General features: G+C 39.8%; 2 protein-coding genes and 2 long non-coding RNA genes across 8 annotated transcripts; 2 read left to right on the forward strand and 2 right to left on the reverse strand.

Annotated features, from left to right (window-relative positions):
* Nucleotides 1-52,849: 52,849 nt before the first annotated feature.
* RXYLT1 (ribitol xylosyltransferase 1) lies at nucleotides 52,850-63,333 on the forward strand. Its single transcript, XM_021547408.4, has 6 exons — nucleotides 52,850-53,007; nucleotides 53,318-53,497; nucleotides 54,217-54,319; nucleotides 59,252-59,566; nucleotides 61,200-61,370; nucleotides 62,401-63,333. The coding sequence occupies exons 1-6, from the start codon at nucleotides 52,866-52,868 to the stop codon at nucleotides 62,816-62,818; spliced, it is 1,329 nt and encodes a 442-aa protein (XP_021403083.2). The 5' UTR covers nucleotides 52,850-52,865; the 3' UTR covers nucleotides 62,819-63,333.
* Nucleotides 63,334-71,428: 8,095 nt separating this feature from the next.
* On the reverse strand, nucleotides 71,429-94,844 carry LOC146763470 (uncharacterized). Its single transcript, XR_014951871.1, has 2 exons — nucleotides 93,556-94,844; nucleotides 71,429-73,684 (listed from the first exon to the last, which is right to left on the reverse strand). It is a non-coding gene; the product is annotated as an uncharacterized LOC146763470 (long non-coding RNA).
* An 86-nt stretch (nucleotides 94,845-94,930) lies between these two features.
* SRGAP1 (SLIT-ROBO Rho GTPase activating protein 1) lies at nucleotides 94,931-233,755 on the forward strand. 4 transcript variants are annotated; one of them, XM_021547435.4, is made up of 22 exons: nucleotides 94,931-95,653; nucleotides 162,069-162,264; nucleotides 164,668-164,830; nucleotides 173,057-173,119; nucleotides 182,987-183,169; nucleotides 183,550-183,678; nucleotides 190,651-190,872; nucleotides 191,610-191,711; nucleotides 193,326-193,523; nucleotides 193,643-193,727; nucleotides 197,531-197,558; nucleotides 199,893-199,995; nucleotides 203,649-203,709; nucleotides 203,868-203,945; nucleotides 205,441-205,575; nucleotides 215,348-215,453; nucleotides 218,727-218,951; nucleotides 220,004-220,083; nucleotides 227,653-227,833; nucleotides 228,383-228,517; nucleotides 228,638-228,983; nucleotides 230,701-233,755. In XM_021547435.4, exons 1-22 carry the CDS (start codon nucleotides 95,587-95,589, stop codon nucleotides 231,076-231,078), a joined length of 3,264 nt encoding a protein of 1,087 aa, XP_021403110.3. In that variant the 5' UTR covers nucleotides 94,931-95,586; the 3' UTR covers nucleotides 231,079-233,755. The 4 variants fall into 4 exon arrangements, with proteins under 4 accessions (XP_021403110.3, XP_021403107.2, XP_085424756.1 ...); XM_021547432.4 differs by lacking the exon at nucleotides 199,893-199,995 and adding an exon at nucleotides 200,496-200,529; XM_085568631.1 differs by lacking the exon at nucleotides 94,931-95,653 and adding an exon at nucleotides 142,387-142,515.
* A 1,649-nt stretch (nucleotides 233,756-235,404) lies between these two features.
* Nucleotides 235,405-242,347, reverse strand: LOC146763471 (uncharacterized). Of its 2 annotated transcripts, XR_014951870.1 has the most exons (4): nucleotides 242,226-242,347; nucleotides 240,961-241,045; nucleotides 238,247-238,311; nucleotides 235,405-235,538 (listed from the first exon to the last, which is right to left on the reverse strand). It is a non-coding gene; the product is annotated as an uncharacterized LOC146763471 (long non-coding RNA). The 2 variants fall into 2 exon arrangements; XR_014951869.1 differs by lacking the exon at nucleotides 235,405-235,538 and having other exon boundaries at nucleotides 238,173-238,311.
* Nucleotides 242,348-253,692: the final 11,345 nt, after the last annotated feature.

Below are 253,692 nucleotides of genomic sequence, written 5' to 3' on the forward strand. Positions count from 1 at the left end.
GGCAAGAACACACCCATGCAATCACAAAGAGTATATTCTTCTGACAGAGCAATGCAAAACAGTGTCCAGCCAGCCAGGCAAACATGGAGACAAGGGGAAGCTAAAGAAGGGACATATGGGCATCCAGGGCACACAGGCCCCTGAGCATGGCACTGCCAAGGGACAGTGTAAGGCTGGGGAAGGATGCAACAGGGAGATGAAAAGCAGAATTTGGACTCCTAGGGGGACAGCAATAAATCCAGTGGGAAATTGCCAAATTCACAAATGAGAGGCATCTTTAATAGGCTTCTAGGACCTCTCTGAAAACTCTTTGGACTGAGCTTTTTGATAACTTTTGCTGTGGACCAATCCTATCTAAAAATCTCCTAGAAAAAATAGTTTTCTGTATTTTTTCTTTGCATTAGACGTGTAGTTCAATAATCCATTCTTCCTGTGGTCAGTGGCCATGTTTCTTAAGTATTTTTTTATGATCTGGACCAGTAATTCCAGTAATATTCAACTGAAGGAGCTACAATCATATTTTTTAACACAGAAATGCTGTCTGCAAAAGGCTTTTAGACAGCGAGGGTTATACTAAGCAGTCTTGCCTGTATAATTTAACCACTTGCAGCTAAGTGATGGAACATACACAACAGGGCTGAGTTCTTTTAATTCCTTTGCAATAATAAATAATAAAGAGATTGACAAAACCATTTCTGTTGAAAAAAATACATAGTATATTACAGTAGAACTGAAATATAAATTCAAGACTGGTTTGCTACTTGTCTTTACAGTTTGTGAAGTGCAGCAATTAATTGCCATTAGACATCTGTTTGACAGCACTGTCAAGTGAAGACTCTAGGAAAAACAGAAAGCAAACAGCACAAAGGGTCATGTTGAATCATTTGTGAATCATTCGCATTACTCTAAAAACTAGCAGTTGGCTCTCAACATAATTAAACAAATGCAATTATTTCCATCACCAAAAAACAGTTCAGCCAGTAGAAAATTGTGAAAGTAATAAATATACATATGGAGTGAAGGAGAGTTAAGTAATTTAACATATGATGTCTCAGCTCACACACAATGTAAAATTGCTTTTAACTTTGCATATTAAATTTTATGTTTTGTTTCACTAGAGTACTACAGCAAAGTAATTTCTAGATAGATGAAACCAATGCTGCTAGGATTTTGGATTTAGTAGCTTACTGTACAGAATTGCAGGAGGCTTGACAAAATGCTGCAAAACTAATTCATAAACATATTTTGAGCGCATGTATTGTGATTGAAATACATTATTAATGTCCTTTTCAAGTTGATGGAGAAAACTTACATTGTCAGATTAACTGTTGCAAACATAAAGTAGGGAAATAAAATGGTGTCACCTTGGTGTACAATCAAGGCATAGGAATATCACTTGCTCTTTTACACAGCCTGGTTTCATAATGATAGCCAAAATTATAAAATGCTTTGAAGGAATTGTGAGCCTCCATTGTTAAGACATTAACTTTTGAAACATGTTGCTTTAGATGTACCCTTTCTTGTATAATTCTGAGACGTGCAATTCATCTGTAAAAGCAAAATTTGAACAACCCCTTTAAGAAAGTATTTGAATGCCACCACTATTAATTTCTGTATAGTGGCCAAAACATTGCCTATACATCTTGAGTGGAAATTGACTTAAATTCCAGTAACTCCTATTTTAGGTAGAAGACCATTAACATTAGTAAACCAGTAGGCCATTAGGGGAAACAGCAGTAGCACAGTGGCTGTAGAGACATTATTCCTTAGTTGGTCCCAAAAGACAGTCATGATGTCCCTGTTCCCTGGTCTCCCATATTGCTTAATGGGATGCCATCAAGGTCCAGGAATGGATTTTCAAGTAGGAGTAGTTCCCCTGCTCAGCTCTGAGACAAAAAAAAAAAAGGCATTTACTGCACCAGCCTGCTTAGGGGAGCAGGATGGGTCCCTGGAAAGTCATAGTCAATGTCTCTCCTTGATTTTCCAGCTCTACTCCTTTCAGCTTGGGAAGAGGACTCCTTGAGGAATACCATGGAAAAGCAGACAACTTGCCTTGCTAAGGAGTCCAGGGCTGCAGCCAGGTGTCTGCAGAGTGAAGCTGGAGAGCTTCAGAGCTGAGCCAGGGCCCTGCTCCCCAGGGGAGTGAGTGTACCAAGCATCCCACCACCTGGCAGACAGCCGTCTCCTCCACATTAGAGGTAGTCTTAAAAACAGTTAAACTGAAATAAAATATTCTTTTCTTGAAAGACCATTTCACAAAATCTCAAGCAGGAGCAGATGAGAGGAGAAAAAGGTTATAGAGAAAAAGTGGTTCTTGACATATTAAAGTGTATTTATGTGTGTCTTACAAGCAACATTTTCCTATGTGATACTTGAGAACAAGCCAGACCACAAGTTACATAACTAGTTTAATAAGAAAGAAACATACCTACTTACTTAATCCTGGGGAAAATCTCTGCTCATACCCCAAACCTACTAATTGATTTAAACAAAAACTTGTAGCTAAGACATATGAACTGGCATTTTTAAGAATTGGGGGATCTTGCTCCTCTGTTCTTGTTCTTGCAATTTCTTAAAAAGAAACTCTTGTTTTTCCCAAAGAAGAAAAGAAAAAAATCCTAATTTCTAAGCAGCAGGAGAGTTCTTTACCAGTTATTTTATTACCATTTGCACAAGCACTAGGCATTCCCACCTGATCTTAGCTGTTACTTTCTCTGCTAACACATTCCAATTTGCTTTCTTTCTCTCTCTTTCTACCAAAATGGAAATGGAAAACCCCTCCTGAAAGCTCTCACTTTCTCTGCCTCCTAACTGAAGCTCTTTATATGCCTTCTCAGACCTAACTCCAGGAGAATTCTCCTCCATAAGGAAATCTTTCACCATAAGTGAAACATCATTGGTCAGGAGCCTTTTACCTGTAATTATTCACTAAAGTCACTATACTAGTCTGAGATGGAAGAATTTAGGGTCTGACAATAAAAATCTCTCAGATAGAGGGTTGTGCATTGAACTGGATGTGTTAGAATGACAGCTCTGTTGCACTGGATGTTTTGCAGCTGTGGCAGTGGATTTGGTCAATTCTGGACTATAGTTACTGAATTAATCAGTCATTATTCTGCAGCAGCATTTTACAGCAAAAAGATCATTGAGTGTTTTAAAATGCGAAACTTCTGTAATTATGTTTTTAAGTTTCCTCTCTTCTGTCTTCCTCCAATGCCTCTGGTCACTGTGCCTCTGGTCTGGTATGTCACGGTTACCATATCCCATGTCTCTGGTGCTTTGCCAAGGGAGTCAAAAGGAAGGACAGAGAGACACTGGCTGCAAAAGACAAGAAATCCTTATGGCAAAGTCGGCACAAATTAAATAATCCCAAGAGATATTTCAGTTGGCTCTTTCAGAGGAGCAAGAGCTCTGGAAAACATTTGTACAACAGTCCTTGGACGAACATCCCTGTTCTCATCCTACTGTTTAATCAATGAGAGGCTCTGCTAGCCAACCGAGTCTTTTCATTCACTGGTTTTTTTCCCTGTGTCACCTACTCATAGCCCTGATGTGAAAGCACACTGCACACTCCCTGAGAGATCCTTCTTTGCTTTTTGCTTTTATGGAAAAGCCATTTCATCGTGTTAGTACAACTCTGCAATACCCCACACAGACAGCAGCTTCCAAAATGGGAAAAATTAGATCATGCCAGGTCAAGCATCTTTCTACAATTGTGCTGCATCTAGTTGAAGCCTCCAGTCTCCACTCCACATTTGTACCCTGGCGTCAGCACCACACGGACCTGAAGGGGGACTGCTTTAGAATTCTGGATGTTCCAAGTCAGAGAATACCTAAAGCTACTTCTGAGGCAATACTTTTTCACCTTAAAACACAAAATAGATGCAATGTATTCATAAGCTCAACAGACAGGTAAGAATATGCAAAATTCTCTTGGGATTTTTAAGGTAAATCCAAAACACCTCACCATATGACTATATGTCAGGTTAAAATGAGTAATTCAAATAATAACATATGTAAATTTCAGAATGAACTTCACCATCCAAGCTAGTTCATACACTATCAGAAACCTGTTTATATTATCATAAAATCACCTCTGAAATTACTCCAGGCCTTGTGATTATGATGAAGGTTAGTTTATTTAGCTATTTTAGTCCTGTGAAGTGATACATTTTCCAGAGATTCATGCTAAGAATTCTTTCTTTTTTTTCCATACAGCACCAGAGTCACCCTGCGTTCTTTGTCTTTATACCTTACCCAGCTGCCCAGTGCTCTGTATATCAAATCCGAACCCCTGCTTTGAAGGCTTGCAGCATGTTTCTGTGGCATGTACCTTCTTTTACAAACTATATTTTCTATACTACTCTCTTCACCTCCCACTCAGGAGAAATGAAGTTCCTTTCATACTGCTTTACAATTCTGAAATGTCCACGCTAAATCTGTCCTAGCTGTGACTGTCTACAGGCGCTCCTTACCTTTTGCTGTTTTCTTAAATTGAGTGATTAGGCTGGTTTACATCCAATTAAAAGCTTGTAAAGACTGCTGTGTATCACCCTCCTCTTAGGTTCTGCAGACACATTTTGATACAAATCAAATTAGAAATCTTTATGGTATAAAATAATCTTTTATACAGTAAAGAGGCCCTTACAGTTGCTCAAAGACTCTTACCTTGACAGCAATGTACATAGTGCAAGCAGCTGTGATTTCTTTAATTCTTGAAAAGGTAGTTAAAGCCTTATCTTACTATCCTTTGGCTGAAATGGAGGGAAAAAAAGACCATATGTAGCCTATTAAAATAACATGGATAAAACTAAAGATGAGACATAGGCAAGGAATGTCAGGTAAGTGAAGTTGGAACCATTAATAAGCCAGGGTAAGTGTTCAACTTCTTAATTAGAAATTGAAGAGTCTTCTTTCAGATGCTCAATTAAAAATGATACAGACATTTCTATTCTGTTTTTCCAGAAAACTAGAGTTTGAGTATCTCAGAACAGTGTTTACACGAGATACACAAAGAAATATATGCAAATTATTGCCTCTATATAATGCATATAAATAATGTGTATGCACATAAATAATATGCATTTAATTACAGCTGAAATTAAAAAGCATCCACTATTTTGTTTCTTTGTCTGGGATACTCTGGTGGCTAAGACCAAGGGTCAGCATAAACAGGAACTCCCAGATTGTTTTGAAATTCTAGCTCCACGGGAGACAGAATGAGATCTCAATTATTTTTGCAGGATCCAGGAGAGGATGCCCTGCTCCACAGCAGCTCCCAGACCAGCATGGACATCCCTCCCAATCTGGCTCAATGGATCATTTTCCAAGGAAGTCCCCTGTGGGATCTGGCAAACGTTTGGGATCAGAGGTTGCTGGATGTTCGGCCAGCCCCAAAGCATGGAACACACAAGATTCCCTGCAGAGCTGGCAGCCAGATTTACAGTCCAGAAGGACTCTGAAGGGAAAAAGAAGAAAAGAGGTCTGAGATGGCACTTTTGGAAAACGTAATAAATATGATCTGTCTTGGTGCAGATCATAGAATCACAGACTATTTTGGATTGAAAGGGGCCTTAAAAAACATCTAGTGCCATGGACAGAGATGCCACTCACTAGATCATGTTGGTAAGGGCCCCATCCAGCCTGGCTGTAAAGACTTCCAGGAATGGGATATCTGGTTTCTGGCTTCCTTGTTTGATTTCCTACACTTCAGCTCTTGTGTTCTAAGAAAAGTGGCCTGACAGATTTGTCATCCCTTCCAGAGCTCTCTGCCATAGAGCCAATGCTTTTTTAAAAATCTGATTGCTGAGAAAGGAGGAGTGGAGTCTCATGTCTCTACTTTTTTATGTCCCAAAGAAACCCATGGGTTGATTATGGCAAGTTTGGCAGGAGAATGGAGATCTCAATGATACTTATCCAGCTCTTCATCTCCTGTAAATAAGTAGCTTGGCACTTAAAGCAGTCTGCACGGTAAATAGCTGAGATGCCATGAGAAGCAATCCTTCCAGGAGGGGATCACTATGTCTGACCACATTCAAGGGAATAGTGTCTGGGACTTATTTGCTAAACACATTAGAGATATACATGAAAATGCAGCAAATGCATCAACAGGAAGCTGGTGTGGCTGCTAAACCAACCACTGCATGCCAAGCACATGATACAGAGCCTGATCTCTTCCAACATGTTGCCTGTCAGTGATGCACACAAAAAACAAAGAAAGATCCAGGACAGGTTACTCTGTTGAGTAGAACTGATCTAGGTCTAGCCATGACCACTTGCATTTCAGGAAGTCCTCAGGGAAGTTGTAAACAAGTACCATTTATAAACCACCTCTTAACCTCCAGTAAAACAACCACATTATACTTATCCCCAGGAGCTAACTCCAAGATCTGTATTTCTTCCTTCAACATTTGGAGGCTAGAACATGCTAAGCGTTGTAGCATCCTTCTGATAGCAAGTCTCTTTGGTGTTAGCTCTGTACCTAGCACTTTGCCACTGAGCACCAAAAATTTTCACAGCCCCATTTACATTTGGATGATGAATCTTCATACCAAGGAATGTTTCAATGCTACATTATCTCAGTCATAATAGTCAAGTGTGGGATTTTGCTTAGTTTCACATAGCTCTTCAAAAACTCCAGAGACAGCCCAAAACTAATCAGATTTGTGCAAACCAAGATATCTGAGGGAAAGAGCACAGAATTATGTGCATTTCATACTAAATATGGACCTAATAAAGGTGCACATAACTCAGGTGGATAGAAACAGAATTATGACACTTTTTTATTTTTTGTTGCTCCTTATAATCCATTCTTTAATTAATAAATTAAGAATTAGAATACATAAGCACATCCATTTTGAAGCAACATTTAACTTGTGCTTCTGGGTTAATAATTCAGGTGACATGTCTCAAAGGAAGGGTTTTGGAACATGAATCTATTATGAATACTCAGACAGGTTCCCTCAAGTTAACTCAGGCAGACACTGCAAAAAAAAAAGCAGTAAGGAAGGGTGAAACACAGTAAGGAAGAGTGAAACATTCCTTTGCACTCAGTAGCTGGGGACCATATAGTAATATCAGTATTTGCAACAAGTATTTGCCTTGTATACTGAATATCTCTTTCCTTTTAAATCGCTAAAGGCCATCTTATTTAAGCATTTAAGTACCAGCACATTCACAGATGCCATTATTCACCAACATGCAACCCTCCTTGTTAACTAGCAGCACTGAATTCTACCCAGAGAGCAGAAATCTGGTAAAACACAATGCAGTGAGTCAGTCAACATATATTTATTTCTATGAAAATTAAAGGACTAAAAGACCCTGACAGAAAGAAAGAGGATTTAAAAATGAAAGCAGTAATAAATAAGAGCAAAGATAAATCTAGCAGTATCTTATTACAATAAACCAATTTGCAGACCAGTGATGAAAAATAGCCAAAGATGGAAGATGCACGACCCTTGCATTCATTCTGAGGCCTGTCAGTAAGAAAGGGGAAATTTTTTCATTATTTTGTTATTTGCCCTTTCTTGTAAAAGATGAGCTGTTAGATACTGATAGCAGGTATATTTGTATCAAAAGTACCCTGAAGAGAATATTAACAATAACCTCCATATGCACCTGTACATAAGGACAAACCTTTTAACATTTTTGGGTAGCCATAGCAAGTGTTAGAAAAAGAAACGGAAAAGGAAGATAATTTGAATGAAGCATTAACTCCATGAAGCATGGACTTCAACAGCCATCAGATTTTGAACATAAGGACTATGTTTTCCAGGCTACATGACTCATATACCAGGATCAATATACCCCATTTCTCCAGCACCTTAGAAAATCAATTAAGTGCAACCTCAAAGACTTGAGAAAAGGTCTAAATGATCATCACTATATCCAGAATGACTCAGCTTGGCATTAACCTACACATGTAGGAACTGACTGCTTCAGTCACTTAGGGTATTTATAGCCATCTAGAAGTCCAGGAGAAAACAATAAAGAGAAAAGAGATAAGGAGAAGTAAGGCAATAATGCAAAGTATTATTAAAAAATCTTTCATCTTTCATTCATCTTTGTGAATGAAACAGAAATAAGATTCCTTCAGTTTTGCAATTCAGCATAAAAATACACATATTCCCAAATTTCATGAGAAAATAGTGGAATCACCCATGAAATTATGACAATGTAAAGGCAGATAAGATGTTATCAAGAACAAAAATGAAACAAGAAAAAAATCTCATAGGATGATGAGCCCATAAGGATGAAGGAGAGCTGGTAACTGGCACAGACGAGGTAGAGAAAGCAGTTGAAAATGTTTATAAAACCCTGTGTATTGTAGAGTAGTATTCAAGGTAATAATAGAATAGCAAAGAAAATAAATGCCTCAAAGACCTACCTTTATTTAAAAACAGAATATAAATAAATTTGCATTTATTGGTACTGCAGAAGAGAAAAGTGAGGCTTTTACAAGGTTTTTAATGTGCACATTCATTCATTTATTTAATGAAATGAAAAAACAACGAGTAACTTAAGTCTTCTTTATTTGCAGCTTGGATGATTCAGATGCCTAAAGTGGATGAAAACTGGACCAGCTCCACAGGAGCTGATTTTATCAATAAATATTGACACAGAGATTCTTGCCAATATGTTTGACAAATAAAGACAAGTGAGTATATCAGTGTTATGTGCAGCCAGATAAGGATTTGTAGTTTACTGACTTTCTGTGGAGTACAGTAAGACCTTTTTGCAACACACAATTTTCAGGGGGGAAAAAAAAGGCTTTTGCATTATTTTAGGTTCTGTATGCATGTCTACAAATCCTGCACTGATAAGAGGATGATAAGCTGCTTTTTATTCAAATGCATGTTGAAATACGTATATACATATGCATTCTTGCCTCGAACAGAAAAAAAATTTCTTGACAGAGCATAATGAAAAGTGTAGTATGTGAATTGTAGAAAATAGTATCACTGAGGATTTTAATTTCTGCCTTACTTAAGCCTTGCAGAATTTATCTCTTGAAGAGTGAAATTATCTTAAGTAGATTTAAGTTAATAAAAAGTACCTGGAAGAATGCTCTCTGTTCCTGTTCAGGGCATGTATCTGAACCACTACAACTCTTACTGAAGATCTTACCACATGAGGAACAAACGTTGGATTAGACCAACATATTTTAGGCAAATAGTTGCTAGTTTTTGTATAACATCCCTGTTCTTGAAAGCAATAACAACTGTGGCAGATCTCAGTTCTGATTCAATTCCCATTTGACTGCAGGTCTCCTCATCACTCACGCTGCCACAGTGGTAGGTCACCCAAATCTGCCTGTAAACCAGGCAGTAACCAAACCCAAAATTTGTTGAGAATAAATCACATTGTGTTTCACTCCTGCTACCAGAGACTGTCCTGCAGCAACATCCCAGCAAGTCCTCTGTCCTGTAGAATTCCCTGCTGTTAGCCAGCATACAGTTAGCGTGACACGATTTTTCAGAAAATCTGAAACAATTTTAACCAAAGCATGAATTATAACCAGATCGATTTTGAAATCTACATGACTTACCAATCAAAATATTTATACCACAGAACACCAGTAAACCGTTCTTTTTAAAGTCACGTTAGGTAGTAATCCAAAGAATGTGAAACTCTTCTGTGTCTCCAGATAATTAATGTGGCTGATATTTTGAGAATGAATAATACAATGTTTTGGAAAAATGTTATTCCAACCATAAATAAGAATGTTCTTTCCTAACTTTCCCATGCATGAGAAAGAGGCATAGACACCGTTAATTTGCTTTACTATTCCTGACTGATACCCCATACCCCTACCAGTGAAACAATAAAAGTATAATCTATTGGCTTAATGAATTGTTTGTGAAAATTAGGAGTTTATTTTTTTTAATAATTTATTCTGTGACACAGATGTTCATTAATATCTTCATCTGACAAGTGATGGTTAGAAGCACAAAAATAGGTTTTATGATCTGACCTTTCCCTGTGAATATTTCAGCCATGAGAATTTTAGTCAGAGCTACCAAGTACTTTTGACAAATTCAGTGTATCCACATACAACTTACTAAATTCTGCTAAAATTACATCTGACATTACCAAAATGTGCTGCTTTCCTTTAAACAGTTGTGCAGGCCAGGTTCTTTGAGAGCAGAGCTCTGCCACTGCACATCTCTCCTTCAAATGTCTGTCTACATGAGCCTGGAGGCTCTCTGCTCTGCATGTGGTGCACAAAAATCCCCATCAAGCTGAAGGGTGAGGTGTGTCTACTCATTCAGAACAGAGGAACACGATCTGGTACAAGAGGATCACCACTCTGAGATGCCAGAGCTGTGTCCAGATTTAGTGCTTGGCTGTGGAAGCAGCACCCTGGTGATCACAGGAGTGAGACAGCCAAGAGGTGTGACTTAAACACAGCACTGCACAAACTCAGGTGAGCAAGGGCCCCTTGCAGGCTGGGTGTGCAGAGTGCAGTGCTGTGAGTCACCAAAGCCCATGCTGGAAACAGGGCATGGAGAGAGAACAAAGCTGAAGCACATAACTGCTGAAAAACTGAACCCAGTAGCCTGTACTTCCTGCCCCAAAGGAGAATCCCAAATTTCATATGTCACAAATATTTTGTCAAGAAAATTGGCAGGTAATGCAGGATTTTATAAAAAAAGTATTATTATCTTTCTGGGGCTGGGCTCTCCAAAGTTCTTCTGTGGGCATTTAATTCAGTGGGAGAACTCAGAAAATGCAGAAATATGATCAGACCAGAGCTGAGAATTTACAGAAATTTCACTGAGTTTTGTTTAAAGCAAAGTTTTATATCCATGAGTTCATTCACAGTCAAGGGTATTTAGAAAAATGAAGGTCTTTGCAAAGTGAGGCCTTTTCTGAAGCTGTCAGAGACCATCCCAAGCTTCCTGGACTGAGGTCTTGCTCCCAGTTGCACAAAGATGGTTTAGCTGCTGCACTAGTTCACCCAAAGTTTCTGTATGCTTCAACCATACTTTCAACTTGAAGTTTAATGTCAACTTGAAATGAAAACACAGATTTGACAAACAACAGATTAGGTCACTGTACCAAGTGAAGCCAGTTAAGCTTTCTACCAGGTATTTTCTAGAAATTCTGGAGCCTGTTTTCTGTTACACACATAAGCACAGAAACTTCACAACTGTGTCTGGAGAACATTTAGTTCTTTTATGAGATTCTGTTCTTCCATTTAGTTTATCCAGCTCCATCTATCCTTTTTTACTGCTGTAGTCTGAAACATTACAAATACCTGAGAAGATGGGGCTAGCAAAGGCATTATCATATTTAGCAATAGAATAGTAGACATAAGTTTCTGTAATTTTATCTTTTTCTTTTCCAGTGAGTAAATGTATTTGATTCTTTGCTTTTCAGTGAGGATTTCTTTTGCCTTTAATTTTAGAAATGTTCTATTACTTCATTTTAAATCATATTCACAGCCCTGAAAGCTTCGGTTAAAATAGTTGTGCTCATCTGAAACATTCTCTTTGATCAATGGCAATGATGAAATTACAGAAAACTCTTTATAAATTGGCATTGTATGTGAAGTCATGATTTCTACAATATTAATGCAAAGAAGCAGATCCCCCTGCTTCCCTCCCCTGCTCAGCAGTGTTTTTCCTAAGGAAGAAGGTGTGAAGCATTTTTTTTATTATTCTTTCCAGTTACGTTAAGAGGAGGTAATAAAAAAATAAATATCACTTTCATGATCTTATTCTACATTCCAAGGAAGAAACCTAGGAAATTCCTCAGTCTAGGCTATATACAAATAAATAATATAAGCAAGATATATGAGAAACACCAGAAACAAGCTAGAGCTGCATTATCTCAGAACATTTTTATTAACATAATGTACAAACATTGCTCTTTCCCATCATGATCTCACATCATTCCAGTATTATAAAGCAACACATAAAAATGACTATCAGAAAGAAACATTGGGGTAAATAAAACCTTTTTGGAATAACATCCCACCTACTCTACCAACCTCCTTTCTCCAGGTTTGGTGTGATATGTGTGGCATGTAAGCAAAGGAATCTCTTTTTTCATGCTATTCTGGGAGGGGTGTCAGGAGGTGATAAATCTGTGCAGGGTCAGAGCGGGAGGCCCATCTCTGGTACACATCAAGGTAGGGAGGGGGTGCACAGCTGGTTCTGGGAGTCAGCAGCTTCTTCCTCCAGACAGTGTCACATCTCTGCAGCTACAGCTCTGCTTGGAGTGGGTCAATAAGGAGAGGGAAGTCATCACCATTTTTCTGATGGTGTCTTTTTCATCATCCCTCAGGGCTGCTACGCTTTCCCTCAGGAATGTGCACAGACAGAAGGGATGACTAGCACCATCCAGATGCCACCTTAACACATCCTTGTTCTCTGATGAGGAGGGCACCCCTTGAAATAAAACCCACTGCATGTGAAAGGACTCCAGTGTTTGAGCATGATAATTACATGTGACATCTGGGTGAAGACTTTGATTACATGTGCACAACTAGGATCAACGGACACTGACATCACCTCTGTAACTGCTCAAAATGAAGTAATTGTTTGGTCCAATGCTTGCTGAGGCTTAGAAGAAAGACTTTTCATTATGCATTTAATCAATTTCATACATGATATGCATTCAAAAGTAGGTAAAACACCAAGATTCATTAACCAGACATCAGAAGGACTCAGTTTTTCCCCAAGAGAAATGGATAGTCATCACTCATACAAATGTTACAGTCAATGAGACAATGATTTGGTTCAAAAGTCATCTTGAATGATGAACAAACTGTTTCAACTAAAATTTCCAAGCAGATGATAAAGCTAAAGCAAAACTGTAGTACATATAACACAGTATACAGCTGTGGGACTGCAGAAGAAACATTTATAAAATGTTTTCTGAAATATTTTTATATGGGCTGATGTTACACTAAGGATTAAACAAATCCTTAAGATTTCACCATAGAAAAGTTTATGGAGTCATCTGACTGGGAAGCTGTGCAAGAGCCAATAAATGTCTGGGAAGCAGAAGAAGATAATTAAGGAAAATAATTCCTTGAGTTTTATGTTGTCATTCATTAGAAATTAAGTCTGCTTAAGATGATTAAACCAGAAAATAATTTTCAGCAGTAGAGTGTGCTGTAAATTGTAATGGTATTATACCCTGGTTTTGAGTAGTTTTGATCTGATTTTTTTCTTGTGCAAGAAATCCCCAAGCCTTTCAATAGAGAATGTAAAGGAGAGAGCTGTTCAGCCAAATATGGTGAACACTAAGAGAAGCTTATATAATGTGGAAAAGAAGGTGTAACTACCAGGCCAGCAAGAAGACAATATAAAGATTACACTGCCTTTATATTGTTTAGCCAGACACTAGCTAAACACATGAATTCCATAAAAGGAATTGATCTAGTATCTAATACAGATCTGGTTTTGATTCCAGTTCAGCAAAGCATCAAATTAATTCTTATATTTAAACACATGCTTTAATACTTTGCTGTGCTTTGGCTATTTGGATTCATATTTTTTCCTGACACATCTAGTTTTGCAGATGTGCTGACACCTATGCCACATCTTTTCCAAACAAAGCCAAAGATAGATTTGAAATAAGCAGTTTTGGTTTTATGTCTAATAGCCACAGAGGTAGTTTTGTAGTCAGTTCCATGTTTGGATGTAAGTATTGTCAATAGGCAGAAAAAAAATTAATGATTTTGAGAAGTCATAGATGGCATGGAAAAAAGGCAAAAATTAGAGTTTCTTGTTCAGAAGAAAATGTAAATAAGTGCTTAGTTTTGTGGCTTAATTTGGACAATGCCAGTGTCTTAAATTTAGGCACAGTCTCTGATGTATTTCTGGATGGAAATTTTCTATATGGGAGTTAAATTTCAGACACATATAAAAATATTTTTACCCATAATCTGCTAGAACTGGTACTTAATGTTTTCCCTTTCTTTGAAATATAGCTAATAGGTCTCATGTCTAGACACTCTGTGCAGAATCCTATTTGATAAGGATCCTGTGCTGTAATTCACATTCCCAGAACTGAGCTCAATGCTTCCACAAAAGTGAACTGTGCCTGTGGAGCCTCTGTGTACAGCTAAAATCCAGATGTTTATTTTAAAATTAAATTTTACAGTGCTGACATTTTCATTCTGACTTATAGCAAAGTAGTTCTTTTTAGAATCAAAACAACAATTCACAGGTAGTACAGATACCTCTTTGTTTTATGCTATGGTTTTCATTGGATTATTCATTACACTGTTTCAGGAGTTACTCTGTCAAACTTTTGGAAGCTTCTGCTTAAAATATCATTTAGGACTATTTTGTCTACCCACTCTCAGAATTGTCTTCATTTCAAAGAATATTAGAATTATAGTTAACAGTATAGTTATTATAGTTAACAGTAAGGACTAGACGATGCTGTATTTATCAGAGCCATAATGATTTGAATTAGAAGGGACCTTAAAGATTATTTAATTCCAACCTCCTAATTATTTAATTCCTCCCTGCTGTGAGCAGGGACACCTCTACTAAATCAGGTTGCTCAGAGTCCTGCCCAAAGTGGTCATACAAACACTGAAGAAAATCTAATTAAAATAAACAAGTGTAATAAGTAAAACTATATTCTATGCATTCATTTTGACAGATGACTTTATGAACCATAATATAGCAGACTGATCTGATTAATGTATTATATATTGTGGGAATAGGAAGACAATGCTGTAGCAACTAAGGGTCATATTTAAGTTTCTATTTTTATGTGTATTTAAAATTTATTCTAAAGAATAGTAACCAAATATTTGTCTGGTTTAGGGAATAATCAGCAGCAATTAATTTCACTGGAAATCCCAAAGGATTCGTGGTTAGTCAGTGTCTCAACCTAAGTTGCTGTTGACAGGGAGTTCTACAAGTCAAGCATCCATCCTGCTCACTCTCAGAGGCCTCCCAGGATGGATGGGGACCAGGATAAAAATGGCAATGTTGCTGGTGGCTGCCTCTCCCAAGATACCCTCCCTCCCTGGTGTAGACAGCACAGAAGAAAACCATATTGCAAATCCAGCTCTGCTAGACAGCCTGCAGATGCCCAAAACCCCAGGGAAGGGTGGCAGCCCTACACCACTGAATGGACCAGCACCTGCCCATGTTCATGGTCCTGCTCCTGCCACAGAGGGAACATAAATGAGCATGTGACTCTTTTCTGCCACTCAAAAACATTGATATTTTCTTGGCCAAAATGCTGGCCATCACAGACTTTAAGTACTTCCCACTAAGGTATGTAAAACATACTGCTGAAATTTGCAGCTTGCCATCAACAATTATTAATCACTGATTATTTCTTTATAAACCATTTATAACCTTAATAATCCAAGATCCTACCTCTGAATCCATGCGACCAAAGGAGGAGAATCTGCTTTGTCTGTAATGCACAGGAGAAAAGAAAGCAAAGCCCTACATACCACTTGATAAACTTGGCAATCATCATCATAATTGTCATTCTCATCATCATCCTTCTGCTCCTCCTCCTCCTCCTCCTTATGCTGGCATCAGGCTGTTTTTCATTAACATTTATGAAATCAGTATGTTTACAGGCTGTTACCAATTACATGGTGTTGCTACAGAGTCACTACCCTATACATATCAAGCAGACCTCTTGTTTTGGGATGAGTTAAAACATGCAAAATAGGATGACTACTTAGACATAGTATAAATCTTTCCATCATAAAAGTTACTGCCGATGACCAGCTCTGCGAGACTCCATAAATTGTTTTATTGAACTATCCTTGCAAGAAGATAGTAATATCTGTTATCATGATATTCATCATCAGTTAAAATGTTTGAAGACCTTGTAAGAGAGGATGAAGATATATTGCAAGAGGAATCATTAAGACACATGCCTATTTTTAGAAAAAGACATTTACAATGTTACTCTATTCTCTTTCATTGAGCCCTGAAGCAGAGATAATTCTTAAAAATTGCTGACTAAGTATAAATATTTATTTTACTGCTCTATACTTCATCAAAAAACATGATAGTAAAAATTTCCAATGCTTGATGTGAATTGTCTCATGTAAAACATCTGGTTAGTTCTGTTTGTAACAAACAAAAATCTCCATCTTCAAATAGCCTTGTTTTGTTTTGTGTCAGTTGCTTATGCCTTGCATATACTCTGAGCAGTCTCTGAAAATAAAACCTCCTATGTCTTCTCCTTAATTTCTGTATCACCCGCCTAGTTTTCACAACAAGATTTCTGTTATAATACTTTCAATCCAACCATCAAATTAACCTCCTTACAGCTAACTTTTACCTCTGGTCCAGCCCTCTTCTACAAAACAGCATGCAGTGGTATTATTTTGGTTTACAGACATGCACAGTTAAGTCTTCTGAGGCTTTCTGAAACAACTATTTGCATTTAAATACACCAAAATAAAAAATGACAGAACTAGGACTAATAACATCATTTGGACCAGTTGTGCCACAGTGTGATACCCAAAGGAATCAAGCTTTCATTCCTTTTAAACAAATTATTGAAGCCCAGTACATCCAGAAGTTATAAAAGAAATTATAGTATTAGAGTACTTGCTACTCTAATATATAAAGCCTGTTGTAACCTTTACTTAACTGCAGTCAGTAAATTTGATTACTACATTCTAATTACTTCTGAGTTTGAACAGAATCAATGGGAAAGGACTGTTGCCTGTAATGCTCTGAAGCACTCTTCTGAGGAGGGAAGAAATAACAAAAAGTTAAGAACTTGGAGATTTCAGCAGCCACAAGAAAAAGTACATGCTAAGGGGGTCACTTTGCCATAAAACAATCTGCCTGGAGTTGCTGCTAGTTTAACAGCTGTGACTGAGCATCTCTGCAGCATTGCTGCTTTGCATGGGGCGCTGCATTCAACATCTGGATGGCTGCAGGGTCATCCAGCCTCTGCAGCACAGGGAGCAGAGCCCACTGCCCAGAAAAGCATGCACTGGAGCAAGGCTACTGTCTTCTGCTGGAAACAAAGAAAAGTTATGGTGAAACCCCTTGCAACGTCACAAGGCACACTGTTCCAGAAAGAGGGTAGCAACCAGAGTTACAGCAGTGAGAGTCTGGTCCCCTACTCATCACGAAGGAGAACTTTCCTCCCCTCTTTCCTCACCTGGCTGGCTTTAATCTCTTTGTCATCACAACTGCATAGTGAAGGCTCAGCCTTTTAACAGCAGTAATTACCTTGGAGCTATGTAAGGCCTGGCAAAGCCTGGGTCCCAACAGAAATGAAAAAAAAAAATCGGAAAGCATTCTGAAAAATTAAAATCCAATTACTTTCTCAGTATATGAAGGCTTCTTCATTGTAGAGCTCCAGCTCTACATATATGCTCTTGATGAGCATATGACTCATCAAGCTGATATCAGAAAATCTTGATGACTGAAAGTTCTTAAACTCTGTTATTGTCTCAACAAGTCTTTAACTTAAACAAAAAATGTTGAACTTCACATTCAGTAGTGTAAAAGTCAGCTCGAATACTGAATAAAAATCAAACTTGTTGACATGGTCACGCTTCTAAAGATATGTTGGAATGTGCATGTCTTGGAGAAATAAAAACCAGGGCACATGTCTCTGGAAGGGGTCCCTACTTTAGCAGAAATTGGTGTGACACCTTTAGAGTTTGGCCAGAAATTATGAGAATTCAAAATCAGTTAAAAGGTAAGTCTGCCAATACTTTTTCCAATCCAAATTTTTCCTGATCAAAATATGAAAATTATTTTTAAAATATGAACTGAAAAGTGTTAATTTTGATCACATGGGTTTGCATTGCTTACCTTTTTCTCCAGTAGATAATTTATTTGATAAATATGTCTTTTATAAAACCAGTAACTTCATTATGATGCAGTTCATCTTGCAGACTGACAGCTATAATGGACTCAGACATCATGTTAGAAGGAAAACACTTGTGAACTCCTAGCTATAAGTAATTCTCTGTATTTTCAAATTCTATTAGAGCTATGAAAAGGTTACTCTGTTTAGTTTGGAAATATTGCACCCAAAGGAGAAGTTTAAGCAGCAAGAATATAATCACTGAAGTACACAGTGTTCTTTGCACAAAGTATTCTAAACAAAGTATTCTTTATAGAAGGTGATACATTATTTTATGGTGAGCAAAACAGTATGCAATAATAATGTGTCTATGTGAGCAAGTTTGTAGGGCAAAAATATCAATCAGACTGTGTGGCATGAAGTAAACACTGAGCAAAATGACTACAGGAACTTCTGTGTTAATTTGGATAAAGTAGGAAAATTCTGCTAAGTTATTCTCAAAAACCAGCAGGAAAAGTGATATAGAGTAACTGCTTTCTGTGTTGATCCCGAATGACATGCAGGGGGCCAAAGCAGACACAATAACGCATCGTACACAAGGCAGTGGCACAGCCTGTTGACCCTGCAGAGCAGTCCCCATGGCCAAACATTTTCCTCTCCTGTCAGGCACAAGAAGGGCAGGTCAAGTTGGTGAGACATCAGCTGACACAGACACAGTGACATATAAAGCAAGATTAGCAGGTGTCTAAAGAAATCTCAGAGAAAATGGGGAAAAAAAAATTATTCTTCCTTCTATGGGAAGAACTTCCCTGCACAGATCAACTGTGAATGAACATGCTGGCAGGCAGCAAACAGTTCATCATATTTGCTTCTCTCCAGGCCATGGGCAGAGATCAGACACACTCGAGGAACAAATGAAAAAGCAGTTTTATTCCATAGACTCTCAGTGGCATAGTCATACTAGAGATTTTGTCAGTAAACCAAGTTTCATCACATTAAACCATTGAGGCAGTGATGGCCAAACTCTCCTGAAGGTAGCTACTGAACTGTTATAACATTTTGCTACATGTATATGCCTACATCCAATATTATTTTAAGATAAACACCTCTTGCTTTTAATTAACTAGATAGATTTCACTACTGATTTTGATATATTGAATACATTTCAATGTTTTTATATACTTACTAATAAGAATGGGCTTTGATGTCATTCAAAGTTGATCAGAATTAATTTTTAGAATAGCTGATTAAACTAAATCAAATATTTTTGGAGAATGTTATTTTAATATGAAATAAGGTAAACTGAATTAATTTGGCTTTTGCATTGGAAATAGAATGTAGTAATTTCATTTCTGTATGACATACATACATAGTTCAGTTAGACTGATCTGCTATAAATTCTTACTGTTACTTAGTACAGGAAAATTTTCCTAATTTGTCACTCAGTGCTAGGCTCAGAGAACCTACTCCCTGTGCCATCAATCACCAAAAAGCTGTGTAGTACTGAACAGTCAACACACATGCAGTTTGTTGATACATTACCTCCTCTTTTTAAAAGGCAGTAAGTAGTACTAAAAAGTATAATGTTTTCTTTCCCTTCATTGATTTGTCTAAAAAAATATGAGAAGGGATTATTGTATTTTGCAGCATTGAGCAATGGAAGGCATTTAAAAGAGTATATTGTCTCTTCCCTGAAATAGATACCCTTTATTCTGACCTTTAATCTGAAATAAATGGGAATGTTTATTAGAGACTATAATTTACGTCTTTTCAGGGTATCACAAGAGTGCTGTCTGCACCCTTATTTGTGATTAGGCTGAGTTTCATCATCCCTCTTTTCCTTGATTATGGTGATAGAGGCAGGTGCAGTCACATTCAGAACCCTTACTCCTGTGGTCAGTGATGTAAATAACTTCTTTTGTAGTGCCTCAGGTGCTCTTCCTGAGCCTTTGATACTGAGTGCAACTTGAACCCTTCAGAAACTGCTTTTCTCTGCTGTAGAGGCTTAGATTTTCAGTGACTACCCAAGTCACCAAATACTGTCTTCACACAGTTATTCTGTAGGATAACCAATATTTAAGCCTTACTTATTTTGATAAGCACTAGCCCATTAATTCCATTCAATCTAACTACTTAGATTACTTAAATTTAAAACCACAACTAATTATAGCTATCTATATGTCAGCCATTATGGCTGTTTTCTTGTCTAATTATAGAGAAACCCTACCATACCCCACACAGTACATAGAAATTGTAATATTAATACTTGTGACTACTAATAGTTGAAAAATTGAAACTGTATATCCAACTGACTTTTTTGTTAACCTGGGCCAAGCTACTTGTGAATACAAATAATGAGGTTGGTGCTTTCCCCTTTCTTATTGATTTATTATATAAGTGGGCCCTTGTAAGACGACAAGGTAACATCCTTTGAATGTCAGAAATAAAAGCAGCAAATAGTCAAATGACATACTGTTTCTCCTCATCAATTCTCTGACTCACCTGCTTCCATGCTTGGATCAAATAAAACTGTAGTTTGTATTCTAAATTTTGTATCCAGTGGGACTGTGCTCGCAGAATGACCACTTGACCTTTCCAGTGTGAATGTCAGAGCAAAGCATATCTCTCAAAGGTAAAAACATCCAGGAGCTCTACTAGACCACTGAGCATTCATAGTAGTACACATAAACTTCAAACTGTTTCTGAGGTTTAATAAGCCTTAGTGGATTATTCAAAATACCATGGCAGAAACAAATCGTTATGGACTTTAGAAGGCTCTTATGAATGTATCAGATCTTAACTAACTTTTACTTTTTTGTTGTTGTTTGTTTGTTTTTTAGTATTTAGAGTCTAAGGTTAATTACAGTAACCCTTTCTGCAATACAGAGACTGAACAAAACCAAAAGATCCTCCCAGTGGTGATGATGCCTGCAGGCAGGGATATCCAGATCTTTACCCTTGCCTAGATGTAATAATGAATAAATCTATTGGAAAGGTGCTCATTCTCTTGAGGCACAATTTAACAAGTTCTTCATATCAGCAAATTCATCCAAACCTCCATCTACCAGATCCCAGCTTGTGCTCCTCTTCAGAACCAACCATGAAGGGCACTGTGCTCACTGTGGGGAGTGGGCTGCCAGTATTCACTTCACACTTTTAACTGGAAGCTGCTCTAAGCCCATGGTACAGCCCAGCTAAAGGGCTTTGGGTAGTATTTAACTAATTTCATATATCAATTAACGTGTCCTTTTAAATGTTCAGATGCAATTTGATTTCTTTTGTCCTCAATTTCCCAGAGCTGCAGAAAATGTTTGGAGCTGGCTTTAAAGTCCCAACAACAAATGACTGGTAGAGGATTTTGCACATTTTGTGGCCTTTCCTGAAATTTCCATGGTTCTTGGTAAAGCTCAGAAATTTTCAGCAAGCTCTTTGTTCAAACCAGAGCTGGCCTTTCTGTTTTTTCCTTTGGCAGTGCCTAGCACTGTGAAGATAGGGGTAGCTGGGAGAGTTGCTGTCAGATTGCATACAATGCAGAACAATTATTGCTGTGGGAATAATTGTCGACATTTCAGCCTCATGGATTGATCTAAATTACCATCTGACCTATGTAATGTTGTACAGTACCTAGCAGAAGTGAAGAAGGATTTCTAGCAAATTGCCTGACTTCTGACTGTCTGCTCTACTCCACTAAAGCAGCTTAGAGCAGCCTGTCCTCATAGATGTAGCTGAAATGAAAATTATCCTCTTTTTATTCTTTATTTTTCTCTCAAGAAGCCCTCAAGTCATACATTTTTTTGGATGGGATGGATCAAACTTGCAATACCAATTACTCAAATTTATTTCATTTGTGAAAATATGTGAAAATAAGTACCTACAATTTTAAAGCTTCCATTTCCTTATATCTTTTTTCCCATTTTCAGGTGAGGGATTATACCTAGATACCTATGAAGAGCCTCTACAATTAGGAAACAAGCTCAGCTCCTAGAAATAGCAAGTCATGAGCACAAGGAAGGTGGGTACTTCATCATTTCAAGATATGTTTCAGCTAATGCACTCCAAGAAATCTTTCAGTCTAACAAAATGAGTGCCTAGAGAGGGTCAGAAAAAGACAAATTGTCTACAACATCCCTTACTGACTCTTATTTTACTAATGCCTGGGCCATTTCCAATGCTGGGAACATTAAGTTTGCACAGTTTCTTGCAGGAACTAGGAAACAGCACAACACTTTAATATCTTGAGAAAATTAAAGACAGAAACCCTCATTCCTCTAAAACATTTTCTCAAAAGGGAGGTATATATAGCCACAACTTGATTACAGACTCTGTAGGTTTCTTAAGAAGATTTTTTTCAACCACCAGACTGGTTAGAGAGAGTATATTCTGACTTCTATTTTGTTCTGTTGTTCTTGTTTTACCTATCTTTATTTTACTTTACTTTTACATCAAATGGTTTGTATCTCCAGTTTGGAGTTGCTGATCCTTTACTCATGAGGAGGATGTTAGATTGAACTTCCCCAGAGATGTCATCACAATCTATAAGTAGGTGTTGCCCTGCACTTTTGAGAGTTTTAAAGTTATTCTAAAAGTTTCTTATGCCTTCTGATGTTTACATATTTCTACTGAATGTTCTCACACTGTTCTTGTAAATAATGATGGTTTTGCATTCTTCTTTGTGGCTGGAGAGAATTGATGGTTTGACCAGTGTGGTTGGAGAGATGGCAGTTTCACCCTCCAATCCGCTGTCATTTTTGCTACTGTATACATTACAGAGTCAGAAAATAAAATCTCTCTTTGGGTTCTTTTCTTTCCCCCTTTGCATCTAGCGTCCATGTGTGAGTTATTTCATGTCATACAGCAAGTAGGGGAATTCCAGATACAGCGATGTCTATGGTGCAGCTGGCAGTAAGAGGATTGGGCTTAATCCAATGCCTTTGTTGTATTCCCTGCCCCAGGCTGGACCTTCCAGGGCTTCATGCTCTCCTTCAGCTGACTCTCAAAGGTTGAGTGTGTGCAGAAAGATGTGGCCACAGCACCTGGCCTCAGGCAAGATCTTCCCAAGCCTTTGTTGCTGCTTTACTCCCTCTTTGGGAAATAGAGCTGCCTATCCTAGAGCTGCTTTTACCCTAATGGGTTGGTATGTACCCACTAACCCAGCTGGCTCCAGCCTGGGATGGAGGCACAGGACCTCTTTTCTTCTGCCTTAGGATTTCATCAGCCTGGCTCGGTCCTCAGAGCTTTTATGGCCTTTGCCACCACAAAGTCCTCATGGAAAAGAAGAGAGGTGTGGGGACAAAGCTTTTTTTTGAAAAATGTTCCGCAGTTTCAGGATTTGGGCTAGGATTAAACAAGATATTGGACTAGATATTAATCTAAATATTATTAATACAGTTTGGCATTTTCCTCAGAAAGCCTATGTAGCAGCAGAGGTAGGTAAGTCTGGTAGCCACAGTGGCTGCAGGAGGCAACAACTGGCAAATTCTGGCAACAGCTGACAATGACTGGCAGGTAATTTTCTCCAAGCAGCAACTGACAGAAGAAGAGCTGTGCCAAGGGAAATATATACTGGATAATAGGAAAAAGTTTTTTATGGAGAGAATGATAAATTACTGGAATTTCCTGCCTAGGAAGGTGGTGGAGTCACCATCCCTGGATGGGTTTTAAGAAAGACTGGATGTGGCACTCAGTGCCATGGTTTAGTCAAGGTGTTAGGGAATGGGTTGGAATCAACGATCCTGGAGGTCTCTTCCAACCTTGTAATTCTGTGTGATTTTCATATCAAGCTGCAAACAGACTGAAGTATCCTAATTAATAGCCTTGTGGACCTTAGTACAAAACACAATGATAATCCTTGTCAGACACTAAAATATTCCTATTCATTATAAACATTAAGTGAAAAAATACACCAAAGACTTTTATTTCTATCCTATTTATGTTGTTTTTTTTTTTTTTCAAAATTACATTCTAATTGGTGGGATTTCTTTTCTTATGTGTTTTTAAGGCCAGGATTTTAAGATTTACTTAGAAACTGACAGACATCATGATGCTTAGGTAACTCCTAGTGCACTCAAGTAGCTGCTCCCTTGCAATACCCTTTATGTGGTAAGTATTACCATAATAAACCCACATGTCAATTAGGTTATACTCCAAATAATCTGCAGGGACAGGAGGATGTGAGGTCTTAGGAACACCTAGGTCCTCATTTTTTCCTATGCCACAGTATTCTGAGTTTCCTGTGATCTTTGGTACTAAAGTACAAATGTTTGCATATACAGAAGTAGAAGCAGGGGAAATAAAGTGTGCAGTAGCTTGTACTTATCCTTGGAGGTAAGGAAAGAACAGATATCTGGGATGTCACATGTTTATTGACTAGCAGAAGACACTTGTATTTAGCCCCAGAAATATCTCTGCTTTCATGTTTCTACTATCTCATCTTATTATTATGTGTTTGCATCTGATTGTATCTCACATCTGTATCCCATTCCACCTGCTTTGTAGGGACCACAGTCTGTAAAGGAAAGTTATGCAAGAGTCCTTGGTGCACAGGAAGAGCAGTTTACATGCTCATCTAGGAAAAATAAGGGTCCCTTAGTTATGCTTTCATCCTCTATAACTAACTCCACTAGTCAGATTTGACTAAGAGCCTTCAAAGAGCTACAAAACACTGTCTTAAAACTGCAAAGTACTGTCTCTAGACACTTTATTTGGACTGTCAAGAGAACAGCAAATTAATCTGAATGGAAAAATTTTGAAGACTTTTTCCCACCTTTTTCTTTTGAATTATTTCTTGTTTCAAAACAGAACAAGCAAACAGCAGAAGGTAGTGTAGAAGGATGCCAGAATGGGGGCTGAAAAATCAGTACCTTTGGAGTTCAATGACTTTGAAGTAGTATAAATAGGAGTAGTTCATGCCAGTATCTAAAAAAACACAGTTGTTTAACTTTTTATTCTATTTTTATTAGAAAAATTAAGAATACAGACTGCCAAGGAGCATGCATGCAAAACTGTACTGCTAAGTACTGTTTTCTATATTTTATCCCATCTCAATTCTCCCTAATTTCTCTTTTAAATTTTTTAATGATACTATTATTTCATGGCAGCTGTAATCTTTTCATGTGGAAATTTTTTTCTTTATTTTCCAAAGGAAGCACATAAATTTCTAGTTTTCTACTTTTTTTCCCCTCTTTAGTTCATCAATATTTTGAAGAAAATACATTCGTATTTTCAAAGTAAGCTTAGACTGGTAAATGTGTGAATTCAGAGCAAGTCTTTAAGGACTTTTGACAACCCCAACCTAAGTGTTAAATCAGATGAAGTACTGATTATTGGATTTTTGTGGCAAAGTGTATATATATATATAAAATACATAATTTTAAGATGCATTGGACATTTAATCACAGTTAGCACAGGTGAGAATAAAAACTGCAATGGATAGATAGCTACCCTAGACTCACAGGATTTTATTCCATGCACAAAAAAATATATGCAGAATTATGCAAAACCAGATCATACAAAATTATTATTGTGGCTTTTAAAGTTATTATTTAGAGGGATTTATTACTGGAGGTAGCATCTTTACTCTTTTAGCAATAGCATACGATCTTTATAAAGCCTCAGTTCTTGAATAAAGAGACTGCCTGATGATCTAAGCTTTCAGAGCATTCAGGAAACATTACCAGTTCAATATTGTGAACATCATAGTATTTGAATGGGGGAATTTGCACATATTACCATATTGAATCCTCTTAGAAACTCAAGCAAACAATATTAACCCTTTATTTTTTTTCTGTTTCAGACTCTTAATTTTTTGCATAAGTATTGATTTAGGTACTTTATTTATGGCTTTTTTCTCAATTTCTACAGGGAAAGACAACCCTATAAAATATGACTCTACATCTCACTGTTTGGTCCAGAGTTAATGTTCTGTTTTTGATGAGATAGATGACACTTGTACCAGAACATGCTATCTGCGTCTTTTGAGTTTAGTAATAAACAGTTTTTGCCTAATTCTGCACTAAGCAAATTGAACACAGTTCTGACAGCTTCTTAATTTGATTCAAGTATGCCCTTAAGGAAAAGATAGCAGGCTATACTCGAAAAATATGATTTAAAATTTATTTGAACATGAAAATACCTCATTATCTCTGACATGTGTTTCTGAGTAATAATGGTTATTAAACTGAAGTAATACATTGAGTTGATTCTCAATATACTGCTTAAAAGCAACCTATTTTCCTTTGTGGAGACATTTATCTACATCTCTACTCTGCTTTTGTGAGACCCCACCTGGAGTAGTGTCTTCTGTGTCCTGCAACATAAGATATGGACCTGCTGGAGTGGGTCTGAGGCTGGAGCATGTCTTCTATGAAGACAGGCTGGGAGAGCTGGGTTTGTTCAGCCTGGAGAAGAAGAGGCTCTGGAGACACCTTAGAGCCCCTTCCAGTACCTGATGGGGCTATGAGAGAGCAGGAGAGGAACTTGTTACAGGGGCCTGGAGTGACAGGACAAGGGGGAATGGCTTTAAACTGAAAGAGAATAGGTTTAGATTAGATATTAGAGAGAAATTCTTGGCTGTGAAGGTGGTGAGGCACTGGAAGGGGGCTGCCCAGAGAAGCTGTGGATGCCCCATCCCTGGAAGTGTTCAAGGCCAGGCTGGATGGGACTCTGAGCAACCTGATCTAATGGAAGGTGCCCCGGCCCATAGCAGGGAGTTTGAACAGATGATCTTGAAGGTCCTTTGCACACCCAAATATTCTATGGTTCAATGATTCTGCATGAGAACCACTACATTAGAAATTATGCACATCTTCTCAGCAGGGTTTGTAAGATCTACTTCTCACTCCACTTAAATCTGTAACTAAACTTAATCAAGTTTCACAAGTGCAAGTCTGGTTTTGCAACATATTATAATGTTTGATTTTTCCCTTGTTAGCATTTTTTATGCATGTGACTGGATTTCTTCCATAAAAATATAATAAGAATGTTCTAAGAAACTTAATAGCTTTCTTCTAATGAGAACCACTACTTCATTTCAGCAATACTGCTGCTAGTTGAAGGAAGGATTTGCAGATATTTTTTTTTCTTTTTTTTGGTGCAAGCAACAGATACAACTTGTTCACAAAGGCTGGAAATCATCAGACTTAACTTGGTTAGCTTGGACCTGCCCTATTGTGTCCATTTATTTCCCTTGTTTCATTGAAAAGAAAATTCAACTGAAGTCCTCATCTTTCAGAATACATAATTAAATATTAACAGCTACTGCACAAAGGAAAAGTCACATCTCCTCCTTGATTAAGGTTCTCTGAAACAAGAGAAGTGTTGATTAAGATGTCCCAAAGCTCATTTTTTATGCTTGACCACAAACTCTGCAACTCAGACTTCAAAGGAGGTTTATGTCCAGCAGCCTATCTCAGCTCCTGCTAGGCTGACTGCTAGCAGTGACAGCTCTTGACATTTTGACCTTGGGGATAAGCTTCTTCTCTGCCCATTGAAACTATCTGGAGATATGACCCCACATGGATTAGCTGAGCCTGTATCTACACTAGACACCTGATCCTCCTCCAGGACAACTTGCAAGTGTTTATCAGTGTCAGAAAGCCATGACAATATTAACAAAAACTCAATAATAGGACAGTGTCTACAAGCATGCAAGTGTTCAACATTTCTTATAAGCAGAATGGCAAAATACAACAGCTCTGTACAGTTTTAGGCTTGTTTGTTAGGTTAAGTGGTTTAAACGGTACTTTAAAAATATGCCTGGTGCCTTTTTTCAGCATCTTCACTAAAAATCACTTGGAATTGAGGCTGCAGAAATAGTGACAGTTATTTTGTTGCTGGAAAGAGAAAGAAAGGAAAGAGCATACAGTTACCAGTCTCTCACTAAGAAACATCTCCAAGATTTATCAGCCAGACCCAGAGGTAGTTACATGAATAGGTCAAAACAGCTAAAATTGGAAAAGTATGTGGGTTGTGACAGATGAAAATCCTGGGTATCTCCCCTGGCATTTACAAAAGACCCTCCAATTACTTCCACTGTGTGAACAGTGCTAACAATGAGGAAATTTCCAGTCTTGCCCAATTCCTATAAATCCCTCTGACCTCAGATGTTCCTCCTTCTTCTATCATGTCTTTCCTATGCAAGCCACATCTGCAGCTAGGAGCCCAAAATTGACAGTTTTCTCTCTCCTTTGCCTTCTCAGCATGGTTTTCCAGTTATCAGGGAGTCTCTCTGGGCTTCAGCTGCAGACTGGATATAAACTCCAGGTTTACAAGAAAACTAAGCAAGTTTAGTAAACAGAAGGAATTATTTATACCATCTGTGCTTTAAATGTCATTTTGAGTGTTTCAGGAAAGGTCACCTAAGACTAGTAATCCAACACTAAGTCTATATGTACAGAAGAAATCAGTGAGGCAGAAGCAACTGCTTCTCAGCTGCTAGGCTGGGCATTCAGCCCCACAAGCTTTGAGGAGGATTTCCATACTCATTGCTTTTCTCAGAGCTACCCAGGCAACTCAGCTAACCCAGTCTCAGCTGGAACTTCACTCAGCTGGGAGACTTAACTTCAGGACAAGTTCCTCAGCTGTCCTTGGGATCAGTAGCTTCCTGCCCAGTAGCCACAGCAGCAACAGAAATGAGGTAGGGGTATGAGAAAAAAAAAAATTTAGAAACAAAGACAATGAATACAATTTTTTAAAAAAAATTTTACAAATATGTTTGGCCCAAATTTGTGTCAGAAGAAACTTTAGACTGACTTTTGCTGTGAATGGAATAATAAGGAAGGACTTTTAAAAATTAGTAACTACAATCAGCCCCGGATAAAATTTCACCGAACACCAGACAAGTGCACTTGTCCTTCCATAATAGGACCACATATAGCAACCCACATCCATAACTATTCATTCTTCATCTTACCTTTCTTTGCACTGCTTCCTTCAGCAATGTATTCACATATATAAGCAATTTTATTGAGCTGAATTATTATTGGCCAGAATATGCCTTCCTTTTTCTCTAAGAAAAATCAAAGTCAAGTAAAAAAGATAAATCCTGACACTGAAAATTCTGCCTAATATTATCAACTCTCAGTTTGAACTCAAACGGAGGCTTGCATCTTCCTTCAGAATACTATGAAAAGTCACAGCGTGCTATTGTTAGCATCATGTACTAGCTACATTAGTTTGCATTTTATTTCCTAGTATTCTTCTTTCAGAAATGGTATGTGAAAATATCCATGCTCAGATTTTATTTTCACTAATCCATCTAAATGCAGACATTAATAATTCAGAAAGTTGTATGGAGGAATTTTCCCAAGAAAGTTAGAACTAGTAATATCACTTATAGTCCAGTATAGAAAATGCATCTTTTATATACTGAAATGTTTCCATTTTAAATATGATCTTGAGTAGGAAATAATTTCAGAGACTTTTGTGAGGCTTTCAAAAAGAGATAGTAAAGAAGTCTATTCATTTCATTCTAAAGGTGAAGCAAAATAGCTGTTAATTGATGTCCAGAGACCACCTAGCAAAAGGAGGAGAGAGCTTTGTTCTCAGTACATCTGTGATAATCCAGAGCACCTCAGGTTTGAACTGGGTTCTTTGCAGCTAAATACAGTTAATCCACAACTTTCGTCTGAAAGCGTTCACTTTGACATAATGTGCCCCTGCTGAGATACAGCAAGACAGGCAAAGGGAAATTTTTTTTGTTTAGGAGTTGTGGGAATTGCAAGGCGGGTATCAGGCCTTTCTTTTTATCTTCCCTGATAACAATCAAGTGAGGGCTAGAGTCATTTTATAAATAGCAATAGAAAAACATTTGATCATGGTATTAACTAACTAATATGTCTTTCTTTTTCTCTCTCTTGGATGATGACAAGATCATAGTTTCAAAGCTCATGTTTTAATTACTCAGTTGCAATACAGTGAATCTTAGTGGACTTCTGTCATTCCCTAAAGAAATCCATATGCTCTGAAGCTACATTTATGGACCAATTATTTCTGATAAAACATCCCACATCAGCAAGGCACAAGCCAAACAAATCCAGAAAACTAAAACATTCTCTCACTTTTAACATTTTCATGAAATGTGCTCCAGTGGTGGAACCTGAGGCTAGGTTCTTTGAACATGTTACAGTACATATTTCATATATCATGTACCTATTTTTACAAGATAAACTGCCTTAGAGACACATCAAAACTTAGGAACAGCCAAATAAAAAGGGCTTGTATGCCAGAAGTTCATATTTTTTACCCAGCTGTCTAAAATGACCCAATAGAAGATATTACTCCTCACAACCCAAACCCCACTAAACATATGATAAATGCACTTTTTGAAAAAGGCTCACAATCTCTACCTGCAATAAATCTTTACTGTTTGCACATAACAGGCTATGTTAGGGCTTTTTTTGAGGGTACTTTTATCCTTCTGGCTAGTGTCTGTAACAACCAAAATAAACAAGGAATAGGAGGACAAACTCCTCCTGGTTTCTAACAGTCATCTAGAGAGCTCCCAAACACCTTGTCATTTCTAGATGTCATTCTGGCATCCGCAGTCACAAGTCGATTATTGAGTTAATTATTCCACAACCAGACAGAACGTGTTGTTATCTGAAGGCTGTCCTGATTGCTTTTAAGCATTATTTTTGAGATGATTCCCCACTCCCAAAATCATTTGAAGCATCAATTTCAACATTTGGGGTGTCTTTGACAGTGACTCTGTAAGGGAAATGCCCTTTAGAGGCTGTAAATTTAGGTAAAATTGTCAAAAGCAAAAAATAAAATGAAGTCTGATTCTGTGCACTACTGGTACCAACAAATTTCTAAAACATCTTTCATTCAGATAGAGGCAATAAGCTGATATCTCAATTAGCAAGGATGGATGGATGGATGGATGGATGGAACAAGGATAGCATGTGCCATGTACCCTCTTCACCAGCTGCAGAAGAGGTAACAGTGTGTGGAGAAGTGCAGCCACTCGCTGCCATCTGCTGCTTTCCATACCCAGCATGGGCACCAGCAGACATAATGTAACATTTCATCATCCTTTCAAAAAGTGGTTTTGGGAAGACTTTCTGGATTTTATCTATACTGTGCCAACAAGCATTGGAGGAGCTGGAAACCCTAGTGCTGTTAGGTGAATGGAGTCTTCTCTTAACATGCTAGAAAAAACTTCAAAACATGCTCATTGCCATCTAGCTCAAGCAGTTCTGGGTTTTGGAGGCATCACAACTCAAAGTCTCATTTTTTAAATCCACTTTTCACCGTTTTCTGTTTATACCACAGTGGAAGCTGGCATTCTGGAAAACAGTATGACTGAGGAATTGATGAATTATCCAATAGCAGCATATTCTCAAAAGTGCATTTCTAAACTTATGAATCAAAAAATTTAACCAAATAAAAAAAATCTCGAGCTGAAATCTTATCAATTGGTTTGGAGTTTGACACTGGGGCTGTCCTTTCCCTCCTTTGCCCTGAAATCATCCCCACAGAATTAGTTGCAGGTCACTGGCATTGGAAATGCTGCTCGGTACTGCTCCAGCAGCCCTATACTTGTCTGGACTGGCAAGAGAGCCAGCCAGCATCCAGAATATTGTGTTGCCAAAACAAAGCAAAATAACTGCAGTGAACGGTCTTCCCTGCTCTGCATTTTTTAAATATATTTGTGCTCCAGGGAGCAAATGGTTTTGCAAGATTCATATCCTTTTGCATGTGTGTATCCAATGAAGTGAACAGTCTTCCTGGATTACTTGAACGTGTGCTTTTATATGCATATATGTGCCATAAACTGTCTCCCCTGCTTGTCTGCTGTGTAGGCAGCAGATCCACTGAGGCGCATCGCTTGTGCTGAAATCAAGCAGCATATGTGGAGAATGGAACTTAGACATCTGTATTCCAGGAAGATCGTGGCTAATGTTGCTGAATTAAGTTGCTAAGCACTGTCCTTGTTAATAACTGACTAGTAACACGAAAAGGGAAGTGGCCAGCTTTGGCAGACTTGGAGAAGCTGCATAAATCAAGCCCTGAGTACACAGAGGGCTTTTAGGCCATGCCAGATGCTCCCAGGCAGCCCCCCCTCACTGCCCTGTTAATGGATGAAGCTGTCACGGCATGGCCCAATACAAACACCATGGGAACAGCAGAGCCTTCAGCAGCAGGTGCCTGGCTCAGAGCCCCTGGGTGTGACAGAGTCCTGCGGGTGACGAGGAAGGGAAGCCTCTCAGGGCCGGCTGGACCAGCCCCTGGTACGTGTGATGCCCCCTCAGGCATCCCATGCCAAGGGACGACGGAGGTGAGCCCAGGGCTCCTGATCTCCTGGCACTGGGAAGTTACTCCCTTGTCTCGTGCATCTACCAAAGCATTTATTAGGACCATCACTAGCCACCTGCATAAAATTGAACAGGCTATTTATTTGTAACCTTCTGTCTTCCAGTTGCTGGCCATCTTCAAACACAGAAACCCATCAGACTATTTCCTTACTCAGCAGCCATAAATCTGCTGAATGATGATGGTGCACATCAAATCTTATCAGAAGGAAGCAGAATGGACACATGCTCTCCTCAAATGAAATTAAAAAGTATTTCTTGTGAGTGTAGACTCAGCAAGTGGTGATAGGCTTTGGCAGCAGGGCTCCATCTCCTGGTTTTAGGAAGATATTGTCTGACATAAGAAAACATCTCGTTTTCAAAAATACTTGAGAAATTAGACATTATTGATACACTGGAGAGATACTGAGATGGTTTAAAGATCAATGTAATTTTTCATTTTTAAAGTACAAAAAACATTACCAAGATTTTATGATAATGTACGCTGCTGTGTGTAGCTTCAGGCTTGCTTCCTTGAAATTAAATTAAAACACTTTGGCCACTTAGGATACTCCTGCTGTTGCTGAAGCAGTGTGCTAAGCTGGAAGGGATTTAATTTCCACCTAAGCCTTTAACTAGTTACTGTAGCTGAACTTTAAAGGTCCCTTCCAACCCAAATCATTCCATGATCCTATGAAAACATCTTAGAGAGGCATTTTGGTGTTTTTCTTTTTCTCAGACAAGTTCACTAGGGACGTCATCTTAGATGTGGGAAGTAGAACAGCTGCTCCTCTGGGATGTGCAATTTTCCAGACCACTGTCATCTTTCTCTACAGAATTCATCTCACCAGCTCTGTCCAGACATGCTGGAAATACTGACCTTTGACATGGGTATGTCCTCACTAGCACTCATTCACCAAATAATTTTGAAAAGCATTCTTATTGGGTTTTTATCTCAATCAAATGAAAAAAACAGAAGAATACTTTCACATATTTATCACCCACACACTGCTCAGGGACAGATAGACAGCAATGTGGTCAGTTCAAAGCTGAACTGACAGCACAGGAATTGTCACATTTCCCTGCACTGCCTCAACGCAAAGCAACAAAAAACAACAACAAAAAAAAAAAAATCACAGCAGAGCAATTTGGGCAAACCTCTCTAACAATAATCCTTTTATGGAAGTGAGATCCAGCTTTACTCGCAAATACTACATTCATACTAACTTCAGACATACCTAAAACATACCTGGAAAGTAGGATGAAGGTCAAACCTTGAGGTGATCTACAAAGGGAATGTTAGCAGAAAAAATGTAGCACCTGCAGTAAAATGAGTAAGATAATTTACTATTCAAGAAAGCAGAGATCACCTCACGTAAAAATCCTGCTTATTATTTTTAACTGTTGAAGAGAAAGGCTTTTGAAATACGAAATAGTGCATTGAAAATGCAAATAGTGCATTGAAATATTTTTATTTCAAGCTACGTAAATAATGACTTACAGTGCAGTACCAGAGAAGGCATCAAGAAAAGTCAACATTCATCACAGTCATCATTTACATTTACTATTTGAACACTAGTCCAAAAGGCAGAGCATATAAAGGAAACACCAGATTCCTACACCATAAATTATGTAGTCGGAGCTTCTCTGTTATCTGTCACTCAAGCAGCCAGAAAAATCCTTTCAGTTCTTCCTGTACATAATTCTAAGAGGCCTGTTCTTATGTTCCCACTCCCTCTGAAGTCAATGGAAATCTACTTTGCAGTGGTGATCCATCTAGTCTCAATTCTTTAAAAATTCCACTACCAGCAGAAAAACTTCCTCTTCAGAGCAGATAATACTCCACATGGATCCGAGATTTTCAAAGGCTGCAAAGGTAGACATGCAGGACTTAAAGACATTTGACCCGGCTTTCAATTTACCCTGTCCTTTTCACTGTCCCCTTGTGAACATCACACATTTTTCATACAATAGTGGGCACAAAAAAAATCCTACAATTTTCTGTCATTAGGTGCTTTTTTCTCTATGTTGCCTCATGTCTTTTCCCCAAAGAACATTTTACCTGTCAATGGATGACATAAACATAACTGATGGTGTGATGTCGAAAGGCAATTTCAATGTAAATGAGCTTCATCACAACAAGATCTCAAACGCAGCAGCTTTCCTGTGTCTGCAATAAATGACAGGGTACTCTGCTCAGTGATCTCAGTATACATCGAGGAGTGTTGTGGCAGTGTTAAGCATGTCCACATTTCAGGCATTTTGCAATGCAGTAAAGTGACCCTTAAGAACTACTCCAACACACCCTTTTGATCCGTTTGATACATGTTTGATCCAGCCATGCAGCATCTTCTGCTGCATCATTCCCATAGAAACATGAAAAAACCATGGGAATGAGTCACCATATAGTCCTTTTTTCTCTTTACTGGTTTTTTTTTGTTGGGTTTTTTTTGGTTTTTTTTGTTTGTTTTTTTTTTTTGAGGATAGTACTTATGCATATCCAGGTTAAACATTAATTTGACTAAAACAATTATTTTGTAAAACTAAATTAAGCATAATGCCAAATGGAAGCAAGATCTTGATAATAAAAATCAGACAGCCTTAGATTTGCCTGCATTTAAAGTGGCAAATGAGCCACTGGGAGCCAAATTCTCCCAGTTTTGTGAAGACAGCATTTTATTAACTTCACACTCTACACTGTGGGAATCCAGGGCTTCCCTCTGGCTGCCCTGGAAGGCCTGGGACCCTGGCAGGGGGTCAGGAACCCCCCTGTACAGAGCCCCAAGAGACACTGTCTCTGATCTCTGTCCATGGAAAAATTTTCAATCTTACAGGATGAATTACAAGCTCTGAGTGTTTGATATGAGTAATAAAGTGTGGCACGGGCACAAAAGTTAAATTTTAGGATTCTAGATTAGGGGTTCAAAGGGGACAAGACGGAGGAAATTGGGTGTGTCTTGTCCTTTTTCTCCTTCTTCATGCCCTCCATGTTTCACTGTGGTGTTGGCATTTTTCTATTGGTTTAGGCTGGGGACACACTGTTCAATGTAGGTGACAGATATTGGCACATTATTGTAAATATAGCACATGTAGTTTCTGGTATTTAATGTTTGTAACATCCCACTGAGGGCAGAGCCCCACACGCTGCCCTGCAGGACAGACCTGCGGCAGGGCAGCAGAACATGTTATAGATAAGCAAGAATAAACAACCTTGAAAACAGCACAGACGAATTATGGCTTCTTCTTTGACAATGGGGCAGAAAGACAGAGACTTTCTACAATCTCAGAATCACCAATACCACAGATTCTGACATACACAACTTCCAAATATTAGCCATGACTTCCAGATATTGTGCATGACTACCATGTTCCTCCAACTTAATCCTTTCATTGTTGCTTAGGCTGGTGGCTGGTGGCTGGTGGCTCCTTGCTTCTGTGACTCTGGGAACTGGCAGGGCTGACTTTAGCAAAGCTGTGGCTGAGAACATGGATCAGAGCCCTGTGGAGGATAGTAATGATAAAGCAAGGGGAGAAGGGCCCTACAAAGTGGGTTCACCTTGGCTGGCCCTCTGCTGCCCACCAAGCAGCTTTCTCACTCCCCCTTTTTAACAGGACAGGGAGAGAAAATAAAATGAAAAGCTTGTGTGCTGAGATAAGGGCAGGGAGATTGCTCACCAGTTACCATCACAGGCAAAACAGACTTGACTTGGGGAATATAATTTAATTTTTTGTCAGTTAATGACAGAGTAGGATGCTGAGAAATATGAATAAATCTAAAAACCCCTTCCCCCCACCTGTCCCTTCTTCCAGAGTTTGGCTTCACTCCCAATTTGCCTACCCCCTCTGCCACAGTGGCACAGGGAACAAGGAATGGGGGTTTCAGTTAGTTTATCACATGCTGCTGCTGTTGCCCCTTCCTCCTCACACCCTTACCCTACTCCAGCACTGGGGCTTCCCTTCCCACTCAATAGTCCTACATTAACTACTCCTGCATGGGTCTGTCCCTCAGACTGCAGTTCTTCAGAGCTGCTCCAGCATGGAAAGGGATCCACGGGGTCAGTTCTCCAGGAACAGAGTGTTCCAGCATGGGTCCCCTGCCAGGACCCTTCACTGCACCTTCCTCCACAGCATACATCCTCCACAGGCTGCATGTGCATCTCTGCTCCACTCTGGACTTCCACAGACTGCAGAGAGGCCTCACCATGGTCTTCATCAAGGCCTGCAGGGGACTCTCTGCTCCAGTGCCTGGAGCACCTCCTCCACCTTGATGTCTGCAGAGCTGATTTTCTCATTTTTCTCATTTCTTTCCATCGCAGCTCTTGCTCAGCATTCTTTTACTCTTTCTTAAATATCTTATCTGCCAACATTGCTAATGGGCTTTGGCCAGCAGCAGGTTCATCTTGGAGCCTGATGACATAGGACAGTGCCTGGTGTCTTCTCACAGAAGCCACCTCTGTGGCCCTCCACAACTAAAACCTTGCTGTGCAAACTCAATACAAGAGGCAACCACTTCAGTAGTCCACTCTCATAATAAATGTCAATCAAGCCCAGAACTACCATATATAAAATCTGCTTATGGGAATGTAGTATCAGATTTTGGTCAGTGTTACTAGTCAAATAGAGCTGCAGCTGTATGAATGTACATCTGATGTTATGAACTGCATATCACTAGATACAGTGAAAAAAACAACATTAAGCTGAGCAGAGAGCTGGAGACTGAATTGTGAACTTTCAGAAAGCAGTCCATGCTTCAGGACAGTAGAAATCAAATGCACCACAAATTCTCCCACTTCATTCCCTAATTATATTTTTAATTAATTTAAAGCTGAATTCAGAAAATTTTTATGTCATTATATAATGCTTTATGTAGCCTGTACAAAATACTACACTGCTTCTTTTGTAATAATTGTTTCTTTCTTTACTTTTTCCCCTCTCTTTTTTTTCACACATTTTTGTATGCATCCTTTCTTTGTACAGCTTTGAAATGCATCATGACATGCCAAAGAGCAGTGAGGTCACAGAATAATAGCTTCAGTTTCCCTGATTTTTTTTTACTATTGAATTTCAGAATGTGCATTTTTCTGTTGCCTTGTGAATAATGAAAGTCAAAAGAACTATTTAAAAAAGATGAAGAAATCAAGAAAATGTTCTGTTTTGTTCTAAAGAAAGCTGCATCTGTGAGTCACTAAATTTCCATTTTGTCCCCAGACTACTATTGCTTGCTTTTTCTCCCTACGACATATTACTCTCTGGTGTCTCAGGTGTGCCATAAGGATCAGTATTTGTTTCCTGAAGGCGGGAATGAACTTTTTAATCCTCGAATTGAAAGAGGCGGTGTATCATTCATGCCTCCATTACCTAAAACAGGGTTTCTCAAGCAAGGGGCAGGGCTGATAAGGATGTGTGTCATTGCCCAGTGCAGACAGCAGCACACAGTAGCTTAAACCTTTGACTGGGTCTCTGAAGATTTCAAGGCAGACACCAGCCTGTTTTTTCCCAAGCATATTCCCCAGCGTGTCAGCTGTGGCACTCTTAAATATAAAGGTATGGATCAAGCTCTTTATTTTTGTTTCCCCTTCCTAATAACTGAATTATTATAGGAACATGTTGTGAAAATTACATCTTATTAGTATTTGGAACTTGCTAAAGGAATGGCATTATTGCCTACAAGCAGCTAATGCCACATCTTTCGCTCTGAGAGTGAGGGCCTCTTTGCTAGTGGAAATAAACCACTGGCCAGGCAGAACAACACCAGATCCCACCTGGCTACAGCTCTCTCCCAACTACTGCATGAAGTCAGCTTCTCAGATGGGATTTTGGTGTGCAGTAGTAGCAACTGAGGAGCCAATGTGCAGAAAAGAAACCTTGTCACAGAGAACAGCTCCCACAGGGGTTGCTATCATTTTCCAAGCCTGATTTGTGTTAAGTCATTTCATAGGGCAGAACTTGGTTTTAATTGCATTTAAATCCCTAGGTGAATTCCTACTGAGTCCCTGGATGGCTTTATGTTCAGCAGAATCTAGGTCTGGTCATGGCTGTACACTGGGGCCAGTAGCAAGCTCCACACCATTCTCTATTTGCAGCACTCCTGGAAGGCAGCATCGGGGGGGAGAGCAACACAGGCTCACAGTTCCCACATGTGTTTCCCAGCAATATCTTTAGCACCATGAATAACTATTTAATGCTGATAAGCAAAGCCATCAGTCGGGGAATATTTAAGGAGAGGAAAGAACCTATATTACTGCAAATAATAATTAAGCAACAAAATGATATTAAAAATTAGAATAAAAACAATATATTGTTGTATACCCAAGGGAAATGGTATTGTCAGAACTAAGAAAACAACAGAAAAATACAGCTATAGAGTGTGTTCTTTCACGTGGCAGGTAGCATGTTGTTGCATGTCCAAAACCTCAATCAACAAACCTAGCACCAGCTATTTCTGTTCCCCCACCATCCTGTTAACAAGAGGGAGCAAGCAAGGGGAGCTCTGCTCAGAGCAGACCTTGCCTGTGCAATCTGCAGAGCTGCAGCACAGTGGTGGTTCAAGGGAGAGCACAAAGCACCAGCACCAGCACTCAGTGCAAGGGGGCTTTGCTTTACCCATCCAGGCAGCCCATAGGCTTTCAGGGGGTAACCCAAAGAAAGGCTACTGAGGAGGAACAGTGTTTTTAAAACATTTTTCCCTGCTCCAGTGAAGTATTTTTAAATTACTTCATGACCAAAGGAAACCAGATGAGTTTCAAAAGAATAAATGAATGTTTGGGGGAACAGTCTTTCTGTAGCACTCTAAGCGTAGCAGGAATTTTGTACTTTTTGGCAGTTGCTGACATTACAGGATGAAAACCTCATTTATGTTATGAGAAGCCTTGGCTGGGTAATACTTTAAAATTAAAAGAATGTCTATAAAATATAATAACTTCTATATTTGTTACCTGTTAGGGTCTTAAAATGGGTTATCTAGTACATTATGGTGGATATAATATTAATTACTGTTACATTAACATAAAATACTGCATTTTTCATAAAATTGACTGAGATCTGATAAAAAAGGGGGGAGGGGGACAGAATCTGCAAAACCAAGTAAAACTTAAAATACCATTACAGCTGATATAATTCACAAAAGCTGAGTAAAATAAATAAACAACATCCATTTCTATGCTCAAAATAGCTCAAATGCCGCTACAAAAATATTGTTAGTGCCTTCTGTTTAACAAAGAAGGCATTGACTTAAAGATATTAAGGCTTTGCTTAAAGATAGTTCAGGCATTTTCTTCTTCACTGCATCATCAGTGGCTAGGCATGCATTAGTCAAAACTTAAATAATCTTTCCCCACAGTCTGGATCAACTTGTGTTCTTCTTCCTCCCAGTGCAAAACATTGCTGGAATGTTACATATGGTTTATGTATGCTAAGCTTCAAAAATTGCTCTGCTAGAAAATGAGGAAACCTCAGAATTAATGAGCAGCTGAGTTTTGTCTGTATTTTAACTTTTCATGTGCAAATGTTTGCATAGGATTTCAGCTGATTCAGAAAAAGGGATGAATGTCAGACATGTAGCTCAGCTGCTGGATGAGGTAAAATATTTTGACCTCAAGCTCTGTTCAACTTGTCAATGGCTGCCAAGTCTTTTACACAAGATTGGACTTTAGAAGGTGAGCCCCAGAGGTCACAGAGGTTCTACTCATTTCAGTGAAGACAGGATGTCCTTACCATACACCAGAGATAAAGTATGGTAAGGACAGGATGTCCTTATCATAAGCCAGAGGTAAAGTTTTGTCATTGGTGTGAGTCATGTGAAATTTAATTTATTTTATTAATTTCAACTTAAATATGTTTCTATTTTATCTTATTAATGATTTGAACACTTACATCTGAAGCCTGTCTAGTGTATTTTCAAATGTCAAATTCCCAAGGCATCTTGAAGGCATATGGAACAGACCACTGATAGCATCTCAGGATCAGATGCTAGGACCCTTCTAGTATAAGCAAAATAGTAAAAGTTTAAATCAGACACAAATTATCACACTATCAAGAATTTAATGTAACTCCTCAGCATTTCTTGCTGCGGCTTTAAAACGTTCCCTTGTGTTTCTGAAGAAGAAAAGTTGTTGAAAGTCTGTACTCTTGCTCCTAGTGCCTGCTTTATCTAAGCACAAGAAAGATAAAGTCAGACACATGCTCACAGAGTTTTCCATCATAAACAGTTATCTTCCTCATATAATTTCTAGACTGCGTATGTGATTAGAAAACTATTATTTTTTAAGAACATGTAAGTTAGCTGTACCTGAGATGAAAAAACTTTCATGCCCAGATTAAAAGGGGAGAAAAAAAATCTGTGAAATTCCAAAATGTTTAGAAAAGTTGTTTTACACTTCATTTTCTCTTGTCAAGTTTAACCCAAATATTAATATATTAAGTGTTCTTAGCATTAATTTCCAGGCATGTGATATAGATGAGGCCTAATCAGTTTCTATACCATGTCATCTAGCATTCATATGCAAATGTGCCCAGATCATTTAATCATGAGATATTGTCCATTAATCAAGCTACTGAAAACAGAAACACTGTTAGAGAAAGGAAATTATCCCCACAGATGAGACAAAGAGACATATTTTTGATAACTTTTTTTTTTTTTTAATCTCTCCCTCAAGAATTCTTTTGAGTTATTTTAGGACAATTAGAAAAGCCCATATTCTGTGGCCTTCAGACTTTTTCCCTAAACATTTTTTTAACCTGTTCATTCTTTTCTTTGGTCCAAGTTCCCAGATCAAAGGGAGCTTGTTTCTCCAGGCACACCTTAGTTTGCTGTGGGCCCTGGGGTTTTACAATGTGCAAGGGAGATTATCAGTTAATGCTGTGGTTACAATTAATTACCATTCATTTTTACCATTCATTTATTAGCTAATCTGTTCATTCTTTTCTTTGGTCCAAGTTCCCAGATCAAAGGGAGCTTGATTTCTCCAGGCACACCTTTGTTGGCTGTGGGCCCTGGGGTTTTACAATGTGCAAGGGAGGTTATCAGTTAATGCTGTGGTTACAATTAATTACCATTCATTTTTACCATTCATTTATTAGCTAATCCAGTTGTTAAAGAGCTGCCACCTTAACAAATAAAACATTGTTTAGTAAAGCTAAACATTCAGAATTATTTCTTATTTTTCACAAAATTGAATTTGTTTATGGACTTTATTATCAGAACAGAAAAGCAAGAATCATTATAGAATTCTATGGGTTTTGTTTGGGATTCATCTCATCTAACCTTGGCCAGCTCACATCATCATTTACATCTGAGCTGGTTATGCAGTGTCTCTCTCTCTAGTGAGCAACAAGAAACATGCACTCAGGGAACACAGTTCATTGCAATTTATTTTATACATTTACACTTATATTTGAGTGAGTGATATCCTAAGCAGTAAATATTTAAAATTATACCAAAACTGTCTCTCACACAGTCACAGAAGCCCTTCGTATCAGAAAAACTAAGACCTAAAACCCAGCATAAATTTAGATATGGGGGGTTTATGATGGAGTATCATAAACTTGAGTATCTTTAATTCACCTGTCTTCAATGCATTTTGATACACTCCTAATTGAAAGATCACATCCTTTTTCCCCATCAGATGCTTCCACTCCATGCAGGATTAATGACCTTGCATTAAGTGACTGAGAAAGGGAATACAGGCTATGTGGAAAAGTCAGAATCCTTGGCACTACACAGGATTTTGATAATTAAAACAAAAGAAATGTAGTACACAGAGAATTAATTTTTTAAAGCTGTTGACAGGTTGCAAAACACTTTTGTAAACAGTGAGATCTCATTAAGGGCATATATTCTTAAGGCCATGCTAGGGTCAGTTTTTGGCCTTTGCATTATTATTAATGTTCTGGAAGAGATGAGAGAATCCTTACTGATCAAAGTGTGCATGTGACTCATGAAGAGAGTACACTGAGACAAATGAGCTGATAAGCTGCTGCAAGAAAATGACATGTTCATCAATACAGATAATTGTAATTCAACAATATTCAGGAATTACAGACATAATGAGACACTGTTAGGAACAGTAACTGAAATGATTGGGGCATCATGTCAGTCAAATGGAGATTAGCTCCTTGTGCAGTATGCAAAGGGTATAACAGCAAAATAAAATGCCAATCATGTCATGAATTAGCAGAACAATACCAAAAGGTTATGCAACCTGGGACTAACAAGCCTCCTTCTGAGATGCTGGTCAGAGTCCCAGCACCCACAGCTGAAAAATGAATAAATAGGGTCTCTCTGGTTCAGAGTTGAACCAGGGGAAAGATCAAAGGATTGGGGAAACTGCCATGGTGGAAAACTGAAGTTCAGACTGTTTATCTTAACAAAATGTCTAAAGGGTCCCTTGATCACAGCTTCTAATTATCTCTAGGAGGAATAGAAATTCAATAACTGAGGGCTCTTCTGTCTCAAAAACACAAACACAACAAGATGAAGTGCCTGGTTGTTGAAAGCAGAGACATTCTAAAACAGAAATTGCATGTATTAGTACTATGAAAAATAATCACTCCAATAATTTAACAAAAAAATGATAGCTTGTTCATACTAGAAACATTTAAATTGAGATTTTCTAACTTTTTAAAAGAGATGCTGTAGATAAACTAAACCTAATTCTGGGAAGAACTTACCTGTGCTACACTATAGGTCAGACTAAACTACCATCTCTGAATTTAGGACCTAGAACACCGTTCTTCATTCAATTGCTGAATGAGGCCCTTGTGTCTTATTTTCAGTACATTATCCAAAACCTCATATGGTTATGAAATGTTCTTTTTTCATAGAATTTCTTTTCCTATATTGTTAGAGTGTGGCACCAGCATTAATCTGTACAGCAGGCCAGTTGAAGATAGAGAAATGGAATTGTGGGTATTTTGGGGAAAGAGTATGAATATGAGATTAAATTTGAAAGTACCTGTTAATTTGGATGCACAATTTGAAAGGTTTGTACTTGATCTTTGAAAATATCTTTCACTTCTTAGCACTTCACATATTTAAAGCACAGCTCCTACCAACATCAGTCATGGCTCTGAAATGTCAATATTCCCACAAACCAAGCCCTAGAAATTCACATGGAAACTCAGAAATGAACATAACATAGTTAGTGACTACTTGTGTATGGAAATTTATTTCAAATTATTCCTGTAATAAAAAACTGCAGGAACTCTGTATCCAAACCCAGTTTGAGGCAACATTCAAAGATTTAATTTTGAGATCAGTTTTTCCTATTCTGAAATCCCTTTCTATGATCTGTACAGACTATTTTGTTCCTGTAGTGTAGAAGACAGGGATAACAAATAGTAGCCCACTAGACAATCCTAGTTAATCCTTGGAATATACCCTGTCCCCACAGTCAGTCTCATAAAGATCCTATGAGAAAATTATGTATAAAGAGATAGTGAAGGTATTGTATAATGAATATATATCCATGATGCCGTAGAGACTTTTTCTGCAATTCTGGTATTTCTTAGTTATCAAGAGCTTGAATTTGCAATCTTGGTGGGTTTTCCTATTTGTAACAGTTCCATTTTAAAAACATCAGTTCCCTAGGTTCTTCTATTATCTTTTAAGCAGAAAAGGTATCATTGTCATTTTATCAGCTGGTTCCTCAATAGAGTTAAGATTTCTCAGACCCAGCAGGCCCAGCAGAATTGTGCCATACAGGCTAGAGCAGGAATGAGCTCACACTGGGCAGCTGGCATCCTTCTCTATCCCCACATGCTTTCTCACTGAATTTCCTACACAACTGCCTAAGCAGAGAGCATGGATCACTCCCTCATGAACTGTAGCATGTCCATCCCTCACAACTTGTCTCTTGCCTGGATCTTCCCTAGTTTCACTCATGACTTCCTATCCATCCCTGCATGTGCACGTAGGTAGGGATGTAATAGTGAGCTCTTGCAGGTGCAGAAAGATGGGGGAGGATCTTCTTGGCATGTGTCAGCATGCAAGAAAGGTAGGACAAAAAGGGGAAGTCCAAAGAAAACAGAGAAAGAAATCTGGAGAAACAGCTTCTCTGGACACCTTATCTGCTACAAAGGCAGACCTAGGATCTGAATCAGAGACCAGCCACCAGAGCTATGGATTAAAAAATGATTCCTTTGGCTGTTAAGCAGATTGGGATGCATGGAGGAGGCTGAAGGCAAGGCAGAGGTGGCAGAGGCCACTGGGGGCAGCCACCCCTTTGAGGCTGCTGCGAGCCAGGCTCTGCGCAGGAGCCGAGCAGCCAACGCTTCCCTAAACAAGCTGGGGCACCAGCTGCACTGTGTGCATGGGAACGCTTCCCTAAACAGGCTGGGAACACCAGAGCGCCCCACCATGCTGGCTTCACTCTCCAGTACACATTCCTACCTTGACTCCTTTACAGGGTACGTAATTCTTTTAATAGCATAGAGGTGCCTGGGAGAAAGACTTTCTCTAATCTCCAGGGAGTATATTGTGCCTGACTAATTTATGGGTACTTATTGACAAAAAGTTTTATCTGTGTTTTCTATCTATTCAAATACAAATCTCTGAGTTTTGACTCATGGGGACCCATATAATAGTTTGATGAATGATTCTGTGTTTTCTGGTAAGGCAATGCAATTTTTGGTAGGATGTAGTAGTTTATTTCTTCATAATCAATGGGTTACAGACAACACATTACAGAAATAATTGATTGTTGATCAACAAATATATAAAGATGAGCCAAAGCCTACATAAGCTGCCAGTTATTAACTAGACAGTGCCTTTGAAATAGTATAAAATCCAACACAATGTGTAAAATTTAATTATAAATTAATTTCCAAACAGTCTTGGTTCTAGGTATTTATTGCCTGTTTTATCCATCTGAGACACCCTTTCCTCCTTCAGGGTGTACAATGTTCCTTCCTTGTGTACACTGTGGTGCCACTCACTGTATGCAACACCTGGCTTCACAGACTGTGGGACAGGAGTTGCTACAATTGCCTTGTCCTTCATCATCACCTCACACGCATGGTGATTTCCAAGACTCTTCAGGTGGACAGTATTGACTGGAGAGTGGGAGGAATTGCTTGTTTGCAGTGGAGGGCAGTCTGTGTCAGGAGGGCAGATGCTTCTCCCCAGAAAAGTTCCCATGACATTTCCCATCTAATTAATATGCCATTTGGGTCATTACACGTTCAGTATTTCTAGAAACTTGTATTTCACTTAATGACACTGTGAATATCAGTCATTATCAAAAGCTTTTTATTCTCTACATAGAGATTCTCACAGAGATGTTTCTTCATTTTATTTGCAGAAAGGTCAAAATTGTATTATAAAGGATCCCACTTGTATTTTGTTTATATTTAATATCTATTTGAAGAAACCAAAAGTACATACTGTGGCTGACAGGCTAGATAGGATAACAGATGCTGATACCTATAAACAAAACAAGCTCTCCATAATTATGCCTTAAAGTATCCAATTGTGCAAATCTGTTTTAAAATACTAATGTTGCTTGGTTTCCACCCAGTAGCCTAAGGTAGTGCTTCTACAGTCTATTAAGAACATGAGCAAATAAAAAGAAGCCATTTAGAACCTCTCGGTTTCTTGCTGCTGGAATATCTCCACAGAGAGTCTCCTTATAATCAGCATAACTATCTGAAATTTGTGCATAGCTTTCATTAGCAAAGAATTTGTGTGACTTACCATATATTAAAGATGCTTTCCATGGCAAATGTTTGGCCTCTGTGCTATGAGTCAGCTCCCACTTGTATTCTGAATATAATGAAAGGTGATGGGTTTCACACTTGAACCAGGCCAGAATTCCCAAAAGTTGGTGGTACCCAAAGGAGATAGGACAACATGCCTGATGTACAGGACAAACTGTAAACTCTGCATTGCTGAGTTAGACAGAGATAAATTCCACTGACTTGTATTTCTCACACATTTGGTGCACACCTGCCTGCCTCCTTGCAGGATGTGCTGGCAGGTGCAGACAACACAGCTGCTGAAGTTACCTGCCTCACATACAGCAACAAAGAAAGTGACACGTGGTCAATTTTATGCTGAAAGGTCCATGAGTTTTGTCATCTTTGATCATGAGGACATGGAAATTCTCCTGTGAAGAACAGCCAGCCCCACATATGGCCTCACAGCTAAATTAACTGCTTCTGTCTACTTTCTGTCCCAGGGTACTTCATGATGTATGCAACAAAGAAAGTGACTTGAGAAAGGGACTTGAGAACATGCTCTGGGGTATCCTTAATAGTGCCATATATGTGTCCTGATTTAAATAGCTTCACTTAATCATTAGGGGACTGAGAGATTGAATAAATAGATGCTCTTTGGAATATAAATGGTGGAGTCACTTTATTTGTTCCCTTGTGGCAGAGTAGATCTGAAAGGATGATAAGCAAAGATAACATATCTTGAAATTCCATCCTAATAAGCAATAAATTATCCTGCTGCAAGCAGGCTTTCAAAGTACAATTTGCACAATTTCTCAGTTCAGCACACAGCCAGATGCCTTGAAGACCAAGTAAGCCACTTTAGAAGCAAGAGTAGACGGCAGGCCATAAATGGCCAATAATGAGAGAATCACATGAATTTCTGAAAGTAAAAGTAAATTAATTTCAGAACAGCAGAAGTTCTGAAGATAAAAAGCATTTTTAATAGTCTTCCACTGTTAATACAAAGACTCTAAAAGAGTTTGCCATATAAATAAAACCTTTCAGTGGGATCAAAGAGCTAAACAGAAAAAAGTCATATGCTCAAAAATAAAAATGTGGCTTCTTAATATAAAATCATGCTACCTGCTACAGCTATAATTGTTAGCTTCTTTTTTCAGTTCTCTCAAACCATATCCTACTGGGATATATTCAGAAAGCCTGGGGCTTCCATTATTTCCATGTCTAGTAGGGAAAAAAATACAAAAATTAGGAAGATAAAATAGGCACAAAAGATTTGATTGAGACTGCATACACAAGAAGGGCACAGCTGAATTTCCTTAGGTAATTCTGGTATAAATAGCTGAGTATAAATGCTCACAATTACAAAAAAATATGTATTACTGTTTCAAAAAATTATCTTTGCTGAAATTAGCTTCTTCTCAGCTAAGAAGCTGTAAGTAACTGATTTTGTGTGTCTTCTTAAGACTCAGTTGGAAGTAACCTGAATCTTCTCTTGAAGTACCTTCAGGCTGACAACTAACGTGAAACCCAAACAGAACATGGAGGAGTGAAGACACCATGCTTAAGGAAGAACAGAAGCTTCTTTTGGTTCATCTCAGAGCATTTCCTTCTGTTTTATCACTACAGATCAAAAAACAAACAAACAAACAAAACCAAACACAAAAAAACCAACACCATGATACCCAGCCTATAAACCTTTAAGTCTGAACAACTTTCATACATACCTGCTCTGTCTACTGATAAATCCCCAGACAGAAGCAGCAAATGAACTGCAGCTCACATGAGCTGTTAAGACAAGTAACTCACTTCTGCACTTGTCAAGTGCCTTCCTTATCAACCATGCAACTGCCATTTAAATGAGGCCTATACCCAAATATCACAGAAAATAGTCTTAACAAGTGCAGTAGAGCTGTTCCTGCACCAGAGGGAACCAGAAACTACCACTAGAATTCCTCCAAGATAGATTATGTTGTTTGCCTTCCAGAAATTATTCTTTAAAGAATTTCAGTGTCAAGTGATTATTAAATGGCACTGTAAACACCTCAATTAGCACTGCAGATTTGAAATGATCCTTTCTTCCCCATGACACAGAAATTTAGATGAGTCACACCAGAGTGTGAAATGCTAATATAGTTTTATTTTAAAATATAGCCAAAATTCCTCCTAGTATAAAACCTGCAGTTTATAATACTACATAGTATAGTACTGTATAATACTGCAGTTCTTCCTGTAAGAATAAATTCTTTCCCTTTGAATCTCCTAGATGACAGTGACACAAAAATATGTCTCTATGTTACTCAGTAAAAATGGGGTGAGGAGATACTATAATCCCATCTACCCACAATGAAATTATATATACCATGAAAATATTGAAGATCTATGCAAAAGGCCAATAAATGGGTTTATAAATGTTTAACACATTTATCTGTCTTAGACTTGTACATGAGATTATAAAAGATTGTGAAATCAATAGTTTTTAAAAGGGTCTGTTTAACCTATTGAAATAGCAAATGAGCCATAAATTTTTTGTCTGGGTGGGAACATCCAAAGAAACGTGAAAGGAGCAGGGAACTGACTTTACTGCCTTCCTTTACTATATACCAACTTAGAAAAATACTGGAGATGTGACAGTTCAGGGAACAAGAGGGAGTATGGTAAAGAATAGTTTGGTATGGCTGGTTAGGCATGGCTTAGATCAAACCTATTTCGGTTGTTGGAAAGGTCTAACCCAGTCCTGACACAGATAAAATGTGTAAGAGGTGAAAAAGTCTACAAAAGAGCACCTAAGAGTCCTTTCTTTCTGTGTGTCAGGAAGAGACACAGTGTTCTGAGAGGCCTTATGCTTTGACAGAGTAGAATATAATGGAATAGTACTATTCTAGTCCATTATATATTCCATTATTCTATCAGTAAAGACTTCAGCCTGGAGACACTCTAAATGTAACACATGGGAGGATTACCCTTTGTTATCTAAAAATGTCTTCAGATAGATATGTCTTGAATGTGAGAATGATACAGAATTAAGAATGGCAGTTGGTTTTGTCACTTCATTAGGCTGAAAAATTACTTTATTCTGATGCTCCTGCAGTATATTACCTTCTCAGGAAGACTGTCCTCACCTAAACTATGAACTTAGAAGGCCACAGGTGGACACTGTCTTATTGATCAATGTGTACCAAAACACAAGAGCTTACTGCCTTTAATTTTTTACCACCTAAGAAGTTCCTTACCTCGCTGCCTCAAGCAAAATCCTGTTGAAGTAACAGTTCAGCCACTGTAATTAGTTTCAGGTAAAAATGAAATCAACCTGAGCCTTGTTCTGCCTGAAGGATGATGTCAGGGTGCACTCCTACAAACCAGTCAGTAGAAAGGAGCACTTCTATTAATCAAGCAGTAACGAGCCCCAAAGACTGTTACCTCTCATCACAAGAGACTTATCCAGAGCACCTCTGCCAAAGGCTAGGAATGAAGCCTCACCAGCTTCTCAGCTTTAATTGTCCACTGCAGACTTCTCATTTTCATTCAGCCTTGTACAATGCAGCCTTAAGAGGAGATTCAGGCTTTTGCAGACAAATTGTTAACAGTGTCTGCCTACAATGCTGTGCAGGTGGCAGAAGAAAACCCTGCAAGCTTCTTAATTAATGAGGACAGAACCAATAACGCAGTTGAATATTGAAGCTCAATACCTTTCTGCAGGGATTCTGGCAATAACTGTCTTCATTCCATGTTCTAGTTAGATGTCTAACTGGTTCTTTCTTTCATTCCTAACTCTGCTTTAACACCTTGCTCAGATCTGCCTATGTCACATGTTGATCAATACAGCTTTTTAAAACTTCCTAGTGACATCTGCAATTCTAACCAAATAGTCAATGAACAGAGACCAAGATAAGACAAGAAGTTCTGCAAGAATTTTGTTGGGAAAAACAGAGACTGAAGAGTAATGTATTGTAGGCAATCATGAGTAGTAAAAACAAGGAAATTCTGCTTTTATCATAATATGTACAGAAAAAAAATACTTTTCATAAGAAAAAACCTTACTTTCTCAGTTGCTTACTCAAACTACCTGATGTACAGCAGAATGTATTTTGATTCAGGCTTTCAGCAGCACACAGTCTTAATTTTGAAACTCCAGGTTAATTATCATTTGTTGTAATGAATTACTAAACAGAATAGACACTTGTTGGAGGTACCTGACACTTCTGTTTTTATTTATTTTTTCCTGTCTCTAAACTGTTATTGAACCTAATGATACATTTTTAAACCGCCTCCTAATTTATGATGCCTTATACTGAAAAGAACTTGTAAAGCTTAATTTATTGAGTAACTTTCATTCAAAGAAAACTTCAACTATTTTATATCAGCTAGGATTTCTAACAGTCCAAGAAGCTTAGTTTTGTACATTTTACAAGGGGCCAGTTGGAGACAAGATAATCTGCCAGAAGATCCCACAGCAAGCTGTCAGAGCTAAGAAAGAATATAAGTCTCCTGATTTATCAGATCTGGGTGTAGGATTTTTCCAAGTCTCATTAGCTGTGGCTGTTGGACTTTTCACCCTCTCCCTACACTGCAGGTCATGTCTGCTTCTTAATGCCATCCAGACATAAAATGATCTTGTGTTTGACAGAGCTCCGAGACATCACTGATCCTTTTCATCTCTCCTCCCTTCTTGTGACATAACTCTTGGATTTTGGTCTTCTACAATAAATCAGAGATTTGGTATAGACTGCTAGGAAGGAGTACCTGCTGAGCTTTGCAGACCCCTACAGGCACTGTGCATGAAATTCAGGCATTTTCTAAATTAGGTATCTGCTGCACATTTTTCCATGATTTCAGGGAATACCATGGTAAAAGTGCTCTTCCAATTTAATGTCTCTGTAAGTTTTACTCCTACAATCCTTAGACAAAGCTCCTACTCCAAGATCTTAATTCATTTAGGCATTTTGTTAAGTCCAGCCCCTCACACATACACACACTCCCCATTAGTATATTCCTAACATTATATTCTTAATTCCCACTTGCTTCTATGTGATTTGATTTTGCATTATAGGAAAACCATTTATTTGAGTCTGTCCTGAACTGGCTGGAAAATATAAAATTTTATAAAACTAGTATCTTTTTTTACATTATGTAGAGCTTTTTACATCATGTTTTGCCCATGAAATGAGACAATGCAGATTGCAAAATGTAGAGTGAGTTAGTAAGGAAATATAAGATAAAGTTGCTATGCTCAAAAGTATATGCTCTCCCTTCTCACACATTTTCAATTCTGGCTTTGGATTTCTTTCCAAATGATCAGGCATTGGCATCTACTACAGTTGTTCAAAGACTTTGATTGATATTTCCTGTTTACCTCACTTTGATTAGTATACCTTTCTTCTCTGCTACAAATAATTATCAGTATTGTGAAAGACCTGCTCAGCAATAATCACTATTCCAAATCACATTCACTTTTTCATTTCTTACTGAAATGTGCACAATCAAATGCAGAGTTTTAAGACACTATTTTTGAGATGGTGTATAATTCAAACTCTTCTCAGATTAATCCTTCTTGACCTTTTCAAGTCTCTTCTGTCATTTTTACTAGAAGTAAAACTGCTTCTGTATGGGAAGGAGACCTTTTTAACCATCATCCAAAGCGGTGAAGTTGTGCAATAGGCAGCCTGTGTTTCCAAACTATTAACATGTTTCATTCTTCTTTGCCCTTTGTAATTAATTTCTACTACTGTCTGATTTCCCTTTGGTTCTGTATTTATCATACTTTCATTATCATATTCTGTTTTAAAGTATTTGTACAAAGATTTTTCTTAAATTTTAGCAACTCAGCACACAGATACTGTTACTGACCCAGTCTAGAAAACATACTGCTGTTAAAACTGATAATAGTTTAATATAGACCATTATGGATATCATGTTGCTGGTCTTCCCAAAGTTTGTGACTGCACCACTTCATTGTGCATTCACACAGATGCACTAAGCTAGAAAGGCAAGAGAAGCTCAGTCTTAATTTTGAATGCATTTATGAGGGGCATTTCTTTCCTAAAATTATAAATCACTATAGGCAAAGCAAAGTGGCCATGAAGCCTAACAGGAATAAGTGTATTGATCTGCAATTTTGCAACAGATTACCAGTAATATTGGCAACTGTTATTTGCATTATATGTGGGGTTTTGATGTGTAGTTTCAATAAATAAAAGCAGCTTTAAAAAAAAAAAAAAAACTTTTTTTACCAGGGCTAGTAGTGACATGACACAGGCCAGTATTCATTATGAGTGTGGTAAGACAGAGAAGTCGTGAATGTCCCATTCTTGTAAGTGACCCAGGGCTTTGAGCAACTGGTCTGGCGGGAAGTAGCAGAATTTCTGCCTGCGGCAGGGGGAGCTGGAACTCAATGATCTTGAAGGTCCCTTCCCACCCCAAGCATTCTGTGACTGCTGCCACTGTGGTTCACCAGGCTAGACTCACAGTTCAGCAAATGCATAAGCAATCAAATTAGAGTAAGGATTTGGGAGTAGGCTACCTGCAAGCCTATTTCAGAAGGCCTTTTGAGACAAGCAGTTACATTTCAATTGGAAACAAGCAGTGGTCTTTTGGGTCACGATCAGAGCACGGCTTAATATTCATAAGGATAAAAAATGGATCAAGAAAAAAAACACTCAGAGGAGGCTGGAGAGCTGTGCAGTGCATTACATTTATACTGCTCTAGACTCTTTCGGCTTTTGGTAGGTGAAGAGCACAGTGCTTTTGGCCACACTTAGGGTCATGGTGCTTGTGTACAGGCTGCTAGAGCTTTACAGAAGCTGTAGCACCTAGCCTTAAAAAGGACTCGTGGATAGTCTTCCTATCTCTCTATGGAACGCCTGGCCTATCCAAGCTCTTCCCGTGATAACAGAATTCCCATAGCCTGGCTGCGCTGTTCATCTACCCGTTCGCAGCCAGGTTACCCGTCCCCGCACAGCCGTGCCGGCAGCGCCCGGGGGGCGGCGGCAGGGGCAGCCCATGGCGCCGGCGGCCCCGCGCTCCCCGGCGGCCCGGGACCCAGCCCCGGCCGGCGGGCGGAGTCTGCTCCGCCGCCGCCTCCCGGCGCCCCCGCCGGGCCTTCCGCCCGCGCCGGGCGGGATGCGGGCCGCTCGCAGGCGGCTCTGCTCCGCCCTGATCGTCGCGTACGGCCTCTTCTCCCTCTACGCGGCCTACACCGTGTTCCTGCGCCCGCGCCGCCCGGCCGCCCCTCGCTCGCACCGGGACCGCCGCGGCCCGCGAGGTGAGCGCGGCGGGGCCGCTCCGAGCCGCCCGGCCCGGCCCGGTTCGGTTCGGTTCGGTGCGGGCCGGCCCGGCGGGCGGGGCCTGGCGGCGGCTCCGCCGGGAGCCGGGCCGCCCTCTCCGCTCCCCGCCGGGCCGTGGGGCGCGCCGCGCGCAGGTGATGGAGGTGGGCCCGGCCCAGCGCTGCCAGCTGCTGCGTGAAATTACGACTTTGAGAAAATTAATCATTTTTCCTAAATTTGTGAATTTGGTTTTATTTTTATTGTTTTTTTGATTGTTTGTTTTTTTTTTAATGTAAATCACGCTTTTAGATTTCACAGATCATGTTGCGTTGGGAAATGAAGAGTGGAATCCGTGGGATGCGGATGAGAAAAACGAGCTTGCTGCTTCTCAGCGGAGATACGAAGCTAATCTCAAAATGATAAAATATGCAAGGTCTCACCTAGAGCAGACCAGTCTTAGAGTACAGATTTGGGGCAAAGCAGCAATTGGTAAGCAGATGGTAGTCAATGTCTATTGGTTATTTAACCTTTCTGGTACAGCATTTTTCTGTGTTTCCTGATGACTAAAATTTATGTATATTATTCAATAGTATGTCTAACTGAACATAAGGAGTATTAGGGAAATGCTAGCTGTTACTCAAATTCATAGCAATATAAGAGTAGTTGAACTCCCTTTGTATTGATTCCTTTCAAGGCTATTTTTCTGCATCTGTCAAGGAAAATGTCTCAAGTAGCAAAGAAACACAGTTACTTTTTTTAATCTGGTCTAGTTTACACTATGGCACAAGAAGAGGCCAGGCTTACAGTCGAACTTTCATGTAGCATTATAGAGCACATAGGTATGTTACCTGGTATATTACCATCATAAAAATTGGCACATTTCACAAAAGCTTAAGGGAAGTATGCTTGTCCTTAAAATTATATTTTAAGCCAATTAATATTTGCTCATTTTTAGTGGTATGTGTGCTGGAAAGAGTTGCTAACAGAAGCAGTTTTACCTTAGTATGCTGATATTTTGTCAGCCAAAGAATCTGTGGGAAAAATTCATCTTAACTAATTCTAAGTCGTATTATGCAAGAAGCTCTGACATTTCTTTCCCAAGTTATTATGCTGTGATACTTTTTCATTTTCCAGCAATAATTTTTTAGGAGCATAGAGTAGGCAAGATCCATTAATTCAAATTCTCCATCATGTCTTCATTTATGTAGGTCTTTACCTTTGGCAACATATTTTTGGAGGGCACCTTGAGCCAGCTGATGTGATTGCACAGTGGAGAGAAGGAAGCCAAAATGCAGGAAAAACATATTTCAGGTACTGTTCATGATGTTGATTTCTATTTGTAAAATTTTTTTAATTTTACAATTTTTTCTTTTTTTTTGTCAAAGTGTAAACTTTGACAAATAATGCATTGGAAAGTTAAAATAAATTATGCGCTTGCTCATGCATTACTTTGCCTATCTCAAAGTTGTGGTTATTTTAATACAGTTGCAAGTACTTTAATTTTGTAATGTTTTGTGTTTTGATAACTATGGAATATGCACACAGCTTTTTATTTAAAATTTTAATTTATACATTGTATACATTTACGTCATTGTTAAAAAATAGAAAACTAGGGAGCAATTTAATCTGGTTTTTGATGGCTCGTGTTATTTAAAAAAAAAATATTGAAAACCTTACCGATGCTGAGAGAAAGAGCAGCCAAGAGACCTCAGTGGCAGGGTCAGGATACAACTCCAAGAACAGTGTGAAGAGCTGGAGCTTAGGGGCTTACAGTTGATGAAATCAACATGCATATGTGAGGCAGGAAGATGTTTCCTGCTGTTTGGTTTCTGCTGTATTCAGGGGAAAGGGACTTGGCTCATTCATTCATAAATAGGAATGTGTCAAAATCATAATTTGTTTATAACAAAGGCTGTCTGTGAGACCTAACTTCTTGTTAGCTATTTGATTTGCAAACCAAAATTTTGTATGGAAAGGAAGATTACACTTAAAGCACTGTTTGCTTTAACAGTGGTGTTTGATCTGTAATCACATAAGTTTTAAAACTGTAAAATGTTTTTTTATTATTCAGTGAATGTTACAGAGCTTATCTCCAAGTCCCTATTTAATACCATTTTAATGCTTTCTGTGAAGATACAGTGAAAAATGAAGGATTTTTTATCTATTTGGCCAATTAGCCAGTCTGCAGAAGTAGGCCTCCTGCAACATTTAGTCACTTGCACCAGGACCCACCTGTTAAAAAAGTTTTCTTCTAATACATAAATTACACAGTTAAGTGAGTTTAACTTCTGAAACATGTGTTGCTTCAGAAGGCTATTTTTTTCCTTGCGCAATATGTGGTTCTAACTGAAATATTTGAAGGTAGTTTTTGAAATACACATGTGATTGTGAATTGAAAGGAGGTTTTAAGTGATCACGAAACTTTTTATCAAAGTATGGTACAGGCTAACTCATCTATTTTTTCAGAAAAAAAATAGATGAGTTTATGTAGTCTTTAACAGAAAAAGCAATATTTCTTGTCTACAAATAAAAGATGATCCTACAAGTTTAGAGAATCAACCATGAATTATGCTACTGTGTCTTGGTAGTCTCCTTGGCAGAGCAATAGAGCTTTCAACTCACAAATATAAAGAAAGGATACAGCCCTTTCTTTGAATATTGGACCAGTACTTACAGTGCAGTTTTAGTGGCAATAGACTGTTGTTTCCAGAGTTAAAATCTTAGAAGATACAGAAATCCATGATACTGTGGCATAATAGGTTATCTTCCTGGTATTGACATGAAAATTTCTTCAAGCTCATGCTTTCCACATTTATAACATGAAAATAATTTGCTGTAGTTAATGAGTCTCTCACTTGATTGATTATGGTTATTTTCTTTCTAGTGTGACTATTTCAGATGATTAATAACCTCACATGTTTCCTTAGGGTATACATCTCTCAAAGAAAGACTTCTATACTTGCATTTAAAAAGCTTCTTGTTATGTCTAGATGAGCCAGGGATAATGGAGTCCCTATTTTAATTTCAACTTGGATGCTAGATCCTACCAAAACAAAGCTTAAGTTTAGTACCAACATAACAAAGGTTAACTTTTGACAGGCTAGTAGAAACTTGTTGTGCAAAGTATAAAAAATATGCAATATAACTGTTATTTTAACAACTAGGCTTCTAAAATAGCTACTTTTTACTCCCTTAGGAAATACTAGTTTATATTGTAGAGAATAATTATGTGATTTTGGCTTCTTACTGGTTATAAGATTTTCTAGAATTGTTTACTGCCTGGCTGAGGTAAATTATCTTTTGATTACTAGATGAGGCTAGAGGGAGCTAGCTGAGGTGACATATTTGGAGAATATGTGCTGCTCTGCAGTTTTCTGTGGTAAGTCTGATTGTTAACAAATAGATGTCTGGTGAATGTTTGTAAAGAATACAAGATCTAAAGACACAAAAATGCCAAAATACCACTTGAACACAGTTGCATGAATAAGCACATTCTGTATATTTATGATGGAGAATACACATCTCTAATATGGATTTTGATGGGTACATGTTTTTATCAAAGAAGTTGTCTAAAAAATACATGAAATATCAGCTTCTCCATAAACTGCAGTGGTGTTTATTTAAAAATGGGAGTGGAGAAGGAACTTCATAGCTGTGGATTTTAGTACCATCTTGGCACATTCATACAAAAGCAAGAGAGCAGGATTTAACATTTTATTTGGCTTGAAGCAATTCACATCCTTCTCTCCTGTCATCTAAGAAGATGTTGTAATGCACAGAGTGCCAAAGTTCTTACCTCTTTTTTGGCAAGAGCTTTCCTAAATTTCTATTCCCCCCAAGTCACACCCTCTCTATTTTATAAACATTCAGTGCCACCTTGCCTCAGTCAACTAGGAGAGGTTTCTGTCTATCAGAGAATTCCACCTGGGATAGCTTCTGGCAATTTAGTTTTAATAAAACCCTGTAGTGAAGCTTTTTGAAAATCCAAAACCACTATGTCCACTGGATCCTCTTTATCTGTGTTCTTACTGACACACTCATAGATCTTCATCTACGTTCTTAGTGGAACAGGGTTAACTCATTCACAGCAGTGCTTATCCATATATATGATCAATGATCTTACCTATTGATAAGATTCAGTGATCTTACTGTTTATTACAGACTCTTCCAGAGAGGAAATTAATACTGACTGTTCTCCAGAGTCCTTTCAAATTGTTTTTGTAGATGGGAGTCTGCAAAAGATGGTGAATTACTTACCAAGTATAGTGTCTCTTCATAATGACAGCTGCACACCTCTGCTAGCAGTTCTTCAATTGTGTGTTTGTGTTCCTTCAGAACTCTCAAGTGAAGGCCGGGTTCAAATATTCCATTTGATATAATACTTACGGTGTTGAACCTTGTATTTCTTGCAGAAGCAGATAAATTAGAGGTGGCCATCTCCTTTACTTTTCTCTTAAGCCATATGGGGCTGGGGAGTCTCTGTTTACTTTTTGGATTGAAGCACACAGCATGCCTATACTTCTTATACAGTGTTTTTGAACAGTCTACAAACTCATTGAAAACTTCTTGTGATTTGGACTGCTCCCTTTCAAGTTCTTTATTTTCTCATTTTTATATAATTCCAGTATTGCATATGGAATGTGTCTATGCTGGATGTATTTATTATGATCTCTCTTGCTGCAAGTGTTAAATTTAATCCTTGCTATTAGAGAATGGCTGTCTTAACACCTTCAGAATGGGCACTCTAAGACCCAGTCTAGAACAGCCTCTTTTTGTGTAACTGTCTATCACTAAGAAGGAAAAACTAGGACTTTGTAGAAAGCAAGTCACATATTTAGTCCAAAAAATGTAATCTTCCCATATTATCTTTGATCTAGCCTTCTAGTACTGTTAGGACTACTCACTTAATTTAGCAGCTTCTGTAGTCTCTCTTCTGTTTCCCAATCCCAATTGCGTTCTCATTGGGAATTAACAGCACAACCCTAGCACGGTGTTTTAATTATTAAAGTATGGGATTTATGAGCCTTGCACTGTATTACTTTTTTCCCCCGCTGTAATTTTATGCTGTTCAACTACATATATTCCTGCACAACAGTCATTGCTTCCTAACCTGTACATCTTGTTATTGCTGTAAAGCTGTTACTCTCAAAGTGCTGTATCGTAGGAAAAACCCTTTTTCTCCAAGTCTCTTTGCAAGGTGATCACTGGACCGTGTTTTTATTTAGTCTCTATTTGAGGTATTCCAAAGCTCAAGGTATTCTCTCTTAGGAATCACAGTGACTCTGTTCTCATTGTCTGTTAAACTTCGGATTTAAGTCTTGATCTGACTTAACATTTAATGTATTAGAAGTCTTTGTTGTAAGTCATGAGTCTTACGAATTTTGGCTCCAAAACATATCGCTTCCACCAAGCCAGCAGCATGTCAGCTTAACTGAGGTTTCAAATATGCTTGTCTAAGTTCAGTCTGCCTCAGAAAACTTCACTGCAGTAGTTTTTAAAGTTTTGTTGTGAGAGCTTTTTTCCTCAGTAAGTGTATTTGAACTGAAACTAGATGTCATCTCAGCACTTCATGAGTTAAAACTGATGCTCACTCTAAATTAAGTTTTGCTGGTAGCTGAAAAACTCGTAATGCAGCAGACCTAGAAAATTAGCACTTAACTGAATCTTAGGAAAAAAAAAATACTGTTTTCCCCCCTCCACTTTTTCCCAAGCTGTGTAACTGTTACTTCTTTGCATTCAGTCAATTATCTGTTAACACACCAGGTAATTGAAGAGCAGGAGCTGGCAAATACTGGTTTGTATCATTGCAGTTCATGAATGGATTTTGTCACATACTTGCAAATGATTAAAGATTTAACGATTTTGCTACATGGCTGAAATTCTTCTGCTAAATACATTGTGCAAGATCTAGAAATGCCATTTTGTAACTAAAATGTTTGTGCATCAAGGGGTTGATTGACACACATTTTGAGGTTTGAGTATGGCAAAATATCTTATTTATGTCTATCACCTTTTTCCTGAATAAAAATGAAAGCAGCTTTATGCCTGTGCTAAGCAGTAGATATTAATGACAGAAGTGGTTGTAGCTGCACAGGTAATTTTGCAGTATATTGCATTTACTTTATTGAAGTAAAAATCATCTCTGGAGTGCATACTGTGTAGTAAGACTGGCTAGAGGATTGAGGTCAATAATTTGTCTTACCAAGTCTCACTGTGTTTGGTGTTGTGTGTTGGTTTTCTCAGCTTCCTCACTGGCCCATCTGTAGTTCCTGGCTACTTCTCAGTGGAAGCGGAGCATGTGGTGCTGGTGCTGAACGGGCGGGAGCCGGCGAAGGTCGCCTACGCCACGCAGTGGCTGCGCTACGCGCAGACACTGATGGAGAGCCGCAAAATCCAGCACGTGGCAGTGGTGCTGCTCGGCAACGAGCAGTGCTACAACGCCTGGATTCAGCCATACCTGAGACGAAACGGGGGATTTGTAAATCTGCTCTTTGTTACATATGACTATGCATTCGTAAATGAAGAAGATGTTTTCCAGTGGCCTTTAGGAGTAGCTACGTAAGTGTAATTGATTAATTAATTGCTGTGCATGAGGTATGGAAAATATGACTGAGTGTTCCTGCTTAGGCCCAAAACGATTTTAGTAAGTAAATTGCAGAACATGATCCTATTATTAATTTTAAATCATGCTAATTCTACATCAGGCATTGGAGTCTTTGAAAGTTGCATTTAGCAATAAAAATGATAACAAGAAAAGAATAGTAGTGTTTAGAAAACTTCAGGAAAGTGAACCTGTGTCTCCTAAGGTTTTCTGTTTAGTTTTTCTTCAGTAGATTTGCTCTTGAGATTTATCATAATAAATCTGCTGATGTAATATGTACCATGTGGAGATTCAAAAGATACTTATGTACTAAAGTTGCAGGTACTATTTGTTCAGAAAAGAAAAGAGTACTTTTTTTAACCTCCATTATGGCTCAAAAGGCTTCCCATTTAGAGTTTTTATACTCCAACGTAGTGTAAATGGCTTAACTGCTTGTTTAAAAAAACTATTTTTGTTATACTTAAGTGCTCAACTATTTATGTGGAGTAAATAAAGGTTTGGTTCAGCTAGATGAATTTTTACTTCTTATTAACACAGTTGATAGTGGTTTAGCTACTTACCAGGGTAATAGAAGCTGAAAGGAATACAGGATTATTTTCATGCCTCGTGTTGAATTTGAATTCAATATCATGTATCGATCCAGTTTGCTCAACAAGCTGGAAAACTGTATAGAGCTTTTTATATATAGCTTGAGCTTGTTCACAGGGTCTCTGACATATGCTAAATTTAGATTATTGATGGTGTCAAAGAATTGATGGTATTGGAAGTTCCTAAGTAGAAAGAAGTTGAATTTTGAGATGCAGAGATTAAGGTGACAGTTAAGAGAAAGCAACAATACTTAGAGCAATAAACTAGGGTGCAAAGCTGGGTGGAGGAAGATAAATTTGGTATCAAAATGGGGTTTCCAGCCCTTGCATACAACAGCTGTACAAAACGGGTTAAAGGCATGAAAATTTGCTAGATTTTCCAAGTAAAGTGGGAAAATGAAGATGTGGAATGATGAAAAAATATTTGTCATGAAGGGATGAATGCTTATTAGAAACTAAGTGAATTAACATTCATCATACAGGAAAAGAATGAGGAAAGGACTGCTCCATCAAATAATGTACAATAAGCTTAGTAGCCAAAAGATTAGATTATTGAGTTCACTCAAAGTGAGTTTTTGCTTTGAGAGATTACAAATGGTATTTTCAGTAGAAGAGCATATCCAGAGATTAAAGTAGGTGAGACTTATGTGCCATAGTTACTGTTAAACTGGCCATGTCAGTCAAAACTTGTGGTTGCATCAAGAACAGCTTCTTTGGAAAAGCATGTTAGTCAAGGACATTCTGTAATATGCACATTTAATATTTCTGATGTTGAAAGATGTAAATATTCTGGAAACACTGTGCAGGGACTGATGGGAGCAGAGGGAATAAAGGCATACTTTTAGGACAGGATGTGAATTGATTTACTTGTGCGTCTGTCTGTATAGATGCGGATTGGCAACAAGTAGGTGGTTTTAGTCTTAAAATATGATGCACTGAAAATGAAGTGCCGCAAAATGTTTTCCTTTGATATGGTTATCTAATTTACAAATTGTTTTTACAGCTACAGAAATTTTCCAGTTGTGGAACCCAGCTGGTCAATGCTACATGATCCAAGATCATATCTGTGTAATTTCTTAGGAACAGTTTATAAGAATTCTTCTAGAGAAACCCTAATTGAAATTCTGAAACAGGATGGTCTTGACAAACTTTGCTGGATTGCAGCCAGAGAACAGTAAGACTTTAATTTACTTCATGAAAAAATTCAGAGTTTTTTGCCTGGTTTGTTATTGCCAATCTTTTCTTGAGTATTAAAAAGTAATACGAATAAAAGTAATTAGACATTAAGTCAGGGAATAGTGCAGAGACTGTTTAGGTAGTTGTAACAGCATTTCAGTTATATTTTACATAAGGTGTATTTTTAAATCTAGTGTAGAAAAGTTTCCCCTTTATATAACCATCAAAGGCCATCTGTTTTTTTCTTACAAAGATTTGATTGTGAGAAGAAACACTTGTCTTGTATTTTGTGGAGTATTTAGCAGAAGAAAGAAGACAGCCATATTTTGTTGTGTTCCACATGGGAGTGGATTTAGTCTGTACAGCACAGACCAGTGGGTTGATTTTTGACTAACAAGAGTAGGGTTCTGATTGTATTTCTTAACGTTGAAGAGCAACACCTATAAAATTTTGGATAGCAGCCACAGTGGTTCTTAGGTAGACCTTAGCTGCCCTGATGAAGAGTTTCAGTAGATGGATTGTATCTGTGACATAAACTATTATCTCCCAGACGTCTTGAGGCACTTTAAGTAGATGAATTCAGATTATTGCTCTGCTCCCTAGCTTTTGAAGAGCAAGCCTCTTTTGAGGCCAAAAAAAAATAATTTAAAAGTTCATTGAGGGTCTCCCTTTTTGTATGTTCCTAAACTGTGCTGTGAAGTATATTGACATATGCATCATCCAAGTCATGCAGAAGATTTGGAGTGGCATTTCAATTTGTTTCTTGCACTTTTAAGTATTCATAATTCCCAAAAAGGGCCACATATTACAATCTATTTTTAACAGTGACATTTTCAAGAAATTTTTAGAAGACTTTTAAGAGCAGTTAAGACTAAAAGTAAAAGTCAATTGACTGTGTGTATAATATAAAATTTTTACAATGATGGCATTTTCAGATTTATAAATAATAGAAATTAAAGCACCTATCTATTTTTTCATTGCAGTGCCTGTGAGGAAAATATTAATATTCACCCTTTTTACTTTCCTAGGTGGCAGCCTCAAGAAACAAATGAAAGTTTCAAGAACTATCAAGATGCCTTGCTGCAGAGTGATTTGACATTGTGCCCAGTGGGAATAAATACAGAATGTTACAGAATTTATGAAGCTTGTTCGTATGGATCTCTGCCCGTTATAGAAGATGTAATGACACCGGGTGATTGCGGAAATTCATCAGTCTACCACAGTGCTCCACTGCAATTATTAAAAACCATGGGGGCTCCATTTATCTTTATTAAAAACTGGAAAGAACTTCCTGCTATTCTAGAGAAAGAAAAAAAAATGAGCTTACAAGAAAAGATTCAAAGGAGAAAAAAGCTTTTAGAATGGTATCGAAACTTCAAAGCATGGATGAGACAAAAATTCATTAATACTTTGGAAAATTCATTTTTGCCTAGTGATAAAGGATAAATTGTCCCTTTTGAAAATCTATAATAGATGACAGCTTAATTTCCATTAGCCTGAGGCAGCTTTTTATTAAAAGTAACCTTACGGGACAGATGCACTCCTTTTAAAGTCAGTGGAATTGCTCTAAGCTTGGTCAAGAGCTACATTTGGCCCTTCATTTAATGATTTTCACACAGGTTGTTAATGTAATAGGATGATACAAGGATGAGAACAATTTGGTTACTATTTTCACAATTTTTATGTTGCTGTGTGACATAGTAAAGAATTTTAAGAATAATATCTTTGAGCTTGTGAATTTGGTAATATCCGACATAAGAAAATCAGTTGTGTTTGAATAAAACAGGGTAATTTATTAGGGAAACTAAAAAAAAAAGTATTATAACAAAATTGCCAGGTTTAGCATATTCTGGTAAGTGCTTGTTTTGAAAATGTGAACTCTTTATTTGGTTGACATTTCATTTCCAACGAAGTGACCATAAAGCTAAAGACCATGGAATAAAAATGTGTATTTCAAGGAACTCTCTTGAAAATATTTGATAACAATCGATTTCATCTTTAACTTCAGATATCAAAAATACTTTCTTTAATTTGTTTTTAGTATTGGGCCGTACCTTTCTGTGTTTCTGCTCTTTCATTACTTGTAGTTACAGCCGCACACTAAACACTGGGACTTAGACATGAACCTGATTGTAGCTTATCTGATTCCTCAAAATCTGCTGAAACTCATCAATGCCAAAAGATGGCAGAAGTGTAATACTGCATGTTTATAGTACTATGTGCACCATAAACTGTTTCAATGCTATTTTTTAATGTTTTTTTTAAAGGGATCTGTCCCTGTTCTTGTGTGTGTGCAGTTCCCTCCAGTATGTTCTGCTGAGCAGTAGGACTGCACACACAAAGGTGTGTAGTAGCCACTTCTGTCTGACCACAGCATGACACATGGGGTCATTCTCATGCAGGAATTCAAAGGCTGTACATCTAAGTAGTAATCGTTTGTGTACTGATACTGTCTAGTTCTGCAGCATATGTCACACAAGAGCACTTCTGTGGGTAATGTGAATTGTCTGTCTAACATGAACTTCTGTGACTTACCATCCACCTAGTGATGGTAAGTCACAGAACTTTCATCTGAAGTGTCCTGCAGTTGCAGTACAATGCAAACATACTCCATTCAGCTGAGACTGGAAGTACAGCAGTGAGTTGATAGCACAGTTTACAGGTGGACATTGTTAGACCAAATTCACAACAATTGTCCACACTTGGGATCTGAAGCCCATCAGCAGTACGCAGTACTTGAGGGTTAGAGGAAGCTTGAGCAGTAATCATAGAAACATGGAATGCTTTAGGTTGGAAGGGGCCTTAAAAATCATGAAGTCCCTTGCCATGGGCAAGGACACCTCCCACTGTCTCAATTGCTCAGAGCCCCATGTAGCCCAGCCTTGGAATAGTTCCAGGGATGGGGCATCCACGTCTTTTCTGGACAACCTGTTCCCATGTGTCACCACTGTAATAATGTAATCTCTGCTGCATTTTTTCTCCAGTAGAATCTTTATTTCTAAACAAGCTACAAAACTGCAGAACAGTCACTTAGAGCAGTGTTTCTCAACTTGTCAAAAGGAGATCCCATGGCACTCCTGCAGGATTTCTAGAAACTGCAGAAAACAACTCTGAGATGTCTTTACCAGTCAGCTGAGATTTTTACAAGAGGCTGCAGCTCCTAAAAAACTAATGTAGTGGTGTGCAGGTTGAAGTCTGAAAAACAGTTGAGTGTGTAACTTGGCTCATCAGCAAAAGAAAGATGCTGCTATTGATGTGTTCATTTCTAAGTAAGTGTGTGAGATTTTCCAAACTCCCAGCAATTATATGTTAAGGGAGGCTGAGACTTACACCAAAACCTTAGTAGAACTTCACTTTGCAGCTGCTTGCCTGCTTTGGGAGTTCAAAGGGAATTATTTTATCTACTGAACCAATTCTTGATGCTTCAAATTCACCTTTTTCAGTCTAGCAGGAATTGGCACCAAGAGTTTTTTCTTGTGTTTTATTTCTAGTGCTAATGGAGCAAAACATCTTGAAGTCAAGGGAGGGATTCCTAACACATTAGGCAGGTTGCTAGCATTTTAATTGTTCTCTCATTCCACTGTCCAACATGTGGAAGAAACTGTCAACTCAACTGCATTTAGATCCAGAGCTGAGCCAAGACCACACAAAGGACCTTGGTAAAGAAAGGATGAGACTGATGGAGGAAAGACAGTGAGGATTTAAAGAAATCAGAGAGGATGTCTTACAGTGGTAGAGGAAACTGGTTAAAACAAGGGAAGTGGTTAAGCCACTGGCAAAAAAGATGGCATGCCACATCCATGTAGGAGTAGATGGTATCTACTGTCAGTGAGAAGATGATGAATCAATTCAGTTGTTTAATGCTGAAAGGTGAATGCACACTCTGATTTTGTGCTTGGCCCTCAGTTGAGACTGGGATCATGAAACATTGCTTTCCAGGCACAGAACAATGTCTATTGTAGCTGTGCCTGGTGTTTCTGGGAGACATGCACAGGACTGAGCCTGTCTCGAGTCGGAATACAAACTGCAGCTCCAAATGTTAGACAGATTGCGAATTATGTGGTGTTTTGCATCACGCTTAGATTGGTGTGTGGAGTATATAACTCTACCAGTTTCTTTATCAGAAGCATTTCCTGCTGATGAAGACTTTACAAATTAAGCTGAATTGCCTTGTTATAAGAAGAAACAGATCCAGCTTTTCCAACCTGAGTGTAACTCTCTCTTCTACAATATTCTGAGCCCATTGAGTGGCTGTGAACATAAGGCATAAACGGTTTAAAAATCAGCTTCTAGAGAGCAATATGATTCTAAAGAAACATAGCTAGTCTTCATAACTGTTTACAATCCTGTAGATAAGGATGTGGCTTGCAAAGGACCCATCTGCAATTTGCTTACTATTCCTGGATATTTAAGTTGTGATAGTGTATTTCAATTGCTAGGTTTACCATCTTTCCATAGCTGAAACTTGGAGAGTTTTCTAGAAGATTTTCTCACAGCAATTACTAAGTTCTGTGTTCCGGAGCACCAGTTTCTGTCTTGGCTTACTGCCCTCACCAAAACACTTGCAAAACCACAGACATAAATCTTGTTGCTTCTTGGCAAATGCTGCATGTTAGTAATAGCCACTAAGAACTGGGCAAACTCAGGAGCAGCTTCCATGCTACTGAGTCCTAAAATAGTTCCAAGTATTCTTCCTGCTGTGATCAGAAAAATGAAGGATGATTGAACAAGATTATGCTTATTTTGGCCTGTTCATAAAGACTGATGTTGGGAGAGGCAAAAGTATTTCAAATGCTGTTCCAACTGTGCTGTAAGAAACTGTTGCTTCCAAGGAAACTGCTAGCATAAGGCATGTTGGGACTGCCATTTTTTCCCAGTAGCTAAAAAGGGATTTAATGTTTATGTAGTGCTGTGAATGCTACACAAAGGGTTTGATGAGTAAGATGAAAAGAAGAGCTGACCTGATGAAAATGTGTCTGAAAGGATGATTTGCAGTTTGCATTGTATCCCAGGGCTCTATGTTGGTTGAGTTTTTTTGCTTTCTGGAATTCACATTTTCTTCCCTGAACACTCTTGGATCCTGACTGAAACTCCATGAATGCCACTATAGTAGAATGCAAGATATTTCTGATCCACAGTCGCACAGAAACAGATGTGTTTCATCAAGCATGCCATGAAATAACATGACTCATTCTCTTAGCCAGTCTTCCAGCAGCTTAATCACACAAGCATTGCCTGAGGTAAGAATCCTGAAATTGCTTCCTGTATTCAGCAGTCCCATTTGACAGTGCAAAATGTCTGGATTTCACATGACAGCATTCATCATTCCTATAGTCTTAATTTTTTTCATCTTCAGGAATATATAATTTGTAGCTTGGGCTGCATTTTAAAACAAGCAGACCTGAATTATTACACACAGTTTCATTAAATACGTGCTCTCAGAAGATATGAGATGCAAAGCGAATGCATCAAACACAAATGAGTCATTCACTAAGATCCAGATGAAGACAACTCATTGAAAGCAAGCTGTGCAGGTGGCCACAAACTAAGAAAAATAAATCTCTGAATGACTGAAATCAGCCTGATTCTTTCAGATTAAGTTATTCAAACAGCACCAAACTGTTAAATGTTGTATTTTGAGTTTGCTATATCAAAGGGGTTTTGTTCAAGGCTCAAAATATAAGGTTTCTACGTAAGTGATTATTTTCATGTTTTTTGCCTCTGCAATGGATTCTTTTCTGAAGAATAAAGGTAGTCTGTGGTCATGAGTAGAGATCCACTTTAAGTAATATTTTCATAGCAGATGCTGAAACATCTTCCTCTGTGGCTGTTTATTTAATACATTATGGTATTTGTGACAACCCTTATCAGCAACGGGGCTACCACGGTGCTATGTCTTATTGCAGGAACTTCTCTGGGATGTGAAATAACCTTGGTTCAGGCCTTCCATCCAGCCTGGACACTGCCACTGCCCAGCTGCCATTTCAGAAACACAACCACAGGGAATTTCTCTGTTGAATCTCACTGCTCCTACTTTTGGCAGGTGGCTGGGGAAGGGTGGGATGGAATGATGATAGGCTCCTGGGGTATTTACTCTCACTGATATGGAAATGGAGAATTAAGGGCAGCTCTGTTTCCCCTGAGGGGAAATGGAGTGTACTGATTAATTGCTGTAGGAATTTAAATGGTACTTCACACTTCCTTCAAATGCTAGCATAGCTTTAAGACAGCCAGTGATGTGTGTTTTGTGGTATGCAGTCTTTAATTGCATATCCCGTTTTGCTGGAGGGTTCAATTTATTAATTTCATAGTGTTATATCAATCTCTGTCTCTTTGCTGGTGATTGTAGAGTATCATGATTGTTTTACAGTGAAAACTAAATAGTCTTGCTAATGCTAACATTGAAGACAATATTCCATCTTATGAGTACACAAGCAGAGATCTGTACTTTATGCCATGCTGTTCCAATTTTGCTTCCTTCTCCTCTCTAATCAGGCTCTGACTGTTTCTTCTTCTGTGTCTCTTTTCTTTGTTGACCCTCTTTTCACATTGTTATTTTCAGATTAGAGAAAATTGCTTTCTGTCTGGTAGGGATATAATTTCCTTGTACCCATGCAGAATTTCACTGGGTACCCAGTCTTAGAGTAGATGTAATTAGGCTTTGCTGAATTCCTTCTGTAGCAAAACTCATGCCTATTTCACAGTATGCTGCCAAAATATCTCTCCATAGGATGTTATATCTTCTGAGTGCTTGTTTCTTAAAACAATTAGTATGTTGTTTAAGATTTTTGACGTTGTATTAAGAGTTCAGTAAAAAGGATTATGTTTATAGGAGAAAAAAGAGGACTAACTTCAAACATCTCTTTGTTTTCCATCTTACAGCAAGGAATGCTCCTGATTCCCTGAAAGAAACTTCATATGCAACTATAGATACTTGAACCCAGCTTATGGTGCTTGACACCAAAGTCTCAGACACTGGCTCATGACTTCTGGAATCTGAGTTCAGTTCCCCACAGCATAAATTACCAAGGGCCAAATCCACCAGAGGATATTCTTATCCAGGATAAAGTCTAGGGCAGGGCAGTTCTGCTTAGATTGACTGTCCAAAGGACCAGTGCTTTCAGCTACTGCTGGACAGCCTGTGAGTGCTTGGCCTGCTGGTGAACTGTGCAACAGTGGTACTTTAAACTGTTGATTTTTTGTTTCTCAATTGCAAATGCACATTTCCTCACATATAGGTAAACAAGAAGTTCCCCACTCCTTGTGGTGGACATCTATGCATTTTGAAACCTGGGGAGTTTGAGCGTGCTTTGCTCCACTATCCCAGCCATTTCTACACTTGGTTAGTATGTTCTGATTGTGATTTTATATACTGTTTAAAAAAGCCTTTAAAATATTTTTTCTTAAACAGCTGACAACTTTTCTGTTTAATACGTAAATCAAGCATTTAACCTGCTTCTGGGTATATAATCAACAAGACATTTCTCCCGTGTATAGCAACTACCAACCTCCTCCTATTTTCCTGTTGACTTTAATGGGAGTATTTCAGTTATTAGCTGAACCTCCTTTGAACATTAAATTGTTTTATCAAAGGAGCATAGCTTCTCTCTGTTGAATTCACGACTACCAGTAACACCACCTCCCTCTATCATCTTGATTGCTCTGATATTCTGTTAGAGGTGGCTCTTCTCCTTCAGGGTTTTGACTAACTGGTTCCTCAGACTGCAAGACAAGTCATCCATCATGGCTATCTTTCTGTCTACCTTCTGCTACAAATAGGGGTTAGAAATGATCCTGAAGAGAGAGATGGTTTGTTAAAAGCTGACATCTTGGAATGACTACACATCACTGTAATATACCTAGTCTCAATATGAGAAGTATAAATCTTTCCAAAACTTTTTAACACTTTGTCAGCTGTTTAATGTAGCAAGAGTAACATGACATTCATGTGAAGTGTGTGCTAAATGGCTGACTTAAAACAGTTCAGGAGGCAGAGAAGCACTCACTGAATATTATACAAACTTGCAGCTACACTTGACAGAGAAACGTGTAAGTTGCTAAAAAATAAATATTACTGCACCAAGTTAAATGTGAAGTTTTTAAATCATCTGCAATCAAATAGCAGTTTGAGTTTTGGTGACCCTTTTTATAGTGTTTTGTAACTTGCATTTCACATGGATGGGTCAAGGGGACAAGACTGAATGGGCAAAAGAAGGACAGAAACCTGAGGCTGCAGCAGCATGGGAAAAATGCGGTCTGGGGACAGCAATAGCAGTCTCTGCTTCAAACATCTTCAAGCACTGCCCAAGACAGTAGCTTCACTCCCTGCTGTAAGAAATGCAGCAGTGGGATACTTGTAATACCCCTGTTAAGTGTATTTCCTGGAGAGCATTGTTTCAACAGTCACCTGTGAAGTGACTCAGTAATGTGGTGTAGATGCACTCTTGCTCTAGCAAGACAAGTCTTTTGTCTCTAGACAAAAGATTTCCATGGTTTGAGTAAATTTTACCTGGGTTTATCCCAGACATGCTTGACCTCCTGTGTTGTGCTGGCTAAAAGCTGGGTATGTAGGCTCTGAAGGGAGATCTGCAAACATCTAAGGGCCAAACCATGTCTCAGGTAAGCACTCATCAGCACGCCTTGATACGTCTGCACAAAGAGAACTATGGACATGGACAGTTACTGTGTGTTGACCATGGCCTGCAGCTAAGCACCCACATATCTTCTCATCAGGACAAGAGAGAGAACAAGAGTGAAAGCAAGAACACTCATAGGTTGAGATGAAAACAGTTTAATAAGTGAAGGAGGAAAAAACAAGTAATATGACAGCATTCATTCACCACCTCCTGCAAGACAGCAATGCCAAGGTAGTGTCAGAGCAACAACTGATTTGGAAGAACCCACCCCCCAGTTCTTAGTGCTGAACACGGCATCATCTCACAGGAAATACCCTTATGGCCAGTTTAGGTCAGGCACAGGGTCAAATTTTTTATCCACCCCCATCCTACTCACTGGGGGAAGGAGGCAGTGTGGGAAAGAGAGACAGCAACAACACTGCAAGCACTGCTCATTAATGGACATAATATTGGTGGTGTCAACTGTTTTAGTCATAAACCCAAACCACATCACAGGGGCTGCTATGTTGATCATTTACTCAGGCATCCTCCTTTCCTGTAATGGTCAGTGGTTGCTTTTCATGGCTGACTGCTATTCATGTAATTTCAGGTAGAGAAAGTTGAAGATCTTTTGTTTCAATGCAGTTATTATGTGGATTTCACCTCTGCCAGATGTGATTTCCAAGAGATTCTGGGGAAAAGCCATACTGGAATAATTCCAAAAGTGTTTCTTTTTATCAAATTAGCAAAAGACTAGTCTTACCAGCCATCCCTTGCTGTTCAGCGAAAGCTGAATCCACTGAGGCTGCAGTAAACAAAAGGCATTTAGAGAAAGCCAGTGATCCAGAATAGACATGACTAACTTATCATAACACCCTATGTGCAAGAAATTTGGACTCAATTCATTAAGAAATTCTGCACCACAGGTCCAGTAGAAAGTCTGTTACAATACAAACATCCCTGGTAGGTACAGGTCAAACTACAATTTGAACAACAAAGGAAAAGTTAGACATTTCACAACATAAGATCTTTGTGATTTAGATGAATCAATCCAGATTATCTGTAGGTACATCGAACAGATGGACAGTTTGTTACATGGCCAGCTCTGTAGAGACCAGAGGCTTGTATGTCCTTCACAGCAAGTGTCTGAGGGAGCAGTGTGACCTCATAGAAGATGCCAGCAGTGCTCCTACTTCCATTCCCTGTTCATCATACAAGTTTCTTGTTCCTGTTGTACTTATGGCTGGTGATTCTGGTCCGTGTTTCTCCTGACAAAAGTGGAATCAGAAATGAGGAAAAAAGTTCTTAGAGGTTTCTTATTTAAAATCACAATTTCTTTCATTGAAAGTAGATGAACAGCTCCTTTCTGATCTTCCCCTACTGAGTTTTCACAGAAAGAACTGCTTTGGTGGAGAAATAAAATAAAAGCAAACTGCAGAGAGCAGAGCTGTAACTATTTTTTATTTAAGCAATAAAAAAGCAATACTCCAATCCTTAATTAAAGCAAGTTGAGACAACTATGTGGTTTAAGGATGTGATAGAACCCCTTTTATTTCAAGAAGAGCTACATTTGTCAAGACAGGAACAATCAGAGAAATACATCTTGTTTATCTCACAGAATGACTATTATCTCCTGAAAACAGCAGAGTTCTCCATTTTAGGAAGTACAGTTAGAGTTGGCTTCCCAGTCCCCTCTTCATGCCCCTGAGTAAATGCATATGGGAATTTTTACACAGGAGTACTCTCAGAAGACGTGGAGCTAGCATCACTGTTTAGTAGCATCTATTCTCCTTCATCACCCCATCCCAGTAAGTTAGCCATGCCAGATAATGAATTGCAGCACTGTAGAGCAGTACTGCAAAGGGCACTTGGCAATTCTGGACTCCTATTCTGTGTAGTTACAGGACTATCCCTCAACCCCTCCTTTGCTCAGCTCTCTTCAGCTCCTTATCCCCTAGGCCATACATGTATGAATTGCTTCTACACAGCAAGGTGTCCTCTGTCTCCACACTGGTAACATATTCTCTATATCAGACCTTTCCTCAACAGCAACTTGTCATGTGAATGGGAATGGGAAGGGACTTGCAGAAAAGCACTCATGTCCTGCTTTGTCTAGGGGTGTTCCCCTGTGATGCCTTGAGCAGCTGTGACAAGCCAGAGCAGTATTATGCTCAGTGAAGATCATGCATGTACAGGTAACAACTGAAGCAATACCTTGTGTTCTTAAATGCTGTTTTGTCCTAAAAGAGAATTGAATTTGTCTCCTTTTGATAAGCATAGTGACTTCCTCAAAGCAGCAGGTGTCTGGAACCATTTTGTCAGGTTGCTAATTTTCCTCTGATGATCACATTTACCAATGTTTAGCTCCTGGGAAGCTGATGGTATTAAGAGCCCATGGTATTAAGAGCACTCTGCCAAACGCTGGGAGCTATGTTCTCTGCATTCATGCTTTTAATGAACACAAATACATGCCAACCCTGCCAGCTGGGTCAGATAGGATAAGGAGAGGCTTATTGTTGGAACCACTCTAGTTCATGAAGAGTAACTTTAGAACTATTTTATGAATAGGATGTAAAAATTTGAAAATACACATCAGGAGAGGTTTTTTTGTACTAATCTTGTTATTTTGGGAATTCCCATAACTGCTAGGTTATTGGACTACAGGTTTTTCTGTATGGGATGAGTAGGAAAGACATATTTTCAGTGGTTACAAAAGGGTATCCACTAGTAAGATTGAAGTTGATCTGAGTTTCTTTTCAGATTTTCAAATAGAGCATTTCCATGATGAGTATTTAGAAAAAAAGTTGTGTTGCCAGGCCAGTTTTCATATGGCACCTCTTCACCAGAAGGAAATAACACTTTATAATAAGGTGCTTTTCAAAGGAAATTTTTATGTGTCTTTTTCTGGAAAGCCTCTCTCTGTGCATATTTTGGTGTAAAGCTTGTTTGTCTAATACATATTTACATAATAAATTTAAGCCTTTTATTTCAGAAGGCTTTTGCAGATATCAACTCATCCATACAGTGGAATAAAAAAACTTGACCAAATAAAATGTAGCAGACCTAATGGGTCTGCTCAATAAGGTCTGAGATTAACCTTCATGTTTGAAAACTAAGCAGTTAAATCAAACTGAAAAGGAGTAGGGCTGAGCAGTGGCTGTACTGCTGACTAGGTGTGCTCATGAAATGGGACATGATAAGCCATGGGGAGAGGAGAGCAGAGCATCTGCCTTGCCAGAGGCACACAAGGTGCTGAGCACAGACTGGAGCTGGACATTCTGTGTGGGGCTTGACTGAGGACACTGCTGCCAGTCAAAAAGGAGAGCTCTCCTGGGGGATGTGATCTGCTAGAAAAAGCAAAGCAAATCATCACATATGAGGTGAGCAGATAGCAGGAGGGTGCTCAGGGGCTCCCAGGGCTGGTGGAGACAGGGCTGAATGTATTTTGAGCTGAGAAAGAGAAGCTGTGATGGTGGCTGTGTGCCATGGCCTTCCTGCACAGCCTGTGCTCTCAGAGGAGTGTGAGAAGCAGGGGAATATTGAGATCACTTTGAGGCTTCCTCTGTACCTCTGTAATCAAAGAAAGATTAAATCCATTCACAGTCAGTCCTCGTGGGATGTAAATTGTTGGTGCAGCACAGCCAGTGCTAGGGACACTCCTGACTCTTCACTCCCCTGTCCCAGTTTCCACTGCATCCTGGCAAAAAAAAAAAAAAAAAATTAGCACAAATTTCACCTGAACTCAGGATTTCAAGAACAAGAACTGACCCAGATGCCAAGGAATATAAAGAAAACAAAGAAATAATTTGCAAGAGGAATTAAAGCTTTAAGAACATAAAATCTAGCTCCTTGGTGCTTTTCAGACCTGTAGGATGATTTGGATGGTAAGACTAACAGTGTCCCACAGGCTGCTGAAGAAATACAGAGAAGGCAAAAAGGAAAATTATGTAGGCATCTGTGTCAAACATCAAATCACAGAACCACAGGATATGCTGGGTTAGGAGTGACCCACGAGTCATCAGTCCAACTTTCAAGCCTGCACAAAATATCTCCAAGAGCCACACCATGTGCCTGAGAGCATGTGACCATTTCTCTCCAAGTCACTAACAGCTTGAAAAGAAATATCCATAGTTACATCTGCTCTGTGAAGGCAGAAAGAGCCCTGCATGTTGATATTTGCCACTTTGGTAAACATGACCACCAGTACATAAACAGCTGTTGGTAACATGCAGGGAGAAAAATCAGGATCACTGTTAGGGATTTCAATGTCAGTAACTTAAACAAAAGACTCATAAAGCCAGAATGAAATATACTTGAAAGTCTTCAGCATTGTAAATGATGATTTGCTAACTAGCAAAATACTGTATCCAATATTGTAGTCTTGTCAAGACTTCATCTTGTAAAGGAGAGGAGAAAAGTCTGTGCAATAAAAAAGCAATAGTTGTTTAGGTTGCACTGAGTGTTTTGGCCATAAATAGCCTGTTTGCTGCAATCTGTTTGCAGCAGAATCTCAGCCAGCCCTGCAGTCCTTGGTGACTGTCCCCAGAAAAAAACTGTCTGGGTTTGGGGCGGAGTCTAGCACTGTAAATATTTAAATCAAGATTGAACCTTTTTCTGAAAAACATATTCTGTTTCATTTTTAACTATGAGACCTGAAGCAACCATTCCTGAAATCTCTGCTCTGTATAATGCAGTGGATCACCCCACGAGATCCAGAGTGACTTCTTAGTAACTCAGACTTAATAACTATGACAATTAATGTAGGCAAGTGTCATAATTTAATGGTGATGCCATATGCCCAAGCACTTGATATTCTCAGTGGAAACACTACAAGCTAAACTTCAGAAATGCAGTTTAATTGTAATGCTTGAAATTCTTTATGTACGTTTGCCTCTAGTAGAAGGTGCTCAGTTTACATTTTGCTGTATATGCTCCATTTTACTTCGAGAAGAGGAATCTTTCCTAACACCCGCATGATGTAACATATCACGGCAAAAAAAAAGAGAATTGTTTTTATATAAGTAAGACTAATGAAAGGAATTATGCAGGGAGTCAATACTCTATTGACAAGTAATCCCAGGGACCATGCGACAGCATGTTTACAAAAATAAAGGAGAAGGTGGCATGGTGTCAAGACGCTCTAGAACCTATACTCATCTCTTTCTTGCTTTTCATTGTCTTATTTTGACAGCTTTAATTTTTTTATTCCTAGTCAAGACAGAATGTCAGGCCTACAGAGATGTAAGCAAACATTTCGGAACTATGTCCTCTATTAAGAAAAACAAACAACTTTAGTCTGATAATGTAGGTTCAGCAGTGTGAGGATGAACTAGTTATCATCCTGCTTGGGCTCTGAGATGTCTAGATTTTATAGAATATAATTAAATTGACAACATGTGATCTTTACTGTTACAGATGAATATCAAAAGGAGCTTGAAATGTTAGTTGAGTTGGTGGTTTTGTTCTGCTGGCAAAAGAGGTTCCTGTATCTATCAATCAACCAAGTCATATAGTCAAAATTCCAAATGTTTTTTTATTTGTCTGTAACTTTTGAACCATTGTTTTAGAAGATACTATTGTGCTACTTAGTGCAGTCAGAAATACTGCCTTGACTCTTGTACAAACACCACATATATTTCTCATCAATTCTATTTCCTGAGGCATTTTTATTTTAATCTAGTCACGGAAAAATATTGAAATAAAATTTTCTATTAAACACTCAGTTTGAGCTGTTTGAAAGAAGCAGGACCATATTGATAATCGTATAAAGAAAGTGAGCTTTAAGCTATTGTATTCAGATTCATTTCCTGCTCAGCAGGGTCTCTTAAATGACATTCATGGCAGGAAAAGTCAAGTTACCCTGAAATGGAAGAAAAAATATTATGTCCTTTCTCAGAGAAACTTTTCAGAAGCATTTATTTTATCTTAGTAACAGTGTATTTAACAGCACACTGATTTTTTAAAATTTATTTTTATTTTTTCATCTTGTTTTCTGCTGGTTTACTGACTGGGCTTAATGGATGATATCAAACTGTGCATAGGCAGCTGGAGGAAAAGTATGCTTGTCCTAGCATCTCCAGCCCAGCTGTGGTGCTCACAGCATGTTACTCTCAGCCACTAAGGAACCACCACAGTACTTTGCTCTTGTATCTCTATAGAGGAAAAGCTGGCTGAAAAGTCAATTTATCATTACTGTTTTTCATCTGGGATGATGGGATGATCTTAAAAAATGTTTTATTTATATGATATAAACAGAGAAATTAAATAGATTTCCTCATTTTACAAATATTCCTCATGCTGTGTATTCTTTAGAGATTAATGCTCTAAACCTGCTGTAAATTATGGCAGGATATGTGTAATCTACCAGTGACACATTTCAATGCTTAAAAGTCTTTGGCCTCCAGCCTTGGCCAAGGAGTCAAGCATGTTTCTCTTAGATCATCTTGTTCACTCTCTCATGGCTCACTGCTTGAGAGCCCAAACCTGCCCCACTGAAATGGAAGACAAACCTCTAGCTTTAATTACTGTTTGCAAAAACTTAAGCCTTTTGCAACAGAGACATTTTGTTTCACAAACAAAGTCAAATTAAGCACAGGGTAGAGTTTTGTAGCTGTTTGTGAGGAGGACTGGGATGACAGAGACTCACATTTGGCAACAGTCTGGGGCTCTTCCAAAGGATCTCCATAATTTACACATACCAAGTACAGCTGTACTACTAATCCTAGCCTGGGCTGGCCTGTTGTAGCTGTTCAATTGTGTAGGCTCTCTCTCAGCTTCTGTCATCAAGACAGCTAAATCTGCATTTATGTTATAGATGTTGTTGAACAGCACAACTTTCCACATAGCAGGTGGTTTTCTAGTGAGATGACATTTTGCTCCTAATTAATGTATGCAGTTCTTTGCTCAGGGTAGGTGATCAAAACAAGCCCTGCCAAGACAAAAAGAAAAAATAATTCACAGCATGAACACTGGGACAGCTTTCCTAACTATTTCAGTCAATTAGTTCTGAAGCTGATGTAAATGTATCTTTCCTTTTTTTGCTCTTACATCTGCTAGATTATGATTATATTGCCTTCCTCAAGATTGTGGACAAGGTGAGACCACTGGAGAGTAAGATGCTCTGGATGACTCAATAGGCAAGGAAGCCTCCCTGCTCTTCCTTTTCTTCCCCAATGAATTTTCATTCTTGTATAATGAAAATGAATGCTGAGCTGCTGTGTATCATCAGAGAACTTACAAGTCCATCCACGGGAAGGAGATTTTGAAAGAGGATAACCTTTCCAAGTTCATGATCCCTCTTGGATGATGGGAATCAGAAGATAGTAGGCAGCAGTAGATGCTGACTAAAACAGCAGAGCTCTGGAAAGCCACTGGAAACAAGGTCTGCACAATTTAGAGGCTGGGAAAGTAGAATTGGTGTAACATTTTGCTTACCAAATCCTGGCTTCCAACCCTGACTTTCAGATGATCACTGCATGGCTGGGTGATGCTTCTTCTTAGCACCACTCCTGTACAGCCCAGTGCAGGTTCCTCATCATAAACAATAGCTTAATTTTCTTTCCAGGAGCTCAAGGTCCACAAAGCAATCTAGCAGTGGCTATATGTAGATATATGTTCTGATATATTTTGAAATGAAGTGCAGATTAGACTGCATGCATGTAAACAAAGGCATTATTCACACGTGAGCAGGCAATGTGACTCTGGTACAGCCTCTCTCAGAGCTTGTCAGGAAGGAAACACAAAAACCAGAGCGTGATCGAGGTATCCTCATGCAGCCAGCCCCAGTTGTTCCAGGTACAGTGCAGGCCAGTAAATCATTTGACCCATGTTTAGATTTCAGTAGAGCAAACATGATACAGCCAGGCTGATAGGTCCTGGTCCAGGCAGAAAGCACACAAGTGACAGCATGGTGTCCTCCTGAGGCCAAAGCACTAACTAACTGAAGACAGGACTTCTGTACCTCTGACTGCTATTCCTAAATGGAGCATTGCAGAATTTGTCTCTTGTCACCGGGACTCAGCAAGGACCACCACTTAAAGAACTTCAGAAGCTCAGGAGGTGCTTTAGTAAAGGCCTTGTAAATATCACAGACACAAAGTATCTCCATTGCTCCTTATATTCAGAGGTTTGTTGCTTCCTCTGAACTGTTTCTCAAGTGTGGAGTTTGCATTAATCAACTGGTTAGTGCCATCACTTCTCAGAAAACACAGAAGGCCATGTGCCCCCTTCCCTCTGATAAACAAAGCCTGTGCCACTCTGTTTCAGTGCTTGTAATCCCTAGCCAGACAGTTAGAGGACACTTTGGGTACATCTGCATTGTCACCTTAACTCAGAGCATCAGCCTGCAGCTAGCAAAAACTCCCTGCTCCCTATCATGCTCTGCCTCAGTCTGCGCCACAAACCAGAAAAAGGTGACTGCTGTGATCCTCCCTGCAACAGAGGTAGCCCGGCAGAGAGTGACACCGGCCCTCAGGTGTATTCAACACCCCTGGGTTGGTGGATGCTCTGGTTTTGCAGATTTGTACCTGGCCCAGCTGTCTGAGCCTCTGCGCACCAGACTAGCCAGGCCAGCAAAGCAGCACAGACGTGTTGCCCTCCTCATGGCTCCTGCACTGTTGAGGCAGGAATAGCAGCTGCTGCAGTGATGGATTCAACTCAGTGCAATTAGCAGGAAACCTCATTTACCCCTAGAAAGTAGATCCTTTCTAACACACAGTGAATGAAGAGGACAGGGGAGGTGTGTGGTGGGACAGATATGGGCCAGAAAGAGCAGAAGAGGGATTGAACTGACTTTACAGATCTGGTGGCTTTGGCTTATCACATACCTGGAGAGGTCAAATGGCAGGTGAGTGCCTGTGGAGGCACAAATGCCCTGCAAAAGGGAAAATACACAGAAGGGAGGGCAGCACAGGAGAAAAGTGAAGGAATTGTTATTCATTTAATGCTGCAGCCTCTCTTCAAAAGGTTTTTCTCTTTAATTCCTCACACTACAGAAGGAAGTTATTAAAACATGAAAAGATGCTGGAATAAAGCATATACATCACGGTATGCTCAAATTTAAAAATCTACACCAATATCCTAATGTATTTTTAGATAAGGCACTGCAGTCTCTTCTTCTGACCTAGTAGTGTGAGGAAAATTATCTTATTTATCCTCAAAGTATGAGTCATCAACAAAAAAGGAGATTATTGTGTGTGTTTGCCATAATTAGTGACACCCACATAGAATGAGACTTTTGCCCCCTCTGTGAGCTGAAGCTTAACTTTCAGAAGGATCCTTTTGAACACAGTGGCACTGAACTTATCAGTGACTGAACACAAAGCATTTTCATCTAGATTTGAAGCCATTTATGAGGGTCTTGCAGAAAGAGAGAATAAAGTTACCTTTCTCTCCTACATACTCCTTCATTACAAACTCCCCAAGGATCATGGACAAGCAAGAAACATAATGAATATTCATTTCCAAAAGTTCAGTTAATACTTGTGCATGAAGACTTTCAGCAGGCTTATGCAAAAGCACACTGGAGACTTTGCTGTGTGTCTGTACACAAAGCAAAAAATATCAAGAACTCAGAAACAGTCATGACTCTCTATAAATTGAATTGCAAGACCTTATTTCTCATCTACTTCATGTTTTTATCATCAGACAACTTTCATCTTGAGAACATTTCAGGGTACAGTGGACTGAATATAACATGCAATAAGCCTTATAAGTTTTGCCATAGGACTATGTGTGGAATTTTCTTCTTCATTAAAGTTAGCAACCATGCTGAATCATATTTATTTTTCTTTTTTTTTTAATATTATGCAGAATAGATTTTTTAAAATGTGACTTCTCATTTAATGCCCCATCTGCCTGGCTGGGTTCAGTCCAAGTGTCTGAGCAGTACAACTTTAATTCTTTGCTTTCTTCTCAAAGTCAACCCTAGTTGACTGAAATGTAAAGGAAAAAAAAGGAACAGAATTAAAGATTCTGGTATTTTTTACTTTTTTATTGCTTTCAGTAATCAAGGAGTTTCAATTTTTATCATCTAAGCCGCTTTTCATGGCACTGCAAAATTTCAGACAAGGCAGCATTTTGAGCTGGGCTTCCATGACATGCCTACTACTACCACCACCACCTCCTTCAGTCTTACCCATGAGGTGGTTGCTCAGACAATGGAGCTTCCTGAAGTCCCCAGCTGGAATCCAGCCACTTGGCCTCCAGCCCTTTGCTCTTCCAGTTCCCAAAGAGGCAGTAGTCCTGTTCCCGGCTGAATTGAGGGAAGAGAGGTGTGTGGATATCTTGTGTCAGTGTGACAGGTCCAAGCTACAGGCAGAAATCCAGAAGGATGGCAAGATTGACTCTGGCTTGGTGCTGGGGTCATTTCTTGGGGCACAGTGTGACAGGAAGTTTTAAGGGTAGCGTGACATTTGCAGAGGTGCAGTAAAGTGGGCATGGAACACTCTCTACGTGGGCCAGAATGCTACAGCCAAGAGTGGTGGAAACTCCTGGGCTCTGCTCCTCAACAGGGTGGTGTGAGGGGGAAGGAAGGGAGATGGATTTACAAGAGTTACAAGAGCTTCCTCCTGCCTTCTCTTCCTGGCCACCCCAGGAGCTACACAGCTTTACCTCCAGTGAGGCAGTGTGGTGCTGGGAAGAACCGAACCTATGTCCCTCATCTTATTTTGTTTCACTCACCAGGAATACATCTTGAAAAACAAGAATTAAAAAGGCTTACTGCTTAGTCTGATTTAAGGTGAAAGAAAAGATATTTTCTGGCTTGTATATAAGACTAGGACTTTAAAAATATTTGAACAATTATGAAGAGCAATATGAACATTTTAGTATTGTGGCAGGACACAGTAATTGAGAATGAGGCAAGGTCTCAGGTAACTGAGCTGAAGTTAAATGGAACAAGGGCCCTGATCCAGCAAAAACACACAGGCACAGGCACAGTAGCTTCTGTGATCTGTTCTGAAAATAAGCTTTGGCTCAGATGTTGTGATACCATTTATTGTCTGGTTTAATAGCTTAGTGAATGAGCTACTGACGCCATAGCTAAGGAGAGGATATATGCTTTTCTCAGCAAGAAGAAAACAGAATATTGACAAGTAGAGCAGTGCTCTCACCAGAGCTTAATTTTCTCTTCTTTGAGAGCCAGCTTTCTGTAAATGGCATTCATGCTGCCTTGGCAAAATCAACCACAACAAACATCCCAATTTGAGTTGTGCAATATAGGAACTCTGAAATGTTCATTTTCAGAATAATTATTTCATACTCACATTATTATTTCAGTTGCCATGCTAAAAAAAGTTAGTAAGATTTCTGGCAATGAGAGAAACATCTAGATAAAATGCTTTATAAACATTAAATATAACCTAATTGTATTTATTCCTTTATAAATAAGAACACCAAACCCTTTCTTCCCAGTTCAAGATAAGTTGTAGCCACACATTCAGTGAGTTCCTGGGTTGACTCAAGATAAGTTAACATAGAAACTCCTAAAAAGAAAAGTGACAGAGGATTTTTTAACTATGTCTGTTTTTTGGAAAGAGCTAAAGAAAAACAAGCTGTTTGAGATTCAGTTTGCCTGTTGGCTTTGATGTGTGAATAAGGTATGATTTTTTTTTTATCATAGTAAACATAGAGTGAGTAGGACTGTGAGCCTAGACTTGCAAATTTTCATGACAGCTTTGCATATTGAAATGATTCACACAGGGAAATAATCCTGGAAGTCAATAAAAGAAACACAGCTTCTCCTGCCATCCAGATACTCTCCAAGATACAGAATCTTGCAGACTCCTGAAGTCAGTAATTTTATATCAAATGAGCTCAGCAGTTTTGAACACACACATAAAGATCAATTCAAATTCTCCTTCCATGCTGGTACTTGCTTTGTATGATTACTTACCCAGGGCATTGTTCTAGCAGAAAGTAAGTAAAATACTTGTTTAACACTAAAGACAGATTAATCATTCCTTTGTTTCATTAGCAAAGTAATCAAAATGCAGGAAAAGACAGAGTCTAACTCTAAATACCAATCTGGACGTAGGCCTGCCCTTTAGAAGAGGACTAAACCACTGGCTAGCTTGCTGCATACACACTTTTCTGCTTGATGGTCCTCTCCATTCCTGCTTTTGTACATGGGTGGTTTGGGCCTGTAATAAAACATGTCCAGAAAAGCTGCATACTCAGAGAAAGAAGAAGAGGAAACAGAAGGCTTAATGTCTAAAATTTACACAATGAGCTGGAACTTATGCACTGCAAAGATTAATGTTGAATGTCTGGGCCCCAAAAGAGAGTCAGAAGCCTTCTACAGCTTCTTATTGAATGCCCAGAGTAGGTCATGTATCACATGTTGGCCTGCTCACACATCAGCTTTATACCTCTCCATCCTGATATAATTCATGCTCCACAGGCACAGCACAGCTTTTTACCTGAGTTTGTAAAAACTTGGAAGATGCTTGTCACAAGCCTTGGGACTCTGCTTTGCCTCCCAAATACTTCAAGGCCAGTCCATGATCTGACTCAGCAGCCCTCAAGTCCTCTCTTGAATTCTGGCAATGGAAGTAGCAGTTTAAATCCATCAAACAGAAAATAGGGCCTAAGAAGAAAAGGAAGATTTTAACTGCATGGATAGATGTCAATATGCTGTGGGGCCTTTGGGGAAGGTGCAACTGCAGTTGCTTGATGTTCTTGAGGAGTCGTCAAAAGCTGCTGCTCTGCAAAGTGAACCTGATCTAAGTTGTTCCCTGCGGCTCCCAGAACTGAGTCATCCTCTTCAGTATGTACTGCTTTGGTACAAAACCTGTTCATTACATCACCTCCAGATCAACTATGCAAATAAAATGGATCTGACACACATTTCTAACTTGCAATGATTGTTTTTGCCAACTTTTCCTCATTAGTGCAGATTCTCTCTGTGACCTATTTTCAGGAACTGAGCAGTTCAGTCAGGCCTGGATGATAAGAGCCTGTGGTTTTACTTCTACAAAATAACATGAAGCTCATCTGTAACTTCAAGTTTCCCTTTAGCTGCTGATGTTGCAAAAAAAGTTAGAGGTACAAAACAGGACACTTATTTGCAAGGTTAAACCTTGAAAGTCCTCCAAGTCCTCAGCACTGAAGACATTTTAAATCAGAGAATCTCTTCTCTACTTCATCTCCACATTGTATCTATAAAGCAGATATGACTCTCCCACTTCATTCCTCTCTAGTCTTGCTGCAGAGGAAGACTTGCTCTCATTTTCTCTCTTGTGGTCCTGCCCGTTTGTTCTTTAGTGAATCTTATTATCCTGTCTGAGCAGCCACACAAATTTAATGACTGGAGCAGAGACTACTTCCCTGGCTGGCTGTTGCCTAGGGTCTGGTGTTTCTAGTTACATTCTTGGGTACTAAGAGATGTGGCTGTGAATTGCCCAGGCTATGACAGGTGTGCTTTCTCCAAGACACTCACTCACACATTGGAGAGGGATCCCAGGCTCAATCCCATTGCTGTGTCATCTGGCCCACACAAGGCAACTGTACACAGCACACTGGATTTCCTGGGTAGTCACTTCTCCCCAGGCACTACAAGAGGCAAATGGACAGCTAGGACTGCATTTGGTATTAGGCACTGCAGTGCTTGAGTTGTAGAGACTAAAATCTTACATTGCACCAATTTGACAAATACAAAAGGCAGCATCTGAAGTGTACTGATAATCTTCTATCTAGTTCCCTTTGCAAAAAGCAATATGAAGTTCCTCCCAGTCTAATACAATTTCAAACCAAAGCAATAAACCCTCAAAAAGAAGTATTTTGCTAGATGGTTCTATCTTGCTCTGGGCGGACTAGTTGCTTGACACCATGTCCAAATATCTTATTACCCCTAAGGATGGAGACTCCACAACCTCCCTGAGCAAATTGTGCCAGCGAGTTTAATAAAGTATATGTTCATATGTTTAATATGTTTAATAAAGTATATGTTCATAGTCATATTAAGTGCATTTCTTATATTTTATAAAATTAGGTAAGGACTTCATACACAGAAGAAAAAAAAAAGCCAGAAAGTGTAGTATAGAATTAATGTTCAATATTCTGAAGCAATAGTACCTGAGGAAATCTTTGTTCCTATGTAACCATACAGTGAAAAAGCTGTACATAACTGAGAATTATTTGAGGGACTATTCTTAATGCCATCCTCTCTTAGATGATCTACTAGGGCTATTTTCTTAGAAGGAGTCATCTCAGCTATTTCTTGAAGATTTCTTAATGGACAGCTAGGTGTTAAAACATGAAAAGAGCACAATCTCAATAGGGACTTGGGATCATATAAAAAAGTAAATCAATAAAATAAAATTTGGCCTGATAAAATATACAAATAACATAGAATTTATTACCTATGCACAGGAATTCAATTCAAAGAACTCTGCAGCTGGTGGTTAGTAATGCTGGAGGCACCCTGACTCACTAGAAATTTGTCCATGCCACTTGAAAATATCTGTTTGGCTCAATTTCCTCGTGCATCTGGGATTTATTGCCTATGAGCAATGAGCACCTCTTTAAGTCTCTTAAGAGGTCCAGTCCAAATGACTTTCTCAGAGTTTATTTAAAGCCCCACAGAGTTGTGAAATTGTCATACCTTTTCTATAATCCACTTTCTGGCTGGAGTATTCACCCCTATAATAGAAGAGCTATTCCTAATCCACTCCATCAAAGGGAGTTTGAATAGAGAGGTGACTCCCATGTTGCAGGGTGTCCCAGGCAGTGTACTTCAGGGGATTATTTACTCCTTTCCTACTGAGGCTGGACCTGCAAAGATGGGTGATATTTACAATTTTCTCTCTAGGTATGTTCTTCACAGAGGATAGTACACAGAAGGTTGTGCATCAGCTCCATGACTTTACAACGTATTTTACTGATGTGGCTCATTCTTAATAGTGCAGGAATTACAGTTTACAGAAACCTGGGAATATAGTATATAAATGGGATCTACCTTTTCAGGTGGACTTAGCTTACATAAATCCAGCTGAAGGATATTGTAAACTACTGATATGTGCCAAGTTGGTCTTCATATTAGTGCCTTTCCTTACACAAGACAAAGTCCAAGCCACAGGAAAGCCAAACAGCCCAAATTTCTTGTCTCTGTGAGCTGAGAGACGTAAGCACGTTCTTACAGAGAAAAAAAAAAAAAGGAGTAGGCCCTGACTACATGAAGGACACTTTATAAATTCTACAAATTCTGAACTATTCAGGGAAAAGAAAACATGTTCTGCATAATTATCCTTGGAGTGCAGTACTGTAGAGTATGCTTAGGAAAAACACCAGAAACACAAAATGCTTGATTGAGGTAAGGCATATTGATGATTCAAAAAAGGAGCATAATTTTAAAATAAATCTCATTTTAAAAGCAATCAGGCAGATTCAGTGCTCTTAAATCTGTGGTCATACAGCATCACAGGGACATAATTAAAAACAATTACTTTTCCAAGCTGAGAGACATGCAGTTGCCAGGCAACATATTATATACTTGAGAACATATAACACTACACATTATTTACATAGTGCTGTTGTTGTGTCTCCAGATGCTGATACCATTGTATCTAATGCAGATTCTTATAGGCTCAGCCACCACCTCTCTATAACCATCATGCTGAATCCATTCCTTGGTTTGCCAACACTAGCCCATTTTTAAACCTACAGCTTGAATCACTACTCAGGAGTCAGTAATGTGAACAGAAGTTGATTGGAAAGGAGTAGTAATGAACTTCATTAAACTCCTTTCATTACTTTTCTTTTAATATCAAATAATCAATCTAATAATATTAAATCACCAAGCTAAAATGATTGATATAGATGTTGCAGTTTACTGTATTTGTTAAAATATTTATAAAATTCTTATATCATAAGACATTATCTCCCAAGAAAAATGACACTAAGAATTAGAATTATTGGAAATCTCCCAAAATAACTGCTCTGTGTTTTCAGGTTCTTGGAAAGAAAGAACATATTTCCATTCTGGATCTGTTCCTTAGTTTGGACTAGATTTTGTCATTCCCATGCACATGGCTTCATCCACTGCCACCCTTGAAAACTCATAAAAGAAGGCATCAGCTCCTGTGAAGGTTCATAAGTACCAATAATCCATGTTATGAAAACAAACCTACATGGAGTCACATATGTTCAGCTGAATGGCGTGTCATTTATGTTGGACTTGTTGCAGTAGTTTGATGTTGGAGAATGATGACTTGGAGAATGTAAACATAGGAAACTTTCCTTATCCTACTACGTCTCACATGTTGTGGTTTCATAGGCCATGCCACTCTACTCCAAATGAAAAACTGTATTTACATGACAGTCAACAGGACATAATTGGTTTGAGTCTATATGAAAATCTGGTCCATGTACGTGAATTTTCTCAGATTTTATACAAGTCTTTGCTTCAAATATTATTATATTGTGAGAGGGGAGAATTAGTTGCTACAGTCAGGGGGAAAAATGTTTCAAATAAAATGGTTTGAATATTTTCTGTTTGAGGTTTGGAAGTTTTGGGTTGGTGCCTGCAGAATCCTCCTCCTGGAAGTAGCCCGCTGGAGGGAGCTGTGGCATCTCAAATACATCAAGAGCCTCGGCTGGAAACTGCCCTGGAGGTCCCCAGGAAGGATTTTCCACACATATTTAGTTTTATGCACCTCTGAAAACTATGAATCACTATAAACAGATATCATCTTTGGTCAAAAGGAATTTTTGAAGCAGTGGATATTAACAGAAAGCTTTTGTTTTTATGTTTCTCAAATACAGAATCTATAAAAATAACTTCATTTGGAGACAATTGCCTATGTGCAGTTTGCAATATTTGCACACCCAATTATTGTGACATTGGGTGGCTGAACAGAAACAACAAAAGGGAACTATGACTAAGAAATGTTCTTACTCATGCCAAAAATGAAAGGAAAAATTGCTCCGTAACTCCTTACTGATTTTCTTCCATGTGGGATGCATCTTCTTGGACACTGGCATAAAAGCTTAAAAGCTTTACCTTGAAGCCATAGTTGTGAGGATAAGATCATTATATTTCACCTTTGAGCTACTGTGTGTCTCCTGTTGATGAGAACCAGCAGCCCAAGTGTGCAGAGAGGGTCAGCTGCAACCTGAGGATATGACAGAAAGCCAGGTTTAACAAAGGACATGGGTACCTACAAGCACCCAGCGAATCCACACCTCTGCAATAGGGACTTGGGCATTGCCTGAGGAATCATTGGCACCTCAAAATTCACCCAGAGATGGACGCTGCAGCAAGGAGCATCTTCCCTATACAAAGTCACACTAGTATCAAATATGTAAAAGAACAATTTTCAGGTTAATCCTTGTCTTTTAAAATCCAGTGGCAGAAGAAGGACATCCTGATGTCTTAATACAGGGGGACAGCAGCCCTTGAAGCAGGTCTGGATTCAATTCCTTCTGCAGCCTGAAACCATTCCAACTGACACCACCCAGCTTACCCTGGAGTGCTCTCAGGCCATGCTAGCAGCTGGGATTTTGAGTGAAGTTAAAGTGGTATTAAGCAAAGTGCAAAGATTCTGGGTCTCCTCAGACCCAGCTTGGAGCTGCATCCCTTCCTGTCTCTACTTCACAGTCTATGATTCAGTTATGTGGGCATTAGCATTTCCATATAGGATCACAGAATATTTTGAGTTGGAAGGGCCCCATAAGGATCATCAAGCCCCAGGTATCATCACCCCTCCTGCATGAGTCTGGTTTGTCTTCGTCCAACTGTGAAGGCAAAAGTAACTAATGGAAAAAACTCGGGAAAGCAACACCATGTTATCAATAACGAAGAGAAGATGCTACAGATGTAGCCTTCCTTTTCCATTTTTGCCTGTCTTTGCATATGCCTTTTTCTCAGGCAAGGGCTCAGCCAGAGGGTAGACCAAGAGGCTTAATCAGAGAAATGACAGCACATTGCATAGACCATTAACAGCCAGGCACTTTTTCAGGCTGCAGCTGTTCCCACCCAGCCAGCCACATTAATGAATAAGCAGACTAGCTGGATGCTTCTGAAAAAATGAAGAAGGCTGACATTTGAAGTATCATTGCTGGGCTTCAAAATTAATGCCCTTTTGAGATAAATGAAGGTGATTTGCAGCTTTTAAACTACTGGCACAGATGGAAGCAGCCCAGAAAGCTGAGATTCCTGGATGGCCCATGAAGGCCATATAAGGATAGCAAGACTGGTAGTTGTGTTCTCCTATCTAAGTCCTGAGGGTACAATCCAGCAGCCTTATTCATAGAAGCATTCCAGTTAAAGTCAGATAACAGCAGCATGATGAGGTACATAGGACTGATTTTTAAAAATGTGATGTTCTTAATTATCTGATGCTGCTTCAAGCAGTCCCTTCTCCTTTTAAACATAATCCAGCTTCTAATGTTCTCCACTCAAAACCATTCTTATGAGAACGTCAGAACTAATAAAAAAGCAGAAGCATTTCATTTTTAGATGAGAATGGATAGAACAAACACAAAACATGCAAGTAGAAAATTTACATTCAAAACCTGTTTATCAGAGTTGCAATTATCTGTTCATCAAAGACTTTTAAATACCACTAACACAGCCCCTTATGTTCACTTGGAAGAGTCCTTTCAAAATACACTGGTGTTCCCTTACCAGCCTTGGAAAGAAAAGCCAAACCAAAAACAACCTTCCTGCTTCTCTGGACAATACACTCTTAAATATAAGAATCAAGATAAAGATACAGAATAATGCAAGTGTATGTAAGCTGGAAGGTATAAGGTGTCTAAACCTTACAAATTAAGCATTCAGCTCATTATGTTCAGAAGTGGAATATTAGACTCTCAAAGGCTACCAACAGAACAAAAGTAGCCCCACAGAGAACACAAACCCTGCAGAGAGGATGCAATTACTTCTATATTTCTTCTCCTTCCAAAAGGCAAGACTGCCTCAGTCTCTTCTCATTAAGTGAGAAAGTTATTACTTGGAATTCATTCCTCCTTGTAATTACTAATTGGGAAGTGAATAGCAATACCATATAAAAAGGATAATATTCTTAACAACAGCAAAGGGCATAAAAGTAGCCTCATCACTTTCTATATGTTAGTTATGTCATTAGTCCTATTAGCACTGCTCAAAATGAATAAGTTAAAAAGGAAACATTAAGATACACTTCAGAATTGTAAAACCAAAGAACTAAATATTAACATATCAATCACTTCTTTAAGTCTCATGAATTTCTTCAAACAAAATAGCAATGAAACTAATGTGGGGAGGTTTGGGTTTGGTGTATTTCTCTTTGAAGAAACACAAAGCTTATTCAGGTCCCAGACTCTCTCAGTCCTCTAGGACTGAAATCTTACCTTATTGAACCAGAAGCATCTCTTAACATTTCAAGTCAGTGATTTCACTTGGAAGATTTTTTTCTGCAACGTGAACAATTATCCACTGGATTCAGATGTATTTCATGCTGAGAGAACTATTGCATGCATTTGAGCATGGCAAATTGGCTCTATACACACATGCACGCACACATACATATAGAAAAAGCTACCTAGTGGCTGTTTCCTGAATCCTCCTTCAGATGACCAGCCAACAGGATTACTTTCCAATGTGACTGTGATTAGTAAATGAGCAAATGCAGACTGCATACCCTTAGCTGTGCATTTTACTCAGCAGCAAAGGACTATAAATATTTCTAATTGTTGTGAAGATTCAGCGTATCACTTTCAGGTTTGAAGAGGATATCATTACTGTCTTATATGACCTCTGGTTATCACACTAAGAAAAATGGGAACAAAATCTATACTAATTAGGCATCTAAAATAAGTGAATTTCAGATGCCCACCTCTCTTGACTGACTTTTGAAGGTTAAATGATGGTTAAACTACAGAATCACAGAATAGGTGCAGTTGGAAGAGACCACTGGAGAGCATCTAGTCCCATCTCCCTATTCAGACAGGGTCCCTAGAACATGTTATTGAGGATTGTGTCCAGACAGCTTTTGAAGGAGACTCCATAACCTCTCTGGACAATCTGTTCCAGGACACAGTCACCCTCACAGTAAAGTAAGTTCTTCCTCATGTTCAGGTGGAACTTCTTCAGCATCAGTTTCTGCCTGTTGTCTCTTGTCCTATTGCTCAGCACCACTAAGTAGAGCCCAGTTACATCCTCTTGATACCTCCCTTCAGATATTTACAGACACTGATGAGGCTCCCCCTCAGTCATCTCTTCTTGAGGCTGAACAGGCCCAACCCTATCAGCCCGTCCTCGTAAGAGAGATGCCTTAATCATCTTTGTAGTTCTCCACTGGACTTTCTCTCGGAGCTCTATGCCTCTTTTATACTGAGGAGCCCTCATTTGAATTGGGTATATGACTTCAGTTGCCTAAATTAGGGTATGTGAAGCTCACAAAATGGACATTCTGATCATCATATTCTAAAGAAACTCAGAATAATGAACTAAAAAAAGGCAACCATAGTAATGCCTAGGGCTTGGAAATGGTCAAGGACCCTGGTATATCATGAACTTACAGCATTACCAATTCTACACACTCTACCTGTAGACACTCTTACTGTGGAACAAGAATGCCTTTGTGTACGGTTGTCCTTACAATCAATATACCCATGCCAATGGTCAGAGTACTATTCCTGGCAATGAAAGCTGAGTGACAGCTTAGGCTCACACAGAAACTCAGGTAAGGGAAATATCTCTCCTGAACTACTAAAGTTTGAGCAGCTCACAGTCTTCATTTCATTGTTGTGAAGGTGCAGCTGAATGGAGCTGCTTTCAGGTCAGCCAGGGTGAAGCCCTGGCTCTTCTGCAGCCTATGACAAACCCCATAAGCCCAGATTTCATCTCCATGTTTCAGGAGTTTATAAGCACGGAGCAGCATTAAGTGCTGCAGTGGCTGGGGGCAGGGGAGAGAAAAAAAGCCTCGCTGGTTTTACATCTTAGATAAGCAACTGTATTTGCTAAAATAATCTCATTCCAAAGCAAATAGATTTGATTCTTTAGAAATGTGCATCTTATCAGTGACAAACATTTGAACAAGCTCTTTGAATAGTGCCTCTTACTGATTTTTCAGTAACAATCAAATGTTTCATTGTTTCAATTAAAGCTTGGTCTTTCACTTAAAGACTTACTGTCCAATTGTAAAATGACTGATTGACTGCAATTATAAAGCAAGATTAATTATTTTTCTTCATTTCAGACTAAAGAAAATTAGTGTAGGGTTTTATTGTTTAAAGGGGGTCAATGTGTTTCATTATGTACTCATAGAGAATAGCTCAATGATACTCCAGCAACCAGTTATATGGACTGTTTTTATTAGCAGCAGAAGAAACCAAATACTGCACAGCTCATCAGGCTGTGCAAATGAAATGCGATAATGAAGTTCTCAAGCAAGCAGAATCAAGCATGCCTGTGTTATTCCCTTTCTGCACTGAGTGTATAAAGTATTGCAGGAACTGCTCTCTGTATAAACATGTCTATGTTCTATCATACATAATTCAAGTTTTTCAGTTCCCTGGTGGAGTAGATTATCTAACTCCATACACTGAGGTACAGTCCACAAACCCTGCACTGGAACTGTACCACAACAGTACCATACTACACTGCATTATTGATACAACTCTGTCTCTTGCAACAACATATGTATTCTCCATCACCTTTACCCTAATACTTTTTAAATGTCTACAGCATCCTACCTGCAAAGACCTGGATATGCTCTACAAGCAGTAAGTTAGAGTTCACAGAACACTGGATAAACATGATATCTCGAGCATCATTCATGAGCGCACAGACTGTTCCACAGCTCTAGCACTTGCTGCTCTCAAAATTCATGGGAACTCTGTGGGGATCTTTGGGAACAGGTCTCAAATGACAGGCATTTCTGTAATAATCTTCTGTGTCCTGTAAGACACCTCAAACATGGCATTGCAGAACCCAGGCAGGGTCTGTTCCTGTGCAATCATCACCCTCACAATGGGATTGCAGGCTGTGTAAATCAGTGCGGAATTGAGTCTGGAGACTTGAGCTGCCATGAACATCTTAAAAGAAGATTACACCCATGTAATAATGCACAATCCTTTGCCAATCCCTAAAGAAGAGCGGGGTGGGGGTTGGGGGGGAGGGGGGCTCGATAAGCAGAGGGAGAACAGGGACAGGGGGCCAGAATCAGATTTCTCAGCCAGCTCAGTCCTGGTTGTCCAACTGTAACTCAGGGATTCAGAATCTGTGCAGCTCTAAGCCTGGCACACTCAAGCCTGCTGAGTCCTTGGCCCATCCTTCCTCAGTGGTCTTGCTACAGACACACAGCCCTGAGCTGAGTGGCTGAATACAGGGAGGTCAGTCTCCAGAGCCCAAAGGTGGTTTCATCTTCTCAAGCAGTAACATAATCTGTTTGCACCTTCTGTTTTGGCTCTGTGGAGCCAGGCTGATCCTCTGGATTCAGAATCTAGTGCAGAGGGAATATATGGTATAGGTATGGGCATTCAGCCTATGTCTGCACCATTCTCCTCACAGTCTTTCTAGCACAGGCTAGTCCTTCAGGACTCGGAAGAGGATGCGTAAAACATTTATACACCTTCAACTACATTTAGACATGGTTTGTATGCCCAAGTACTATGTAAGGGAGAAAGGGACTGGCCTGGCTGGAGGTGCCAGCCTGCATAACCTCACACAGGGCACAAGGGGACTTGAGCACTATTCCCTGTCCTGTTTTCAAAAACACAGTGCTCTGAAAGACCAGACAAGACTTGCAGCTAATCTCCAGTTAGTGCCTCATGCTCCCAGGGAACATGGACAATTGTCTTGTAAATCAGCCAGACCCCAGCCAAACAGATGGACTCAAACAGCCAGGAAGCAAGATGCTGGCATCAAAGGTTGAGATGAAAATCAAAGTGGTTGGGATTACAGAGACGACTGCTCTTTTGAGGCTAGTCTTCTTATTCAAGGGATTGTAATTTGACTATCCAACCTAAATTTTTAAATTGGTTTTAGACAATAACCTCCTGTACTAAGACAGTGTTAGGTGATCTGGATTGGGATCAGAGTGAAAAAAGATTGCACTAGGAGGGCATGAGGAAGAAATGTAATAAAATTACAGAGAACAAAACAAGAAGATGGAAAAGGGAACAGGAATCCTGTGACCCTGATCCCCTAGCAGGAAGAACATGGTACCTAATGAAAAATGAACTGCAAAGGACAGATGCACACTTACTGATGAAATTCAGAGGTGTGGAAGTGAACAACTGTGACACCAAGGCAATGTGCTTATAAGAATTAAATATAAACATCAGCAAGAATGTCTGCATGAGTACAGTTAACTGTGCCACTGCTCTCTGAGCACCAGGTCCTCATAGCACTCAAGCTCAAATCTAGCCAAATTACAGGGTAGCTGAACCTTGAACTTTCCCAGTTGCAGATGGTCCCACAATTCACTTATTTGTCCTGAAGAGTCAGGTCCTGGCAGCATCAGAGCTAGCTGTCCAGAGCTAGGATCCCTGGGAACTTCCACCACATAAATGACATAGGCACGATCTTTGGAAATTAATTGTAAATAGTGTGCATGTTTGCTTAATCACTCCTGGACATACCTGACATCAATGGAGCCCTCTGTCTCCAGAATGTCCCCTGCCTTTTTTAACCTCCCCAGAGCTGACCTTCCTGCAGCTCGAAGTCTGAAGCTCTGCCTTGGTTTGACTTTTGGCTTTGACCCATGAATGACAGCCACATTCTTTGTTCATCACAAGGCAGCAGTGTCCACTATTCTGCTTTTTCAATGTTATTCTTTTCAGAAAACTCTTCTCTGGCAAAAGCAAAGTTTCAGAGCAGCCAGGGGAAAAATAAAAATGGGTTGTACAACCTGAGCCACATCTGAGTCCTTCTGCATCCCCAGCCTTGCAGCTGGGGACCTTGGAGAAGCGTGGCTACCTGCTCTGTGAACCTCTGTGCTTGATTCCTGGTAGGCATGGTCTCACTGCACCTGCAAAGCTAGCAGCCAGCTCTCATCCTCCACAATCTCCAAGGGCTGAATCAAGTTCCAGCTCTTCAGGCAGAGCAGGCTGTCTCCACCGCATCTGGAGGCACCCTGGACCAAGGGTATGCCAGGGTCACTTATGACCTTTTGACAATTTGCCCCATGATTCAAATTTCAGTTATTCCTGCCCTTCTGGATAATCTTCCTATTTCCCCAGCCCCAGCTTTGAAGGGAAGGCTGTGCACCACTGCTTGCTAGGTTGGAATTCATCCTTCTAAAGCTGACATTGAACGTGACTGTCAGACTGTCAGACATCAGGGCCAGCCCCAATGTGTACCACACACAGCAGCTCAAGGGAGAAGCATTTTGAGTGGCCTCCTGCCCAGCTTTGCTTGTTTCCCGTAGTAGATGTGGGGAATACCCCACATAGGCGCTCCTGCCCTCGAGAACAAGCCGCATCGGAGGGGAGCAGAGGGCGGACAAGGGCGGTAGAAGCAGGATCTGCTGTGCGGAGGATGCAGCTCTTCCCTTGGGTGCTGCCAAGCTCTGGCCCCTGGGTCCGGGCCACGCACACCGGCGCAGCCGTGCCCCGTCTGCGGAGACACTGGGGAGGCACATGGTGTCCCCAGAGGCCACTCGCCCCCTCCGGGCTCCCCCTCCCCGGGCGGCTTGGCGCTGACGGCAGCACGAGGCTTTAACTTTCCCCGCCGGATCAAGGGCCTTCTGTGACCGTACCGCGGGCTCACACCCCTGTCCCCCGAGAGCATCCGGCCACCATGTGCTCGATGGGGGCGGCGGGGCGGGAGTCTTCCTCCTCTCACCCCCGCCCGAGCCCGAGCACCCCAGGCCTGCTGGGCCTCCGGCTGCGGGCCGGCGGGGGCAAGCGGGCGCTGCACGGAGGAGTCCGGCCCCGGGCGGCGAGCGCCCGCCGGCGGGGCGACGGGGAGGCGGAGCGGGCGGACAGGGCGAGCGAGGACCGGAGGCGGGCGGGCAGGCAGGAAGGGAGGAGACAGCGGCGGGAGGGCGGGGAGAAGTTTATTCCCGGAGACACCTCTCCAGGGCGCGGCGGGGGAGCCGCCCCGAGCCGCGACTGCTCGCCCCGTGAGGCTGGGACATGCGCCGCGGCGCTGCCGCCCGGGGTTAGTCACGGCGGGGCGCCGGCCCCGAGTTGTCATCCCGGCGAGCGCGGCGGCGGCAGTAACCCGTGTCTCTGGCGTACGGACCGAGCGCGGCCGCCTGCCTCCCGCCCACCGCTCTCTCCCCGCTTCCCTTCCCCTCTCCCGGGTGCGGACAGATAACAATGGTGGGGCGCAGCCGCCGGGCCCCCGCCCTCGCCTAGTGGAAGCGAGTGCCCCGCGGCCGCTGCTCCGCCGCCCCGCCCTGCGGCGGCCCCGGGCCGCGGACCGCGTTGCTGCCGGCGACGGTGCCGGGAGGCGATGGTGCCCGCGCCGGGGTTAGTCTGATCGCCGCTCCCCGCCTCGCCGCCTCCGGTGCCGGCGGCGCTCCCGCGGGGCCAGCGCCCGCCGCCTACCCGGCTCGCTCGGGCTTGCGGCCGCCTGACACAACTTGGGAGCTCCTCCAGATAAACAAGAATAATTAGTGATAATAATTTAGAACAAGGCGGAGAAGCAGAAGAAGCGAGTGGATAATGTCAACCCCGAGCAGATTCAAAAAGGACAAAGAGATTATAGCGGAATATGAAAGTCAAGTGAAAGGTAAGCGCGGGGAGGCAGCGGGAAAACCGCCGCGGGGGCCGGGCGTCTGCCGGCCCCTTTCCCCGGCTGCCGGCCGAGCCGCCACCGCCGGCGGGGCGGCCGGTCCCAGTTGCCCGAACTTCGGGGCGGGAGGGAGCGGCGGGAGGGCGGCGGAGGCTTTCTCCCCCGCAGCGCTCCGAGCGGCGCCGATGGGTCCGAGGGGCCGCGCCGGACGCCAGCTGCGGCGGCTCTGCCACAGCCCGGCCCCGGCCGGCCACCTTCCCTTCCTCCACCGGCTGCGGTAACGCCCGGAGGGGGAGGGAAAGGGAAAGGGAGGACAAAAAAAAAAAAGCTTGTCAATTACTAGGGCTAGAGACAATGCTAAGCCATACCCCTTTCTTGAAGCACATGGCTGGTGTCTCCCACCCTCCCCTCAGGGCTATAGTTTCTCAGCAGGGCTGTAGAAGATGGCTAATAAAGAATTACCCTTGACTACTGAATGAGCCCATTCAGCCATCCCAGGAAGTATTTCAGCCTCGCATCGCCCGGCTGTATCGCATCCAACTATTGTGCCAAGGACAGCGCCGGCAGATCCTGGCTTGAGCCAGTGGCGCTTCCAGACCCTCGAGTTTCCTCGCCTAGCGTTTTGCTTCTGGCAGTGTCTTGGGCGGAACAGAGATTGGGAAAGTAGCGACATAGCAGTGGGGTGTGGGTCTCTTGGTGCGCATTCTTCTAGGTACTGTCGGGGAAAATATTGTATAATGTATAAATTGCAATAAATCCAGGGATGGATGCGAACGTGAAACACAGCATTTAAAAAGCTACGCAACATCTGGACTCTGCTTTTTAAAATTATGCTGGTGTGCTCTTCAATAGGTAGGGTGTTCCCTCCTTGCTGCTGCCCACAGTCTGCGATGTGCAGAGATGGAGCATGTCCTCATGCAGGTCCGTGGGCTTCAGGAACAGCCTTCCTACACACAGGCATGGGCTGGATACCTTCTATATGAGGCATCTGGAACAGGGTGGGAGGGACCACTCCTCAGCTGTTGAAAGATTTATTAACTTTGTGTACTTGCACAATATATTTTCCTCTCATTTGATCCCGTGACATCCATTTTTCAAGGCAATGCTTGTAGTTTTGTTGGGGGTTTTTCCCTCTTAAAAGTAAAGAGGTAGTTTTTGAGTTATTTTCTTCCTAAGCTTAACTTTTGGTGAAAAAATACCTGTCACTATATTGAAAGTCTTTTTGTGTCCAGGAAAGGATCTGTGCTTAAAATAAGAGATCTGCCAGATAGGTGGGCAGTGAGGAGTCTGAACTGGCAGGTGGGCCACGCTTCAAGTGTCTTGTCTGATATGGGCAGGACCAAGACAGTTCTCACATAGCTGGTGTATTCACTGCCATTGAGCCCTTGAAGGGTTGGCGCTTTTTCCTCTTTGTGGACATGGTGCAGATTTATCTTGGTCACTGAGCATAAAAAATGTTTGAGATCTTAAGCTCATTGCACAGTGTGCAGACTGTTCTTTGCCTCCTCCTAACTTGATTGTTAAAGGCTCAGCCTTTATTATCTGCAGCCAGTTGCTATATATGCCAGTCTTTTCCTTTGAGTAATGAAGAAAAAATGCCATGCCCTTCAGCTACTTCTATTGTTTCGTTTCAAAAGACACTACAGATGAAGCCATGAAGTACTGTTGATAACCTGGCTCTCCTTTGGTGTCACGGTCCTCCATAATAGCAGAGGGAGGTGGCATTTGTAAATATAACTTAATAGGAATTTTAACTTGCTTTGCTTCTTTGTGGTGGTCTGGGGTGTGTGCGGTCTGGTCCCACCCAAATCAGCAGCTGTTTGAAAAGGTATGCTGGGCTAGATGCTTTTTATTTAAACAGCATCACTACAGTTGTATTTCAGATGGCAAGAACTGTCTGTGCTAAGATATAATTCTGCTTGACACCAGCTGTGATAGTATAAAAATGCAGTGATACCACTGTGTGATACCTTGAAAATTTTTTTTATATTGAGGTTTCAAGGCCTAAGAAATCAGCCCTAATTAGCCAGCAAGTTAGCTTTAAGGGAATGTAAATTCAGGAAAGTAAGCTCCCTATATACTGCTTGGAATTTCTTATATTAGGCTAGGAGAAAGGGTGTGGCCAAATTGCTTTTGCTGCCTGTGATTTCTGGTGTTTGCAATGGCTAGCTGATTTCTCACTGCTTATGTGTTTAGTTGCTGAAGGATGTGGACAGCTGGGCAGCAGACTGGGTGTTTGAGGTCCTCTGGACAGGCATGTGCACAGGAGAGCAGCAGCACGTATCTCCCATATCTTGTTGTGAGATTGCATTGAGCCCAGCTTGCTGAGCATCACTGTTAGTGCTTCAGAAACCATGCCACTGATGTGTGCATTTGAAATCCTGCCCTAGGATGTCTGAATATTAATACTGAAGGAAGAGGGGCCTTTAATGTACATGTGCCCTGTAGGGTATGAATATGGTGCCATATTTGGAAATGAGGATTTGGTAGTGCTATTCTTCACATAGCTTTTCTGCTCTTAACTCCTCAAATAGGAAGCAGTAACAGATGTTAATTGTCGTGCCTGGTTCCTGAGTGGTGTAAACTGTCATCTTCTCTGTGGATTTTTAGCAGTATCGCTAGATTGGCTATTGCTTTAGTAGAGGTCATACAGGAACAGCAGAAAGTCTGTAAATGTTACCTATTTGTCAAGCTGAAGTAAACAAGATACTTCTGACTTTATTGCAACTTGTTTTGCAACATCCTTGTTCTTCAGTCTACCTTCTGTCAAGAACTGTTCCAATTCAGTTAATAAGGTAAGCTTGTATACTTCCCTGAACATTGAATAGAAAGCAGAAGAATATTTCTTAAGGATGTTTTAATACTGAAGTTAGAGCTATCTGGCTGGATACCTATACATATTGTTTTGGGGGATGTAAGAATATTATGATGGCATGGGTACCTTATTTTGTAGACATAAAGGCACCTGGAAAGTAACATAACTAATAAAATGTTTCTGGTCATCCACAGCATAAGTTTTATCTGTGTTTTTCTGAAGAATGTGGTAATTTTATTTACACTCTGAAGTCATTAGAGGTAGTTTTACCAACCTTGTAACTGGAGTGAGGGATACAACTAGAGCTAGAAAGTGGAAGGAATACTTTTATGAGCCAAGTATTAATTTTCTGCTGTATGACCTTATTAGATTTATAGACAGCATGCCTTAACTCAAGGCTCAGTTGACTATAGTAGCCTATCTTACTTTTTGTATTCTGAGGACCAGCGGTACTTGGTACTGCTGATAATGTCAAGTAGTATCTATTGATAAAGTTACTGAGCAATTCACACTAGTGACGAAATACTAGGGCATCCTCTGATGTCTGTGAGTGGGTGGCTTGAGTATGGTAGAGGGTGAGCTGGTGAGATCTTGAATACTTGACTCCCTTTGGAAATTTATCCTTCTGAAAAATAAGTCTCTCGTAGTAGCAAGTGGATTAGGGATATACTGCTCCAAAGCTTTTCCATCATTCATGTTAAACTGGCATGTTTGTCTTCTTAGGACTTGTATCTGGCCTTCTATGGACAGGAGAAATGTGCTTTGACTAGGTAAGCGTTGTATTGGCTAGTTATCAGGCCTGTCTCTTCTCCATATGGTATGAACTGTTGAGAATCACTGGAGTTTAAGTCTCAGCCTTTTTACGCAACTGCATCTCCAACTGAAATGGGCTGAGGGAAGAGCTGCTTAGATCCCTCCTTTTTTCCACCTTAATTTTTCAGTTGGAAGTGACCTAGTAGAAATGCAAGCCCAAAAGCAGTTTGCAGAGGAAGATGCTTCCCCAAGATCAATATTTGCATAGCCTTCTTCAGATCAAAATACTCCTGTTTTTCATCAGAAAGAACCTGGTGGCAGTCTGTATTATACATTGCCTAATTTTTATGGAAAATGAAAATTCTGAATTGTGAAGCCAAATTTCACATTAAAACAACAACAGAAGTCTCTCTGAGAAAAGGCAGAGTTCTGAAGTCCCAACTGGGCTGTTGTTTTAGTAAACTGATAGCTATTTGAATAAAGTCTTTGTAATGAAACATTTGGTACCTTGGATGATGCCAGAATTCTTGAGGTTTATTTTAAAAAAATCTGATGAATAGATGCCAGTTTTCAAAGTTCAAGTTTATCAAGTGTGGTTTAGCAGAAATTTTTCTCGTCAAAGAGCTTGACCACACGCAGGACTTTGATACAGAAAGGATATTGTTCTCCATGCTGTTTTCCAGCTGGAGTTATGTTGTCTAATGAAGTTCCTTATCTTTTCCCCCACCATTTTCTCCCAGATCTCTGATCCTTCCTTTCAGAGTACAAACTCCATCTGTCCAGGTAAATGTTAATGAGTTTGTCCAGGTAAATGTTAATGAGTTTGTAGTTGACTGCGCTGCTGAAAGGGGTATCTGCAAATTAAGACAGTTCAGTCATAAACTGAACAGTTTTTTAGGTTGGTTTTGGGTTTGGTTGGTTTTGGTTTTTGTCTTGTTCTGTTTTTTTTTTGCTAACCAACATATTAGTATTTTTACTCTTCCACAGCTTTCTTGGAATGAAAACTAAGGAACTTGGTTTATCACTATGCTGTGTACCAAAGTATTTGGGGTATGGGGGAGCCCCACAAAATGCCTGCTTCCCAAAGGTCATGGCTGAGGAACTTCAGAGGTTTTGGCTTCTTAGTCTTTCTGTAGAATTAAAGAAAAAAGCCAACTTTTTATGCCTTTTTGAAAATATGACCAAGAGTCAGGAGAGTACACTTTTTTTTCCCTGGTTTGACCACACACTATAGCTGCTGTGTTCCTGCACCACAGTGAAACTACATTTATTATTTTATTTGAAATTAAAGGTGAAATACGTCTTGATTACTATAGCACACATGAAAAAGTAGGTAGTGAATGGATTGTCTGAACAGTGTTTCTGGCAGTATGGCAATCATAATGTATCTTTAGTGCATACTTTGTAGATACACATTTTTGTTAGCCTCTAGCATGAAGTTTTAACTTACTTCTGACTCTGAAGTAATTTGGAAACTTTTTATGATTACTTCTTTGGGGCTTTTTCTTTTCCAAGCATACTTGCTGTGCATTTTTGCTGTTGCAGAGCAATGCTCTAAATCATGGTAAGGTCACTTAATTTCCTGACATTATCTTTTATTGGTCACTTTTTTATGAACTGGAGTTCTAGTTGCTAATAGAATTAAACATAACTTTGAAGTGGCTGCAGTAAGACAGAATGGGATCTGAATTTCTTTCCATTTTCTGGTTCAGACTTCATTTGTGTTAGGTTTTGCCTTTTGTTAAAACTGGATTCCTTGTCACTCAGGGGTGATGGATGGTAGTGCTGGAAGAAAGTGAGTCAGTGCTGTTGAGATTGAATATGAAATCCCCTCCTGACCATTACACAGCCTGTTAGAAGTCACTGAACATGACTTGACAGTGCAGCATGTCTGATCTCTGCTTTGGGCAGGGATGGACATGGGGGAGGCAAAAATGGAGCCAGGCAGGTGTCAATGCAAGCTCCTGTGTTACTTGTTCTTCCCTTTACCTTTTTTTTCTTGACCCTTCCTACATCTACCTGTCATGCCATCCCACGTCTAACCTTTCTGGTCTCCCTAGTGGAAATCGCTGCCACCTTAACTTGTATTAATCCCTATTAGAGTCTAATCTACTCTTACTGCTCGGCTTTCACAGGGCAAAGCAGGCTTTGGAGTGTGGGGGTTTGTTTGTGTGTGAGCGATTATGCTAAATGTGTAGCAGGGCTGCCTGTGCTCAGGGTGCTGCTGCCTCTGCTTCCTGCAGGGTTTAGTCTTAGGCAGCATTTGCTCTGTGAGTGCTTCTCCCAGCTTGCCATGGTACAGACCTGATCCTTCCAGGGATCTGCCCCATACTCTGCTGTGAGCTGTCTGGGCTGATGTGATGAGTGCTGGCCATTTCTGAGGCAAGGCTGGCTGCCTTTGCACTGTGCTGGTCAGTCTGGGAGCTGCAAGTCATGAATGGTCTCTTGTTCCTGAAGTTATTTCATCTTTTCTTTCTCCACTTTTTGTCTCTTGGACACTGTGCCACACACCCTGAGGTTCAAGAGATTGTGGGAGTATGTGTGTAGGTACATACATATGGATGTGGAAGAAGAGCAATAGCTGAAAATTTGAGGCAGTGGTTGAAGGTGCAAGGACTGGCATCACTGCTTGTGTACCAGGTACAGGGATGAGGCTGGTGGATTTTGCAGTAGCAGATACTTGGGATGAAGCTCAGAAGGCTTTGCTGAGAGCATGGGTCGAAGTCTTGGGTAAGAGACAGCTGTCTGCACAGGAAGATTGCTTGCTGTGTATCTTTTACATTACAAAGGCTATATCTGGCACCAAAATGAAAGGAGCTGGTTATCAGTGCTTTTTCCTTTGTTTTCAAGACTTAAACAACTGCAGGCTGTTTTGGCAGTTTGTGTGGTGGCTTGGTCCTGTGGGAGTGCTCTAAGACAAACAATTCACTTTGATCTGTTGTAAAGGAGCCATAATCCTGAGGCACTACTTCCTCCAGAATCTACTGTTTTGTGCAGCTTATGGAAGTCATCTTCTCATAGACATTGAAGTGTCACAAGTGAGTTACAGCCACCTGGTAGGCTAAAGGTGTTTTACCTATGCTCTGCCCACTAATCCATCTTGTCCAGGCAAAGCACTCCCATTCTCAAGACATTTTCAGTTAATTTCAGTTTTGTAACTGATCAAGGAAGATCTCTTTTAGAACTCCTTCCCTCTCATTTTTTCTCTTCTGTCACTATTTCTCAGGCGTATACCTGTATGAATTTCAAGATGCACTATTCAGTTTTGCATCGTACAACCTGCTGGAAACCTGAATTTTACCTGGAGGAGACTGATAAGTCCTGAGATTGAGATGTAATGTCATTATGAAAAATGAAGAGCATTTTGGAAATAACCCCAAGCAAATCTGATGTCCTATTTCCAAGAACTGGCTTGTATGTGGGCACGGCCATGACTTCATGTTATTTTCCTGTCTTCTCTGGAAGGTGTAAATGCTTGGTTTAGCTCATAGTTGGCACAATAAAATAATCTTAGTTTTAGATGCATGTTAATGAGGTAGATGTTGCAAGGTAGGACAGGAAAACCTACTAAATGCTCTAAGAAAATGTTGTGGAGAAAATGTATGCTTTATGATTTGACTCTTTAATAATCATATCTGTGAAATAAGTAAAGATGGTCTGTGTTATTTACTCCAAACTCTATCTGGTGCAGGACAGTGCTGTTGATCTGTCTTTAATGAAGTCTTTCCCAAGGTATGTGGGTTCTTTATCTGTGTTTACCTTGATTGTAGCATCTGGGGGGGGTTGCTTTTAAAGTGGTGAGAAGGAAAAAATACTTCGTCTATTTTTCTCAAAAAAGATTCAGTAGAACTTGCTTAGAAGTGTGATCATACAATTACCAGTTAGAATATTCCTGTTAACTTCGTTATGTTATCTATTATTGACCAGTAAAACATGCTTTAGTTTCAGCTGCAACCTCCTGAGACTTTCCTTTATAGATGCAGAAGTGCTGACATGCAGGCAAGGGAGTTGTATTAGCATATTAACCAAAACATTCTTGAAATATACTAGACCTAAGTGGGTTTCTTATTGTAAAATAGAAGTTACAAAAAGTGTAATTAGAACACTTACGGTGCAGTATTTCTTGTTAGCTATATTGGAAATAAAAAGCAAATGCAGCTGGCTTACCGGATGATGACTTCCAGGAAGTAATGATTGTAGCCCTTTACATATTTAGCTGTTGTGGGAAACAAAACTGACTAGAGATTCATGTAAACTATCCAGACTCCTTAACTGACTCAGTGCTTACTCATCTGCATTACTCTGCATGCAAAATCTAGCAGTTTGTTGGTGCCGTCTTTTGTGGGGAGTCTTTGAGATGCTGCGTGTTTCTTCCAGGGTGTCACAAATGGAGTGGTGCCCTTTTGGATTTGCTCAGTGTGTAAAACTAAATAAGGAGATAGGCTGATCCCCTTTCACTTTGCAGTGTACATTCTTTCATATGGGAAAAGAAGGCAGTCTCTGCTGTTTTAGCCAGTTCCAGAGTATCCGCTTCCTGAAAATCAGAGGAATCTGTTCATGTTTACAAACTACAGAGTACACCAGAAGTCTAATAACATTCAGTGATAGCTCTTGTATGACTCTGTTCTTCGACAACGTGTCTTTTTTCAAACCTTGCTGTTCTCTGCTTTCCCCCTCTGATTCTTTTTTAAGCAGAGAGAGGATAAACAATCTAAAGCATCAGGTCAGAGGCAAGATAAAATAAGTGTTCATTCAGTACCAAGATGAGCAGGCATCTCGACTGAAACTTTCTAATTCAGTAATTAAGTTACTGTTTTACACAATAATGGAGAAATTTAAATGATTGCAAGTTACTTAATTGAATTTTTAAAATATAGACCAGGATGATCTGTTATTCTGATTGTGCTACTAAATTAACAAGAAAAAACACCCCAAAGAAGGGATGGTAGCTTTTATCATACGCCTCAATACTGGTCTCTGTCACTAGTTGCTGTGACTAAGTTGCTAGGCATAAGTTATTTTTATTTCTTTGAGAGTATTTGAAAGGCATTCAAAAGGCACAATAAAAAGAAAAAGTTCTTAACCCTTACAGGATTCTTACTACACCAAGGTTGTTATAAGTGGTTAGACAGCACAGCAAGCTCTACCTCTTGCAGATCACTGATTTGCCAATGAGTAGAAATGAAAGTGTATAAGCTCTTGTCCATAGGTGCCTCATGTATTTTGCAAATTGGTGTCTGCATGCTTGTCTTAAATAATACTAGTTCTTTGAGGAACCAGTTGTGTAGGAGAAAGCTAGCTTTTGTGTGTGTTGTGCATATGGATAACTGGTATGTTTTAAGAATTTGACAGCTATGCTGTGCTTGCTGCCTAGCAGACTACTTGAGGTTAAGATCAATGTAATAGGGTTCTTTGTATTATGTACCTTTTTGGGGGGCTATCTTCATTTGTGCCTTCCTAATTTCCAAGTGACTGTGCAAAAAATTAGTGAGATTCTTAATGTAATGATAGAAAATAGAATCCAAGTGTTAATCTGCTCAGATACTTCAGCATTAAAATCACAACCATGTGCAGAGTGGGAGAAGGTCCCCTGTGCAGAAGAGAAGAAGGAGCCCAGTGCAGGTAGCAAGTCCCCACCTGCTAGGTGCCCCTCTCCTCCCAGGGTGCCATGGAGGAGCCTGGTGGCAGCGACCACTGTTGTGCACGCCCAGCATCACTTCTTCCCTGGCAGCCTGTGATGAGCAGCCTATGTGCATCTGCAGGCGAGCTCATCGGATTATTGTGGACTGTATTGTAATCCTTTAATTGCCAGCCACTTCTGATGCCACGGTATTGTAATTGTGGGTCAAATTCTGTGCTTTGTAAGCAGTATTCCCACTTTACCTGTGGGATGATGCAATAGACTATGCCTTGTGAAATTGAACGTGTGGCCTTAATGAGAAAAAAAAGCCTCGCCACTCTTACAGTAAAGATTTTCTTTTTTATATCTAATCTAAAGCTACTTTCTTTCAGTTCAAAGCCATTACCCATTATTTTGTGACTACCTGCCTTTGTAAAAATTCTCTATCCAGCTCTCTTGTTCCCTTTAGGTACTGGAAGGCTGCTCTGAGGTCTCCCCTGAGCCTTCTCTTCTTCAGGCTGAACAGCACCAACTCTCTCAGCCTGTCCTCATAGGAGAGGTGCTCCAGATCCCTGATCATATTCATAGCCCTGCTCTGGACTTGCTCCAGCAGGTCCCCATCCTTCTTATGTTGGTGGCCCCAGAGGGAATGCAGCCCTCCAGGTGAGGTCTCACTGGACCAGAGTAGAGGGGAAGAATAACTTCCCTTGGCCCACTGGCCATATTCATTTGAAGCAGCCCAGGATGTGTTTGGTGTTCTGGGCTGCAAACATACATTGCCAGATCATGCTGAGCTTCTTGTCAACCAGTATGCCCAAGTCCTTCTTAGGGTTGCTCTCAGTCCATTTTCTGCTCAGCTTGTATTTGTCTTTGGGATTATCCTGACCTACATGTGGGACCTTACAAATGGCCTTGCTGAACTTCATGACGTTTGCAGGAGCCCACCTTTCAGGCCAATCTAGGTGCCTCTAGATGCCGTCACTCCTTCCAGCATGTCAACTACACCACACAGCTTGGTGTTGTTTGCAAACTTGCTCAGAGTGTATTCAATCCCATTTTCCATGTCACCAGTAAAGATGTCAGAAAGCCCTGGTCCCAATACAAACCCCTGAAGAGCACCACTCAACACCACTGGTTTCCATTTGGATGTCAAGCTGTTGACCACAGCCCTTTGAGTAACACTATCCAGCCAGTTCCTTATTGACCAAGTGGTCCATCTGTCAAATCTGTGTGGCTCCAGGTTAGAGACAAGGATGTCATGTGGGATAGCATCAAGTGCTTTACACAAGCTAAGGTACGTGACATATTGCTCTTCCCTTATCCTCTAGTGCTGTAACCTGCATTACAGAAGACCACCAAGTTCCTCAGGCACCTTGGAAAGTCATGTTCACCAGTCACAGTATTTTCCACCTGCCTTAGCATAACTTTGAGGATCTACTGCATGATCTGGCTAAACACTGTGAAGAGATTTGCATCTCTGGGAAATTTTTCTGGACAACCATAATGTTGAACAAGAAGAAACCCTCTTCAACATATATCAAAATGGAAAAAAAAAAAAAATCAATGGAAATAAGAGCCAAAGTATAATTCCTCCAATATATATATTCTCTGACAAGACAACAAGTGGGTTGCTGGTGGGAGGTTGTGAGTGTTCAGAGGAACTGTTCAATGAGATTGCAAGCACATGCTTTGATAGTGGCCTGCTTGGCAGTTCAATATAGCTCCGTGTTGTTCCCTGGTGGTTCCAGGATGGCCTCTGAAATTCCAGGGTAGGGGAGGCACTACATCCCGTGAGATGAAATTCGTAGAAGAGCTCTAGCTTGTGTTTGCCTTTCAGATGCCACATTTAGTTCAACTTTGGTTGCTGTCTCCCTTCTGAGGTGTTGGTATATTTGTGTGACTGCACATATTGGCCTACATGTTTATTCTGTAGTATAGTTTGAAATGCAGCATCTCTAGTATTTATAGACCAGAAACTGCCTTGCCTGCAGCTGGCAGAGACAAAGTGCCAGCCTCATCCATGGTGATGTCATCTGAGTTGCTACCAGAGTAGACCTAAAAATGTTGCTTTTTCTGCTGAGCCATTTGAGAATATGTATGAAATTGCAGCATCAGGAATCTGATCAGTGTATCCTTCCTAGGGATCAGAGCATTTGCATGAGGAGTTCAGTTCCATATTTTGCTACCTTTATCTTATTCAAAATTGAGTCTTGAGTACAGATCTCCCACCTTGCAAATGATTGCTTGGAGAACTAATTATTCTTGGACAAGTCTCCCTGGTTTCTTGTTTGTTGAAGCTCTCAAGCTCTTTCCCAGACTTAATAAATATTTAATTATTTACAGGGTGATTATGAATCCATTGCCTGGTAGTTAGAGCAGGCACCAGAGAGATAGGGTTCTCTATGAATTCCAGCAAGAGTGTATTTCTGCTCTGCTTTTTTAAAGAAATGGAGAAAGACTGGAGGATTGAGATAATTTTATGACCGCTCTAAATTAAGAATACTTTATTAATCTGGAGGGGGTAGTGATCAGAGGCTGCCTTATTTATCACAGTATGCAGAAAAAACAGCTCTTTTCTTTGTAATGATTTTTAATCTTAAAGCCCTTCCAGTATTTGCACTGATTTTTGGTAGGAGCTTGTCTTTAGTTTTGCAGATAATCTGTGAAAGAACTGTTTGCTCAGAGTTATTTTAAAGGTTCACAGATGAATGTCTGTTTGCTTGAACCTTTGCTTCCTGCAGCACTCCCTCCATACAACACAGTCAGTCCTCTGTCCCATAGCATTTCTGGTCCCTGGGTGCCTGAATTGCAGATTCACAAAGAGCTTTTTTCCTTTTTTTTTTTTTTTTTTTTTTAGCCAGAAACTTACTCAGCAAATATTCCTTATTTATTTAATATCTGTGAAGAGTAGGTTTTGGGGTTTTTGTTTTCTGTGGAGTTTTGTTTTTGTTTTTGTTTTTTTTTTGGGGGGGGGTTGTTGGGTTTTTTTTTGTTTTGTTTCTTGAGGGCAGAAAAATTACTTCAGCTGATGTTTAAGGAGGAAAGAAAGGCAATTGGTCTGCAAATATTACCAAGGCGAACCTGCAGTTTTTAGTCAAATAACAGTGAATGTTTTGGGGTTTAGTGACTAGAGGTGAATGGTTACTGTGCATTAGTGTAGCTGTAAGGAGGAAAAATGAAGAACTCTTTATCAGTCATGACAGCTGATTGGGTTATTTCCTTTACAGAGCTGTTTTGTAAGGCAGCAGACAGTCCTTCAAGAAGTCAACTTGTTACTGATTTGGGGTTTTACGTTGGTGTATTAGTGGGGTTGTTCTTTACTTCTGCTACTGCAGCTATATGTGGCAAAGTCAGGTTGTTTGAACGCTGTATGCAAACTACCATAGCTGAGAATCAGGCAAGAAGATGAAAATGTCTAAATTCTTTTTCCACTTAATTTAAAAGCAGATTTGAGACAACCTTCCAGGTATACTTCTGAACTTGTGCGCTGGTGTGTTTTGCATTGGAAAGGGCAATTTGTTCTTAGTTCTGTTCTGCACTCCATTCAGTTATCTGATAATTTATGTAACTATTAATGTGATTAATTTTTTTTAATTGTAATTGACTGTTGGGTTAAATGAATAGCTAATGCATCATGAACCTGTAGCACTTCCTACTGAGTAAGAGCATGCTTATAAGTGTATTGAAAATACTGTAAATAAGGAGATTGCGCATAAGTAGTTAGGGAACTAAAATTTCTAAGTCTTCATATATATGCTATCTGTTGATTTTTTGGTTGTTATATCTGACTTGGAAAGCACATGCTATTTACATTATGTGGCTTTGGTTTTGCTTAGCATTGTTTGTGTTAAGATATTTGGAAATAGATTTGATTTAATGGATTTTTTACTTCCATCTCTGAAATTACTTTTTTTCTCTGTTTGTTAACTATCAGTAGTGTGGAAGATCATGGGATTAGCTATTATCATTGAAAACTCCATCTGATATGTAGGTCCGTAGCAAGATGCTCTGGAAAAGAGCTTCTTAGGTTACAGCTTAAACCATGTGTAGGGCAGTGGGGATTCAGACCTGTTTCTAGGATCATACAGGTCATTACTCCTATTAGTGTGTTTATAATCGCGGAATTACCCCTTTGAATCTCATCTGAAGAGTCTGTGATTTTGGGAAGACATACCTTTTGTATAGTTCTTGTGCGAACAAACCTCACTTAGTGGAAAGAAAAAAAAACCAAAAGCTCTCAGCCTCTCCTACATCAGGGTTAAGACTCTGCTCTAACTTAAGCAAGAGGGTTTAATTTAAAGTGAGGAGACATCTTAATTCCAGGTGACTGGAACAGACTGACAAGAGTCTTCTCAAGTGTAGTGAAGGTAGCTATACTTGAATCAAAAATGGAGCACCAAGTTCAGAACATTAAATGAGTATTGATGAAACTGATGTTTCTCTTCGGGAATTTGTTTTTTCTGTAATTAATAATATTTTTCCCCAGGTCTGGTATTTAGCTGGTTTCCTAAGTAATGAGGTGGGCTTTGCTGAAGCAGAGCTGCATGTGGATGGTGTGGGGCTGGCACTGGTAGGTGCTGAGGGAACTTCTCTGTTGTGTAAAAGTATGTCAGTGCTTTCTAATGTGCCTTGGCTACAGGAAAAGCTCGAGACCCACTGCAGTAGAATTTCAGTCAGTTAATGGAATAGTCTTTGAATGCATTTGAGTGCACTGAATAGTTGCTAACTAATGCAGGGTTGGAGGGATGAATGAAGGTACTGCTTTTACAAACAGAATAGTTGCTATGTGTCCTCTTGGGACAGCCTTGCTTACTTCACACACATTAATTTGTTGACCTCACTAGAGCTCTTAACCTTCCTAGGGCTACTAATCTCTATAATGTCTGAATAATTTGGCTTAATTTTGCCAAACGAATCTAGCTATGAGTCATTATTTCTGTAGTAGGACATTTAAACCTAGTCCCATAGTCAATGTGTCTGGCTGATACTTGTGTGAGAACTTGTAGGATCTGATCCATGCTTTTGGAATCCTGACTTCTTAAGGGTAGGAGAGATTGTTCTGAAACAAAGGAAATGTAATGCAGAGAATACTGAAGAAAAGCAATAACTCACTTAAATCAGATGCAATTCATAAAATAAAATTATGGTAGGTTGTAGACAGGATTATACATACATCACAGAATGTTTCAGTACTACTCAAGATGCCTTGTGAAAATGGTAGCAGTGATGTTTTCAAGTTACTGACTGCTACTTCCTTTTTTGTAAATGGCTAAACTAAAGCATGGCACAATAAAATAAAGTCACTTCTAAAATTTATCGGAGGCATTGAATTGAGGAGGTAATGGAGAATGATGTGAATGTCACTTTCATGTCTACACTATAAAATGCAAAAGCAAAAACATAGTAACCACAAGGCTCTTTTTGATGTTTTAATCTTTTAAACCTTTGAAATGGTGGTGTGCTTGAAAGGGCTTCTAAATCCATTGGTTAGTCTGTGCTGTCTTGCATTGTGTTCAAAATCACAGCAGATAAAGGAAGAGTGATCAGAAAGCTTAATGCAGTCAGAGCATCATGACCTGTTATGTAAAGCAACATTTGGCAGGGCCTTCCCAGCTGCTGTAAATGAATGTTAACAGCATTTTATCATCTGCTTTCACTGTCTTTATTACATAATCTGAATATTTATGACTCTATTAATATGTTTAGCCTTGAAATTGCAATACTGAAGGAATTAAGGTTCCATAGAATATTGAACAACAAGAATGATTTTATTTTTTGCCTTGTGAACAAAAGTTGTGTTAATATTGAAAAGCTTTGAGTTCCTATTTCAAATAAGTTTACTGAATTGCTTTACAGGTACATATTATTATTCCCTAAATTATGTATTTCTCTGAACATTGTCATAAGAAAAGTATCTTGGTGACAGAATTGCATTGCTGAACATGATGCCTCTGTGTGTATATGAAATACAGAGCACTAACCACAAAGTGATCACTTTTGCTACCTGTAATGCAAGTCTGTGAATCCATTGTGATGATACTCTGTAGCCTTGAACAAACATGACCAACCTAGACCAGATCCAGGCTATCAGAATCACTTCCATCAGAGAGCTGCTCCAGGGGGGATTCTGGGGGCAAGCTGTGGGCCTAATTATCACTACAAGGGTTTTGTGTGGGTAGGGGTTTTGTTTGTTGGTTGGGGTTTTTTTAATAACCAAAATCTTGCTTCCTGCTGCACTTCCTCATAAACATACATGCTCTCCCTCTGTAGTGACTATATATACTGTTGTCTTCTGATGTGAAATGCATATCACATAATGTGTGTACCACATTACATAACTGGGGACTGGTTGCAGAGGCTGTCCCATTACTGAATGCACAGTTGCCTGTATCATGATTTTACTTGAAATTATGTGTAGGATGGTAATATGCTTGGTCAGAAGATGAATGAGGAGCTGTAAATAATTTCCCTTGGGAGCCTCTTGTGTTATATTATGTCCCCAAGCAGAACTGAACATCACCATTTCAATAGTCATCTGCAAATTTCTAACAAGATGGTGTGTTCAGCAAGTGGCTTTCACTGTTGGAGTTTGCAAGTGACATTGGTATTGTGATTCCTTAACCTCCTGCAGGCTAAATTGTTCAGTTAGCTGCAGGCTTATATTTGCAGATTGTCTACAATCATCCTAGAGTGGAAAACAAAATTTTGCATCTGAGTTAAATGAAGTTCTTGGTCACTTTTATTTTTAAGTGCAAAATCTATAGCCTATCTGAAAGCTGCTGTCCTAAATGTCTTCCTGCTGATTTCCAGGGCTAGAGTTGGAGAGATGCAGGTGTTGTGGAGGTAGGTCTCTTTTGTTCCTAAAGGCCTCAAGAATGTAGTTCAAATCCTGTGGTGTGTTGTGACACTATATCTAAACTCTGAGTATCTCTGACTGGTAATGGTCTGTACTTCCACCCTCTTCGCAGTCAAACCTCATGAACTGGTACAGGAGGCAGCTGCATATGACTGTAAGTGTACAAATTCTTAAAAATTTAAAGATCAGCGGTTACAGGGTATGGAGTGTTAGAGTCAGGAAGTAAGTTTAGATTAACATGTATTTTTTTAACAGTGTTTTATCCCCAAGCAAGGTTGTTATAGTTACTGCAGAACTCCAAATGTACTCTTCCCTTGTGGGGATTAGAGATTTAAATATGTATTGTTGTTCTGGGGATGGTATTGAGCAGTCAAGGTTCATAATAGAACAAGGAAACCTTTAATTGGGACAGGAGTTTCAATTGCATTCTTTTTTGCTTTGTGTAAGAAAAACTTGCATTAAATCAGATAAATAAAACAATGGAGGGGTGAAGGAAGTTTGGAAGAAACACATCTATTTAAAAGGTTAAGTGCTGAGTTTGCAATAAGCCAGTAGTTTTTATTTGTGAAACTCTTAAAATATGATTTGCCTTCTCCCAGTCTGTAAGCATCTGAGTCAAGATATTTTAAGGAGATGTTTTTCAGCTTATTCAGTGGTTTGGGGATTTCTTGCTGTCTTTGATTTTTCATCTAGGAGTTACCTTTATTGCAATGTGAATTTAATAGCAATGTTTACATGGTTCTAATATGTTGAGTTAGGTTGGTACATGCATTGTAATTGCATTCTTCCCTTACTCAACTTTGTATTTACTTTGTGGGACCTAAATACAATGCAGTATTTCCTTTAAGCATAAAGAATGATAATGAATCCTTTCTGGTAGGTTCTGGGGTGTTTATTGCTTTGTGCCGTTGAGTTCTTGAAGTCAGTAACCTTCTCTACAGCCTCAGCAAGTTGCCAGTGTGCAATAAATTATAAAACTGGCAATTTTAAGGAATAATACCTAATAGCTTCAAGGGTTTCTTAATTTGTTTCTGAAATTCCCTCTGGCAAAAAAAACCAAACTAGTCTCCTCTTTCCACCAGACACTGTTAAGAGGAAGCCTAGCAGGTTTGAAGCTGGCTTTCCTTTGCACTTATTTAATGTTTGCTGGCTTATAACGTGTGATGAGGCAATGGAATAATCTGTTTTAAATGAGTTTTCGGAAGGAAAAGCTCAAAAAGATGGTGGTGGTGAATTTGGTCATCTGTCTTATGCCTGTCCTCTGCAGTTTAAATGCCAAATCCAACAATGACAAAAGACTACCGTTGTCTGGGAAACGATTGATTCTACTCCTTGTTTGGGTAGAAGAGCTCTCAGACATGGCTCAAGGTAGTCCATTTCCCTAATTACCTATCTCTTTGGGTATTTTACAGCCTTCTGCTCAGTCCTATCAGGAGAACACTTTTCAGAGCAAAATCCATGTCCCTTTAAAGGACCTAACCAAATTGCTAAATTCTGAATAAAGCAGCTTTTGACTTCATTTGACTTCAGGAAAGAAATGGCAGAGCCCTTTGTGCTAAATAATTGATGTGATCTTCTTTGCTCAAAATTTTGTTTTGTGGAATGTTCTAGAAAAATGTTGTAGTTTTACTGGGTGAGTGGTAAACACTTTAAGTGCTGAACAGAATCTCAGTTGTGGAGATGCAAAGAATACTTCATAGTAGCAGTATACTTGAAACATGCAGAACTCTCCTGCCCTTACCCTCTTCTTGCATCCCCTTTAGTTCATTCCATATGAGTAATTTATTTGCCAGATAAAACTTTTGTACTCCTTCCCCTTGGAACAACCTCAACTGGCATTTGGGATTCTTTACCAGGAAAAAGAAGCAGGAACATTGTGTTGCATTTATAGAATGTGCTACTAAATGGCTCTTCCTGTTGCCTGACTTGATCATGACTGGTTCTTGTTTGTCACAAGGATCAGTACAGTCATTTTATATAAGGGAGGTATTAGTAACCTGAGAGTGGAAATTCAGAAAGGTCTTTTTATTTCCCCTGAATATCAACTAGTGCCTCTTACCTCTTGTTCTTTCAATGGGCATTGCTGAGAAGAATCTGACTCCATCTTTTCTCTTCCTTCCCTCAGTTCCCCGTTAAATATTTTTACTCATTGTTAAGATCCACCTTGAATCTTTTCTTCTTCAGGATGAAAATTGCTCTAAAGTTCTTCTTCAGGATGAAAATTGCTCTAGTGCTTTAATAATTTTTGTGGTCCTTTGCTGAACTCACTCTAGTACTTCCATTGGACTGGAGAGCCCAGAACTGGACACAGCAGTGCAGGTGAGATCTTATCAGTTTTGAGTACAGAGAAAAAGAATCTTCCTCTACCTGCTGGCAATGCCTTCCTAGTGCAAGCTAGGAGGATGCTGGCTTTCTTTGCCAGCTTTGTGGGCTCGTGTTGAATTTGTTGTTCATTAAGATGTTTTTGTCAAGCTGTTTCCAGCCTGTACTGTGTACTGGTGCCTGCAGGTGCAGAACTTTGAACTTCCTTTTGGTGAATGTTAAAAGGTTCATATCTGTCCATTTCTCCAGCCTATTGAGGTCCTTTTGAATAGAAGTTGCTTCAACCATATGCTGTATGAACTTTCTCTTCTTAGCTTTCTATTATTTATAGGCTTGCTGAGGATGTCCTCTGACTAATCATCTATGTCATTAATAAGATGTTAAAAGAGTATCAGTATCAGTCCCTGGGGTATGCCACTAATGACTGGCTGCCAGCTGGACTTCATGTTGCTGATTGTAAATCTTTGAGATTTACAGTTCAGTCAGCTTTTAGTCCACCCCAATGTTTGTTCCTCTAACTCAACTTAGATCAGTTTTTCCATGAGAATATTGTGGGGGAAGAGTGCTGAAAGCCTTACTAAAACCAAGATAGGCAATATTCTGTGTTCTCTCCTCTGCCAAGGGAATCATCTAATTGTAGAAGGTTATCAGGTTAGTCAATCCTGATTTTCTTTCATAATTGCATACTGACTATTTGAAATCACCTTCTTGTCCTTAGCATGTCTGGAAAGTGTTTCCAGAATTTCTCTTTCACCTTCCTGGGGTTCTGGTGAAACTGACTGAATTTTAGTTCCTGGATCTTTCTTCTTTTCTCTCTTGAGTATAAGAGTTGCCTTTGCTTTTCTTTTGTCCTGAGGAGCCTTTCCCAGTAGTTATGACCTTGTGAAGATACTCCATAATTGCCTTGTAATGGCACTAAATAGCCTTCAGCATTTATGGATATGTTCCATCAGGCCTAGTGGACTTAAGTATGTCCAATTTGTGTGTTTGCTGGACTAATTCACTTGTACCAAAGGTAAGTCATGCTTACTCCTGACTTTCCTTTAGGTTTCAGGAACCTTAGAATGCCAAAGCCAAATCTTTGCCACTCAAGTCCAAAGCAAAGGTGCCATTGAACATCTCTGCTTTTTCTCTGTCCTTAGTCACCATGTTGTCTGCTCCATTCAGCAGTGGTCTCACATTTTTCCCTCATCTTCCTTTTGTTGTTGATTTACTTGAAGAAGCCCTTCTTGTTGTCCCTTGTAATATCAGACAGGTTTTGGCTTTCCTAATTTTCTCCTTGCATTTGGATAGTGTCTTCCTGGGCTGCCTATCCCTGGCGTTTCCTCTCATATGCCTCCTTCTTATGTTTGGGTTTTGTCAAGAGCTCCTTGTTCATCTATTTAGCCTTACTGCCACTCTTGCTTGATGTTCTGCTCATCAGGGCAGATCATTCTTGAACTTGGAGGAGGTGATCCTTGAAAACCAAGCAGTTGTCTTGCTGATAGCAAATGTCTGAACAGACCAGGGTCTGCTATCCTGAGGTCTAGAGCTGTTGTCCTGTTATTTGTTTCATTCCTTCCTCAGACTAACCTGAATTCCATCATCTCATGGTCATTGCAGGCATGACTGCTTCAGCCTTCACATTCCTGGCCATTTTTTTCTGATTTGTGAGATCGAACGAGCATCTTCCCGTATTGTCTCCTTAATCACCCATGTCAGGAAGCTAGTATCAGGGTGCTCCAGAGACCTCCTGGATTGCTTGTGCTTGCCCTTCCAGCAAGAGTGCTGTTTATAAAACTTCCTGTGACTGCTCTTCAAGTAACATGTGCAGCTTAGGAACTTTTGTTTATTTGCTTGTTTTTCCCTAGATCTAGTATAAATCAGTTTCTCACCTTGATCCAGATGGGACAGATGAGGTTGTACCAGCAGAGAATGTGTACTTATGATGGATGGATTTCTGGAGCTTATTAACAAAATTTCATACAACTTAAAATACATAATTAAATCAACCAGGAAAATATGATTATATAGCTATTAAAGCTATATACTGCACTAATACTACAGGTCTTTGTGAATTAACTTTTTGGTTAAGCAGTAATATCCCTTTATAAACTTTTGAAACCAATCTTGCACCAAGTAATTTTAGAATAAATTCTTTAGGGTGGATTTAGTACAAGAATATCCTAGGTTAGTGACACATTTTGGTGATAGTATTTGCAAGAATTTTTTCTGTGAACAACCGGGAAAAAAAAAAAAGAGGTGCATCTTCTGTCTTAATTGAACCCTTGAAATTCATGTCTCCAAACTAAATGAAAATTGAAACTAGATGTCTTGTCAGCAAATTGCAAGCTATCAGTCACAGCTGTAGATGAAAGCTAGCACAACCTACATCTGTCGTGTTGATACAATGGTGCTGGCATTACAGTTTCATTGTTTAGGTTTAGGGTCAAGTCTGTTGAGACCTCTTTTTATTCAGCTTTGAATGTATCCATTTTCATTAAGTTTTTCAAAGCTGTATGAAAGACTCAGCAGGGCAAGATGTGGTGATGCTGAACCTATGTTAGTCTTGCAGCTATCAAACTGTCTCATAGTCACAGATGGTCACTGTGATTGTCCACACCAATCTACTGCCAGAGCTGCTATTGAAAGGGCACAAAGCTGATGGTACAAAGGGACGCCTTTTTTCCCGCCAATAAATGAAGCTAGTATTGCTGTGAGCTGGCATTGTCGGAGGTTTTGTGCAGGAGAAGAATGGTTGTTGACAAATCAGTTTCCATGCTGAAAAATGCTACTCTTATTCCTAAACTTAGAGATCTTTCCTTGGTTGAGTAAGTGCTAATAGCAGAGTTGCATTTTGCAAACTATTTTCATTGATTATTTGGATGGTGGTTGTACTGGGAAGTCTAATACTGACAGCAGTAAATGTGGGCTTCCTAAAGTAGTCATGTTTCTGTTTCATAACTCCTTTAGAAGAAAATCTCTTTGACTGGGTGCTATTAAAAACATTGGATGCCTTAACTGCTGCATTTCTGTGTTTAATCCTCAATTGTTAGTGTCCTTACATACGTTGAAGGAGCTCGGGCAGTTGTCTTTTTGAGTTAGGTAGCTTAGTTAACCAAGTACCAGATATCTTGCTTTTCATGCTATTAAAATTGATAGTTTTGGAGTTGGTAAATAAATCTTCCAAGTCATTCTTATTGGCAGTGTGAATGTGCTTTTTGTTTTGTCTTTAAACAGAACCGCTTTTCCCATTTTAAAGTAACTTTGCTTCCTTTCAGGGTGGGGTGAAAGCCTCTGTACAGATGACCTGCCTGTTTGTTAACAGACTGAAGAAAGTTTTTGTTAGATTAAAACAGTTCTTGCTTGAAAGAACAATAAGAAGCAATAAAGCTGATTCCTGTTGTATGGGATCCGTTGTGACCTCTGATAGATCCTTTTACCAGTGGCAAAGGAACCTTAAAAATTCAAAGGACCACAGTGATGAAATGGATGCTTCCTGGAGGGGACATATCAAGCTCCTGTGGAGACCAGTTGAATTATTCACCCCATACCAAAGTACAAAATAATAATGAAGTACAGTTTAGAAATTGTACTTTAATTATTATAGTATGGGGATTTTGGGTTGGTTTGTTTCACTGAAGCTGTCCATTGATTAGCCTGCTGTGCTACAGTGGAGTTTTTTAGCCCACTAAGGCCCTGAGTAATTTCTGAGTGGCCTTTTGCCCTTGGAATTTCATTGCTCTCTGAGTACGTGAATATTTGTTTGTTTTATTTCTTCATCTGGCCTGTCAGTCTGTAGCTACATGGAAGGTCTTAGGTATAAGTTACAGAAGAGTAGTTTTCTACATGTGTGAGAGGTAGGGAAGCTGGTAATGTACTTAAAATTACAGTCACGAGAATTAAATACTTCTGTGCTAAAGATGGAACTGAAAAAAAAGGAATATTTTTCCCATAAAATGAAAATCACTTGCAGAAGGATGGATTTGACTGTCACAGAAGGAAACTTCCAACTTCTTTCTGGCTTGGTAATTCTGTTAACAGGGGAATCTAAAGAATGAGACTTTCAGCCAGGAAAGTGATGAATATTGATGAATTTCAGATTTTGCAAGAACTGAAATGAATTTGACACTAACCTAAAGCTGAGTCATTTGTGTAAGTAGTGCTTCTTGATGACTTCAGTTAACGTGTCCTTGCTTCTGTGATCATGCTTTCTGCTGCCTTGCTTGGTCTCAGATCCTGTATTTTCCCATTTCTGCCATACAGCATACTATTATGAACTTATGAAAATAAGTTCTTAAACAAACACGATGTAAATTATTAGAATTTCTCAGTAGTGATTTCCTGGAAGCTGTGTCCTGTTTGAGGAGTAGTTTTAGGCTTGTGGTTTCCTTTCTCATAGCCAGTCAGTGTAACTTATGCTATGAATTTTCCAGGCAGAAGCTTTTCCCTGTTCTTTCTGATGTATCAGGTGCTTGGTAGAGTAAGCAGTAAATGTGCTTGAGCCAAGCAGTACAGGTTCCCCAAATTGAAAGCCTTGTGCAAAAACAGTCGGCCTCTCCAACCCATGGACTGTGGAGTTCTGAGGAATGGGAGCAGGGAGTGGTAGGGGTGATATGGGATTATGTGATCCCATAGTCTGGCCCCTCCAATGCAAGGTGGAACCAGCCATAGCTGCTTCAGCAGCCTTTGTACCAGCCAGGCCTGGCACCTCCTGCACCTACAGGATATGCAGAAAGGCTCTTCTGACTGTGGTTAGTTCTGGAACCCTACCAACTATGGACAAACAACCTGTCAGTGAGCTGGTCAGGTATAATTAGTTACTAGTTTGAGGAATACTGAAAAAGAACTGGTTTGGATTTTCCATAGTCGCTGTCAGAACAGAAATGCCAGTTCATCTTCCCTTTTCAGCTTCAGTTAATATCACACCCAGAAGGAAATAAAGATCTTTCTCTGTTAAATGCACTGGAGTCAAGCAGAGGATCTTAAAGGCAGGTCCATGAGTTGTGCCAACACAAATCCTTGCCATGCTTAATTTCAAGATGTTGTTTTCTGGCTTTGCACACATAGTCAGATTTCTAAGAATAAAGGTAGAGGGGAAAAAAATTGAAATGCAGTGTGCTGTGCTGAGGGAGTAGTTCCTGGTACATTTGGACCAGTTGTACCTTCTTAGTCTGTTTTCCAGTGCAGCTGTAAGTTAGATGGAGCAGCAAATCCCTATAAACTGTTAAAATATCTAAGGAGTCAGGTATTGTTTGGGGGAGATGGTGTTTTCTTTTTAGCTTTTAAAGGAAAATCTATCCTGTTGGTTATCCCACAGGTGTTAAGATATTCAATAAATTCTACTGGCTGTATAAGTTATATTGAGGTTTAAGATAACAGCAATATCCTGAACAAAAAAGAGGATTAAGGTTTGGATGCCTGAAGAAAACTCTTCCTCCTTTGTGAGGAATTACTACTCTGCACTTCAGGGAAAAGCCAATGTTTACACTGCAAAATTAAACACATTTGCATTGTCCCAGTGTCATAGAAATATTTTACCAATTATCTGCTTAAATGCTTGAAAACACGCAGTTTGTACTTCCTTACTGGAGGTTTAAAATGTTACTTTGTTATCTGATGCAATTTCTTTTAGAAGATGCTTGTTAAATCAAGTAAGCAATTCCAGACTCTACTGTAACTATTTTGTAGATTGTAAAATTGCTTCTAGATGTTCATGAACCTCAGAACAGTATAGGATTTTTTACCTTACCTGATGATGTGTCTGAAAGCACCTGTGTGACCTTTAGAGAGGTATTAAGTTTTATGACAGAATTAAAACATCTGGCAAGTGTTCTATTTGCTGGTTATTACAATTGCCATTTACAATACACCAGTATCCAATAACATATCCTACATTATGGCTTTGCTTCGGAAGAGAGACTCTACCCCAGGTAGTTGTTATCACCCAGACCATATTCATACTGACTATAAGCCTGAGGGATGTTTTAGCATTCCAGCCTAGCCAGGAGCGTACAAGATCCTAGACCTCATCAGCTTGGGGCTGTAGCTACATGAGAGCTTTCAGTGTGAGGACACTTGGGAACTCTGCAGCCAGAAAACTAGGAAGACAAACCTGTAGATAACAGGTTTATATTTGTTGTTTAGGTGTCTCTTCTGGAAAATACTTGCAGAGTTGCTCAGCTCAAATGGGTTTGAAACACAGTGCAGCCAGGGTACTGCATATCACTGTAAGCCTCAGCCTACAATTTATTTTAACTGCTGGGACCATTTTTCACTAGTCTGTAATGCTTCCTTTCTTTTATGTTCTCTCCTCTTGCATTCTGTGTCTCAACGGTGGCTGTTGCTACACTTTTGCCTGAGGAATGCTGGCAGTCTCACCTCTGAGCTCTTCCACCTAAATTCTTAATCAAAGAGTCTGCAGTGTGAGAACAAGTCTACTGCCTCTGCATCTCCTCTGCCAAGAGCACTGAATTGATATGTTTGTCTTTCCATGGTGGATGGACCTTGCCCACTCTGTGTCTCTCTGGCCACTGAGGGGTTAAGTGCCTTAAGTTTTAAATGCCTTCCTGTGGTTTTGGGGTGTCTGCTATTTGGGGTAACTGGTGTTACCGCCTTTCTCCCATCCCTTAACTTCCTTTCCAAAACATGCAAAAAATTAATGCAAATATTTTGTGTACTGCTGTTGTTACCAATGCAAACCTTTCAAGACATTATCTTAGGGGAAATTAGCAACATCTTGTTCATCAGTATACTTAACAGTAGTCTCATTGGCATGGGGTATAGAGAGGGGGAAACTGTTTGCATGTTTTGTAAGTGGTTTATATCAGGAAAAACTGGAATTTACTTTGACTCTGTAAGCATATAATTCCTGCATAAATTGCTTATTAAGTTAAATTATTAATTACAGCTGGAGCTTTGTATAAAACTAAGGAGTTGCAGAGAGTAATTAGACTTAAAATAATACCTTGAAAGCAGTACATTGCACCTTGAAAGTGGTACATTGCAGAGGGAGCTGGAATGGGGCCCCACACTTCCTGAAGAGTCAGACAAAACTGCTTTAATTTTGTCAGCCTTGCTATTTAGTGCTGTCTGTTTAAAAGTAGTTGAAGTTTGATTTTTTTTTTTTTTAATGTGGAATTTAACCTTACAGTTTCTCAGTACATTTAAAAAAATATTTTTTGAAATTATGGGATATAAAAATCTCAAAATAAAAAAGCACAAGGGAACTTTTAACTGCTTGAGCTGCATATGTTTAAAGTTTATGAAAAGAGGTATTCAGGGATAGGGTGCAGCGTTGTGTCTCGCATCCTCAACGCAGCTGCTTAGCAGCGATAAGGAAGCAATGCTCTATTCATGCTGACCTTGTTTCCAAAGAAGCCTTGTCCTGAGAACTACTGAAAATAAGGAAGAATTTCCTGTGACATGCTGCTCATGCTGGCTTTTTAAAGGGGAGTAGAATGAAATCTCTGAGCGCGACACATACTGTATCTAACCACACAGGATTTCCTGTGCTGGAATGGAAGCTTAGTGGAAGCCACGTTTTTCTCTTCCTCTTAATTCATTCAGAAAAACAGAGGTCAGCGTCATGAATTGATATGGCTGTAGTCACTGTTAAAAGCTAAAATCAGCAATTGCTAATGGATATATTGTGATGCCAAGAGGACTGCAAGGCAGTTTTTTCCCCTTGTCACAATAAGGCCTGTACATATCCTGATTACAATTTTAAACTCATAAAAGAAGAGATGAGCACTTGAAAATTCCACCTCAGTGAAGGTGCAAAAAATAAAGGATGTGTTGCCTCAGACTTCGGATGTCTTTTGGTAGTAGACTTTTTGCTCTACTCAGAATTAATTAAGCAATTTATGAATTGGAAAAGACAGAACAACAGTTGGATTTGCCTGTAAAAACACAGAAAATATTTATTTTTCTTTAAATTAAACTTCATTTTATAAAGTTCTCGGTGTTTTTCCTGTCTGTTGCTCATTTGCAGCATTTTCTTCCTAGGAGGGTCTCATTAGGTTTGAATGGTAAAATCAGAGCTTCCTGCTACAACCACAGGGAAGGCTGGAGTTATGCAATGGGTTTTGATGGGATACAGTGCATATATTTTTAATCCTATTTAAAGTATAATCACTCTGTTTGCAGTAGATCTTCAGAGAATGAGCTAACAAGCTTGTGCATAATGGCAAGTCATCCAGATGGGCTCACACTGTATCATGGTATGCAAGCTCACTTTGCTCCAGAGCCAAGCTGACCAAGCAGACTCCTGACTGTGCTGTGTTAATGGTGAACCCAGAGCTTTCCTGGTACTTCTTGGCTTGGGTTCAGTGCTTTAAGGTAGTTCAGATATTTTTAGTCTTCCTTTAGTCCAAATAGTGGTCTGCTGTCACCATGAGTGTGGGTAAGAGTGACTCAGTAATAGGTTTTACCTGGGCTGTAGGATAGCACCTAGTGCATTTGTGCTGTATTTTCTGAACATTTCTGTTTTACTAAAACTTAGCTGTGCTAAGAAGACATTAGTAGCCCATGTTTCAATTCATGGCTTCTTGACTTCTGTTTGGAAATTCTGCAAGCAATACCAGGTAGAACTTGGCATACTCTTATCTGAATTACAATTTGGCCTTAGTGTAAAGTTTTGTGACTATGTACTGAGATAGTGTGATAATTATCCTCTGTATCTGTCTTTAAGGGAGTAAAAGTAGTTTTGAAATGATAATTTGCTATTAGCAACAATGAGATAATGTCCCAGAGTTGATAAAACCTAAAGGGAGATATCTGAAATTACAGTGTGTGTAAACCAGTGTGGGTCATACTGGCTTAGAGGGAAATTTTACTATTTATTGCTTGCCACATGCACTAAATTTATGCAGAATATCAGTCCTTATTACTCTGGTCACTGGCCTTCCTTTCAGTGAATGAATGAGTTGTGAAGAGTGTCTTTGCATCTGCAAGTTGTGAATGAAACATTGGATTGCATATTACTATGGTGGCCTTCCTGTGTGGCATTTGACACTATCCAAATTCCCTTTGATACTTAATTTAAGCACATTCCTTTGTGTGTGGGATCAAATAGATAGATAGATGAGATATGTAGTATGAATGGCATTTTAAACATATGGTCATCTTTTACTATGTTTGTGGTAACCCAGAAAACCAGTTGAAAAAATAATCTAGTGTACTTGGGATTAATATAGCAAGCCTGCTGTGTCAGCATTTTCTTGACATTGTTTGTGTGTGCCTGGAGGCTGTGTAGGGAAAGGTGGGACATGTGCAGACCTTACTTGGTATCAGACAGACTGTTACTGAGTGAATATGTTTAATGTTTGCTGTGAAGAAACTGAAGGGCAGGTCTGAACTGACTGTTATTCCAGATCTTCTTTGTTTTTCTCCACCTGTTTGAGAACAAAAGAAATTTTGGTGGTAGCCCAAGACACTAATTTGATAGTTACTCATCTTCTTCCTTGTTAAATAGTTTATCACTGTTGCCCATCTGGGAAAGGTACAGTAGCACAGTTATCTGCACAGGAAAGAAATACTTATCAATGCTATGGAATAGACATAGTGAAAGAAGACAGTAAATATTTTAAATTTAATTTTAAGCCTTTTCATTTTGAAAATATAAAATAATTGCTTTTACTTTGTAGTAGCAATAGTTGTTTCATGTTGCTTGTAAACAGAAAGATACAACAATAAACATGTCTGTCTACTAGCAACTGCATCTGTGCCACTACTTCCAGATGATTAATGGAAGACAATAGCATATAGGGATTTGTAAGGATATATTGCCAAAATTAAAACTGGAGAATATTCTTTTGAATAATAGATGAAATGAGAAAAGGAATCTGTTTGTATATCTGCTGTGATGTATGTGTTCTGTCCATGCAGAATAGGAAAAGTGCTATTACTGAACAGGGAATCTTTGACGTAGGAGCATGTGATAAGGATTTAATTACTTATTTGGGCTAATACTTTGTATTGTATTTTCTTTGTATTTTTACTGAGTTGTTATTGCTACTGTCTATGAAAACAATTGCTAATCTGTCTAGAGAGTCAATAATTTTGATTTGTTAAAGTAGATCAGGATCACCATCTTATATCCGTTTCCATTTTCACCACTGGATGCCCCCATAAATTCTGCAAGGTCCTACACACACACACTTTGATAAATAACAAATGGCAGGTGCAGCTGGTCACAGATGTTACCAGATTTGGCTGTCTGGTCAGATTGATGATGTTATGTTGCAGCCATGGCATGAAATGAAGTGTTCCCTGCATGTCTTCAGGGAGCTGGTGCCTGTGAGGTGCCAAAACCTCTTTGGCAAGCTGGAGTCACAAAGTACAGGTGGACTCATTGGAGAAGAGAAAAATTTAATTGCATTCAGGGAGGATGGCATCTTCTGGTAGATTGCTTATTTTAAAGAGATATAAAACTTCCTTCTAGAAATGCTCTAGTCTAGGACTAATCATTTAAAAAAACAATTCTCAGAGTCCACAGCTTGTGCCTTTCACCTTTTCTTTTGGACCAGGTAGGAGGGTAGGATGCTGACCACAATGAGTCATCACTGATTACACTGTGGTTCCTTTTGTCCCAGGGGACTTGCTTCCCCTTGGCTGCCACCAGAATGCTGAGGCTCTCCCATCATATGCTGAACACGAGTCATCACACAGGCAGATACATGTGAGACACCTGTATTGGCAGATGGTAGTCGCAAACAACTTCCAGTTATGTGCCCAGCTGCGCCTCCTGCCATGGCTGCTTGCTGCGTATCTGGGTACAGGAATGCCTACAAGCATGTGGAACTTAACACTTGCTTTTCCACAATGTTTTCTCTACTGGCATAGTATCTAGAGCACCACTACTGTAGGCAAAAAGTTGGAGGTATCCTGGAAACATGTCAGAAATAGCATGGCCAGCAGGGCTAGGGCAGTGATTGTCCCTCTCGACTTGGCTCTGGTGATACTGCACCTTGAATCCTGTGTTTAGTTCTGGGCTCTTTGCTACAAGAAAGACATTTTGATGTTGGAGCTAGTCCAGAGAAGGGCATGGAGGTGGTGAAGGGTCTGGAGCACAAGTCTTGTGAAGAGCAGCTGAGGGAGCTGGGGTTGTTTGGCCTGCAGAAAAGGACAATTAGGAATACTGCTCTCTACAACTCCCTAAAAGGTCGATGTAGCAAAGTCAGAGTCAGTCTCTTCTCTCAAGTGACAAGCAGTAGGACAAGAGGAAACTGCTTCAAATTGCACCAGGGCAGGTTTAGATTGGTTATCAGAAAAGAAATTCTCCACATTTCTCCACCAAAAGGTATTTTCAAGCATTGGAGCAGGCTTCCCAGGGAAATGGTGACATTTCCATACTTGGAAGCATTCCAACAGAAAATGTGTAGGTGTGGCACTTTAGGACATGGTTTAGTGATGAAAATGGCAGTGCTGTATTAATAGTTGGACATGATAATCTTGAGGTCTTTTCCAACCTTAATAATGCTATGAAAAAAAATTGTTACTCAACTGTTCATTTTCTTTCATTATACATTATTTTGAACTACATAAATTTTTAAGAAACTTTGAAGAACAGAAATCACAAAAGCTATTTCAATATCACTTTGAAATTTCATATATTTATATATTAATTTATATGTATAAGTCATATATTGACCCATAGCAGGCTTTTAATGTCTTTTAGCCTTGAGTTCTTTTTATCTGTCCTTTAGACTCTTATCTAGTTTCACATCTTTAAAATTATTAAGGTACCAATTACAATATCTGGAAAAAAACAGAATCAGGATTAAGAAGGGGGGAGGAACCCCATACAAGATAGTGGTAAGTAGTTCAACAGATCAAAAAGGTGAAGAAGATCTACTCAACTTTGAATTTTACCTAAACTCGTGATAGAAAAATACCATTGCATATTATTGTATTTAACTTGTTAAGGATAGGATGTGAAGTATGTTATATTTTTTGATGAGGACTAAAACCATAATAACATTCTTCAAAATATCTGGGTTTGCTTTGAGAATCAGATCATAGGACATAAATCCATGTTCTTTGCAGTTGAGAAGGAACTGACTTTGGAATATTATTTTATTCATTCTGTGTATTGCATGAGTTCACAAAAGTTCTCCAAGCTTTATGGTTTGTCTTTTTTTTAGTTCACAAGGGCAATAAGTGTTTAATTATGAATGTAGGAGATCTTGGCAATGTTATTGTTGCCTCCAGCTGAAGAGGCACAGTCTCATATTCCTTTACCTGATGAGAATGTCCTCATCATCAGACAAAAGCCTGTTGAGGTGAGAATCTCCTCTTTGCCTTCCTTCTGGCAGCATTTAATTTTCAATGGATTCCTCCTAATTGTTAGAGAGTCTGAGCTAAAGGGTGAGCAGTGTCTTTTTAGTGATGCAAACTATCACTATTCAGTGGGAATTTTTTTAGAAGCCCCTTAGTGATAAAGAGTGACTCTACCCATGCTTTTTTTTTGCTGAAGACTAGGTGTGACCATCAGGCTGTGAGCACAGGGGAGCTTTTTCTCCTGATCTCTTGAGACAATGAATCTCTGAACTCAGGCAGTGTGAAGTGAGGCTTCTCAGTATAGGTTTTGGAACAGACTGACTCAGTTCTTTCAGATGGAAGAATTTCAACCTAGGCTGTGCCGTACTTGGTGAATAGACTTCCCAACAGGCTTTTGAATCCCATCATGTTTTGTCTTCCTCTGTCAAGGAGGAGTTAAAAGTTTGAATCCTCTCTCTAAAGTGAACACCTGCTGTATGTAGCTCAGTGCAGGGAGCTGTTTTGAAGCCTCAGATACAGCATGACCAGTACCTTGGTGGGCTACCATCCTACTGCAGTGGAAAGCAAAAATCTTCATTGATGAGTCTGGAAGCACCATATATGCATTTGCATGATACTGTGTTGGAACAAGTAACTCTTGCTTTGCTGCCTAGTCTTCTCTTAACCTAAGGACTTGGAAAACTAAATGAATGCGAACAAATGTGTACTTCTGGATGTTGTCTCTTCCATGGTAGAAAATGTCAAAAATTGTCTGGAAAGAACAGAAGTATAATCAGGTTTTATCAAAAAACAAGCTACCAGTCTTATTTAAACAGAGCACATAAAAACAGATAATCAAACTAACTCAGTCTGTAAGTGCTTCTATAAAAATGTCAAACCCTTTCAAACTAACACGAATGGATTAGAGTGTCTGATTTTTAGTTAGAATACCTTAACAATGAATATTCCAGAGTTGAATATTGGTTTATATGTCAGAATAACAGCAGGTTGCACCTTTGGAACAATGGCTTTGTGCTTTATGAATAGTGAAACTGGATAGCATTAAGTCAAATGTATCAACAGGTGCCTCAGTCCATGTGGATAGAAAATGAGTGAATATATAGCCATTATCCTGGAAATATACCAGCAGTTATAACACAGAATAGTGATAATGATGCTGAATATGGAGGAATATGAGAATTGTTGTGATGTCAGAAAACAATAATATCAAAAAAATTTAGTTACTTCTCCATATGCAAGGGAGAAGTCACAAAAGGTATGATGTGGAAATAATGGTCAAGTACAAATGAGTTTGTTGAAGCACCCTTCAAAAAAAAATGCTAATTTTGTACTGGGTCTTCATTCACAATTTATATGCTGAGGATTTGTAATAGATGATGTATTTTAATTTCGTTTTCTCATTAAATGAAAAGGCCTCCCAAAACCCCCTCACTTCCCATTATAATATTTCAGAACGGAAGTAGATAAAAATGAGAAAACAATCCAAGGCACATTAAAAGAACAACATAAAGGGTAAAAATACATAATAGACTTTGGATTAAACCATGGATTAAGCTATTAAACTATGGCTTCAGTTTAATGTGTTCTTTGTAAATGTACTAGGTTAATAGTATGCTACTTATCAGAAAGAGTTTGCTATGTAAAACCATGGTACAGAATTTATTAAACACTGTATATAATTATAGTCTATCTTATGACAATGGTGGCATACTTTAAAATGTACAGGATGCATGGAACCACTGGGGTGCAAAGGGGATTCCAGATGACCTTGGAATAAATGGCTGGGGAGGGAGATGGGAAATTATGTGTTGCTGAAGTAAAAAAAAAAAATTAAGATCATGGAAAAGATAACTAGGAATTATGGAAGTGGCGGCATTCTGGAACACATTCCTCCTGGAGCATGGATAGGATTGGGTGGGAATTAGACAGTTACTAGTCTTTGCTAGAAGTGTCCAGTGTGAGAGGCAGTGATCTTTAATCTTGAAAGCATCTGCCAACCTGCAAGATTTTCAGCCCCCATTTGAAAAAAATGTGTGTGCCCTGTGAATATGATATAATTCTGACTTGCTGTGTTTAATTCCCTACTAAGAAGACAATATTCAATTCATGGATGAAAACAAGTATTTAAAGGTGGAAAGCCTTATACTCTGAAAAATGTCACCTATTCAAAAACTTTCTTCTTTTTTGAAGAAAGCATATTTTCTCAGTCTTTCTGTGCTTTGGTAAGGTCACTTGCTGGACATGTTTCTTAAATTGACTTTTCTTGGTAGTTATTATCATTTCACCAAGATGCCTGCTTTATAATAGAGATGGAAAGGAGCTGCTTCTGGTCTTGTTTAGGACAGATCTTCAGGAAAAAGCTGGGCTTTCCTTTCAACTTTTTTTTTCCTTCCTTAAACTGGCCTCCATTCAATAATTTTGCTGCTATTTGCAGTATATTGGTTACATATTGGAATAGTAAAATTTAGAACACTTATTACTTATAAAAATGAACACATTCATAGTTTTACTCCTGAATAATTTTTTTCCTAAAGTCTGAAATTGTCTTATATTTCTGCACAGCTATTTTTCAAGAACAGAGGTAAAGATTTTTGCCCTGAGTATTGTTAGGCTGGTCTGATCCTGCTCATGTTTTTGGATGTTTACTTCTTAAACGTAATGCACATAGAGCATGAGTCTGACTGTCAATCTTGTCATATTAAAAATGTTTGAAAGAGCTTTTAATCTGTCCCAGTGCACATCAAATAAGCATAGTTAACCATCACTGCCTTTAAAGAACTCTTCGTATTCTCTCAGGGACATTTAGATGTCTTCCTGAAACAGGCAAATTGTGTGCACAACAGCACTCAGTATTTTTATTTGGGGAATTATTTCTCTTATTTCCAAATGAGCTTAGTATATTATTCTATTGAACAAAATTATTTTTTTAGGGGACTGTCTGCAGTCCAGGGAAGAGTTCATCTGAGTTTTTTTAGCTGTAATTGTGAAGTTATTTATTGGGAAGTAGGTGTATGTCAAGAAGTTGTATATTCACTTTGCTCATGAATGTGCAGTTTATCTTTTCAGTCTCTGTATATAACCATGGTGTAATTTAGGTTGGGACGCAGTCTAGTCCAGCCTGTTCCAAGCAGCCCCTTAGATGAGGTTGCTCAAGGCTGTTTGCACTTGAGCTTTGCATACATCCAAGAATGGAGATTTCACTAACTCTCTCTAGGCAACCTGTTCCCTTGTTTGGCTTCTATCACAGAGAAGATCTTTTCCTTTCAGCTAGTCAGAATTTTCTGTCATGCAGTTTGTGTCCTCTGGTTCTCCTGCTATCACTCTGCACCTCTGGGAATATCTCCTTCCGAATGTATGCCTTCCCATTAGGCAGCTGAGGAGAGCACTAGTGTCTTCCCATGTGTTTCAATCCACAGTTAAAAGTGAAAAAAAATTCAAGTTGCCATTTTGTTTTCCTGTGGGAATTGTGACGTAAAAGTTTTTTGCCTCAAAAGCCCTCTGTCAGCTGAATATTCTAATTAAACAAAGTCTTTCCTCCCCTTTTTAAGTAAGTGTAGGCCAGTTGAAGTCAATTAGACAGCAGTGGAAAGTATAAAGCACTTGAATTGCAACTCTCTGAGAATTACAGTTCCATTTTGAATACAGATATTTTCAGCTCAAAGTGTGAGGATGTTTTTCAGGCTCCCTTCCAACAACATGTCAGAATCTCATGTGTCTAAAGTAGCCCCTTATAGGAAAAACTAAAGCTTTGCCATTCAATATAAAATTTGGTTTTTACTTAAGTTTGCCAGAAAGCTTTTAAGCAGATGTTTCATGCATCTTAATATAGCTGAATCTGTTTCTGCTGCTGCCAAAGGAATTTACCCTAGTGTTTTTTGGAAATGACTGCCTTTATCATGGTATCCCCAAGCCTTCTAAAAGTTCATTTGTGTATTCTAAGTTGTCAGTTTTTGAAGTTCCAAGTAATTTTATTAGATTTCAGTTGTTGACTCTTTTTAATAATCAGCTAATTTTTCTTTACTACTACATCAGAAAGTATACATGAGTGTAGTTTTCCTGTGCTTTTCAAGTATTATGCTTGAACTTTTTTTGGAATATTCAGAAGATAAAGCAAAACAAAAGGGCAGGAGAAATTCTTTTTTTAAACTGCAATGTTTGGTTCTGTCAAATCAATTCAAACAGGTTTATCTGCTCAAAACTTAACCATGCCTGAGTACACACACTGCAGCGCTTTTGACAACAGGACCGTACTGCCTTGGTATTACAGAGCAAACATTAAACAAGATGGTTTTATCTTCTAAGGTTTATAAAGAAGCATTTTGTTTGTTGGTTGCAGGATTATGAGAGTTAAAACATACAGAATTGAAAATACAGGTATTTTCAACAGAGGAAGAAGGAAAAAGAAATAGAGTTTATATTGTAGCCTCTCAAACACTGAAACTCAACTTGTTCATATTCATGAAATAAAATTAGATTCTTAGCCCAGTGTTTGAGGCTGATGAACATGATTCCATGGCTATAATTTACTTTGCATCATACCTAGATGTGCTTTATCTGGTTTGAGCCTTTTAAAAGGACAACTTCATCTTCTCAAGCTCATTCCCTGGAGGGCAAATTTTGAAAAAATCTTTTCATCTTGAAAGGTTTCAGAGTGGCTCATTATGGCAGGAGGAGGCAAACCCTTGGATTCCCCTCAAGGAATGAAAAGAAAAATTAGAAGAATTTTTGACTTATTTTTTTATGAGCAGCAAGATTGATAAAAGTTAATACAGCTAAGGTTAGAAGGACTGTGTGAAAGCAGTGAAAATTTATTTTCAAGTATTTCTCATGACACATACTGAAAGTGCTCATAGCAACTATCACCAGGGAGACCAGTGAAATCCTGAAAAGCCCTAGGGTCAGATGTGAGCACCAGGAGACATTCCATTTTGATTAACTGGGCTTTGAACCAAACAATCCCTTTCCCCCCATTTCAGTGGTGTTCTTTTTTTTTTTAATAGTTGAAGAACACTCTATCTTAGAATAAAGTAATTCTTCACTGCTGAAAGAAGTTACATGGATACAGACAGTATTACATAAGGCAAGTATGGGGCTGGCATTATAATGATGGGAAACCTCAGAGTAAGCTGTCAAGATAACAAATGGCTGTAAAATTTAGCTGTAATGGACATAGTTAATGCATATTAGGCATGAATCCACAGTCTAACAGCTTGCAGCTTCCTTACTTCTGTAATGTATAATGGCCACCTCCTGGAGGCATTGACTTTTTTTTTTTTTTTTTTTTTCTTTTAAAATTAATGGATAATTGAAGGTAACACTGGCAAATTTCTGGTTTGGGTACCATGAGTTGTTAAAAGAAAAGCCTAGAGATTTGCCAAAGAATGTGTTTTATTCTTAGCTTACAAACTGGGAGGAGGTATTTCACAATACTTGCATGAATATTAAGTAAAAAATTATATTAGAAATTCAAGATGTGTAATTGGTTAATCCTGGGACAATTTTTCCAAGATCCACGCTGGATCCAGTGCCTTTTTGGTTTATTAGCACTTGAATAATGGGTATGGCATTCTCAGTGGTAGTTGGATATTTTACATTTGGTTTTATTTTCTTTTCGTGCTTTCTTGGGAGAGAGTGCCTTTGCATCTACTTATTCATATCTCTTAGTTGACTTCTTTTTTTCAAGTTTATATTGCTTTGTCCAGGGTTTCATTCTATTTCATTGCAATAAGTCTTAATGTATATTGCTGGCTTGAGGTTTATCTGTAACTTCTGCCAGTTTTTTACTTGATTTCTGGGAAATGCGTAACGATGGACGTGACGGCCTGGCTGACTCTCCAGCCAGTCACTGTGCTTCACTTATCTGACACATCTTCTGTTTTGTGGCCTTTTTATTGCTGCTTTTTGAACTGAGAGCATTAAATAGGCCAACTGGCATAAAAAGTGGGGATAGCTGTTTTCTGCTATTGATTAACTTACGCATGACCACACTTTTTAATTTGTGTGGATAAACAAAAATGAAGCAGCCGGTCCAGCAGCTCATTTCTTACGTAACCTTGCCAAATGAGTCTCTTTGGGCTGCAGCCTGGATCAGTCGGTCTGGCGTGTACTGATGAAACTTAGCAGTAGTGGAAAGACGTGGCAGCTGTTAGTGCTGTCACTGGCTTCCCTTGTCTGTGGCCTGTGAGCTCTGTGTGAAACAAATGGGTAGAAAATTCACTGGGATTTGTTCTGTGGCAGGGGTATCCTTTACATTCAGGAAGAAATCGGATCGCACTCTAGTGACTGCTGTATTTCTTTTAAGAGAATCTTCAAGATTGCCTATGCCAGTGTTGACAAAGGGTTGCAGATCGTGATGTTTGAATGCTTAATGCTGATGCCCTTCTGCTGCTGCAGCCTTCCTGATGCCCCCATAAATGCCCCAGGAAGCTGACAGGATTTTGCAGTTTCTGGGCAGCAGTTACCAAATGGCTCTGCGTGCTGCAGGCCTACTGAACCCATGGCAGAGACTGAACATGAGGTTCCAGTGGGGACATAGTGCTTTGTACAGGGATCATGTGTCCAGGAGAGGCCAGCCCAAGGCAGGAGCAGCCCTGAGGTTGGCAAGAGGGTTGCAGAGGGAGTGAAGGTCTGCATATGAACAGGTGACAACTAGTGTTATGTTCCTAGAGGGCTGGGATTCGTCTGCTTTCTTTGGGATGGTGGTTGTAAGTAGAAAATGTAATAGGAAAGCAGAATGTCTTCTTACAGTATGGACCAGATCAAATGTCCGAGTCTTGTATCACTTCTCCCGTGTCAGGATAAGGTGTAATGCTAGAGACACTCTTATGTCCATGGTTGCAGGGTTAATACCAAAGAATTTATTTTGTTTCCCACTAGATTTGTTATCACTTTAGATACTTATTCATCTAAATTATGCAATTTCAGTATACCATATATAGTAGTTCAGAGCCATTAATGTCTACAAGGGATGTCTTTATTTTAAATTAGCAAACTATCCCTAATATTTTAAATTTTGCCTTAAAATGCATAATTAGGTGCCTTTCAAATGCTGCTGGCACCATCATAACTGTTATCATAACCTAGCTGCCTTGGTGTTGATCCTGGTTTCAGCTTAGAACAAGGCTGAAACTTCTCACTGAAGTTAACTATGCTCTTAAATCTATACCCCCTTAATTCAAGCCTAATAAACAATTGAAAAATTTTCAAGGAAAGAATTGATTTTCTTCCAGAAATCTAGGTGTTTTTAATGCTGATCTTCCGTGGTATGTGAAAGAAAAAACTGATTTTACCGTAATTTTTGATCTATGTAAAACTGAAAAAAAAAGTCAGAATTTCACATACCTTTTATGTCATTTGCAGAATTTCGGGGTTTGTCTGATAGGAATAGTATGTTTTCTTTGCCCTGGGCATTCATAATAGAGCTGCAAAACACAAGAGTAGGAAATGGCTTTTCATGAGACTTCTGTAAATGTCTCTAATATGCCTTTTATAATGATACCCCTGCCCAGTCTAAGCAAATAAATAGCATGATATTTGCTGAGAAACATATCTTGTACCATTTAATAGTTTAGCTTTATAACAAAATGCTCATGAAAAGAATGCAGAGTTGTGTAAGAGTATGTTGTTTGCTCTCAATAATGGGAGGAAATGCTTGTGATTTAATAGAGATTTTATTTTAGCAGTAGTGCTGGTGGAAGTATGTTCTGTGAGATGACAGTCTTTTCATACAACAGAGGAAAATAAATCTTTCATTTCACTAACTTGCTCATAGGACATCAATTTACTTGGCATTATAAGATTCAGGAAATCTCAAGATGAAAAGAACTGGGTTGGATGGTTAACTTTTCCGTTTAAGTATTGGATTCTTTTCTGCCTTGTTTCCTAATGGAGAGAACATAGTAATTCTGCAATTTAGAAGTACTGGGCTGTCAGTGTCACCTTATTGATTAATTTATAAACATTACAAATTACTTTACTGAATTAATTGCGTAGGTTATTTATATGTTCCAGTTCTGATGGCAGCAGGGATAGTTTTGACTTTGGAAGATTGGTTTTGTTTGGATTTACAAGCTGTAGCTCAAACATTCTTCTTCACATTGGTTTGCAGTGACGTCTTGCTAGTTAGTTCACCTCTACACTTATTTATAGCAGATTCATTCTGGTTGTATGTTCATTTTTCTGGCTTCAAATGGTGCCGTTATGGTTCAGCAACTACCACAAAATGCACATCCTGAAAAATCTTGATTGCTGGGTGGGCAGTAGCCTGCCTGTGCCTTCCTGGCATCTGCAGTTATGCTCTGTCTGAGCAGGAGATCTTGAATCCTCTCCATCTCCGGAAGGAAGTTTGAAACTCTCCCACTCTTAGGTGGGACCCCAAGTTTCAGTCCTCCAATGATAGGTTGTGGTTTCCTCACCAAGCCTAATTTATTCCCTAGACAGTGTAATTTTGGTCTTTTTGGAGCAAAAACACCCTGGATTTAGAACAAAACCTGTACTATGTAAGCTTTGGCTTTGAAAAGAGTAAAATGGTTTAAATGCAGTGCGTGTTTACTAAAGGTTTAGCCAGCACTGGATGATCTCAGATCCCTCTTTGGAGCTTCCCTCTTTGCGGCATTTCTTGGAGTGCTGACACTTGGGAACCTCTGGCACCTACTCCACTCTTTGTAGCAATACCCTGCTTATCCTGCCAGGTAAACCTTTGGGCTGCTTGTGCCAGCTTGTGTAAGGGAACATTGCACCTAATTAGACATAGAGAAAATTAATTCCTTAAGACTAACAGCTTGACCCATTGTATTTCTATGTTTGCTCTTCCCACAGCCCCACTGAGTTTCAGCTTTAAGGTGTACAATAACTGCTCTATTAGACAATGCAGAGTTAGGGAGTCTCAACAGCTGGCTTAGGTGCAGTGCCTTATCTATTTTTTTGCATAGCAGCCTAATTATTCATAGCTTTATTGTGTATCATTTCTGTTTCACAGCTTTTATTATCCATCTTTTGAATTATGGCTGATACATTAATGTTTGTTACTCCAGGGTCAGAATAGGATCCTATTATAGCATTTCTATTTACTATGCTGGACTCAAACAATACAACATGTTCTTCTTTATAACTACTTTGCAAAATTTGTGATACTTCTGTCTTTGTAGAAACAAAGAGTGATCTTTGCATCTACTGGAATTTTTTGAGACCTATGTGTACAGATAAACTGCTTCCATCATCTGCAATAAAATAGGAATTAATAGCCATTGAAAGGAACCACTCATAACAAAAGCTTAAACACTTGCAGCTAGAACAGAACGTGACAAAATCACAGTGAAATGTATGATATGCTAATGTTAAGTAGGGAAGAATTTAATGAGGCACTTGACCATTTCAGGTTAAACTGTTGATGACTCTAAAATGGCAAATGACTCATTAGTGAGCTACAATTAAAAAAAATTTTAAAAGGCGAAGGAGGAGAAGGAAAGTGGGTTGGCAAGCTGACTACACAAGGGCAAAAAAGGCTAAGGAGACCATACCTTGCAAGAGTTAGTAGAGCACTCACTGAGATAAGACCACAGTTTCATCCTGCCATGGCTGGTGGTTGTAGTTAAATCTGTTGTAGCTGGTCTCTGCAGATCTGGATTTCTTTCTCAGCTCAGCTGCATGGTTTGAACAATGTAAAGAAGGGATGGTACTTTCTTTCTGATTCTGCTAATGGTAAACTTCAGGAGAATGTTGTGTGTTACTCTGTATTTGCACATCATTTAGCACAGTGGGGTTTCTTCTCAGCTAGGGTTTCTGGGAGCTTTTATGCATAAGGAATAAAATATTTTTATCTACTTCAATTACTAAACCATGCACGTCCTTGAAAAAATGAAGACGACAGCTAAGTTTTCTTGTGCCATGGAAATAATGCACTTATCTTTTGTATTTAAATATACACTTGGTACTGAAGAATGTTAGCCTTGAATGGAAACATCCCACCAAATATTTCACACTCAAAACCTGCTTAGAAAGAGAAAGGGCTTTTAGTCCTCTAATGTGGAGTTAAGCTATTAAATTACGTTCATGAATCTCATTGAAAAAATAACATCAAGATGCTGTCACTATCGGTACACCTCCAGGGTATTCACATCAAAAATGTTCTTTGCAGGGGGCACTGTCTAATCAGGTGAGCTGTAGTTTTTTCCAATTGACAGAGCTAGGCAAAACCTTCTAATTACAGAGTGCAGTAGAAATCTTCCAAGGGATTTGAGTGAAATCAAGCTTCTCTTGTAAGTATCAGCATTCTCTAGAGAAAGCCTCTTGCTGATTTGCACAAGAAACCCCAGTTTTTCCTCTCTATAATAATAGGGTATCAAGCTGGTGTGTTGTAAAATACAGCAGAAGTAATGTGTCTCCTTTATGAGATCACTATGGTATATTCTCTTCTACCTACTTTTCCAGAGTCATACTAGGAGCCTATGCTCCTAGTTGGATTAGCTGCTCTGATGGAAGCAATCAGATTGTCTCCATCATATTACAGAAATAAAGACGTTCCTCGTGCATAATTGCCATTTATAGAATCACAGAATATCCTGAATTGGAAGGGACCTGAGATACCACACAGGGCAACCTAAAAGTTAAACCATATATTACCACAAGTGTGTTGTCCAAATGCTTCTTGACTCTGACAGGCTTGGGGCCATGACCGTTTTCTTGGAGTTTTTGATAGTGCTTGACCACACTCTGAGTGCAGGACTTGTTCTAATACCCAGCCTGAACATCATCTAATGTCCTGATGGTACAGAAGGGAAAGGAACCACGTCTTAGGAAAGAAGGTGAAGAGGAACACATTTCAGTGAAAACTGCTCTTAACTGCAGAACACTTAGGAATAATAGTCACTGGGAGGCAGCTACACAAATTACTCTGTTGGCAGCAGGCTGTTTATACCCAAACTCCCTCCTGGAGCTCTCCATCCTTGAACAATAAGGAGTTAGGATTCAATGGCAGAAGCATGTACTTGTGCTCAGAGTCTTATGTGCCCTGTAACTCCAGTGCTCACAGGAAATGACCATAAAGAGTGCATGTTTTGCAGACACGTGAATGACCAAGCTTCCTGTATGGTGGAGCCCACCAGTTCCACCCTTTCCATTAAAGGCTGTGTGGCCTACCACAACATTAGAATTGGGAACTACTGTGCTGTTACCTAACGCAGTACTTGGAGCTTCTGTGACAGGCTTCATGATTCTCCAGTTATAGCTGAGCCCTTTGAAATAGGGTGTTTCCTGTAGAAAATAATGTCCTAGCTGGTAAAAATCATTGAGATATGTACAAACTATTTGAGTCTCTTTCTTCTTCCACTTTTAATGTCTGGTTGTATTCAGCAATTGTCCCTGAGGTGTCTGTAGCTGTGCTGCTTCCTCATATGTGAGGTAATAACTTGAATTTGTTGACAGTTAATGCTCATGTGTTAAGTATGTTCTGTCTTTAGCAAGTTCCAAAGAGCATACTGTTGGTTGATAGTAACTGATGTCTTCATCTATGATTCTCAGTTTCCTTTCTTGTCACTTTTTGTCCAGGAAGAAGAAAGGTAATGACAATTGTAGTGTTCATTGTGAGAGGCAAGACCTTGTTCTGGGTATTACTAGACCTTATGAAGTTGAACTTGATTATCTACAGGTGTGAAGGTGAAGAACCGCAAGCGAGGACTTACCTCCTTCAGCAAATGTGGTTGTAGAACTTGCTTTGGTTTCATTGATGCAAAATTGGATCTTAAATGAATGGTAGTCTCTTCATTCTTACATGTTTGTGTTGGCTTTAGTTTTTCCTTATTTTCTGAACTTAATTTTTTAAATAATAATTCATAGAGCAGTTTAAAAACCCAAACATAAAAACATGATGAGAGCTGTAACCATCTTTGAAATGTTGAAAGACTCATGCACTGGATTTGTATTGGACTGTTAGTGGTACCTTTTGCAAGACCTGTTGTGTCTCTGAATTGCTTGTCTTGGATCTTAAATGTCTTTCTGCATATATGAAAACTAAGATGCTTAAGTGATCTCTTGTGAGATTGACTAAATCCCAACACATGAAAAAATTTCCTCTTCCTAATGGTAACCTTTCAACAAAAGAAGACATTACCGTTTTAATTATTCTGGGTTTATTTTTTAAATATAAGAATGTCAACATAGTGCTGCCTGGGACACTTGGAAGTCTGGCTCTTTGCTCACATTGCGTCACACTGACACATAGCTCTGTTAAAACCCAAATATTTCTGTTTGCAGTTTGGAGCCCCCTCTTCTTGGATTTGGGGAGCATGGCCCTCTCCTTTTTGTGGGGGTCAGGTTTTCCTGAGTTATTGACCAACTGAAGAGTGAGCGCACTGGAAGTGCCTGTAGCCCCACTATTGAATGAATAACTCTGTTATTCATGTTGGAAATACATGTCTATTCATGGGGTTGTGGCTGCATAAGAAATTTTTACATTGTGTGTGAAAGTTTTTGTTGAGGTAACTGTAAGTAGGATTTGATGATTTGATGATTCTACTATAAGCATCTAAAATAAATTATGGTTTAGAAAGTGGGCATCACTTTTGCATTGAAGTTCATGCTTGCTTTTCTGAGTTCCTGAATACAGTGGAATTCTACAAACACAATTATGCTGGGATAGTAAGAAGCTGTCTTAAAATTTGAAGTTCTTAAATATGCAAAGCTACCCAGCAGCATTACAGTTTGTCTTTCTTCAACCCACTTCCCATTTTCCTCCCAAAAGCTTCAGATGATGATTTGTTTTCTCTCAGCATAAAAAGAACTTCCATGTTTGTATTCTTTAATGTTCAGAGTTTTATCCTGTTTTCCCAAGTAAAGATGTACCATGAGATCCTGCTGTGTCCGTCTGTTCAGCTGCCTGTGCTCCTCTCTCGAGCACCTTTTCAGCTGGAGGGCAGATCTCAGCCACACAGGTCAGGGGGTCAGCAGTGTGAGAGACAGGATGCCCCTGAGAGCCTTTGCAGTGTGCATCGCTGTCTGTAGGAAGGAGAGTTTATTCCTGTTTCAGCTGAGGGGTGAACTAATTAGCTCATCTTTCATTAGCTATCAGGAGACAGAAACAAACAGGTTACATCACTTCTGCTTTTGTTTTTCCCTTTCCTCTGCCCTTGCCTATACTTTTTGCCGTTCGTTTCCCCTCTCTGAACAATGTCACTCTCTGGGGAGATCCTGTTTTTTATCATCCTGTTATTTTGACCAATACTCTGTCTTTGCTCCACAGCTGCTTATCTTTTGAACTTTGCTTGCCTAAAAATTATGGAAGATGCTGCAGGGAAACCAGATGGGAGTCAGAGAAGTCATTGAAGCTGTGAGGTCTGTCAGGAAATGGGAAACTCAGGTTGTATTGTGGGGGTTCTCTGCTACAAGGCTGGAACCACTGAAAAGTCTAATTCTGCCATCCTATACTCAAGTAACTAATCCTAATTTGTAGGCTCATATGCTCAGGCTCTCAGAAGCCAGCAGAAGCTATCTGTGTTTGTAAAGATTGCTGGAGCAAGTCCTTATTTGGAGAGAAAGATAAATGGTTTCTTTCCTTTGAAACTGCTGCCAGCAGAAGCAGACTGCACACACTGAGAAAAAAGTTGTACTTTGGGGAGCTAATCGCTTGAATGTTCAACACATGGCTAAGTGGTAAACTTTAAGTGGATTATGTTTCACTGAATTGTTTTCCCTGTTTGGGTTTTTTTTTAATGTCAAATATATCACAATGTTATTTATGAAGACATGCCTTCGAGTAGAACCACAAACACTTACAGGGACACTTGCTTCAGACAACATATGGCAAATCCTATGAATTATGCACAGCCAACATACGGAGAATGGAGACAGCCTAAGGAAATGATTAGACCTGTTACCCTAGCAGTGACTGTACATTATTTTCACTTGACTGGGAAAAATGGAGTTTTATTCTAGGTTGGGCCTGAGATTGTTACTGCCAGGTGCAATATATTAACATGCATATTAATATTTAATAGTTTCTAGGAAATGTGGTAGCTTAGTTCTCTTCTGTGCTAAACCATGTTTCTGGTGTGGTTGCTACAGTCTTGTTGCAAGAGTAGCAGCATAAAAATAGATCTCAATTTTTGAAAGTAAATGTAAGTTACACACCAGCAAATATTCCATGCCAGATGGGTGGCTTTCATCAAGTTTGCATTTACCAATTCTTGCTTTTCTTGTTCTGAAGAGTAGATTATAAGATTTTACCCTCAGGTTGATTGCATTGTTCCACCAACAGGATTTGTTCATCCTCCAGTGGAAATGCTATTAGTAAAATGCTGATGATGCAGAGTTTGGACTCTTCTAGGGTAAAAAGCCCAAAGGTTTTTAATTTAAATTCTGGCTCTGCTTCTGAGTGTTGTCAGATGTCTTCCATAGCAGCTACTTCCTGAAAAAAAGGACCTAAAACTGGCTTGTCACACTACAGCCTAGCCCACAGCACTTCACTGAAACTCTAAAAGTGCCCATGGGTGACTAGGCTCCGAGGACATTTGGCCCAGCTGTAGACGTCAATACTGGGTGGCCTTGCTGCTCCCAAAATTTCTATTCTAGTTTAAAAGAAGTCTGGAGGTGATATTTTAAGTTTAGATGATTCCAGTTTGCATTACAGAAGTGAACACCTTCTGAAGCTTCATCTGTTGATTCAAGTATTTCAAAACCAAAGAAGCAGAATTCATAAAAAAAAATTACCTTACTTTACATCTATGTGTCAGAGCACAGTATAATAGCCTTCACTGTGGAGAATTCACTAATGCTTCACAACATGCCTATGCAAAAAAATTTCAGAAAAGCTTTTACCTCTTCTGTGGTAAGAAACGCCTCGGTCAAATGATGAATAACATTATTAGTTTCAGAAGGGGAAATTCATAGGTAAATCTTCATGGCCATGTGTCTAGGCCGTATGGTGAAAGGTGTTTATCTGATTGATTCTCTTTCTGAAAATTCAGGTCAACTTCCTTTATGAGGAGTTGAAGTGAACATGACTCTTCTCTATTAGAAACCATAATATTTAGAGCAGTGCTACCTTTCTCTGTCTAGGTTTATGCTAAGGCCTTTGTGTCCATAATGATGTGCAAGACTAATAGATTTGGATTTCATGTCCAGCTGTATATGATGTAACTCTTAAAATGTTTTTAATTTATTTAAAGCGATGCCTCTAAAAATTGAGATCCTAGTTTTCCTACAAGTCTAGATGTTTTCAGAGTTTGATTATGAATCTGGAATCTGGGATCTTGGATGATTTTGCTTTCTTGTTCATCATATCAGCATCCACACTACAAGAAGATCAGGCAGTTCTGCCTTTTAGAGTATTGAAAAAAAGCCATGTCAAAATTCAGCATAACATTTGAAAAATCTAAAATCAGAATAGAATATCGTGATAATATCTTTCAAAAAGCTCTGACTGAATCAATCTTCCCCTGTGTTATATTAAGTGAGATCAAGATTTTCCAAGAGAAAATTTATTTCAGTGTCTTTTCAACCACCTTAGCTTTTGCTCTGATGCTCCTGCTGGGCTTTTACTAGCCTTACTTCTGGATATCTTGATGTAAATAAGAGTTTCTAAAATGGAATAGTGCTTTTAATGGTAATATTAAATACCGTGATTGTTGTAAAAAATACAAGTTTTAGGATATAAAGATGCAATGGACTTGGAAGTAAGTGAACAGAAGGCTTATTTGTACATTGGCACAATGACCTACGAGCTAACCCTGCAGACCTGCTGACTGCTACAGTACAAGTCACCAGACAGGCTTGTAATCACAAAAATGGCCTTTTACTTTTGAAGGCAATATGTTTTTCCTCTACAGGAGGCAATGAGTGTAGGACCCTACATTTTAGAGGCACTTTTTATTGAGAGTCACAGATGGCTTTATTTCTGTTGCTCTGAGGATTTGAACTTCAGCTTAGGGATTTTCCACAATACCTTTTCCACTCTGAAAAATGCAGTCACCTTGTTGAGTTTCTTCAGACAAGTTGAAATGTTGAATTTTGACAATAAACTGCTAGTGACTAACTCAGATATTTGGTTTGCACACTGAAGGCAGCATTGCACATAATTTCCTCATTTCATCCCACAGATATCTGCATATTTGAATTGTAGAAATGGGCTTCTGGACACCCAGAACTAAACATTTTCCTTAAGGAGCAGGAGGAAGTTATTAGTATGCAGACTCACAACAGAGCTTTTAAATGAGATGTTTCAGAAGTACTACAGTGTGCAGGTAAACATGTCTCTTCTTTCCTCAGTAATCAAATTGTTCACCTTCCTCCTAGATTTCTTTTGCCATCAAAGCCAGGCATTGTGTCTGTCAGCATGCTATGGGGCCAAGCCTATAACTTGCAGGAGGAGCTGGTTTGGGTGTCAGAACCACTCTGATGGCTCCTTATGCTGCTACTTAGTTGTTTCTTAAGTGCTGTCCCTTGATTCCTGTGGTGGGACCTCAGACAAGTCCTCTTCCCCATGCCTGCCTTAGTGCCTGGGCACTGCACCAGCATACCAGTAGCTGCCTCACTTCATACAGTGTAGGATTTTGCTGTGGTATTAACTGCATGTGTTCTAAGAAGAGTGGCCTCTGTGAGTCACAGCAGACAGGCAGGAAGAGATGAGATGAGATGTGATGTATAACCCTTCTTCCCAGCTCTTGACATGCTAAGTAGCCTGAGGAAAGCCAAGGAGGAAAAAATGAGAGGGAGGGTAAGGGACTGAAAAGTGAGCTTCCAAGATAGACAACCATGTCTTTGTAGCACAAAAAGGAGAGGACATGAGGGACAGGAAGAATAGCACTGAGACAGGATAGGCACCTGGCACTTGGCTGTTTGGAATATGGTAGATCAGAGCAGGGGGTCCATCACATGCTCCACTTTGATGACCAGCAGCCAGTGTGAGGTCATGACAGTCACCTGAAACAACAGCAGTGCATCTTAGCTCAAAAGATTAGACGGTGAAATGCTCTTCAGTTTCTTGGCTTTTGATCCCTGTGCATTTCACTCTGATTTAGTTTTCTCTTTTCATTTACAGTGTTGATTCCCCTGGAGTTTTTCATCTTTATTTTGGGGAGTATGTTTTTAACATGTCAATACAGCCCTCGAAAACCCGTAAGTTCAAGTCACAGGATGACTCCCTCTGATGGCGTGGAGATTGACTGAGTCAAAGTTGGTGGTGTTTCTTTAAGATTGAAAATGATAGGGGAAATCAAGCCAGGCCAACTGAGCTCTGTGGAGAGGCAATTCTGGGAAGATTATCACCCCATTAGAGCTTCTCATTCTGCCATAGTTATGGGCTTCTCATTACTGTGGTTTTCTAGCTATCATCTTACACCTGGAAAGCATTAATACAGGATTCAGTTCCTTGTAGCATCCCTTCAAATGCATTTGTTTATGGAAGTAAGTTATCTGTTGCATTTGATGTGACATAATAATTATAATTCCTTTCTCCTGAGACAACTCCTTGTTTTGTTCTTATGAATGCTTTCTTTGACACAGCATTTCCTTTCTGATATGCATTTGTTTTATAGTTTTAAGTCCCTTTGAACAAAGGGAATATTTAGTTTTATTCCTTATTTAGTTGCCATAATTACAGTCTCTCCTGATTAGTGTGTTTGTAGGCATTTATAACTTCTTTTGTGTTAGCATTCCAACATCTGCACTTGGCATTCCAGCATCAGCTAAGTGCATCTGATCCATAGTAAGTGCTGGCTATCATCTGCTGTAGAGCTCTTAAGCAGTTGCCTTAGAACATCAAATATAGTGCATTCTATCCCTAACAGAATATAAAACAAGTTGAACAAATTGGAAAGACCAGTAGAAATAACGGAAGTGTTGCTGTAGTCAAAAAAGGTATCCCACTGGTACAGGAGAGGTTGTCTCAAGTCAGTCTGATTTGGTGCACAGCAAGGAGCCATGTTTCTACTTCTTCAGAAACCAGCAGTATGTGTCTCTGTCTGGCATATTTGTAGTAACCAACTGGTGACCTGGCCAAGCTCCTGCTTGACAAATCCATCCGTTTCAGGCATTGATGCATGGGCTAATGTATCCAACCTTTCACTAGAGGGAGAAGCCTTGAGCAAGGCCATGGATCAATGTCCTACTTCCCTGGGACTAGCAGTTTCAGAGAGCCAACTCATGTCATGGGAGTCTTTTCTCTCTCTCCAGTAAAAATAACCAGACCTACAGGAAAAGGTATTTCCTTTTCCTCACACTAAGTAACATCCTGACACTTCCATGTCTCAGGCATAATGCACACATGAAGAAGCAATTATATGACAGACAGTTTCCTCCCCAGCTTTCTCCATTATTCAATTGCTTCACATTCCCATGTCCTCTCAGCACTGGCTGATCTGTCCCTTAATGACAGGTGTCCCAGGACCCTCAGGACTGGCAACCTGCACAAAGATGGTGGACAAAGTATCCACTCTGGGAATTGTAGCTGCTCTGAATTCCCTGCAGGAGGATTTATTTCGTGGCTGGCTGCATGAGGAATATTGGGTTCCTGTATCTTAGTTACTTAACATGGGTGCTTGCCTTCCAGAGGCATAGAATCCTGTGGATTGCTGCTCTATACTACTGCAAATCCAATAGTGAGGTGGATTTGTTAAATGGTGGTCTGATCCACAAACCAAAAGGAAATTCTTCCACAGGAAATACAGTGAAATGTGTGGTTGTTACTACTGCAGACTTTAGGCAAGAGAGTCATTTATCAAGCAGGAAGCCGTATCATCCTTCTTGTTAATGCTTTACACATGCATTTTTGCTCAAGTGCTTGACAATATCCACTGTATTTTATGGCTGACAGTAATAGAAATTGTGCCTGTGCTGTAGGATTTGGACTGAAAGACAGCAAACCCTTGCCATTAGTGCCATTACTCTTGCCAAGGCATCAGAGTGTCACTTCTTGGGAAATGTATCCTTGCAAGTATTTCACCAGGGTGTCTAATGCACAGCTGACAGATAAGACAGTGCCTGTGCCTGGCACTGTGAGAAACAGCTCAGCACATAATCAGATGACAGTGTATCATGCAGGGCAAACAGGACTTTTCTTACTCTATTTTTCCTTTCATGTGTGACCACATATCTGACTAACTTAGGTAAATTTTCATTCATACACCACTGTGCCTGAGTGCAGTTGTTGTTTCCGCCTCTCCCTGATTCCTGATATGGGGTGCTGCTGGTTCTTGTGTGAGGTGCTAGAGAGCTGCGTTCCAGTGCGAAAAATGGTTTGTATGGAAATAAATGGTTTGGAGTCATCACACCCTTTTGGCAAGAGGGAGGTTTCTCTGGTTTCCCTCTGTCAGCAATGGAGAGAGTAGCAGCTCTCCCAGGGAGCAGAGCAGAGTGCAAGGCACTTGGCTGCTGCTCTGAATCAGTGGCTAAAAGAGAAGCAGGGTGAAAGATGAACTCTCTTAAGCCAGAGTGATAATGTAACCCTATTACAAGGGAACCTGCGTGGATGAAAAACAATCCTTACCCGCAATTCCCTCACTTGATTTTTTTTTTCCTGGTTGGATTCAGGCCTTGGTCTGACAGATCATGCAGCCTCATGTATCTTATCTGAGGAGGGGATGACCAGCCAGGGAGAGGAGGGAAGGTGGGCCCATATATTTCCTTAACAGCCCACAGTTAATCAGCTAAGAGAGATCAGCCAAAGCTGCAGTCCTTCTGCAGTTCAGGTCCCATGACTATTCTGGTTTGCAAGTAGCCTTCTTAGCCTCCATCATACATTGCTTTCCTACTCTTGAGTGGCAGCGGTGTAGTTGCAGTGAGAGCTGATATGAGGGATAATCTTTTTTACCTTGTTACTTTTTAGTGAGATCAACACCCTAAGCACACATAACACATGTTAGCACAGATGCACTGCTCTCGATCCAGCTTAGGCCAGCTTAAGTTGCACCTCTGCAGTGTGCAAAGGGCAGTCAGATGGAGACTGTTTTACAGCAAGTGCTGTAGCCAATAAGGTTTCTCCTCTCTCATAACACCAAATTTGCTATAATATGAATAATAATTCTAATTTTGATAGTGGCTGGAGTATATAGGATACCTGTTGGGTTTTTGTTCTGCTGGATTTCCTTTTTCCTCAAAGAACCACATAGGTCTTGCTTCCAGAGCACGAAGGTGCACTTACCTTCCCCTTTCATTGCTTTATCTGAATGTCAGAGCTTGGGTTTGCCTCCCAGTCTGAGGTCAGCTGGATTTTAGGCAGTGAGAAGTGGCCCATGATAGAGAAACCATGGCCAAATACAGTTCTGTCAAACTGGAAGGTTCTGCTTTTATTCACAGCAACAACTCTTAGACAGCTTCATATTGAGATAATACTCTTCCATTTAAAAGTGCTTTCTTAAAAAAGTACTTTTAAGTCCTCTGTAACAATCAAACTTCTTACTGGAACGTTGCTTACTAAAAAACACCAAGCAACTCATTTCTTTGCTCTTTTTCTCTTCTAAGGAAGTTTAAAAATTATGGTACAAAAACATTTTGAGTGAATAAGGTACAGGGCCTTATTGCACTCTGTTACAGAACAAGGTAAAACATCATCTGAAGTCACATGAGAATCTAGCAAAAACTGAGACTAACTGTTACATTTGTACTGTCTTCATCCTCACCCAGGCAGCCTCTGTCTTTCCTGCATTAGTTATGGCATTACTACCACACAAAACGCACATTGTTCCTCTGTGTGCAGCATTTGTCAAACAGAGGTTTGAGATTTAGATGGACACGTTTGATAGAAAGGTCACCATTCTGTGCTGCACAAGAATGAGCATGACTGCGCATCCATTCATTTGATCAATACTTCTGCTGTTGGGAGCTGTAAATGGCTTTCTAGACCAGACCTTAACAGTGGATGTCTCATATTAAAGATGGTGCAATATTCTGCATTTTTATGCAGAAAAGGTACAGTTTTCTTAGCTGACCTGGCCTTTACTTTTTATATTTCTTCTGAAGTAGCACACCTGTATTATGATGTTTGTGTACAGTCTTTAATAAGGAATGTCATTAATGTCACAAAATCTTGTTCTGTGTTTGTACAGAAGTCTTTTTCAATCTTTCCGTTCAAAATCTCATTTATTCATCAAAGCAGATTCTTCTGTCCTCTGATGCTCATCCAAATGTTTGTCATGTAAGCTGCCTGCAATGGAGCAAATTATTCTGCTCCTCCAATTTTTTTTTTAAAAACCCCAAAAACATATGGGGAATACAGAGGGAGCATATGCCTTCAAAGTAAAACATCCTGGTAAATAGAGAGGAGCATCCTCAAACCAGTGTGTTGTACATAGCTCTCTGGTGCCTGTATAAAAAGATACTGGAAGTATTTTGTTTTACTCCCAAACAATTAAGGTTCTTGCTATCCCTCCCTCCCTGCATTCAGAGAACATCAGCGGAAATTCTTGAGCTACGGCAGCATTTATCAGGATGTCCATATAGGGCAATGGGAATACAGTGAAGGCATCCAAAAACCCATTTCATAAAGGAGACCTGAAACTGTTACCGAGGTAATTTTGGATTCATTTGCATGGGGACATCATCCTGAAGTCACCCATGCATAGAGGAATCCATAGGAAGGATGCAGGTGGTGGTGAATCCAGCCTAGACCCGAGGCAGATGTATTTGGCATTATAGGAGCGGTGACTGGCCAGACAGTGTGTTCTCTTGCATAGCTAATGAGTGCAGGTTTCTAATAAGAGCCAGGGTCTTGAGACGTGTCACTGCGCTGAGCTGATGGAGTATGCACTGTACGGCAACACAAGGAACAAGGACAGCACTTTGTCTTATTATATCTCAGTGAACCAATGCAGAGGTCTGAAGGTGCAAATTGGAAAAAGTCTGGCACTTGGAGAATATTGTCAAGTATTGAGAGTCTTGTCAAGTATTCCCCTGCCAGATGCAGTCTCTGCCAGGCTGCATATTCTCCCGGATCTACTATTGTTACTTCACTGAAAGCTTTTATTTCTTGCCTTAACTTTCCTTTGGTAGCAGTTGTTTAGATCTTTTTACTTGGAGATTTAAATGATAAAATTTCTGTCTAAATCAAACTGACTAATGGCATATTAAGAAAAAAAATCAGAATTTCCTTAGTGCAGGAAATTGCAAGGTTTGGAGCTTTCATTTACATCTTAATTACAAGCTTTTTATAAATTAAAAGACTGAAACTTTGCAGAGGAGGGAAGTTTTTAATTAAAATTATTAGGTGTTTTAGAATTGGAATATGTTTGTTCTCCTTTGTTAAATCAGAGTGCTTAAAGGCTTTCCTGATTTGTTTTGATTTTTAAATTTTAAATTGCCTCTGCCTTCACAGTGCTTGCATCCTTGTGGGTAAAGATATGCTTTGAAAGTGTCTTTCCTTTTCCTGCATAACGTGGGTGGATCTGCAGCACTGGCAATGGTACTTCCTGCATGAAGTGCTCAGGAGAGAGGCAGGCTCTCCACCTTGGTGCTCCCAGCAGAACACCTATGGGGACGGAGAGGGACAGAGGCAGGTGAAGCTGCGTGACACCCTTGATACAGGATGGCAATGAGGAGGTGCTTTGAGAGGAAGGATCTTTTTTGAAAGTCCTAAGTGTCCTACCTTGAAATGGAACTCTGGTGCATTTCTATTGAAATGCCACTTTTATGTCTAACCTTAGTGATGATTCAAGAAACAACTTAATTATTCAGCAGAGTTAAAATGTTGCAGATGTGCTCCTTACTCGAAGGGCATGAGATAGGTCTTCAGTTACCATCTAATCACGTTGCTTCTGTCAGAGACTACACTAATTCTGGGTGGCTTTTCTGCCCTCTCTGAGGAGCTCAGGCAGCTTGTTTGGCTTGAGTATGAACTGCTTGTAGGTCTTCTGGAAAACTTTTTCCTAGGAAGCTGGCTTACAACCAGCTTTTTCTATACAGGCTATTGGCTTTTCTGATCTGAGTCTTTCCTTAGAGAGTGCCGTATACCTCTGTGGCTAGAGGACTCTCTCTGTGGAAAATAGGCAAAGCTTGCTTGGCTCCTTGGGAAGAGGCTGAGCTCCACAGCCTAGCTGGGTACCATATGCAGTGGTCTTTCTGAACCAACGGACGCTTTTGCCTATTCCTGTATCTAAAACAAATTTGTAAATAGAGGTCTAGGGGAGAAAAGTAAGTCTTGTTGTAACTCCTTGGTAGATTTCTATATTTGCAAATTTCTACAATTGACGCAGTTTTAGGCATGATTGTTTGCTCTCCAAGCAAATTAATTTCGTTTGGAAGTTGGACGAGGGGGTTCATGCTGAGTCTAGCTGGACTCATCTGGGTGTTACAGTTCTATTGAATCTTCTGACAAGCCTTTCTTCATGCCTGAAGATCTTTATTTTCTCAAATTCTGACCTCATTGGTTAAAGCTAATGCTAATTTGCAATGAAACTGGGTTTTGCAGACAGGGGAAGAACCATTACCTGGAACAGTGCATCAGAAAGAATTAACTTGCAGAATACTTAAATACTGAGCGCTTTCTGCCTTTACATTCCGTTCTAGATAAAGGGTTCTGTTTTTTTTTCCTTTAAAGTAGACAAAAGTAAATGTTGCTCAAACCCCTTTCACAGCTGCTATCTTATTCTTGTTGACTATCTTATTCTTGTTCTTCATAACCTGAAAGTGTGTGTAAACAAGTAAAAACACATCTCCAAGTTTTGATGACATGCTTGTTTAGAATTTGTATCTTGACTTTGGACTCCTGTGATTTGGACCTTGCTGTTTGTAGTAAGGGTGTGTTGAGAAATACAGCATAGGGCACCAGGATCATATGGTTTGCAGCCCTGTGCGAAGGTGGAATGAAATTTATAGTAATAGTCTTGTACCTTTTTGAGCAGTATTTCTGGACATGCCCACAAACAGGTCATGGCAGCTGTAGGTGGGCAGCTGCCCACAGACTGCTGTGGTTTCACCATTCATGTTTGATGTGTCTCAGCTGCAGTCTCCTCGGAGCTTGGCACTGTGTTCAAGCCCTGAGCAGGTGTGTGGGCATTGGACACAGGAGCTGGGTTATGTATGGCTGCCCTGAGGAAGGTGCAGCTAGTTGTGAAACGGTTGTTGTTGCATAGAGAAGCCACAGATGAGGTCTTTTAGATAATATCCAGCTTGGACATGAGTAATCTACAGTTTTAGACTGAGTCAACTGGATGACTTGAATTTCATGCAAAGGTAGTCTTTTCTTTGTGATTTTTACATGTCAGGGTTGTGACAGATTATCACCAACGTAACAAAGCAGTAGATTAGCACTAAGATGAAAATGTCTATCCAGGCAGAGAAGACAGGACTGATGCTTCATTATGTACTGTTGCTGAACTTTGACAGATTAGTTGCAGAAAGGAAGTTGCAGTGAAAATGCATGTTTTGCAGAAACTGGAAAAAAATCCTTTTCAGGTGGTTTATCTGTATTTTTGTGCTTTTTAATGTTTGTTAATAGATTTTAAATGGAACAGGGGTAGAATAATTTGAGGCAAAGGACTGCAGGCAATTTGAGGTGAAGGATTGCAGGTAACTTGAAACTAAAGGTCTAAGCTGGGTCTAAGTTATCCACTATCTGTTGATAAGCTTAGGTAACTCCAGTGTCTTGCCACCGTAGTTTTCTTTTCCAGGAACTGACCTGGTTTCTCCTTATCTCTCTACCTGTCTTTGTCCTCTAAATATTTCCAATGAGAACTTCAGTAACTTATGTGGAAGTAGGAATTTGCTTGCCTAGGACACAGTGGCATCTCTGCTCCCCCTTCCCTTACCAGGAGATGCTCTCCAGCCCTTTGTTCACAGTAGCCTTTTCAGGCAAAGGGGACAGATTCTTGTCAGCAGTTTGGCCATTGCAATTTGGCATTTCATCTGGCCTGAGTAGGTGTGTACTGCCACACTTTGACTTTTTGGTCTTTACTTTATTCTTCTGTTTCAACTCTTTTCCCAGTGTTCCTGACTGACTCAAACTCATCTTTGGTTTAAAAAAATAAAAGGCCCTAAAGTAAACATCTGGAAATTTAGCACTGTTGTAAAACAAGTATCAGGAGTATTCAGAGTATTTCTGAGTAGGGAAACTTAACCCAGGATAAAGCCTCCTTTGGCGAATTGTCAGAAGCCTGTGAGACACATGTTGCTTGCTGGCACGTCTGATTTGTCCTTCCAACTACCCTTGCTTTTTTCCTCGGTTGGTATCTGTGTTTATTGCATTTATTATTTCCAAAAATGTTCCCCTAGTATTTTGCTTATGGTTGGATGATGATCTTCTTACAGGGTGGTAATTCCATCTCCATTGTAGATGTCACATCTTTCATTTCTTCACTAAATTGTGCATGGCCTTCTGTGACTTGCCAAACAGTGTTTTTTCCCAGAATAAAGAATAACTATCTTCACAGGTTACCGCTTTGCCATCCAGCTGCTATGGCTGCTGATGTGCTTCTCAGAGCTAGAACTTCATGCTTACAAAACATCAAGATTCAATTTCAGTTTAGCCAGGGAAAAAGAGCCTAGGAGCTACAGCTACTGCCTTGACCATTGCAGTTCTTCTCCATTACTCACTCCAATGCAGCTTTTGCTTCCAGAATGTCTATTTCCAAATGGAGATAGGCTAGAAACATAGGCAATAATAGGGGTTTTATAGCCTTTTTTTATAAAGGAATTCTGAACTAAGCACGTGAAGCATTAATCCCTTGGCCATTCAGTGAAGGTGCCCTAAGTGGCACATATGTTTCCTACAGCTGTTTTTGGTGTCTTTGCTTCCATTCAGCAATCATCAAAGCCCTGCTGGAAACCCTAATCACCCATATATCTGTTGGAGAGAAACATTTGCAGAATACACAAAACAGTGAATTAATGCAGCTACTGGGTTCTACAAATCATCAGCTTTAAGTTTTGTTCATTCTGTTATTTCCTCTCATTTAAAAAATGGGAGTGATATTTTTCCTTTTTTTTTTTTTTTTTTTTTTTTTTTTTTAAACTTCTGACAGATTGAAAAAGACTGTTTCCAGGAGACCTGGAAATATACAAATTATTTTACCCCAGAATTCATTTACTAGCAGATACTATTCTTCGTTTTACTATTGAGTGAGTAAACAGCAGTTACCTACAGTCTTGCAGGATTTTTTTTCTATTCCCATTAGCAGGAACCTGGGGCAGGGGGGAGGAGGGGGAGGAACACTTTCTTCTCCTGCTACTGTAACAACTGAAGATAAATTTAATTAAATGTGGTCCACAATCCAATTTATACTTCTCTGTAGCAGAAAGAATAGCTCTGTGACAGTGAAGGATTTGTTTTTTCCCAGATGCTGTTAGTGGAATTTGAGGCTCTGAGTAATTGGGTTCAAAACCATCCTTTAAGGTAGGCATTTTATTTTCTCACTTAGGCATTACACCTTCTACCAAATCAGAGCAGCACATAGACAAATGTATTTGAAGCATGGCAGAATTCATCTAATCTTGTTAGGTGACAAATAAAAATACTTGCTGTTACTACTACTCATATAATAGTTGTAATCAACCAACATGGTGATTATCTGATTATCTACTTTATATTTATTAGTACTCCCACAGACAGAATAAGTAATTCCATCATGATTTTGATTGTTCTTTTGTTTTATTAGTTAAAATACAAATTTTCTGTTCACACTTTGTTATGCAGAACTTTTTTTCCCCCCAAAACATGGTGTCCTGTTTCTTAAAACCTGAGTCAGATTCGGTATTTGCTATGTGAAAATGAGACAAGACACTGAAATTTACTTTTGGATAATATCATAGTCATGCTCAGAAGACCAGTAATCCTTTGCTGGGGTTTTGGTGTTGCAGACTTAGGCCAAGTCTCTACTAAAAAATTATGCAGATCAAGGTCCATCTGGTCTGACAGACATACTCCTGAGCCAGACTTGCACTTTTACAGTTAGATCTGTCCAAGAAGCATGAAGCAGGGTGATAGAATATCATTCAAAGATTGGCTGGGTAGTAGATGGCATCCTTCACTCAGCACTGGGTGGGTGAGTGAGGAGCTCTGATCCCCCACTGCTGCCTCACCGGTGCAGGGCTGTCCCTGCTCTGTGCTGCTGGCGAGCATGCTGCTCGTGGCACGGCTAATCTCTGCCCAGAGGTGTGCCAGCATCCAAAGCACACTCTGTAGCTCTGGCATGTTGCCCAAGACAGTTTCTTTGCCCCACTTGGTTGGCTGGGGTACAGAGGGCCTTAAGTAACTACAGGGATGTAGTCAGGTACGTAATTAGCGTGGGATGCGTACATAAAGTTTTAAAACTGGTGTTGGAGGCATCTCAGTGGCATGGCTGTTTATCTCACTGAAGAAGAGGAACATCATGGATCTGTTGCAGGAAAAAAAAAAGAACATATTTATTTTAGAAGGAAAACACAAAGGTGCTCAATGTATTAAGTTGGGGGGGTTGTAGCTAAATGTATCAAAGCTAAATGTATCAAAGCTAAATGTATCAAAGCTAAATGAGCAATAGTGAAAGTAATTTACTGCATGTTAGACAGGTTGGACTGAAAAGTGATGTGGGTAAAATGCTGGCACACAGCACAGATTACTGTTTCCTTTTTGTGCTTAACTGCACTGTTTCTTCACCTTGGGACTTAAAGAGCTGTCACTGAAAGTCATGGCTGGGTCAAATGCATGTTCTTATTTATGACATGCAGCAGGGTGTGTGTCATCCTAAAAATGTTTTATTGACCTCCTGAAGATGTGCCATGCTTGGAGAGTCATTTTCACCGGATGTAGGGAGGGAATTTTCTCTAGTTATTAACTTCTGAGTCTTATCACAGTGATAGTTACCAGTATACAGGAGTTGCCACATCTGATTGATGTGCAGATTTCATGCTTTACTGCTTATCCTGCTGCTCAGGAGTTCCTGGCCTGCACTTCTGCTAGCATAACTCTCATCTTAAGAGCTATGTCATCTGACAGAGGTTCAGGAAAATTAATTTTGTCAAGAAAAGGCACATCTCTTAATATCTCATTTCTAGAAGAAGCCTTCAGATGTTTTCACTTGCCAGCTCTCCATCTGAGATATTAAGAAGGAAGGAAGGGTTTTATTGTGACAAAAAAGTAGAACTTAACAAAATGAAATGGTGCTGGTCTGGATGACATCTCTTACATCTGTATAGTCGAGAGCTTTATGCTTCTCTGGAGGTAAAGGAGATGTGCCCATCTGGAGTGATTTTATTGTAGTGTTGGTGGACAAGTGATGCAGTGTCTGTTGCAGAGTGGATACTGCTGCACGATTCAGAGGCAGCTCCATCCTCAGCCTTGCGATAGCTGAAGCAGGAATTCAACCTAATTTCACCCAGTTTACAAGTAAGGAAGCTAATGAAGGTTTGAACCTAGTATTAGGTTTTCATTACTGCTTGGATCATGACAAACTGGGTTTTCTTTCCTACTGGATCCCCTAGTTTGTGTGGAATTTTTGTCTCATGGAGTGCTAATGCTAATCAGGCCTCCCTGACATTGTGCAAAGAATGTTTCCGAGGAAACCCATGAGTAATTTTTTTTGTTCTATTGGCAGGTACGTCATTGATGAGAAGATAATAAAGATTTGGGCATACTGATTTCTTTTTAATTTTCTCACGTGCCCAAATTTTAAGACTGCAAAGAAAGGCTCATGGTATCTTTAACAAGCATTAAAAAAAGGATGGTCCCTTGAGAAGCTTCAGAATAAGTTTTCCCATAGATCTTGACAGTTTAGATGCTCTAAATGGGTTTTTAAACACCTACTTTTATGATCACCTGTCTGCTTGGCAGACAGTTGCATGGACTCTATTTTCCTCCCACCACCTCCCTCTTTCTCTCTCTCTCTCTCTCTCAGTCTCACTCTCTCTATCTTTCTTTGCAGAACTGATTTGCTCATCTAGAGGTGGGGCAGTTGAATTTTGGGAGAGTATCTGCTCCCACTGCAGGAGATAAGGGCTGGTCACTCTGGTGAAAGACCTTGAATCAGACTTTTGGTGCAGAGGAGGCATCTTGCCCTTTGCTCTCTACTCTTCTGGTTTGCAGTGTTTTGAGATGAGCTGAGCTTTTACTGTTGAGCAAAATAAAGTTCCCTCTCCTCTGAGGGACAGAATTTTTTGTCCTCAGTCCCAGCTCCTGTGACATACAAGGACAGAGTATTCCAGGCTCAAGGTTTGGTAGGACATAATGCCAGCACATAGTTATGCGTGCAACGGAGCAGTTGCCACAAAAGCAGTGGCACTCAAAATGTGGTGCAGGCAGACTGCCTTCTTAAATTCATGGTCACTTGGCAGCAGCATTGTGGCAAAAGTGTCCTGCCAAGTCATGAGCTGGCATACTGCCCTCCATTTAGACTCAGACTGTAGGCAGCCAAGTGACCAGCAGCTGTGGCTGTGAATAGCAGGAGGGCGTTAGTCCAAGAACAACAAGAAGAAAAGCTTCTTCTTCTACATCTAGAGATTTTCTTCGCTCTTCCAGACATTTCTTCTCATTTCAAAAGGATCTGGAAGGTGCCCTAATACAGCTGCCCTTTTTGAATCATGTCCACTGGGATCCCCCAGTTACAGGATTCTGCATAGGCACATATTGTTGCCCAGTCTGTGACTGCAGTAAACACAAGTGTGTTTGCTTGAATGTATAGAAATGAAATTAGCAGCTTCGAGGAGAGGATGCATTGTTTCTCTGCTCCCCTTGTTTGAGCGGGACAAGTGAAGTGACCCATAAAAATTTGTCTGCATCCTGCAAATGGCTTCTACACCGGCTTTCCTCCAAATGGCTGCACAAGGATTGGCTTTTATCTTTAAGGATGCCAAAGTGATTGACTGAATGTGGTTTACAGTTTTTAAAGACGTATGACAGGTGTCAACAGGGGCTTCAGATTGCTGACTCTTTGTACAGCCCTTCAGATACCAGAAGTGATTCTCTCTCCCCGCCCAATTCTATGTTACAGTCTGAAGACTGTAATCTGTCACAGGCAGCCTCAGCCACATCCCCCAAAATCCCCAAAGAAACATAAATCTGAAACAAATTTTCTGGAAAATAACACAAAATCAAACATTGAGTTTAATGCTGGGATGTGCACGGCAGAGGTCACACTTCAAGTGGCGACGTGTAAAAAGCTGTATGCTCAATGTACTAAGTGAAATTGAGGGGAGTCAGGGTACAATGAAGTCCACAGAAGCCCTGCCTATGGAAGCTCAAGGGCATCACTGTCTCTGCAGCCACACGTCTTATGTGCTGAACACAGGGATCTCCCCTAGTCTGTAATAGAAGGTTAATGTTGTGGTACAAACTTGTGATCTATTTAAAGGCATTTCTGCATCAGCCTCTGAGATCTTTACTCCAGCATGTCTCATTAGCTGTCAGTCTGGTGGAATTTCCTGGCTTTTGAAGTGGATTTTCCTGTTTGTGGTCAAAGAAGATGGCAACAAGGACTTGGGAGAGAGTGTGAGCCAGACTCCCTGCTGACCACAGAGCTTCCCTCGCCATTTGTCATAGAAATACTCAAATAGCTTTCTAGCCAAGTCTCTGAGAAATAAAAACTTTACAGCACTAGCATCTTTAGGCTGTGTATCTCAGAGACAAGTATTGGCATCTGGGTCTGAGCACCCACCAGGGATGTGATACCTCTCACCATCTTTATCTTCTTGTCTTTGAGAGGAACAATAATGTCCCTGGGAAGTGTAGGAGCACTGATGGGACATGGCATTAAGGAGTACTAGATGTGCACAGGGACACCTCCAGGTCCCTCTCAGTGATTCCTGCTGCGATTTCTCTGCTGGCAGCATCTTCAGTGGGATGGAGATAATCACTTTCCTCAAACAAAACCTAAACTGCAGATGTTGGCCAGCTGCATGCAGCTGGAACAAAGCTCCGCTCATCTTGACAAAGCCAAAGGGCAGAGGCTTGAATGAAACTGAAATGATCAGTCCCTTCATGCAGCACCCCAAGCTTCTAGCAGCAGGGGTAGACTTGAGCAATTCTTCATGCTAAATAACTAGGGCAGAATGAGAGGCATATAGGACTCAAGTGTCTTCAAGGAGGATCTGCAAGATGATTAATGCTGCAGTAGCTGCTTAATTACAAATGCATGTTGGTTGCCAGATGATATCTAGGCTGAATTTAAGGTCTGAATCTTCTCCTGTGAAATACGATCTGGATATCATTGGCATGACAATGAAGGATATGTGTGTTGATAGCTTGCTGGGGGAACAAAAATTACTAAGTGTAATGGTTTAGAAATGCAAAGTCTAAGATACCATGTATTGGTTTTAGTGTATTTGATGAGGAATTTTTGAGACATTTAAAAGTAATTAATTTTTTTTTCTTTTTGTGATGGAGACATTTGGATATGGCTTTGTCTGGTTACCCAAGAGATAAAACCTGCAAACGTAACTATGTCTTGTGAGAGCCTCTGTACTCTCAAAGAGTTCTGTTGAGTTAAACTTGTTTTTGTGATCTTTTGAAGGGTGAGGCCCCAAGGCTGTCGGTATGATTATCCAGTAATACCACTGGATTAATATGTCTGCATAGTTTGTGAATTGTAATCATGACTTAAATATAGCTCCTTGCCAGGCAGGGTGGGGCAGCAGGTGGGAGGCTTGCAGTGCAGCCAAGGGGGGTGACTGGGGAGACATGTCCTGCTCTGTGGCATTTTTTAGAGCTTTCAGCAAACACCAAAGCCCATGTCAGAGCTGCTCTGTAAGCACAGAAGTTAAATGGGAGCTAAGAGTGGCAGGCTGCAACAGCTCTTGGGCTGGCTCAGGCAGGAAGCATCTTGAGGCAGGTGTGTTGGTAGCACCATGAAGCATTCTTTAGAGTTGCTGTCCTCAAGAGTTAGTAAGTGGGTGTGTGATGGTCTGAAAAGTCTCCAAAGTCTGAAAGGTTAGGCATAACCTAGTGCAGCGTTGCTGCAGCACTGCAGGCCAGGGATGAGAGTGTGCATTGCAATGGGGAGTTCTGTAGCAGGGCAGCAGTGTTGGTCTGAATATGGGTTAATTTGGTTAATACCATGTGTTTACAAGTTGTGAGCTACTGAGGTCAGGAGGGGGTTTCCTTTGACTTTTTGGGGATATTTGATGGTGCTTTTGTGTGTGGAAGTGAAGGTGAAGAACTTTGTTCCAAGCCGGTGTGTAGCCAGCCTTGTGATTGTGTCACATTGTAGTGTATCTTCACAGGTTCCTTCCGCGGGACATGGCCTGTCACTGGTTACATCCCTGTGCTTCAGGGTAGTACAGGGTATTTTAGCAGTGCTGTGCAAGTCACTGTTTGTAATACTGTACTGTGTGCAAAGAGGTAACCGTGATGAGTTATTTCTGATTGTGATTTGGGCAATACCAGTAGTTTGGCTTCATCTGCTCTGACTTAACTTTCAAAGCAACTATAATCTTGTCTCTTTTTACTTTTCATGGTGCACAGACTTAAGCACTTGTCAAGGAAATAAAGATTTGTTGAAAGGTTAGAGTTATATTTTCAAAACTGGCATAAACAAAATCAAATTTTATACTTAAGCAGTAATTGTAGCAGAGGGTGTCTGTGAGGGCATAACAAAAATAAATTTTAGCATAAAACTCTATAAATAAAACTTTATTCAGTTTATTGATTTAATTGCAGTCACATTAACTGTTTCCTCACTTTGATTGTGTGTGCAAATCTTGGACAAAGAGTAGGGTGGATTTAATTTTTTTTTCCAGTTGATGTGATCACAGTCTGTTCAAGCTACAGTATAAATGGATGCAGTATAAATGGATTCCATTTGAGCCTGCCCCTGGCCAGAAAAACAATGAGCATTGACTCAAAGCTGCCAAGAGAAAGAAGGAGAAGGTGTTAACTCATCCAGGCTTTAAACGGGTCTCTTCCTGGCACAAAATAGCCTGGCAATTTGACATCAGCCACTCAGCAGAGCAGAATAGGACAATGTCATTGCCCATTACAACTGGTACCAATTCAACTTGGAATTTAAATGTGGCAGCAAAATAAGAGTAAAGACAGGCACCTTTCTCTGTATCTATCGAGTTTGGACTATACTGACTTTATTTGAATACAGTGCAGCAATTTTCCATGCCACCCTTTCTAGCCCTAGGGAAATCACACATGTGAACTGGTTAAAGAAAATAGCGTTGCCTTGGTGCATTTTTCTGTAGCAGCAGGTAATGGGTAGTCTATTATAGTTAATAGTACCTGGACAGTTGTGATTTTGTCACACACAGACACTCAGGCTGCCTGCTTGTTTTGCCAATACTTGTTCTGAGGATTTATTGTTGTTTGTTTTTTTTTTTTTTTAATCCACTGCTCTCATCAAAAAATGGAAATCACAACATTTTCTGATCTGATTTTTTTTATTCATTGCCATCTCAGCCTGCCAGTATGGCATTGCACATCTTATTAGTAAAAGAAAAAATTAAAAATGAAGGAACAGAATGACATGAAAGCTTGGAAGGAGAACTGCTATTGAAGTCACTTCTGGGCTGACTGGTGAACTAGCATGAGTGGGATATACATCTCCCAGTTTTCTCCTCCAGCAGAAGGCCACAGGCTTGGCCTTTTGGTATCAATGTGTTCTTTCTCTTTGCTGAAATTCAAATAACCAGAAATTAGAAATCTTCCTTCATAAAGCTGCAGCACCCTGAGCCCCTGCTTCTACCAACCTTACTCAGAGCTTTTACATCTTCGTCAGCTTTCATAGATTATACTTCAATTTTGTTTTCTAAAATACAAGTTTGAAGGAAGCCACTATTGTCCACTGAAAATCCAGACAGTATCAAAAAGCTTAGGCAGTTTCTCATATTTTATCTGTTGTGCCCTGTTCATTGTTTCTTGTATTTCTATTCATATATTCCTGTTAATAAAATCTTTCTCATTCCTGTTGCTATGGTAAAAGCTTGCCTAAAAAAGAAGAATTATAGCAGGAAGGTACACTGACCTACAAAATAATCAGAACATAGTTGTTCTGTACAAAATGCTGCTTTCAAAGTAACTGCTAGAAAATTCTGAGTGGGAAAGGGAGATGGCCAAAGTATAGTGACCATGTACATGGATCTGGATTTAGTGAAAACTCCAGCTTAGGGACAAAATTGCTGCATCTGACCAGTGGATCTGTACAGCTGGTTCCCCATACACAGGAATTTTCCATGACTGGAATATTAACAGTAGTAGACACCTAGAAAACTGGTCTTGAGCATCTGTTTCTGTTGTTAACCTTCCAGCTCCGATGTGATTTTCTCCTCTGTGTACATGAATGTCATTGATACAGTGTTTTATTACAGTGGCTCATCCTTGCTGGAGGCACGGTTTCTTTTCCAACAAACTGATTTCAAATGAAATGAAAACCAAACCATGCATTTTTTGGTTCACCTCCCAGACTATAAAAATGGATGGTCTCATTAATGATTAACACAGCAGCTGATAGCTCACAGGAGATCTGGAAGAAAACACTGCAGTGTCCCTTCTCCAGCAAATATATTGGTGTTACAGTTTTCTGTGCTCCTACTACCTTATTTCAGTATTCACATTTGCATCCCAGCAGAGTGGATCTCTGCCTTCATACCTGCTAGAAGATCAGTAAGGATGCATTCGATCCTAGTTCCATCAGATAATTTTTTACCATGTTATTACTGCTTAGTGCTTAGTGCTCAGTTCTATGTGATGTAGTATGACTTTTAGAGTGCTCTTCTATTTCAAACTATGCTGTGGGCTTTGAAGATTTCCAGGATCTTTTGACCACAGCATGGTTACATCATTAAGAATCAAGTAAAATTTCACAACAATTTTGCATTTACATGGACTTCACTTCTGGCTGTTTTGCTATTGATAAATCCTTATTATAGCATTAAACTGTGTAAAAAACACACACATATACTATTGTCAGAAAGTGTTTACTCCTCATTTTACTTCACAGTATTGGAGTACACTGTGCCTGGGCAGCTGACAAAAGTGTAATGAACTCTAAAGAACCAGAGGGATCTTTTTAGATGAAATGTTCTCAGAATGTGTTTAACTGGTTATCACTCAGGAAATAAAAGTGCTAAAACATGACCAACCAAAATGTAAAAAAAAATCAAAAACCCCAGAAATCTCTAAAATAAGAACCCTATTACACAGTAATTTTAGATACGGCAAAAAGTGGTAGGATATCTGGAGGCTTTTCCTTATTTCTCTAGAAGAGAACTGTGAGGATATATTCTCTTCTAAACTGAGATTTTTCTAAATTATTATTTTTTTAATACTAAAAAAATATACTATAGTCTCTGGAACCTTGTGCAAATTTTCAAATACTTGTCTCTAAATATAGGTACATTTTCCTCTATATTTGCTGTAAAACAATGTTGGATGCATATATAATACACCAGTTCCCTCCCTGGCAGAGACAGGTCAGACATGGGAGCTCACCTGTGCACAGTTACAATGGATAATACCTCCAGGGTTTATCACAAGGCTGTTTCCATGGTGTACATGATGATAGAACACCTGACAGTCAGCAGGCTGATCCTGGCCCAAAGGGTGCTTGTTTATCCAGCCATTCTTCAGAGCAGCACCACCTTCTGCAAGGAGATGGCTCCAAGGAGAATGTTATTCTAGTGCCAGAGGCCAGAAGAGGGATGGGAGAGGAAGGTGGAGACTCACCTGAGCCCCTGTCACAGCAGTTTGTGAGACAGACAGCAGGTGGGAGGATGCTGGGCATTAGGCATGTGGTGGCAGAAGTGAGAGCTGCCACTGCTGTATCCCGCCATGAGACCTGAAATCCAGCTCCAACTGGTGTAGCTGTGAGGGTGAAGTACACTGGAGTGTTCGTAATTTTGGTTGGTAAGGATTCATTTGCTTTCACTGACCTGAGTGGATATTTTCTGTCATTAGAGATCCGAGCTCAACTCGTTGAGCAACAGAAATGCCTGGAGCAGCAGACTGAAATGAGAGTGCAGCTGCTTCAGGATCTGCAGGATTTCTTCCGCAAGAAGTCGGAAATAGAGATGGAGTATTCCCGAAACCTGGAAAAACTGGCAGAGAGATTCATGGCAAAAACAAGGAGTACAAAGGATCATCAGCAGTACAAGTAAGAGAAACCTGCTTGCCCATCACCCCCATGTTGTACCTGTTGCTGGTTCAAAGGTCTATTTAAAATTTCCACCTCTGCTTAGCAGCCTAGCAGTTCTCATTGCAGTTTAAGGTAGATGCATGCCTAAATACTAGTGTTGATGTGGCTCTGTGCAGTTACTCATGTCAGCTTCTGGCAAGTAGTTTCAGTTTCTTAAAATGTAAGTTGCACAAACATTATCCCTAACCTACCATATTAAACCACCCAAAATACAGCCAGTATCTAGAAGAGATGCAGAGTACTAAAAGCTTGAAAATCTGTGTGCTCATTTCTAGTGGAGTTGATAGAATTTTGAGGCATTTGCATGAAGGTCAGTCAACATTACAACAACAACAAAATAGACAATTTTGGCCAAGAATGACATTAAGAAATAAAGCTATTTTGATTTGTTGTTGCATGTGAACTTTGCTGCATCTTCACCTCTCTGATTCCTGGGAATAGAGATGATGTGAACGTTATGCGTTGTTTACAATTTAACGTATCCTTTTAATGGCTTAGTTTCGTAACATGGACAGTATGTTTTCTGAAATACTTCATGTGCTTCACTTGCTGACATAGTCTCATGTGGTTATTTTCCTTACTTGAGCTGATTAATGAATGCATGTGTCTGGCCCTGTTATGCTTAGGGGTTTAGAACAATATTTTGTGTTTGTAAAACTAAAAAATAGTTTTCCAAATGTTCACTCAGAGCTGTGCTAGAGATACACAGATAGAACTATTGTTTCAGGACAAAAGTATTCTCCAAATATATCTGGCAAAGGAAAGGTTAATCAAATACAGCTTGAAGAGTTCAAAGAGCATTAATATAAAATTCTTAAAATTCGTATTAGTGACTCAATGATTCCCTGAAATAACCAACTTGTGCATATGTTAGCACTTCAGAGAGAGCCCTGGCTTTTACTCTGCTTGTTGCAAAATCTTTTTTTCCTTGTCTGTACAATCATCTTTCCTTGTTTTTAAACATGTTAAATCCATACTGGCAGCAGTGAATAGGAGTTTTGACTTAAGTTCTGCCTTTGGCTTTGTTCTTGCAGTTTGCTGCTTTGAGAATAGGTTACAGCAAAAGTGGCTTTAGTTGTTGGTCCCCTGAGCTGTTTCCACCATTGCTCCCAGGATAACCAGGAAGGTCTGTGGAATCAGCTTTGGGACATGCAGAAGCAGCGAGGACCAAGTTGTATCAGCATGGCCCTTCAGGAGTGCTCATGTTGTCTGACCTGGCTGATAAAACCCCTTGCTGTGAAGTAACACTGTTAAGATGTCTATCTGAAACAAATGGAGGAAGTTTTCTTAACTGCTGATTCATAGCAAAGCAAAGCACTGATGATTAAGAAAATACATTTGTCTGTTAATCATTCCTTGTTGCTTTGATTCTGAGGGTCAGAGCTAAAATTAGACAATTAAAGGCCATATATCTAACAATGAGAATAGCTAATTATTAGAAGAGTTTGCCAAGAGTTGCAGGAGTTTCTCCCTCAATTCATCACCGCTTCTACCTGTTTTGTCCTCATGTGCTTTATCCTTTATCCTTTTAACTAAAGGAGAATCACTGTAAAAGAGAAAAAAAAAAAGAGTAGCAAGTTTCTGGAGCAGAAAGGCAAACTTTATACTAAAATGTCAATAAAACCATATGACAAATTTTATAAAGTTTTCCTTGTCTATGAAAGAGTTGCTGAACTACATGTATTTTTATTTTGCCTTGTGTAAAATAAATGAGAAGTCATCTTTGATTTTACTTCTTGCTACATTAAAGCTGGGAGTGGGCCTACATTGCAAAAAATCTGTCATGGCAATTCAGAATTGGATCACTGGAAAAAGTCCAGTCCTGCTCTTTGTCTTGTAATTGACACATTTAGGACTAGCAGTAGCAGTGTATTTATGAATGCTGTGAATTTATGAGCATTGCTCACAGAATATGGATGCTTGAAACATTTTCTTCTACTTCATCAGTTATACAAATCCAATGCAGTGAAACAGCTAAACCTGCAATTTTGCTCATGAAGGATTTGGGTTGTGCTTCCAGTGCTTGTTTATTTCTAATGTTAAAAATTAATTACTGTTACTCTTCCAGGAGTGACCTTCATTGATTTTGAACATTTACACGTACTCCATCTCTAAGCTTTGTGACAAGATATTTTTTACTTTCAGGTGGTTTGCAGAGTATCCATGCCTCATGGGACTTGAATGTGTCTTAAAAGTCATCTGAGGCTTGCCTAACCTGAATTATCCCAAGAATGGAGAGACTGTTCAGATGTAGCTATTTTTATGTAGAAGTTACAACTGTAAATGTCAGTGAGATGCTTCAGTTAATAACATAACTTTTTCATTTCTATACATTATACATTTGTGTATTTCCTTCCTCAGGAAAGACCAGAACCTCTTGTCCCCAGTGAATTGCTGGTACTTACTCCTGAACCAAGTGAGAAGGGAAAGCAAAGACCATGCAACACTGAGTGAGATCTACCTGAACAATGTGATCATGAGATTCATGCAGATCAGTGAAGACTCCACCAGAATGTTCAAGAAGGTAATGCCTCTCCTGCAGCCCTCTATCTGGTCTTATAAGATGCATGAGGGAGGCAAAAGTGTCCTAAATACTAGTGAGGAGAAGATTCAGCACACACAGCATAAAATCTGTTTTAGCATACATATAAATTCTTCATTACTGGTCTCTTGAAGCAAGTAGTGCTGAAATGCCTGGGATCCTGCTGTATATGCTGGTGACCTTAAGAGCTGAATCACAAATATCCAAAAAGCAGGGGGAAAAGCCTGTCCTTCTCTTAAAAGCAAACTTGTCTGCCCATGCAGAAAGGAAACAGTTTTCACTTACGACTCCCAAAATAGTAACACTGTATTAATTAATTATTTGTGAAAAAGAATTTCATTGTGAATGAAACAGATTGAAGATGAAGCAAGAGTTTGCTTTTTAGGCCCTCGACATAAAGTTGGTAGTGTATGCTGCAGTTCTCCTCACAATGTTTCCTTTTCTTCCTAATGTTAAATATGAACATACACTTTTGATAATGTAAGTATTTCTGTTAGATCCTTTAAGTGTTGTCTCTGTACGTGTTTGTCCTTGTCCATGACTGTTATGTATTTTCATAACACATGCATGATGTTTAAATCCCTTGTGTGTTAAGCAAGCACTCTAGGCAATCTTAGCTCAAGATCTACACAAAGTGTTTGCAGTCACTGTTGTTAAAATGTTCCAAAAGGAAAATAGATTATAAATGCATATACATTAGTCACAGTGAGATGTTAGTAGACAATCAGCGTACAAAAGACTTCAAGAAGAGTAAAGGTTAGAAGATGTAAATTGTGTGATGAAACGATAGCAGTGGTACCCAAGTTAATGTTTTCAAAACAGGGAGCTGGTTTCACATATACCTGACCATAATTCTAGATAGCATTGAGGTGTGGAAGAGAATCATTTAGGGAGCATATAGATTTGTACTTGGAGGAAATAAAAGTAAAAACTTAAAAACTTCCTGGTATGCATTAAAACCTGTAACATGGACAGAGTTGAAGTTTATAGTTTCTCAATCAGTAATGAGTTGTTAATATAATATATTTGATATTTAAAACTGTAATTTACTAACCACTCAATTTAATAAAATTGAAGATAGTTATAGAAATTGATCCAGTAATGAGAAAAGTGATTTGAATGGGCTGCAGTACTGTCTATGTGCGGATATCTCAGAGTTGCAAACCAGTAGAAATTTTTTTTTTTAATTGAATCTGAAATAGTTTTCCAGTTGCTTATGTCTCAGAAATATCTTCTTCAATAGGTGTGCATTATTAGACAAGCCTGTTTGTTTTCAGCATAGTTCAGTTCTTTGACTCCGGAAATTTTGCTTTTCCTTCCCTTCTGTCCAGGTGGACTGTACAATGGTATATTGTTAAAATTTTCAGTGGAGAAGTGTGTGTCCTTTCATATTCACTCATAATTTATTAATGGAGATTGCTGCAGCTTCTCTGTCAAAAGGAGGAAAATATGTGGCTGTTTTCAGTGTGTTAACAGGAGGGATATTGTCCCATCTTCCTGATAAACTTGTCTCTGCCCTTCGTATTGTTCCCATGCAGGTGCAACATTTCAGATTTTCTCTTGCTAGCTTCTTGAAGAAGAGCAAGCAGCTGCTCTTGCTTTTTAATTCCTAACTTGGATTTTCTAAAGGGGAAAGAAGAGCAGGGAAATTGAGGTAGTCCTGCCATGCATAACCTGAAGCTCACACTAGTCGAGCCCAGATCCTCAGCAGCCCTTTGCTACCTTTCACTGGGTTTGCAAGCTGACACTCAGTGTGACAGTGCCATGTCAAACAGCTGACAGCTGAGGTGAAGTGTGGGCAGAGTGAGCTAAGCAAAGGCTGTGTGCAAGGATCTGAGCCAGTCCCATAACATTAGGGGAAGGGTGGCAGGAAGACATGCAGCACCTCTGTATGGTATAAGTGAGCTTTGTGGGCACGTGGACTGAATACAGCAGTTCTTGTTCACCAGTATCAATTCTGAGCACACATTTTTAAGGCATTTGGTCAGGCTCAGTACTTGTTGCAGAAGGTTGGTATTTCCACTGAGCCCCAGTGGGCACAGTTCTTGCTATGGCGCTTGCTGCAGAGTACTGGTGATTTATTTGCTGTTAGTTCCCAGGTGCAGAACTGACAATGAAGCTCTTCCAGCCCAAACCCTTCCATGATCCTGTGATAATTTGTGTGAGATGTGAATGAGCAGTCTAACCTACGGTACTCACAGAACTACATAATGGATGTTTACTGGGCAACAAAAAGATCAGATACAAAACATATGTACTCTCAGCTACAGTTCTCTTTGCAGGAAAGAGGTTAGAGGGGCAAAGAGAAGGTGCACTTAGAGTGAGAGAGGTGACAGACAGCAGTGTCTGTCTTCCATCAAAATTGTATTCTCCATGAAGAAAATGGCATTGATTTTGTTGGAGATTTTTTAACATCAAATATCATATTTAAGCAATTTCTGTCAATTTCTGTGATTCTGCAGATTACTCTCAAAAAATGTATTTAGAATAAAATAGTGTCAGAGAAAAGTATAATCAGTCTCAATAGGTGTCATATCCCTGTGAAAGCATATGGAATTTGTTCACTTTTCACAGATTCTGGATTAAAGTAGGTACAAGCCATGTCCTGCAGATACTTCTACTCTGGAATCTGATCATACTCTTCTGTGAAATATGTACTGTCTCTCTAAGTAATAAGTATAAATTGCAAGAAAAGCAGTGATATGAAGATTTTAAAAATAGATTAACAAGTGCATGCTTAGTGTCTTACTGCAATCCACAATAAAGAGCAGGAAATATCTGTACTCTGTTGCCTCTCACAGTATTGCACACAAGAGCATGTAATGTCTACAATTCAGTGATTCTGTAATTTACAGATGCCAGTTAGTCAAGCTTATCTATATTCAATTATTAGATCTTTCTTTATGTATCTTACAGCTTATTAATCTAATGGTTTACACATCACTACTTTTACCTTGTTTTAGTTCTCCATCAGTCTTGTAACAGCAAGGTGCTTTACTCCATTTCCAAGTGTGGAGTGAAAGTACATACACCAAGCCCATGATGAGAACAGATCTTTATTGTGCTGCTCTGAAACCTCAGTCTTCTGCTGCAGAAAGGGAGAGTGTCTCAGGGTGGATTGCCCCATTGCCCTCAGGCAGGATAAGGGGAGACAACAGCAAAGTCATAATCACTCTGAACTTCTTGACTCTTTCTACTCCCTCTTTATTTCTCCCCCTTTCTCCTTCCAAAAGGATGGGACTTCCCATTCTTCTTCTCAATGGTAGATGTTACTGACTTTTTCCATCTTGTTGGTGGGCGTGTTGGTTCTCAAGTGAAGCTTTTCTATGAAGTGGGCCCAACATTTTCTGGAGGAGTGCGGCTTGAATTTGTATCTTAAGATTGACTTCAGCTTGAATTGTAGGAAAGAAAAGATCCAATAATTTCCTCCTTTCCCAGCCATGCTTTCCACTGGAGTATTGTTTTGTTACCTCTCCTATGTGTGATATAGTACAAGCCGTAAGTTTGTACCAGCCCCTTTTTCTACTTGTTCTGTAAAAGGTGTGTGCAATAGCCAATGAAGATCTGATAAAATAAGTAATGGTGAAGGTGCCCTCACTCCTTAACCTTTATACTTTGTCCTTGTCACAGTCTCTGTTTTTCATCATTCTGTTTTTCCTTTTGTGTGCATTTATTCATCTCTCTGGATATTTGGATTGTTTTGGAGAAATTATCCCTATTGGCTCTACCTTACGTGGTCTGATGGGACTGGATGTGTTGTATTCAAGTACCTGATTTATATGACTTTTCTGTCATATCTTTGTTAACATCCTTAACATGTTGATATTAATTAATTTTGTTCTCCCAGGAGCTATTTGTCATTCTTTTTTTCCAGGGGTCAGGAACTGGCATCTGTTTAAATGTACTAAATGCAAGACAAAGATAGGATCTAGTACATAGATTTTGTAGCATTTGTTGGAAGACATTATGTCAGGCCTCATACTTTCAAATAGGCACCTAATATCTTCTTTTTAGTTGCTGGCATATAAAAGCAGTAAGATTGCTGTTGATGCCTGGCCTTCATGCTGCACATAAAACTACAAAAATAAAGTAGCGGAGTTCAAACCTTGCATGCTTGCACATTTCTTCAGGCAGATGGGGTATGTGGCCTCATGGGGACAATTAAAGAATAAAGTAATAAGGAGAAATGTCAAGCAGAAGGGAAAAGTATTATGCAGAATATTTCATGCAGTGATTCTGGTTACCCCAGCAGTAATAATCAACTGTATAAACACATACTCACAAGATCCTTAAGCAGATTTGTGTATTTATAATTTATAAACATGTATTTTCCTTGGACAGAAATCTACATAAGCCAAGATGAACATATCTTCCAATGTTTACAGTAAAAGATGCTGGAGAAACCAAGCACAATAAATATTTTAGTTCCTTAATCTGGCTATTAACAAGGAATATGACTACCTACTGAATCTGTTTGGTGTTATACAGATTGTGGCCACATGAATTTTTTTGCACCATTTTCTTAAACATTTAAATGTTTCAAAGGATAGCAAAGCTGTTTATTGCTATAGACTGGCATGTCTGGGACAAAATTTTACTGAATTGTCTATGTTAGTGTCACGCAGCTCATGAAACCTTCATAAAAGAAGGGTTTGCACTTCACTTCCCACAGAGACCAGCAGCAGACTTATTTAAAAGCAATTGGCACAGAATGTTTTCTTTAAATGATGTTAACTTGTGTATACTAAATACAGACACTAAAAAGTTCCAGGTAGAACTAGACTGACCCTAAAATTTTAGTTAAAATAAACGAGTAAAGCTAGAGTGCCAAATTATGCTTTAACTGAAATGTATAGAAAAAAAATTAACATACCTCAATGAAAAGATATCAATGTGGAATAAAATTTTAAGTTTCTCAGACTTTTATCCAGAAATACAAATCTTGATAACATCAGTAGGGCTACTGATGTGTTGAAAGTTGAGTGCATACTGAAAGGAGAGTTTAGGTACATTTGCTTGTCCATTGCATATGCATGATCTATGCTGATATCAGGTGAAAAAAATACACTACTGTCTCTTAATGTCTTGAACCAGATTAGTAACATATATAATATTTTTACCAAGAATTTGCATGTGCTCTAACATTTTTATTATATTCTTCGTTCCTTTGGTTAATAGGTACTAGTGCATGTCTCAGGGGAGCAGTGAATAAATAAGCACCTTCAGTGATTGTTTGTCAGGTTTTAATAGCCTGATTAGAGCTGTCAGCTCAGCTCTGGGAAAATGTGTGCTGCATCTTACTTTCTGTTGTTTGGGTACTCTCTGGAGAGGCTCCTAGAGGAGCACCCCATTCACACATGCTGAACCCTACTGCAGGAAATAGGTAGCATAAACGAGAAATAGGAAAGCAATTAACCACTGAAAATAAATTCATATAACTGGTGCTCTAACATGTCATATATTACACACTAAAAGCCATATTGCTTGCCAGTCAAGTCAGTGTTTCTTGATCCTAAATGGTAAAGAAAAATGTGTTGGTTCTTGAAAAATAAATTCTTTTTATACTGTTAAGTTTAACAAAATTTCTTGAGTTTTTTGGACAATCCCTACAAAATCTTTCATCAGAATTGAAATCAGTTGAAATGTTATCCATCACTGCAGGCATCTTCTGCTTGTTGGAGTCCACAGATGAAGTGGTGAAGGGATGACTCCTTTGTGATTGTGTGTCATTGCTTGGTTTTCATTTCCCAATTTTCACTCTTTTTGCTGATCACCTCCCTCCTTCTCTTTTTGCTTTCCATTTTAAAGCTTATTGTCCTTCTACAAAAGCATCTTTCTCTATTGTGATGTCTTCCATTCACTTTCAAATTTACCACTGATCACTGTGTTGCCCTGGAAAAGATCATGTCTGCATGATAGCCAGTAAATCCTGAGGGCTGGACTGCTGATATTTCAGTGCTGGACAGAGCTTGAAAGGAGCACAGGGAAAAAATGTTTCCTAGTAAATAGTGATCATTCACCGAATGAATCCTCAGCTCATCTGGTGTCTACTTGCATCAAGATGGGACTGCATTAAGAGGAGAAAAGAAGGGTCCATCCTTCAATGAACTGCATGTGCTTTGCTTACAGTGAAATCTCAAAGGGTTAAGAAAAATTTGGTTTGAAGTTTTCTGTCTCACCTTCTCAAACAAACCTTTGTGCTACCAGGTTAAGGCATCCTGCCTTAGAATTGCTGTTGCTGTATTTAGGGCTTGACTTCTCATCAGCCTCAATATGGCTGTGAGCAACAGTTGAAAGGGGTAAATTGTTTGAAGCTGGAGCTCATCTAGAGTTTCCTCCCACATGGGGATGCTCACATCTTAATGTCAAACATCTTATTTGTATGTTTTGCCCTTCTTTCTGCTAAAGCAATTTGAAAAACCACTCATATTCAGCACTATAGAAGCAGCTATCCAAGAATTAACAGGTGGCCTCTGCTTGAAGCTTTGAGGAGATGTGTAAGCTGATGTTAGAGCTGAGCTGCTGACATTTAGAGGCAAAGTTCCAATGTAAAACAATGAAAAGCAACTCAGAATTTTTGCTAAAGATTTTACAGCACTTCCCTACAGCAGCTTGCAAATCTACAGTCCTTTTCCAATTCTTCATAAGCACTCTGCTGTTACAAATAGGACATGTTGTCCTTCTTATTAGAGGAAAATAATCTGATATTTGCAAAGAAGGGGAAGTAGTAAGCCTTGTGTTCCAGATACTTCAGAACTAACGCATATCTTATGAAAATACTAGTCTTTCAAAAGTATAAGCAACAAGGAAAGTTTCAAATTATTCTGTGTATCTCAGCTTCAGAGCAGCCGTCTTACTGTGCCTTAGCTACTACAGCTAATGCCCTTGGGAATACAGGAATTTAATGGAAGTGGTTTTTTAAAATTATATTCCTAGCTTCTTGTCAGTGTAAAACCATCTTGCTTGTAAGGATTGGAGTGAATACTGATAAGTGATATGACGAGTGCTTTAAAATACTGCCCAGAGTTAAACTAGGATAGTAGGAGTGGGAGAAAAAAACACCCAAATTTTCTGGTTGAGCTGCTGTATGTATCTCATCCTCCTGGAAGACACAGTGGGTGGGATGTGTGATGTGGTTTCTCCTCATACGTGGACATTGTGCTGAAAATTCTCATTCAGAAACCATTATTCCTCAGGTGTTTTAGTGATGGCCAAGTATGCATTAGCAGCTTTGGAAATGAGTTGTCCCTGAGGATTTTCCTTTGGCTTCCCTACAAATACAAAGTACTTCTCATAGCTAAGGCCATTATCTATCATGCTGTTGAAGTTTTTAGTAACCAGACTAATTATCAATTTATTCACAGGAAAAAAAAATATCTCACATTTTCAGCATGGATGTTAGAATGCTGAGCATCACAGAAGTGTAGCCAGGCTGTTTGCCAAGTCCCATAGCTCTATTCTGTAGCTGTTTTCCAAAGGCTGTGATACAAATGCCTTCAACTCTTGCACAGTTGCCACCATTTTCATTAGATTGAACTGCTGTGGAAAAATAACAATATATTTCAATGAGACTCCAATTAAATACTCTTGTTTTGACATATTTGCTTTAATAACAACTGATGCCAAGCATTTATCTTTTTTTTCTGGATCAGAATGAAAGTAAAGACACAGTCCAGAAAAGCTAAACAAAGCTGGTTCAGCAGCCCACTCTGTGGAATATTATGCAGTTGGGTATCTGTTTCAAAGAGGAGCCACAATTATTTCTTGCATAAATATTTAGATAGTTGTATGTGGTGAGAAACAAAGGCTATCCTAGATGGAAAATTGGGCAGGCTGTCCCTCTAGAATATCACATTCTGCATGGTTTAGTTTTTGTATATAACATAGAAATTATAAAACAGTACATAGTTTGTTCTATTAAAAACATTAATCTTGAACTTTCCCCTTTCTGTTTTCACCTAATTTCCTGATGCTTTAAAATACCTTAAAATTACTTCTGGGTTTCTTTTTTAGGAGTCTTACGTCCAGATGTTATCTGTCTGCCTCTGCATCCCTGAATCACTCTTTTTAGTGTACTGTAATTCAGAATGGTTTTTGTAAGCAATATTGCATTCACTGTCTAGGATGAGCAATGAGTATAAATATCAAGAAACAAATGTATGATGCAGTGTTTACATGCCCTTTTCTAATGATTTTTTTTAATTACAGAGTAAAGAGATTTCATTTCAGCTTCATGAAGACTTAATGAAAGTACTTAACGAGCTTTACACAGTAAGTACAGTTACTTATCTTATCTTATACAAATTCCATATCAGACTACTTCTGTAGGCTTTAAGTGGACTTTCATTGACTAAGTTACCCACAGTGGAGTTACTTATTTTTATCTTTTACACAAGCCTAAACTATATTTTTGAAAAGACTACTCACTTGTTTAAAATACATATGCTAGTGGTTTCAGGATTACTCTTTACTTTCAACCCTTTTTTTACCCCAGACTCTGGTAAGCTAGTTTATTAGAACTTTTGTTGTTTATTAATTAGACATTTCTACTCAGAGCTTACCAGAGCAAACTTCTTTCATTTCTGCTTTGTTTTTGTCCATGCTGCCATGCTTATTTTGACTTGTGGACTAAACCCAGTAAAAATCATAGATTTTTGCAAATCCAGTGCTGTGCTGTCTAAATGTTACTTATGTGCCCTTCCCCATCCCTGACTGGGATAAGTAAATAATGAAAAGAAAAACAGAGGGTTTTGTAGACTTCCCATACCATTTAGAGAGATCAAGAAAAAAACCCACTGTGAACATGCTGGCAAGCTCCTGCTAATCCGTAGAAAAATCTGAGTGAATTTAGGTCTGAACCTATTTTCTTGTTTGATATCTATTTGCACAACTTGATACTACAAAACAATGTCTCATCTACCTGATAACTATTTCCCCAGCTATTTTCTGAGGGGGTATGTTGTGAAGAAGAAAATAAGCAATAATTACCCTTTCTTTGAAACACAGCTGTAGAATTAAGATGAATTGGTTATATGCATGTCTTATGAAAGCCTGTTATTTCTGCTTATTCAGGAAGTTGTACATATAAATTTTCTTATTTTTGTTGGGAAGAACTGAAACATAAATGCTCCAATACCCTGCATAACAATCTCTAGACAGCCCTGTTCCCTGTCCTCAAGATTTGGAGGAACATCAAAAAACCTACAATATTAATAACAAGAAACTTTTGTGAAGTTTAGGAAGTTTAGAAAGCTATCAGTGATCACTTCTCCACAAGCAGAGCCCAAACATTACTTTTGTGTATTTTGGTGATTTTTCTTTTGACCTAGGGAAAATTGTGCAGCCATCACTGGTTAGATTGGAGAACATTTGAACTCCAGAAGAGCTTAGATGGCAAAAAGGAGATCCAAAAAAATTTTTCTAGTCTTTCTGCCCTGAGTTCTTTTTAATTGTTACAGACACAGATTCCCAAAGCCTTCCTAAACCACCGTTTTTTGTTTGGGGTTTTTTCCATCTGAAACCACCACGATTTTGGTAGAGTGCAATACTGCAAAGCCTTGTTGGCTGAGGCCTGTAGTCAGTGAAGTGTTCTGGGATCAGCTTCTGCAAAGTAGCGATAGCTGCAGACAATTCCCACAGCTGCAGGGGATCATCGCCTGCAGGAGCCATGGCACAAGTGGGACTTCAGTGCTGAATAAGCCCTGAAGATACAGCCTTGTTTCAATTAAACAGTTGCATAACTCCAGTGTCTGGTGAGGCTTGGGATTAGACCCTGTGCTCCCAGGGTAAGGAAACAGTGAAGCATGTGCTGAAATACTTTCTTGAAGTACCACTGAAAAGCTGCAAGACTGGGCTTTGGTATTTTCATTCTTTTTCTTCACACAAGTGCTGTGTCTGCACACTGATAACCATCAGATTTAATCAGGTATTAACTTCCGTATCGGGTATTAATTTCCGTATTATGGCTTCCAGTGCGTGCTAATTACTTCCTCAGAATTTAAGATTTATTTTTTAAATGGGAATGTTTTTTATGTTATAAAAATTCTGAATTTGTCCACAATTTGAGTCAGGATACTGCTGCAAGATGGTTTCTTGGGATGGAATTTACCTGATTTTCAGACATGTGCAGTCTTAGCACAATATCTTAGAATTCTGTGTTCCAGCTGAAGTCCCTGGAAATCTAATATGGGCAGATGAGACCCCTTTAATCAGATGCAAGAGTCTGCTTCAGATTAAGTGATCTGTACTATTAACTTCATTGTCCAGCTTTTCATTGATTGCAAAGGGCTTGGTCAGCTGTACATGTCCACATTTAGCTAAATAAAGCCCACACATAATGAAGTGACAATAGGATGCAGAGTAGCATCTGTTTCACTGCTTGAATGTTTAGAATGGTCATCATCATATCTGTTTATTATATCTGCTCATGTACATAAAGATAGAACAGTATCTAGACAGATGGGGACCTCATTCATACACAGGTTTTTAATTCTTTATGACATTTACTATGTACAGAATAAGATCATAGTGGCCTTATTGGAGCAAGTATTGAGAGTTTTAATCTCCAGCAGTAACATTTCTCAGTCACAAAAAAGAGATGTCATCTTCTTGTTTGCCCCCATAAAACGGGGGGGAGGGGTGCAGGGGGGGGGGAGAGTAAAAAAAAAAAAATCAGTCTTTCTCTTGTGAGATAAATCATTGTGTCAAAAAAAAGGCGCAAATTAATATGAAATCTGTGAGTAATATACTAATACTAATGTCTGCCCCTACTACTTAGTTCTGTTTGTTTGAAAGGAAAGGTGCCTTCATGAAGTGTAACTTAGAATGTGATGTCTATCGGAATTTAAATACCTCTAAAGCCTTTGAGTAAGGGGCAAGTATTGAAGTTTTTAGTATGTATGAAGAAGGTTTAATAATCTGGTTATTTCTTATCATCATGCCTTATCTTACAGCAAACGTCTGTAAATTAAGGCCTTTAGCTTGTGCTGTCCTCGTTAAAACTACACATCATGTACATAATTATTGAAAAAATAAGAACAGAAGTGGGTGAACCACCACTTCGGATGTTCTCAGAACAAAGCAGGGTTATTTTGCTGGAATAATCAGAATTTTGTAAGCGAAACCTTAGTTTCTAATTTTACATCTCTTCTATGTAAAGTTTTTTTAAATGTTGCGTTATATAGGTTTTTGACATGTTTTGCAACTCATAAAAATTCATTTTTAAACTCTGTATTTTCAATTGTCAGTGCTTTATGCATGGATTTTAAAATTAGGACTGAAAACATAATTCTAAAATCAATTTAATAGCTAAGCTTCATTTTGTATCTTTCCGAGTTCAGTAAATTATGACTGGCAAGTACTTAAAGCTATGCCTGGTTTCTCGTGGCTGTGCCAGGCAGTTGGTATTTTCAGGTCTGCAGCATCCCAGCAGCTGCACTCCTCCCTTACTCCTGTCCTTACCACACTTGCAGCCAGTGCAGGCCAGGAATCAGTCCCATGTTTCAGTTAAGAATATAAGCTGTAGAAACTACAATGAGGTGTACCTTTTGAGTGATGGGGAGCTCAGTTAGTTGTGTGGAGTCACAGACAGGAGTTTTCCTGGCATTTACAGGAAGAAAAGTTGGTCAGACTGAAAGCTGGAAGATGTTTGGTTTATTCTTTCATGAACTGATTGATTTAGAAATCTTCCTACACATTGACTTAAAGAGGCAACAGATTATTGACTTTGCAGTAAATCATCTCTGCCACATAGAAAACTCCCCAGTCAAACTCTCCTTCTATTTCTCTGGGAAGCTAAAATACCTTGCCATGTCAGATCAAGTACTGGTATACAGCAGTAGTGTCTGAATGATAGAGGATGACAGGGAACAGAAGGTAGGCAGGCAGATACTTTTCTTGTGTTGGAGAGAGGTCTTCACTGGCTTTATGTAGGGGTCAGGACATATCCATAAATGTCCTCTAAAGATGTCAGGAAGGTCACAGGTTTGCTAAAAATAAAAAGCTGTTCCAATAATAAGGCTAAGGGCAAATGGTGTAGAAAAGTGATGCACATCATAAAAGTATGTCTTCATGTCTCCCACTTGGCCTTCCAAATTAATCCTGCTGGCATCACACATTTCATAAGCAATGCAAATGTGAAGTGCTCAGAAAAAGGAAAAAGTGGGGACAGTCCAAAGCAACTTGGATGTTAGAAAAAGACAGGACTGCTGTGCCACTTGCATTTTCCATTTATTTACTTTTCTCTTGAAAAATTCTGGCTGTTTAATTTTTCAAGGCAGTTGCTGCCAGATTTTCTTCATTTCTTCACTGAAATAGCACAGAATCTGATTCCTCTTCAAAAAGTTAAGTTCCATTTACTGTGGCACATCAGAGATCTGAGAAGGTGACATCAGTAATCCTGTGTTGGTAGTAATAGGTAAGTGATAATTCTTAAAACCACAGCAGAGTTTGGCTTGGAAGTGAGTGAACAGGATGCTGACAATGGCTCATACTGAGCCTGCTTAACTGCTAGAGGCCACTGGTGTGGTAAAATTGGCATAAGATTTTGCTTATTTCTTGTGCAGAGCACTAGCTATCCCAATTTAATGAAAACCTCGTGACTTCACCTTCTGAGAAGAGCTCACAGCTTAGCAGAGACAATTATAAAACAATTCAAACATGATAAATGCACCAGGGATAAGCTAGGACATTACTATTTCCCAAGAAACACTGTGGAAAAGCTCTTAATTATGCAGTTTTATTATAAAAATAAAGTACATGTTTAACACAGTAATTTCAATATATTTTAGCTATATATATTTTGCATTGGTTTGGGTTTTCTAGAAAATAAGTATGCATGTAGAGAAGGAAAGCTAGTCCCTTGCTATTGGGAACATTCTTCACTTATGGCCCATAGAAGTATAGCACTAATTACTATCTTGATGAAGTTGCCTAGATAACAACTGTGGGGTAATATACTCTAGTGTGCCCTTCCTTGTGATAAATACTATCTTCTGCCTTGAGCCTAGTTGCTGAGCTCTTAAAAATGATGCTGAAACTTTGGCACACGAATTTATGTGATGTTTATGCTACCAAGAGAACAGTCTGTCACCTACAAATGTGAGAGTACATACTTAGGATAGCATAATCTTTTTCATCTGCTTGTAGTCTGACACAGTCATCTGACAAATATATATTTTACATCACTGGATCAGCAGAATAAATTAATAGGAGATAAATTAATAGGAGATGAACTCAGTATTTAATTTTAGAAAGGTACTAGTATGCATTTAAGAATGCTTGTTCACTACAGTGGAGAAATGCAGCAAATATCATGATGACAGTTCAGCATCTGCAAAATAACAACCTTGCTCTCTTTTTTCAGTGCATACTTGATGGCTCATCAGTAAGCACTTTGGAGACTGATGGATATTCTCACAGGATGGCCTGTTGGTTCAACAGTTTGGACATTTGAGAAGCATTATTACTTGTTTCATAGTTTGAATAACAGATCTGTGAATTTGTTGCATGTTCACAGATCAGAGGCCTACACATCTCAGAATTTTCCTACAATAAGTCTATTTAGGAAAGCCTAAGCCTGTTACTGTGTTTAACAACATCTAACAGTCTTAAAAATTCCAAGACAAAACGATTACATAGTGTTAAGGGAAAGAATCATATATGCAACTTAGCCAGCAAATTCTAAGCCAATTTGTTGAGGAAGTATGCGCTGAAATACTTGGAAGCCAACTCCCTAGCTTGTTCCCATTTACTTTTCCATATGTGTCTCTCTAATGCTTTCTCAAATTAAGTTCAGCTGCTGCAATATCAGCTCTTTAAAAAGCATTGATACATCATGAAAAAGGCTGAAAAATCATTAAGATGTTTTCCCCAAAGGCTTGCAAAATAATGATGTCACTAGTTCATGAGATAAGCATGCTGTCAATATAACAAACTGAACAGGAGGCACGTGCCTAGGCTGATCACTACACTTTGCAGAGTCTATATTGATTCCTAAGCCAGTGAGGCTTGGGTAGACTGACTCTGACTGATGTCCAGCCCTGTGAATTCAGAGGAAGGACTTCTTTTTGAATTTTAGTTATTTAGGAAACTCTTTGTACCAAGAACTTGTGCAGAGTTTGTTGTGAGAACGTGAATTTCAAGTAGATGTCTTGGTTCCCCATGAAGGCTATGAGTTCCATGTAGTTCTCACACAAAACTTGCCTATCAATCAGCATAGAGTGAGACACTCTGGATTTGATAGCATGTGCTGTAAGCAAGCAGTGAGAGGAAGAAATACTCCTTGGTGATGTGAAGCTGACTGAGTCAATGTGGACACATTGGTGAGAACAGTGATACACCTGTACTCCTTCAAGGAGTGCTTCTTTCAACAAGGAGGCAAGCTGAAGTGTCAGCCACTGCAGAAGCACATTTATGCCTAATCTGCTAGTTTAAGAACTTCAGTGCTTTTGGCAAGCAGAACATATCCTTGTTTTACCACTTAGGTGCTTTGAGATGCAGTTAGAAAACTTTGACATATATTTGATACAGAATCATGCTAAGTTGTAATGGACCCTCAAGGATCATTGACTCCAGCTGCTGGCCCTGCATAAGACCATCCCCAAGAGTGACATCGTGTGCCCAAGAGTGTTATCCAAACACTTTCTGAACTCAGGCAGGGCTTGGTGCTGTGACTACTTCCCTGGGGAGTCTGTTCCAGTGCCCAGCAACACTCAGGGTAAAGAACCTTTTCCTAGTATCCAAATTAAACTCCCCATGACAATTTCAGGCCATTCTCTTGGGACCTGTCACTGGTCACCATAGAGAAGAAATCATGAGGAAGTTGCAGGTGGCAATGAGCTCTCCCCTCAGTCTCCTGTTCTCCAGACCAAGTGACCTCAGCCGCTGCTCATACAGCTGCTCCTCAAGGCTCTTCACCCTCTTTGTTGCCCTCCTATGGGCACTCTCCAATAGTTTTATATCCCTCTTCTATTGTGGCTCCCAAAACTGCACACAGTACTTAAGATGAGGCTGTCCCATCCCTTGCCTGGCTGGCAATGCTGTTCCTGATGCCCACAGGACATGGGTGGCCCTCCTGGCTGCCAGGGCACTGCGGATCCAGCTTCCCTTGACCAGGGCCCCATGGTCCTTTTCTGTGGCACTGCCCTCCAGCCTCTCATTCCCCAGGGATCCATTCATCCAAGGTTGCCCCATCCCAGGTGCAGAGTCCCAGCACCTTTCCTTTGATGGACTTCATGAGGCTGGGAATAGCCCAGTTATCTTAATTTGTCAAGGTCTCTCTGCAGGGCCTCCCTGCTTTGGAGGGAGTCAGCAGCTCCTCCTAGTTTTCTATCAGCTGTGAACTTGCTTAGTATCCCTTCTAGTCATGCATCCAAGTCATTAATGAAGATGTTGAAGAACACAGGACCCAAGATAGCCCTGCAGAACCCCACTAGTGACAGGTCACCAGTCTGATGTCACCCCATTCACTATAACTGTGCCCAATGAATGGGCCAGTTGCTCACTTAGCAAACATGATGTGTTTATCCAGCTGTGTGATGGACATTTTATCCAGAAGGATACTCTGAGATATAGTATTGAAAGATCTGCTGAAATCCAAGATTGCATCAACTGCTTCCCTTGTTGAGAACTGGGTGGGTTACCTTGACATAAAAGGAAATCAAGTTTCATCAACAGGACTTCCCTGTCATGAAGCTGTGCTGGCTGTGACCAGTGACTGCATTGTCTTTCAGGTCTTCTTCAATACCTCCCAGAATAATCTTCTTCATCGTTTTACCAGGCACTAAAGTGAGATTGACAGAAATGCAGTTTCCAGGGAGGACCCTTCTTTCCCTTCTTGAAAACTAGGGCAACATTTGCCAGCTTCCAGTTAGCCTGGACTTCGCTAATTCCCAATACTGGTCAAAAACTGAGAGAGAGGTTTTGTGATGACATCAGCCAGCTCTTGAAGAATTCTTGGGTTAATTCCATCAGGGCCCATAGTTCCCTCTGCAGCAGAGTACAAAAGAAAATAACTTCTAGGTGGTAAGATGTGTGAGATAGTCTTGTCCCACCATCTAAAAAGTCTGTAGAGATGACACAGAACAAAAGATAAAAAATAAAAGCAAACACCTCTAGCTTTATGTAAAGAAACACTTAAAAGATGTGAATAGAAAGGCTAAAAGAAAAGGGCACAACCTTGCTTTTAATTTCCTTTCCCCGTCATTTTTAATAAGAGCCATATCACTTTCTATGCTTCTCTGTTTTATTATATAAACCATTTCTTTAAAAAGTCCTTTCCTTCTCTTTGCAATATTTATTTTCTTCCATGTGGCTGTATAAGTTAAGCTCCCTGGGTACTAATTATGGACAACTTTAGGAGTGCCTTTGGAACAGTGCACGATCTAGGAGACTGAACATGCTATTTGGTTAAACTGGGAACCTTGCAGACTTCAGCCCTGTCAGTTTGCCTTCTCTTCCTTACCCAGCTTTGTCTGTCTCTGGGAGTTTTTTCTGCCTCATCCGTGCAGATGTGAACTGGTGGGGCAGCAGCTGTTCCCAGTGGATATAGGCAGTGTTCGGGCAGGGAGCTCTGCACTCTGCTTGGACCCTGGAGCACAGTGTGCTGTAGAGGAGCAGCAGCAATAACACTGTGTCCTGCTCCAGGCACTTTGGTTTTATTCACCACAGAGCTGTAAGCATATGTTTCTTAAAATAAAATCAGGACAACTTTTTAGTGCTTGTCACCAACTGTTTTACCTTACTACAGGAAGCTGATGAAGAGTAGCCTGTTTCATTTTTAGTATCAGTGGCATCAGTCTTAAGTAGTGGCATACACAGTTATGGTGTATAATGTACATTGTTATGCAAAATTACTTTCCTCTGAAAGTGTCTGTCTTTCCATTGCACAGGACTTGAAATAAGCATCAGTTCAGTCACCCACTGGCATGGCGTGCAGTTGGTTTGTGTCGATCCATGCTAAGATGTGCTGTAGTGAATTGCAATATCTAGCTGTAGTGTTCCCTGTTTTGCCACTCTATAGATACTCCTTAGGGTAGCCTAAATACTCAGGTACAAAAAGTACACTCTCCCAAGGGAATATTTCAAGGCAGCTTCCCAAAACTGTCTCCTCCATGGGTCACACAAGCAGCTGGTTTGATTCCTCCCTGTCCTTTGATATGTGAATGGTTTGATGGCCTCCACCCAAAGATAATATCTGCTAGTGAGAGCTCTGGCACCTTTTAGAAGAGAGGAGGCCTCTGGCTGCCTGAGGATGCCTTCCTGCTTTGTTCAGTGCTCTAAACTTAAGACAACAAAGAAACAAACAACAAAAGACTGGGGGAGGCAGTTCCTTTGGTGGAAGTGGGTAGAGAAAGCCCTACCCAGCAGAAGTGGGGTTTGTGATTGACTGCTGTCCACTACACAGGACTCAGGCTGAGGTTTTTCTTGCTTGAAGAAGAAAGAGAGGACTGAGGTAACCCTTTTCCTCTTTGTGGCCTGTGCAAGCATGTATTCACATACTGGCAACCCAAGCTCTCTCATCTGCAGGCCCAGCAGGCATGTAGAGGAAAGATGCCTTAGTGTCTATGGGGAAAACATTTTCACAACATACATATCAAGCAGCTCCTTCTTCATTTCTCATCTGGTTTTACATTGGGCCCAGTCTGCTGGCTATGCAGTGGGCAGAGTTGTCTTTCATTGACAGCCATCCAGCTATCTGGGGATTTGCTCCCAGGCCAAAGCTTCCCATTCCCTCTCCTTTCTTACCCTTTTCTCAGTGTTGAAGGGATCCTTCTGCTTTCAAACATTCCGTTTCCACAGCCAAGCTGTTACTTAGCCCAGAAGATAGTTATATATCAGATAGATTTGGTACTGACACAGATTTGCTTTTGTTGTTCATTATTTTAGATTTTTAATTGAAGATTAGAATACTGGAATTTAATAAGAATTGCTTTTGCTCTTTCCTATCAGAGAAACAAAAGAAAAAATCCGTATTTGGAATACTGTTAAATAAATCAGAAAAATGCAGCCAAAAGTCCTCAATATCCATAAGATCCATGTTTATAAGTCAAAATTTTCCTCAAAGACCCTGTGATTTTTTTGTAGATACCTTTATATTTTCATTTTCTCCAATTCTTCTTTGACTCTTGCCTCTTGCAGGTCATGAAAACATACCACATGTATCATGCAGAGAGCATCAGTGCAGAAAGCAAACTGAAGGAGGCAGAGAAGCAAGAAGAAAAACAGATTGGGCGGTCAGGAGACCCTGTTTTTCATATTCGACTAGAAGAAAGGCACCAGAGACGAAGCTCTGTGAAAAAGATTGAAAAAATGAAGGAAAAAGTAAATAGTCATTTTATTTTGTTTCATTTGAAGTAAATTCAGTGCATTTCTGACATTCTGTGTCATGATACTAGACAGAGAAATCAGTGGGAAATAAAATTAAGCAAGGTACACATAATAAACTAGCAGTGGGTTATAGATAACTTGACATAATTTCAGTTCAGAGAGAGGAATACTTCATTCCCAATATAATTCTTACTATAAAATTTGTCACATTTGAAACAAAATACTAAGTTTTCACTTTGTATTATATTTGTTGTATGTATAATAGACTGGAAATTAAGATTTTTTTTCTTGTTACTAGGAATAGGTACTTGAATTTCTGCTGCATCCCAAAAATGAAGTCATTAAAATACATTAATGTGAAATGTCTTTTCTAGCGTCAAGCAAAATATTCTGAAAACAAGCTGAAATCTATTAAGGCCCGTAATGAATACCTGCTCACCCTTGAAGCAACTAATGCTTCTGTTTTCAAGTATTATATTCACGACCTTTCAGATTTAATCGATGTAAGTATTGGCATGTTTGTATTTATGTTTATTCTGTACTTGAATAATACTTTTTTCAGTTTTAAAGGGAATATATTAGTCATATGGATTGCCTACAGTACACTTGCTATTTAACATGTATGATACAAACAGAAGTTTTTCCCTTATTTCTGCAAAATAAAGTGCCAGTAAGATGCTGAACTCATTCCTTTGAAGTTTGAACCTTGTGTTCACACCCCATGTGTCAGTAGAAAATATGACATTCCCATTATGTATGATCTCTGGGACCTAAATATTTTTTTTACAAGATAAACTTCTTAAGTGGTTGTATAATGATATTTAATTCAAAAGAAACAATTTCTTCCATGTTTTCAAAATTCTTTCGTTTTATTCATTTAATCACTGAATCATACATACAGTGGCTTCTTAACTCTTACTTCATGGAGTTTGAAGAACAGACACAATTAATCCTGTACTCTACACTGTCAGCATACCTGTTACTTATTTTCAGTGAGTTGTTTTTATGAGAACATCCTAGAAGAATGAGGTTGACTTGTGCCAGCATTTAGTCTCCTGTATTACTGACATTTTTACGTGATGCAGAGGGAGTATCCTGCACCCTTATCATGTCCCACCCTCCTTGTAAGCTGACTTCATATGTGTTAGAGCAAATACAGAGACAGCAAACACAAGCTCCAGAGCATTCATTCACTAGCATTGTAGTGTTAAATGGCTTAGTGGGTCTGCCTCTGAAAAAGTGGTTCATTTGAAATTCTGGATATTTGAATATGCTTGCTGCTGCAGCAGTAACATATGTTACTTTCAGTAGTAAGCAACATTCATACACAGCTCTGGTTTCTAATATGGAATAAAGTAATTCAGAATTTGACAAGTGTCTCCTTTCTACTGACTGGAGAAGCAAAGCTTCACAGAGAAAGGGAAAAATGCCTTCTTAAGATTAATGGACTAAAATAGCTGCATATATGAGTTTTATTATATGTAATCTAAATACTGATAGTCAGTTTTCTTTATCATTTCTCGTTTTTCTATAATTTATAAAATCTCGCCTGATTTTGTTACAACTTTCCCCTTTCAAATGGTTTTGCTTAATTTCTTTCTGGCTTTCCTGTAAAATATGGCAATTAATCATTTTTTGTGTTTTCAGTATTTTTTCTGTGTCTATTTCAACATCTCTTTTATTCCTTTCTTAGTTGCTACGTCATGTTTACTCCTGGTTTCTTCTCGTTTCTTCTGTGTCCTGTCCTTGTCTAATCTGTATCCATCTGCTTGCACAACCTGATCCCCCCATCTAGGTTGCCCAGGCAATGAAAGTGTTTACCAGGACCCATAGGTGGAAGATTAGGGCAGAAAACAAAGGACAGGCTTGTACCTGCTGGGCCCCCCCAAGTGAGAAGTTGAGCCTACCTAGTGCATGATTTTCCTGCTCCTGCTTAAAGGGTGACAGATTTTTGGTCAGTAATTAGGGCATGTCTCATACATGTGAAATTCATACATTCTTCTTGGATTTTGGGAAGAAGGAAAGGTCCTTTTCTTTTTGTTACCAGCACCCAGTCTTCCATTCAGAAGCTGGATAGATGCTGATTTTGTCACCTCTGCTGCCTTCTGTTTTCAGAGTTCACATTTCTCAGAGAATGTCTCCAGTGTGTGTTTCTACTTGGTCAAAACTTTATCAGGTTGGAAGATGCATCTAATTCTTACCCACTTCAGTGATGTCTACAGAGGTTTCTGTAGCAGTGAAAACTGAGGGGAGGAAGCACAAGCCTGGAGCTTTACAAAGAATTGTGAGGGGAGGAGAAGTGAAGCTTTCTGTCCATACACACACAGAGTTGACACGTACTGGAGTTAGTGTGTATGTAAGCATATTTACATAGCCATGAAGATTAGAGCTTCCTAGCTGCTAGTCTTTAGTAAAAATAGACATTCTACAATATTTAGTAGTGCAGAAAAATTTTATCTACTCTGCTTGTCTTTTTGAAAGCTGTGGACCAATGTGCACAATAATATTTTTTTGGCAAAATGGCTTGAGAAATTACTCTTCCCTAAGGAATTTAAATGGAAAATCTAGCTGCCCTTTTGCCTCACTGTTTGTAAGAGCAGGCTGTAAACATGTGCAACCAGAAATTGCTTCAGAGCTAACTTAATCCAATTGTGAGCTTGGTTAAATGAAGTGTCTTTCAGACATTTGTATTTAATCAGAATATGCTGTGAAAGCACTGGTATTTAGACAGAGTGTTTGCCACTTGACAAAGGAAACTCTTTTTGTAAATGCAAGAAACTTGGCAAGGTTTTGGAGTTATATCATTGGAATGTGAGACTTGCTTCCCAGTGGCCATATGTTGCGACAGTCCAGACTATCTCATTCTGTAAATCTGTTCATGCCATAGTGCAGTTTGCAGTTTTCAGAGCAGTGGTGGCAATTTCATTCTTTGCCCTCTCTGTTTTGTCCCGCTTTGCTGCCTGACTTCCTGTGCTTCCCTGAGCTCTCTCTCACTGCCTGTACAGAAAGGGATTACCTCTGCTCTGTGTCTGAATTCCAGTTAGCATGGAAGAATTTAGATCTCCCCAAGCTGTTGGTGTTGCCCATAAATGAAATGAAATGTCTTTCTATGCTAGTGGAAAATGTCTAATGAAAACGGGATAAATACATGCAATAATATAGTAAATTGCTCCATAAATTTTTTCTAACAAGGTTGGAGAGGATAGTGTAACTACTCATTTTTACCAAAAAACTCAAAAAACCCCCAATCTGTTTTTCATTTGGATTCCACTGCATTTTCCATATATGAAGCTTATATGGAAAATCCTAAATTACTGTTCCCCCATCTGAACTCAGTCTGAACTGTTCAACTCTGTCATTTCATTAACAGAGCTCAGCGCTTCTGACTTAAAATTATGATGTGTTGCTCATTTTAAGCTCTTGTGATAAAGGCAGTATAAAAATATTGCTGGAGTCTTAGCTGGATGATTCAATGCAGTTAGTGAGCTGAGGGATGAGACCATCATTTGAAAAGAAGCAGGGAGGTAAACAGAATTTAATATACACAGTGTATTTCTGTCCTCTGCATATTGTTCTAGAGGAATCGGAATTTTCTGTTATATATTTCTTCTCTACTGACTAGAGTGGGATCTAGTTCAAGTGAGGACAGAATTAGTTATTTTTTTTTTATTTTTGCATGTAAAAAAATAAACATTAGCTGAATTAAATAAACTTTATCTAGTATGTAGAATTTTTTTTAAGATTCTGCGTTTCAGAGGAACAACAAACTATGCACTGCTGCTAATCTAGCTGTTAGTGCCTGCATCTGTCCATATGGCACATACTTTTACTAATTTATATTCATTAAATTTGTCTAAGAGGAAGGTAAGGAACCTTTTTCAGACTTACCATGCAGTTTTATGATCTGGAGATAAATACTTGGAAATAGTCATCAAAACAATTTTACTGTAGTTATGCTGCTGAAATAAATAAAATATTGATGTGTTGGTCTTTCTTAAATTGTAGTTTCTGAATCTTTAATTGCAGTATGCATGCTTTGGATCATTACAACGTTAAGGAACATTTAGCTATTGTGAACTTAATTTATTCTGTAAAGGTTCTTTATTAATCATTCATAAAACCAAGTTTAAAACTAGAGTAAAATGTGTGCAGCTCACAATCTTTATTACATAAGTCCTCATAAATATGGTATGTACCCTTAGATCCCTTTGATTTGAATGTGGATGTCTGTGTAACAAAATACTTAGAAAGTGACTTATTCAGAGATTAGGGCTTTTTTTATTAATTCCTCTCTCCATTGACATTGAATTTTATTACTATTCCTGAAACAAAATTAAATTAAATAAGAGCAGCTTGGTTTGGTTGAAGCTCTGTGCTAAGCACTTCAGTTTGTTTTGTTCAAGCCTAAATATACTCTGGGGTACAATAAAGGCAGTAAATGCTCTTGAGACTGCTTCAGATTTCATTTCAATAAGAATAAAATGCAAATTACAAAACTAATTTTTCACACATATCCCAAATGCATCCCTCATTTTCCTTCATTTTGCCCAACCAAAAGTCTTTATGAATCCAGAAATGCAAACAAACTTACAGTCTCTGACTTCATTCTGTTACTTCTCATCTTCATGTCTTGCTGCACCAAGTGACATCTGACCTCTCTAGCCCATAGATAGGTGGCAGATCCATGGGTGGACAAGCACCCTGGCTGTGCCCTTGGTGGGCTGACTAGTGAACCTCTAACACCCACTGTTATTTTGGCTAACAGTGTGGTTGCCCACTTGAACTGTAGAAGGCTTTCCACAAATATACAGATTTGTCCTGAAAATCATGTAAATTTGTCTGTGTAGACAACTCTCATTTCTAAACCATCTTTCCAGCAGATTAGAACATTTCTTTCTGGATAGCCAAGATACTATGACAGAGTTGTTTCCCAGTTATGATCTGTGTCTCCAGAATTTGGGGAAAGTGGGCTATGCTCTGGCAGAAGTAAGAGTTATGATGTCTGAGTGGTTAGTTTTGCTTTTAAAAAATAACTTCCCTCATACAAATTCTATTTTTAAATAAGTAAATGAAGCAAAATTTTAAATGCAGATGTTTTTAATTCCATTCAAAGAGACACTTGTGATAAAACATTAGTTCAGGATCTGCATTTAATTTTTGTTTTCTCTGCTGGCACTGGCATTGCAAGAAAATGCCTTAGCCTGGCAAGATACTCTGCTTCACTTGAAAAATCCTCTTCTTGTCTGAGAGGCTGTATTTGTTGCCTTGTTCAGCTGTCATCACTTGCCAAAGATGATCATGGTGATAGTGACTGAGTAGATTAAGGGTTAAATAATGAAGTTGTGTCACAGCATAAAGGCTGCAGTCTTATATTCCAGTTTGCAAAAAAGCTGCATCAGAAACCCACACAGCTGTAATTGTAAATCAATAAGCTTTCTAGTAATACTTGGATTAATCCACCAGAGCCAAAATTCAGGCTGTAGTTTTATAACACATGGGTAGTTGGCAATGCTAAACCTGGCACTGCCCTCTATTTCTAATTCCTTTTCAGTTTAATCTTCTATGAGGTCTCTCTGAAACTAATGCACATGAAAAAAAACAGCTGTCCCAATTTACTTTCTTATCAGCACTTTTAGTCTGTCTTTTTCTTCCAAGATGCTGAATTAAATATGAGATCTGATTTGACATAGAACAAGAGAAAAACACCAAGAGACTTTTCCTCTTAGAAATGGTATTTTTGAGGCTGGTGTTCTTTGAAATATGGATGCACTTTAGTATAAAGGTTGAGTGGCTGTTTTAGTAAGTGTGACAAAAATGTCTATTTTATACATGCAAAAGAGAGAGGTTAATATATGTGTGTGTGATTGAACATGACATCTTTTTCATTTTGTTTGAATGGTTCAGCATCTGGTTTTTTGGAGAGCCACTGTCCCATTGGCAGTCACTACCTGGAGTACTTATTAGGAGTGAAATCTTAGTTTTTCTGGAAGCTTTGTTGTGACTAAAAAGCTTTATTGTGAATAAAGAGCTTTGTTGTGAATAAAACAGCTGTCTGTTAGATTTCAGAGAGCAGCTTCATCACTAGTCATCACCTTACCTAAGTCAAGATGTGGAGTGTTTCATTCCCTTCTATTCACCAGTGAAGTGTTTCATTCCCTTCTACACGCAGGTTTTGGTATGGTATATAGGTTGAAAGCTCTTTCATCTGTCTCCCTCTCTGTCTATTTCTCTCCTTTTTCAAATAAGTAAGGAGAAAGGGAGGGAAATGTGATCCCATTGAGTCCGGTGGGGTTTGTAATAGCTGTGAGGGAGGTACTTCTATATACAGTGCATGTATGGGTATAGGCTACAGTGGACTGAATTCAAATTGCATCTTTGCCCAGCTCCATAGTTACCCTGCAGTCCTGCAGGGATGGGTGACCTCAGGCTGTGGGTGGGAGCGAGGAGGAATGGCTGGGGACTGAGGGGTGCCCTAAAGCAGAGAGCTCTGACTGCTCTGGCCAGGTGTTGGCCTCTGGTTGGGGCACATCTCACCTGTCTGAATAAAGAGCACTGCTTTGTATGCAACCGTTAGCAAACTGATGTGCCACTATTGAGGTGACATCTCCCCTTACCTGGAGCTTCACTGAGCAGAAATTGAGGGTATTTACTGTACAATGTAAAGCTACAATGTTGATATGCTACTGCTGTGACATTTAAAAAATATATTTAGCTGTTCTCTAAAATATTAATGAAACATGAATAATGCAAATTGAGGATGTTTAAAATTCAAGAACAAACACAACTTTTATGTTTTACCAGTTAGGTTTCAATTACATTCCATTTCATAGGAAAAAAAACCCATAAATTATTACTTTCTGCATTTAGTAACATGATGTACATTTCTGGCTCTATATGAGCATGAGAAATAAGGTGTTTACATTAAATACATTTTCATGATCAGGGAAAAAGATGTTAAGCCCTTCCTGTTGTATGAAAAAGCATTTGAGATGGATTGCTTATGCTCAAAATATTTCTGGAGGTTTTGGTTTGGGCACAGACATGGTAAGCAGGAATTGCTTCAAGTTCACTTTGCCGCTGTCATTAACTTAGGTGATTGTTATGTTAGAATGTGTTTAAATAGTGATTTAGGACTTACAGATGCTCTTGATCCTGAAAAGCCTGCTTGTGTGTGGAGTCCCAGACTTTATTGATATACAGTGCCTGCGCTTCCATATCTGATAAGTAAACTGTCACGTATGTACACTTGATCTCTTTTCTAAAACTGTCCATTAATCTTCGCAACAGATTGAGGGTTCTAAATACTTACTCTCTTGACCCCAGTTGTGTATTTTAATTTAGAAGATATTTTCTTAAATACTTTAAAGATAGAAAAAATTTAGGACGGAAAATTTTAGTGATAGTTTCAGGATTGTGATATTGGAATGGTGTTCCTCTTTTTAAATTTGTTTCTTTTCCCTTTATTGTTTTTTTAGTGTTGTGATCTTGGATACCATGCTAGTCTGAACAGAGCCCTAAGAACATACCTTTCTGCAGAATATAATCTTGAAACTTCCAGGCATGAGGGATTAGACATCATTGAAAATGCAGTTGACAGCTTGGAGCCACGCAGTGACAAGCAGAGATTCATGGAAATGTACCCCACTGCTTTTTGTCCACCAATGAAATTTGAGTTCCAGTCTCATATGGGTGATGAGGTCTGTACACTGACAAGAATCCCCACAGTGACTGTTTCTGTGACTGTGTGCCAGGATAGAGAAGCTACCCAAAAGTCAGTGGATCAGCAAGAACATTTTACAAAACTTGCAGCAGTGTCTGCTACTTCAAAGTTCTCATGTAAAAGCTGTTAAATGTTATTATATTCTGTGTCATTTATAATGATATTGCTATGAATTTGCTGGCCAACCTGTGCTCAGCCCAGCAGCAGTGTAAGCAGTGACTTTGTCTTTACTACCTGCATCACTCATAACATAGTTTGTGGGTGCTGGTTGAGAGCAGCTACAGAGCCACTCCAGATTATTCATGCTGCAATGCAGCCTTTTCCCCTTCTTTCCCCATTTTATTATCTGGGGATTTCAAGCATACTGTGCCCTGTTCTGCTACACCAAAGGCCAGTAGCAAAGCAGAATTCAAAATCATCCATGTACATCTTTTTTTTCAGAAGGTAACTCAAGGGTTTGCATTTCTGTGTGATACAAAAGCCATAAAAAGCAGACATACAAAAATGGTGTGCTCTTTATTCATAAGCTGTAGTACATACTTCCACACCTTACAGCACATAAATACTTTAAATTTAGATGGGCACATTTCTGCTTTATTAAGTTTTAATAGCTTTGGTAGGAAGTCACCTAGTTTTTTTAAGAAGAACAAGAAGATTATTGACTGGTTTATTTTAATTACTTGCATCTTACAGCTCTTTTTGATTCTTTATTAGGTTTGCCAGGTCTCTGCCCAGCAACCTGTGCAAGCAGAGCTTATGCTTAGGTATCAGCAACTACAGTCACGATTGGCTACACTCAAAATTGAAAATGAGGAGGTAAGACCTATGTCTACAAGGCTAAGCATTGAACATAATATTCAGGAAGGTGCAGTGTTTTCTACCCTGCCAAAAGCATGTAAATGACCCTGAAGTGTCTCCAATCTGCATAAGTGGTTTTAATTTTAATCATCAAATACTGGCACATATGATAAGGTAGGTAGATTCTCACCTGCTTTACAGAAGTTCCATGTTTTGCAGATGCTTCAGTGTAAACTTGTTAGAGCACATATTTTTAAATTCTTGTGACAGAAAGCCACTGAGAACAGTTGTTATCTTCTGTGACGACCCTCTGTCCAGTCCTCAACTTGCTACTTCTCTAGTACAAAGGAATTTTAACTGGCTTTTGTGGTAGCTGAGTCAAGATCTCTTATGCTCTCAGCTACAGCTATTTATGAACATGACTAATGCATGCCTGTGATGGGAACAGCTCACCTAGCAAAATAAAATGCAATTTTTTGTAAAATATGAAAAAATATACGCTCTTCTCCTTCCCCTGCTCTGGCAGTGGAAATAAAATGGACTTTTATCACAGTTGAGGCACTGTTAAAGTCCTTCAGTTTACATGAGAATCTGTTTCTAAAGGAAAACATAGAAATAATTTAGTTTCTTCATGTACTTTTCAGGATGCAGTTTTTCTTCTTCTAGTTTGTATGTTCAATGTCTGACACAAAGTATTAATTCCATGAGACTTGTACAGTAGTTGTAAAAAAACCCAAAACAAACCACTAGCATTCAGAAAGTCTCTCAAGGTAACAAAGATGGAATGAGAAAAATAATTTCTTTCAGTGAAGTGAAGTGCAGGAGCATAGCGGGAAAAATCATGTTTGACAGGCATGGAAGGGATATTTGACTACACTGGAGTTGTGGGTAGAAGTGTCCATGATTTGGTTGACCCTACTAGAGACTCCATCTGAAGCAAAACTGGGAAGTAAATCACATCCTTGTGGATCTTACCAGTTACTTTATTGTGCTGTTGAAACTTCATCCCTTGTCCACAGCATCCATGCCGAGGTTTCCACTGTGAGCAGTGGTGCTCCATAAGTCATAGGAGGCCTGGGAGTCTGGTGTAAATTGTTCTTTCTTGAGCCCTTTCTGTCAGCAGTGTATTCCACCTCTACAGTCTGAGCATCACTGTGCCCCTCATCACTGAACTGCAGAGCACAGGGACACAGATTCTTTCCTTGGAAGATCACGTTGTTCTGGCCAGATCCAGATCCCTGGATGTACATATAACAAATGACCACATTTAGGAGAGCTGACCCTCCAGAGTACTGTATCATCTCTATTGCCTCCCAGATTAGGCACCTTAATCAAACCATGTCACATTTCAATTCTAATTTCAAACAAATGCTTTAGTACACTACAAAGCCAACCCAAGGATACATCTGTGTTTGTGGGTTAGACCATGGCAAAGCAGAGAACTAGACAGGTTATCTGTTACAGAGATATCTGTTACAGCACACCTGACTTTTCACATTTACACACCAGTTTGTTAAGGGGAGTGTGCCAGAGAGTTATTGTGAGTAACGAGCTTCCCTCCTGAGCTTCCCTTCTAAGCTGTTCCTGTATATATTTATCTGGCATTTGGCAAACTCTGCTTTCTAATACCAGGTTAAGAAAACAACAGAGGCTACCCTGCAGACAATACAAGATATGGTCACCATTGAAGATTATGATGTGTCAGAGTGTTTCCAGCACAGTCGCTCAACAGAGTCTGTGAAGTCAACAGTCTCTGAGACATACCTGAGTAAGCCTAGCATTGCAAAAAGAAGAGCTAACCAGCAGGAAACAGAGCAGTTCTATTTCATGGTATGTTGGTTGCTTCCTCATTCATGTGATGCAGACCAAACACCTGAAGTAAACATTATCCAGAAGTTCCTGGGATTTATGTGTTATGCATAGTAATATATTCATCTGCATCTCTACAGAAATTCAGAGAATATCTGGAAGGTAGCAATCTCATCACAAAACTTCAAGCAAAACATGACTTGCTGCAGAGGACACTTGGAGAAGGTAAATATCACACAATAAACTGAAAAGTGCTTCCAAACTATACAGTGAACTTACTGAAATGCCAAAGATAGACAGGAAAAAAAATACAAAACTTAATTGACCACTAAAGATAGATTTAATTTTTACCAATCACAGTTTTGGTGCAGTGGTAAGAGGATACACAGTAAATTGATTTTATTTCCTCAACACATACATATTTCCACTGCACAGATATTTAGACAAATGACACTATTTGGCAACAGAACTATTGAATGAAAAATATCATGTCTGAAAGGAGAGTGACACAGTCAGTGCAGGTTGATTTAAGAGCTGTGACAAATGTAGTATTTCTATACCCTAACAGTTTCTGTTGGCTTGAGGTTTTTAATGAATCACACACTATTTACAGCTCCAGCCTTTTACCAGCCCTCCCAACAGACAGTTCCTCATGCACTGAAGGGAAAAGGAGAGTTGCAGTACAAACCTTGAGGATTAGACACAGAGAGCAACAGACTTGAGAGGAAGTGAGATTACACTGCAAAGAATAAAAAAGTTTCCTGGAGGCTAAAGACAGTGTTTTAAAGTTTAGACTCAAGAAAGGAGGCCTGTTTGCTAAAAGAATTACTCTAAAAAATGTGTCAGCTTATTTTCTTTTTACTGCAGAGTATCTGTTGTTAATCACATCTTTTCCTGCTTTTAATGCAAAAGCCTAGATCCCCAAAAAGTGTGGTGGTGCCTTAACAGCTATTAGCAGTTCAGTGGCTATAACCCAAACAAAGCCCCTGTCCAGGGAGTGACTGAGATCGGGGGTAGGATCTAAGCAGCATTTCCTTTGAAAATAGAACAGTAGAAGGTGGTGGCTGTTTTTAGACAGCTACCTGTGTTATCTTCTTTCTCACAGAAGTTTTCATTTAATAGATTTTTGTTTTGAATGTGCATGGTGAACAGTTTATTCACACAGAACAGTGTGCAGCTGACTTTAGTAAAAAAAAAAAGAGGATATTTTTCTTCTGGAAGTTCATTGAAAATGTCTCTGGAAAAATACAGTGAAAGGGAGGGAGATAAAAGGCAACAGAATCTGCTGTTAAACCGTGTTGGAAAAAAGTAAGGAAAGAATTGTTTGAAAGAAAACCTAAAGAAAAACTTCTCAGCAGGGTCACCTAAGTGATAAATTGCCATTAGGTTCTGGGCCATTCTGCCATGCTAAGGCATGCTTGGACTATTATGTTTGAAGAGTTCCCTTCTACACACCATCTGTAACCCCCACATAGTTAATCTGTGTTGCCCACAATGTTCTGCACATACTTGTTGTCCCAACACCATAGCATGGCACATACATATAGTACCTCAAACATACACATTTACATACAAAGCTAGTATTTGGAGTGAAAGCCATCATTTTTATAGGTTAAGAAGCTCTAGTACCCCCTCCAGTTGAGGCATGTCCTGCATTAAAATACCCATGCCTTGGATGGAGGATCTGGGTTCTGAAAGTTTCTTGAATGGGAAGTATTGAAAGGATCTAATTACAGTGGTATTATGAATGTTATTGCTGTAGCTAATATAGAAATGAATTTGTAGAACGTGAACTGCTCCCCTGCTCCCCGCAAACTGCCTTTTCTGGAAACTTTCATATCAGCAAGATTGCAGACAAGTAACACAGTGTACTGTGTTAAATAAAGTGGAGAGAAGGAGAGAATTGTCTCAACTGCAAGTTTTCCTTTGGCATTCTTTCTTGCTTTCATTCAAAACTATACAGTGTAAGGATGTAGGCTGAATAGAGCCAGGTTCCCATCTGGTGCCCACAATGTTAACAGCATTTGGCTTTATTCTGGTTCATCACCTGCCTCCTACAGTCTTGCTGTTTATGAACGCAGCAGATACATATTCATGATCTATAAAGGGAAGAAAGATGAAGTGCTCTGTGCTGAATCTGCATCTACAGACTTGGAAAGTAAATAAGAAATGATCAAATGAAATTGATACTAAACATAGGAAGCACACTGATGCTCATGTTAGTCCTGATCCAAAGGCTCATCTATTGAAAGAAGAAATCAACAAAGCAAAGGGAAATTCAAGAAAGAAAACAATAAGTTGTAGAAAAAATTGCCCCTAAGGCCCAGACACCTTTTGCCCTAAACTGTTAAATAGCCAAGATGTGTTTAAAATCCCCCAGGCACAACATTTGTAACATCTTCTGTTTTACTAACATTTATTACTGGGATTCTTAGTCTCAGTGAATTTTCCATAGTAACCTGAGTAAGGAGAAGTCCCTGACTTATTCTTTTTCTGTCACAGGTTATTTTTCTTATTCTTCTTTGATCTTTCTTTTTCACCTATCTAAAATAGATGCCAATGAGATTCACATGTCGTACTGTCAAGAGACTGTTCCCAGGGCTTTTCTTTGTGCTGCTTTGAGGGAATCCACCCTCTTCTAGTATTGCAAAATATATTTTCAGAGTAGGGTCTTCAGTACTGTGCAGTACTTTGCATGCAACTGAACTCTGGCACATAACTATGTTTTTCATATCACTGTTATTCATTCTTCCTGGAGCCTGAAAAGCTGGTTTGGTGTCACTTTCAAACAGGGATGTGTACTTGGACCTAGCCCAAGTGAAGCTCAGAGTGATTTTCAGAGATGATATCCATAGATCTGTTCCCTGGCATAGGTGTTTAGTTCTTCACTAATACCTTACTTGAACCTGTTAATAGTGAATTTTGTTTGCACCATGTGTCACTTAACCCTTTTAAAGGGCTTCATAGTTTTGTCAGGGTTTGATATAAAAGTATTTCAGTCATCTGCACAGTGGTCTGCCTCTTAGCTGCTGTGATATCTCAAGATATTAATAAATGCCTTCTGGATTGCATAAATGGTCCTAATGGGATGGTTTGAATATATACCTGTTACATTTTTTACCATGATGAAAAAAGACCATTGTCAGCCCACTGAGTTTCCCTTTTCTTGGCTAGTTTTGGATCAGTGAGAATATTTTGCCCCTCTATCCATGGCTGTTTTGTTTCTTTCATCACCTCCTGTGAAGAAAGTTATCAGTGGCCTTTGAAAGCTTAGGTAAATTAATTTAACTGATTCTTCATTATCCAGTATTTTACTGACATTTTCAAAGATTTTTAATAAATTAAGAGGTCACAATCTCCATTTGGCAATGCCGGGCTCATTGGAACTTACCATACCATGATCTTTGGCTTGTTTCATTATTTTGCTTTTCATTATGAGTCAGCCATGCCTGATTTACTGGTCTGTTGATCTGCCAAGGAACCTTTCTGGAATATGATATTTGCTTCTTTACAGCTCCCTGCAGTTCTCTGTGGTGTTTCTCAGTGATAGTGTTGTACTTTTTTCCTGTAATACATGGAGAAAAGAGAGTAGGCAGTCTTTTTATAACTTCTCATGTCTAGAGTCCTGCATTTTCCACACTGAACAGGTTTAGGAACAAGGCATGGGGGGGGTTGTAATCTAATGTTGGCACAGGTCTATTTCCATACTGATTTAGCCACTGAAACACATGAGCTCCAGCAATAGACATTGTTTGGAATTTTACTTGAAATTATTTACAGTATCAAGGGACTCTAAATCTTTGGGTAGGCTTCTTAAAAGTTGTTCTGTAACATGGGTTGTGTTTGTATTTTAAGTGAAACTGTGGAGATAGTAGGTAACTACAGTGCCCTGTTTGTTGTGTAGTTGTGTATCTTTTGCTGGTAGGACAAAAATTAGGGCTAAAAATAATTTGCTAAATATAATTTAGATACATAAATTTCAACCTAAAGCCTACAAATCATTGTTTCCTGTTCATTGAACTTTCTAGGTCACCGGGCTGAATACATGACAACAAGGTAAGATATTTTTATCTGACATGGTTTAGAGTTAAAAAATAGGTAAAATCTTAGAATTTACAAAATTTAGAACAACATTGTAAAGCTTGCTGCTGTTGTTACATAAATTATGTACAGACCTTGTATGTTTTAACATTCAGCATTTCTGTTTCAGCATACTGATAAGTAAAGGATCAGACTGTTCATGTTCCTCATTTTTGTGAGCTGCTTTGGCCAGTGTCAAGGGTGGGAAAAGCTGGGAGATCCTCAAAAATATTTGTGAATCACACATCAAATTTGGAAGTTGCAGGGGGCACTTAAGTGCTTGAAAAGAAATATTTTTCAGTTGTCAGAGATCCCTTGCCTCTCATAGTTTGTAATTCACTTGGTTAGGATACACAGTTTAAAAGAACCTGGTAGGCAGATAAATTTGGGCAATGGGCTATGTCTTTGATAGCCTCCCTCAGCATCCATGTGTTCCATACTTAAACAGCTCTATATATCCACAGAAGAGAAGGGATTCAGTGTGAGATCTCCTGGCTTTGTGCTGCACGTACTTTTTCAGTTGTGTAATGCCACACCTTTGAAGCTGCCTCCAGATATAAACCCAGATAAGCTCTGCAGCACCCAGAGACTAGGAGGGGGCAATGGCAACTGCTTGGATTTGCAGCTGCTGCTTGTATGTATTGCTGCTACAGGCAGTGTGCCTTGGTAAAGCAGGAGCATCCAGCCCAGCTTGCTTGGTCTCACTCTTCCCTCTCTATGCAATACATCCTTGCCCAATGCCTTCAAGATCCATCTGTCCTGGTCCCAGTGTTTCCAGGACATCTCTACAGACTTTACACCAGATTTTCTCCCACCTCTCCATGTTCTTTAATAGCTCTGTTAAGATGCTTACTCAGCTACTTTCCTTACATGACCTCAGTTGAAAAGTGGTTACAAATCAGAGCATTCTTCCCAATTGCTGACATTAATTCTGACAACTGTGCCTTTAACTCTGCCTCCAAGTGCTACCACTCTGGGAATGCATGGAAATCAACAAGTTTATGTCTAATGAGAAAAACCTCCTTTCTTGACTCCAATGCAGGCAACTCATCAGGCTCTCATCATCCTAAGTTCCCTGCTGTGTGAACAGCTGGAAGGAGATGGTGGATTTGGGCAATGATTTTACCTTAGCAAAGTGGGGGAGCAGTGACTCCGTAGTACCTCATATCTTGTTACAGCTGGCCACTTAGAGAATGATACTCTGAGGAGTAGGTCCTGCCCATCTGTTCCTCAGCACCAGCTCCTGGGCTTTGGTTGGGCCCTGCCTGTTGCCCCAAGGTTTAGTTATGTTTCTGGACTGCAAACACAAGACATGCAAACACAAGTGTTCTTTAAGGTCAAAGTTAATTGTAGAAGGGAAGAGGATATCTTTAAAGATGAGTTTAAAATAGCAGATAGTACTCAAACAAACTAAAGTCCCACTGCTGAATGCTCTATGCCTTATTGTTTCTCACTGATTCCCAAAAGCAACTTTTTTGCTAAGTCCAAAAAAACCTGTAGAAACTCTTGGTGCATGGGAACTAAGGAAGCTGTTGGCATGGAGCTGTTAGCAGACAGTCACAAAGTAGTTTGTGACCTAGAGAACAGTATTTATTTCTTGTAATCTCTTTCAATCATAGTCACCACATGTGTAATGTACTAGGTACAATTTTGCAGACCAGAATTTTGTGTGTCCTTCCTTTATTTCTTTATGTTTTATGCTGCTTTTATTCATTTGTTCAAGTTGATATACTTTTAATGCCATTATCCAATTAGCAAGGTGTTTCTTTTCATGAAGTTGTTGATGGTTGGATGTGCGAGGCTAAAGCTGTTTAACCTTCCTGGCTCTAGTTGAAAATGCAGACAGTTTGGTTTTGAAGCATCTTAGGAGTGTGCTGAGCAACTTTAATTTGCATTTGAATTTTCTCCAGCACAGAGCAACTTTTCTGCTTGATAAGAGGTTCTTCGAGTGGTCTGTGCTCTGCCATGGCTGGCAGGATGAATTCCAGTGCTTACTGCACATTTTATGCATGACCACAACAAAAAAGGCCATTCCAGTTGTGCAGTGTTTGGAATAAATTTATATGGTAAAACTGAAAAACAGGGGTTCTTAAAGAATGTCATTATTTATCCATAAGTAATTTTTAATGGGGGAGTTGTCAACTCTTTAATATGGTACATTTAAATTTGATGGAAAGTCTTTATTTAATAAGTATTATGTTTATTGCTCCCTTTACAATGTTCTGTTGTTGTGCCATGAGCTTACAGACATTTCATTTTGTTGCGTGACTTAATTCTACCTTGCTCAGTAATCATATTCCCTTCCCTTAGGCCTCCAAATCTTCCCCCTAAGCCCCAGAAACACAGGAAGCCCAGACCCCGATCACAGTATAGTGCTAAGTTGTTTAATGGTGATTTGGAGTCGTTCATCAAGGTACTGGCACCAGCCACGCCAGTGGCTGATCTCAACACTTCTTACTATAATGGTCACCACCTCACAGAAGCTGAGGCAGATCATTATGTTTAAGTCTGTCCTGGGGCTCTTCTTTCCCAGTTGATCAATATAATACTTCCTGAAGTCAAAGGGAAAGAGGGGGATTTGTTTCTCATGCTAGCCTCCCTACAGTTATGTTAATCAAGTAGGAATAGTTTTGTCAGCCTGCTTTTAATAGGAAACTTGCTGCATGTAGTAGGTAGGATGTAGTGGTGCATCCCACCACAATTTCCTGCTTGCTGTTTTCATAGCATCCAGTGTTCAAAGTCTGTGGAGAAGCAGCATTTCCCTGGGTTTGATATCCAGATTTTGATTTCCTATGACTTTAGGAATTCATTATATTGTGTGAAATTGTGATCACCGCTATTCTGGATCTTGTATCTTTGCTGTATTTACTATCTTCTTCTTTCTCATACTTTTATTTCTAATAATGCTTCTAGCCGAGGCCGAAGGAACTCTCACACGAGACATCAGGTATAGTTCTGGTGACAAGAGAACCATCTCTGCCTTGCTCTTGGGTTGCATTCCTGCCTGGCTCAAAATGAGTTCTTTCAAAGACCTGGAGGGAGAAGTTTGCATTAAGAAATGAGTGTCCAAATACAGCAGGCAAAACTAAACCAGAGCAGAACTCTGGAGGGATTGTAGTCTTAAATGATAGATATTCTCTTACTCATTTTCAAGGACCTGCCCACATCATGATTTGTGCCTCTGGACACTAGCTGACACAGCTACAGGAAAGAAGTCTTTAACATTTTTTTAAAATGCATTTATAAGTGCAATTAATAAAATTCTTGACTGCAAGAATTGGGTGTGAATGTTACAGGGACTTTTTTTCTTGTTCAGTATAGCTAGTGGCAAACATTTTGCAGAACAAATTCTGTGCTCAGTGGCACGGTACTGATTTATCTGTCTTTGAATCAAGTTTTCAGTCATCCTCTTGTACAACTAAGGGGGAAATTATTATTATTATTATTGTTACATGGGAGGTGCCATGAAATGCAAAGACTTTGAGAAATAACGACATGACAAAATAGATGAGTATCATGAGGAGTTTCTTGCTTAAGGGTGAAAGTAAGCAAGGAAGCAGAAATTCTCACCATGAAAGCCTCTAGACTAGAGAAGGACAAAGCAAATCAGGAGAAATAGTACCCCATCATTTTCCCTCACAGAGACAAGGGAACATGGCAGCGTGGCTGACAGGGCTTACTTGCAAGTGGGGAGTCCTACATAATTAGTCTTTCAAAAGGACAGGTCAGAAAAGCTGGTAGCCTTATGATACATCTGCCAGTGTGGGAGCTACCTTAGTTAGGACAGCATCTCTGCCCAAAGACCATGTCATTCCTGTTAGAGATGAGTCATTTTGATAGGCACAGCTAGTGAAATACAGTATCACACAAACTGCTTTTTGTTTGAGTTCTGCATCATAAGAAATTATAACTGGTCACAAACAACATACAACTGACTACACAAATCAGATTAAATTCATAGTCGCTGTAGGGTCACTGTTCTTGACACTCACCAACACAGATTGTTACTTCAAATTATTTTTCTTTGATTAGATCCAAAAGGCAAAGCTGTTAGTGTAGATTATTTCACGGTATTATTTAAGTACAAAGTTTTGAACAGATTCTCCAAAAACAGATATGAAAGTGATTTGGGGTTTGGGTTTTTTTGTAATTTCTTACTGCAAACACTATCTTTTCCTAGGCTTTACATTCTTTGCATGAACCATGAACTACTAACAAGAGATGCGGGTGCATGTTGTGCATTTTTTCTAATACTCTGCTTTTCTGGAGAGCCAGACTGCTCAATGTTGGTGAAGATGATGCTGTTCCTGAGTTTAACAACTGACCTGATCCAAGGGGTTTTTTATTCAGCTGTTACTGAATCATGATACAAGTCAAAGAGGAAATGCTAATCCAGCCATTACTGGTTCTTGGCTAGCCATTCTTTGCTAGGTTTTAAATTAAAAGACAAACAAGCCACAATTTAAATAGCAGAGTTAGTGATAACTGTCTTTTGTAAGCCCCACTAAAACAGCACAGAATACATGTAAGATTAGGGGATTAGTTTACTTCAGGAAGTTCAATTGCTTTACTGTGTGTTCTTTTTTGAACTTTTTAGTTGTTTTTTCTACTTGAGCTTAATTCATAAACTTCCCATTAGTGTAGTTTAGCATGAAAACAAAGTACTAATTTATAAGAAGAAATGTGTATTCTGAGTTACAAGGTGCTTTTGAATTAATGATTTTATAAATCAGACTGATTTTATACTAAACTTCCAAATGAATTAATCAATTCCCTGAGCACTTACATATTGGAAATTCATTTGGAAAATGAAATTTGGAAAAATTACAGCTTCCAAGACAAGAAATTCTAAGTTTATTTATGAAGCAGTAATTTCTGCAGCATAAGCACCAACTTTTCCAAGTAATTTTTAATCATATCATTTATGTCTTTAATCTGTATTTGATCACTTCTGGTCACTAGTGTGCTTGAGTTAAAACATCAATTTTATTAAAGTGCCGAAACAAAAGGTTTCCAAAAGGTTCTTTTGGAAAACAAGCAGTTTAAAAGAAAAGGACAAGTAAGTCACCAGTGTAGTTAGTGTAAGTCATCGTCTCCACAAAATGCTTTTTATCCTCTTTTAAATCACTTTTGTGTAACTGAAAATGTAGCTACAGACCTACTGCTGTATGACTGCTGAGACGAGGAGCTGTGATTGCTGAGCTCTGCAGGTGGGGAGATACAGGCTGTGACCTCCCTTTCCCAGTAACCTTGTGTGCAGAGACGAAGCAGCTGAACCACATGCTCAGCTCAGAGTAGCTGCAATTCACCACTGGGGATTACCAGCATTTAGAGCAGCCAGAAACAACATGCCATCCCATCATCTGCCCCATGGCAGGGCATGCAAACCAGCAGAGCCCATAGCAGTGCTCTCAGTCAGGAGGGAGACATCATGGTACCACATGCAATGTCACTCGGTGGCTCTGCTCTGAGAATGTTTCTCTTAGTCCAGAAAATCCAGAAAAGCATTGTAAATTGTTTGTGATAAACTTCTTCTTAGAAAAAAAACTAAAACACCCAAACCAAAAAAAAAAAAAATTAAAAAAAAAAAAAAATCCCACACATTGAGAAACTGGGACTTGTGTAATTAGGTCCATGTAGAATTTTCTGCACCAGGAAGAGAAAGGTCAGTTAAATGGATGCAGAGGAATCATCTTCATCATTGATTATTGTTCTTAATAATAATCTTTTTAAAAAGCAAATTTACTGCTTTAACTCATTTTGCTTCAAAAATCTAAAATGCATGCATGAGCTTAGATGTTACATACAGTGACAGAGATAGAGAACTGAATTTCCTGATGAAATTATTTTAAGAACCATAATCCTTTTCTTTACGTGTTCCTTTTCCTCCCTCCCTAAATGGGAAGAGAGCTCTTTTAGAAGTGGTATTTTTTCTTAGGTGTTTTTTTGCCAGCACTGTATGTCCATCTAGAATGACCAAGAAAGTACATTTTCACATTGAGGCCAGAGCAGGGAGGTTTCCGCTTTCTGATCTGCAGCTCACTCATTCTGCTCTTGTTTTTGCAGGATTCAGGGCAAGTCATTCCTCTCATTGTGGAAAGCTGTATCAGATTTATAAATTTATATGGTAAGCTCCAAAAAAAAACTATATTGTTTCATTATTGTCCTTTTTTGTGTATCTTTTACACTGCTCATTTAGCACCACACCTTTGTTTTTAAAATACAGATTTAAAGTATCATAAAAGTAAATTAATTTTTCAACACTGTCTCCCATCTTTTCTGCAGGTCTTCAGCATCAGGGGATTTTTAGAGTGTCTGGTTCCCAGGTGGAAGTCAATGATATTAAAAATTCATTTGAGAGAGGTAATTGGATTTTCATTTATTTGAGTACCTTAATATATGACATTTTTTAATCTTTTCAATTCTAATTATTTTCTCTTGGCTGTTTAGACAGATTGTCTGTACTGTCTGTACTGCACCTAAAACTTTGCACCATCACATGAACGTGAAGTACAATGATGATATGTGCATGTTTCCCCCCATTATGTCCTAGGAGTTTGAGGGTTTTCCTCATTTTGTTTAGACAAGATATATGATTCTTCAATCAACTGTAAACATTGGTTTTTTGTTAAACTGCAAGTGATAGGTTTTGTGTATTTTATTACAAGATCCTCAGAAAAGAAAGGTAATTCAAGAGACTACTTAATGAAATTTGAAAGTCCTGTTGCTTGATCTTCTGGAATACAAGTGCTCAGCTTTCTAGCCCCTCTGCCAAAGTTGCAATACGATCCAGGAAAATAGTAAAAAAAAAGGGTCATTCCATTTTTCATCAAAGGAAACTTCAGCCCCAGAGGAGGAATTACATGAAAAATGCCAGGAAGTAAAACCAGCTTTTTCAATATTGGTGGCTTGCAACACCAGCCTTGGATTGCTCTGCTGGGGAAGCCAGGATCCAGTCATCCTCCAACTGTGTTAAAGCAATACTTGCTGCAATCTTTTTAAATCTTATATTCTTTTTTCCTTGAGTCTTAAAAGCTGTGTTGTTTTAATTTATAGGGAAAATTAAAATTTCTGCAGATCATCTGCTAGTGACAAAACTCTTGGAGTAATCAGTCTTGTGACTAAAAGTATGGAAAAATAGGCACAGTATTTTGCTCTCCAGTACTAGTTATATATATCTGGATAAACCTGATCTTTCCTTTGACAAGATACATAAAGCAGCTGTTTTCACTTGCTAAGTGAAGCCACATCCCTCCATTATGCAGCTTTTAAAACTGCTTATTCTTAACTCTTTCTCCTAGGTAGTGTTATCCTTGAAGATACATACATCTTAAAGTGTTTCAAAATAAGGATTAGGCCTTTAAAATTACATAAATAAAATAGTGCAGTCATGGCTGAGGTTTGTTAGGTTTCCAACAAAATGGTTGCACATATTCCTGGTATTTTAACTTTTTAGAATGAAGACCCATATTCAGTTCAATGAGTGGCTTAACTCCATTTGTTTTATGTAGGGCTCCAAAAAAAAGTCTGCAAAACTCTATTCAGTAAAGAGTGTTTGGCTTCTTTATTTTACTAACTGTAAATCACAACATGTCCATAAATACCTAGCTGGAAGTTCAGGACCTAAGAGATCACTAGGTTATGTAATTTTAAGGAAGCTTTATTTAGACTGCCTTATTTTAGTTTAATCATAGCCTGGGATTTCTAAATCAGTGTTTATTATCTTACTTGAATGCTTGCATTGCCACCTCCCACATACTAAAAACAAAAACCGCCCAAAATGTCACTCACTTATAAAAATGTTCCATGCAAGAATGCTCCTGCATGCGTGTTTCACTCACTTTATTTACTTTTTAAGGTGAAAATCCTTTGGCAGATGACCAAAGTAACCATGACATTAACTCAGTTGCTGGAGTACTGAAGCTCTATTTCCGAGGGCTGGAAAATCCTGTCTTTCCTAAGGAAAGATTTAATGATCTTATTTCTTGTATCAGTAAGTATAAATTTCTGGTTTTTCTCAATAGAATTTTACTTTCAGATACACAGTAGTAGCCTGAAAAAGCAGCTAACTTCACAGATTTTCCTGAGATTATTGGTTTGCTGTGTGTAGTAGTCTGGCTCAGTTGTTAGTCATACTCACAGCTGCGGTTGTTCCATTTTTCCATTGGGATTAATGTACGGTACAATTCCTTGTTTAACAGGGCAGGAAGCATATCTTTTGGTATACAAGGGATAGTTAAATTTAAACACATTATTATTTTCCTCTGTGCACTGAGGCAGAAGCGAATGAAGTCGTGAACATGCAAACAGATTGTATTACTTTCCAAGGTTTTCATGCCCCACAGTTTGGGGTCAGCACTGGTGAATAAGTAACTAACTGCTCAACATTGTGTCACTCTGGACCTTTATTGTGTTCTGCTGAAAACTACCAACCTAACCCAGAAAACTCTTGGGTGCAGGGATGGGAGGGAGCAGCTGAGTGCTGTCTGCAGAGGAGCCTGGTGTGCCTTCCCACACACGAGTTGTAATGGGATGCCTTGGAGGAGCGTCGCATGATCTGTTCCCTGCTGGTGCTCACAGCCAGACACAGAGAGCTTGTAGTAATTTGGAAAGTTATCAGTGGATGAGCGAATTTCTCTCATGCACAAAACCTCTTCCAGTTCACTGACCCCTGCAGGTGTTGAGGGGTGAGGCCAAGCCAGCCATCAGTAGACTTGCTGTTCTCTGTGGGCACAGTGGTCAGAGGAGCTAGCTTTGAGGAAGAATTTCCTTTCTACCCTTCCTTAATAACTTGCCTCCTTCAATGGAATGGAGAAGGAGGCAGTTTCACAGGTCATGAGAGCCAGTCCTTTGGGATATTAATTAGGTCAGGCTCTCCAAACTGTTATTTTGGCAGAGATCTCAGCCCAGCAGGCAGGGCCACCAGTTGATGGATGCACAGTGTCCCAGGCTGGCAATCAGGTGTGGTTTTTGGCTCCCAACTTGGGGGATACAGTGTGTGTGGTTTGCTTCCCACATAGGGAGGATTGTGGTAATTCCTCCTGGAAGTTACAAATACATGGATCACTGTGATCACATCTATGTGTGATGTTTTGTATTTAATTTTTTTTGCAGGGTTTTCTGCAGCTGTTGCTATTTACAGACTTGGTAGCACTGAGGAGTCCTAAAGACCTGAAAACCACAGTTTAGCAGTCTGATCCCTGATGCTGAGGGGGACAGTGTCTTTTTAGGAAGCATAATCCTGGTTCTGCTTCAGTTCAGCTTTAACTGACTGTGGTGCCACAGCCCAGAAAATCTCTGCAAGTCATAGAAGTTGAAATCTAAAAAAGGATCATTTTGACTGAGTGATTTTCTGCATGACAGGGATGATGAGCTTTACCTAATAATCCTGCACTGGATTTGGTTTCCATAACTTCTGGATTACTTAAAGCATATCTGATGGAAAAATGTGGTGATTTAGTGGCTTTGGTTGATAGAAAATCTACCACATTCTTGGATAAGCTGTTCAACACTTTCATCATTAAACATTTGTACCAGATTTCTTTCTCAAAGTTTCTGCTGTCAGATTCTGCCCATTTGATGTCTTTATGTCTTCATTATTTTGACTAAGCATTAAGAGAAATATAAATAGTGGTTCTTACATGTGAAGATGTTACTGGAGTCTGCTGTGTTGAAGAGATTTAAATACAATTGTAAACTAAATTTTGAAATATCTTGAATGAGTGTCCAGTTTACAGAGATTATACAAGTGAATGCTCAGGAGATGCAAAGATACTTGCCCAGAACAGCCTTATAAATGCTTTTAAATGTGTTCCAAGTAGAGGAACCTTGATGATTTCAGACTTCTCATTCACTGTTAAATGTGCTGAAGAGGGAGTGGGATATTTGGAAAGAGGGGTGGAAGTTCAATGGACCAGATGGATGTGGCACCTGCACAGGCAGGAGAGATTCACCAGGCTTTCAGAGCATCACTGTCTTGAGAGGGCTCCAGTTCAGTTACCCTGAAAAATGCATTTATTTTGTTGTTAAGAACTTCAAGTAAAATGGCTATGAATGCTAGATTCCTAGTGCTAGATCTTATTTTCCATAGAGAATGTCCAACTATTGCATGTTCCTAGTAGACAATGAATTATCCTCTTGCAAAAGAGCTTACGACCTTTTATTTATATAATAGTATCATCCAGCAGAACTGAAATCAGTAACAACAATAGCCTGGAACAAAGTCACTGCTTTTCACAAGAACATATTAAAATGTTTATTGAGAAAGAGGTGTTGCCATCTGATCCTGGTTTAGACTTGAGTGTTCTTTGAGGATGTCATAAATTTTGATTGAAATCTCTATGACAGTTTGTTAGAACAAGGTGTAATGACTGTGTAGTTCTGCTAGCTTTGACTTCTGCTTTTGCTGGTACAAGAAAGCAGAGGATTTTAGTCTTATAATATGTTGTAAGAGTCCAAGATCTGTTTTCTTACAGGTTTTGGGAGAAGCATGGAGGGATGATTTTTTTGTTTGGTTTGGTTTTCTCGAGATTATCATTAGGGGCATGCTGAAATGGCAGATGAAATGCCTTCAGCACAGGGAGGAGAGTTAAGTGTGGATCAAGGTGGGACAAAGGGGGCTTTCCCTTTCAGCACACCGGGGTGAGTTTGCTTTGTGTTGTCATGGCGGGGGAGTTTGAATGAAGTATGAGGACAAGACCAGCTCTTGTGCCTTGCACCCATAGCCAGCCCCAGAACCATATGCTGAGAACAAGGGGCTGTGTGTCTGTATCATCTGGTTATCTGAGAAGCCTGAGGTAGAGTATTTTTAAAGCTGTGTACTATTCTATGTGCTCTGTTGAGTGGTGCACCACTTCAAGGAATCAGAATGCTTTGTTGGAAAGAAAAACCCCACAACCTGAAAAACCAGCATTTCAAAATACACTATGTAGCACCTTCATGGTACATACTGTCATAAACTGTGGGTCTAAAACACCATTTCCATTGCTATATTTTAACCTTAATACTGGATATCTTGCAAAAAGGAAAATTGTCTAGGCAAGATTTCTCTTTCATTTCAGACTTTGAATCAGTCATAATAGTATTAGGTTTTTTTCTGTGCTTATGTGGCTTCACATATGTACCTCAGCCTTTCTGCTAATGGGAGCAGGGCCAGACCCTTTTTCTGTGAGAGCTTAGGTTACTGTAACTTCTTTAAATCACAATTGATACATAAAATCCATGAAACTTTCACATATTGAATAATGTGGTTTTAAATACTCTTAATTCACGTTGCATTCATGATCTGAAAAACAGTGAGGAAAGGAATAAACATTCTTTTCAAATAGTTTTTCAAGATAAATGTCAGTGTGTTTTCTTAATTGTTGGCAGAAATTGTTACAGAAGGGTAGAGGGAGAAAGGAAATTTGTAAAGTTAATGTTCACATAAAACCATAAAAGGGCAAAATGTCACATATTTTACATGGAAATGTAATGTTGCCAGTCGAAAACCCCTTGAAACTGAAGTACTTTGTTATGGATGTCAGGCATAATTGAGGCTACAGCTGCAAAATGAACCTTTCCTTAGTACAGCCACCGAGAAATTCCTTTACATTTATGCATATATTTCCAAATGAAATAGAGCATTGTGAGTTAATGCTTTCCATTTTGTAAATACAGTGGAAACAATGTGAAATTTTATGGCAATTTGTATTAATTACACTCTTGAAAACAATGTTGTTCTGTTTGGGTTTATGATCTAATTTAGATAAAATTTCGGCCAAGTTATATGTGCTGGGCCAGAGCAAGCATGAAAGGTAGAACAGAACATAAAGAATCCATCTGATTATGGGCAATAATGAGGTTCCTTATCATCTTAAGGAGTGGCTATTCTTGGTCCCAGCAGCATTTCTTATCCAGAAGACAATCCAAGGTTGGGGTGGGAAGGAGAAGAGTCACAGTGCTCTTCTTTCTGCCCCTTTGCAGGAACAGATTGAGCCAAAGACAAGTGTTAGTAACAGGAGCCACATGGAGGCAGAAGGTGCAGAAGATGCAGAAGCTGAGCTCAGTAGGGCTGGCTGTAATTCACTTCCCTGCTGGGGGACTGCAGTTTCTCTGCTGGTGTGAGCTCTTACACACTTGGCTTACTTAAGTCCACATTTACATAGATAGTTGTGCCATATAGCAGCAGAGACATCTCAGCTATTCAGACTTCTTAATGTCTGCACAGAGCTTTATGGTTCTTCATGGTTTGTCTCCCTTACCTTAAATTTCACAGACAAAAAAGGCAAGGTGAATGAAAATTTGCATCTTTTTTCCTTCTGATTTTTATCATTTTAGTTCCTTGCCACCAGCCGTGCCTGTTTACCTGAAGACATAAATGTTATGAAAGAAAAATATTTTGCTTCTTTTCCAGACTATTGCCCATTACTTAAAGAGTAAAAAACTGCTCTGAATTGTCAACTCTCCATGAAAAAGTTTCAACAAAATATGAAATGTTTTCTTCCCTAAGTGATAGTGGAGACTGCCGGGTTTGTCCTCCTGTAATGCCTTCTTAAATAGATCTGAAAAAGCTGTAAGTGGCTTTGCTGAGTTAATGTGTATGTATCTTTGAGCTGGATTGGACTCATGACCAAAATGAAAAGAGGCACAAATTGTTAACTTCAGCACTAATACATATTCATGTAGATAACTTGTCAGCTGCAAATTGACCATAAAAATTACATCTGCAAGTGTAACTCAGTCCCATTTGACATTCACAGGGTGTGTAAAATATGCATTAGGCATTCACTTTGTTACTAGTAGGCACCACACCAAGTGGAAATAGCAAGTAACCCCCACAAAGAGATACTGCATTGGATTTTATCCTTCAAAGCCATGGTCCTAAACTAGAGAAACATCTTACATTACTGTTGTTTGCTTCCTCCTTTGTGCTACTGTTGTTTGTGAAACATGCTTACCTTGCACAGCACTGGATGTTAGTTGTAACACAATTAATTTGTTGCTGACACCAGGTTTCTCCTTCCATGTGTCTTGATCAACAATATCTTCCCTTTGCCAAGTGTTTGTAGTCCTGTTGTTCATACTGAGATCAGCCCATGGAGGCTGGCTGTTAAGAAAGGCTGGTGGAACATTCACAGTCCAGAACTGATGTTTCAGATGTTTTCAGATGTTTCTGAGCTCTGCCTGTTCGCAGGCTGAGCCTTCGCAGTTGGATAACCACGAGTCGCCTCCAGTGCAGGAAAGGCCATGTGTATGTCCAAGTACAGTGCTTCCTTTGCTTCTTTAAATTAAAAAAACAGAGTAGGATGCAGCTGTCCAGTTGGCCCAAAATACTTTGAAACTACCAGTAATTGCTCTTGTGCAAAAGACTTGTGTTCTGCATCACTGCACTGATATATTTGAGTATATTGCCTTTTACATGCTCTACTACCTCAGAGTTACTGTTTAATTAAACTTTTATTTACATTTTGTTAATGTTATTTAGGATTAATATACCCTTATTTTCATTTCTAATTTAGTTTTTGTTTATTTGTGTTTGGGGGCTTCTGCTAGTAACTGTTTTCTCCCCTCTCAGGTTTCCTTTACTCTTCTCTAGCAGATTTTTAATTTCTGATCTGTTTCACTTTAGAGTTACCTTTGCAAAAACCACATCATGAGCGATCAGGTTAAAATTGTTATTTCTCCTGGAAGAGAAAAGTAGAGATTAATTGTTTTTGTGTGTCTCTACAGTCAGTGAAGGTGACAGTGCCTCTCCAGAAGAGGTTCCAGTGTTCCTGGAGACTAAAGATGACACTTTTCAAGGCTTGAGTGCCTAGGATTTATGTCTATCTCATGTGATTGAGAACCAGTCCTTAGTGTTTGTCTGACAGAGAAGCAGCTAGCTGATAAATATATGCAATAACATTCATCTCATCTGGATTCATTCATCCAGATCAAGGACATGGAGAATTTGCAAAGTCCATGTGAGATCAGTAAATAAAATCTTTTCCAAGAGCAATGCAGGGTTGTACCTCAACAGATTTTCTTGTGGAGCTTGTGATCTGTGTTTTTGAAGGATTTTACACCTCTCAGAGGGGATTAAAGTGAATTAGAGGGTAAGATTGTAGACTTAAGTGACCTGTGAGCTCTCTGTTTTTCATTTTTAGTAGTAACTGATGGAGGCTTCTTAGATGCAAAACACCTCAGAAACTTAGATGCCTCGATAATGTTATGGATAGACAGAAAAATCAAATTCATTGTATTATTGGGATACTTTGTTCCACTCTTATCTGATGAAAATACATTAATGGTTCTGGGCTCAGGTGCCTGGCTCTTCCACAAAGCACTATAGCCATGAAAATCCACAAGCTGGCTCCTTCCCCTCCTCTTGTTTCACCCTACAAGTATCTCCTGTGCTCTGCTTTGACAGAAGCACAATATTCCCACAATAAACAGCTTTTCATTTTGGTGACAAGAAGCTCTCCTGCTTGTGGGTTTGACCCCCATGGCAGAGATGGGTCTGGAAGGCAGATGTGTCAGACAGAGCTCCAAAAGTTTTGCTTTGCTCTGAGAACTGGGAACTAGACAACAATAACCATTTCACTGTGTGATATTTACTTGACATTTGTCTTGATTTGTAGATGATATTCCTGTGTCCTTCATAGAGATCTCTCTTCCCTGTCTCTCTACACAGTCAGAAAAAATAAATTAATTCTCAGTGTGTTTGGCCTTGCCAGAGGCTTGTCCTCTTGCTTGTCTTTTGTAATATGTGTCTCGTCATATCATTAGAGTAATGAACCAGTTTTCAAATCCCCTGATTTCTATTTCAGCTTGCCAGTTAAATTACCTTACTAGGACAAATCATGTAATAGCAGGCATTTCTGTTTTCTTAGCTGAGAAATGGGTAATACCTCATCAGGCACTCGGGTAAAAAAAAAATCGGAGTAATGAAAAGATTGTCTCCAACAGAAGTCATAAGAGGGGAGGTGTGTCCAGCTCTCTCCACCATTGAGCTTGCCAGTATTTCCTTGCAGCCACCAGCTTATAGGTTGGATGGCCCTTCTGCCCTGAGGCTCTGTTTAGCAAAGCTGTTGGAGGCAAAGCAATGTTTTAGCTTTCCTCTGCATGGGAAGCAGCAGACCTGCAAATTCTTTCTGCCTGTATGTAAAAAGATTGTTCTGTATTCATTCCATCTTTCCTAAGTACCCAAACTCTCATGTGCTGCATACATGCAAGCAATGAGGAAATTTAGATCCACATTTAAAAGCAGCATGAAAATACATTACATCATTACCTAGCTCCTTTAAACCAAATCAATGCTGGGAAATAAAAGCCTCTTGAAATAATGTGGAAAGCACATAAATTTACCACCTGGTAGTTTGGATTTTCAATAAAGGGACTTTCATGGAAACTGGGTCCAATGTTACCAGGAAAGTACTGGAAACACACACATCTCATTCAAGCACGTATGGCTTGTAACTGCTTCAGTATGGAGTTCAGCTCATGTCTAGTACTTGGTACTGATCATGCTCCTGGTAGGACAGCTGGGATAGTTCAATACATGACTACACAGCCAGAATCTCAGTACCTACTCCACCATCTCTGTGCTGCCTACTGGGACTGGTTCCTGACTCATGCATCTGTCAAACTTGTCTGGGAATTGCTTGGAAGAATTGTAGTTGGCAGGGACCACGAGCACACTGGAGAGTGTGATAACTACTGAGTGGTAGTTGTCTGCCAGTGTGCCTCATCCTGGTTTAGCTCACTAGTTTAGACAGAGCTGTTGCAGCCATACAGGCAACACACTGCTGGAAGGAGCTGCTGAACCCACCTTGGGTCCCAGCCTGGTGCATTTCTCAGGTCTGATTTGAATTCAGCAATGAGTGAACCTGGAGCAGGGCCAGTCTCCGGAATTGTCTGGAGGAGGCAGGACTGTAGCACAAGGCATTAGCCAGGAAAGGCTGTAATGCAGAAGGCAAGTCCTGGTGTTGTATCAAAACTCCCCTCCAGCTTCCCACATGCAGAACACAGTGCTGCTGAAGCAGGATTGTTGAAAGATGCATTGGAATGGATAAGGAGAACTGTAGTTGAGTTGCTCTGTGTATTTTCACTATGCAAGCAGCTTCCAGACTTGGCATGTCCCTGTCATGGACACCAGTTCTTAACCAGTAATCAGAAATATTTCTTGACTCATGCAGTCTGTGTTTACAAGAAACATAAAAATAAATTTCAGATTCCATGCTCCACTTGAGATGGCTTGAACTGATTTCCAGCTAGTGTTTGGGTTCAGAGTGACTCATTAGGTTATAAATTATACAGCTTGTCAGCAGTCTTTTTTCCTACCAGCTCTGCAGCACTTGCCAGGGACACTGTCCAGCCTTCAGGTCTCTGCTGGGGAATATGTTTTTACTTCCTGCCAGAGTTTTGCTATTCTGCCTCTGCAGTAAATACCAGAAACCAAATGGACTTCCTTCATGAAAGCAGTGGTAGTGTTGTGTTTTTACAGAAACTCTGATAGAGGCCAGTTTGATCTCATCTCAGAATCTTTTGTTCCAGCACACTAGTGGTGCTGAGCCATTGGAATCTCCTGTGAATGCTGATGTGGGAGCAATCTCACACCCTTTTGCTGCACTGGCATTTCCTAGTGAACTATAACACTTCCAGGTGGCAAACAAAATCTTGCTGCCAACATGCTCTTCTAATGCTTAGTTTTTAATACCAAAGTAACAATTACTAGATACCAGTTTTCTTCTAAGAAATGTAAGTCAACACACTTTGCGTCAACAAATAAATACTGAAATAGCCATACCAAAGAGCGCATAAGTAATGCACACCAGTAATTCTGTTTACACCTGCCACCTAAGTAATTATTTTAATTGTGTACTCCTAAATACCACATTTTGTGGTACAATCTGCTTTTCAACTGTTTGAATTGAGTCCTGGTTCTGATTTCCAAGTTTCTGAATATCCACTTTAGTACCCTGGACAGGATTTCTCATCTTAGTCTGCTAAGGTTTCCCCTAGATGTTGTTAATTGCAGCATACTTTCTTGGCTCACATAAAAAGCATTTCTGAAATTTGAGGTTGTTTCCACAGTGTTATTTACTATGGACTCACAAAACACACTGAGTTAAAAACTGAGATACTGCTTTTCCTGAAAATCAGTTCAAGCTTTTATCCCATCATTGCCTGACTTGCAGCCACATAGTCTTTCTGAGCAACACAGAAGATAGTGCCTCCTTGTTCCAAGACATTAGGAACTGATGCTTTTATCAGATGATTTTTCCCACTTCAGAAGAATTTCTGTGGACTGCTATAAAATCATTTGAGAAAAATGGAATCTTTATGTTTCTTGGCTCCATACCAAAAAAAAATTAGGCCTTTCTTTTATTTTGCCGCTAAGAGAGTTCTAGCTGGACATTTGATTAAGAAAACTTGCTAGAGAAGCTTGGTGATTGGATTATACATCTGAAAAATGCAAATGAAGAGAATGCATCTGTATTTGAAAGGAATGGCTAGCATCTTTCCTTGGTTCCTTCAGGTTATTTATGTACTAATTTTGTGAGCTGTCAAGCTCAGCAAGTATCCAGCATTTGACTTAGACAAATTTGTATCTTCTTTAAAAACTGTTACTTTTAGGCTGTGTGGTTTTAATGAGAGGGGGAAGTTCTAGGTCTCATTTTTCTAATAGGCCAGAATTAGAAGCATGTGATGATAAGAATTCAAAGTAAATTGAATTAATTGACTGAAAGCTCTTTTTGACAATGGTATACAAGGGAACATAAAATACTTTCTTCTGTTTGCAGGAATAGACAATCTCTATGAGAGGGCTCTTCACATCCGCAAACTCCTCCTTACTTTGCCCAGGTCGGTCCTTATAGTGATGAGATACCTCTTCGCCTTCCTCAATCAGTAAGTACTTACCCTAAGCATTGCAGCTTTATCTGCCTTCCTCTGCTGCTGTTGAAGTTCTTGGGGTTTATTCATACTCTATGTAGAATCCACATTTAAGCTCCATTTAACACAAAAGATAATCTTCTAATTGGCAGTGGAAATACAATGAAGACGCTGGATTCCATTCAAATTAAAATTCCATTTGTCCAGAATTGAACAAGACAGATTAAAGTGTTTTCTGAAATGGAGAGTGCAGTCTACAGTATTAAAGCTGGCAACAAAATAAGCCAATGAGAAAAATAACAAATGCAAACTGTAGCTACATTAAAACTAGTTTATGCAATTTAAAAATGCATTTCTTTTCCTTATCTCAAGCTGATTTCTCCTGATGGGAAAAAACCCCAATATATTCAATCAATACAGGCTCTACAAGCTACCTGTTTGATTCTAGGTACTGCTAGGGTGAGACTTTGTCTTGCTGCTTCTGTTCTCTGGTAAAAGGAGTATTAGTATAGAGAGCACACATCCCCTGTGTATGCTTTGATTTAGAGTAGCTTGTTTCTCACACTGCAAAACACAGACTGGAAGGAGGGTAGTGTGAGAGGGAAAGTGGTGTTCATGTCTTCATCATCCCAGAAAAAACTTCTTTCTGTAAGAGAAAATGAAATTAACTGTGTTTTTTCCTCCAGTCCTTCATGGCCCTCTCTGGTTTTGCTGACCGTAATGGTTTCACAGAAAATTTGCTTATGTGCACTTTGCCCTGATTCTAACTTTCCTCTTTCTACTGTAAATTTGTCTTTTTCCTGTTTATCTGTTTTCATACCAACTTTTTCCTCTTTTTTTCCTAAATTTGCCCTTTGCTGATTCATTCGGTCTTTTTGACCTTCCCCATTTCATCCAGCCTGTCTGTTCCTATAGAAACAGGGTCTTTTGCAGCCAGGTTATTTGTTCATGCCTGTAGTCACAGCTGTTCCTGTTTCCTTTCTTCTAGCAATTTCTGAACCACTTTCAAGAAGTATGTAAGAGAGGGGCAGAGATCTAAAGTTTTATGAAAATAACTGTTCATTTGAAACTGAATCCATCCCCCCAAAATTACACCATGAAATGTCTTAAAAGCTTACATCGCAGCTTCTCCTCTGCAGAGACATACAGATCGACCAGAGCTCTATAGGGTTGTACTTGTTATGGGATCATGTTAGCTACATCTGTGCCCTCTACAGGAGTGCAGTTTGGAAAGCAGGTTAAATACCTTACTGCCTCCAAATTGATCCTGGTGCATCCACATGAAAACTATTCCCATTATTTGACTTCCTGCAAATCCCATTCTGCTTTTTGCATATGCAGTTATGCCTGCTTGGCCACATGAAGTTATCAGGTCTCATGGCAGACCTAACCTGGTGTTAGGTCTGCCTCCCACACAACACTCCAAAGTTAGATCAAGTTGCTCAAGGCTTTGGCCAATCAAGAACCTCCAATGGCAGCAACTCCACAGCCTCTCCAGGCAATCAGTCCCAGTACTAGGTCACTGTTATAGAAAAGAAATTTTTTTCCCTCCTTTCATAGGAATATCCCTTGCTATGTCTGTTGCCTCTCATCTCTTTGCACCTGTGTCTGTCTTGCTTTTGTTAATAATCTTATATATAGTAGGAGATTGCAGCTAAATTCTCCAGTAACCTTCTTATACAAAGCCTGAACAAACCCAGATCTCTTCTTTAGATTATAATTCATATGCTTCAGCTCCTCAACCATCTCTGTAGTAGTCCTTTTCTGGGCTTGTACCAGTTTATCAGTCTCTGGAAATTAACCACAGAACCTCATGCGTAACTTCACAAGCACCAATTGGAAAAGGAATAATTAATTCACTTAACCTACTGGCTTTTCTTAATATAGCCACAAATGCTGTGGAATGATTTCTACCCCATGGGCAGGACTTTGCATTCATCCTTGTTGAACTTGATTGAATTCCCATTTCTCCATTCCTCCATCTTTTCAAGATCCTTCTAAATGGTAGCTCTGTGTCTGATCTTTGGCACATTTACTGCTCCCTTCCCAGTATGGCATCACCTGTAAGTTGGCTGAGTGTGCATTCCATCCCCTTGTGTAGGTTGTTCATGGAGATGCTAAACAGTGCCAGCCTTGCTATTGAGCCCTGAGGAGCACTGCTTATTAACAGCCATCAGCAGAACTTCACATTTCACGATGCTTGTTGCAATCTTTTTTTTTCAGTTTTGCATGTATAAAGTCTGAACCACCTGATAAATCAGAAGAACAAGGTGTCTCAAATTAACACACAGGACAGGACAGTAAATCATGGCATAAGAAAGGGGCAAACATGATTAATTTTAAGAGCTAGTTATGAGGATAGTCATGTAAAAGGTTTGCCTCATGCATATTTATTCATTAAACATGGAAAACCCTTGCTAAAATTCCCTTTCTAGAGAAAGGACATGGTATGTATTTGAACACAGCATGGTGTATTTGAACAACATGGTGTTGTATTTGAACACAATTTGATATCAGAATTCCTATGCTGCTTCAGAGTGCAGGACATCATAGTGTAGGGCATCCCAGCACTTTAGGTTCTACTTGACTGGCCTTACATAGAACCATTCAAAAGCCAGTTTTTACAGTAAAAATGTCAATGTTTTTAAACAAGGGAATAGATAGCAACTTCTCATTTAAATTTGAAAACTAGTAACATTGCATTTTCTGGAAGAAAGGAGAGCTTGCAAAAATTGATTAATAAGAACAATGAAAGCCTATTGTTTGGACATTTCCATAATTAAACTGTTGTGGGAGTTTGTGGGTAGAAGGCAAGGTGCTTAGGAATTTTAGTCTGCATGGTAAAAACAGCAACCAAAGTCACAAGAGCTCTTGCAAGATCCAGGAACTTAGTTGCTTTCAGAAGACAATTCTGTGTGCCTAAGTTGTGTAGCCAGGTGTTGAAAGAGATGCATCAGGCTCCAAGGAGAAATGTATACCCCCTTTGCATCCAGTTCCCTTGGAGCATTGATGAGCTAGAAGCAGCAGCAGTTGATGATAGCCCATTAAGTCAGCATACACTCAACGTCGTAGCATGGGAGCACATGTTCATATACATAAATATATATGTGGTATCAACTCACTTTATAGCGTATATAACCTTTTGAAGAAATCTTGGTTTTTTGTTCCGTTACTTTATGTGGGATTGTCAATGACAACAGGAAATCTCTAAGTTGTGATCTGCAGTTTTCAAAATAAGGTTAGTCACTGTGGAAAAGTCAGTTTTCCTTGATTTTTCTGTTATAACAGCCTTTCACAGTACAGTGATGAAAACATGATGGACCCGTACAACTTGGCCATTTGTTTTGGGCCAACCCTGATGCCTGTTCCAGACATACAAGACCAGGTGTCTTGTCAGGCACATGTGAATGAGATAATCAAAACTATCATCATCCATCATGAGGCTATTTTTCCAGATGTGAAAGAACTTGATGGACCAGTGTATGAAAAATGCATGGCTGGAGATGACTATTGGTAAGTCAGAACATTATCCTTCTATCTCCTAAACAAAATCATTAGGCTGGTTAGAAGTGTGAAGATAAATGAGAAGACCATTTTGGTCCACACAGTAAAGTGTTACATATGAAAAAGTGAAGCAAAGGCAACTATGATAATGTTTCCTACAATATTTTGTGGAGGAAGCTGCTTTCTGTTCAGACAGAGATAGAATTCTGGGTGTACAGAGCATACAGGCAGGTAGGAAATTGTTTCTTTGGCTGTGAACCACCTTAAACAATTTCAGCTTATGATGCCTGCTCCTTTTCTTTGTTGTGCTTCAACTGGGCAGGTAGCTAAATACAAACAGGCTATCACTCTTCCTGCAGTGGGATGGGGGAGAGAATTGGTGAAAAAAAGTAAAATTCATGTCTTGAAATGAAGACAGTTTAATAGGACAGAAAAGAAAGGGCAAATAACAATAATTAGAATATGCAGAACAGGTGATGCACAATACAGTTTCTCATCATCACTGATGGATGCCCAGCCAGTGCCCAAGCTGCAGCCCCTGACCAGCTTTGTCCCGTGTTTATATACTGAATGTGACACCACGTGGTCTGGAATAACCATTTGGTTGTTTGGGATCAGATGTCCTGGCTGTGTCTCCTTCCAGCTTCTTGTGCCCCCAAGTCTACTTGCGGGTGTGGTGGGTTGCTCAGGGTAAACACTGCTCAGAAGCAACTAAAACATCAGTGTGTTACCAACATTATTCTCATCCTAAATACAAAATACAGCTCTGTACCAGCTACATGGAAGAAAATTAATTCTCTCCCAGCTAAAACCAGGACACTCCCTTGACAGCAAAAGCACACACTTTTTATTTATAAAGTAATCAAATGTTCTGAGGGCTTCTTAATGTCAGAATTTGGTTTCAAGGAAACGCATATAGGCTTCTTTATAAATTATGTATTCATAGAGCACTAGGATAATTATGTTGCACATAACTTTGTAACATTATAAGAATAATTTTAAATAATCTCATGGAGGTGGCATATTTTTGATGTATGTGGTTTCTCTCTACTTGCCTCCAGTGACAGCCCATACAGTGAGCATGGTACCTTAGAGGAGGGGGACCAGGATGCCAGTACAGAGCCCCACACCAGTGAAGATGGTGAGTCTGTTACTTTACTGTGCCTTTGATGGGGGTAAGTTCTACAGGTGTTCCAGGCAGGAGACCTTCTTCCTTTCCTAACTGTGTCATATTTGAAAGAAGGAAATTTCAGTCCTGGTGTTCTGTAGCACATCTTTAATCTCTGTTTGTGTGCTTTCGCACTCTTGATTCATCTGTGTTTAACCAGCTGTTTCCTTGTTCTCTCCTGGTTTGCCCAGTCACAGGAAGGGCAAGAGAGAAGCTATTTCAGTCAGCACATATTATTTTCTGACATAATGTTACATTTTTAGTGACTCTTTTGTCTACAAAAACTAAACTTGTCAAAAGTGTGCCCTTAAATATTGCAGCTAGAGGATATCTGCCATTGAAGCTCTATTTTTATATGAATTTAAAAGCTGTTGTCTCTAAAGTATTTATACAACTGAAAAACATCTGTGTACCCCCCACAGTGAAACTTTTGAGCAGTAATAATTTTCCGTAAATATCAATCACATATACTTCTGGGTATGAGAGATATCCATGAAAAAATTTACACAACTTTATTATATTAATTCTTTTTATCTAGGTCATAAATGTATATTCAACTGTGACAGTTTGACCATCCTTCAGATGTCCCTCACAGTAACTTCTGCCGAGTTTCAAGCACATTTAACAGATAGAAAAGGATTCTCAAAATTGAGAGCTTACTGCCTATCTGGCCAGCAGGCAACCCAGACAGAGCAACCAGCACATGTGCACTTAGCAGCAGTAGAAACAAAAGCTTCCCATTGTCCCTTGCAGAGGATGTGTGGAGGAAGGAAGAGGAAAAGACAGAGCAGAGGAGAGGGGAGGAAAAGAGCTACAGCAGAAAAGGATTTTTTTTTTTTTTAATAATGTCATAAGGGATACTGTTTAGGAGCTGGGACAATTGCTGTAGGGAAGGGAAACCGGAAGGTGTATGTATAGGAAACCTGGCTACACTGGTCCCATTGCACACAGAGCAAAGTAAACAATAGTTCCACTGTAGCTGTGCCCGTCTGCTTTGTCACGTACACAGGCTGTCAGTGACAGATTGTCTGTCTCTTCCCCTTTGCCAAGGTGAGGAGGGGCAGGCAGAGTCTGTCAGTGCAGCTGTTTGGAGAGGAGGGACATTTGGGTGGGCAGACATTACAGAAGCGGGGAAAATTGAGAGTAGGAGACAAATTGTGATCTGCCTGGGTGTATAGCCATGCCTGTGCAGTAGGGAGTACCAACACTTCTACAAGGCTGGCTGTGCACGGGTTCCTCTTGACCAGCTCTGTACAACTAAACCTACCATCTTTCTGCAACACATCTCTTCTAAGCAGTGTGAATAAACTCATAGTTGCACCTTATTTTCCAAGACAGTATAGCTATACTTTAGAAGAACTATTTCTTCCATTGGATCTATGAAACAAGAGTGGAAGCTGAGGAAGTCTGCCTGTCTCTCATTTAGAGCACAACTGAAGTGTAGATGACACACCAGTTCAATATATTGGGTCTTCAAACGGAGAGACAAAGGCACAAATGAACATGGAGAAGAATTGCAGCTTTTCAGCAGCCATCAAAGCCATGCCTAGGGAAGATGAACATATCAGCAGGATACAGAGGAGCAGGACTGTGGCATCGCATGATGCATCATTATTACTTGTGTTGTGACTGTCACCGGGGAAGACAAACCCTGATGAGAATGCCTGTCACCAAGACAAGTTCTGTTAAAAGATTTAACTGCTCAAGGCATGGGTTTTTGTTCACCAGATCACCCAGTTGTTTAATTCTAGTTGCCTCATCACACTTTTTAATTAATTCAGTGCCAAAAGGAAGCGGACATCTGTGTTTACCGAGAAATAATTGTTAGCACAAAAATATTTGTAAGCTAGATAAATACTGCTGCAAAGTTGAAGATTAAGCCTGGATCACACACAAAAACTGTTCATTTTTGATTCCCAACCTGCAAGCTCTAACCCATTTTTTTCCATGAATATGGCTTTCTGTGGTAATAGCACATTTTTCTAATGTAGGTTACAGACTTTACATTAAATGAACTCACTCTCTCTTTGCACATACATTCATGTGTTTGTGCTCTGGACTGTTCCTTTTAAAAAGTAAAAAGTATTATTTACACCAGATATGAGAATAGGTGAAAAATTTTCAGTTCTCTTACTGGACTTCATAAGAGTCACTGATGGACACATAGTGGATAACAAAAACACTTCTCCTATAGAGTCTGGAGTATTTTGGGGGGTTAATGTGATTGATTCATTGATTATAAGCCAGATGCATCACTGCCAGCTGAATGTGGAGAGAGAGAAAGGGAGGTGTCACATTTGTTGCTGTATTGATCAGACCCGTGGTACTTATATGGCTCCCTCTGTTAGGACACAGAAGAAGCAGATTCTTTAAATGCTAAAGGTTTTTTTCATGTTGAAAATCTGATTGGTTTATGCTAACATATTGTACACATATGTAAAGACCAAGCTGCCTACCCCACATGAATTACAGGGTCATTGAAACATAATCCAGAGGTTACAATCAAAACCAAAATTATTTATTTTATTTACTGTTGTTATAAAGTTAAACTGCAAGTGGCTCTCTCTGTGCCTACTAGAAAAAACTCATCTGTAGGTGCTGTGTCAGTAGTGCTAGAAATGTTCATTGCAATTTAGAAAACAACAAGACTTTAAAAATTATATTATTATCCACAGAGGTAAAATGCAGTAGATTGCAGGGGAAAAAGACCAGCACATATAAATGAGCATATAAATATTTAATAACTGCTTTATTTAAAGCATATAAATTGTTTTGGGATTTTTCCCCTAAGTTTACAGGTGTTCCTGTATTTCTGTTGATCACTGGAAAGGGAAGCAGGAAAGAAAAGGAGCTGCATTTTTCTGTGGTGTTTTCAGGCTTTTTTAGATATACTGAAAGTATCCTGATAAGGGAAACATATGAGTTTTTCCTTTCTCCTCAATCTGGAAATGAAATTTAATTTGTGAAGTTCAGAACATTTGTATTCAAGCTGAGACACAAAAAAAAACAACATGTAATTTTGCTGCAGACAAACCTTTACCTGAAAATGTCTCTGCAGTAAAGATTCAAAGGACGTTGTTCATGTTTTACTGAAACAGCTGTTAGCATACTTCCTTTACCTTCAAATTGATGGAGATTTTTTATTCTTGTTGGAATCATATGGTAAAGAATTACTAGATCTGTTTGCAAAGGAAGTAAACATTTCCTGAGGAAGTTAGACAGATTGAGTTCTCCTAGGAAAACATACGTAAAATTAATACCATACTCTCCATAGATATCTCATAAACTTAGAATAAAACTTTAGCTAGTATTTCTGCTGAAAACAAAACTTACAGACTGTACATTGTTGTTCCCAACACATAGTCATTTTCTTGCTCTTTAGTTGTGCATGCTGTGATCGACAACTTTGCCAATTTCTGTTTTGTCAACACCTTGCAACAGTTCTTTGCTTTTGCACTTCCCAGAGAGAACTGCTGTCCTGAGGACAGGAGTTTGAAATTACAAAACCACTCTATTCTCTGATGGGAAGCAGAAGATAAAGAAATAAGGAGATTGCATCTTCCTGGGAGTTCGAGGATATACTTTATTCCCAACAGGCAGGGTACACCTGGGAAAACTGAGGAAGTATAGAGCAGAGCAACAGCAATTCCTCTAGAAAAAGTGCAGGGGATGATGTCCCCTCATTTCCTTAGCTCCTTATGTTCTGAGGGCAGCCCAGGGCCAATTCAGTGCCATCACCTATGTAGGGAGGTTAGGTCTACATCTGTCACTCCAGTCTTAAAACTAGAACTAACATAAGTTCTTTTCTGCCCTTTCTGCTCTGCCAAGCAGCAGAAGTTTTCCCCACAGTTCTTCAGTTTGTCCTGATTTTTCCTTTCCATAGCATTTCTTGATTCACTGAAGATGATAGCTGGTGAGATACTTGTGCCATCAAAAAACTTCTTGGTATTTTAGCTGAATGCCCCCAGGTATGGACAGAGCACTGCAATTGCGCTTCCCTCTGAGCTGTCAGTTTTGCTGTTAGACATTCAGTACCGCACAGAATTTGAGTTACAGATCCCAAATTTAGCTTTCATTGCCTTATCTTTTTGAAATACCCATCTGTCATTCAGTAACCTTGATATTAAATGGCTTAACTTTCCAAAATTCATTTATGTCTAGGAGTAACTGTCATGGTACTTTGTTTTTCACTATTACAGCTTGACCTGTAACAAGGTGAATTACTATTTAAGTGCAGTCTCAGTACTGTTTGCTCTAGGAAAGTTATCTCTGTGTATAAAGAAACAAAAACACCCCTTTCACAGTAGGAAAACCTGTCTGAACTCATTTTTTGTGCTCTTCACGAAATCTGTGTGAAATCTACTGGGCACTCCTCCCTGAGGAGGTGGGATTTGTTTCCCAGGCAATCTGATGTACATGTCCAAAAGTCACATCCATTATGGGTACATTAACATTTCATACAGCTGGTTCCAGTGGGGCAACATTATTCAAACCTCTGAGAAAGTATGTGCGTCTTGCAGGTGATAGAAGGTTACAATAAAAAGGATTCTCATTGCACACAAGACTTAAATGACCACGATTCCACTGAGCAAGACAGAACTATTTCTATTTTAGTCCACTAATTTGTAAATAAAAAGACCTATATACTCAATTGTGGGATACTATATGTTCTGTTGCAGTTAGCAGAGAAACAGGGAATTCCATAGCCAATCAGTGTAGGGGTTTGTCCATCAATCCAGTAGTCATGAGCATTACCACTTAACTGCAAAGAATGTCTAAGGAAAATATGTGCAGGAAATTTGGTATTTTATGACTTACTGTAAAACTTTTTTGTTTGGTCGCCTTATTTTTTTTCACATTTTAAAGTATTGCCTGTTAGTGAGCCTGAGAGGCTTTATTTCTGAATTCTTGACCAACTCTACCATAACCCATAAATCAGCTGTATACTGAGAACAGAGTGTTTGTACAAATGTCTGCTCCTTTTCAATCCTACCTGATTCCAGTATTTCCTTCTTATAGCAAATTCCACAAGCAGTGTACATGATAGGAGAACTGTGTTCTTTTGTCAGTGTTACATTATTGTCATTTCACATTGCCATTTCATATTGCCCTCTTAAAGACAATGCAAGATAAACAGGCATTTTTGGATTTACCTCTTTTTATTTTCTGTGCCTTACAGTTGCTTTGTGGTATCTGCATTTTCTGTTAGAGACTGTAGGAATGACAGTGAAGTAGCATACCATAATATCACACCACCATTAGAAGTTTCAGAGTTTTCCTGAATGGTTCTTTCTGTGTCAACATTATAGTTTCTTCGCTTAAAAACATAATCCAAGAAACCCTTCAGCCCCACCCACCAGGGATTGCCAGTGAGCGAGACATTCATAGGGGCCATGATGTTTGTTATAAATTCTCATCAGGCTGAACAAAGACATTGGACACATATCAAGGAACTCCTAGGTTTTAATGTACAGTCACCATAACGTTGGCCACCAGTCCAATATTTAGACTCAAAAGTTATTGGCTAACACACCCTGAAATTTCTTACAACAGAGTTCCACAAGAGTGGAGGTGAACAAGCCCTTAATTTTGTACAGTAAACTTCAGTAAATTCTCAACTCCCGCAACACACAACCAAAGGTGCTGACTCACAAGTCACAGTAGGTTTGATATTCAGAGGTGCTGGCTCACAAACTCTTCCTTCCCATAACAAACTTCAAAGCAGAGTATGGGGTAGAATATTCTAGTTGTGCTTTGCCTATGCAAGGCGAGGGAGGAAAACAAAAAATAAAACCAGTGGTTAGATTGTGCATTGTTGCTGCCATGCTAGTGGTTCAGAGCAGGGGCTGTGAGACAAAGAAAGCAAAAAAGAGAAAGAGGAAGAAGACTAAAAGCAAAAAAGATAATATGGTCCTCTATAGCCATCCAGTAGGGATACATTTTCAGGAATGTATACTGTTATTGCTAGGTTCTTATTTGTATTTATACAATTGAAATAATTTCTGCCACCATACATTGCTTTTGTGTTTGTAACAATGAATTCTCCATATCACTGTATTCCATCTGTGTAAAATTTCTGGGTTAGTAACTTCTAAACATACTCCAGTTTGACACTGATAAGAACACTTAAAGTGACTGCAGAAGCAGCAAACCACAAGACAGTCTTCTGCAGGCTGGTCAAGTCATTAAAAAAAATGAGCTGCAAACTATAACCTCAATAAAGGTGCTGTCATTATGTTTTCACACTGTAGGACGAAGTTAATTTTAAAAAGACATTGCTGTGCAAAATGTTGTCGTAAAGGGACAGTGGCTTTTATTACCAGCCTAGTTCTTTAGGGAGTTACAACCTCAGCAATTTTAATTTGCACCAGACAGAAAGTTGCTATGCTAGTCATTAGCCCAGATGTTAATTTCCATCTAAATATTGCTCTAATTATGTAAAGAAGTTAGTTATTTCAGGGACTCTTGAGTTACTGGAATCATCAGAGGATTTGATTTTTAGACCTGTATTTTGCAGTTTTTTCTTTATGTTTTGAGACTTTGATGACGAAATTTAATCTGTTAGAGCTCAGGTGCTTTTGGTTTTATGCAGACAAAATAAGAGCTTGTTAAAATCACAGCATTTTGCTCGATGCCTGGGCAGAGCTGTGGCCATAGCTGCAGGGCCCCTTTGCTGACATCAGTAGGTCTCCATCCCAGTACAGGTTATGGATGGAACCTATTTCCAGCCTAAGGCTGCATTTACCAGCATTCTGACAGAGGATTATCCAGGGCTGCTGTAGCTAGTGTTTGGCTTCAGAAGACACCTCCCCTGCAAAAACCAGGGCAGCTTGGGATTTTGGAGCAGGCAGAGCTGCTTTAAGCAACTTGAAGCCACACAGGGACTGTCCCCGTGGTCTGGAGCCGTCTTGTCTCACTCCAGAAGGGCATTAAGGAAGTGAATTAAAGCATGAGGCTTTGGTGCTGTATAAAACACTAGGTTTCAGTAGGTCTGCATGCTTGTCACGTAAAAGACAGAATTCCATGGCCCAGTTAGCAGGGTATCCCTACTCATGCACAGGCTAATCTTGTCTTCCTTCCTTTGCCACTGCAGATTGTAAAAGCACTCCTATTTACTTTTCCCTTATCATGCTGGTTCCTTAGGCCTTTGATTATTCATCTGAGTTTGTTCTTTTTATTTTCAAAATTCTTTATTGCCTGGCCTCCATCCCGCTCTCCAGCCATGCAGGAGCCCTTCCAGCAGGAGGCAGAGGCCTCTCTCCCAAAGGCAGTTGTAACATTTGAGTATGCTGTTGTTTTCTACAGCTCCTGAAGCAGCCCAGATGTTTCACACCTGGGACACATATTGATTATGTTTGATTATGTTTCTTTGTAAGGAGCACATTGTAACCACTGCCTGAAGTCTGCCTTCCTTCAGCTGATCTCTGTCAGAATGAGCACTGTGAGAAAATGCAAAAAAATGGGGCTGATTGTCAAACCAGGACACTGAGGAAACCAAAATGAGCAATATGTAATCTGATATTTGTTGTTCTTCCCACCCAGAGTGTGAGCCCATAGAAGCTATTGCCAAGTTTGACTATGTTGGAAGATCTGCACGAGAGCTCTCTTTCAAGAAAGGAGCTTCCCTTCTGCTCTATCACCGAGCATCTGAAGACTGGTGGGAAGGAAGGCACAATGGGATTGATGGCCTTGTCCCTCACCAGTACATAGTGGTGCAGGATATGTAAGCAGTGTCTGGTGTGACTGGGTTCTTGGGAGGGTGTAAAGTCTGCAGTGCTTAGCAGTATTTGCCAAATGGGTCAGTGGTTTGAAGGGTCAGATAGATTAAACATTTGCCTTCTATGCAGGATACCTGTCTTTACTGCCCTGAATTGAAAGCTCAATCAAAAACTACTACTAGGCTAAGCTACTTATATGGATACATTCCCAGCATACCAGAGACAGATGCTACTGCACCTATTTTAATTTGACTATCTCTTTGTAGCAGATGCCGACTTTTAACTTCAGAATAGCAAGAGCTGGGGAAATGCAGCCCTGAGCTCTTGTTTTGCAGTATTAGGCACGTGCTTTGCCAAGGATGACAAAGTTCTTCACGGAACACTCAAAGTGTAAAGAGCTCAGCAAATAGAGGGATTATAAACAATTTTGGGAAATGTGCAAGGGCTGCAGTGCATTTATAACATGACTGCTTTTCTTAAGGGGTTTAAAATCTGAGAATGCCATGGTGCTCTCACTCACTGACTTCTTATCTCACCACCTGTGTTCTGTTCAGGGATGATACTTTCTCAGACACACTGAGCCAAAAAGCAGACAGTGAGGCCAGCAGTGGACCCATAACTGAGGACAAGTCATCGTCAAAGGATATGAACTCTCCTACTGACCGTCACTCAGATGTGTATTTAGGAAGGTAAGCTTCAGCATAACATGTTTTCAGTAGTCCTGCTCACAGCTCAGCTAGCACAGTAATTACACCTCCACATGCCTATGCTGGGTCACTAGAGTTTGTTCCGCTTCTCCACTGGTGCAGGCAAAGAAAGAGATCGGAACCTCCACCTCCCCTAAGACGCCCAGGCAGGAGCAGTGACGGCCACTGCCCGGTACACCCACCTCACCCTCTCTCCAACTCGGCCATGGAGCTGGGCTCCCCCAGCCTGGCAACTCACTGCAGTCCCAGAGCCCTCCTTCAGAACCGCAACCTCAACGCCGACAGCCCTGAACGGCGGCGCAGGCCTGGCCACGGCAGCCTCACTAACATCAGCAGGCACGATTCACTGAAGAAGATCGATAGCCCTCCCATTAGAAGGTCTACATCTTCTGGTCAGTACACAGGTTTCAATGACCATAAACCACTGGACCCAGAGTCAATAGCTCAGGTTTGTATCTTTTTTGTTTATGGCACTGTCTGATTTTCTGAGCAGCAAATCCCACTTGAATAGCACAGCACAGAGCACGTGCATTGGAGGAAGGTATGTGCTGGAGAACATCCTACTTGGCTTTCCAAACAGTGTGTGTGAAAGAAAATGCATTAAGCAATCTTGAATAGAAAAAAAAAGAAGCACAAAGGGGAGCAAACATTGCAGAAACAATAAAAAGAAATTATTTCCCATTACACTGTAATGAAATTGCCTCTGCCATACAGAACACTAGGACAGTATTACAATAGCTACATACATCACTGTGCTCTGTTGAAGGCTGGCCTATTCTGACTTGCATGTAATTAGTGTTCAGTTATGCCTCAGTATTGTGGTAAGCAGAAAAGTGCTCTGACTGGCTAGTAGTGACCATTGCCATTCAAGGCAGAGATTTACAGTCCAGGGTCTTGTGGATTTTATAATTTTCATACAGTTCATACCGTGTGTTGATTTGCTGCATGTAGTAAAACCTCATGTGCAGGATGTCACAGCTATATAAATTGTGGGCCATCTTACACCTGTGTGAACAGTCACCAGTCTCATTCTTGTCAGTGAAGAGAATGGAGTAGGAAGTACCCTGATCATCAGATTGGTCTGTTGTACTGAGCTGGTAACAGCTCTTGAGTAAATAGATACCTCTGTCTTCAGAACTCACTTTTGGTCTATGTAGGGTAACATGATTACTAGGAGCACCCTGAGGGTCCTCTATGATTGCAAACACACTTTAAAATAATGCTGGCACTCATGTTTTAAAATTTAATGTACTAATAATGCTTGCTTTCAAACTCTGCTTCCAGTGAGGAATAGAAGGGACTGACATGCTTCAGTCAGAATCCATGTATTAGGGTTAGAAAGTGCAAGTGTTTTTATGGTTTTATTTTCTTCTAAGCTATTAATTTACTTTCCTGGAACACTGCTGGTTGGCTTAAGAGATCTCTTTTTTATGCCTAGACTAGAACCCAAACTTGGATTAAACTATGTGAAAGTCAGTGTGAGCAGGCAGGGAGCACAAGATATTTTAAGCTTAGTTGTATCTCAACCAATGAGAAGCAGTAAACTAGTATCTTGGTGCATTCTTTTAGCCTTCAGGCCTGAGATCGTGATGAAGAAAATAGTTTTTCTTAGGTATGCATACTGACCAATATCTTACAGATTTTTTCTGTTTAAGATTTAACTTGGTGAAACAAGAGAGGAGAAGAGCTGATAGGCACACAAACTTTGTTTTCTTAGAAAACTAGATTTTGTAACCCATGTGAGGGAATAAAGGCCCTGAACACTGAAGCTTTAGATGAGCGGAGCAGTTAGCTAAGAGTGAGCAAATGGACTAAAATCTTTACAGCTGTCAGTACCCAAGAGATGACACAAATATTCACAACTAAAATATTGCTATGCAAAAATCAGTTGTCTTGACAATCACTTCATAAATGGCTTGCAGATTTTGGTGTAACAGCTTTTTATTGATTCTCTTATATGAACAAGGTTAAATGTTGTAATGTCTATCCAAAGCTGCCATGTTGTCAATCGTAATGTCTTTCAAATAAATCTGGTGGAAATTGATTTTAGCACTATCATAACTGTTAAGAGGATAGTTGGTGAATTAATTAATGTGTTTCCTTACCCCTCTGGCATTCAGTAGCAACATGAATTACATGCTGCTCTCTCCTGTGCTCTGACCCAGGACATCGAGGAGACAATGAACACAGCGCTGAACGAGCTCCGTGAGCTGGAGCGGCAGAGCTCGGCCAAACACGCCCCTGACGTCGTGTTGGACACCTTGGAGCAAATGAAGAACACCCCCACCCCTGCCACCTCGACAGAGTCGCTCAGCCCTCTCCACAGCGTTGTTTTAAGGAGCTCCGAGCCTCAGATCCGCCGTAGCACTAGTTCTTCCAGTGACACCATGAGTACTTTCAAGCCCATGGTGGCCCCTAGAATGGGAGTGCAGCTGAAACCTCCTGCTCTTAGGCCAAAACCTATTGTTCTTCCAAAAACGAATCCTAGCGTAGGGCCTTCTCCTCCTTCCCAGGGTCCAGCCGACAAATCTTGCACAATGTAGGCAGCTCGGCCACCCATAGCGCCAAGCTGGGGTGTGCTAGGGAAAGAGATGGATTAACAATAGAAGTCAGGGCTCTGTAACATCATTTGTTCATGTTTGTAACTGGAGAGGCTTTGTTTTTCAGTGTTTTTGAATGTATTGTCTGAAAGTAGCTACATTAACATGGGCATTTGTATTTTGTATGGTTTCAATTAAATGAAAAACTGGACAATTGTGCACAGTTTTAAAAAACAAACATAGACTTACTTGAAAACTTGATGCTGCACCATTTGTAATAAAACCAACACCGATCACAAACAGCTTGCCACGTTGTACCATACTTCACAGTCTTACTGTAGCTATATAACAGATCCTGCACAAAACTAAGGGGTGGGAGGGGGTTCAGGGGACATGGAGCCTCTCATTTCTGGGTCACCAAACCAAATCTCAAGCAGGTTAGTAAGAACTGAAATTTAGCATGTGAGGATTATGTGTCTGTGTGGAATGTCTAAGTCATCTCAGGCCACATTTCTTATTTAAGACACAAGAAAAAAAATCACCAAACCCTCACCCTTGTTGGCAGTCTCGCTAGAGGCAAGCGCTGGATGAAGTTGGAGATCACATTGCTCTCACTAATACAAAGCAGCATTCCAGGACACAGCTAAAGCACATCTCCAGGATAGTATTTAGAAACTCCTTTTGCTGCCCTCTGTAATAGTGTACCTTCTTCCATGAAGTTAGACCTTCATTCCCTGATACCACATTTTTTACAAAAGCTGAATTTGTTTGAAGTTCACAGAAGCCAGACTCTGGGGAGTGCGTGAACCTGTTGGTCCGTTAGGGAGCATGAGGGGCTATTAAAGGGATCAACTAGGCAGTAATTCAGAAAAGGATCCCATTGCCTTTATTGCTCAGTGTCCAATTAAGGACATGATTTGGGTTGCAATAGTCCAAGTTTCGAGCTGATCCAGCCGTGCTGACTGCCGTGCACAGCACAAATGCTCAGTTGTGCTGACAGCAGCAGGACAGGGACTCTGAAGAGGGACTACCCCCTGCCAGTGGTGCAGGGGTCACTCACAGGACAAGCAGCTGAGTTTCTACTGCCTAGATTCAAGCTGACTAAAGTTTTCCATAACCCTTTTCTTCTCCAGTTCCCCTTTTTTTTTAATGACAGAAATCAGTACCTTTCTTATGTCTGCGTGAGTGGCAACTGCCAACTTTGCTTAGCGCTCTGTTGCTAAACTTCGTTAGGCATGAGCTAAACCTACAGATGTTTTGCACATTCAACAGTAAGCCATAATACTCTTTCTGTGAACATATTTTCAAACATCCAATCTATAAAAGACGTTTCAATGAACTAAATCGGGAAAAAAAAATCACTTGGGGTCCACCTACAGAAGTACAACTGGCTGTAATTAAGATCTGTTTTTCCACATATTCTGTAAGATCTCACTTTTGGAAAGCTTGAAATTGCACAACTCAGTATAAATAAACAATTGAGTTTGGGAGGAGAAGAGTAGTGAGAAAATTTGACAGAAATAATTGCTGAGGTGACAGGACTAATTTCCTGTTGTCATTTAGGAACAATTTATTCCTGATTTACACCTTCTAGACAAGTGATGCAATGTGAAGCTCCAGGTGTGAGAAGTACCCCATGAACTGCCTCTGAGCCCCAAACTATTGCTGGTATTTGCAAACACTTTTCAATTCAGTCAGAGGCTTACATGCATCTAGGTTAGAGGCAAAGTCTTAATCCCCCACAGTGGGCTGTGCAGCATGGGTCGGCAAACCTCCATCCTTGTCAAATGTACTGCCTGGCCCTAATGCCAGCCCAGAGCCCTAGCCAGGCCAGCCCCACCCTGCAGACCAGTGCTGGTCTGCTCACTTGTCTGGGACCAGAAGTTTTTTTAAGTAGTTCCCCAGTTTACTAGACTCAGTGGAACAAAACTGGAATTTCAGCTTTCATTTACATACAGTTTTTGTCTAGCATTTTTAAATTAACCCACCTGGCACAATTGAGATGGTTACCTGTATCTTTAAATTGCATAGGGAATTTTGTATGTTTAAATAACTGTACTGGACTCCATAATGCTTTTATTAGAAATTGTTTAGCAAAAGAAAATATTAGAAACAGTGCATTTAGTGAATGCATCCACTTAGTGCATTCACACAGTTAATGTGTAGTTTGATGGTTATTATAGATACTTTAAAGCATAGTAAGTGGATATGTAACAGGAAAGACTGCTACATCTACAGGCGTACTAAAGGGTAACTCCTGCACACCTAATCCAATCAGTATTGTCCTTTACTGTCAAGTTTGATGAATTGCAGTACTGGTAGCTTCCTGCTTGTTGACTGTTACCTACTTGTGTCAATGTACATCTGTAGTATGTACATGTGAAAGTGCCTTTAAATTTTAGAGGAGCTTTAGCTTTGCTCTTGTACTGTTGCATTTCCATTGCATCCTTTCCTGTTTTGTGTATGGCTGCATTCCCATTGCATTCCTTCCACTCTTGAAGATCAAATAAAAACATGGAAAATCCACAGTTCTGGAAGAGAAATGTACTGTTAATCTGTTGTGACAATGCACTTTTATGTATAGTACTGTACATTTTTGGCATGTACCATTACAAGCTTCAGTATACATTCAAGTTTGTTCCTCATAGTGTATCTTTATAATAAAGAAGATAGTTCTGTCTGTGTGTGTAGTTTTGCTGGGGAAACCACCATATCTTCCAACATGGATTGTGATGACGTCCCACATAAGGGAGCATCCAGCACACCAGCATCCCCCAGCTACCCACACCCCACACTGCATCAAGAGCTATGACTTTCTTGGCCTGAAGAAGCACTTGTTCCTGGAAAGTTCCTAGCCTAAGTTAAAAGTCCCTTGTATCTAAAGACCTCCTCACAAAAAGCCACCAACTTCACGTAGTTCTGCCTGAGAACCCATCAAGAGTAGTCAGTCGTGCTCATAGTGGCTGAGGAAACCCCCTGCTGCCCACTTGGCAAAAATCACCCTGCCACCCCGCCTCCTGCTCCCCACAGGAAAACGGGGAGGAAAACACTCCAGCTTACATATTTTAAAAATAGAGTGAAAAGAATTTTAAAAGGGACATATCTTAAAATGGGGATATCTCCTGAATCAAAAGAAGAGAGAGATGCTGTCAGGCTGGGAGGGGGTGGATGGAGCGTCACAGTTAAGGGTCATCTTCAGTGACCTTATGTCTGAGAAGTGGTGGCAGTACACACCCTCCCAGCTGGCTCCAGGAACCAGGGGGTCTGATTGTCAGGCTGATAGCTGCAGAGAGATATTGTGCCTTACATGGATCAGATGCTGTCAAAGTCATTTCCTGGGCTTGGACTACAGATGCCCAAATAGTTTTGCCATGCTTTCCCTGCTTAGATGTTTAGGGGCAGAAGAGCTATTTGGAAATGCATTCTCAGTCCTAGCTAAAAAATCCCAAACCAATCATCCCTGGTTGTTGAGGACCACTGTGTGCCTGAAGGAAAACAAATGCCCCATTTCTGGAAGTGTTCCAGGCCGGGCTGGATGGAGCTTTAAGCAATCTGGTCTTAAGGTAGAATGTGTGCCTGCTGTGGCAGGGGTAGGAACTGAATGATCTTTAAAGTGCCTTCCAACCCAAGCCATGCTAAGATTCTGTGTCAGGCAGTGTGGGGTGGTGTGGGGGAAGGGGCACAGCAGCCACCCCAGCTCAGAGCAGGGCTGTCACTGCCCTTGCTGGGAAAGCTGCGATTGCTCATCGATCACCCCATGGCAGCAGCCTTTGCACCACAGCGTCCAGCAACCTACTCTGGGCATTTCTTCTTGTCCCCTGCTGCACAAAAGCTGACTAAGACACACAGGAGGGGACAGCAAAGGTCATTCCTCATTCAAGGTCCTACACAGCCCAGAGGATGCATAACCCAATTTCCACAGTCGGATCATTCACTGGTGAGGGGAGGGGCCTATGCAGTGGTTTTAGTCTGTTTTAAAATAAGTAAGAAAACACAAGAAGAGAAGTCTTCTCCTGTTTTATAATATGAAGTTTTAGCATTGCACGGTGCTGACTTCCTAACTTCCAGTTTTTGTAGTGGAAGGAAGCCCAGCTCTCACAGAGACAGCCAAAGCTTTTGGCAGGTGGTGGAGGAACTGCTGACTCTACTGATGCTCAAAAAGCAAAAGGGTGATGAGATATTTTGCTGAGAAAAGTGTACTGGCTGAACAGAAAAAGAGTAGCAGTGGCAGCAGAGTGTCTAGCTCTCAGGCCACTGCTGCAAACCATTGTTTCAAGCCACACGCAGCACTGCCCCAGCCTGCATGAAAACCTCCTCAGACGGCATAAAGAAACCATGAAGGATCCACCCAGGTTTTAAGTTCTCCTTGGCAGAGACACACAGTTTTTTTTCTTACTCTGTGGCTCACATGGACTTACCCTGACCAGAATGATCCACAGTTGCACTGTTCAGTCACTGCTACCCTGTGGAACAAGCCTTAACATCAGTCTGGATGAAACTGATACACGGGGAGCAACTGAAGCAGGAAAAGTATTAGCTGGAGATGGTACAAGATGAAGGTATCATTCTTGTACATAGGAATATTGCTTTTTCCATGAATCTGCCTCTTGAGGGAAAAAAACTCCCACTATAATATATGGAAGCCTAAACAGATCAACAGTTTAGCATCCTAAAACCGAGTTAGCTGAACCAGCTCAATTATTGTTTAAAAAACAAACAAACCAACTGCTCATTCAGACATGCCACTGTAACTGCAGCTACTCCCTGTCTCTGCATTTTGCACAAGGGCATTTGCAGATCACACAGCTGGCAGCACCAGTCTCTGCCAGCACTCTGGCTCCAGCAGACCCAGCCAGAGCCCTGATGGCTCAGAGGTGTCACTCGCTCTGTGTCGGAATCTGTGGTATTGGTGATTCTGAGATTGTAGAAAGTCTCTGTCTTTCTGCCCCGTTGCCAAAGAAGAAGTCATAATTCGTCTGTGCTGTTTTCAAGGTTGTTTATTCTTGCTTATCTCTAACATGTTCTGCTGCCCTGCCACAGGTCTGTCCTGCAGGGCAGCGTGTGGGGCTCTACCCTCAGTGGGATGTTACAAACATTAAATACCAGAAACTACGTGTGCTATATTTACAATAATGTGCCAATATCTGTCACCTACATTAAACAGTGTGTCCCCAGCCTAAACCAATAGAAAAATGCCAGCACTACAGTGAAATATGGAGGGCATGAAGAAGGAGAAAAAGGACAAGACACACCCAATTTCCTCCATCTTGTTCCCTTTGAACCCCTAATCTAGAATCCTAAAATTTTACTTTTGCACTCGGGCCACACTTAATTATTACTCATATCAAACACTCAGAGCTTGTAATTCTCTTTTCCATGGACAGAGATCAGAGACAGTGTCTCTCGGGGCTCTGTACAGGGGGGTTCCTGACCCCCTGCCAGGGTCCCAGGTCTTCCAGGGCAGCCAGAGGGAAGCTCTGGATTCCCACAGCCCTGCACCACAGTGCTGCAGCTCACCTGGACTGCAGCAGCCTCAGCCTCCCCCCCAGGTGCTGCTGCCCCTCAGCCTGTCCTGGCAGCCAGCCCCACTGTATAGCCCGCTCCCCCTGGCCCCAGCAGGCTGCAGCCCTAGCACAGTGTTTCAGCTCCTCTCATCCAGCCATCCCACTGATCAGCAAGGCTAAAACCAGTGGAAAGGAAAACAGAAAATGGCAGGCCTCAGAGCAGCCTGCCTGATGAGAGAACAAACCTTGTGCAGTGGCACTAAGCTGGAATGAAGGGGGAGAAGAGCTCTGTATTCCCTCTCCTTCTCATAGAGCAGGTACACTGAGAGCTGGCAGGCCCAAGGGCTGGAAGGAGACATGCACGATTTGACGCTGACTGAGGGATTAAATAGAGCTGAATGACATTATCTGGGTCTGGCTGAATTGGACAGATCAGCAGGTTTTCTCTTACCTTTCTCAATATATACATGCAAATTAAAAATGCAGGAATATACTTTTTCCTGTAACGCTGCAGTCAGCTGAGCCTCTGCCCCACGGCTGCACATGCAGTGTACCCCATGTCTGTCTCTTCTCCTGAGTAATAAGAGATAAGCCAAGAGGAAATGGCCTCCAGTTGAATCACGGGAGGTTTAGAAATATTTAGATGTTAAAAAATGGATATTAGAAAATGGATGTTAGAAAAATTTCTTCACTGAAAAGCTTGGGAAGCACAGGAAAAGGCTGCCCAGGGAAGTGGCTGAGTCACCATCCCTGGAGGTACTTAGCAGCCACATAGATGTGGCACTTGGAGACATGGTTGGGGGGTGGACATGGCAGGGCTGGATTGACAACTGGACTCGAGGATATGAAAGATCTTTTCCAACCTAAACATTTCTATGAGTCTGTGATCCCCAGCTGTGAGACTGCCATCTCCCAGCAGGGTCAGGCCACACTGAGAGCAGCTTAATGATTCAGGTTTGAAGGCTGTGGAATTTCCCTTTTTTTAATTAACAAATTGCATTGATTTATTTTTTTCAAATAGCATACTAATGGAATATGAACATTAAGTACAAGGCAAAAAAAATTCAGCTGTGATATAGACAAGTTGTGCTGTACAAAGGAGGTCAAACACTTGTGGGATCAAAATCAATAACAGCTGCGCTGACTTCAGTTCTGTGGATAAACCAAAACCAACCCCTGCCTGTTCTCATCTCTGTGAAGCACATTGATTCCTCCCTTAATGTCTGCCATGTGCCTTTACAGTAGTGTACACTGACATCTATAAACCCTGACCAAACAACATAAAATAGTGATTTACATTTATTTGAATGAATTATGCTCCAGGAGGATCAAATCACTGAGCCCAGCACTCCTCTGGAGGTGAATGAGACACTCATTGAAATGGTCAGGCTTCTGGCAGGGAGTTTTTGATTGCAAAGAAATGGCACTAATATGGATGTTGATACCAGAGTCATGAATAGAGAATTTAAATATGTTAATGGTGAAAAATGCCTAAAATCCTTCATGACTTCAACCTAGAACTGCTAAGTACTTTAAAACAAGTCACTGCAATGTGTATTTTAATTGGGTTTTTACCTGCCCACAATCTTTTCTGAGACAGACATTACAGTAACATCCTGGCAAACAGCATCAAGGTGAATACAACAGAGTTATCCATCAATACTCACAGGTTTAAGCTGAATTCCACCTGGACAGTCTTCTCAGCAATTTAATTTTTTTTTCCTGAAAGCTGCTACAAGAATATGTCAAAAATTAATTTCAGACTTAGGTCAAAGATAATTTTTAAATCTGTCATACACATCACAGGCTTATTTTATGATTAAGTCAAAGTTATTCTGAACAAAATCAGGTCATATAAATGTTACAATCAGAGATAGAAATGTGGCTAATCTGGGGCTGCTAAATCATACAGCAGTTCTGAACTCTCCTCTGTACCTGTCCCAAAATTACAAACTAAAACCAAATAAATATATATGTATCACATATCATTTCTTGAAAGCACTGGACCAGGTACATTGCAAAATTCTTGCTGCATGTTTTATTTCTGGTTAAGAAAACAGAGTAATGTGGTCTGTTTTGCAGGGGGAAAGCCCTCCATCCCTGCGCTGCTCATGGGGAACACCAGGCACCCTGATTGGAGGGACCCCCACTTTGACATCCCCGCAGCACCACCCTTCTGCACCCCAGGCTGGCAGCACAGAAGGTTCTGCCAAGCTTTCTCCAACCAGACCCTGGGCAAAGCTGTCACTACACCTCAGACCTTCGAAATTCTTCCAGTGTTAAAAATTAACTTTGTCAAACCCTGGACATTCAGAACAAATACAATTTCTTACGTACTTTAGGCCTAAATGCCATTTGTATCCATTTACATCCATGAGTTGTGCACATGAAAATGTGCATGTTCAGTGAGGCAGCAGCTGATTTACAAGCTTTTATGTAAAATCTTGAGTTTATTCTGTACCTGCATTGTAGTATTGGGTCTCTGGTTTGGCCTCTATAGAAATAACTTTATGTTTACAGCCACCAGTTTGTGTTTTCCATTTCAATGCTTTAAATTTTTTCCTGCTTTATAGGCGTACCAGCAGGCTCCAGCATCTCAATGCCATTTCTGTGGGCACTACAGTTCCATCTCCAGTGCCAGGTACATTTATTATTACCTTGAAGGAAACTCAATTTTTTTAGAGATCTATTAGTAACACAAGTTACAGAATAATTCAGTTATGCTTAATGTGCTTTTCATTCTTAGTTAATAAAATAAATGGGAAGGCAGTTCCTGAAGATAATTTAACTTTTCCCAATGTTTCCTTTTCTTGGTGAAAAAAACAGAGCTTGGGTTTACAAATTTAGCAGCATCTGCCCCAGATATCAGCTGTGGAAGGAGCCCCATTTGAGTATGCCCATGCAGGGTGGCAGCACTACTCTGGTCCCTGCGCTGTGACTTCCAGGGCTCACCTCTGGCCACCACATCATCAGTGGGACATTTTCCTGTCTCTAACCTGAATGAGACTAAGTGTGAGAGCATTCTAATCTATACAACTCCTCTAACACACTCTGAATCCCATGTGTCATAGTCAAAGTAAAGCAGCACTCAAATGCAGTAGGAGACAGTCCACACCTTGCTCCCTTGGAGGAGGACTGGAGGTAAATATGTCACCTGTGCCATCCCTACAAGGCTACTGAGTGTCACACATCATCCCCAAGGCTCTTTTCCCTCTTTGCCAAAGCCAACACAAATATCTCCAGCGCCAGTAGTGCCTCAGTTTCCCCACTGCTTCCACTTTTTCAAAGCACTGGCAACAGTCATGTCTCATCTGACTAAAGGAAGGATTCCAGTTTCAAATAAAACATATCAAGTGGGAAATTGTGTGTGGCAGAACTGCTTGTAGAATTAGGTACTGCAATTCTGCAAAAGGAAATACAAATCACTTTGAGGTTATGCTTATGTGCAGGAATATTTTCCAGTGTTGCTTGCAGTAGTCTGAGTAAGAGTGAGATATAATTAGGTTTGATCATAACTTCTGTCAAGATAGCACTGAAGTGGGAGTGGTACTCTTCTCTCCAGGGTTTTGTAATTCACTCTTATCTCTGGGAAATGCTGGTGCACCTCTGGTGTCCCACTCCAGCGGGGGCAGAGTTTGACAGGGGAAGGACCAGAGTGGGGGATGATCTTAAACTGGGCAGAAGATGATTCTGTGTTAGAATGCCAAAATACGGGACAAAAGATTCAGCCAAAGAGGCAATGAGCTGGGCCCAGCTTACTCTCATGTACCCAAGTGCCAGGAGCTACTTCGCTGCAGGGTGTCCTCACTGCTGGGTCAGGGTGTGCAGGGAAAGGAAGCAGCAGGGCCTGGGGGAAGTTGCAGATGTTTCAGCACTTAGAAGACCAGGGAGGGGAAAAAAAGGGTCACTGTAATTCAGGTGAAAAGTGGCGCTTGAATTCCTGTCAAGTTTCCTGTCCACCACAAGTAATTTTGTGTTCTCTGCCATAGTGTTGAAGGCAGGAGTGGCAGCCCACGCTGAGCTGGCCACTGAGGCTGTGCAAGGAGCCTGGATCATGCAGGAGGTGAGACACCAGACATGGACAGACAAAGAAAGGCACCAGCAGATTTTGTGCCCACACACAGCTCTGTCTGTACGCAGGTCTGGTACAATTGTGTCTCCAGAATGATTGTTCATAAAACTGTTCTGTTTAACCCAAAGCAGAGCCCTTTGGAAACTTCATTTCCCTTCATGTATTGTTGCATGCACTACTCAGAGTATGAAATATAAAACAATTTATTTTAAGCTCTAGCTTGTACCTCAGGGTAACTGAATATTAAAAATTCATGGTTCATTTCATAACATTTTCTCATAATTTGTGTGGGTTTTCCATGGGGTTTACCTTTTAAGGGGAGCTGAATGCACATTTCATGGTGGGAGCACTGGCATTTGGCCTCCAGCAAAATCCCAGTCCCCAGCAAGTTAACCTATAAAGGAACATAAAACTTATTCTATTGGCTTGTACTACAAAATATACTGTCTGAATTTTTTTAAAGAAAAAATGTTCCAAAAGGCCAAAACCAAACTGTCCAACAGCCTATGTTTAAATCTCACTATTTTACAAGTGACATGCTCTCTTCCAGATTCAAACACCAAACCACAGTCCTGCCATCTTTAAGAGACTCAAGAGTTAAATTCAACTGCATCTCTCATTCCATATATAGGATATTAACACTACATTGCATCTTTGTGAAATATTGTATAGCTAAGTTATAAATTACAAAAACTTGGACTGTAAAGATATCATACAGCAAATAAGTTTAAGCAATCAAAAAGTCAACCACAAACTGAGAAAAACATTATTTCTTGCACAGTTGAGCACCTCATTAATACAAGACATAAACCAAAGCAAAGCAGCACAGAGAGAAAACAAAGCTGGCTTTAATAGGATTTCCCCTTTCACAGCAAATTCTGCAAGATTAAATATATTTTCCATTATAAAAATGGACAAAAGAACCTCTGTGACTTGTTCCTAAAGAAATATTTTATTGAAATGCTTTGCTGTATTTTTCATGCTTATAGGATAAATGCATTTCATTGTAAAATCTTATATAAAACAACTCTGCTTTAACATAAGAAAAATGCTTTTTTGTTTGTTTTGGTCTTTCTAGAATTAAACATTGCCATGAAGTACATCTTCAGGAAATATTCTGAGCTACACAAAGTGGCATTTCCTGATGGCACGATGACTTACTGGAAAATTACAGGTCACTTCTGGCAAACAGCTTTGGGATGTCTCAGCTCCCTCAGCAGAGAAAACCCCAAGGGCACACAGAGAAAACCCAAAGTACGAGTCAGGGCATTGTGGACCAAATATTGCTATTAAAATAGTAACGCTTAAGAATGCAAAGGAAAAGCTGTCAGACTAAGAACTTCTATTTGAGAGAGACAGATGAAAAATTTAGCAGCCTTGTGTTTTATTTAAGGAGTTCAGCTGAGCAATCTGAGGACACTGCTCTTCCTCCCTCCAGCAACACATGCTGCCCATGGCTTGGCAGGACTCCAAAGAGGAGTTCAGGTATATTTATAAATCATATATTCTGATGTTTTCCTAACACTCTTATAAGTAGCAAGTCTTTCCCCATACTCAAGATTTTCAGCTCTTACCCACTTAAAAATCCTTCCTATGTGTTTCCTTCAGTTGTGAGCAGCACAGGAAGGGATGGAAACTCGCTGCCTTTTAAACTCTATCTGTTAATCATTCATGGTTTGCAAATGTCCTGCAGCCACTGACCTTTCAGAAACATTATCAGTTTGAGACTTGTTCCTTTTAAATGTATCTGATAACATCAAGTGTCCTTTGGTGACATCTTAGAATGTTTTATAGAGAAATAATCTCCATATTTATTTTTTTTTTAGAAACCACTTGATTAAACTGCTACAACATAATTTTTCATTTCTCCCATTTACTGTGCAACCAACTACCTCTGGGTCTCTGCAAGGACAAAATCACTATCTCTTAGTTTCTGTTACCAGTCTCCATTACATACACATATGAACACCCATGCAAACAGGTTTCACACCCTGACCCCAAATCTGGAGGACAGGTGTTTCCCACTCCCAAGGCTTTTGCAAATTTCCCTAATATCTTTCCTAAGCTGATAGACCCACCAAACAGGGATAACATTCCTCAAGTGTTTTATGAATATACATGCATTTTCATATTTAGGAAAACCAGAGGGTACAATATCCAATGTTAAAATAATTTCTGATGCAGGGCATGTGTTTTCCACCATCAAAATCCATTCATGAGCATCCTTCACGTGGATACCAACTTCTCCTCCCTCCTGGACTTTGCATTTGACAAGCAGTGTTCTGCAGTCCATTCATGGCAGAGCATCGAGAACCTGCCATCACTTGACTGTTCACAGAAGGAAAAATGGGTGGGCCACATTGGGCCATTTTTTAGTAGTTCCTTGTAGCATGCTGCAACATCTCAGCTACACTCCTTGGCATGTAAGGAAGCTGTTGATGTACATACCAGAGGATCTGTTTAAAAATGTCTCTACTAACTGCAATAATTTGTTGGACATCTTGGAAAAATCTCTAGGACAAACATTCCCTCATCAGAACTTCCTATTAAAATAATTTGCAGCAATATTCCTTCTAATAAGAGAACAAATTTCTGAACCAATGCTGTCCCTGTAAATAAACACTTTCCCCAAAGATAGGGGGTTTAACAGTATCTAGTAGAGGTAGTTTAAAACCACTGAAAAGCTTCCTCAAAGTTTCCTTCTCCCCTGAATTTACTCATTAGTGGACTTGCACATCCTCTAATCTTGTGAGCAGTCTCTGCTGTAAGAAGTCAGTCGTGTGACTTCCAACAGTATCCTTCATCTCATTAAGCTTCAAAGTTTTTCAGCAGCTGAACACAGTTAAATCCACCTCTCTTAAAATACAGTGACAGTAACTGTCTTTTACTTGGGAGGAAGACAGGTGGGAACACTCAACAAGTCTGGGCATAAATCTTCTAGTCTGTACCAGAGAAATGCAAGAGACATAGATTATTTAAAGAGCCAGTTTTCTTTCATCATCAGAAAGACTGATAAGGTAGAAAAAAATCCTCTTGGTATGAGACTTCTTGAGGTCACTTGCCAAAAATCATATACAATATTATACCTGCAGAACAATAGCACAGTTTTATGCACTGGCGTCACCCGATCTGGGACACAGCTGCACTGACATCACAGTTTATGCCTGACTAGATATCCGCATAAAAATCCTATGTAGTTTTTCATACTTCATTTATTTGTAATTGCCCCATGACCACAGACTTGCATTAACTCAAACAAAAGTAAACTGAGCAGATCCTAGCAGAGAGCAGAGATGATATGAAGTGGCTTTGAAAGGCTTCCAGGGCTGATGCAACATCAGAAGAATAAGATGGGCACTGCACAAGCCCCCCCACTTTGTGATTATTTTTTAGTGTCAATGGGACAACCCAATGACACGCTAGATTTACGTCCAGCACTTGAAAAATTCAAGCAAGCAAAAACTTGGAGTATTTTGTATGAAAAGCAAACAAATGGTAATACAATGAGATTATACAACAGATCACACTTGCCAGATCTTTAATGAGATGGAACAACATTTTCCCAATATTTTACACAGATCCTGGTAAAACTAATGGCTCTGAGAAGCCTAAGAAGTCAATCAAGGAGGGCTGCACCAGGTTTGAGTACAGGTCCATGTAGCTCTGTACCTAATTACTCACAGGGACTCTAAGATATATCCAGAGTATTTTGGAAAACCAGAACCAGCGTGTAGTGGTAGGTCAGTAACCTGAACCTTAGAATATACCTCACCCAGATGCCTCACATTCTTCTTTTTTTTTTTTTTTTTTTTTTTCCTTAAATTAGTACATTGAAACCACACAGCTCAGTGAATTTCTGAAAACTTAGTTCTTTGGGTTAAGGAGTTTTAACATCATTTATTGGAGTTATATATTATAAAGATCCAAACAAGAGGAAAAGGAAAAAAAAATCCTGATTTCTGTAGATGTCAACAGTGGTGCTGTAAGAGCTGGACTTCACTTAGATGAACTAGACATGTGCCAGTGGTGCTCCTCATGTCAGTAGAATGCTGAAGCACACAGTTATCAGAGGTTTTTAAAGAAAAAAGGACTTAAAACATATCTGTGATTACTTTCCTAAATCCAAAGTGACACAGCCTCCAGCATAGCCTAGATTCCCCCCCAGCACTATACAGAACCAAATCCCAAGATGCTTCTGAGCCAATATTCTTCCTATGCTTCCTGGCAGTTAATACAGTTCTGCTGGCATACCCAAAACTTATCTGCAAGAAAGCACAGGACAAGATGAAATTGGAGACACTTAGGAAATATTGGTTCTATTAGACTGTCCACCCCAAATTCAGATTTTCCCTTTTCTGGACTTTGTGGTGCCTGCAAATCAGTGTTTATGAAAGCAACATGTAAGCCCTGATGTTAAACACCAATGCTGCCATTTATGAGGCTTCATTTTGAAGTGTATGGCTTAGCAGAGAAACTAACATGTGGTGAAGGATTTAGGGATTTTTAAAAGTAGCTGATGAAAAGAATATTATGTTCTTTTAAAACATCCATCACCCTGCATCAAGTTGAATGGATTTTTATCCTTACAAAACCAAATTGTTGGATGTGCCCTGCAGTCTAGGAGGTTGCTTACTTGCACAACTGCAGAAACATAGCTGATAAGTATGCTCTTGGTTCCTACAGAGGTAAAATAGGCATTACACCCAATCTCCTAAAGAAAGAACAATTGAAAACAACAGCATTTACATACAATGCCCTGGTCTTGTGGACCACCTATAAGAAAAAGGCCCTGACAAGGAGGAATTAGTGCCTAGCTCATGAGTAAGAGAAAAAGACAATGTATTGTTCTTAAAGCCCAAGGAGTAAGGGAAAGCAAAGGCAATTTAAACAAAACTGCAAAAATTATGCATTTCCAAGGCAGAACATATTTTTTTTTTTCTGTATTAAGTGGGAGTATTTGAAGCAAATCAGCTTAAAATTACTTTTTTCAAATGGGCACCTAATGCCCCATTGAGTTGTGTCATTGGCAGATACAGAGGTGAAGAGCACACACAGTGTTTGGGAGCAGCCCCAGTACCAGAATTATGTTATTAACACACCTTGTATAATAATAGTGCATATAATTACATCTGGCTTAGCAATTTATGGCTTATTTAACTTTATAAATGTGAAAGAAAAACTTAGCATGAGGATATGGAAAACCAGGTAATGACACTGGAAGGGCATGTTCACTGGACTGCAGCAGGTGCAAGAGTTTCTGTACATATCAGGCAAAAGGTTCAGAGCCTTCCAGAAGGACAACCATCACCCTCATGAAGGAACGTGATGAAAAATTCTGCTACATCACCATGACAACTCGTGCCACACCATTGCTATAGTAACTGGCTGAACATTATTAGTTTTTAACCATACACTCAATGGCCAGTGTGCAAATGAGGAGGAGCCACCAGGGCACTTAGCTCAGCCCTGCTGCTGCTCCCACCCCAATCTGTTTTTTTGCAGTGTAATCCAACCTCCTTCCATGCTCCCCCAGCCCCACACTGCCAGCCAAGCTCCCCACCCCTGCCAGCTCTCCAAACCCAAGTTTTCTCATCATCAGAGCACTAATTGCATATATTTTACTGTTGGATTTGTGGTTCCCCACCCCTCTCCAGGTGATTTATCACGCTAAGATGAAATGCAAGTAGAAAATTTCATCTTCCCAATGATTCATTGAAAATCTGTTCTATTAATCCAGTGCACCACAGGGTGGCTTTGCGTGCTATATTTGCATCCTATGCACGCAGTCGCAGTATCAGTTCAAAGGCACCATCCCGTCCCCTGAAGAGCCAGGATTTCAACATTGTCATGGTGCAGGAATGCATTTACTGCACCACCAAACCCCATGTGATCATCATTTTAATACTGCAGCTCAGGCTGCAATGCTGCCCCCCGGCAGTGCAGTCATGGTGTGCAGCAGCAGGAAAACACACACTAATGCTTCTCAGATCACATCAAAGCCCAAAAGGCTGTGGCTAGATAATGCCTTACATCCAGCTACCTTCCAACACCAAAGAAGGGAAAATAAATACAATTATTACTGGGGTTTGACCCAGGCTGGGAGCAGAGGGTGAAGCACAAGCTTGGCTGCTGTCACAAAAGAATGCAACAGGTTGGGAGGAGTTTGTCACTGTCTGAAACACCACCCCCACCTGACTCGCGGGCACAGCAAGCCCCCACCTGTAGAGTTGTGTTTGCACTGTATATCCCCTCATAATGGTTTCTCCCGCCATACCTGTTCGGTTCATCCCAGCTTTCCCATCAGTACCTGTATGTCCATCAAACCCCAACCCTGTCTCCTCCCAGGTGATGTGTCCATCACCTGGTGACCCTTCCCCTTTGTCCAGATCCTTCTCCCAGGGTCACCAGGTAACTGGACCCTGGCTGGGACTCCTCCCTGACCCCTCCTCAGTGGTCACTCTGAGGCCTTGCCCCCAGAGAGCCGCTCCCATGTCCTTACCCCATTGCCTGCTCGGGTTTCCTCGCCCCCCTATATCTGGCAGCTCTGGGCCAGGAGCCCCTCTCTCTTGCTCTGGAGGTCCTTCGAAGCCAGATGTGGCTTGGGGTCTCTCCAGGCCCTCATTAAACTTTGGAACTAATCCTGAGGGAGAGTGCCTCTTTCCTTTGCTTGTGGGACCAGCTCATCTTTGGACCCACGAGGGAGCTTCTCCAAGCCCCCCAGGATCCAAGGAGAAGTTCCTTCCCTCTGCCCACCTCGCCCCACTGCCCAGCTGGCCGGGCTCCACAGGGGTTCTATCCCTGTGGATTCGAGGGAGAGATGCAGCACCCACCCCCAGGTGCTGCAGGTGCATCAATCATGCTGAAAGTGCCATGAAATTGGCTTGCCCTCCTCTTGGAGGACAGATAGGAGAAGAGAAGGTCCTGCTGGCTTCTCTTTTGACCCTTGTGTTCCTTCCACTTTCCCTCCTCCTCTGCCTCCTGCAGGTTCTCTTTGGGGCTGGTGCAGGCTGTAGCATTGGCAAAACTCACCCGGGCAGCACTGGGGTGGCACAGGCACTTGCCCGCAGCCCTTGTGCCCAAGCACAAACCCATCAGCATCTTGTGGGTCCTGTGTCTCTGCCCATGGAAGGGGGTTGGAACCAGATGATCTTTAATGTCCCTCCCCAGTCCAAATTCCCAAACCATTCTGTGATTCTACCACAACCCAAAGCAGCACTAGGACATCGGCCCCAGGGCCTGAGCCACCCAGCTGCTGCACTGCCCTCAGCCCCCACTGCCCAGGGGTCAGGCTGTACTTCAGCTGGTACAGTACAACCATTTATCAGAGGTACAATGTGGTGATACCATACATGTGCATATGATTATACAAAACTCCATACACACACACACATATACACACACTGTTATGCTATATATATTTATACTTATATACCACAGTAGCTCTTCCTACAGAAGACTATCAAAATCCTATTATTGCTTTGCATTAGGCTTAAACCCTAGCCTGATGTTCCCTATGAGGCCTTTAACAGGTCATATTGCACAGCCTTGGTAAACATTTTTTTTTCATTTTCTCACTGTTTAAGAAAAAAAAAGGAAATAAAAAACGCAATCCATCTTTTCTAAACTTAAATGCAAATTTAAGTGAATGGGTAGTTTTCAAGAAAAAAAAAACCCATAAAAGCTCTTTTACAAATTTTTTTGGTAATCAATAAAAAAGTTTCTTGCAGAGAAGATGAAATGACATCATTTTATTATTCCTATATACATTAAGGTATGAAACTAGATACCTGCTATTGCTGTTTACAGCTAAAACAGAACTACAAATCACTGTATAGGGGAAAAAAGCCAGCAAGACTCAAACAAATCTGACTAGAGGAATAAAATCTATCCCATGTTTATAAATGTGTAGAAGAGTATACATTATTTTATTCTGGAAAGAGATTCCTAATTACTTTTTTCTTTCTGTAATGATACCACCCTCTAGTGGCATTTTTTCTGCTTTACTGAAGCAAAAATGTGGTTTAACATATCAATCACATGCATTGAGAAATGGTACAAAAATTGCAAATAGGAATCTGTTGACCTGAACTGAATTTCAAGACCACATTCTGCAGTCTCTGAATCTCTGCAGCTTTAGAAAAAGCTGTATCTGGCTCAATTCCAACATAACTTATAAGTGCTCAAGAAAATGCTACCATGAAAAGCATAAAATAATAAAGTTCCTTAAATGCAGATTTGCAGAATAACATTCCAGATAGATAAATTCGTCAGTGTTTGGTGAGCAAATTACACTCTGAAGTATAAGCTTTATAATTTCAATATATTATTATCTTAGCCCCCTGAAGATATTTTTCCTTGACAGCTTTAAAGGTAGATATAGAGAGAGCTTGTGACTGTTCCATCTCTTGACTTGCACTTCCTTTTTGAACATACTAAAAATTCATCAGTAAGGTGGTAATGGGGTTTTTTAACTGTTCTTTGGCAATTTCAGACAGAAACAACTAGAATGAGCCATTCCCAACTTAGAATCCAGTATTTTAACAAATCAGTGCTAACCAGAGGTGAGCCTGAGGCACCCACAGCATATTTAGATATTGGGAGCCTTACATTTTCTGACATAAGGATTTGGGATATCATTTCAGTCTAGAGAGACAGCAAGAAAAATTAGATAGTGTCACAGATCCCACTAGGCTGGAGCAAGATTTATACACATTTATTTTTATACTTGATAGAGAATAACATACTACTTCAGAAATTTGCCTCCTGCTTTTCCTGCTGCAAGGTACAGTCAGGTCAGCCAGCTTGAGGCAACTCTTGTGCTGGGAAAATTCAGCATACAACACTTTGAAATCCTCCAAGCAAAGCCAGCCTGAGGACACAGTGTAAGTTCATAGTGGAGACAACTGATTGGTTACATTCAATTCCACTGAATTTGCAGGCAAAACTGTAGATAAATTGCATAGGAGGGTGAGGTGGAGACTTGATTCACTGCACTCATTCCCTGCTTCTCTAACAATAAATGTGGATCAGGTTTTTCCCAAAAAGCTATTATCTAATGACACTTGAAAGTAATTTGCTCTTGCTCTTTGAAGACAGGGATGCATGATGAGAAAGGAAAGGCAGCTTCTTTTATTTGGCTTACACATCTTGCTTTCAGCAGAGCTCCAGGCACTTTACTCAGAGATGAGCTCTACATCTAGAATGGGACTTAATCTGTCAACTTTTCAAAACAGTTTGGGCAGATTTGCATCATGGGATTAAAAGCAGAAAGCGAAACCTGTTAGTACTCACAATCTCTCACCCATCCCCCTGACAAGTACTGGCATCCCTCAGACTGAGGACAGGAGCCAGCTGTACTGCTGGAGGCAAAAGCAGCCTCAGCTTTCCCACTACAAGTCTAATGCAGAGCCCTCACATGAATGGTATTATAACCCAAGTTTTCACTCTTTAAGTGCTGTCTTCCTAGAGTTTTACCTCTAGTTGATATGGAGGTCTCAGGAAGTCATGGCAGTCTTTGGTGAAGCATCACTCCCAATCCCTGAAGAAACAGATCCAGCAACAGTACTGGAAGAACCTGTAGCTTCAGGCTGCAGCAGCCACCACTGATCCTGCTGAAAGCAGAGTGACCCTTTGGCCACTGTTCACTGTTCACAGCGATGGCTGTGAACCAGTCCTGGGCTGCACCCACCCAGAAAGCAGATGAGCTTCTCCTCTTTAGACAATTGAACCTCTTCTCCCCCATTTGCCAAGAGAATTATCCAGGGCCAGGGAGAGGAAGCTTATACCTCAACTGAGAAAGCAGAGGAAATACCTGGAGGCTCTACTGAACATCTGAGTTCCCCTTGTCAAAGCCTATGTTGATATTGGGCATGATGTTTTACTAAATAAATGTTTAAGAGACCATCAGGCTATTCCATACTGTGGGACACAATTCCATCTGCCTGGATTCCCTGAGAGAACTAACTCCAAGGCAAAATCAAAGGCTGGGAATTCATTTTAATAGGGACACCCCCAGCCTAACCTCAGCATTTCTCACTGGCCCTCATTTCACCAAACATCACATCATCCTTCCCACAGGAACCTTACAATTCTTGCTTCAAGGTTGTACATCCCAGTACAGGACCATGGTGACGTTGGCTCCTTATGGCTCTGATCTGAGGAATTCAACTTGCATGCATTAAAAAGCCTCTCAATACCTTTACAGCAAATTATGCATACATCAGAGCCAAAAACTTAGTGCCACTAAATATTTTATCTTATCAGCAGTGAGCTGCACAAACGAAGCACAGCATTTCACTGCTCTGAAGCTTCAGATGTTAGCTTGTAGTATTGTAGCAATATATTACAGCTAGTAAGAGGATACCACAAAGCTTGTCTTGATCATCTGTCCAAAACCAGCTGCTTTGCCAAGACTGCTGATACCTAAAGATGGAACACCACCCTACTAGAAAGAGTATGGTTAATTTAAAATAGTCACATAAAACAAGCAGCTGCAACTACAGGTGGGGTCTAGCAGAGCTTTTTCAGCACATAAAATTTATATGGATTACCATGAAATTAGGCCAGCAATGCAGAGAGGCCAACAAAAATCTTCTGCTCACAGTCCATCTGCAATGCAACCCTTCCATGTCTCTTTTCTCCCTGTCTTTCCCAGAGCTGTCATCTGCCCAAGCCCATCTTGTAGTGACTTGTCTCCCCTTCTCCTAAATTTTGCTCTTCTTGCCACTGCCCTGTGCAGCTGGGGCACAGCCAGGTCCTAGCTGCAAGGTGGAGAACTCCATTACCCTACCACAAAGCCAGTGGCTGCAACACCAGGTTGAAACTTAGGAGAGAACTGTACTACTAAAACAGGCAAACTCCCACAGAAAAACTCCATAGCAATGATCAAAATAAGTCAGACCATGTGTTGAGTGCACGCATGCACCAGAGAGGGAAAGAAGCAGTTCCTGGAGAAAATTATTGAGTACTTAAAGCAATTTAAGTACAAAAACCTGTTACCTCTATCCTCCAAAAAAGCCTAAATCTGTCCTTTGCTAGCATGAAATCAAGAGTGCAGCTCCATCTTGCGTTTGACATGTATATTGTTTTTGCCAGTTCTCCAAAGTTGTACTTTGTCAGCATTATCATTTCCAGAGCCTCTTCTGCTTTTCCCAATAAACAGCTCCTACCTTCCCACAGTTGAAGCCCATGGCTGGCTTATACCTCTGGGAGTCTGAAAACACGACTTCTGGAGCAAACAGGGCAGAAACACCAAACTTTTCAGCCAACTAAGTCAGCTTAGTATCTTCACTTCTGGAAGCAACCACAGAGCTCACTAGAAATCCAGGACCAGTCATGCTGTGTGACATCCTGTTTTCTGCAAGATGAGGGGTTGTAGGCAGTGGGATAAAAAACAGGACTTGAGGAATGAAGTATAGCACACTACTGATTTTCTCAGCAGAAGCTTGTTTATGACAAGACTGGGACCCAGTGCAGTCAAAGGCAGCAGCAAGATGAAGCACATACACAAAGAAGCCTCAGAAAAATGATGTCAAAGAACCACTACTAGAATGATCTTTGAGACAAATGTCTCAAAAGGCTCATATATGAAGAAGAGTGGACCAGAGCAGTGATTAACTGTGTGAGTGCATAAGATTACTTTATGCTATAGTGGAAATATTTAAGTGGATTAGATGAACACTAGGTATCTAGGTGTTAGCATTCAAATAGATAGGAGGAGCTTCCGTTACTTTTAGATCATTAAAGCCTGAATATTATATGCATTATGCGTATGTTGCAGTCTTTCACAGCACAATACAAAATATATTCATTTCCAGTCCTTGGACTGTCTTTATGCAAAGGGAGAAGAAATAAAAGAATGTCTTATTCGAGAAAAAAACTTAATACCACATGCAAAAGAAAACAGCTTACAAGACATAAATATAAAATATATCAGACTTCTTAGAATACATTTGCTGTAAAAATCACATTGCCGGCAAAGTATACTAAATTAAATATTCCTCCAGTATCCTCATGGACTCAAGCAAGTGATGAGGTACATGAAATTTGCTACAAGATAAGCTTCAACACTGCTGTTCTAAGCAATCTGAATGGCACTGGGAATATCAAATCTCAGTACTTGCTTTGAAAATGTTTAAATATGTCTGGAAGCAATGGCTTTCAGTATGCAACCATAAACATCTTTACATCTTGCATTTACAGCAGTCATTTAGACATTACTTTCAAAGTACATTAGCCCATTTAATCTTAGCTAAATTTGTGGCAGATGGGGTATCCTCCAGTTCAGCAAAAGTCTATTTGTTTTCCAGTTCTTATGGTAAAGACACTGATCAATCTTTCCAGTATTGGAGTTAGTAATTAATGCATTTTTTTCCAGTTACTATGTTTCTGGTCACCTTTACTTACTCCACAGATATGTTCTCCTTCTTGCTTAATCATGCAGGTTTTTATTTCTGGCCTAGCCAATTTTACATCATAGATACAGAATCACAGAATGGTTGGGGCTGACAGGGTTCTTAAAGACCATCTGTATTCAAGCCCCTGCCATGGCTGAAGACACATTCCACTAGACTAGCTTGCTCCAAGAGCCATCCAACCTGGTCAGGGATGGAGCAACCACAGTGTCTCTGTGACAGCCTGTTCCAATGTCTCACTATGCTCGTAGCAAAGAATTTCTTCCACATATCTAATCTTCCAGTTTGAACCCAACAGTCTCCCCATCACCTCATTTGTAAGTTAAAACATCAACTCCATAAAGCATCAAACTCCCCACACTTTGTCTTCATCCAAGCCACTTCCTATGGCCTGAGTTTTCTGCTCCCCATGTTATATTAATTTAAGGCTGAGATCTTGCAAGGAGAGCCACAGGGACAGGACAGTCACAGGACTCAGAGACAGCCCCACAGGTTTCTCCAGCACCCAATTCTTTCTACCCTTTGCCTGGAAATCTCTCCCATTCCCTCCCTTCACACACCACAAGAGTAATGGTTATGGCTACCTTTGGTTCTTCATCAACCAAAATATTCAGAAATTCTTACCTAC

Source organism: Lonchura striata, chromosome 1A (assembly GCF_050655825.1).
Source record: "Lonchura striata isolate lonStrDom1 chromosome 1A, ASM5065582v1, whole genome shotgun sequence".
Taxonomy (NCBI): Eukaryota; Metazoa; Chordata; class Aves; order Passeriformes; family Estrildidae; genus Lonchura; species Lonchura striata.

Bases quoted from the DNA above. Each gene is read 5' to 3' on its own strand.
- RXYLT1 (XM_021547408.4), top strand. From the start codon at position 52,866: ATGCGGGCCGCTCGCAGGCGGCTCTGCTCCGCCCTGATCGTCGCGTAC. The intron at 53,008-53,317 runs GTGAGCGCGGCG...TCACGCTTTTAG, and splicing joins GGACCGCCGCGGCCCGCGAG to ATTTCACAGATCATGTTGCG. The intron at 59,567-61,199 runs GTAAGTGTAATT...TTGTTTTTACAG, and splicing joins TGGCCTTTAGGAGTAGCTAC to CTACAGAAATTTTCCAGTTG.
- SRGAP1 (XM_021547435.4), top strand. From the start codon at position 95,587: ATGTCAACCCCGAGCAGATTCAAAAAGGACAAAGAGATTATAGCGGAA. The intron at 162,265-164,667 runs GTAAGAGAAACC...TTCCTTCCTCAG, and splicing joins AAGGATCATCAGCAGTACAA to GAAAGACCAGAACCTCTTGT. The intron at 193,524-193,642 runs GTATGTTGGTTG...GCATCTCTACAG, and splicing joins CAGAGCAGTTCTATTTCATG to AAATTCAGAGAATATCTGGA.